The sequence below is a fragment of the Tachyglossus aculeatus genome, chromosome 18 (genome assembly GCF_015852505.1).
Source record: "Tachyglossus aculeatus isolate mTacAcu1 chromosome 18, mTacAcu1.pri, whole genome shotgun sequence".
Taxonomy (NCBI): Eukaryota; Metazoa; Chordata; class Mammalia; order Monotremata; family Tachyglossidae; genus Tachyglossus; species Tachyglossus aculeatus.
The window spans coordinates 34,523,617-34,790,585 of NC_052083.1; the positions used below are offsets into that span (position 1 = coordinate 34,523,617).

Sequence of the window (266,969 nt, forward strand, 5' to 3'; positions counted from 1 at the left end):
AAAAAAAAAGCTCACATTGTAGTATCTCATCTCCAACACCATGTGTGCACACATCATTTCTTCTGACACTGTGTCACACAGATTCACACTGGAAACACACAATCTGATTCCTCAGTAGTGTCCTCTCCAAAACATGTGGCAAAAACTTCTGAACCCTCCCCCCGCCTAATTCTTCAATGACTACGTCCAACCTGATTATCTTGTCTCTGTCACAACACTTAGTAAGTGCTCAACAAATACCACAGTTTTTGTGGTGGTTATTATTATTATGAGCTCCTTAGTAGCCAAGGATCTTGTCTTTACCTCACTGGAGTCTTCCTTTTCCAGTGCTCTGTACTGTGTTTTGCAAATAGCATTTGATAAATATTACTACTACTACGTCAGTGAGGTTTATTACAAACTTTCTGAAATAAAATATTGATATAGGAATAGAAGCTAAGATGATTTTTTTTCCCCTCCAAACCAATGGGCTTATCCGTTTGACTTCTGTAATGGAAGGCAACATGTCTGAGTGGTGAGAACATTGGATTAGGAATCAAGAGACTTGAATCCTAAATTTGGATGTTGCTGTTGGCTCACTGTGTGTCCATAGGCAAGTCGCCTTGTAAAACCAGTGGCCCACCCACCCTCCAAGCCCAAAACACGGTCAGCTCCACCAGACTGTGAACTCTGTATATTTGGAATGGAAAGTGACGGCTGAATTAGGGGATGTCTCCCGAGGACACACACCTGCCTGGATTCACGGTAGTGTGGTGCCGGAAGAACCGGTTGTAGGAGATAGGATCCATTTTCTTCAAACTTGGAGGGCTGTGCCCTTGACAAAACCTGCAGGAAGGAAAGCTGGGGGTCAGAGGGTGCACCCTGAGTGACATTGCGGCCACACACACAACTGCCCCAGGTCCTATCTGAGCCTACTTGTACCGGAGGAAGAGTGTTCCCTAATTCTGCAAAAGCACCCCATCCAAAACGTGAGAAGACGATCTGTGTTCCAGCAGGGCTGAGTGGTTTGCCGCACAAGATGTCCCCAGTGTGAGGTTCCCCTCCCTGTCCCTTGTGTTAGACTGAGAGACATTTCCACGACCCCCAACAACCTCATACTTCCCAAGAAATTGTGCTGGAGCACACCTCCCCTAGGCCTCCTGGTTTAAGCCTGCCTAGAAGCTTTGCTTCAAGCCCATGAGGAGAATGAGGGTTAATTTCTGTAAAATGCCCCGAGCTCTGGCAGAAAGGCACAGAGTCAGAAATTGCTTTTTATCGAGATGTGGAGTAAAAGTTAGGAAAACATCCTGAAAGCTGAAATTGCTTGAAGTCACCTCTCTCCCCATGCTGGGTTAGAAATCTTAAATTGTAATTCCAAAGCAGTGCCTGCCAACCCCCCAAGCCTAGACCCCCCAAAAGGTGGAGACACTAGCTTCAGGACTCCCAATTCTTTATGCTACCTGGAAGATGTGTGAACCTTAATATTGTATTTTGTGGATTATTTGTGGCGAAGCACATGTGAGAATATAATCTCATCCCATATGTGGTACTTTCACATCTAAATATCCTTTTCATAATGCGACCATCTGCTAAATTTAGAATGCATTTTTTGGATTTTATTTTACGAACGTAAAGCCCTCAAAATAATCACATTGTAAAAAGCACGGAGGCTTTTGAAATGCCATTTGTGAGAGGCCGCGGTTTCACTACGTACAACTGGCTCACTACAGTTCACGATCGCCATCTGAACATCTATTTTTCCAAGCGTTTGAGCAAAGTGATGTGTACATTTTTCATGTGTAATTAGGCAGTGTAACGTGATCCCTTGCTGCATTGCCACAGTCCTGGTGAATGGCTTCCAGATTTCAATCCAATCTCTTCTGTCTAGACTCTACGTTGCCATTTTTTTCCTCCAAGCTTAAAACAGGCTCCAGTATAAAATGCCAAAAACAGAAGTTTTTGTCCCTCTTTCTCATAAAGACGCGGGACAGATCAGTGCAGCCCAGACAAGAACCGGGTCCCAGACTCTCATAAGACACGTGTCGTCTGAAACGGACATTAAAGTTTGTGCAGGCGTGTCTGCAGGTCAGGCAGAGATCGTTTAAAAATATGGTTTTCATTAAGAAGGCGAGTATTTATTGAGAGGTGTGGTTCAGTCCCCTTCGGGGAGGAGGGAAGGAGGCGGGGAAAGAGAAGGGAGCAGAGAGCAGCTTTAGGCGATATTGAAGAGTGGCATTATTTATATTTCTGTTGAAATGTAGGGTGTCCTCTTTTATGAGGCTGCTTTGGAGGAGTAAAAAATGAGCCCCATGAGAGCCAGGTGCATATCTGGTTGTGTGTGTATCATCTCTGTCCCAGAACGGCAGCCGGCTGATAGAAGGAAACACTCCAGGAGAGGCTCAGGGTGGGAATGCGCTCTCAACGTTCAAAGAAATTATCCTTTGACCTTTGGAAGGCGGACCATGGCGTGCTAATCCTCAGTCAATCGCAGACGGACTAGGCATTTGGGGACTTGCAGAGAAATGAATTCGGCCTGATTTCAGCCCTCGGGCCAGGTTAAAGTCCTGGGAAGCTCACTTTGCTGGCTGGAATCCACTGAGCGCCTGGCTCGGGATGCCAGCTCAGATGCCTCTTTCCATTTAAATGAAAAAAATGATGTATCTTATTTCAGCCAAACCGATAAGGTGAGAGCCCAGAAAGATGGTTCAGATTTTGGTAAAAACACACCTGCCTAGAGTAAGGTAGACTCCTCCGAAGGCCGCTTTTAGGGCCCAGGGCTTGTAAAACCTGCAAGCTCAGTGGTGAATCCCGAAGTGGTTTGAAGCAAACGTGTTTTGTTTTTCCTCTGAGCAAGCTCCCTCAAAATTGTGAATCAAAATCAACCTTCCGAGTGTAGTTTGGGAAAATGAAAGGTGAAAAGTTATCTTGGAGAGCAGTCGCTGTGGCCTAAACCACTCTGCAGGTGGCCATTCGTCTGGTATTCTGCTGGACAGTCTGGTCTTCAGCTGTTTGTCCCCAACCAGCAACCAGTGAATTGTATTTATTGATCACTTACCTTGTGCCCTGGAGAGTACGGTACAGTATTGTTGGTAGACATGTCAAGAGAAGGAAGCAGCATGGCATAGTGGATAGAGCATGGCCCTGGGAGTCGGAAGGTCATGGGTTCTAATCCAGACCCCACTGCTTGTCTGCAGTGTGAACCTGGGCAAGTCACTTCACTTCTCTGAGCCTCAGTTACCTCATCGGTAAAATGGGGATTGAGATTCTGAGTCCCATGTGGGACAGAGACGGTCCAGCCCGATTTGCTTGTACCCACCCCAGCACTTAGTACAGTCCCTAGCACATAGTAAGTACTTAACAAATACCAGAATTATTATTATTATTACATGTTCCCTGCCCAACAATGAGTTTACAGTCCAGGGCTTACTATGTGCCAAGCACTGCTCCAAGCACCGGGATGGATATAAAGTAATCAGGTTCGGCACAGACCCTGTCCCACATGGGGTCTCACAGTCTTAATCCCCATTTTACAGATGAGGTAACCGAGGCCCAGAGAAGTGAAGTGACTTGCCCAAGGTCACACAGAAGACACATGATGGAGCTGGGATTAGAACCCGCATCCTCTGACTCCCAAGCCCGTGCCACTAGAACATGCTGCTTCCCTAGGCCATGCTGCTTTTGTTATCTGCTGGACGTGGCAATACTTACTCTCTCCCACTGTGTGTGTTTGTGGATGAGTGTATGCACATATGTCTTTTCTCCAATTCATTAATGGTCCAACTCTAAACCCGAGTTCAAATGTTCCTACAGCCCGAAACGTGCAACTTGGCACTCCTTTCCCTTAGAGACTTCCCAGAAATGGGGAACCCCTGTGGATAAAGAAGCGGTGAGACCACAACACATGCCCTGTAAATATCAGCAGCCAAGAGCAAAGGGAAGGGAGGGAGAGCAAGCCTTTCAGCTAGGAAAAGGGAAGCGGAGCAAGTTTTTTCAAAGTTTTTATGGCTGCTGCCCCGGGTCCCTGACTCTGGCTCCTTGGTCCCGGCGTTATTGAGGACTCCTACCTCCTCCCCTCTGGCCTCTCAGCCAGACCCAGGGCCAGGCGTTAACACGCCCAAGACCTTTGAGTGTGGGGACCGTTAAACGCGCCCAGCCGGGAGCGTTAAATCCGCGAGGGCATCAACAGCTCACACCACAAACTGCATCTGCGGGCTGGTGCTGCTCTCCTGGACTTGTCTACACGGCAGAAACTTCCTGAAGGATTTATCAATCCACCACAGCCAACCTGTCAACAGCATTTAGTGAACGCCTTCCCCCCTTCTCCCCGCCCTCGGTCTCTCCCTCCGCCCCGTGTGTTCAGCATTGGTCGAGCCCGAGTGGAAAGCTGACCGTGACTCTCCCAAGATGCTGGTAGCGGCAGCAGCATTAGCTCGCTTCCTGCTGACCCCGCCTTGTCCCCCCCTTCCAGGGCCCAAAAGAGTTAATGCTCCTCTCAAAGTGTGTAAGTTCCGGGGATCTTCACTGACGCATGTAATATTTACATTCTGTGGCTTTGTGGATCTGACCATCTGCTAAATTGGGAGGAGCACTCTCTGCCTCCAACTCCTTTTTTTTTTTTACCACTAAGTTGGACGTTCAGATTCAGCTCTCTGGGTATCCTGTGGACATGTGGCTTCCTAAAACTTGTGAATGATTTCCTCTCGTGGCTCTAGCCGTGTTTTCCCATCTGTGACAAATAGACTATGGGTCCTATTTTTAATTTAATGACCCATCTGATTGTAATTCTATTCTATTACTGATCTAAATTAAACCGTCTGCATCCAAACTGTTTCGAATAGCGTGAATGAAAGGGCATCAAGAGTGGAAGTGGTTTTTTGGACAAGGCATGGGAACCCTGGGAGGGAGTGTGGCACCATGGAAAAAGCACGGTGCTAGAGTTGGGTTCTTGTTCCCTCTAGACTATAAGCTCCTTGAGGGCAAGGAATGTATCTACCAACTCTGTTGTATTGTACTCTCCCAAGTGCTTCATATAATGCTCTGCACTCAGTAAGGGTTCAATAAATACCACTGGTTGATGGATAGTCCTAGATCCATCACAGTATGTCACCTGCTGGGTGGCAACCTCTCTGTGCCTCAGTTTCTTTATCTATATAAAGTGGGGATAGGACGCCTACTCTCTCAGATTGGGAGCTCCCTGTGGAGCAAGAACTGTGTCTGATATGGCCGTCGTATCAAACCTAGTGTTTTGCACAGTGTTTGCAAGTAACCCCTTAGTAAATGCCATCATTATTATCCGTCTTCTGGGAGAGAAAGGAGTAGGATGACTGGGAGATTGGCACACCATTGCCAGGTCACAATTGAAACAAGAAGCTTGCTTATCATCCCCTCCTCCCGTTATGTGTGCTGCCCCTCTCAGAATGCCGCTGTTATTCAAACAGCTGCTGATTTTTTTTTTAGGAGTCCTGGCTGGCAGAGATTGGGTCGGCCCTAGCATCCGGGGGGGCCCCGGTTCAAAGGGCAGAGGCCTAACGAGTGGAAGTCCCTCTCAGTCCAGTAGCCCCCGGCCTGAGGCACTGGTTCCAGGGAGGGGACCTCCTTGGGCTCCGTAGCTACTGGAGCATCAAGGGGTTCCACCCTGGCTGCCCTCCCCCAGCCCAGAGTGGGCAAATGTTGCCCAGTTGGAGGTCATCACGATTATAGGTTGCACCCCCCTGCCCACAGTCAGCTCTGGGGGCATCTAAGGACCACCAAGATTGCTGGCCTGTCCAGTGTCTAAGATTCTGAGTGAAGGTTAGTCCCAGTCTGGTGCCCTTTAAAACTGGCAGCCAGTTCCAGGCAACTGCCCACTTAGACCTTAAAGCTGGCTTTTGCATCAGGGCGATTAAGGTTCTATAATAATTATAATAATGTTTGGGGTATTTGTTAAGCATTTACTATGTGCTCAGCATGGTAGATGCAAAATAATCAAATCAGACACAGTCCTTGCCCCACATGGGGCTTACAACCTAAGGAGAAAGGAAAACAGGTGTTCAGTCCCCATTTTACATATGAGGAAACTGAGGCACAGAGGAGCGAAGTGGCTTACCCAAGATCACACAGCAGGCAAATAGTAGAGCTGGGATTAGAACCCAGTTCTCCTGACTTCCAGCCCGGTGGTCTTTCCACTAGGCCATACTATTTCTCTGTAATTTAGATGGAACATAAATGGAACAATTGAAACAGTTTCAGGCAGGTTTAGGAAAGAAACTGATTATCTTCCGTGAAAGTAAACTGAAAATCCAGTGGGTAGATTGCAAGCTGCTTGAGGGCAGGGTGCTGTTCCCCAATATCTGGTGATGATGGTGGTGATTTTGATTGAATAGTAGGTCTGAGGAATCAGGCCCATTATATAAATCTGGTCCAGGTTATCTTGCCTCCTAATTGTAGGAAAGCTTTTTTTAAAAAAAATTATAAGGAAGCTGACCATTTGTTTTCCATTTCCATAGAGGACTAAACCAGAGGAAATGGGATTAAAGCGGGGGAGAGGTCAGCGGGGTGTAGGGAGGAACTGGGATGGGCCACCGAGGGAGGCAGGTGAGATTGTACCCTGGAACATCTTTGAGGAAAGATCATCTAATCATCCGTCGTAAATTGTCTGCCTAGATGCAGGAGGCTGGAAAAAATGAGCTTTCAGAGTGCCATCCAACTCTAGTTAAGAAGTTTTTGTGAAAAGAAATGAGAATCTGGGTAAGTCAGACGACGGATTTAAAGGGTATATAAATTGGAGTTTTGCTCCGACCCCGGTAAAAACCCCTAGATACAATGGGCCAAATGGGTGGCCGTGCCAACCCTGCTCATTGCCAGATACACAAACATAGTTCTGCCAAAACAGTTAAGATGGTATAAGGTGCAAAAACCCACCATCTGCCTGGGCTCAAATTCTGCACACGGGCACATTTTTTTTTTTCACATCCAAGAGCTTAGGGATGGGGTTGTTTTCAGAAGACTTAAGCAGCTCTTATTTAAATTATTCAGCAGTTGTATTTGGCTGTGTAGTGAGTTTTCTTTTCTTCTTACCCTGGGATCATTTCCAAAGATTGTTAAAAACCCAATAATTTTTGGTAGTGAAAGAATGTAAATACTTTGGTGACAGGCATGGTAGAAACAGACAGCTTCCTCAATAGAGGCAGTGTGGTCTGGGTTGTGGGGGGTTCCCAAAGAGGGATTAGGGGGCTGCTGGAGTTCTGGGCCTCAAGGAAGGCAAATTTGGGTTAGGAGATGCTGTGTTGGAAGGGGAACCCCGAAACCTACCATCTGGGGCAGTCCCTGGAGGATTTGTCTCAGACTGGAGAATCAGATTCATTTTTCTTCTTCTCAAGTCATGCCCCCAACCCCAAACAACCACCTCATCACTTTTGCACCCACCTCCACCTTTACTGGTCACACTTCTGTATACAGCTATAGACATACTCTTCTATTCCAGCATTTTAGACACTTTCCCACATATCCGTTTTTCCATTCTCTCTCATCCCTGTCTGTAATCATTTTGTGTCTGCATCCTCTGCTAGATTGTAAGCCTCTTGAGGGCAGGGACTGTTCCCGCTAACTCGAGCGTACTCTACCCAGGGTTTATAAACAGTGTTTTGCACCCAGTAGATGCCCAGTAAATATTGTTGATTGGCTAAATGGAAAGGGGATGGTCAAAAGTATGAAACTTCCACCCACTGAGTTCCTAGACCGAACCGATGAGAGACTCCATCCTCATCGTCATCATCATCATCACTTCTCTTTCAGTCTTCAAATAAAGGGCTAAAGGCCAATTGGTTTTCTGTGGCCTATGTGAAAGCTTCCCAGGGAAGTGCAAACTTTAATTATTGGGTTTAAAAGTAATTCTCAAGAGGAAGCTACATTTTCCAAGTTACCACCTTCAGGGAACAAAATATGCATTTATTCTCTTGAGTTGTGTCACAAAGCAACATCGAGTGACATTTGGAACTGGGCCTTAGTACCACAATGGCAATACGTTGGAGAGGGGTCAGCTGCCAAATCCCGTGATAAATCCAAGAAACTAGAAATTCCAAGAGTAGCAGTGTGGCTTAGTGGATAGACCACAGGCCTGGGAGTCAGAAGGACCTGGTTTCTAATTCAGACTCTTCCACTTGTCTGCAGTGTGACCTTGGGCAAGTCACTTCATTTAGCTGAGCCCCACATGGGACTGGGACTGTGTCCAACCTGATTAACTTGTGTCTACCCCAGTGCTTAGCACAGTGCCTGGCTCATAGTAAGCTCTTAACAAATACCATTAAAAAAAAATTGAAGCCTGGGGCTATAGATCAGTCAGATGAGCACAAAAATCAAAGAAGCCAAGTTTCAGCATGATCTGGCACAAAATGAAGGTTAACAAATCAATTTTGAAGCCGTTCCTATCTTTGGTGTAGTGATAGTAGTAATGGTTTTATTCACCGAGCATGCACTGATGCAGTGCACTGTACTCAGCACTTGGGAAAGTATAACAGAGTAAAACGATAATAATTGTGGTATTTGTTAAGCATTTACTAGGTGCCAAGCACTGTGTAGAGGGCTGGGGTAGATATAAAATAATTCGACTGGACACAGTCCTCGTCCCAAATGGCGTTCACAGTCTAAGAGGGAAGGAACAGAGGCATGCACCCTGCCCACCAGAAACTTTTAAGCTAAGGTTGGGGGGCCTAGGGCAGATGTAAAAATATTATACATAGGTATCCACTTCTATAACCGGTTCAAAGGCCAAGTGGGCACAGCTCCCTTCACAGGGGTTGCTCTCCTTTCCAGATCTTGCCCATGCAGTTCTCTGGACAGCCCAGGGAGAGCAAAATTTACTGCCTAATTGGGGAACATCTCCCAATTCTCTTTCTTAGTCCCATGTAAGGAAGAGCCTCTAAATATCTATTTCACTACATAGATTGACAGGGAGCACATCAGGAAAAACTTTTAACCCTTGTGTTTCAACTACTAATGTGGAATTTGTAACTTACACCCTAGCTAGTAACTTTCTCAGTGTCTGCTTCATTTTCAGCAGAAAACACATGCCCTTGTCCAGCGCCTACCGACAGTATCATTTACTGATAGGGGAGCGGACTGTGCTTACCTTTTTCTCCTTTTGGTTGATGGGACACCTTTCAGTAGATCAATCAGTCAGCATTTACTGAGTGCCTACTGTGTCCAAGGCACTGTATGAAGCACTTGGGCGAGTATGATTCGATAGAATCGGAAGATAATCCCCTGCCCCCAGGAAGCTTGCACTCTCATATCCTAATGTTGTTGCCTAGAAACACCGGATTTCTTTTTTACCAATTGATACTCTTTCAGAAAACATTTCAAACGATGTTTCAACACCTAAGAAATTCTGAGAAAGCAACAATCTGTGGAAAATGCCGTTGTGGACAGGTCATGATATTAGGCTCCATTACTTTTAAATGGTAGTGGTAATATTTATTGACTGCCAACTTGATGCATTCGAAATACAAAATATAGAAGGGATGTCTTCACTCTATGGTGAACCATAATAGGGGAAGACAAACAAAAAATTACCACTCCAGTGGTCAGAATAAATAGAGTCTGCACATATACAGGAGAGCTAGGGAGGCTGTGACTGAGTTCACAAGTGCTAGTGCTGGCTGCGGGGATGGTAGGGCTCAGGATTTTGGGAAATCAATTGGGGAAAGCTTTTTGGAGGAAGTGGGATTTTAGGAGGGCTTGGAATGTGGGGGAGAGTCAGGATCTGCCCCGTGTTGGGAGGGAGTGAGTTCTAAAATGAGGGATTAAGTCAAATGAAATGAGATGTAATTCTGCTGAAGCTGCAATAGGGTCATGCTACCCCAGAGGACATTCAGGATTTTTTTCTTCCAGTGTCAGAGTTACACAGGTATCCTGGACTTGGCTTTCCAGATTGGCTTTGTGACTTTTCACTAGCTGCCTCCACCATTTATAATGGCTCTGTTCTCTTGCTGCTTCCCTACAACCAAGCTCACCTTCTCATTCATTCATTCAATCGTATTTATTCATTCGTTCATTCATTCAATCGTATTTATTGAGCGCTTACTGTGTGCAGAGCACTGTACTAAGCGCTTGGGAAGTACAAGTCGGCAACATATAGAGACGGTCCCTACCCAACAACGGGCTCACAGTCTAGAAGGGGGAGACAGACAACAAAATAAAACTTGTAGACAAGTGTCAAAATCGTCAGAACAAATAGAATTATGGGTTGCCAGTGTGGCCTCACTCATCGACTGTATCTTGCTCTCATCTCTTCTGTTTCCAACCCCGTACTCAAACTCTTTTCCCTGCCCCTCTCCCCCCGAAAATCTGCCAGATCACAGCTCTCTCCACCTTTAAAACTCTCCTAAAGCCCTGTCTCTTCCAAGAGAGCTTCCCTGATTAACACACAGCACCCAACTGGGGCCAATCCGGCAGCCACCCTGAGCACTCAAGTATTTTATTCCCATCCTCAGCACTCGTAAACTCGTATATTCAATGATTTATTCAGCTATTTCTTTTTGACCATAGTTGCACTAAGACCTGTTGTATTATTAATAATTGTGAAATTGGTTAAGCACTTTCTATGTGTCAAGCACTGTAGTAAGTGTTAGGGTAGGTACAGTCTATGCATAGTGGACACAGTCCCTGTTCCACATGAGGCTCCCAGTCAGAGTAGGAGGGTGAACAGGCACTGAATCCCCATATAACAGATAAGGAAACTGAGGTACAGGGAAATTAAATGACTTGTCCAAGGTCACACAGGAAGCAAGTATCAGAGCTAGGATTTTAACCTAGGATCTCAGACTCCTAGGCCATGCTGTCTCTGCTCCCGTGGTTCGAAAATCACTTTGGTCTGTCTTTCTCCCCATTCGATGTTAAGTTCCTTGAGGGCAGGGAACGAGTGTCTGTCTTCTTTCATTTTCTCCCAAGCACTTTGTGCAGTGCTTTGTTGTAATGAGTAGATGATGGATCGATTCCAATCCACCTGGGAAGGGACAAGGCAACTTCCACTGTGCTCCCCCTCTGCTCCATCTTGAGCTTCCCTGTCCCCCGGTAATACTACTTGGGTTGTCCGGAAGTCCCCCACTGCAACCCGAAAGTTCTGGCCATTGGCCTGGCACTTTGAGCATTTGCCAGGGAGATAATCTGACCCTACCTGTTCCTCACACATGCTCAGACACTTCAACCTGGTGGGATCGTATGCTCCTCTAGGGCAGGGATCCTGCCTCCCAACCCTGTTTCATTATAACTCTCCCAAGCAGTGCTCTGCATGCAGTAGGTGATTAGTAAATACCATAGACTGATCGAGTGATTGACTGAAGTGAAGGATGGACTCATTTTCTCATCTTTCTGCCAAACCAGGGGCAACCCCATTCATGCAGTCATTCACTCAGTCATATTTATTGAGCACTTACTGTGTGCAGAGCACTGTACTAAGCGCTTGTGAAGTACAAGTCGGCAACATACAGAGACCGGTCCCTACCCAACAACGGGCTCACAGTCTAGAAGGGGGAGACAGACAACAAAACAAAACATGTGACAGATGTCAAAACCATCAGAATAAAGGTTTTAGGGGCTCAGTGGTCAAGATTTACAACCTCTCGACTTGGGACGAAAGAATTTTTTTTTAAAAAAGAAGTTCCATTCAGCCTTCTTTGATATGGGAGATTGTACAGGCGGCAAAAGATGTTCCCGAAATAGTCCCTTTCACTGCCTCAGCCGTGGTCTGAGAGGATGAAGAGGATGAAGGATGAGAGGATTAAGTGCTTAGTACAGTGCTCTGCACACAGTAAGCGCTCAATAAATATGATTGATGATGATGAAGAAAGTGAAAGGCCTGGTGAAAGGGGAGAAAAACCAGGGATTGTCTTTGGACCAGGCATGAGCTGTACCATCTCTTTAAATGGCAGGGGGCGGGGGGGTTATTTTAAGTGGGCCACCATGACTTGGGGTTAAACTCTAAATAGCTTGTGTAGAAGTGCCTTTTTTTTTATGAGTCTTCAATTTTGTATGTCAAGGAGAGATAGCCATCTTACAATTCCTGCAAGCCTCTTCCTCCTCCAGTGCCCACGACTGAGCCAGTAAGCTGATCTGAATGTATCCTTGTTTGGCTCCAGAAATGATATTTCGTACGAATTACCTTACGTGGGTAAAGAAACTCATCCATATTGGTAAAACAATATTGATTCAGACTAGTAGGGTGGATATATTGGATGGCCATATGTTAGGAGAGTAGAAACCTAGTTTGAAATGGAAATTGCCCCAAATCTTCTTAATCTTCACCTGTGCCACTATTCTTCATTTTGGTGGGCAGTTGTGGTAGTAGGAATTTATAGTAAAAAAATTGCTTATGAAAGTTTCGGGGAGGTAATATTTGTAGTCCTTAGCAAACGATGCATATTGTAATTGTCAAAGTGATTCTGGCAAATCTCCTGTTTAAAATGGTAATATTTATGTGATTCTTTTTTTACAAATTTAGTCTCACGGATCCATTTTGTGTAAACTCTGTCACCGAGGCCCAATGACAGATGTACAATATGTTTCATATCATCTTGTTTGGTGCGTTATGCAAGTTGATAGGAATTATGCATTATGCAATTTTACGGAGCAGTTTGTGGTCACCATGTGTTATTAAGAACTGCTGTGTGTACAGAAGAACTAAACTACATCTGACATACTGAAAAAGTGCTTCAGTGAGTAAAAGTTGGCATGGAATCAGTTTGACTGGGAAACAAAGAATGTCAAATATTGACCTTTTAAGTTTATAATAAATGCCTCTATTTTTATCCCATTTAATTCCCCATTTGTGCTGGTCACCCGCATAACTGAACTTCCTTTCCTGAAATTGCTTTCCAGTCCCTGCTAGAAGAGCAGGAGGATAGGGTGTGGATATCCCTGCCCATTGACCTATCTTGTAGACCGTCCGTGGTTAAGAGGAGAAGAGGACACTTATGGATTCTCCATCTTTGGCATGGCAACGATGCCTACCTCGCCCCTTAGAGAGCATCCTGATTGAAGACCTGGCAGGGTTCTCATCCCCCGGGGATGGGGGGGAATGAGGACCACAACCAGACTGAGAGGGTTGGCTAGCCGCCCTTGACTCCAAAGTGACCTTGGTATTCGAGTGGCTTTATTTTCCAAACATTGACTTTCCTTTGGGCTGGATTCGTATTGGCCAAAGATTTAAGCCTATAAGCGTGGGTAATCTCGGTCCATTACCGTCTATAAAAGAGAATCTGTGACTTCCTCCCTAATGTGCATTTACACCAGCAAAAATCCCGTACTCTTTTCATTTTTAACTCACCAAGCTGGCCAGCTATGATATAAGCCCTGAGAGGATCCACACAAGCATAACTAAAAGTAGAAGCTACACAATGATAACTAGGATTTTATAACTCACAGCAGCATTGCTTTTATATTGAGTGGATATTTTCTAGAACTGTAGTCTTTATGTCCCCAACCCAGTGATCCTTTCAGCTTTGAAATACCCACAATCCAAATCTTTACAGGGATTATTTTTATTGTAGGTAAAGCAATTAAATCTCCACATTGGAGGATGTAAACCTTTAAAGGCCCTTTACAAAATATCAAAAGAAAGGGAGGCTTATTTTTAACAGGTGTGACAATCCAGCACAAGACATTTCATGGAGAAGGAGCTTGACATTATCCAGTAACAAATGCTTAAATTAATACAAAACATCTTTTGGATAAAAGGAGCTTTGAGAAACATTAAGACCACAACACTTTATGGAAATATGAAGGCCATTTCACCACGAAAGGGTTGAAAATATATAGATCCGATGAAATGCATCAAATAGTATTTTAAAATTGTCCTTTTGTCGATGCTTTTGAGGGAGCATTAACTGAGCATTTGCCTTGCAAATGAGCAGGATCTGTCTGGACTTCTCTCCCTAGTACTGTAGCTAGCATGTGGTGCGCCCTTTGGTTTAAGTAGTCATAACTGATTTCCTCCCAGCCTGCTAGGGAGGAAGGGATATGGTATTAGTGATGGGGAACAGCTGCCCTACTTCCACTGAAAAAAATGGGCAAGAGAGGACTGGGCTTATCCTGGAGCAAGAGGGAGTTAGGTTAGACAGAACCGTGGAAGAAAAACTTAACGGACTCCGCGCTGTGTTCCAGCGGGTATATCAGAGACAAGCTTATTACTACTAGCACTTCTTCTAGCACTAGTAGGGAATGGTGGTTGGCGGGCAGGGTTTCTCAGTCAAGGCCAGCTCAACTCTGAGTAATCCAGAGCTGTTTCTTATATACGCTTGGCACATAGTAAGCGCTTAACAAATAGCAGCATTATTATTATAATACAGTACAGCATCTAATTTAATCAAAGGGTACAATGCAGGAAGTAGGCAGGAATAACTCCTAGGGTTGGAGTTTTCCCATTCAGCCTCTGCCTTGTTCTTGAGGTGATTAAACCCCACAGAACAGCAGGGCCGGGAGTCCTGATTAGATCAAGGGAGTAGCTTCATCTTGTTTTCAGCTACACCTTTTAGAAGACAGAGAACAAAGGGAAGATGCTTTTTGAACTGCTTGCTTTGGTAACCAAGCATACCCAAAGGTGATCAAGCAGGCTTGAGCTGAACCGGGGAGAAAATGCAGGACCTTGACCCTTGTACTTCCACAGAATCCACACATCCTTATGACTGCCAGGCTCCTGGTCTATCATTTTAGGCCACACTGCCTCTCAAGGTAGTTCCTCCGTGAACACAATTGAGTTATTGTTTTGGAATTTTGGAGTTTGGGTTTCTTCGTAATTTTCATATTTGGGATATTCTGACCTCGTTTTTCAAACCTTTGACTATTCATCCTGGTTATATTCTGGAAAGTAGCCTTTCATTAAAATCTTCAAGGAAACGACATTCTTTTTAGCAATAGTGGTTTTCTTAAATCCTGATAACATGTACACTACGACAGGACTTATGAGAGAAAGCATCCTCGTTCCAGTCAGTCTTGTTTGGCACAGATCAAAGCGGCAGGCACAGTTTCTGCTGATCAGACTGGCAATCTAGCTTAGTAGTAGTAGCAGTAAAAGCATTTGAGTGCCCATTAGGTACAATGCACTGTACTAAACACCTAAGAAGTACAAAGTAAGCAAGGGACATATTGTTTGCCTATAAGAAGCTTACACTCTAATGGGGGAGATAAACCTAAAAGTGTTTATCAATCAGAATAAATAATTCAATGAAATGTAGATAAGTAAATGCCAAGGATGGACATGACCTGTGCTAGAGGCTGCTGCTGGGTTCCTATGAGTTGGGGTGCTGGGAATTCATCGGAGACACAGCATGTTGGAGGAAGTTGGTTTTCCAGAGATATTTGATTATAGGGAAGGCTGGGGTCTGTTGGATCTGGGGAGGGAGGAAATCCCAAAGCAGGGGAACAGTGCAAGTGAGGGGGTGGAAGAGGGAGAATCCAAAGTGAAGAACGAATAGAAGGGCTTGGGAAGTATTGGGTGAAGAGAGCAGATATGTAAGGTGGGGTGAGTTGGCAGAGAACTTTCAAGGCTATTGTGAAGTGCTTTTGCTTTTGCAGTGGGACATGGAGAGCCAGTGGAAGGCTTTGAGGAGTAAGAGGTGCATGCTGAGTGAAACTTCAGGAAGGTGATCCATGCAGCAGCGGGTGTTCATTCATATTGAACGCTTACTGTGTGCAGAGCGAGAAGATTATAACACTTTACTAGCAGTAAATCCTCTTAAGGTTGTAGTAGTAATATTTGTATTCAGCTCTTACTGTATACAGAGCACTGGACTAATAAGCCCTGGGAGATTCACAGTGGGTTTAGGTGAGAGGGTGTGGGGTGAGTGCAGGGATGAGCAGGGGCAGATACAGGGGCCAGCTGGGGAGAAGAAGGTTCTCGTGGGCATTCTTGTCTGCTCAGATCAGCCAGGATCTCAGACCTGCCACTTTGGGGGAGTAGGTGATTGAGAGGACCCTGGAAAAGGGGCTTTCGGCACTCATTTGACCGAAAGGGGTGCAGAGTTTAATTTTGTTTTGGAACCATTAAACACAAGTGAAGAATTTCCTCTCTGTAATTAGTACTCATGTTAAATAGAAATCATTACCATGTGAAGCCTGCATGACCCATCGTATTCATCTGCAGTTTGTAGAGCTAGCAAACACTGGACGTTCAGGACCTAAATTTTCAATGACCAAGGTCTAGCATCTTGAATAAATTGCAATGCAGTTTCCAGGTAGCCTCTTTTTTAGTTGCTTGAATTCCACATTTAACAGCAGTAACTTCTAAAGGAGTCTTGTCTGGAAGAAAATAATTTTATTTTTCCATTTAAAAAATATTTCAATCTACTTTGCTCCCTATTCCATGTATTACCGGGCAAGTTTCGCAAAACTGCTCGACAGAGTACGTGTTCCGTCGAGCGGTTTTCTGGAACACAAGTGCAGATGGTTCGTCCAAAGAAGGGAAGTTTTCTCAGCGTGTTTGGTTTGGGTGTCTGAGCTGAGGGTAGATCTTTGGACGAACCAAGTACGCTTTGGTGTCTTTAGTGTTAAAGATCCCCGCAGAACCTGCAAGTCCTGGAAAAGGCAGTTTCTAAAATCAGTGTTTCCACCCCGGTCGCTTACCCCCGCCTTCCCAGCCCACCACCCCTCCCAAACAGGAAATGGAGCCCTGCGGGGTTTTTGTTTTTTTTTTTTTTGGTTAAAAAGAAAAAAAAAACTGGAGTGTGGGGAAGGGGTGTACTCACACTACCCATTCACAGCCCCGAGACTGACCCAGACTCGGGGGTCTCTGTGTGTGTGTGTGTGTGTGTGTTTTTATTTCTTCGCTTTCCCCCCCCTCTCCCCTATTATTTTGGCAGACTTTTGGAATGTCTGGGAGCTAAGGGCTTTGCTTCATGGAGCAGAATTCTGAAGCAAGAAAAAGAGAAAGTTATAGACTAAACCACAGAAATGTAAACATGTCTGCAGCTAAAATAACTCCACTTTCATTGAAAACACTCCTCACTCACAATCAGACTTCTGTGTGCTATGGTCAATAAAACTGCATGTTAATGGCAACCAATTAATAGATTATGTAGCGCAACCTTAAGAGCCGAGACCGTTTTAATTATTCCTTCCCCCCCCCCCCCCCCTCCCAATTAAAGGCGAGCTTCAATTTTCTCCTTTTTGCTTAGCTCTCTCTTCTGGCTTGTCCGCCGGACTTCTCGGCGGAGAGGGGAGCCGGAGGAGGAAGGGTGTCCGATGCGTTTCACCTCGTCGAAAGGCGAGGATGCTCCACGACCGCCAGCAGGAGCCTGCGTGGCCTTTAAAGGTCCAGCCTGGAAATGAGGGAGAAGCCACCGATCTAGGTAAGCGGCCTTTTAACCGGGAAAGTTCACCGGCCGACGAAAATGTCGACTCTCCGAGTTAGAAAAAAAAAAAAAAAACAAACAAACAAATGCAAGAAAAAAAAAAAAACTTTTTCGGAGTTCCCATCCGGTGGAAGAGTTTTTGCTTCAAATCCTGCCGTCCTTGCGCCTCCTCCTCCCGGGAGAAGCTTGCATCATGCAGCCGGCTCCCGTTATAATTCGCCTTTCTACCCCTGCGCCTCCAGGGACTGGTTTTCCCGTCCCTTCTCCCCTTCCAAAGGTCTGCCGGGCAGCGGGATGCCGGGGTCCCGAGCTGGGGAGGCGAGGGTGGCCCGTTAGTCCCTGGTTCTGAGGATTAGCTTCTTGGTGAGCGAAAAAGGCCAACCCCTGACCGTTCCGTTGCCGGCCAAAGGAATCGGGCTAGCTTCTTTCCCGGCGACTGAGACGGACAGATCCGATTCCTGGCGGCCGGTGCTTCACCTTCTCCAACACCTCCAAGCCTCTCCCCTCCTCTTTTTCCTGCTTCCTCCTCTTTTTCCTGCTTCCTCCTCGTCCTCCAGCTGCGCTGCGCCGGTTTCCTTGGGCTACTTCTGCTTGAACTTGGAAGCCGAAAGGGACTGGCGCTCCATTCCGTCTTCGGGAGGATCTTCTTTCCAAACTGGGCCCGGGATCTCCCCCCACCCCGGCTTTCCCTCTCCTTCCCTGTTTCCTCTCTCCCCTTCTCTCTGTCCTTCTCTATCCCCCCTCTCCGCCCCCCTTCGTGGCACACGCTGAACACACACACACACACACACACACACGCTCTCACACTCACACACACACACGCTCTCACACTCACACACACGCTTGGTTCCGCCCCCCTGGATGTTACACCCGGGTAGTAGAGAGTTGCGATGCCTGGGGAGTTGCACTGATCCGTGATTGGAGAAAGAAAGACCCTCATTGAGCTCCGGGCCAGCACCATGGGCCCAGCCCCTTCCCACTGAAGTGACTCAGTGCAAGTCTCAGCTCCTCCGTGTCCACACACCACGCACACACACAAAACCCCCCCACCTCACACACACTCACGTACACACACAGACACATACACACACACGCACGCTGGCGGCGGTCACAAGCTTCACCGGGCGGCGGCATTATTATTATCCCTCTCCCGGTAAGTCCTGCGCCCCCCGCCCCATCCCCCTGGCCCGGGCCGGTCCTTCTCCTTCTTTTCCCCCCTTCTCCCAGTCCTCCCGGTTTGAGAGCGCACAGAAGTTTGACAGGCGTCAAGCAGAGCACAGTGCACCGCGCAGGGCAGCGGGTTGGGATGGGGGGGGGTCCCGGAGAGCAAAGCTTCTCTGCCCTCTGCCCTCTCTCCCCCTCAAATCCCGGACCGGTACCAGGGCATCCGGAGAGAGCAGGGGCACAAGTGCAGATGAACCGGAGGTGTGTGTGTATAGTGCTTTGCACACAGTAAGCGCTTAACAAATGCCATTATTATTATTATTATTATTAGTAGTAGTAGTAGTAGTAGTAGTAGCAGCAGCAGTATTATTTGGGGGGAATCCTAACCCCTTCTAGCTTTACTCTGGCCCAGGAGCCCCCCGATCCTCCCTCCCTTTTAGACTGTGAGCCCACTGTTGGGTAGGGACTGTCTCTATATGTTGCCAACTTGTACTTCCTAAGCGCTTAGTACAGTGCTCTGCACACAGTAAGCGCTCTACAAATACGATTGATCGATTGGGAGCGGGGGGTGGCCGATAGGAAAAGGGATTACTCTGGACAGCGCTGGACCTTTGGCCTAAGAGGGGACCCACCCGCGACTTCCCTCAACCCCGCTGCTTCCCGGTGATGGGGTGAAGGGATAAGGTGGGAGTGAGACAGGAAAGCAAATGGTTTTCTTCCCTTTTGGCCCTTTCAGCGCTTAGAACAGTGTTTCACGCATAGTAAGCGCTCAACAAATGTTATTATTGTTGTTGTTGTTGTTATTATTATTCAAGCCCTCGGGGCGACAAGGAGAGCCCGGTCCCCCTCTGTCCAGCGTCGGGGAGGGGGCAGCGAGTCCCCAGAGGGGTCAGGGTGGGACCGGCCAGACAGTAAAGGTCGCCGGCTCAGGGGATCTCCGCTTATTAGGAAAATGTGTGGCGACTTCCACGGGGCAGGAGCAGAATGGGTCGTTTGTTCTTTTCCCCGCCTGGCAGTGAGGCTCAGATTAAGGTACCGGCCGGCGGGAAGGCAGAAAATCTTGCCCTTGAGCCGAGCGGGGCCAGGCCAGGCCAGCGGCTACCTCGGTTCTTAGCCACAAGTCTCATCGGGGCACATGCTTGCACTTAACACAAGCAATAGCTTCTAGACTGAAAGGTCTCTCTCGTCAGTGACCCTTTTCCCTCCGTCCCCCTTCCCCTTCCAGACGTCTTTCCTCTCAGCTTATCTTCCTCCTATTACTTTTCCACGTGGACTTTTATTTTCCCTCCATGACTGCCCCCTTACTAACCGTTTGCAGTTGTTTCCACCCTTAATTCTTCTTGACTCAGTACAAGGCATCCTCCTGGCTTTACCTTTGGCCTTTACCTCTCCCCCATCCCAAGGCTCATGGTCCAACCGATGGATGCCTCCTGGCTCGGTGGGGACCCCTTCTACCCCTCACAAATGGGGCTCAGGTCCACGCTCAGGAATGTTTTCAGAACGGCAGAGTTTTGAAGGGAACTGCGGAGTGGAAACCCTTTTCAGGAAAATCAGAAATGCCCCGAAAATGAAGCCAAGAAAGCACCCTATCATCTGGTAGAGGTGTGTTGTGTGAAGTAAGCTCAGCTCAGGTTTTAAATGAAAAGCGTAGGTGCCACACAGGTAAATGGCCTTTCCAGTCCGGCCTGAAACCCTGGATTTTGCAGATCAGCAGACTTTATCTTTCCAACGAATTTTCATTCTACCCAGGTGACGCTCATTTTAAAACAGCCTTTAGCCGTGGAGCAATATTTTAGGATCTTAAAATTCTGGGCAGGAGGTTTACAGTCCACTGGGAAACTGCCTTAGGTCTATGGGATGCACATGGAGAACTGTCACATTCCTTAGACTTAACTCTTTATCTTCCTTGCATAAGTTTACCAAAGCAGTCGAGGTAGAAAAAAGCTGTCATTTTAGATGAGACCGCTTGAATTTCGTGAACAGCTGTTTCATTCAGGCGGGCCTACGGTCACCACAGCGGCCCGCAGAACCACCTGAGAAATGCATTCGGAGGGTTCAGTCATTTGGTAACAGAAAATAAATGCTTATCTGTTAAGCGATGAGGAGTAGCGGGTTGAAGGATGCAGCCAGGAGATTGGGTATATCATGTAACAGAATTCAAGAGGGAAAACTTTGGGGGTACTGCTGTTCTGAATGGGACTTTGAAATTGAATAATTAATGTCTCCTTATTTTATGCACAAGGAAGCAAAGAATGCAGATGATAAATCTTTAAAACTTCAGTGGAAGAAATACACTGTAATTCAAACTGCATTTTGAAGTTTTTATTTTTTCCCCTGTTGAGACAGCATTTGCCCCATTCCTCCTCTAACATACTCTCTAAGGTTAAACAAATCATATAGTACTGTATAGAATTACACGTTACAAGAACTTTATAAATGATCTGTCAGTGTGAGTTCTCAGAGAGATTAATAAGGGTATTTTTGCCTTTAGTGTTGCAAAAATTTTGATTACCCGTCTAGGCTGAAGCCAGTAAACATTTCGCGGGACCATATGCTTTCAAGACACTCTCTACTTCACACTGAGGTGTATATGTGCATACGTGTATATATATGTATATTTATCATGAATATGTGTATATATATGCATAGATACATTTATAATGAATATGTGTGTGTTTGCACAAGTGCAAATACCCATTTTTGATCTGCTCTTCAAAGTGTGTCTTTTGCTTTTTGGCATTTTAAAGGTTCTGTATTGAAATCCCAGTATATTTAGTTTTACTGTGCATCATTTGACTAGAATTCTTCTGAGGTGCTAGCAATTGCTTAGAACCCAGAATTTCAAAAACTTCAAGATAGTTCATAAGTCTTTTTGTATTCCAGAATCCCTTACTCTGCACTCTGTATGCATTTTGCAACTTTATCATGTCTTACAGAATTGTGGGGTGGGGGAGTCCTCAGCAAATTATCTCTCCAAAAATGTAAGGTAGCATTGCTATTTTTCTTCACAAGTAAAATAAGCATATTTGGAATAATCTAATCCTGTTCCAGGGAAATGTGCAATTCCCAGATCCTCCTCTGCACCCTTCCCCAGCTGCTGCCCCGTTTCCCTTATCCCTTCCTCTTGGGCCCCCCAAAAGACAGTCTTTCTGAGATGTTGTGTGCCCCCGATGTTGTGTGTCTCTGTCCCGCAGTGCACTCACTGTCTTGCCGTGAGAAGCGAACACGGCCTCCCTGACACAAGCGGTCCAAGGCAGTTGTGCTTATGAAGATGCTACACCCGCCCATGCACTCATCAAACCCTGGGGACGCGTTGTGCGGTCAACCTAGTTTGCGCAGAAAGTAGGCCTTTATGAGCAAATCAGTGGCAAGCTGATAATACAACTCTCTTTCCATTCCAGGTGAGCTTGCCAATTTCCTTCTATCTAAACGTAAGACTTCTTTTTTTATGACTCCTTTGCATCATAGCACTTAGCTTTGCAGCCAGAGTCCTCCTGAATAGCAGTAGACCCCTGTTCCACCCCATCTCCTTTCCAGTGACATAAACTTTTTAGCAGCCCAACCATGTTTAGTTTTATTTTGGGCAGGGCGGTGAAGGGGGTGGTGGAACAGCTCTTCATTTCTGATCTGAAAAGCCCAGACCAGGCAATGGCAGTGCAGAGCCATTGAAACCATTCATTCATTCATTCAATCATATCTATTGAATGCTTACTGTGTGCAGAGCATTGTACTAAGCGCTTGGGAGAGTACAATATAACAATAAGCAGACATATTCCCTGTCCACAAAGTACTGTGCAGGTTTTTCCTTTGTAGATGTCCTCCTGGCTACTCAATTGTAAACTGAGTACCTTCATAGTAAAAATTCAAACGCAGAGTGCTTTTGCAGCCCATTGTCAGTTCTTTGACCCATTGCAAAAGGACCAAGGACAGTTGGTGATGCTCTCATGGGGTTCTGGTTTGATACAGCTCTATTGATTTCAAACAAACCCTAGCATTGGAATTTTAGCCTCAGATGTCCAACTTTGTATCCACAAGCCAGTGAGGCACCCTGTTAATGTGCAGCATCTCCCTCTCATCCGTGGATTCAGTTTTTTAAAAAAATTAATAAATACCAACAGGAACCTTCAGCCCCCAGCAAGGTGGATCTCTGCATTTTTAACCTGGCAACTAGAAATTTTTTCCAAGGTGAGGGACTGAGGATTTTCTCCCTCAACTTTTGCATTTCATTTAGCATTTTGCAGGGCTACCAAGGGAGTGGATTGAATGTCCATGACAGTAGCATTGTAAGGTTGGTGAGGTAGACAGTCTAAAATTACTTTTCCAAATTTAAGGATAAGAGGAGGCAATAGAGGAAAAATTAAAGGGTACATCTAAAAGCAGAGTCTTTTATAGTTCAACCAGCCTTTAAGTTCTTCTACTTTTATAGCAGTGGGTCCTAATTTGGAAGACCGAAGTGTGTATCAGAAGCGGTAATTTGACAATGAAAATCAGGGGTGCCCTCCTTGTCTTGGAGAGCATGTGCCCATGAGTGAAAGGAGCCCTGCTTGTGGGCCTGCATAATTCAGCAGCAGTGGTTGTGTCTGAGTGAAAAGGAAAATAGCCTCAAATAAGCTAAGGAGTCTATTTAGAATTCATTTATGGTGTTTTTGGACTCTGGAGAACTGAATGTGATATTGGATCTAGAAAATACATCGAATGGCTCCCCTGCAGGCCTTTGTAGCCCCGTGTTTAAATAACTGCAGTATAATTGAGAACCTTTTTAGAGGAGGGCTTTGTAGCTCAGTTCTTTACTACCTGCACTATAATTGTGAACATCTTTAGAGGAAAATTACTTTTGTGCATATGGCTGTCCCCTGATGAAACTTTCCCCACTTTTGACACGAGATTCCTCCCCAAAGAATACTTTATCCAAGAAAATAACAAATGATTTATGAAATAGGTGAGTAGAGACTGAAATTTTAAAGATGATTGAGTTTAGCGCAAGGTGTAGAAGGAGATTGCTCTAACTTTTAAATGAAGTAACCCGAAGGAGAAGACCTTGTTGACATAGTTTATTGTTAGCATTACCAGGCTTCCATTTTATTGTTGGGTACAATTTGGTAGAAAAAAAAAAGATTTTCCTTTCAGTATGGTGGAGTCTTATGGGTGAACTAATGCTTGGGGAGTGGCCAAAATAAAGTTGGAATTGAAAACAAAGTCAGAAGCAGAGAACACTTTGTTTTTTGGTTGGTTCACAGTAAGAAAATGAAAGGTTTGGCTAGAGCTGAGTGATGCTGCTTGCAGTGGAGGTTTAGAACGGGAGTCTTTATATCTGACTACAGTAGGTCTGTACAGGTGGACCGGAGACATAGGTGATTTTGAACTCTTCAGTGCAAAAACTATTAAGGTTTGACCAGGCCTAGAACAAGGACTAAATAGGCCACCTTAGAAACTGAAATGTGCTAGTGGAATTTTGCTGTGAAGCAAGACTTTGCTTATATTCAGATTTTTTTTCTTCTCCGGCAATCTATTATTCACATCAGTCTTGTTAGCCTTACGTAGACAGTACTTATACCCTCAGTTGGACACACTGCTTTGCTGTTAAATGGCATGTTCGCTGTTTAGTATTTACATCTGGTTAAATGCTTAACAAGCTGTGAACTCCGTTTTTTTATTTTATGAAAGTGTTTTTTTAAGCTGTTGATATTGTGGCAGTGGATTCAGAATTTTAGGGGTAGCAAAATAATTTGTCAATTGAATTATAGAGTGTTGAGATGAAAATAGTAAATTCGAGGTTCAGGACAGCTTTCCCTCCACTGGGATTGTAAATACAAGACTAATCATACGGTAATTAAAACCTATCCTGGCCAAATCACACCCAGGTTGAGAAAGAGGATTAAGTAGTTTGGCTGAGTGGGTCAGAAAACTGCTTTTACTAGAAAGAAAAAACGTGTGCTGAGAGCCGAAGTTTCGCAGGAAGGTAGGTTCTTTGCTAGGTGATAGATTCTCATGAAGTTTACACTTCAGCCAGCCTGACTCCACCCGGACCCTCTGACAGACTGAGCTAAACATGATAGCACATGATTCTGGTGTTAGCACAAGGCTTGGGAGAGGAAGCAGCAGGGGGACAATAAGCAAAGGACAAAAACACTCTTCCCCTGCCCCAGTGTAGATGTAATGTTTCAGCCTTTTTCTGACTAAGCTATGAATTTCAGGAGCGTCCCTTTACAGATTGCTAGCAGGAGTTTGTAAAGTCGAGCAGTTCCCCCCCTCAGCGAACTACAAATTGCTCATCAGAATTTGCTCAAGAAAAATCATTCATGAGACTCCCTGGGTGAAATAGGTTTTTAAAAATAAAAGTTGAGTCAACTTTGGGTACAGTTTAAAAGCAATATCTGTTGCTTGGCTCACCACAGTCAATTCAGAAAGGAACTTAATATGCTCGTGGTGGACAAAGAGTTCGTATCCCAAAGCATACCATGTATCTGTCCAAAATAAGACATGTTAAGTCAATCTTGTGATAATCATGAAATTTGGTCCTGAAACCACTGCCACCAGAGCGGAATAAGATGGTATTGACTGATCTTAATAGTACCAAGTAGCAAGTATTTGATATCCAAGCCGCCAAACCAGAGTTCAGTCCAATTTACTCATCTAAATAACCCATAAAATCCACTAAATCAGGACAGGGCCTTCTGTTGATACCGCACATTCTATTGTGATACACATTTTAAAATCACTTTGAAGCACATTAAGCACATATTAAGTACATATTACTGTAAAACATCTTCATATGCTCAACTACTGTTAAAGAAAAATAGAACTTAGTTTGCATTACATTTTCTTATGCTGGGCCTCCTACATGCCGGTGAGATCACCAGAAATGTCACTGTCAAGCAAGGAAAAGGAGAAATGGCAATTTTATTTAAAATAACATTGGAGATAGGAAATGTAGTACTTTGAGTCATGGAAAAAAAACTGTGAATCTCTCTCCCCATTAATTCCATGCTTTCTGAAACAAAATTCTGTTTTCTGCCTGTAACTTCTTAAGCTTCATATTACCTTAATAGAAATGCTTTTGAGGAAAATGAGGGCTAACAAATTTTCCAGTTGGGACAAGAATTTTGTGTACTTAAAAATCTAGGGATTTTCTTGGTTTCAGGTCCTGAACTACTTGACCTTAAAATTCTGAATTTACATGTGGACAGTGTCCTTTGAGGAGGTAAATTTTGTGTGAGACAAGAGCAGTGTTTCTTTTCACCGGAGAAGGAAGGAGATTGAGCCAATTAAAGTGATCTGTGTATTTATTTGCCGAAATATCGACTATCAAAGGAGGAAGATAAGGGCCTTCGTCCTTCTAGTTTAAGGAAGTTTCCACAAAATCTCTTTTCATTGCTGTTATGCGTATGTGCTTTTTGGATTACTCACATGATATATATGATGATAAATCCAAATTTCAACACATGTAATAAGATATTCAGGGTTAAGTTTTTCCCAACCACCATTCACCTTCCATAAATATAATTCCATAGTAAGTTGGGAAAAACTTAACCCTGTATAGCTCATGTGTGTTGACATTTTTGCATCTAATTTTCAAGCACAGTAAAATCTCACCATCTAATTCTTATCCCATTTTCCTGAGTAATGTATGTCTTTCATTTTTCCTCCCAGGTAGCTAGTTAGCATCTGTGTACTCCATTTTAGATCATGTTTAACTTTTTATTGCCATTAGCACATTTTTGTGGCTGCTCACTCCCCATGTGGTGGTTTATTTTTCTCCGTGAACAGTGCTTACTGTCAGAACTGTTGGGCTAAATAAGACGTGCGTGGTTGTTTTTCAGCTTTAAGAGCAGTATCAAATAGCACACTTACTGGAGCATTCTGCTTGGTAAATTGAAAATTGGGCGAGAGAGGTTACGTTGCTTCATGGCTACACTTTTTATTTATTTTTTAGGGGGTGGGGTGGGTGTCTGGGCATAAGTCTTTCTCTCACCATAGAGCCTGGTCTTAAACTTCAATGAGTTTAACTGTGGAACTGAGTAACTTTGCCCCCAAGATAATCGCCAAAGGAGGAATTTAAAGTTTGGGCAGTAAAGATTTTCATTCTTTTAAAATTAGGGCCAAAGCAAAAATTTGTACCCTCTAAAATTTGTTTTGAATTATGAAGCACATCAACAGGAAGGTGAAACCCAAGCCTATTGTAATTGAAATTCCACTCCTCGGTAGTATATATGTCTGTCTATATGTCAGTCTGTCTGTCTCTCTCTCTGTCTCTTTCTCTCTAGTGTAAAAAAACTATACCTATCTATTTGAATTGGATTCCATTTGCCATGTTTAGCCATCTTAGCTTCCCAATGGGAGTACAAATTTAATTTAAAGCCCAAATTATATTTGAGAAGTCTGAAGCACATTAGGACTTCTTAAATCATTCACTTGAGGTTATGTTCAGTGGATGTGTGTAAATATGAGAATGTGTGAAGCAAGCGGTCTAAACACAGAGTGAATCTGAAACCACACTGATGCAAGCCACATGTGCTAAAAATCTTGGAGGAAAAAACATGTCATCGCTGGCAACCAAAACCTTAAAATGGCAATGAGGTTATTAGGGGAAGATTAAAGCATCCACTGGCTTCTGGGCATTGGCTTTGTAAATGGCCGCTTAAGAAATGATAGACTTTTGAGACTTAAAACTGCAAAATGCGGGATTAGTCGATTTATGAGTACAGTTCCCAGCTGGAGAAGAGGTAAAGCGAAGGAGGTGGGTGATTGGTCAGTCTGGAATTCTCCACATGGGCTGATGGGGTGAGTGCTGATCAGGGTTGCTGCATGCCAGCTTCTTAGGGTGCCCGTAAGGGACCTGAGGAATGTGTGGTGGAAAGGTTGGGGCGGGGGTAAGGGGGAGGTGGGGAGAGGAATCCTCACTCCATTTTAATGCAGCTAGCGTTGGGTCAAAAGAGAGAACAAGGTTTAATGCCCTATCTACTCTTGGCACCAGAGGTTTCCTGCTGTACAGGGTGGGTGGCTTCATCAAGTCAGAGAAAGCCACCTGCCCCGTCCCGCCGTCTTCGCTTATTGTTTGCTTCTGGTTTGTGGGGGGCGAGGGTGGGGAGGCTCAGGGGGGTGCTTGGTGGTCCTGTTTTCTATCTATGAATCAGTTGCCTTCAGAAACCAGAGGCTCCTGTTCTCAGTGTTCAGTAGGGTTGGTGGTAAGGAAAGTCTCTACTCAGCCACGGGCTAATGGAAATTGGGCAATGGGCCCAAGACAAAGTGTTATATCCAACTTTTCTTTACTGTTTCCTCTTTGCATTTGATAAAAAAAAATAGGGCTGTGGGTGTGACTAATGGGGGAGATGGAGAAGGGAGTGAATCTGATTGGGACTGAGTGATGTTGTTATGTATTGACTGGACCCCTGTAAGCTTTCTGAGATGAACAGAGATTTTAAGGATTGGTGATTTCTGAACACCACCTGAAGCCTTAGCCTTTCATTTTTTTTTTGTCTGGGAGTCATTTAGAGGGAAAGGATTCCCTATTTATGTCTATCTCCCCAATTAGAATATAAGCTCACTGTGCGCAGGGAATGTGTCTTGGGCTTCTGTTGCACTTTCCCAAGTGCTCTGGACTGTAAGCTCATTGTGGACCCAGGATTTTCATTCATTCATTCAATCGTATTTATTGAGCACTTACTTTGTGCAGAGCAGTGTACTAAGTGCTTGGGAAGTACAAGTTGGCAACATACAGAGACGGTCCCTACCCAACAGTGGGCTCACAGTCTAGAAGGGGGAGACAGACAACAAAACAAAACATGTGGACAGGTGTCAAGTCATCAGAATAAATAGAAGTAAAGCTAGATGCACATCATTAACAAAATAAATAGAATAGTAAATGTGTACAAGTAAAATAGAGAAATAAATCTGTACAAACATATATACAGGTGCAGTGGTGAGAGGAAGGAGGTAGGGCGGGGGAGATGGGGAGGAGGAGAGGAAAAAGGGGGCTCAGTCTGGGAAGGCCTACTGGAGGAGGTGAACTCTCAGTAGGGCTTTGAAGAGAGGAAGAGAGCTAGCTAGGATGTGGTTATTTTGTTGTGCACTCTCCCATGTGCTTAGTACAGTGCTCTCCCTGCACACATTAAGCGCTCAATAAATGCAACTGACTGGCTGACTTAGTACAGACTATACTCAGTGGGTGCTCAATGAATACCAGTACGACTATTATCAAGGAATCAGTAGTATTCTTTGAACACCTACTGTGCACAGAACACAGAACTCAACTGTTTGGGGGAATACACTAGAAATCGTAGATATGATGCCTGCCCTCTAGGATCAGGCAGTCTGGTGAAAGAGAGAGAGTGAGACAATAAAATAAATTACAGGTAAGAGGAGTAATTAGAGTAGAAATAAATGTACTAGGGGTTGTTTGATTCCCCAGCTGCTTAGGTGACAGGAAGTGCTTAAGTAGCAATTTTGGGGACAGATCTAGAATGAGGAAATGCGAGAATAATCAGGGAGGCCCTCCTGGAGGAGATGTGATTTCAGAAGGAAGCTGGTCACTTGAGGTGGTTGCAAAACTGCTATTTGTTTGTTCCTTGGGCACGGGGATTGTGTCTACTAACTCTATTGAGAAGCAGCATGGCATAGTGAATAGAACATAGGCCTGAGAGTCAGAAGGTCATGAGTTCTAATCCCTGCTCCACCACGTGTCTGCTGTGTGACTTTGGGCAAGTCACTTTACTTCTCTGTGCCTCAGTTACCTCATCTGTAAAATGGGGATTGAGACTGAACCCCACGTAGAACAGGAACTGTGTCCAGCCTGATTTGCTTGCAGCCACTCCAGGGCTTAGTACAGTCCTTGGCATAGAGTAAGTTGTTAACAAATACGATAGTTGTTGTTATTATTATTGTATCATTCTTTCCCAAGCACTTAGTATAGTGCTCGGCATACAGTAAGCCCTCAATAAATTCCATCGATTGTTGCTTTACTGGGACTTTTGAGATAATGGACAAGAAGAACCATTTTCTTTCCATTTTGGGACGAAACTACTGGAGCAGGTCACTGAAATGAGCAGGTGCTCCCTGGAGCCATCTTTGCGTGGGGACTTGGTTATCTTGGGTGGAACCACAGGAATACTGTGAATTATGTCAGTGTGTGCCACTGACACTGGCCACTCTTAAGGAAGGAAGGTTGGATCCAATTTCCTGACTCCCATGTTCACCTGGGTTATTGAGGGAAGTCCTCCACTCAATATTCCACTCTTGTGGCTAGATCAGGAGGAGTTCCTGCAAGAAGTGTGTGCCAAGTTAAGTGCTTGTATGAGCAGGAGAAAATGCCTAGACACGACTTCAACTCACACATGCTACAATTGAAAGAGATTGTTTGCTGTGTGTGAAACACTTCAGCCAACTTTCTCACCCCCATTCATTCTCATTTCTTCTGTGTCTTTTTTGGGATTTGGTGCTTAATCATCTCTTTCAACTGGGCGGAGTCCATGTTCTCGAGCATTTAAGTTTGTGTTAACCACTGCTTTTGATAGAGGATGGGCTTTCAACCGTGAAGAATCCTAGACTGTCCTGCATCAGGCTGATCACTGTACTCGCCACCTGGACTGGGGTGTTCAGGAGGGAAGATCCCTATTTCAGGATTCAAACCTTCAACTTACAGCCACCCGGGCAGGAGCGATTAGCCTGATTTGACCACTCAACCCCGGGGCCGGCTTTCAGACATCTGGCTGCCCTGAGGTGGGGAAAAATTTGCTGCTCCCTTTTAGACTGTGAGCCCACTGTTGGGTAGGGACTGTCTCTATATGTTGCCAACTTGTACTTCCCAAGCGCTTAGTACAGTGCTCTGCACACAGTAAGCGCTCAATAAATACGATTGATTGATTCCATAAGACATCACTACATTTCAGGGAACATTTGGTAAAAAAAAACATTTTTCTGCCTCTGCCCCCCCATCTTGGTTGCCACCCTCACTGTCCTTCCCCCACCCCCTGCTGTTGCCTCTCGACCGAGAGCCCCAGGTGGATTGGCTCAGAGACACTGACTTCCACCCCATCCCTCCCCCCAACCCCGCCATCTTTATAATAATAATGATGACATTTATTAAGCACTTACTATGTGCAAAGCACTGTTCTAAGCTCTGGGGTGGCTACAGGGTGATCAGGTTGTCCCACATGGGGCTCACAGTCTTCACCCCCATTTTACAGATGAGGTAACTGAGGCACAGAGAAGTGAAGTGACTTGCCCAAAGTCACACAGCTGACAATTGGCAGAGCCGGGATTTGAACCCATGACCTCTGTCTCCAAAGCCCGTGCTCTTTTCCACTGAGCGACTTCTCTTTATACCGGGTCAAACTGCTTTCCCCGCCATGTGTCGCCCTGAGGTGGTTGCTTATTGTCCCTTAGCATCTGAAGCAAGCCCTACTCATTCATTAATTCATTCATTCAATCGTAGTTATTGAGCGCTTACTGTGTGTAGAACACTGTACTAAGCACTTGGGAAGTACAAGTTGGCAACATATAGAGACGGTCCCTACCCAACAACAGGCTCACAGTCTAGAAGGGGGAGACAGACAACAAAACGAAACATGTGAACAGGTGTCAAGTCATAAGAATAAATAGAAATAAAGCTAGATGCACATCATTAACGAAATTAATAGAATGGTAAATATGTACAAGTAAAATAGAGTAATAAATCTGTGCAAACATATATACAGGTGCTGTGGGGGGATGGGGAGGAGGAGAGGGAAAAATGGGGCTCAGTCTGGGAAGGCCTCCTGGAGGAGGTGAGCTCTCAGTAGGGCTTTGAAGGGAGGAAGAGACCCTGCCTGTTTCCCAGATAGAGCAGGCACATTCTGAGCATCTTCAGCACAGTGACCAAACCAGTCAGTCATATTTACTGAGTACTTACTCTTTGCAGAGTACTGTACTAGGTGCTTGGGAGAGTTCAGTATAGCAATTCAACAGACGCATTCCCTGCCCACAGCGAGCTTACAGTGTAGAGGAGGAGACAGACCTCAATATAAATAAATAAATTACAGATATGTATTTAAGTGCTGTGAAAGGACATGAATAAAGGGAGCAAGTCAAAGTGGTGCAGAAGGAAGGGAAAGAAAAGACAAAGAGGATTTAGTCAGGGAAAGCCTTTTGAAGGAGATGTGCTTTCAATAAGGCTTTGAAAAGGGGGGGAGAGTAATTGTTGGCTTGAAGAACTGAGGATGGAACCAGTGAGTCAGTGACCACTGCGAGTGTCCGGAGTTCAGCCGAGATTCCTCTTCAGCCCCTTCTTGCTGAGTCCTGCCACTGGATCAGGATGCAGGAACAAAGTACCCCCTCCTCTGCTGCTGTTGATGGGCAAATGCAAAGATTTGGGCAATGTTTAGAATATTTAAATTGCTTGTACTTGGAGAAAAAAATATAATCTGCCAGTTGTTCTGGTGGCACTTTGTTAGTAAGTCCAGAGGAGTCACTGCTGGCTTTGTAAAAGTTGGGGGCTGCGGGGGAGGTGTGTCTTGCAAGGTGTCGTGGTTCCCACTTGGTGACTGAAGTTAGTTTTCAACTGATTGCGGTTTTCAAGTGCATCCACTAATTGGTGTGCTACCAGGACTCGGGGGTAACAAGATCGGGGCCAGCGAACTACTTTGGAGGCGGGACAAACAAGGCAGGATGGACTTCTTGCCCCAGAGGATTGATGGCCCTGGAAATAGAGGGACTTAGAGACTTTCTATTGAGAGGAAGAGGAAGTACTGTGGCCTAGTGGCAAGAATATGGGCCTGAGAGTCAGAGGTATTTTTATCCCCATTTTACAAATGAGAAGACAGAAGCACAGAGGAGTTAAGTGACTTGGGCTGGTCACTCAGCAGGCAAGTAGTAGAGCCAGGATGGGACCTGATCCCAGTTTCTAATAATAATAATTGCTAAGTGCTTACTATGAGCACTGTCCTAAGCTCTTGGGTAGATTCAAGTTAATCGGGTTGGACATAGGTCCTGTCCTACAGTGCGCTCACAGTCTAAGTAGGAGTAGGAGTGAAGGATTGAATCCCCATTTTTCAGATGAGATAGCTGAGGCACAGAAAAGTTAAGTGGCTTGCCCAAGATCACACAGCAAGCATTTGTCAGGGCCAGGATTAGAACACAGATCCTCCGACTCCCAGGCCTGTGCTCTTTCCACTAGGCCACACTGCTTCTCTGTACTGTTCCATACTGCACAGTTCCAGACTTTCCACTAGGTCATATTTACTGAGGCTCCCAGCTTCCCCTCAGCTGCTGGAACACGTGTTAAAGAAGAAACAGTCCTTTCCCTCAAGAAGCTCCCAGTGCAATTAGGGAGACAAGATGGTTGAAAAGGCAGTTGCTCAGCAAGACCCAGTGATTACAAGATAGTGTTGGAAGGGCAGTTGGGCGGGAGGGTCCCCTGAATTGTCCTGGATAATCGGTGCCCCTTTTATTGAGGACTGGCTGCGCCTGCATCACGTTGTCCCTGCTTTTTTTCTCGCCAACAAAAAACGAAAAGCTCAGAAAAGCTTACTTGTCCAGAGTTTCAACCCAAATCAATCAAAGGAGCACACATTTGGGCAAACGACAAGAGAAACAAAACTGTGCCAGGTTGCATTTTTATGGAAATGATCGCAGAATCGTATTTCCATTAAAAGGCAACTTAACTCACAAATGGAGGTGGCTTTTACCCGGGGAAGAGAATCAGGCATGCCCCACCCACCTAGTTTTTGTCTGGTTTAAAGCTAGGCAAGAAGACGGACATTTTAGATGTCGCAGCTGGGTGATACTAAGAGATGATTTGGACTGCAGGAAACAGCAAAAAAAGAATAATTATAATAATACTGATAGTATTTGTTAAGTGCTTACTATGTGCCAAGCATTGTTCTAAGCACTGAGGTAGATACAAGGTAATCAGGTTGGACACAGTCCCTCTCCCACATGAGGCTCACAGTCTTAATCCCCAGATGAGGTAACTGAGGCACAGAGAAGTTAAGTGACTTACCCAAGGTTACACTTAAGGTGAGTAGCAGAGCCAAGATTAGAACCCATGTCCTCTGACTTTCAGGACCATACTCTTTCCACTGGGCCACGCCGCTTCTCCTAAAAAAAATAATAATAATAACAATGGCATTTATTAAGCACTTACTATGTGCAAAGCACTGTTATAAGCGCTGGAGAGGTTACAAAGTGGTCAGGTTGACCCCCGGGGGGCTCACAGCCTTCATCCCCATTTTACAGATGAGGTAACTGAGGCACAGAGAAGTGAAGTGACTTGCCCAAAGTCACACAGCTGACAATTGGCAGAGCCGGGATTTGAACCCATGACCTCTGACTCCAAAGCCCATACTCTTTCCCCTGGGCCACGCTGCTTCTCCTAAAAAAGGCAGTGGGGGATTGTGTGAAAGGAAAGGAAATACGTTGTTGTACTAAAATGTTGTGTAGAGCTTTGGGAACATGGAATTGTTGGCTCCTCCCTTCTCCCCTGCACAGAAACATCCATCCCTTTTCCAGCATCAGGAACTTCTCTAGTTCCTGCCTTTTAAAACATTGTCACAGATTCCACCATCTGCTAAGGGTGTCCAACAGATGATCGACAGAGCGAAGGGGCAAAGAAGAGAGAGGAGAGTGAAAGGTATGGGCTGGAAACACAAAGGCAAAAGTTGCAGCTATTGTCTTGTGGTTTTTTTTAATGGCATTTATTAAGCGCTAAGTGCAAAACACTGTTCTAAGCGCTGGGGAGGTTACAAGGTGATCAGGTTGTCCCACGTGGGGCTCACAGTCTTAATCCCTATTTTACAGATGAGGTAACTGAGGCACAGAGAAGTGAAGTCCCAAAGTGTGCCTAAAGTCACACAGCAGACGTGGGGGAGTCAGGATTTGAACCCATGACCTCTGTTCCTTTGAGTCACCACATTTTCACATTTGCTATTCCTAGCATTGTTGTTCTTGGATTGTCATGCTAATTTGAGCTCATTTCAGTGGGTGTTCTGCTTACTTAAGAACCATCTCCGCTCAAATAATTAAGTTGTTATCCCACTTTGGGGAGGTAGGTTGCAAACGAATGATGAGAATTCTCTGGACACGCGGGCAGTCAAATCTCTGGTATCCTACTCCTGCTTTTATACTGAAGTGAATCTCCGCTTAGTTGTTGGCTTCTGTTCCCTGCTCAAGGCCTTGAGAAAACATGCTTTTCATAATTCATGATGGTCTGCGCCCTTTTCGGAGGCTTAGGATCCCCGCACTAGGATTCAAAAGGGACCGCGAGCTTTGAATTTGGCTTTTCCTTCTCTGTTCTTTCGCTCCTGTTCATTGTCGGCAGGAGCGAGGACAGACAGAGGCTTGCTTCATTCAGAAGAGCCCCAGCTGTCAGAGGCGGACAAGTCAAGCCGCAGAGCTAAAGGAAGCATGTTTCATCAATACAGTGTGCAGTTGCTGCAGCGTGTAGGCAATGGGCGGTGCAGAGTGGGACGTTTATAATAATAATAATAATGGCATTTATTAAGCGCTTACTATGTGCAAAGCACTGTACTAAGCTCTGGGGATTTTACAGGGTGATCAGGTTGTCCCACGTGGGGCTCACGGTCTTAATCCCCATTTTACAGAGGAGGTAACTGAGGCCCAGAGAAGTGACTTGCCCAAGGTCACACAGGTGACAAGCAGTGGAGCGGGATTCGAACCCCTGATGTCTGACTCGAAAGCCCAGTCTCTTGCCACTGAACCACACTGCTTCTCTATACTGTACTATACTATAGTATAATATACTATATACTATCCTGTTACGAAGCCCTTAGTACAGTGCTCTACACACAGTAAGCGCTCAATAAATACGATTGAATGTATGTCCGCCTTATTTACGGGGCCAAGTTCATCTCCAGAAGACAAATAACATGTTTTAGTGGATTACCGAGGCCTACAAGTCCCTCTTTATTCATATTAAAATATTGGGCATTGTCGTTAAAGGTTCTTGGGGAATATGTGTTTCCGAGCATCGTGTCTGGAAAGCACTTCGTACGCGGTTAGGCCTATAGTAGGTGCTCAATAAATACCACTGATTTATTGATTGATTGGCAAGGGCTCCCCAAGGCCATTCGTCCTACTCCTCCCTGAATTTCCTGCAGTTGAGCATTGAGTTTGCGCCTTCCCTTCCCACGAGTAGTCTTTCAGGTTTGGGTTTGGTCATTTTGGCTGATGATTTTAAGGGCTTTAAGTTGGGGGAAGTCCCTCAGCACCTGTCCCTCAAGGCTTGTTTCTGAGTCTCTTTTATTCTCAATCTACACATCCTACTTGGGGGAGCTCATCCATTCCCACAGCTTCTATTATCACCTATACGGGGCTGACTCTCAAGTTGATTTCACTAGCCCCGACCTCTCTCCCCTGCAAGCTTGCATTTTCTCTTGCCGCCAGGGCATCTGTACCTGGATGATCATTCATTCACTCATTCAATCATATTTATTGAGCATTTACTGTGTGCAGAGCACTGTACTAAGCGCTTGGAAAGTACAATTTGGCAACAGAGACAATCACCCAATAACAGGTTCACAGTCTAGAAGGGGGAGACAGACAACAAAACAAAACAAGTAGACAGGCATCGATAGCATCATAAATAAATAAAATTATAGGTATTTACACATCATTAATAAAATAAATGGAATAATAAATATGTACATGTATACACAAGGGGGATGGGAGTAGAGCAGAGGGAGTTGGGACAGTGGGGAGGGGAGGAGGAGCAGAGGAAAGGGATGTTCTGCCGTCATCTCAAGCTTAACATGTCCAAGAGCGAATTATGTCCAATCTTCCCTCCCAATTCCTCTCCTCCATCTGCCTTTCCCGTCACAGTTCACAATATCTTTTGTACTCTCCCAAGTTCTTCATAAAGTATTCTTCAGAGTATAGGGGATCAGTCAATTTATTTTTTTAGTATTTGTTCAGTGCTTACTATGTCAAGCACTGTTCTAAGCGCTGGGGTAGATACAAGTTAATCAGGTCAAGCACAGTCCCTGTCCCATATGGGGCTCATAGTCTAAGTAGGAGGGAGAACAGGTATTTAATTGCCATTTTTACAAATGAGGCAGCTGAGGCACAGAGAAGTTAAGTAACTTTCCCAAGGTCACGCAGCAGGCAGTTGGACGAGCCGGAGATTAGAACCCAGATCCTCTGACCCCCAGGCCTGTGCTCTTTCCACAAAGCAATGTTGCTTCTCTATTGATTGCTTGCAAAATCCCTTTGGAACCACGCTACCTCCTCTGTGGTGATGCTAACATTATATGATATTCAGTCCCAGAGGATGCTGAGCTTTGTCGTTAGATTATAACCTCCTTGAAAACAGGGCCTGTGTCCTTTGCCACTTTGTACTTTTTCAAACACCTAATCCAGTGCTATGCCCAGAGTAACCACTTAGTAAATTCTGCTGCTGGGTAAATAGAGGAGAAGCATGGCTGGGGCTGTTGTGAGGGCAAGAGGTGGGAGAAGAATTGTTTGAGGATGAAAGCGTTGCCATGGCTGGGTAGGGAGGTCTTGGGAGGAAACTGAGAGGGGACCAGGAATGCCCACTCCCCTTCCAGTCCCCAACAGCTGTCAACCATGAGCTCTGATTGTTTCTCTGCCACAAGAAAGGTTGAGGAACCCTCTTTAAGATCATACTGTTATTCACCCTGTCTTCCTTCTCCACCAGCAAAACCCTTCAGCCACTGACTTCCTAAACCATAAACCCTTCCGTTCTGGTTTTGGTTGTTGGAATTTCCTTTCCCAAATCCAGTGAAATTTTTCTTTACACTAAAAATTAGGCCCTTTCAAAAGTTCACTAGTGAAAATCTTAAACCCAGAGATAAGTACCCGTGGAAGTCCCAGTGGGAGTGACTCTATTTTGTTGAAGTGTTTTGAGCACTGTTCTCCCGTTGTCTCTCATCAGAAAAGCAGCGGTGTTGAACTTCACCTTTTCAGTTCCTCTCTGAACACTTTCTGCCCTGTGTCGAGCAGAACAGGTCTCCCACAACAAGTGGCAATTACTGTCTCCTCAAAAAAGCGAAAGTAGGGTGGAGCCGTGTTAGACTTGGCTGTAGTCGAGGTACAGAAAAGGGATATGGCATCTTGTACTCGTCCAAGCACTAGTACAGTGATCTGCACCGTAAAGCGCTCAATAAATACCACTGACTGGAGGCCAGTCCCCTCTTCCATCAGTTTTTTCCCCCGACTCCGGGTGAGGTTTGTCGAGTGGGTCCTGGGTCAGGGGAGCGGGCATGCTCAGAAAGATGTTTTTGTTCTCCCACCTTAGGTCCTAATCCCGGGCCTGCCAATTAAGCCCTCCCATAAATCCTCCATTATAGGTAGTAAAACCTAATTTTAGATTTCCGGCTCACCGCAGTGTCTTGCCTGATTGCTACCAGTTGGGCGGGAGGCGGGCCTGCTAAGGAGACGATTGTGGCGGGCTCTGCCACATCTTAAATTCCTTTCCTGTAACCGTCGACACTTGGCCCGGAGCCTCCACCTGCTTTCCACCTTCTGGCCTCTCAAGTTTTGGAAGATGGCCCCTTTGAGATCCGCTGCTCATTTGGCTCTTTTTCGGCTTTCATGTGGGCGGGGAGGGGAGGAGCCGAAGGCGGTGGATGAAAGCAGCCACCTCTGACCGTCGCTGTCTTTCGGAACATGTGCCTGTTTTACTTCGTTCCAGGCAGAGACCCCGTCCATCCACATTTCATCCAGCCAGAGCCGCAGTTCAGCACTTCATTCTTTCCGGAAATGAAAAATCCCAAGGAAAAGCCACACCTGGTTTGAATAGCTCCCAGAGTTGCTTTCCCTCCCCTGGAGAAAGAGCAGATAGCCATATTGAGGACTGTGGGGGGTAGAGCTGGTCACTCGCCTTTTTGTCCCTGCTTGCATGCTGGGTGACTCTGGGCAAGGCTCCTGACCTCTGTGGGCATCTGCTCCCCCATGAGCGGAGGGATAATGATGCTTGCTTCCTACTGACCTCACAGCCCTGTTGTCCTGTCCTTCCTCCCTTCCCTTTTGACTGTGAGCCCCGTGGATTGCGTCTGGTCTGATCACCTTTTATCTACCCCAGTGCTTGGCACAGAGTAAGCACTCAGCCAGTGCTGTCTGAGTGCTTAGCGCACAAAGCGCTTGGGAGAGTGCAGTACAACAGAGGTGGTAGCCATAACCCCTGCCCTCAAGAAGCGTACAGTCCAGGGTTTAAATGACGTCATTCTTGAGAAGGAAGCTAGATCTGACAAATGAAGCTGTGAAATGGTCATTCCGCAGATTAGAAAGGCGTGCCATTGAGGCTGTATGGCTTTGGGAAATGAGATGCAGGTAATCTGTTAACCAAGCAAATGCCAAAGTGAATAATCAGAATTTGCCCTTTGAAACTGCCAGTAGGTAGGTGAGCAGTTTGGGCTACTTAGACAGTGAGCCTCACATGGGGCAGGGGCTGTGCCTGACTTGAATGTCTTGTATCTACCTCAGCATTTAGTGTAGTGTTTGGCACTTAGTATGTGCTTAACAAATACCACAACATTTTAGTGTTATCAGGAGTGGTCATTTCTATACAAGTATATGATTCTGTCCAGGTTTACTTTGCCTGTTTTAAAAATAGAATACAATATGTAGGGTTGGATATGAGGCCACGCAAGATCCCATGTCTTCTGCTCCACAGAATGTGGTTCTGTCAGGATAGGAGTAGTCCTCTTGGGGGCAGAAGCAGAGCAGAATCCCATGAGGTAAAATTGACAGGATATTCATAGTGCTAAAGCTGATTTCTCTCTCCCTCCCCCCGCCCCACCCCACATGTTCAGTCAGCCATCAAATCATGCCAGTTCTCTCTCTCCCACTAGAAGTGAGAGGAAAAAGCTCATCTACTTTTTCATTGCCTGTTTTTACCTATCTCTACCCCTGAAGTGCTCTCCTGTGACCAAATGGCTCATTTTGCCAATTTCATTTTCAAGGTTCTAGTTCAGCAGCCTAGAGCATCCTCTCTGAGCGATGATGTGCCTGGAGTCTTGGTTCCCATGCTTGTGTCCGCCCTCCCATTTTGTAGAATTCTGGTCCCACTGTTCTGGGCAGAGGTGATGGGGGTGGGCGTTTGTTTTAAGGTTTTCTTTATTGTTTTTTTTTAAATAATCTTTAAGTGCTCTCTATGTATCAAGCACAGGGACAGATACAAGTTTATCAGGTTGGACACAGTCTCTGCCCATCCCACATGGGGCTCATAGTCTAAGTAGGAGGGAAAGTGTCTCATCCATCTGAAGGACCAATTTTGCCTTTCATTAATAAGAACAGAGATCATTTAATTGTGACTAGTTGTCCATCATTGAGGGTAGTATACCCCCCCAGTCCCTTGTACAGCAACTTGCATCCAGCAAGGATTCAATGCATGCTCATTGCTGATGGTGGTTATCCGGCCTATCCCAGAGAATTAGAGAAAATTCAGTTTGCTCTACAGCTGTTTTTCGCTGTCTTACTGTCAATTTTATTGACATTTTGACCTTTCAATTTACTTAAAACAGCGTATTCTGGGGTAGAATCATTACTTAGCAAAATTATTTCATCCAAGAAGAAACCCAGGTTTTGGGCAGTTGTTCTAAAGGCACAGACACATGTAGAGAGAGATGCAGACAGAGGCCCTGATGCAGGTTCAGAGGCAGATAAGGAGAGAGACAGACTGAGATACGGACACCCAGAGAGATGCAGAGACACAGACCCAGGTAGCCACATCTGGTAGCCATTTGCACAAGCTTGTCGGCACCAACCCAGGCACTGAGTTGTCTTTCATATAAATAGATAACTCACCCAGTCTTCCTAAAGCGCAAGGTTCCCTTCTCACCAAATTTCACATTAGCAGCCCTCACGATGTCCAACATCAGGCACACGGGCAAAAGGCGTTTCTTCTGACATGTTGGTGTCGTGTCCAAACAGGCTCGCGTTAGGCAAACATTGCGTAATTCCCTAATGGTGGACTAGCCAAATCACGTAGCAAAAACACTTGTTCTGGCAGAACTGGGTATATAAGCATTCTGTGGATTTTGCCCAAAACAGAAAATAATTCAAGTGGGAAATCAAAACTGGGATCCTTCCATCCTTGAAAAAATGAAGGAAAGGTTTAAAAGATCCTCCTCCATTTTTCCCCCCTCTGCCTGAAGTGACAAATATAGCAGCTTCAGAATGTTAAATTACCGCCAAAAGCAGAATTTCTTCCAGTGTGCTTTAGAGAGACGAGACATGTAGGCGTTGGGAATTACTGATGCTTCCTGGTTTGGGGCAGATTGAATTTTTTAAACCGAGCTTTTATTCGGTAGTCTCAAAAATTCCCATTTTGACATTTATTTATATATTTCTAAAATCACGAGTTTGACTCTGCCTTTTGAGCTAAAAAATAAAATGCTCCACTAAGTTGGGTTTTGAGATTTGTGAAGCATTTTTTGAGGTTGTAAATAGTCTTCTTGAGGTTTGGATTCACTCAGGTGTGTGAGTCTGAAGGTAAAATCCACAGTTGGAAAAGAGGGACCAAGGCCCCGGATAAACTCAGAACTGCTGCTAGCGTTCCCGAGTGTTCTCTTTTCAGCTGGGCTGGCCCCGGCTGGGCTGGATTTGGCATGATCACCCAGGCTCTGTCCGCCACAGCTCCTGCTGCTGACTTCCGCAGCTTGGAAGCGGCACTCCTACTTAGAGGGAGTTGGGAGGGGAACAAGTGACTCTGGAGTAATGAGGGAGGCGGAGGATCTGGGATCCGTCCCCCCCCCCCCCCCCCCCGGCCAACCTCAGAGAAGGGCTCCAGGCTTGCCTGTATTTCTGCAAAATAGCTTGTATAATGGTATTATTCTGTGCTTTGTGCCCAGCATACCGCACGTAGCAGAGGCTAGTGGAAAGAGCATTGGTCTGGGTGACAGAAGCCCTGGGTTCTAATCCTTTTTCTACCCCTGCCATGCTGTCCTCTATGCCCTATGAGTCTCAGTGTCCTCATCTGTATAGTGGAGATAAGATACCCATTCACCCCTCTCTTAGATTAGGGACAGCGACTGAGTCCGATCCTGCTTAACACAGGGCTTTGACACATAGAAGGTGTGACTTTGGGCAAGTCACTTAACTTCTCTGGGCCTCAGTTACCTCATCTGTAAAATGGGGAGTACGATTGTGAGCCCCACATGGGACAACCCGATCACCTTGTGTCCTCCCCAGCGCTTAGAACAGTGCTTTGCACATAGTAAGCACTTACCAGATACCAAAATTATTAAATTATTATTATTATTATTATTATTATTATTAAATAGCGCCTTTGTTATTGCTGCTTTATTCACACACCTGGGTGTTTGGTATCCGCAACCTGGCCACAACAAATTCCTAACCTCACAGCAGAGTTTGGAGAGCTCTCAGCCCTCAGATTCTGTAACTGCTCAATTCTCAAGGAAACGGGCAAGTGAGGTGGTCCCCGGGATCTCACTCTTTTGTCACCACCTTCCTGGGCATCTTTTCCGCAGCCAAGGCCACCAATGATCTTGTGTCCCACTAAAGGGTGATGGAGGGACCACATATGTCTGTTAGCCTAGAGCGAGCCACCAGACCCTCCCAAGGCTGGCAGTTGCCTGCCAGGGCCCCACAGATTGGAGAGAATATGGTGTTATTAGTAGCAGCAGAAGTAATAGTAATGGTATTTATTGAACACCCACCGGTTGCAATGCACTTTACTCAATGATGAGGATGGTATTTATTAAGCACCTACTATGTTCCAGGCACTGTACTAAGTGCTGGGGTGTATACAAGCAAATTGAGTTGAACACAACCCCTGTCCCATGTGGGGCTCCCCGTCTTAATCCCCATTTTACAGATGAGGTAACTGAGACACAGAGAAGTGAAGTGATTTGCCCAAAGTCATGCAGCATTCATTCATTCAATTGTATTATTGAGCCCTTACTGTGTGCAGAGCACTGTACTAAGCGCTTGGGAAGTACAAGCAGCATACAAGTGGTGGAGGTGGGATTAGAATCCATGACCTTCTGACTGCCAGAACTGTGCTCTATCCACTACACCATGCTGCTTCTCATATGACTACTACTAGTACTACTAGTAATAATAATGATGGCATTTGTTAAGCGCTTACTATGTGCCAAGCACTGTTCTAAGCGCTGGAGGGGATACAAGGTCATCAGTTTGTCCTACATGAGATTTACAATCTTAATCCCCATTTTACAAATGAGGTAACCGAGGCCCAGAGAAGTTAAATGACTTGCCCAAAGTCACACAGCTGACAAGTGGCAGAGCCAGGATTAGAACCTATGGCCTCTGACTCCCAAGCCCGGGCTCTTTCCACTGAGCTATACTGCTTCTCTAAAAATAATGGTATTTGTTAAGCACTTACTATGTGCTAAGCACTGTTCTAAGCACTGCGGTGGGGGGGATGACAAGGTAATCAGGTTGTCCCACATGAGGCTCACAGTCTTAATCCCCATATACAGAGGAGGGAACTGAGGCACAGAAAAGTTAAGTGACTTGTCCAAGGTCACACTGCTGACAAGTGGCACTATGCCCTTTGGAAAGTTCACAGAAGCATGATATATATATTCCCTGCCCACAGAGAGTTTACACTTTAACTGGGGAGAGAGCCAAAATTTACAGTAGAGCAGACTAATCCAGCACTGGAGCTTTTCTCTGCCTAAATGACGTTTTGGGGTCTAGTGAATCTTCCAACCCTGACCTTTTGTTAAAGGAGAATACAAACCAGCTTTCTTTGCCAAGGACAGGTCAAGGAAAATCAAAAACTCCATGGAACTGAAATAAAGAACAGTGATGGTATGGTCAATCCATTTCCATTCTAGATACACTGTGCTGAATTCTCTCAGGGCTTTAAGAGTCACTCCCTGGCAGTTTGCTTGGCAAGCTGGGAGGAGGGTGAAATTGTTTCAGACTGTTTAGTGCAGTGCAGGATTGTGTGTAAAAACCAACGTGCTTAATCATCCCTTTGTGTCCCGGGAAGAGCTATTTCTCCTCCCAAAGTACCTAGCATGCTATCGGGGCAACTTGGGTCAGAGGGTGAGTTAGGCTCTAACCTGTTTTAAAAATGTGGCTGCTGATCATTGAGCCCTTATGAGATCATGGATGAATAATGAGGAAAAGAGTTGGTTGATGAGTTGGGTGTTTATGGAGTTCTTACTATGGACTCAGCACTGTGCTAAACCCAAATCAGAGACAGTTTCCGTCCCACTTGAGGCACACAGAATCAGACTATAATGCTAATTTAGTGCTAGGATATGACCAGATTTTGGTTCTCTTAACTAGCATTACAAGTATTCCATTGATGCAGAGTAGTTTAGTGTCCCTCTGTATCAAAGTATTCCCACAGTCACACTGTCCTAGTATGTGGAGAATGGATAATACAACTCACATAACCCAGAGAGGAAGCAGACTTTGGAAGACCGTCAGGGAGGGCTGCATTCCACCAAATCACTACTGTGCGTTCTATTTCTGTCCCCCCAAGGCAGTCATTTGGAGGGTGTGGGCCTGGTGACGTCTTCTAGAAGAGCCGGACCAGGCCTTCTAATAACCGTGGTATTGTAGGCGTTGAAAACGTTGACGGGTTTGTAGGTGTTCTTTGAAGCTGGAAAATATTTTCTTAGGTAGGGAGATTGATGAAGATACCAGCTTTTGAATTTTTTTTCGTAGACTTTCTAAATCAGAAGTGTTGACTGAATGTTTTCAGATGCCCTGCCATTTCCCCCCATTTAAAAGAATCAATTTGGGAGGAAAATGCTTCTTCCTTTTGTGGAGCACTTTGAGAATCACTGAGGGCTCCTTTAAGAGAAGCAGTCTCTGAAACTTTAGTGTTTTATCATGCATTAATAGAGTTGGATTATGCACGTGCCAGTGAAAGATTAATTTGGATGCAAAGACTGATTTGAAGCTTAATCTCTCGGTAGGTTGAAAGCCCCCCGTTCCAGGCATGTGATTTGCCTTTTCTGAAAAGCAACATGTGCTCTTCATCTCTGGAGGAAGAAAATAAACTTCACAAGAACCTTTACGTTCCACATGAGTTAAGAACCTTTGTTTTTCTAACTACTGTTAGGAATACAGAGAAATCCAGTGGGTTAGCGGGGCTGGACTGTGTGCTTCCATTCTGGGTTACTCAAACGGTAGCCAGGGGCAGGAGAGTGTGGGGAGGGTGAGTGGGTTCCCACAGTGCCTGAAGGGACTGTGATGGGGCAGGGGGGTGGGTAGAGCTTCCCCCAAAGACCTGCTCTTTCCCCACCACAGCACATAGGCCCCCTCTACCCTGGCTTAGGGGCTCATATTGCAGGGTTGCCAGGCCTCACCCTGACCTAGAGGAGCACTGATTCTGAACAGGGATGGTCCAGGCCTCTGGAACCTCTGGCAGTGCTTGGTGGAGATTGAGGTGGCCTTGCCCTCCCGGTAGAAAGCTATGCCCCCAGCCTGGGGGGCTCCTCTCAGAAGGTTGCCCTTCTCCCACCAGTCCCAAAGCCACACTGTCTCCCAGGAGCCGGGGAAGAACTGGACCCTTCCCCCTCTAGAGCTCGCTCAATCGCGGGGAATCACACCCCCTCACAACACTCCAGCCAGTCGTGACCACTGCTCGTGTTAGGAGAATACTTTGTTTTAGAAAACACGGGTGAGTGAACCCTGAATGTCTCAAACCTATTCTACCAACGTGTGGGGTTTGGTCAAGCTTTCTATCCCTGGCCGTCCAATCTGTTGTGTGTTTTTAGAGTGGACGTGACTTGGGTTTCAGCGCCTGCCCCCAGCCCTCACTCACATAAGTCAGAGGGCAGTGGCCGATGCTGAGGTGGGTGGGGGGACTTGGGGTGTCCCCCACAGAGCACTGCAGAGACCCTTGCAGTGAATGCACGCCTGAGTCAGCCTGTTCCCTATATCGCGGGGCCCGAGGGAGCTGGTTCCCACCATGCTCGTCTGCAGTGGGGCCTAATGGAAAAAGTGCAGGCCCGGGAATCCAACTCCCGGCTCCACCACTTTCCTGCTGAGTGGCCTTGGAAAATCACTTAACCTCTCTGGGCCTCAGTTTCCTCATCGGTGAAATGGAGATAAAATATGTGTTCTTCGTCCCCCTTAGGTTGTGAGCCTCATGTGGGAATGAAACTAGATCTGATATTCCTTTATCAAACCAGTGCTTAGCGCAATGCTTGGCACATAGCATTTCAGAAATACCATGAGTATTATTACCATTTTCTTTGGAGCCTGAAACAGTTCTGGGGATGAGCTGTGTTCTAGGACCAGCCTTTGAGATGGTCGCGGGGACCATCCCCTGCAGTACCCCCAGATGAGGGAGTGAGTGGGTCAGTACTGGGCTTCATCTGCTCCCCACCACAGGGCCCCAGGTGTGCCTTCTGTCCCAAACCCTACAGGAAGTGCTAAAGGAGCAACTGCCCTGGCTGCCCTCAGGATCCCCACCTACCCCTGCCCTCACCCCCAAGCCCAAATTGGCCCAAGCAGCAGCCCACTGTGCCCGGACTCACCATTCCTGCCTCTGCCCACTCCCAGTGACACTGCTGACAACATCCTCGGTCAGGCTTGAGGCCAGGGGAGTCCAATGAGTCACCCACACGGGTCTGGGGGTCCGGACTCAGGGACTAGATGTTCAGCTCAGTTTTCGGAGGACCAGATTGATGCCGCCGTACGGTGCTCAGGCTCTGGAGGAGATTGAGGAGGTATAATGTCAACCTGGAGCCAGATGCTGGGTCTGAGTGACCCAGGTCAACCAAGAGACGGGGTCTGGCTCGACCCCAAGGAGTCTGGGCTGGCCCAGCGGGAGTCGGCTCTGACCAGCAAATCTGGGCCAGTCTCCTCGCAACTCAATCCTCTCCTTGGCCTCCCTCGCACCGAGCTGCACTCTGGGCTGCTCCAGAGCAGACCGACCTCACTAACCCTCAGTCTGGGGCCGAGGGAGCCAGGCCTGGGGACCGGGGGGGGCCCACTGCCAGCCCTCGAGGAAACCAGAATGCTTTGCCGATCCAGAAGCACAGAGGAATGTTATGCGCATTATCTAGGTTATGTCCCATAAAGGCATCAGTCCGTCCGTGGTATTTGTTGAGGACTTCCTCTGTGCAGAGCACTGTAATAAGCCCTTGGGGAGTACAATAGAAAGAGTAGTCACAATCCCTGCCCTCAAGGAGTTAACAGTCTAGCCAGCATCATAAGGACATATAGAAAAGTTATTTGTGGAAATCCTCAGAACCTAGAATGTGTCATCTGGACATCTCTGGAAAGGGAGCATTACCCTCCCGGTCACTTCTGGGCCAGAAGTATTTTTCAAGGGGAAACACAGTGGCTTGGGGTAGTCTCAGTAAAAACACATCCATGGGCTGGCAATACGAAAAGAACAAGGCTTAATGAAAGCAGTGTGGTCTAATGGAGTGAACACGGATCTGAGTGTCAGGAGACCCAGAGTCTAGTCCCAGCTTTGCCACTGGCAAGTAAGTTAACCTCTTGAGGCCTCAGTTGCCTCATCTGTAAAATGGGGTTAAAACAGATTGTGATAGGCACTGTGTCGTATCTGGTAACCTTGTATATCTTCCGTTGCTTAGCACATAGTGAACACCTAATTCCATAATTATTACTGTGTCCAATCTGGTACCCCAGCCATAAGGTAATAGTCTTCACCACCATCTGCATCATTATTCTGTTTATGGGATTTATTAAGTGCCTGCTATGGTAAGTGCTGGGATAAATACAAGGTAATCAGATTGGACACAGTCTCTGTCCCTCACCTGGCTTACAACTGATCCCCTTCTTACAGATGGGAAAACTGAAGTCCAGTGAGATTAAGTTGTCCAAGTCACACAGCCAGCCCGTGGCAGAGCTGGGACCAGAACCCCAGATCCGGACTCCCAAGCCCATCCTCTTTCCATTAGGCCACAGTGTCTCGAACACGGGCAGCTTAAACCAATGGCCCCACCTTGGTCCTCAAGTTCAGCTGGACTTCTTCCCAAATCTCAATGTCCATGGCTTTATGGTCTTCGGGATGAACCTGTCTGGAATGGGAGCTTTGAAGCTAGCGCTCGGCCCATCTTCCCACCTACACATCATACCCTTGGAGTCAGGGTGAGCTTGACCAGTCGCCTCCATCGTGTTTCGTCTAGAATGCCATTGGATACCACTGGGTTACCCTATTATGGAAAGCCAAAGGAAAGTAGTTTCCTCCATGCTGGAAGTGGTCAGGCAGGGATTTACCTTGGGCAACTGTTTCTGAGGGAGTTCATTTAAATCCCTTGCCATGATTCAGGAGGGTAATTTACATTTACCACCAGGAACTGCAGTGTCAGCATTGCTGAGTATATTTGAATTGGGTGAGGCTTGGAGCATTCTGGAGTTCTGGTCAGAAGCCCATAAAGATTGCACACCTGTTCTCCATCCTTTTTGCTCCAGGATCAAGCTGGCCATTTGTTGAATGCTCAGATTCTGAAGGGATGACTAGTTTTTGGGTGGTTTGCTACTTTGAGTTCAGTCTAGAAAAGTTCAAATTGAGGCCTGTTCCCTTCAAAGAGGCATCTGGCTGAGGGTTGGGAAAAGTCCAACAATGTTTTGTATGTCTCTAAGACTAGAATGATTGTGTGCATGTTGGTGTTTACTTGTCCTTTGCTTTGGTTGTTTTGGAATCCTTAGTCTGCTTTTGTAAGCATTTGACCCTCCCTGCTGAGGCTCTTCTACTTGGTTTGATTCAGAATGAGGGGCCCTATATATACTGCTGAGGCTGGGAGTCTTTCAACTGAGCATCCAGGTCTAACCCAGCAATCCAATTGAATTCTGAGCCAGACAGCCCTGCTGTAAGGCAGTGTGCCTCGGAGAGCCTAAATCTACTCTGCCAGCCATTGCAGAGCTCAGAAAGGCTTTCCAAAGCTCATTTTCTGATCAAACAGCTCCGAAGTGGAGAGAGCAGGACCTATTCTCTCTTTTACATGTGAGGAAACTGAGGCTCAGATCAATTAAATGTCTCATCTAAGGAGATGAATGGCAGATGAATGGCAGAGCTGATTTTGAGAGAGCCCTGCTATTTCAACAGCATCACACCAACTCCTGTAGCTTTCATGGGGAATCGAGAGAGAAGAACTCTGAGGGTATTTGCTATTCTCTTAACTTAATCATGATGGTATTTATCCAGGTCTTATTATGTGTCAAGCACTGTCCTAAGCATCAGGGTAGACAAATAATCATGTAAGACACAGTCCATCTCTTATATGGGGCTCACAGTATAAAGGGGAGGGGGAATAGGGATTGTATCCCCATTTTAGAAATGAGGCAACTGAGGCACTGGCATTAAGTAGGCCAGGGGCAGAGCTGTGACTAGAACCCCGGACTCTTGCCTCCCAGACGTGCTTTTTCAGTTAAGCCAGACTGCTTCTCTGTTTTGCCCACCTTGAATCTGGGAGGTGTTCTACTCAATTAAATTCTTAGATACCAACTGTATATGTGGTGACATCATGCTAATTCTGAGATTTGAAGTTTACCTTTCCAAACATCTGGGTTTCTCGGTGGGGGTCATAGGATGGATGTGCTGAGGAGAGGTTTTTATTCTACCAGTAGCATTTCTTACCTATACTGATCTGCTGTGTGAGATATTTGGTACCTATTTCTCTCTTTAACAGACACAGTTCTTCAAAGTTGCTTTTAAGTCAGTGGAGTTGTGTAGCTTAAAATGTAATTTAAAAAAGGCTAAAATATGTGCATTTCTAAGAACAAGCCAAAAAACAAACATGAATAGGAATTCATTTTGCCACACTGGTGGCAGCGTCTTTTTATTAATGGCCTACAAATTACTTTTTATCATTACCGTCATCTGCAAGCATGCATTTCTCCTGCTAGAAGCAGCAAAGAAAATCAGCGTAATGATCCCAGGCAGCTTTTAGCTCTTTCTCTTTGCATTCACGAACAACTGAGTGACACTTTGGATAAAATGAGGATTGGAAAGAGGAGGCGACTAGTTCAAGGGGAAGATAGTAATAGGAATAATAGTAATTACTGAGTACCCGCTGGGTGCAAGGCACTGTCCTAGGTGCTTGGGAAAGTTCAGCAGAAGCACAAGACACCTCCCTACACACACTGAGCTTACACTGTAATGGGGGAGACAGACATTGAAAGTATATATACATATAGAGCGATCAGAATAATTAATGGTTTGTGCAATTGATAATAAGAGGGGAGGGAGGGAAAAATAAATGTGCTAAAGGTTGACCATCGGGGAAGGCTTTTTGGAGGAGGGGAGATTTTAGTGGGCCTTCAGATACATGTGACTATTTCCAAACACTGTGGAGGGAAATGAAATCACAGTGATGTTGTTTTTAAATGAAAAATAACATGGAAGGAGGAAGGGCAGGTTAGAGTTCTGTTAGGCCTTGGCTAGGGAGCCGGCTGAGTCCCCAGACGACACTGAACTCAGTCCGTGTCCACACTCCTCCCTTCTGCCCACCGCTTTCACAGTGTCCGGCTGGGGGAGAGGTGTCACTGGGCTCGAGGGGAAATTTGGCTCTCTGCCAGTTGTCCCATCAACTGCTGGGGTGACAATTCTGCTAAGTTCCTAGGGCGTCCCACCTCTGTGCAGTCAACCTCCTGGAGAGTGTTGCTCGGACCCAACACGATTGGCTCGCTTCGGTCTGGCCTGGTGCTCGGCCCCAGGCCTGGGCCCAGTCTGGGTTGGAACGGTGCCGTCCCAATTCCGGTGCGGGTCACTGTGTCACCCAATAAAACGTTCACCTCCCAGTCACTGATTTGCTGCAAATAAAAGCAATTTGTGTTCACTTAGAGAGTCAACGAAGGTATCAATAACCGTAAAATACAACCTCTTCCAAGTGCTCATTTGAAAAGGCAGGACTTCAGACTTTCATTGGCCATTCGCTGGCTTTCACTGGGAAGCAGCATGGAGTAGTGGATTGAGTACAGGCCCGGGATTCAGAAGGTTCTAATTTCAGCTCTGCTGCTTGTCTGCTGTGTGGCCTTGGGCAAGTCACTTCACTTCCTCTGGGCCTTGGTTACCTCATCTGTAAAACGGGGATTAAGACTGAACCTCACGTGGGACAGGGACTGCATCCAACCCGTTTTGTATCCACCCAAGGGCCTATTACAGTACCCTGTAAGCATTTAACAAGTACCATAAGTACTATTATTATTATTGATAGCCCTTTCAAAAGGAAAATACTTGTGATTGCGATCACTACTACGATGCAAAAGCAGTGGTAAACTTGGTTCATTCTAGCAACAATGATGAGGAAGGTCCACAGGTTTATTCCCATTTGATTGATGGCAAAGGAGAAGCCAAAGTCTTCATGTCATGGGCACAGGTCAATAGGGCTGCTCTGCTCTGAGCTCTCAGCCTCCTCTGACCTCATCCACCTTTCCCTGTGATCCAGTGATCACCTCTTTTACTCTCCGTCTGCCTCTGGGTCCCTTGACAGTAGTGGTAAATACTTTGCCTGTCTGAGGTGGGAACTGCTTTGAGGGTAGGAAATATGTGGCCTACTTCTGTTGGACTGTCTCTCAGCTGCTTAGTACATTGCTTAATTAACAGTGTTTATCGAGAACCTACTGTGGGCAGACCACCCTACTAAGCACCTAGGGGAGTACAAAAGAGTTAGAAGACTTAATCCCAGCCCTAAAGGAGTTTACAATCTATATGGGGATACACTTAAATTACTTGCATAAATATATCTTAAATTACAGGGCACTTGAATTAAATCATGAAATGCTAAATAGATTGATGCAAGGTGGCGAACTCATTAAATGCCATTGATCGATTGGGTCTGTGCTGAGCGGAAGGCTAACTGAACCTCAGGGTCTTAACTCTAAAACACGGTTTGGAAGGAATCACGATACCCTGAATCCCAGTGGGCTTGTGTAAACTCAGACCAAGAGGAGGCTTCTGACAATATTGCATCTCTCTGAACCCTCCCATGGACTGCGAGGGAAAACCCAGGGGACAGTGCCCTTCCCTGGATGGCAAAGCCTGGATAGGCTCTTCTATATTTCAACCTTTCTGTCCTTCCAGCTCCCTGCTGTTTCGCTCCTCTCCCCATTTCTGCAACCCTGGGTATCCCCAGGGCAACTCTGCTGTCCTGGGACAAGGCTCAAAGCACCAGTCATATCTCCTTCTACGGTTATTTGATCATTCATCACGGACTCTCAGGCAGTGGCAAGTGCTAGCCCAAAAGTAAGGCAGTGGAGAACATTTTAAAAAAGGTTTTAAAACACAAACTGATTTTGCCCAAAGAAGTGGACAAACAAAACAAGTCCAGGTCTTCAAACGCAACTAAATCAATCGTATTTATTGAGCGCTTGCTTTGTGCAGAGCACTCCTTAAATGGCAAGGAGAGCGCATTCCAGTTGGCATCCATGTGGTAGCCAATCTACCAAACCTGTGGACAGCCGCCGGCGCTAGTGCTGAAGCTGGCAAGTCCAACCATGTGCCAACAGCCTTGCTGTTGCAGCCACTGTGAATTGGAGGAGGAATTTAGAGGGGCCAAACCTGAGGGTTTTTGGTATGGCAGTACAGTCCTCTACACTGCAAGCTCGTCGTCTAGACTATAAGCTTGATGTGGGCAAGGAATATATCTATTTATTATTATATTGTACTCTCCCAAGCACTTAGTACAGTGCTGTACAAACAGTAAGCACTCAATAAATACGAGTGACTGACTGACTTCCAAACCTAGAAATACTATGGATTGATTACTGCCAGCCTGGAGCCACCGCTGTTGATGCCTTTAGGACCCAATGGATTTCTGAACCTTTTTCCACTTGCCCACGGAATTGCCCAGGAATGAGCATGCATTGTGCAAACATTGTCTTTTTAAATCCCCACTGTCAGCACTGATTTTTTTTATTAGCTATGGCATTTATTAAGCAGCTTTCCTTGTGCCAAGAAGAGAAGCAGCTTGGCTCAGTGGAAAGAGCATGGCCTTGGGAGTCAGAGGTCATGGGTTCAAATCCTGGCTACGCCAATTGTCAGCTGTGTGACTTTGGGCAAGTCACTTAACTTCTCTGTGCCTCAGTTGCCTCATCTGTAAAATGGGGATTAAGACTGTGAGCCCCCCGTGGGACAACCTGATCACTTTGTAACCTCCCCAGCACTTTGCCAGTGCTTTGAACATATTTAGCACTTAATAAATGCCATCATCATCATTATTATTAAGTACTTGGCTAAGTGCTGGAGTAAATAAAAAATAATCATCTGAGGCACAGGCCTTGTCCCACCCAGGACTCAAAATCTAAGAGACAAGTATGACCAAGTATCTTGTCCCCATTTTACAGATGAGGCAGTTAAGTGACTTGTCTAAGGTCACACAGCAGGCTGGTGTGACCCAAGTTTATTGAGTCCCGGGTCCAGGTGGTTTCTACTAAGCTACATGGCTTCCCTACTCTCCCTCACTGATTGAGCTCTTACTTTGTGCTGAGCACTATACTAGGTATTTGGGAGCATGCAGTTAAAGTTAAAGGGGATGTCTCCAGCCCTCGAGGATCTTACAGGCTATTGGGATTTGAAATCTAGTGGCCACTGGTTCTCTTTTTGATGCCGGTCATTCCTTGCCACCTGTGGTTTTCTTTTCCATTTAGAAATTAAATTCACATTTTTTTTTCCCAGGGCTGTCTTTCTTCTGCCCCCTAAATATCTACCGACTCTCTCTGACCCTTTACATCTAGCTTGCTTCTCCACCCTACTTTCTGAAACTTTCCATAACTGTGGCAGTTGGGGACTCATTCCTTTGCAAAACCTCAAAAGTTGGAATCTTTTTTTCTGCCTACCAGAGAGATGTATTTCATTTCTTTTAATCTCACCTTCAGTCCCTTTTCTCCCTGTTGTCCTTGGCTGGCTCGGTAGAGTGTTTCATTGTCCATTTAAGGAATACAGTACAAAATAGACGCACTGCTTGGCATCGTATAGGCTAAGTAGATACACTGCATGGCATTCATTTAATCGTATTTCAATCGTATTTATTGAGCACTTACTGTGTGCAAATCATTGCGTGGACCATCCAAGAAAAGGCTGAAATAATAATAATAATAATAATGGCATTTGTTAAGTGCTTACTATGTGCAAAACACTGTTCTAAGCACTGGGGAGGATACAAGGTGATCGGGTTGTCCCACGTGGGGCTCACAGTCTTCATCCCCATTTTCCAGATGAGGTAACTGAGGCCCAGAGAAGTGAAGTGACTTGCCCAAAGTCACACAGCTGGCAAGTGGCGGAGCCAGGACTAGAGCCCATGACCTCTGACTCCTAAGCCCGGGCTGTTTCCTCATGTCAACATGTGGGCCCCAAAAGAGAGAGTTGACTCATTGATGAAGCTTTTCACTTCTTGATGCGAATCAGAATAATTTTAGTAAACCCATCAGTAGTATCTAGGCAACAACTACTGTCGCAGAGCCCTATACTAGGCATGATCCTTGCCCTCAAGGAGTTTTCAGTGTAGAGGGGAACAGGTGCTAGACTAAGTGACCAGATAGGAGGAAAAAGGAATCTGTACCAGCAAGTTCATCATCCACCCCTGTGAACCACGGAGATGGCTCTTTCACATCTCCGAGTCCTACTCTTTCAAGCCACAGTATGTAGTTGCTTTCAATCAATCAATCAATCGTATTTATTGAGCACTTACTGTGTGCAGAGCACTGTACTAAGCGCTTGGGAAGTACAAGTTTGCAACATATAGAGACAGTCCCTACCCAACAGTGGGCTCACAGTCTAAAAGGGGGAGACAGAGAACAAAACCAAACATACTAACAAAATAAAATAATTAGAATAGATATGTACAAGTAAAATAAATAGAGTAATAAATATGTACAAACATATATACAGGTGCTGTGGGTAAGGGAAGGAGGTAAGACGGGGGGATGGACGGTGATGAGGGGGAGAGGAAGGAAGGGGCTCAGTCTGGGAAGGCCTCCTGGAGGAGGTGAGCTCTCAGTAGGGCCTTAGTTGTTTTCATGTGTGGGCTGGTCCCCCAGTCAGCCTGCCATACCAGGACAGGCCTAAACTATGTCTACAATGGGGTGAGGGGATTGGAGACAAATGGGAAGAATGAAGCTTCTTTTTTTTTTTTCCAATCAGTCAAGCAGCAGCATTTATTGAGTACTTACTGTTTGCACAGCACTGTACTAGGTGCTTGGGAGAGTACAGTACAACGCAATTAGCAGTCACCATTCACTGCCCACAAGGAGCTTACCATTTAAGAAGTGGGTAGCACGTAAGTGCTACATGGAAGCTTTTTGGAGCCGAGGTACTTGAATATGGAATGAGTGTGCATTGCTCTTCCCCTTCTCTTGCCCTTAATCAGTGGTATTTGTTGAGTGCCTATTGTGTGCAGAGCACTGTACTAAGCGCTTGGGAGTGTACAGCACAACAGAATTGGTAGACGTGATCCTTGCCCTCAAGGATCTAGCAGGGGACACGGGCAGTAGGTAAATTACAGCAAGGGGAAACAGCAGAGTATAAGAATATGTACAATAGTGTTGTGGGGATGGGATGAGAGAAGCAGCGTGGCTCAGTGGAAAAAGCACAGGCTTTGGAGTCAGAGGTCAAGGGTTCAAATCCCAGCCCAGTTGTCAGCTGTGTGGCTTTGGGCAAGTCACTTAACTTCTCTGTGCCTCAGTTACCTCATCTGTAAAATGGGGATTAAGATTGTGATCCCCCGCCCCCCCCGCCCCGTGGGACAACCTGATCACCTTGTAACCTCCCCAGTGCTTAGAACTGTGCTTTGCACATAGTAAGCACTTAATAAATGCCATTATTATTATTGTTATTATCAAAGTACTTAGTGGGGATGGACTTATGTGCATAGGTGACACAGAAGGAAGGGAGAATAGGGTGGGGGGAGAAGCAGCGTGGCTCAGTGGAAAGAGCCTGGGCTTTGGAGTCAGAGGTCATGTGTTTGAATCCCGGCTCTGCCAACTGTCAGCTGGGTGACTTTGGGCAAGTCACTTAACTTCTCTATGCCTCAGTTCCCTCATCTGTAAAATGGGGATTAAGACTGTGAGCCCCCCATGGGACAACCCGATCACCTTGTAACTTCCCCAGCGCTTAGAACAGTGCTTTGCACATAGTAAGCGCTTAATAAATGCCATTATTATTATTATTATTATTATTATGTGAGGCTAATCAGGGAAGACTTCCAGGAGGAGATGTGATTTTAGTAAGGGTTGGAAGACGGGGAGAGCGGTAGTCTCTCAGAGCCAAAGTGGGAAGGGTTTCCAGACAGGCGGGAGGATGTGAGTAAGGGGTCGACGAGGAGGGGAGCTGACTGAGGGCCAAAAAGCTGACGGTCAGGACGAGGCCACGGAGCAAGAGACGGTCCCGGCTTCCCGGAGGGCCCAGCAGCCCCAGCCCCGGCTAGGGCTCTGACCTGTGTGCAGGCCCAGCCGGGGTCACACCACGTTGCCCTAGTAGAGCATCTTCTTTTGGGCCGCCGCAAGCCAGCCAAGCATTTCTCTGTGGATGGCTTTGAACCTCGGGCCTCTCCAGGGAAGCTCCGCTCTGTTTGGCCGGAGCAGCAAGCTGGAGCGGCAGGAAGTTGGCTTGCCGGGAGCCCTCACTCTGATGACAATGTCTCTGTGTCAGCTCACATGAAAGCTGTGAGCTCAGCTTACCTCCTCGTTTACAGTGGCCGCCAGTCCGGGGCCGCCTCAAAGAGTCGGTTGAACTCAGCCCAGAGGAGCAGAAGTTGCTTTGGAAAAAGCCCTGGGAGAGATTGGATTGCTCTTTTTGTGGAATATTTCTGTGTGCTCTGGCGGAGTGCAGGCGCGGGGGTGGGACCTCGCAGAAAGGGAGGAAAATATTTTGAAATACATATGTATTAACAATCCCATTAATAGGCTGTGCTTGCCCAGTCCCGGGGACGGTTGAGTACTCAGTGGGGTCGGATTGGGGGAAACCTCCAAGCGACTCCTAGGATGGCTATTGGAAAACAGCTGGGTCGGTGGGCTGGGGTTGGGGGAGATATTGCGCTGGGCTGCGAAGACAGAGGGGGTGGGACGAATTGGGATTCCGTTCAGAAGGATGGAGTGGAGAATCTCACTGTCAGTGTATGGCAGCTGGGGTGAAGAGCAAAGGGGTAAAGGGTGGCCAGGTGGAGAAAATGATTTGCACGTGAAGTAAGCACTGGGAGTTGTTGAGGTAGTGGATCGGAGTGTGACCTGCCACTGGGAGAGGGGAGGGGGACATCTCACATCCAGACTGCACGTTTCCGCTCTGTAGCTCCAGACAAGGGAGGGATCAGGAGAGTCACCTCAGGTGGACACCGCAGTTGGAAATTGTGGTTCTGACCCTGAGCCAAAACTGTCCAAGTGTCCAAGAACAGCCCTTGAATGATGTCTCTAGGTTGGAACTGTTAGATGGACGGAGGCCCGCCCCTTTTTTTTGTTGTAATGGCATTTATTAAACGCTTACTATGTGCAAAGCACTGTTCTAAGCGCTGGGGAAGTTACAGGGTGATCAGGTTGTCCCACGTGGGGCTCACAGTCTTCATCCCCATTTTACAGATGAGGTAACTGAGGCCCAGAGAAGTGAAGTCACTTGCCCAAAGTCACACAGCAGATACGTGGTGGAGCCGGGATTTGAACCCATGACCTCTGACTCCAAAGCCCGTGCTCTTTCCACTGAGCCACGCTGCTTCTCCCTCCCCCCACTGCTGTCGCTTTGGGGCAAGAGGGGTGGTAGCTCCAGGGCTGCTGTGTCCAGGAGGCCCCCCCTCCCCATCCCAGTGCCCCCTGCATGCACCCTTGTCACACAGCTGCCATTTCACATCTGAAAACAGCCCTGGCCGGTCAGAGTGGGACACCCACCTGCAGGGAGAGGCTATGTTGGGGGGTTTCAAGCTTGGTCTGGATTCATTTTCAGTTGCCGCGTTCTTCTCTGAGGAGTTAGTTGGCTCTCAGGTGTCTCAGTCACATTTTCACTTGGGCACTTCCATTAGACTTCCCTTACCTATGTTCCTTTGAATGTTCTTGCGCTGCTGAAGTGCGATCCTAACAACATAACCCTAATGATCCTCCTAATCTTGAGACTCTGTGACCAGTTTATTGATCATCTTCTTCTTCATAATAATAATAATAAGTGATATCTGTTAAGCATTTACTATGTGCCAAGCACTATGTTAAGTGCTGGGGTAGATCCAAGATAATTAAGTTGGAGATAGAACAGATATTGAATCCCCATTTTAGAAATGAGAAAGCTGAGGGTCCAGAGAAGCAAAGTGACTTGCCCAAGATCATACATCAGACATTGGTGGAGCTGGGATTACAGGCCCAGGCTCTTTCCACTAGGCCACACTGCTGCTTTTCTATACTGCAGTGCCTGTTTGATTGCAAGTGGTCGACCATCAGGGTCATCCAGGACCCAGCCCACGTCCTCCGTCCTCCCCCAGGCCTGGAATGCCCTCCCTCCGCACATCCACCAAGCTTGCTCTCTTCCTCCCTTCAAAGCCCTACTGAGAGCTCACCTCCTCCAGGAGGCCTTCCCACACTGAGCCCCCTCTTTCCTCTCCCCCTCCTCCCCCTCCCCATCCCCCTGCCTTAACTCCTTCCCCTCCCCACAGCACCTGTATATATGTATATATGTTTGTACGTATTTATTACTCTATTTTACTTGTACATATTTATTCTATTTTATTTTGTTAATATGTTTTGTTTTGTTGTCTGTCTCCCCCTTCTAGACTGTGAGCCCGCTGTTGGGTAGGGACCGTCTCTATGTGTTGCCAACTTGTACTTCCCAAGCGCCTAGTACAGTGCTCTGCACACAGTAAGTGCTCAGTAAATACAATTGAATGAATGAATGAATGAATCCAGGAGAATCAGGGGAAACGTCCCAGCAGAAGACCTCATTTGGGACCTAAATGAGCAGCACCTGCTGCACTTAATAGGACCTAAACAAAATAGAAAATTCGGGAACGGAAAGTTCTGGAAGATCTGGGTCAGTTCACTGGAAAGGGAAAGTGATGCAGAAAAGCTTCAAGAGGGCAAGTGTGAACTTCATTTTTATCTAAAGGAATGTTCCAAGAATGCCAGAAGTGGAAGGGGCATGGATGGGTTACACAGCCCAGGGCCCAGGCCGACCCGGCAGCCTAGACTATTCAAGGCTTGTGCTCTGTTCTCCAAGAAGTGAATCCCTCTGTTGGTCCCGGCTAATCCGACCTCCCCAACTTCCCAAAGAGGGCCTGAAAGCTCTGCGGGCTGACTTTTATGTCGTGGTTGACTTCTCTCTGCTAGGAAAGAAGTTTCCACAAACCAGAATCCTTATTCTGAAGACTTAAACCTGGATCTCACAGCTCCACTGTGAAAGGCCCATGTGTTTCATCCGGTGAATTCCTTTAGTTTCCAGATGCTGAAAGGGAGTTTAAAATTATACTCAGCGTCACTGGAAGCTATTCATAGACCTTCTTCAAACGTGCTTGTAAGAAATGAAAACAAAAACTGAAAGACCGCAAATTGAAGTATTATTAAAGAGCACTATTTGTCTACTGAAGTATTTGTTTAAATGAGAGTGTATTGTGCTGCTATTTGTAAAAAGTGTTAGCATTTTTAATAATGTTAAGTTTAAATTGTCCCTGAAATGCCAGGGTTTCTAAAACCTACTTTTCCAGGTCCTTTTTTGCAATAAAAGTTGACATGTATCAAAAGTCACTCTGCTTTTTAAATGTCTGATGTTTATACAGCTGTTTGATTTTTTTTTTAAAGTTCATACATTGGTAATGAAGGTGCCAAAAGTTAAAAACAGATATTAAATAAACAGAAATAAGGGTTTTTTCGGCCAAGAAAAAATAGCAGGGATGAAAAAAGCCTTCAGAAAGACAATGGAAAATGGATCAGAGGACTTCTAAGTCCTCTGGCAAGTGAAAAATGTGTATTTTTTAAATGTATTGGGAACATCCACCAAGTTCTGAGCAATAAATGTATAACCAGATCATTCAAATGGATTTTCCAAAATTTGGGTGATTTTATTGATGTATTTGTGCTGCTTCTGTTACCAAAACGTGAAGGAAAGAGGCAGCTTCCTCATTCAACCGAGCCCGAGTTTGGATGGTGAAAGCTCCCCTCGTGTCAAAAGCAGTGGGAATCAAATGGGGAGGGTGGAGGTGGGGATGGGGTGAGGAAGGTGGGGGGTGGGTAGAGGACCAGTGCAAAAATTCCCAGAATAGTTCTAACCTCCACTTCGAATCTGTCCTGCCCTCCCTGTCCCCATTGGGTCTGGGGGCTGGAAACATTCTGTGCTTCTGTCTGTGTCAGTGATGATGGTGTGGTCTGGGAATGGGGAAAGGATCTGGTGCAACCAGTCGCTCCCTCTTCCCCAGAGTGTGTAGAACCTGGCTTTACATTTTGGAGAAAATTTGGGGATTTATTTGGAAGCAGCCTGGCCTAATGGAAAGAGAACAGAACCAGGAGTCATGAGACCCGGCTTTGCTACGAACCCGCTGTATGACATTGGGCGGTTGACTTCATTTCTCTGTGCCTGTTTATCCATATGCAAAATGGGAATGACCTATTTTCTCCCTCCCTCCTAGACTTCGAGCCCTGTGTAGGACAGGGACTATGTCCAATCTGCTTATCTTGATTATCTCATTAGAACAGGGCTTAGCACATAGTAAGTGCTTAATAAATAAATTGTTAATTTCAACCCGGTTATTCTGTATAAGCGTATGTCACCTTTCCTTGCCCTACCCCGCCGATTTCCCCACCTACAGTCCTGAGACATTTAGGCTTGTTGACCTTAATTGTGGCAATCCTTTATTTGGGTGAAGGATGGCAGAAGTCCAAAATAATTATGTGTGAATCTTGTTTGGGATGCTAATTTGAAAATATAAAACAGGTTTGTCTTTGTGAAGAGCCTGTGTGGTGGCTGGTGGAATTGTTACTTCCATAGATCTGACTATATGATTACCTCATAATATGTGTCACCCATCTTGCTGAAAGAATGTTAGTGAAAGGTTCTGTGGCTATGTCCTCAAAAGTTCTTTTCTTCCGAAGTTTTTTCAGCAGAGATGGGTCATCCCCCCCAGCTCTGTGACTTGATTTTGAATCCTTTAGATTTTGAAATTACCAAAGGCACATGTTTTGCCAGTTGAGAGAGTTTTTTAAAAGTGTTTTTTGGGCAAAAGCCTTTTCCTTTAACAGAGAGCGGAGTGTAAAATTGGAAAGAACCGCTATTTATAGCTCCATTCCCTTTCTTGATGTTACCCGCCTTTCCCTTGCAGTGTGTTTTCCTTCGGAAAGTCTTATTTCTGTAGAGGACCCAGAGGCAAAATTACAACTCGCAGGCTGAAATTAAACGGCAGCTGCCTCGTTGCTGTCTGCTTTGTTCTTGAAAGGCTGTTGGCCCGCACCTTCTCCTCAGAAATCACCCCCGAATGTTTTCGTCGGATAGCATGCGCAGACTGAAAGGAGTGAAATGGGCAGAAGCTGTGCTTCATACCAGAAACCTTTGCGGTGCGTTCTGCGGCTTTCCACAGTGGAGCAGGCTAGGGCATTCAGGCATTTTTCCTTCCCTTAGCCTGCCTTGTGGTCTCCCCTGCCGGCGGCCAGGCACTTCTGCTTTATCAGGGTCATTTTTTGTGGTTGTCCTTCGTATTTGAAGGAGATCCCACTGAATGATTTCTTCCCTCTAGACTGTAAACTCCCTGTGGGCACAGAATGTCAACCAACCCATATTGTTCTCTCCCAAGCTCTTAGAAGAATGCTCTGCATTCATTCATTCAATAGTATTTATTGAGCGCTTACTGTGTGCAGAGCACTGTACTAAGCGCTTGGGAAGTACAAGTTGGCAACATATAGAGACGGTTCCTACCCAACAGCGGGCTCACAGTCTAGAAGGGGGAGACACACTAAGTGTCTAAGCGCTCAATAAATACCATTGATTGATTATTTGAAGGAGACTGCACTGACAGTGAAGTTCAGCTATGAGTGCGTTTGTCGCTTAAAAGGCCAATTGTAGCACCCACAGTCCTGGCCACATGGTGCCCCCCAAAAGCCTGTCCCTTTTGTGTAGTCATGTTTAATGTTTTCAGCTCCCAGTGCTTGTTTTTTTCTTTGTCTCCTCATCTCTCATTCCTTATGACACTTTGACTCAGAGAGCCATTCATTTCTTAATCAGGGACTAATCACCTGGAACTGGTATTACAACAGACACGGCAGTCAAAACCCAAATCCAGCTTAAATGGGGAAAGTGGTCCTTGCCATGAAATATGTCAGACGTGACTTAAAAAGAATCTCTCCTAAAGAAATGTCCCTCATTTATTTTTTGTCCACAAAATCTGTAAGTCATCTGGAGGATTCCCAAAACTCTCATATGTAGGTGCTAGCATCACTGCAGTTTATCAGAAGAGCCAGGCACATAAAGAAACGACAGCTAGAAAGAAGTAATGGAATATAAGGATTTGTAAGTAAGTGCTACCAGGATGGGGGGGTGGGATGGAGGAGAGAAATAGGTCATGTTTCTTGTCCTCTCTGCTCTTTTTAGGATGAAAGAACAGAGTGAGAGGGGAGACAGGTGTGTGACATAAAAGCTCCATAGAAAGTCTTAGCTTGGGATATATGTCAATATTTGCTTATGTTTTTAAAAGAAATGAAGACTGGAAACATTCTTATTCAGTGAGTTTTGTTGCTCTGCTCCAAAGTGAGGATGGAGAGTTTACACCAGGGTCCTCCCTTTCCTGTTGAGAAGGAATCTACTCTATCCATCTCCCCTATGGATGTCCTGGCATTCAAAGACATCTGCATGATGTTCACGTTCCAGAAATTCCTTGTTAGATTGGACCCTAGTAATTTTTTAATGGGATTTTTTAAGTGCTCACAGTGTGCCAGGCATTGTACTAAGCACTGCAGTAGATACAAGATAGGTTGGACATAGTCCCTGTCCCACATGAGGTTCATGGTCTTAATCCTCATATTACTGTTGAGGTAACTGAGGCACAGAGAAGTTAAGTGACTTGCCCAAGGTCACTCAACAGACAAGTGATGGAGTCAGAATTAGAACTCAGGTCCTCTGACACACAGGCCCTTGCTCTTTCCATTAGGCCATACTTCTTCTGAATGCTTCCACACTGATTTTCACTCATCTGAAATTCCAGATACTTCAACCTTCTGCTTCCTCTCTTTGTCTTTGCAACTGCTGTCTAGGGAGAACAGATTCTGATTCAAAGAGGGACAAATCTGATTCTCCATTGGAGAAACTTGGTTAGTTAAATATTACAGCTCCTTCACCTGTACTGTAGTCAACACATGTTTATTATCAAATGGGGTAAATGGTGTTATCGCTATTAGGCATCATCTGCAAAGCAGTGGGAATATTTGTTAGTAAATTGGCCCAAAGAGGCAGAAATTAACTTGTGGAAGAATTGACAATTCAGTTGACCAAAGTAATAACAGTAATATATATAGTCAATTGTCTGGTCAGAGAAGAACAGCTTAAGTTTTGACTGGTATTTGAAAGGGAAGAAGGATTTAAGATTCTGGTTCTTGGAAAAATGGACTAGGAATTGCATATTGGAGAAAATCAGGTACAGATTCAATGTGGTTTGTGACCTATCAATCAGTCAGTCAAGTTATTTATTGGGCACTTATGCTGTGTAGAGCACTGATCTGAAATGCTTGGGAAAGTGCAATGCAACAGAGTTGGTAGACAGTGTTCCTGCCCTCAAAGAGTTTACAGTCTAGAGGAGGAAACATATTAAAATAAATTACAGAAGGAGAAAATGCAGAGGGTAAGGATATGAACATAGGTGCTGTGGGACTGAGGGCGAGTGGATTATCAAGTGATTTTAAAGGCCTACCATTGAAAGTACATTTTTCCTCTAGTCTATAAGCTCGTCCTCTGGACTGTGTGCAGAGCACTGTACTAAGCGCTTGGGAAGTACAAGTTGGCAAGATATAGAGATGGTCCCTACCCAACAGTGGGCTCACAGTCTAGAAGGGGGAGACAGAGAACAAAACAAAACATATTAACAAAATAAAATAAATAGAATAAACATGTACAAATAAAATAGAGTAATATTCATTGCCACAGTAGCATAAACCACCACTTGGACCAAAGCAGGATTCATGTATGACTGAGAAACTTTTTTGCCTCCTAGAAAGTAGAAGTTTTCAGAAAAGGAACCTTAAAAATGAAGAACTTTACCTTTTGATTTTTGTGTTGTTTCAGCTGCCTGAGGGTCTGAACTCCTGGTAAACAAGCTGGCCTGTTAAAGGACATGATTCAGACTGTCCCAGATCCAGCAGCTCAGATCAAGGTACGTTTCTTATTTGCTCTGAATCCATCCTTCTTTGAGTGAAATGCCACAGACTTCTCATTGAGAGCTTGGAAACAACTGTCAGGAAAGTGCCTGGGATGGTGTGCTGCTTCTTCCAAGCCTGCTTAGGAGGCAAAAGGAATAAATTCTTTAATAATGCTGGATCCAGAGACTGAAACTGGCAACAGAGGGGTCCAAACAGCTATGTGACAATGGGCAGGTAAAAGGGCAGCCCTTTATTGGGTTCTTTACCTGACAGTCTGCCCCTGTATGGTACTGTTGTGACTCTGGACCTCTTTGTGCAGTTTTTTTTTTGTTGGTTTTTTTTTTAATTCAAAGAGTCCAGCTTACCTCTGCCGTGACCCCGGCTGCTGAGTCCCACAGCTTAAAGGTGGGACTTGTGGGACAGGAACACAGTGACTGGAACACCCTGTGCGGTCAGGAATTCCCTGGAGAAATGTTCCAGCCCTGGGCATCTCCTAAATGGTGCAGATGATACTACCACATTTCTCTGTACAGTGCCCATGCTGTCACGTGCATCTGGGTGACCGATATCCACAAACACCATCCATGGCACCCTCCCTCCCACCTCAGAGCCGACTACTGATACCAAGGCCGAGGCTGTAAGGGCAAGTCAGGTGGAGAGCTGAGATAAGTGGATGGTTAATCCAGACCTCCCAAGGGAAAAGGGATGGATTCGGGGGTCAGAGTGAACTCTCCACTTAATTCCTCGGGCTTTGGCTTCCCTCTGTCTGTCATTCATTTGTTCATTCAATCATATTTATTGAGTGCTTACTGTGTGCAGAGCACTGTACTAAGCTCTTGGGAAGTACAAGTTGGCAACATATAGAGACGGTCCCTACCCAACAGCGGGCTCATAGTCTAGAAGGGGGAGACAGACAACAAAACATATTAACAAAATAAAATAAATAGAATAAATATGTACAAGTAAAATAAATAGAGTAATAAATGCGTACAAACACATATACATACATATTATCAAATGGGGTATACATATATACAGGTCCACCTCTCAGAAGTCGAGAACAAAATGGAGTAGGCATTGAGCATTGTTTTACCGCCCTGAAGGGAAACGATTGCTGTTCTGGAAAGCAAAGTGAGATTTGCATAGTCTGAAACCTCCTTCGGGAGTTTTGGGGCACCTTTTATCCTCAGTGTTTGAAAACCTCTCTTTTAAGTTTCTGCCGAAGGAATAATAAGATTGCATGCCATATTGTCATGAAACCCAAAGGAGAAGAAGAAACCATGAATACAGTTTTTTGGAGTCTTGTGGTTGGCATTTGCTGTAATAGTTTGAGACCAATATGACTTTTAATAGCTGGAGATTCAGTATTTTCCTGAAATGTGGAGCAAATTGATTGGCAGATCTGGTCTGGACAGTGAGATTGTGTGGATGGTTTTATTTGTAGGGAGGGAGAAGTCAGTCTAAAGTTTTGACACCCCAGTATTGCAGTCAGCAGGAAAGAAGGTTGTGCAAGTACTGCCTTTTTATCCGCCATTGCCCATACCTTATCATCCAAACCGAAGTGTTCTCGGTCAGGAAGTGGGCCTGGGCCCCAGCAGTCAGATGCAGGACAGACATCTCCTCCTCATCAGCAGGAATTCCACTGCCAACTACAAGCTGACATAGAAAAAAGCTTTGGATGCTTGGAATATCATGAGTTCATCTTTTGGGCATTTTGACTGGTAGTTTCACCCTCCCATTTCTAAACTGAGATGGGTAATCAATATTGAATTTGTTCAGATGATCGAGTAAGTTTTTCATATAGATAAACACAATATGTGTGTGTGTGTAAACAGCCAGAACACTCTCTCTCCATATAGAGATGTCACTCTCTCTCCATATTTGTATATATGGAGAGAGAGAGAGATAGAGATGAGAGAGAGACCGAGAAAGAGAGAAAGAAAAAGAGGAGGCAATGTGGGGTATTGGAAAAGCGCCAGTCAGGAAGCTGGAGACTTGGGTTCAAGTCCTGGCTCTGCCACCATCCTGCTGTGTGACCAAAGGCAAATCATTTAACGACTCTTTTTCAGTTTCCTCATCTGTAAAACGGGGATAGTCATACCTGCCTTTCTACCTACCTGTTTTACCTGTTGTTTTACCTATTTTATCTGTTGTGAGGGTAAAAATAAGATAAGTAATGTGAGAGTGCTTGGATCAACCATGGTATTGAGAAAGAAAGAGTGTATGAGTGCCAGCTGTCTTTCATTTGCAAAGGTGACACTGCCAGTGGCGATATACCATCCATGCATGTGAGCCTAAAAAGAGCAGGGCATGCCCAACATACCCTGCCCCTAAGAAAAGTCATCCATTTTTTCCCTTTCTTTCTAAACCACAAGCTAAAAGTTCACCAGGGCCAGTCTTGTGGTAAGCCAGCTATGAGTTTGGTGAGGCAAAAGCTATTTACTATAAACTAGACGCATCCAAGACTTGTAAGCAGTAAAGCATAAGGGGAACTCTTGTTTTTCACCTTGGCAGTTGTGGAACACATCATGGGAGACCCTGGTGTAGCACTCCTGGCTGTACTTCCCTTCTTCCTCCACTCACTCTAATAATAATAATGATAATGGTATTTGTTAAGTGCTTACTATGTACAAAGCACTGTTCTAACTGCTGGGGGGATACAAGGTGATCACGTTGTCCAACGTGGGGCTCGCAGTCTTCATCTCCATTTTACGGATGAGGGAACTGAGGCACAGAGAAGTGAAGTGACTTGCCCAAAGTCACACAGCTGACAACTGGTGGAGCCGGGATTTGAACCCATGACCTCTGACTCCAAAGCCCGTGCTCCTTCCACTGATCCATGCTGCTTCTCTAACTCTAGCATCCTGATGGGAAACAAGCTGCATCTCCATTCCTAATTCTCCATTGATCAATCAATAATAGTATTTGTTGAGCACCTAATGTGTCAGATCACTGTACAAATCACTTGAGAGAGTGTAGTAGAAATGAAAGACACCATCTTGTCCTTCAAGGAGGTTACTGGCTCTATCCCACTAGATTTGATAGCTCCTTGAGGGCAGAGATTGTGCCTTCTAAAACTACTGTATTGAACTCCCCCCAGTGCTTAGTACAGTACTCTGCACATGGTAAGGTCTCTATAAATACCACTGATTGAGTCATTTATTGATTGGTATTCCCTCCCAAGCACTTTTTAGAACCTCTGATACGGCTATGGAGCGCCCCCAGAACAGATGAACACTGCTGATCCCTGGAATTAACTAGGAAAACAAATAACTATTGATCTGTGTTTTCACTGAACTTTAGAGAGGAATGAAAAGTGAAAGGTAATTACGGGAAAAACCATCTCAAACCAAATTTTGTTTCCAACTCCTCCAGTTCTTCCAAAAGTAATGGAGAAGATTTAAAGGCCAATGAAATTGTCTACTGTGAGCCTATTCCAAGATTAAGAAACCAGCAATAATGCTGCATTTGTGTCATTGGAAATACCGATTAAAAATATCAAATCTCAAAAAAATTCCCACCCCAGTTATTGGTGAGAATTCTCGGTAAAGGAAATGGTGAAAGACGTTATTGCCTTCGAAAATAAAGGGTAATGGATTTTCCCCTGACTCCTTCCAAAAATGTCTGCTTTGAGTAGTTTAGCTGCTAAAGTTTACATGCTACAGAAAAGTCTCTGGGACATTCTACTGAGAGAGGAAGTTCTTATAAATTGGATCCGAAAGAGTTCCATTTGCAGTGTTAGTATAAACAATAGAAGATTTCTTTTGTGGTTGGGTGGAATGGCAATGTTTTTGTCATCCAAAAAGGACTCAAATTTCCCCCCTAAAATTATCTTGGACTCCAAGTGTCATATCAAATCCACAGTGGTTTTAAGCATCATTTGTATTAATTTTCCATGGAGTGTCCAGAGGAAAAGTGTGGAGGACACTTTTCCTCAGAAAAGGAGAGCTTCTGCCATCCAGCTCAGCTCTTTTTCAGTCCAAATGGCTGTCCCCCTATCACATTGAACGGGGAGGTAACTAGGCGGGTTATAGGAAATGAAAAAGAAAAGAGGGGTGGTTGGAAATGATCCCCACCCCCCATCCCCCTGCCCCGGCCCATGTATCTAGTTTAAACTATTTGCTACAAAATTAGGTGTTAAGTTTTTCATAAAGGTCAAAGCTTAACGTCTTCCTTCACTTACACGGATATTGCCTTGATTTTTCCTTTCTTGCTGGGCATTAAAAATGAATTGTAACATTAGCTACACCAGTCCAGTGTGAAATGCAGTCCTAACCTCTCTGACAGTCTTCGTGGGACTCAGAGACCTAGAAATTGTAGAATGAAGAAATTGAGGTTTAGCCATTTTCTTTATTCATTTTTCAATTTTGCCATCTTCCATCTTTTCAGGACTGTTTTCTTCCAGTGATGGCTTGCTTCATCCTTTCAAAGTCAACCTTTATTAGTTTCTAAATATCACCCCCCAAGCGCCCTCCGCCCCAACCCAGACCAGTGTCTGAGGGATTATAATCTGATTGGACATAATCCCTGTCCAACATGGGGCTCAAGGGCTCAGGGGGAGGGAGAACAGTTATTTAATTCCCAGTATATTGGTGAGGAAACTGAGGCCTAAAGAAGTTTAGTGGCTTGCCCAAGGTCAGTCAGTAGCCACCCACTCATTACCATTGATTGATTGCAACATGTTAAGATTTGCCTCCCACATTTCCCCCTCCTTGTAAACTGAAAGTGGAACAGGTTTGAATGTGACTGGATACAAAAGGGGCTGAATCAGTAGTTGTGTCCATTTGCCCCAGGGGAGAAATGCAAGTCAAATGGCACAAGACTCAGATTTCTGGGGTAGCTGTAAGCTACCGATACTTATTATTATTATTATTGATGATTGTATTTATAACAATAATAATAATAATAATGGCATTTATTAAGCGCTTACTATGTGCAAAGCACTGTTCTAAGCGCTGGGGAAGTTACAAGGTGATCAGGTTGTCCCACGGGGGGCTCACAGTCTTAATCCCCATTTTACAGATGAGGTAACTAAGGCCCAGAGAAGTTAAGTGACTTGCCCAAAGTCACACAGCTGACAATTGGCAGAGCTGGGTATTTATATTAATGCTTGTTTACTTGTTTTGATGTGCATATATCTATACTTCTATATAAATTTATTTATATTGATGCTAATGATGCCTGTTTACTTGTTTTGATGTCTGTCTCCCCAGTGAGAGCCCATTGTGGGCAGGGATGGTCTCTCTTTATTGCTAAATGGTACTTTCCAAGCGCTTAGTACAGTGCACCGCACGCAGTAAGCGCTCAATAAATTCGATTGGATGAATGAATGAATGAACCGTTACCCATCTTTTTCTTCTGCTGCTTCTTCTGAGGAGCAGCGTGGCCTACTGGATAGCGCGTGGGCCCGGGCGTCAGAAGGACCAGGGTTCTAATTGCAGTTCTGCCACTTGACTGCCGTGCCCCACCCACCTCATCTGTAAAATGGAGATCAGGATTGTGAGCCCCATGTGGGACATGGGCACTCACCACGTGCCAGGCACCCTTCTAAGAGCTGGGGTGGAAACCGGCAAATTGGGTCGGACCCTCTCCCTATCCCACGTGGGGCTCACGGTCTCCGTCCCCATTTTGCAGATGGGGGAACTGAGGCACAGGGGAGTTAAGTGACTCGCCCAGGGTCACGCAGCAGACAAATGGCAGCAAACCTTGTGACTCCCAGGCCCGTGCCCCAACCCCATGCAGCAGACAAATGGCAGCAAACCTTGTGACTCTGAGAGCTCACCTCCTCCAGGAGGCCTTCCCAGACTGAGTCCCCTCCTTCCTCTCCCCCTCCTCCCCCTCTCCATCCCCCTATCTTACCTCCTTCCCTTCCCCATGGCACCTGTATATATGTATATATGTTTGTACATATTTATTACTCTATTTATTTTACCTGTACATATCATCATAATCATCAATCGTATTTATTGAACGCTTACTCTGTGCAGAGCACTGTACTAAGTGCTTGGGAAGTACAAATTGGCAACATATAGAGACAGTCCCTACCCAACAGTGGGCTCACAGTCTCAAAGGGGGAGACAAAACCAAACATACTAACAAAATAAAATAGATGGAATAGATATGTACAAGTAAAATAAATAAATAAATAGAGTAATAAATATGTACAAACATATATACAGGTGCTGTGGGGAAGGGAAGGAGGTAAGATGGGGGGATGGAGGGGGGACGAGGGGGAGAGGAAGGAAGGGGCTCAGTCTGCATATCTATTCTATTTAATTTTGTTAATATGTTTAGTTTTGTTCTCTGTCTTCCCCTTCTAGACTGTGAGCCCACTGTTGGGTAGGGACCGTCTCTATATGTTGCCAACTTGTACTTCCCAAGCGCTTAGTACAGTGCTCTGCACACAGTAAGCGCTCAATAAGTACGATTGATGATGACTCCCAGTTCTGTGCCCTGTCCCTATGCAGCAGACAAATGGCAGCAAACCTTGTGACTCCCAGGCCCCTGCCCCAACCCCATGCAGCAGACAAATGGCAGCAAACCTCGTGACTCCCAGGTCCCTACCCCAACCCCATGCAGCAGACAAATGGCAGCAAACCTCGTGACTCCCAGGCCCGTGCCCCAACCCCATACCATACTGCTTCTCTATCGATGGTTATCGATCGATCCCTGGTATGTACTGAGCGCTCGCTTGCTCTGCGGACCGCCCCGTACAGAACGCTAGGGCGGGTACACCCCAACAGAGTTGGTAGATGGGACTCCTGAGAAGCAGCGTTGCTCAGTGGGAAGAGCACCGGCTTTGGAGTCAGAGGTGATGGGTTCAAGTCCTAGCTCCGCCACCTGTCTGCTGTGTGACCTTGGGCAAGTCACTTCACTTCTCTGAGCCTCAGTTACCTCATCTGTAAAATAGGGATTAAGACTGTGAGCCCCACGTGGGACAACCTGATCACTTTGTATCCCCCCCCCCAGCGCTTAGAACAGTGCTTTGCATATAGTATGCGCTTAACAAATGCCAACAAAAAAAAATAAGGAGTTTAGAGGAGGAGTTGGGCATTAAAAACAGATTATTGGATTAGTTTCATCACAGCCCACAGACAAACGTTTTCAGTCAATGCCTGCCAATGACAAAGGAAGAAATCATCTTTAGGAGGCATGAAGATGGAGCCATCTAGTCTCGGCTTATTATAATAATAATAATAATAATAATAATAATAATATAATATTATTGCTATAATCGGCTTGCTACCACTTCAGCAGAACCCTTTCATTTTGGCCTCATGATGGCTTCTGTTTCATGAAGCAGCTTCTCCGCCTCGTCCCCCTCTCCATCCCCCTCATCTTACCTCCTTCCCTTCCCCATAGCACCTGTATATATGTATTTATGTTTGTACATATTTATTACTCTATTTATTCATTTATTTTACCTGTACATATCTAGTCTATTTTATTTTGTTAATATATTTGGTTTTGTTCTCTGTCCCCCCGTTCTAGACTGTGAGCCCACTGTTGGGTAGGGACCGTCTCTACATGTTGCCAACTTGGACTTCCCAAGCACTTAGTACAGTGCTCTGCACACAGTAAGCGCTCAATAAATACGATTGATGATGACTCCCAGTTCTGTGCCCTGTCCCTATGCAGCAGACAAATGGCAGCAAATCTTGTGACTCCCAGGTCCATGCCCCAACCCCATGCAGCAGACAAATGGCAGCAAACCTCGTGACTCCCAGGTCCATGCCCTATCCCCATGCCATACTGCTTCTCTATCGATGGCTATCGATCGATCCCTGGTCTGTACTGAGCGCTCGCTTGCTCTGCGGAGCGCCCCGTACAGAACACTCGGGTGGGTACACCCCAACAGAGTTGATAGATGGGACTCCTGAGAAGCAGCATGGCTCAGTGGAAAGAGCACCGGCTTTGGAGTCAGAGGTCATGGGTTCGAGTCCTGGCTCCGCCACCTGTCTGCTGTGTGACCTTGGGCAAGTCACTTCACTTCTCTCCTTCTACTGCCCAGCCCGCACCCTCCGCTCCTCCACCACTAATCTCCTCACTGTACCTCGCTCTCGCCTGTCCCGCCATCGACCCCCGGCCCACGTCATCCCCCGGGCCTGGAATGCCCTCCCTCTGCCCATCCGCCAAGCTAGCTCTCTTCCTCCCTTCAAGGCCCTGCTGAGAGCTCACCTCCTCCAGGAGGCCTTCCCAGACTGAGCCCCTTCTTTCCTCTCCCCCTCGTCCCCCTCTCCATCCCCCCGTCTTATCTCCTTCCCTTCCCCACAGCACCTGTATATATGTATATATGGTTGTACATATTTATTACTCTATTTATTTATTTATTTATTTATTTATTTTACTTGTACATTTCTATCCTACTTATTTTATTTTGTTGGTATGTTTGGTTCTGTTCTCTGTCTCCCCCTTTTAGACTGTAAGCCCACTGTTGGGTAGGGACTGTCTCTATGTGATGCCAATTTGTACTTCCCAAGCGCTTAGTACAGTGCTCTGCACATAGTAAGCGCTCAATAAATACGATTGATTGATTGATTGATTCTCTGAGCCTCAGTTACCTCATCTGTAAAATAGGGATTAAGACTGTGAGCCCCACATGGGACAACCTGATCACTTTGTATACCCCCCCAGCGCTTCAAACAGTGCTTTGCATATAGTAAGCGCTTAACAAATGCCAACAAAAAAAATAAGGAGTTTAGAGGAGGAGTTGGGCATTAAAAACAGATTATTGGATTGGTTTCATCACAGCCCACAGACAAACGTTTTCAGTCAATGCCTGCCAATGACAAAGGAAGAAATCATCTTTAGGCGGCATGAAGATGGAGCCATCGAGTATCGGCTTATAATAATAATGATAATAATAATAATAATAATAATAAAATATTATTGCTATAATCAGCTTCCTACTGCTTCAGCAGAACCCTTTCATTTTGGCCTCATGATGGCTTCTGCTTCATGAAGCAGCTTCTCCCCCTCATCCCCCTCTCCATCCCCCTCATCTTACCTCCTTCCCTTCCCCGTAGCACCTGTATATATGTTTGTACATATTTATTACTCTATTTATTTATTTTACCTGTATGTATCTATTCTATTTATTTTATTTTGTTAATATGTTTGGTTTTGTTCTCTGTCTCCCACTTCTAGACTGTGAGCCCACTGTTGGGTAGGGACCATCTCTATATGTTGCCAACTTGGACTTCCCAAGCGCTTAGTACAGTGCTCTGCACACAGTAAGCGCTCAATAAATACGATTGATGATGACTCCCAGGCCCGTGCCCTGTCCCTATGCCGCAGACAAATGGCAGCAAATCTTGTGACTCCCAGGTCCATGCCCCAACCCCATGCAGCAGACAAATGGCAGCAAACCTTGTGACTCCCAGGCCCATGCCCGATCGCCATGCCATACTGCTTCTCTATCGATGGCTATCGATCGATCCCTGGTATGTTCTGAGCGCTCGCTTGCTCTGCGGACCGCCCCGTACAGAACGCTCGGGCGGGTACACCGCAACAGAGTTGGTAGATGGGACTCCTGAGAAGCAGCGTGGCTCAGTGGAAAGAGCACCGGCTTTGGAGTCAGAGGTCATGGGTTCGAGTCCTAGCTCCGCCACCTGTCTGCTGTGTGACCTTGGGCAAGTCACTTCACTTCTCTGAGCCTCAGTTACCTCATCTGGAAAATGGGGATTAAGACTGTGAGCCCCACGTGGGACAACCTGATCACTTTGTATCCCCCCCAGCGCTTAGAACAGTGCTTTGCATATAGTAAGCACTTTACAAATGCCAACAAAAAAAAATAAGGAGTTTAGAGGAGGAGTTGGGCATTAAAAACAGATTATTGGATTAGTTTCATCACAGCCCACAGACAAACGTTTTCAGTCAATGCCTGCCAATGACAAAGGAAGAAATCATCTTTAGGAGGCGTGAAGATGGAGCCATCTAGTCTCGGATTATAACAATAATAATAATAATAACAATGATAATAACAATAATAATAATAATATTATAATATTATTGCTGTAATCGGCTTGCTACCGCTTCAGCAGAACCCTTTCATTTTGGCCTCATGATGGCTTCTGCTTCATGACGCAACTTCTCCCCCTCGTCCCCCTCTCCATCCCCCTCATCTTACCTCCTTCCCTTCCCCATAGCACCTGTATATATGTATATATGTTTGTACATATTTATTACTGTATTTATTTATTTATTCATTTATTTTACCTGTACATATCTATTCTATTTATTTTATTTTGTTAATATGTTTGGTTTTGTTCTCTGTCTCCCCCTTCTAGACTGTGAGCCCACTGTTGGGTAGGGACCGTCTCTATATGTTGCCAACTTGTACTTTCCAAGCGCTTAGTACAGTGCTCTGCACACAGTAAGCGCTCAATAAATACGATTGATGATGACTCCCAGTCCTGTGCCCTGTCCCTCTGCAGCAGACAAATGGCAGCAAACCTTGTGACTCCCAGGCCCATGCCCTATCCCCATGCCATACTGCTTATCTATCGATGGTTATCGATCGATCCCTGGTATGTACTGAGCGCTCACTTGCGCTGCAGAGCGCCCCGTACAGAACGCTCGGGCGGGTACACCCCAACAGAGTTGGTAGATGGGACTCCTGAGAAGCAGCATGGCTCAGTGGGAAGAGCCCCGGCTTTGGAGTCAGAGGTCATGGGTTCGAGTCCTAGCTCTGCCACCTGTCTGCTGTGTGACCTTGGGCAAGTCACTTCACTTCTCTGAGCTTCAGTTACCTCATCTGGAAAATGGGGATTGAGACTGTGAGCCCCACGTGGGACAACCTGATCACTTTGTATCCCCCCCCCAGCGCTTAGAACAGTGCTTTGCATATAGTAAGCGCTTAACAAATGCCAACAAAAAAAAAATAAGGTGTTTAGAGGAGGAGTTAGGCATTAAAAACAGACTATTGGATTGGTTTAATCACACCCCACAGACAAACGTTTTCAGGCAACGCCTACCAATGACAAAGGAAGAAATCATCTTTAGGAGGCATGAAGATGGAGCCATCTAGTCTCGGCTTATAATAATAATAATAATAATAATAATAATAATAATAATATATTATTGCTATAATCGGCTTTCTACCGCTTCAGCAGAACCCTTTCATTTTGGCCTCATGATGGCTTCTGCTTCATGAAGCAGCTTCTCCGCCTCGTCCCCCTCTCCATCCCCCTCATCTTACCTCCTTCCCTTCACCATAGTACCTGTATATATTTATATATGTTTGTACATATTAATTACTCTATTTATTTATTTATTTATTTTACCTGTACATATCTATTCTATTTATTTTATTTTGTTAATATGTTTGGTTTTGTTCTCTGTCTCCCCCTTGTAGACTGTGAGCCCACTGTTGGGTAGGGACCGTCTCTATATGTTGCCAACTTGTACTTCCCAAGCGCTTAGTACAGTGCTCTGCACACAGTAAGCACTCAATAAATATGATTGATGATGACTCCCAGGCCCGTGCCCTGTCCCTATGCAGCAGACAAATGGCAGCAAACCTTGTGACTCCCAGGCCCATGCCCTATCCCAAGGCCATACTGCTTCTCTATCGATGGTTATCGATCGATCCCTGGTATGTACTGAGCGCTCGCTTGCTCTGCGGACCGCCCCGTACAGAACGCTCAGGACGGTACACCCCAACAGAGTTGGTAGATGGGACTCCTGAGAAGCAGCGTGGCTCAGTGGGAAGAGCACCGGCTTTGGAGTCAGAGGTGATGGGTTCGAGTCCTGGCTCCGCCACCTGTCTGCTGTGTGACCTTGGGCAAGTCACTTCACTTCTCTGAGCCTCAGTTACCTCATCTGGAAAATGGAGATTGAGACTGTGAGCCCCACGTGGAACATCCTGATCACTTTGTATCCCCCCCCCCGCCCAGCGCTTAGAACAGTGCTTTGCATATAGTAAGCGCTTAACAAATGCCAACAAAAAAAAGAAGGAGTTTAGAGGAGGAGTTGGGCGTTAAAAACAGATATTTGGATTGGTTTCATCACAGCCCATAGACAAACGTTTTCAGTCAATGCCTGCCAGTTACAAAGGAAGAAATCATCTTTAGGAGGCGTGAAGATGGAGCCATCTAGTCTCGGCTTATAATAATAATAATAATAATAATAATAATAATAATGATAATAATAATAATATATTATTGCTATAATCGGCTTGCTACCGCTTCAGCAGAACCCTTTCATTTTGGCTTCATGGTGGCTTCTGCTTCATGAAGCAGCTTCTCCCCCTCGTCCCCCTCTCCATCCCCCTCATCTTACCTCCTTCCCTTCCCCATAGCACCTGTATATATGTATATACGTTTGTACATTTTTATTACTCTATTTTACCTGTACATATCTATTCTATTTATTTAATTTTGTTAATATGTTTGGTTTTGTTCTCTGTCTCCACCTTCTAGACTGTGAGCCCACTGTTGGGTAGGGACTGTCTCTGTATGTTGCCAACTTGTACTTCCCAAGTGCTTAGTACAGTGCTCTGCACACAGTAAGCGCTCAATAAATATGATTGATGATGACTCCCAGGCCCGTGCCCTGTCCCTCTGCAGCAGACAAATGGCAGCAAACCTTGTGACTCCCAGGCCCCTGCCCCAACCCTATGCAGCAGACAAATGGCAGCAAACCTTGTGACTCCCAGGTCCATGCCCTATCCCCATGCCATACTGCTTCTCTATCGATGGTTATCGATCGATCCCTGGTATGTACTGAGCGCTCGCTTGCTTTGCAAAGCGCCCCGTACAGAACGCTCGGGAGGGTACACCCTAACAGATTTGGTAGATGGGACTCCTGAGAAGCAGCGTGGCTCAGTGAAGAGAGCACCGGCTTTGGAGTCAGAGGTCATGGGTTCGAGTCCTGGCTCCGCCACCTGTCTGCTGTGTGACCTTGGGCAAGTCACTTCACTTCTCTGAGCCTCAGTTACCTCACCTGGAAAATGGGGATTAAGACTGTGAGCCCCACGTGGGACAACCTGATCACTTTGTATCCCCCCCCCAGTGCTTAGAACAGTGCTTTGCATATAGTAAGCGCTTAACAAATGCCAACAACAACAAAAAAAAGGAGTTTAGAGGAGGAGTTGGGCGATAAAAAACAGATTATTGGATTGGTTTCATCACAGCCCACAGACAAACGTTTTCAGTCAATGCCTGGCAATGACAAAGGAAGAAATCATCTTTAGGAGGCGTGAAGATGGAGCCATCTAGTCTCTGCTTATAATAATAATAATAATAATAATATTATAATATTATTGCTATAATCGGCTTGCTACCGCTTCAGCAGAACCCTTTCATTTTGGCCTCATGATGGCTTCTGCTTCGTGAAGCAGCTTCTCCCCCTCGTCCCCCTCTCCATCCCCCTCATCTTACCTCCTTCCCTTCCCCACGGCACCTGTATATATGTATTTATGTTTGTACATATTTATTACTCTATTTATTCATTTATTTTACCTGTACATATCTAGTCTATTTTATTTTGTTAATATATTTGGTTTTGTTCTCTGTCCCCCCGTTCTAGACTGTGAGCCCACTGTTGGGTAGGGACCGCCTCTACATGTTGCCAACTTGGACTTCCCAAGCACTTAGTACAGTGCTCTGCACACAGTAAGCGCTCAATAAATACGATTGATGATGACTCCCAGGCCCTTGCCCTGTCCCTATGCAGCAGACAAATGGCAGCAAATCTTGTGACTCCCAGGTCCATGCCCCAACCCCATGCAGCAGACAAATGGCAGCAAACCTCGTGACTCCCAGGTCCATGCCCTATCCCCATGCCATACTGCTTCTCTATCCATGGTTATCGTTTGATCTCTGGTATGTACTGAGCGCTCGCTTGCTCTGCGGAGCGCCCTGTGCAGAACGCTTGGGCGGGTACACCCCAACAGAGTTGGTAGATGGGACTCCTGAGAAGCAGCGTGGCTCAGTGGAAAGAGCACCGGCTTTGGAGTCAGAGGTCATGGGTTCGAGTCCTGGCTCCGCCACCTGTCTGCTGTTTGACCTTGGGCAAGTCACTTTACTTCTCTGAGCCTCAGTTACCTCATCTGGAAAATGGGGATTGAGACTGTGAGCCCCACGTGGGACAACCTGATCACTTTGTATCCCCCCCCAGCGCTTAGAACAGTGCTTTGCATATAGTAAGCGCTTAACAAATGCCAACAAAAAAAAATAAGGAGTTTAGAGGAGGAGTTGGGCATTAAAAACAGATTATTGGATTGGTTTCATCACAGCCCACAGACAAATGTTTTCAGGCAATGCCTACCAATGACAAAGGAAGAAATCATCTTTAGGAGGCGTGAAGATGGAGCCATCTAGTCTCGGCTTATAATAATAATAATAATAATATTATAATATTATTGCTATAATCGGCTTGCTACCGCTTCAGCAGAACCCTTTCATTTTGGCTTCATGTTGGCTTCTGCTTCATGAAGCAGCTTCTCCGCCTCGTCCCCCTCTCCATCCCCCTCATCTTACCTCCTTCCCTTCCCCATAGTACCTGTATATATTTATATATGTTTGTACATATTTATTACTCTATTTATTTATTTATTTTACCTGTACATATCTATTCTATTTATTTTATTTTGTTAATATATTTGGTTTTGTTCTCTGTCTCCCCCTTCTAGACTGTGAGCCCACTGTTGGGTAGGGACCGTCTCTATATGTTGCCAACTTGTACTTCCCAAGCGCTTAGTACAGTGCTGTGCACACAGTAAGCGCTCAATAAATACGATTGATGATGACTCCCAGGCCCGTGCCCAGTCCCTATGCAGCAGACAAATGGCAGCAAACCTTGTGACTCCCAGGTCCATGCCCCAACCCCATGCAGCAGACAAATGGAAGCAAACCTCCTGACTCCCAGGCCCGTGCCCTATCCCCATGCCATACTGCTTCTCTATCGATGGCTATCGATCGATCCCTGGTATGTACTGAGTGCTCGCTTGCTCTGCAGAGCTCCCCGTACAGAACGCTCGGGCGGGTACACCCCAACAGATTTGGTTGATGGGACTCCTGAGAAGCAGTGTGGCTCAGTGGGAAGAGCACCGGCTTTGGAGTCAGAGGTCATGGGTTCGAGTCCTGGCTCCGCCACCTGTCTGCTGTGTGACCTTGGGCAAGTCACTTCACTTCTCTGAGCCTCAGTTACCTCATCTGTAAAATGGAGATTAAGACTGTGAGCCCCACGTGGGACAAGCTGATCACTTTGTATCCCCCCGCCCCAGCGCTTCGAACAGTGCTTTGCATATAGTAAGCGCTTAACAAATGCCAACAAAAAAAAAGAAGGAGTTTAGAGGAGGAGTTGGGCGTTAAAAACAGATATTTGGATTGGTTTCATCACAGCCCACAGACAAACATTTTCAGTCAATGCCTGCCAATGACAAAGGAAGAAATCATCTTTAGGAGGTGTGAAGATGGAGCCATCTAGTCTCGCCTTATAATAATAATAATAATAATATATTATTGCTGTAATCGGCTTGCTACCGCTTCAGCAGAACCCTTTCATTTTGGCCTCATGATGGCTTCTGCTTCATGAAGCAGCTTCTCCCCCTCGTCCCCCTCTCCATCCCCCTCATCTTACCTCCTTCCCTTCCCCATAGCACCTGTATATATGTATATATGTTTGTACATTTTTATTACTCTATTTTACCTGTACATATCTATTCTATTTATTTTATTTTGTTAAAAGTTTTGGTTTTGTTCTCTGTCTCCCCCTTCTAGACTGTGAGCCCACTGTTGGGTAGGGACTGTCTCTATATGTTGCCAACTTGGACTTCCCAAGCGCTTAGTACAGTGCTCTGCACACAGTAAGCGCTCAATAAATACGATTGATGATGACTCCCAGGCCCGTGCCCTGTCCCCATGCAGCAGACAAATGGCAGCAAACCTTGTGACTCCCAGGTCCATGCCCTATCCCCATGCCATACTGCTTCTCTATCGATGGTTATCGATCGATCCCTGGTATGTACTGAGCGCTCGCTTGCTCTGCGGAGCACCCCATACAGAACACTCGGGCGGGTACACCCCAACAGAGTTGGTTGATGGGACTCCTGAGAAGCAGCGTGGCTCAGTGGGAAGAGCACCGGCTTTGGAGTCAGAGGTCATGGGTTCGAATACTGGCTCCGCCACCTGTCTGCTGTGTGACCTTGGGCAAGTCACTTCACTTCTCTGAGCCTCAGTTACCTCATCTGTAAAATGGGGATTGAGACTGTGAGCCCCACGTGGGACAACCTGATCACTTTGTATCCCCCCCCAGCGCTTAGAACAGTGCTTTGCATATAGTAAGCGCTTAACAAATGCCAACAAAATAAAATAAGGAGTTTAGAGGAGGAGTTGGGCGTTAAAAACAGATTATTGGATCGGTTTCATCACACCCCACAGACAAACGTTTGCAGTCAATGCCTGCCAATGACAAAGGAATAAATCATCTTTAGGAGGCGTGAAGATGGAGCCATCTAGTCTCGGCTTATAGTAATAATAATAATATAATATTATTGCTATAATCGGCTTGCTACCACTTCAGCAGAACCCTTTCATTTTGGCCTCATGATGGCTTCTGCTTCATGAAGCAGCTTCTCCCCCTCATCACCCTCTCCATCCTCCTCATCTTACCTCCTTCCCTTCCCCACGGCACCTGTATATATGTATATATGTACATATTTATTACTCTATTTATTTATTTTACTTGTACATATCTATTCTATTTATTTTATTTTGTTAGTATGTTTGGTTTTGTTCCCTGTCTCCCCCTTTTAGACTGTGAGCCCACTGTTGGGTAGGGACTGTCTCTATATGTTGCCAACTTGTACTTCCCAAGCGCTTAGTACAGTGCTCTGCACACAGTAAGCGCTCAATAAATACAATTGATTGATTGATTGGCACATAGTAAGAGCTTAACAAATCAGTTAATCAATCATATTTATTTACCATAAAAAAATAAAAATCATCTCACTTCCCTAAGCTAAGGTTTTTACGAGTGTGAGGCAGCCGTGAAATTCCTTTCTAATCTCCAGCTCCCCAAATGGAAACATTCCTGCCCCAATTAATTAGAGTCTGTAAATCTTTAGAGGCTGCAATTTGGATAATATTTATTTGTGCAGTGTGCAAGGGGCTGCTGGCTGCCTATGGGGTGGTTTGCAGCCCCACCCATGCACTTGGTTAGTGATTCACTAACAATGTCATCATTGTTGAACATGAGGGATAGCTATACTGTCACCTCCCAACTAACTGTGCTAGAAGAACATCGAAATGGCACGGATAATACAAAGCCACAGATAATGCAAACCTGGCTGCCTGTCCGGGCCTCCCTGGCTTCAGAAATTTGGCCGCCACCTTCCCTCTCATATGAAGTCATCACATTCTGCCGAGTGCAGGATGCTTGATATGGCATAGATGGCCAAAAGGAAGTCCATCCCAGTGACTAAATGTTGAGCACTTCTCTCAGGAGGCCCCCAGTTTCCCTCCTCTTTGCCCCAGATCCATTGGAATCTCCCCTCCCTGCCCTTCGCCCCCAACCCCGAAGTCCCTGTAAGCGTAGGTACCGCATCTGATTGGGGAGGCCGAAGCCTTTTACGTTTTCAACCATGTCAGCCTCACATCCACCCTCTCTGAGGCAGGGGCCTCTCTTGCTCAATTGTTGAAGCCAGGCTTGGAGCCACATTAGTCAATGGCATTTTTGAGTGCTTACTGTGTGCAGAACACTGGACTTGGCACTTGGGAGACTACAGTGCAGTTGAGTTGGTAGACATGTTCCCTGCCCACAAGGAGCATACAGTCTAGAGGGGGAGCAGAGCACTACCGGGTGAGTTCTGTTTTTTCGTTGTTTTTTTTTAATGGCATCTGTGAGGCACTTACTAGGTGTTAGGCACTGTATTAAGTGCTGGGGTGGATACAAGCTAATCGGGTTGGACACAGTCCCTGTCCCACATGGGACTTACAGTCTTAATCCCCATTTTTCAGATGAGGTAACTGAGGCACAGGGAAGTTAAGTGACTTACTTGCCCATGGTGACACAGCAGACAAGAAGCAGAGCTGGGATTAGAATAAAAGTCCTTCTGATTCCCAGCCCCATGCTCTATCTGCTAGACCATGCTGCTTCTGGTGGTCTCAGTGTGTAAAAAGATCAGAAAGAATATAAACTTGCGATTGTTTAGAACTGAAAAAATGTCTGCTGCTAAACCACAAATTGGGCAGTCCACTCTTGATAATTGGAAGCTATTTTAAAACCATGTATTAGAATCCCTGGTAAAGCAGGTGCCCCAGAAATGAACAAAAAAAGTGATAAAATGGAAACCCCAAATCAATCAATCAATGATATTTATTGAACACCTATTGTGCCTAGAGTTAGAAGGTGTAATTCCTGCCGTCAAGGAACTTGTAATCTTGCAAGGGAGGTAGGTGCAAGATAATTTCCAGAGAGAAGAGGAAGGAGGAATGTAGGTAAGTGCTTAAGTAGCAGATTATGTAAAATGACATGCCCAGAAATGGCAGGATGAGTGAGAATGCAAAAGTGTATAGTTAGTGCAAAAGTTGGTGTACATAGCTCTCCAGGCCTCCTGGAGAAGATTCGATATCAGAAGGGTTTGAAGATGGAGAGAGTTGTACTCTTCTGGTTTGAAGAGGGAGGGAGTTCCAAGCAGGAAACCACTGGTGGCATAGTACAAGAGAAAGCTCACTTGAATAAAGAAGGCAGAATAATTCATACAGAGTGACAGATCAGGGAAAAAATGGTAAATTAAATGGACCCAAAGAGCGAATAGCAGCCTGCAAGGAATGTCAAAGCTAATAATCAAAGGTTCTCCACATATATCAAAATTAGGAAGCCTTCTGCTTAATTAGTGGGCCTGCTTGATGAGGAAAAGGCAAAGGGTGAACTCAGTGATGAGAAGGTTAGTCAAGAAATTCAGGTTATTCTTGAGCTCTTCAGGAAAGCAATGTGGCGTAGTGGAAAGAGCATGAATCTGGGAGTTAGAAGACCTGGGTTTTAATCCTGATTCTGCCGTGTACCTGCTGTGTGACCACGAGCAGGCCACTTAACTTCTCTGTGTCTCAGTTCCCTCATTGCAAAATGGGAATTCAATACCTGTTCTCTCTTCTACTTAGACTGATTATCTTGTATCTTCCCCAGTGCTTAATACAGTGCTTGGCACATAGTAAGCACTTAACAAATACCATATTCTTTAAGAGAACCCCTTAGGGATCTACCTAGAGCACCAGAACTGTTTTTCTTAGTAAAGGAGTCCAAAGAACTAGATCAAATCATGATAGACCCACAGGTATTTTAGAGGAAACTGATAAATGGATGTAAATAATTTCAAACAGATGGCATTATCCTGTATTTGGTTGGTGCTCGATAAATACCATAACTGATAATGGTCCTATCCTTAGCACTTATGTACATATGTATACAGTACTTTTATTTACATTTCATTTATATATTTATATGTGCATTAATTTAACTGTTTAGCCACCTCATCCTGATGGGTTGGTACTGCTTCCTGCTCTGACCTTGTTCTTCCTCCTGCTTTCACGCTCTGTAAATCGTTTTGCTCTGTTTCCCCCATTGAACTGTAAGCCCCATAAGGGCAAGGAATGTGTATCTTGTAACTGTTGGTACTCACCCAAACACTTAGTCAAGTGTCAGTCCATGCTCAGCAAAATGCCATGGATTGATCTATTGAATCCTGAGAGTTTGGAAAGAAATAGGAGGTAAAGTTTTATTCTGTTTTTTTTTTTAATGGAATTTAAGTGCTTACTATGTGCTAGGCACCGTTCTAAGCACTGGAGTACTTTGATACAAGATCAAAGTCTTAATCTGTATTTTATAGATTAGGTAACTGAGGCACAGAGAAATTAAGTGACTTGCCCAAGATCATGCAACAGACAAGTGTCAGTTCCGGGATGAGAATTAAAGGTGTGGAACTTGGGACAAGAGTACATAAATAATTAATAAATAATTATGGTATTTGTTAAACACTTACTATGTGCCAAGCACTGTTCTAAGCATTGGGGTACATACATGGTAATCAAGTTGTCCCAAGATGGGGTCACAGTCTTAATCCCCATTTTACAGGTGAGGTAACTGAGGCACAGAGAAGTTAAGCCACTTGCCCAAGGTCACACAGCAGTCAAGGGGCAGAGCGGGGATTAGGACCCATGTCCTCTGACTCCCAAGCCTGTGCTCTTTCCCCTGAACCATGCTGCTTCTCCTAACCTAACACAACCAGAATTTAACCTAATCTAAAATAGCCTAGCACTCCAAGCTGTCACTGTAGAGGACTTCAGATATAGCAGTCATCGGTAGGAAGAGTTCCAGGCATGGTCTTAAGAACTCTAGACCTATCCCTGGGAAATTAGTAGGATTGTAACCAAGTTGTTTTTTTTTTTTCTATTGACTGTTTATGTTGAGTCAAACTTGCTTGTAATGAAAACTTGTTATGGGAGCCTGAGCCCTGGGACTGGTGATAGGTTAGAATTCTACACTAGAGCATGATGCGAGGACTGTGAACTGTAAAATGTTTTCAGGGTTTTGATGCATTTAGAAAGCTTGTGTGCGTGCGCGCAAACTGTTTCACATGAGTTTAGAGCTTCAAATTGGATTTAAGCCGATGTTCTCTGGTATTTCACAGAAAAAGATGTTTAGAAAAATCTCTCCTCTGAGGCCCAGATAATGGAGATGGGTGGTGTATTTGCTGGGAAGAGGGACAGTGAACACAGCACCCCAATATGCCTTGCTTATGTATTTGTATGTGCATAGAGAAAGCTTATTGCTCCTCATTAGCTGTTTTGGTTTCACTGGGCATCTTCAGGATAATTCTCTGAATCAAGGCAGATATTTGAATGCTTAGTAGAGGTAGTAATGGTATTTCCTGCATGCCTAGCACTTGTGAAGCACAACAGAAGCACAAGATGTGTGCCCTGCTTACAAGGAGATTGCACTCTAATGGGGATTAAAATCAACTTTAAGGTTGCTAGTACTGAGATCTTGACTTAAAGCAGGGTAACAAGAAGAAATATCACCCACGGAACATGGAAAAATATGAAGCCTGTTCACTTAGCACTGACATTGAAAATCTACACAATTGCATATGAGTGAACATACACACACGTAACAACAACAATACAAACAATCATTCTCTGGGATGAAATCTCCTCTGCTCTTCCAATGACTTTCCTGCCAGAAAATGCATCCCAAAAAGAGACAACTGTTCTTCTGGAAAAACAGACTGTGTCTATGAGAACTTGCTTCTAGTCACCAGGCATCTGGAAAGGCAATGCAAGAGGACTTAACTGGTGAATTCTTCCAGGAAAGGGGACAGCTATTTTATTTTAAAAACATACCCCCTTTTTAAAGATGGAGAGCGAGGTAATGATTCCATCCTAAAGAGCAGTAGGGTTGCTGGCACATTATTATCCATTTGCCTAAATGCGTCCTGTGTACAGATTCTGTTAACCAGATGGTGGAATGGGTTCCACAACAGAATCTGTAAAGGAAAAAAGTTGTTGTTGTTTTTTAAATTCCAGTGTCAAATTAAAGGTTCAGGTTGTGTTTATCTTAATGGAGAGTACATGTTCAATTTTAGAATGTTTCTTAAAAAATAAATCAGCAGTTTAGGCACAGTGCTTATTTTGTAGTGTCACTTTGTGCACTTAGTCTTAAAAGTTTAACCAAAACTAATTGTTTTTGTCACTTTAAAAGTGAGATCTCTAAAGCCAAATGGTGACACCAATTTTTCTGGAACTGACCTTGTGATTAGTCCCAAAACGTTCCTAAAAAACTGCTGTTGAGCCAACTGGATGGATCTCCTGGGCTTCTCTCTCCCTCTGGTTCCTAACCAAACATGAGTTTTGTTTACACTACAAGGTAGTTGTTGCTCGTCAAAAAATTAATGCTCAAAACGACAGTCAAAAGTATATCAAATTATTTTCAAGTGTGGCCTTATTCTAGAGTTAGCAAAAATTTCAAAAATCTCATTCTCCATTCTGGTCTGGAAAAATAGATTACTTATGGACGGCCAATTTTTTTTGGTCCGTTACCAAATAATTATTGGATAATTGCCAAGACAGGGGCTGTTATCCTGGTTTTCTCTCACTCTTCTGCTCTTCTGATCTCACCTGGCCTTCATGAAGACATACCTGTGTTCAAAAGCAGAAGCCAAGTGTGTAGTGTGGGATCTGTAGCTGAGAAACAAAAAAAATGGGAAGAGGAAAGAAAAAAACAAAATACCAAGAATTGACTTTTAATCAGAATGTCTGGATGCTTCTCTGTAAAGCTTCTTTGAGAACCTAGGAATGCGGGATTCAGAAATGATGGCTGATGAGAACATTCCAGAGCACCGTTGTTACAAGTCTGGCTCACCCAGCCAGAACAAGAGACAGGGAGAATTACCATACTTCGCAGTTCAGGAAGAAAATGATCCGATAAAAATGGCCTGGGGTTACTATTTTGAAGATATGCTTCCTGATACACTGAAGTAACTCCAATCACTCCCATCTGTGGTTCTTTTTTATTTTCGGGAAAATTTCTGAATGAAACAGGGCCTTGAGCACAGTCAAAAACTAGCTTTCTGATTATCCTGTATCTTTCCCAGGTGCTTAGCCCAGTGCTTGGCACATAGTAAATGCTTAATAAATACCATTCAATAATCATTCTTTTATTAGTACTTCTACTACTGATTTTACAAGGCAAGAGTAATGCCTAGATCAAAAATCATATTTAAAAAAAATTTTAAATGGTATTTGTTAAGCACTTACTATGTGTCAGGCACTGTACTAAGTACTGATGTAGATACAAGCTAATTAGGTCAGACCCAGTCCTTGTCCCCCATAGGGTTCACACAGTCTTAATCCCCATTTTACAGATGAGGTAAGTGAAACACAGAGAAGTTAAGTGACTTCCCCAAGATCACACAGCAGACAAGTAGCAGAGCCAGGATTAGAACTCATGTCCTTCTGACTCCCAAGCCCATGGTCTTTCCACTAGGCCACACTGCTTCACTATTGAATAAAATGTATCACTTTAAGGGGGTGGCATCTTGCTCAGCCACTGGAATGGGATTATTTTAAACTCTGTGAGCAAGAGGTGTGAGAGAATCGAAAGATGAGGTACTATGAGAAGGTGATCTTAGGAGGAAGAAAGAGGACAGCAAGCTTATGCTAAGAAAATATACACTGTTTTAATTATTCCTTAGGACCTCAGAAGGCTCTTTCTCTCCTACCTTGCTGTTATCAGAAATAAAATAATCCACTTGCAAACCTTTTAAATTGGTCGGTACATTGCGCACAGACTGCTGTTCCTACTCTGTCCATGTTTTTGTACATTACTACTACAGGGCTAGGAATGAGACAGCTAGAAAGGGGCTTTTGAGGCCAGTGCTTGCTACTTCTCCAATGTTTTTAGAAGGCTATTTCATTACTGTTAGAAAAATAAATGTCACTATGCAAAGGGTGTAGGGAACAGGAAGGGTTTACTCTCAGGGTGAGCATTTTAAAATGTGAATATTAGAAGCCCTTTCATCTGTCAGATTTCTAAGCCACACCCTTCACTACAACAGCCTCCAAACAGCAAACTACACCAGGGTAATAAAATCCATTAGAAAGGCTAGTTATAAAACACCAAGGGGAAGCCGAATAAAGAAGTGATTTTAAAACAGCCTCAAGAGACTTGTGAATCATAAAGAAAGTTACCATTACCTTGTTATTGCTTCCATGGAAAAAAAATAGACCTTGCTAGCCAACTGTGTTCAACTGGGACTCCTACCTATGTAGATGTAGCCTTGTTTTTGATAAATACACTGTAATCCACTAGATTGTAAAATAGCTCACTGAGGTTAGGGATTGTGTCTACCAACTGTATTGTACTTTCCCAAGCGCTTAGTACGGTGCTCTGCATACAGTAAGCATTCAATAAATATCATTGATTGATTGATGGGTAGAACTCTTGGCCTAGAGAAAAGGTGTTCCAGAGTGTTGCTTTAGTCTAATCCATTACAGTATAAACTCCTTGTGGGCAGTGAGCGGGTCTCTTCTCTGTCCTGAACTTTTCTAAGTGCTTAGTGCAATGTATTGCACCTAGTGGGAGCTCAGTAAATGCTAATACTAGGACCTGCTTTTGACCCAATTATGTTTTCCCACTTGTTTAGTACAGTGCCCTGTATTATTGATTAGCGGATCTTAATTCTTTTCAAAACTCTTTTGCAATCTTTCTCCAAGAGCCATTGATTTGTGTTCATTCAATTTAACCCAAAGAAACAATACCTGGTTTTCATCCACTTTGGTTCCTTATATGATTTCCTGTGATCCTCTTCCTCTCTACTTGAAATAACATGGATGAGCAGGTAATCAATTTGTGATCAAATTAATTTTTTTTATCTCTTACTCTGCAGAGTACTGTACTAAGCACCTGGGTGAGCACAGAGGAGTTAATAGACATGACCCCTGCCCTTTTTGAATGATATCTATATGAAATGTATTCCACAGGAAGCAATTCCAAGCCATCGTGATTGGAGATGAGGTCTTACAGTTATTCTAGATGGTTCAAGTTGGTTCATTCTGTCTGGTGGTGGTAGTAGTGGAGGTAGCCTGGGGCCTTCCCCTCACAGTGGGTGACCCTTTAAATCTGACCAACTCTCTGCTATTGGAGCAGTCCCATTTCAGGGCTCCCACAGCAGATTTTTTACAACTTTTAAGATGGTTCTATATATTCAATCATTTTCATCTTGTGGTGAAAGAGTATTCAAACGTGCCACCCCCAACCCAGCTTTCAATAACTTTTTAAAAGATGCAGGGCTGGCTCGCACATATGGAGAAACCCCCAGATTTCACACCTTCCACAGTAGTTGATGTTTTACCCGATAATTGAGGCCCTGAAAAATGTAGCACCTGGACCCCAGGGGATCAAGGTACTGGGAAAGTTAACACTATTGAGCAGTGTTTGGTTTTACTGGTTCCTATTCCTTTACAGGTAGCGGTGACTGTAGTAGCAGCATTTATTGAGTGTCTGTAGAATGCAATACACTGTACTGAGCGCTCAGGCAATACAATGCCTAAAGTTTGTTTAACATTCTCAAAGAGGGGAGGCTTTGTCCAGCCCACCAGGAAGCCTTGATTTCAGGTACTAGAAGAATGAACACCATGTGTGTGGACTGCTACTCGTACAGTTGCATCCTCAATAAATAGTAAACCATAACTGAGGATAGTAGGAATGGTGGTGGAAAGACTTCCAGAGCTTGGGATTGATGCTGTTTCTGCCTCACTGCAGAGATCCTGAGCCACAATGTGACAAAGTGGAATTTGGCACATTTGTCAAGTGAATCCAGGCTCATTGACTAATTCAGGCTAGCTATTCATCTTTCAGTTGGTGGCCATACCCTCTCCTCTGTTCATTAGAAGCAGCATGGCTCAGTGGAAAGAGCCCGGGCTTTGGAGTCAGAGGTCATGGGTTCAAATCCTGGCTCTGCCACATGTCTGCTGTGTGACCTTGGGCAAGTCACTTAACTTCTTGGAGCCTCAGTGACCTCATCTGTAAAATGGGGATGATGACTGTGAGCCCCACGTGGGACAACCTGATCACCTTGTATCCCCCCCCAGCGCTTAGAACAGTGCTTTGCACATAGTAAGCGCTGAGCAAATGGCATCATCATTATTATTATTACTATTGCTTTCAGCATGACTTGAGCCAGGTTGACCGACCTGCCTGTCCAGAACTCACCAGACAGTTATGCAAAACTATGTTTCACTTTGACTTTGGGGGCTTAGCTGTAGGCATGCTCACATCACACATTGCCTAGTAGGAGCAACATTGCCTGGTGGATAGAACGGGAGTCAGAAGTTTGTGGGTCGTAATCCTAGCTCTGCCACTTGTCTGCTGTGTGATATCGGGTAAGTCACCTAACTTCTCTGGGCCTCAGTTACCTCATCTGTAAAATATGGACAAAGACTGTGAGCCCCATGTGGGACAGGGACTGAGTCCCAGCGCTTAGAACAGTGCTTAACAAATACCACCACCATCATCATTATCACTTCATTGTAAATGTTTCTTACTTTCCATGGACTATAAAAAAAAGTTTACAAAGAGTATATATCTGGGATTTACCTCCACCAAGATACTTCCAAATCATTTTGGGAGTAAATCTGAGTGGGCTGGAAACCAGCCACTCTCCAGTAATGTAGTAGTGGTAGCAGAAATAATGATACTTTAGTTATTTTGAAACAGAATCAATCAAACAATCTATGGTATTTATTAAGCTTTGTACTTAGCACTTGGGAGAGTACAATACAGCAAAATTGGTAGGTACTTTCCATGCCCACAAGGAGCAGGGTAATAACAATAATAATAATTATGGCATTTATTAAGTGCTTACTATATGCAGAGCACTGTTCTAAGTGCTGGGGAGGTTAAAAGTGATCAGGTTGTTCCACGGGGGGGCTCACAGTCTTAATCCCCATTTTACAGATGAGGTAAATGAGGCACAGAGAAGTTAAGTGATTTGCCCAAAGTCACACCGCTGACAATTGAACCTGGGATTTGAACCCATGACCTCTGACTCCAAATCCTGTGCTCTTTCCACTGACCCACACTGCTTCTCAGAGATGGATGTGGTAGATGTATTTTTCCAAGGGATATTGTGTTTTTAAATACTTCTCTGGCTTTCTTCCTGTGATCTCTCTGGATTTCTTTGGCCTTATTGGGTTTCAAGGGAGTATGGATGGGCTATGTGTGACTTACTCTTCTGTTCATATATTCTGTATATCCTTAAATACGGAAGTTTTGTTTTAATGACAGGGCAGCCTTAAGAACTGTAGCTGGTTGCAGTCGGGCTTCTGGTGTTGGGAAGTTGTTGACTTCTCTGATGCAGCCAAAAGTGCGACTAACTTGGCAGCGGGTGGTGTTTACCCTCCCTGTTTCTGCCTTTCTGTGGTGAGGACTTAAGTCCATCGTGCTGGCTGAGTCAGCCACCCATTCCCCTTACCAGGACAAGACAACTGGCCTCACCCCTCCCAAATTCATTCACTCATTCATTGTTGTATTTATTAGCACTTACTGTGTGCAGAGCACTGTACTAAGCACCTGGGAAGTACAAGTTGGCAACATGTAGAGACGGTCACTACCCAACAACGGGCTCACAGCCTAGAAGGGGAAGACAGACAACAAAACAAAACATGTGGTCAGGTGTCAAGTCATCAGAATAAATAGAAGTAAAGCTAGATGCACATCATTGACAAAAGAAATAGAATAGTAAATATGTACAAGTAAAATAAATAGAGTAATAATGCGAGTGGACCTGCAGCAAAATGGGAATGGGCCTGGAGCCAGGGCCTGCCTTCTAATCCCACTGTCACTTGTCGGTTGTTTGATCTGGGCAAGCCACCTAACTTCCCTGTGTCTCAGTTTCCTCACCTGTAGAATAATAATAATAATAATGGCACTTATTAAGCACTTACTATGCGCAAAGCACTGTTCTAAGCACTGCGGGGGGGGGTTACAAGGTGATCGGGTTGTCCCACATGGGGCTCACAGTCTTCAACCCCATTTTACAGGTGAAGGAACTGAGGCACAGAGAAGTTAAGTGATTTGCCCGAAGTCACACAGCTGACAATTGGCGGAGCCGGGATTCGATACTTGTTCTCCCTTTCCTTTAGCCTGTGGGCCCCCATAGGACAAGAACTGTGGTTGGCCTGATCTCTTATCTAGCCCGGTGCTTAGTACAGTGCTTGGTACATAGCCCTTAAATGCCATTATTTTTACTATTACATGGCTGGGCATCTTGTTATGTATTCATTTATATATTCATTTGTATATTCAGTCATTTCGTCCTGATGGGATTTATACTACTTTTTGCAGTATCCTTGTGCTCCCTCCTGGTTTTTCTATTTGTAAGTAATCTTTGTCCATCTCTCACATTGGATTGTAAACTCCTTGAGGGCAGGGAAGGTGTGTTTTGCTTCTCTAGTAGTGGTGATAACTTTGAACACTCAATAGAAACAATTCACTTGGCAGTAGAAAACAAAGCCGTGAGGTATACCCAGCCCACAGGGAGTTTACACTCTAGTCGAGGAGAGTACTCTTCCATGCACTTAGTGTAGTACTTCACATTAAGTAATCCCTATACTCTGTGCTTGGGAGAAAATAACAATAGAATAGATAGATACGGTCCCTGCCTTCAAGGAGTTTACATTCTAGTCAAGAAAACAGATGTTAAAAAAATTATCGGCTGGGGAAGCCACAGAGTATAAAGATGTGTAGCTAAGTGTTTAGGCTGTAAGATCATTAAGGGCAGGGAACCCATCTGCAAATTCTGTTGTACCCTCCCAAGTGTTTGGAACAGTGCTTTGCACATAGTAAGTACTCAATAAGTAACATTGATTGATTAATATAAGGACTTTGGCAAAGAAATGATGCAGTAGGGAGGGGAGAGATAAACCCCAGACTCTCAGGCATTTGTTGACTGGCCACCCCAGAGATTTTATGGTTTTTTGAGATTAAATGTACAAATTGAGGCGTGCAAGAATTAATGACTTCTTGTTTCAGCAGTTTAAATATTATAATGAACCAGTTTTAAAATGTGAAAATAATCAGAATTAACGAGGGCAATGAAACGTCATTTACGTTGAGCAAAAGAATGTTCAAACAACCAAAAAGATCATGAATCAGAGAGTGGAAATTCGAGGGGTGTCTGGAGAATATAGAACTCAGGTGAATCACAGATCCAGGGCAGAATGCATTCATTCATTCAATCAATCGTATTTATTGAGCGCTTACTGTATGCAGAGCACTGTACTAAGCGCTTGGGAAATACAAGTTGGCAATATATAGAGACGGTCCCTACCCAACAATGGGTTCACAGTCTTGAATTGAAGCTCTCTGTCTCAAGACGGGTATTTTGGAAGAGGTTCTTACTCCATGGTGCCTCGGGGCAATTGAATGGAACATTTTTAGTTGTGTTTCTGTCCTACCTGAAGACCAGAATCAGACTCTCTTTTCCAGGTATTTTGGCCAAATGCTTGATGTGGTGTGGAAGGCAGAGGTGGCTCTCTGCCTACTCTGTGGATTGCAAGGAAGAGTGAATTAGGAGCTAATTAACAGCTGTTCTCACAGCTGAGGATGCAGAGTGGGGTCTTTTGGGTGGGATGGGCTTTCACTGAGTCATGGTACTCTGTATGCAAAGAGCATACTTGATGGCTGCTCTCTCCCCCACATCCCAGGGAGTATCTGGCCTACCTATAGGCCACCAGAAGGCTGGTGTATTCCTGTTTATGACTTGTTTTTTTTTAAAAAAAAAAACAGGGGCTACAGTAGTACTTGTTGAGCACTTTTTTGGGTGCAGAGCACTATCCTAAGCTCTTGGGTGAGATCAATAGAGTTAGTAGACATTGTCTCTGCATTCAGAGAATTTACAATCTAGTAGGGGGACTTTGGGGTAAAGTAATAATAATTATGGTATTTGTTAAGTGCTTACTATGTGCTAAGCACTGTTCTAAGTGCTGGGGTAGATACAGGGCAATCAGGTTGTCCCACGTGGGGTTCACACTTTTAATGCCCATTTTACAGATGAAGTAATTGAGGCACAGAGAAGTTAAGTGACATGCCCAAGGTCACACAGCAGACAAGTGGGGAAGGCGGGATTAGAACCCATGTCCTCTGACTCCCAAGTCTGTGCTCTTTCCACTGACCCACACTGCTTCTCTAAAATAAAGGAATGTGAGGCAGTAATTAAAGCACTGTCTTAGCTGAAAGCGGATCTGAAATTCCAAAATTCAAGGTAGGGTGGAGTTACCAAGAATTTTCCCTACTTTTTTTTTTAATGGCATTTATTAAGTGCTCTTACTATGCGCAAAGCACTGTTGTAACATGGTTTGATTTTGTGACAGAGCATGGGAAACATTAACCTTGGTCTGGGAAAAAGGTGCTCACCCTTCAGAGAGAATGATCTGCTGCTGTGTTTTTTTTAAAAAAAACAAACAGTTCTTAGCATTGGAAGGAAGTCTCTGTGATACATAGCCATTGTGTAAAGGAGAGATGGTACAGAAAGTTGCATTTAGATTTCCAATCCACCACTTTATTGAAGAAATTTCACCAATGGTCTGGTTAGATTTTATTCCCTGGGCCTCTCTCTGAGGCATGGTTTAAGGATTTGTATACCACGCTTCATTTTAAAAATGGTAAAAAGTCATCTTTGAAGAGTGCAGGAATGCAGGAAAATTAACATTCTTCAAAATACTGTGTATGAATGATTTGCATTTGTACTGTGCTACACTAATCTCACTATTTCAAGAGATAATGAGACTCTAGACCATCAGGACCGCATTAAGCAATATAACTTATTTTTTAAAATAACATCTTGATGACCTTCCGAAACCCAGTTGATGTAAACATAGTTAAGCCTGTAGTAGTGATGATGTCATTTGCCTTGTAAACATCTCGAGAGATTTGGAGGAAAAATATCAGACTTATCAGTAGAATTCATAAACAAACTTTCTGAAAATGTATACGGGGAATAGCCAATGATTTGAGCCATTTACCTTGACAAATCACAAGGTGTTCATAATGTGATTTTTAAGTGAAGTGGCAGATTTGATTAGAGCATGAGAAATGGGAGGGGATTTTGAACAGAATTTATTATTTCAAAGTATAGCATTAATATTTACAGAATGTCATTTTTTTATAATAATGACAGTGTTTCTACTGAATTTGCTTTGATTTTGTTATTCAGTAAGTCACAGGACATTTTCATTTAGTTTATCTCCATTTGATGTCAGTTGTTTGCCAAAGAGTAGGTCTGCTAACATTTGAATTGCTATCCCTTCAAAATGCTATCTAGTCTGCGTAGGACAAAACATTTTTCCACTGGATGCTATTACAAAAAATCCCAAGTTGTGTAAAGTCAGCCTCACTTCAGGCATTGATTCACTTTCCACCACAGCAAAAACCTGGTTTGCTGCCTGGGTACACAGACAGCTTATCGGCTTGCCTCCAGAAATATTTCCCCATCACCTTTTATGAAGCAAGACGTACTTCAGGGCTTTATCACGGTCTAAAAGAGAATGAAGTAAAACACACCAAAGCCAGTTTAGACAGCCACCCGATTATTCTGTTAATTTGGGCAGAAACTCCCTGCTCTGGATAGGATTTTCAGCCCGAGTTCCATAACTTTGGCAGTGTGGCTCTGAGCTGAACTCCATCTCCTGCCTGAATGAGGAACCTTAAATAGAAGCATATGGGCATAAAACAACCAGCAATGCAGTCCCCACCAGACAATATAAACAATAATGATTTATAATTATCAAACATCTTTTATCCAGATGGGTCTCACAGTATTTTACAGCCTTCTAAGAGACAGTGGAGAGAAAGAGTATTTCACTCACCTCCGGGGTGAAGTTGGGCTGATTTTAAAGGGTGCGAAGAACTCTGAACAGCAGTTAGAAAAGCAGCTGTAGAGGATTGTCTAGGCTAGTGAATCACTGAGTCACAGGAAGCCTCCTTCTTTGAATCCCATTTGTGTTGGGCCGAAGAAAAAACAGTCTATTTCACGGATGATTAGTTTTTTAGGAAGGTGTACTCTTTTTCAGACTGCTTATGCCTCCCTTAGTAACAAACTCCCCTAGAGTTCGGAATAGCTCACTGCTGGCCTGTAAAATGCCTTCAAAAGTATAAAATTGAGAATCATCTGTTACTCAAGGGAGGTAGTATGGTGTGGTGGAAGGGGATTGTGGAGTCATGTGACCTGGATTTAAATCCCACCTTTGACATTTGCCTGCTAGGTGATTTTGGGCAAATCACTTAACCTTTCTGTGCCTCCATTCCCTGCTTCTTCTCACTCCCCACGCCAGCCCATGCTTCACTCTGCTGCCCAAATCATTTTTCTACAAAAATGCTCAGTCCGTGTTTCCTCGGTCCTCAAGAACCTCCCGCGGTTGCCCATGTACCTCCTTATTAAATGGAAACTCCTTACCATCAGCTTCAAAATACTCATTCACCTTTCCCCCTCTAACCTTACTGCCCTAATTTCTTCCCTCAACCCAGTTCAAATATTTTGCTCCTCTAATACCAAACTACTCACTGTACCTCGATCCAGGCCTGGAATGCCCTCCCTCTTCATGTCCAACAGACAGTCACTACTCCCCCCTCAAAGCCTTATTAAAAGCACATCTCCTCCAAGAGGCCTTCTCCGGCTTTGTACTTGGATTTTAACCGTTTATTCACCCCTTTCTCTGCCTCTCAGCACTTGTATATATATCTGTGATATTTATATTAATGTTTGTCTCACCCTCTAGACTGGAAGCTTGTTGAGGGCAGGGAATGTGTCAACCAAGTATGTTATATTGTACACTCCCAAGCACTTAGTACAGAGCTCTCTGCACACAGTAAGCGCTCAAGAAATATGATCGATTAATTTCTTCAGATGTAAAATGGAAATAAGGAAACTTCTCTCCCTAGCTCTTAGATTGTGAGCCTCATCTGGGACAAGACTATCTGATCTGATTATCAGGTATTTTATCCAGCCTATTAGCAGAGTAAGTACATATAAGAATCCTCAGTAATGAACTCAAAATTAAAATCTAGCTCAATGAAACGTGTTGAATTCACATTTCCCATAGTGGAAGTTTTAGGTGGGCCAGGCATAGATTTTTGTAGTGAAATTTGCCCAAGATTCTAGTTTAGAAGCTCTTATTCTTGGGAAAAGGTCGTGCCTATAAGTTTAAAATAAATAAAATATTAATTTGATTAGGAAGTTCTGTCCAGAATCCAGTTTTTAATAAAGGGAATTCATGGAAAAATACACTATTAATACTCTATAAAATATAGTAATAATTAATTCAGGATTCATGGGAAAATACATTATTAATAACATGCAGTATTCTTAGCTTTTTAATACCGGAGATGTAAATATTAATGAGGAAAAAAATTTATCTCAAATTGTTGTATCATCTATGAAAATTAAATTATCCAAAATAGCTGGAAATACATCCAATTGTATTTATTGAGTGCTTACCATGTGCCAAGCACTGTACTAAGTGCTTGGGAGAGTACAATACAACAGTAAGTAGACACATTCCCCGCCCACAATGAGTTTACAGTCTTTGAGATGAGGAGGAAGGTGGTGAGATTTCATAAATTCAAATAGCAACGTCATTGCACTAAGAAACCCTTTTCAGTGGCTTTTATAATAATGATAATAATAATGATAATGGTAATAATACCTTGATTTTATAGAGTGCTTTTAGTCCCAAAGAACTCACATATTACTTTTCTCCCTTTTGTCCTTTCACCATTTATGTGGTGTAGGGAAAGGCAGATATTATCTGCATTTTTCAAATGGGGAAACCGAGACCCATAACAGTTGAATGACTTGTCCAAGGTCCCCCGGCAGATAGTGGCAAAGATGAAACTCAAACCATGGTCCTCCGACTCCCTGCCCCACTCCACCATGGTGCTTCATAGCTTGAAAGTTTATCAGTCAGTCACTCAACTGTATTTTTGAGCACCTACCTTGGGCAGAGCACTGTACTAAGCACTTGGGAGAGTACAATCCAACAGAGTTGATAGATTCCCTGCCCACAGTGAGCTTACAGTCTGGAGGGGGAGACAATGTAAATAAAAAGTCTTCCAGTCTTCCAAGTTTCTCCTGCCAGCTGAAGGAGATGCTTGCCCCGAACCCATTAAAACCAAGACATGACCTCTCGGGGCAGAAGGAGGGGAAGGGGGATTTGACGCCATTCGCTCTGCCAGTATTTCACCCATTCCTCCTTCTCGGCTATCCTGGAGGGAGCTAGGCCGAGTGACTAGAGCAGACCTGGGAGTTACTGGGGCGATAGAGGCTTGGGGCCTTCCCAGTGAAAACAAATGTCAAAACTGTTTGCCGGAATTCATTTGGAAGCTCCTCACTGGTTACCGTTTCCCAAGGAAATTCAGCTAGAACATTATGCTCTCTCTCACAGGCCCTCTGCTCCCCTTTTGGGGAGGCAGTATGGCTGAGTGGAAAGAGGGTCAGGGAACCTGGCTTGTAGTCCTAGCTCTGCCACTGCCCTGCTGAGGGACCATGGGCAAGCCACTTAAACTCTCTGGACCTCAGGTTCCTCATTTGTAAAATAGGGATAAAATACCTCTCCCACTCCCTTAGACTGTGAGCTCGGCAACTGAACAGGGACTGTTTCTGATCTGATTATCTGGTAGATGCCCTAGTCTTTAGGATAGTGCTGTCCTTACTCAGAATGCCCTAGGACTGGATGGGGTCAGACACTCGAAAGAGAGTTGGGAAATGAAGAAACGGGATAAGGGGATGACAGTGAGTAAAGATGCCCAGTCTGGACTGCTTGGGGAGCAAGTGAGTGTTCTGTTGATATTCCACTTGTCACCTACTGATGGGTCAACGCCCACAGTTCTGAAGTTTATTTTGCCTACTGGAAATCAATATATTTTTTCAGACAGATATTTCTCCTAGGGGGTGAATTTTGTGGATTGTCTGAGCCAGTGGACTCTATCACTTCAGTGAAACATGCTAGGCTATTTTAGCCAGTTGAGACAGATGATTTTCTTGCTGTTCCATTAGCGTCTTTTATGGCTGTTATCTTTTTGATTCATGTGGCAGGCACTGTGAGCAGTAGAGTGTAGACAATTGGCATTTGGAAGTGGGGCATAAAGAGCCATAGAGCTTGAGCGCAGACGAAAGAGTTTTCTGGATGTTCCCTCTCTTCCCTCCTCCTCCACCACCCCCTCACCCCCCTTCTCCCTTTAGGGGGGAGGCTTTCCCTGGCAACTTACATTCCCAGATCAAGAGTGGAGCTGTCCAGCAGTGCAGGGGAAAGTTGTGGCATTTCTTTGTAGGTGTAGAAATCCTAAGCCCCATTGACTACGTTTGTGTACAGTCCATGTGTGCGAAGGAAGTGGACTTCAGCACACTCAGACTCTTCCTGGCTTACTCTCTGAAGGTCTGTGAACACTTCCCCCAGGTGTGCAACCCAAGCAAGCACCCACCACCCCTGAGATAGTTCTCCACAATGAAATCAAGCTGCAGTGGAGGAAGGTTTGCCTTGTACTTTGAGATCTTGCCATCCCTTAAGCCGATGTATGGCCTTTCATTTTTGCGTAAGTGTTTGTTTTAATGAGGCAGTGCAATGCAGCTCACTGAAATGAAAAACATGTGATGCACCCTAGGCAAGAGAGAAGCAATAAGAACCCAGATTTTCGAAGAGGACTAGCCATACATACCACAGGCTTACATTTTAATAGAAAAAATAACAAGGATTTTAATATAGCTGTCTGGCCAAATATATTAATTTAAATTGAATGGGTTTTTCTCTGATATTATAGCTGTGAGGCACAATGTTCCACTGGCAAACATCTTCAAAATAGTTCTTTTTTTTCTTTTTTTTTTAAGAGGATGCACTGCAAATAATTTCAATGCACCAGACCTTATTGGCATGCACATTTGGGAGTGCCACAAAAATGCTCTTTGATCATTTATGTTGTCCTTCTTCGAACTTGACCCAAAAAGACTAATGCAGAAGGCTATATTTTTATACCAATTGACTCCTTTGTGACATTTTTTTGTATACAGTTCCAAAAATCTTCCAGTGACCTCCGTCTCTCTTGAGCTGAAGGATACATGGAGCTAGGTCATTTCAGCCATTCCCCTGAGTCCCCACACATGTGTACAATGGAAATATCTGGGGAAGAGGCCATCCAGCGCTTAGTACAGTGCCTGGCACATAGTAAGTGCTTAACAAATGCCATCATTATTATTATTATCACTCATATTCCAACCCAATCATTGGAAACAATTCGTAATGTCTGGCAACCCTTAAATGGGTATAAATCCTTCCACTTTGAGTTCATTTTCACCCAAGAACCTTCGAACTTGGGAAACATTCACTTGTTCATTTTCACGACACTCGCATGAACTTGACTGGCTAATGATATATAGCCTGATCCTCACTGTAAGCTGGGTTGACTGGATGATTTCCTCATGTCATAGAGTTCATTGCTCTTACGTGGGTGGGCATCCTACTCACCAATACTAATTTAGTTACCATACAGTCAAGCCCTTAATTACTCCCATTTTATGGCCAAACAGATTGGGAGTCTCCGATGTTTATGGCATTGACAAGGGTCCCAGATCCCATCTGATGGAGCTCAGGAACAGTACTGCTGAGTCTTCCCCTATGCTTCTCTGGCCATTAGATAATGCTGCCTCAAACAATCATCTGTTTCTACATAAGACTTGGCAGGAACCAAAGGATAACACTAGATTTTATTGTTCTTCTTTGTTTCATAAAATGATCTGGAGAGAGTTGAAAAGGGGATAGTAGCTGTAGTACAGTTTTTTTTTCTTATTTTCCATCATCTGTAAGAGAATCCTATAAACACATTTTTGTCTCCCTCCCAGATCATGGCTTAGTCAGTGGAAAACAATGACATATTCTTCCCTGACTCAAAGACAGCAGAAATGAGCATCTTTGACTCATCTTGTCAAAACCTCCATGTGTCACCTTATCATAGCCCATGCCAACACATGGTGGAGCCAGACTCTGATTACATTTGACAAATAATTCAGCATTTTACGTTCATTTTACATGGCTTTGCCTCTGCAAAACCATAGAGGAAAAAGTTTATGCCAAGTCTTGCACCATTCCTCCTACTTATCCTGTGAGCTTCATGTGGGACAGGGATCCCCTTCCCCCAATTTTTAACCCCTAGGAGTAACTGGATCTTTCCCTCTCCCCAGTTGTAGTAGTGGTATTTATTGAGCACCTTCTGAGTGCAACAATTATGACAATGATAATAATTGTAGTGTTTGTTAAGCTCTTACTATCTGCCAAGCATTCTAAGAACTTGGGTAGATACAGTGTCATCAGGCCGAACACAGCCCCTGTACCACACAGGCTTCCGAATCTAAGTGGGAGGAAGAACAGGAATTGACTCCCCATTTTACAGATGAGGTAACTGAGGCACTGAGAAGTTAAGTGACTTGACCAAGGTTGCACAGCAGGCAAGTGGCAGAGCCAGGATTAAGAACCCAGGTCATCTGACTCCCGGTCCTATGATCTTTCCACAACATCATGCTGCTGCTTAATGCACTCAATGCCCTCAAGCCTTTGGGAAAATATAACAGAGGTACAAGACACGTTCTCTGTCAACAAGGAGCTTGCAATCTAATGGATTGCCTGGGCTTTCCCCACTCACCTTGCGCCTGCCCCATTCAATCATGGTACAGTGTTTGAATATTCCACGCACATTGCCAGTATTTCATTCCGTGACCCTGTTGGTGATCCAGTGAAATATCACCAGACTGATTTGTCTCCCTTGGAGCGTCTGAAGAAATCCCTTGTTTCAGCACTTGGCTCCACAACACATTTTGCATCAACTCCGGAGAAGCCCAACGTGAGGCTAATCCTCGAAGGCAAGGCGAGTGGATCTACTAATGCACTTGTATTCTCCCAAGTGCTCAGTACCGTTCTCTGCCTACAATGGGCACTCAGTAAATACTAGTGATTGGATGTGTCTCACCCATTAAAAGACAAGCTCCTTGTTGATAGAGAATTAATCACTCCTTTTGTTTCGTACTTCCCAAGCACTTAAGACAGTGCTGGGGTACCACAAGCTAATCAGCTGGACCACAGTCCGTGTCCCACATCGTGCTTACAGTCTTAATCCCCGTTTTACAGGTGAGGTAGCTGAGGCACAGAGAAGTTAAGCAAGTTGCCACGTGTCACACAGTAGATGAATGGCCAAGCCGGGATTAGAACCCAGGTGGTTCTGACTCTCAGGCCCATGCTCTATTCATTCATTCATTCATTCAATCATATTTATTGAGCACTTACTGTGTGCAGACCACTGTACTAAGCACTTGGGAAGTACAGGTTGGCAACATACAGAGACGGTCCCTACCCAACAGCGGGCTCATCTATCCACTAGGCCATATTGCTTCTCAAATGGCATAAAAATAAATGTTATTACTACTGCTACTCTTACTGCTACTAACGTGAGGGATAAGATTGGGTGGAATACTCCATTTAAAAATTATCACATGAGGTCAATACTATAATTTCTTATTAGCAGAGCTAGACTTTAGCTGACTTTGGCTCTCCAAAAATACCATTAGGGCATGGAAACACTTGTGGAACAATTTCATAAGTGGGTGGGTTTTTCTAATGACGATGGAGAATTTTACAGTTTATTTCATTTGTGGGCCGTTTTGGATAATCCCGATTCTTCAGGTCGTTTTAAATAATGACTTCTTGCTTGCTAGGAATTAGTTTACCCTAGTGGTCACCAGATGTGTGAGGGCTAGAACCCTATAATCCCTGTCTTTCCTGTGAGTTATAAGCCTCCAGATGGTCCTGACTAACTGGGCAGTGCATCTTTGGCAGAAGTCCAAGGTTGTGCCACTTCTGACTCCTTTCTGAGGAATTGGCCTTGCTTGGAAAGATGCATCATTGTGGTATCTTTCTTTAAACCAGATTATCATTTTTCTGTCAGTGCCTCCAGCCAGCTATTGGCACTAGTCACTTCCAAGCTGTTTGCAAAGTGCTAATTGCTTTTGTAATTAACCCCTCTATCTATCCCAGCTCTTAGTACAGTGCATGCCCCATCCTAAGCACTCAGTAAATACCATAATCATTCACACAGTCAATCACGGCTCCTGGGAATTGCTGTTCTTGAGATCAGGGACCTTGCCCGTTCTGCAGCATTTACCCAAAGCAGGGAATAGTCAGAACCCCACACCCTCTGGAGGCTCAATTCTTGTTGGCTGGCTTGGTTCCAGGGCACCCACTGTTGCATGAAGGTGGCAGGTTCCAGACAAACGAAAGGAAACATTTCTTCACACAACAGGTGGTAGAAACCATATGGAATTGGTTACCATGGGAAGTTATGCAGGGCTAAAATACCAATAGGCTCAAATGTGAGTTTACATCCATTTATGGATGACAGATCAAGGTCAGGTTAGAAGGCCCAGCCTCAACCATGAGGCTAGACATTCGAGGTGAAAGCTTCATTCCTTCACAGTGTTCTTTGGTGCAATTTTTAGTAGCAAGTAGTGGCCTGGGAATTAGAAGGACCTGGGTTCCAATCCTGGCTCCGCCACATATTCTGCTTTGTGACTTTGGGCAAGTCACAATGTCTTTATATCTCAGTTATCTCATCTGTAAAAAATGGGGATTAAGAGTGTGAGCCCAATGTGGGCCAGGGACTGTGTCCAACCTGATTCATTTGTATCTTCCCCAGGACTTAGAACAGTGCTTGGCACATAATTAGTGCTCAACTAGTACCATTATTATTATTATCGCTGCCCTGAACTAGTCTGCTGTTTCCCCAGGCCCTTCTGTTTTTTTTTATGGCCCTCTTATCATTTGAGGTTTAGATCTTCAGTCTCAGTTCTCCAATGAGAAATTTTGGGACTTTTTTTTTTTTTTACTCTGAACCCAAATGAAGCCAAAAAATGAGTACCCCCAGCCCACTTCTCCTTGAATATGGGGGCTGAGTTCTTTCAGACCCACCCCCTACTCTCTAGGACTCACTGCATCCATAGCCACGCATGTTCACACAAATCGTTTCTCCTGGTGCGATGATGCACTGTATCCAGACAGACTCACGTAATTAGACTAATTTTCCCTAATGGCGTTCTAGCCAGTGTGCCAAGTGAAAACCTGTGATAGGACCAAGCTGAATATTTTGCTTCATATCATTTCAATTATTAACATTCTTCTGCTGCTGGTCACTTCTCACTCCTTTCTCTTGCTTCAGGCAACAGGCCAGGAGAATGGCCCATGGTTTCAGGGAGAGAATGGGGCTGTTTTTCTCTCCTAATCCTGAATTCAACTTCGAGGTTTCAGCCAGGTTTGTTCCCTTTGATTCTGTTTGCTTGAATGGTCGATCACGTGGCACACCTTTCCGCTTAGGTCTGTCCGTTCAATTCTTTCACATTTAAAACTTTTCTCAGGCTTCCCTCAATTACTTTCACTACTACCAATCCCACATGGGTCCATTCAGAACAGATCTGTGTCTCACTGCAACCCTTGCTGAGACAAAACCCCCCATCTTGTATGGAAGCTAAAATGTAAACCTACCAACTGGACTGCCTACAGGCAGCGTGTGCTTTTTCAGATGCTCTCCTATTATTTTTTCACTAAGCCTGTCCAACTGAGTTGCCCTAGTAACTCTACTGAAAGTGCACTACACAAAGCATTTATTGTCAGTGTTTTGGCCCAAGTGAGGATTTTTTCCACGCGTACATTTTTTTCTATTAGTGGTACTGGATGTGGCCTCAGTTTCATTATTTCCGAGTTTCATTGTTAAGTAACTCTTCCTTTTAGACTAATGTATTTCCCATGGGAGCTAGAACAGGTTCATCTCTATCTTCTTAGTGGGATGCTGCCTGGGCATTAGCTGAATCCCCCCCATCTCCGCTCTGCATTCTCTCTTCGTCTTGCAGAGCTGTTTACTCCCCTCCTTCTCCTATGGACACTGAATCTGGGCAAAGATACAAAAGATCTAGTGAAACGTAGGCTGATCCTTGAATTGAAAATGTTGACAGTGGAGCAGTGGAAGCAAGGGATGGCTGGGTGCCACCTCTGTCCGTGGGCCACCACCAGCGTGTAAGCTTTAACTCAGACAGCGGTGGGGTGGGTGGTCCTTTTTGCTCCGAGAGAACAGGGCCGATTGGCCGAAGGAACCGAGTGATTTAAAGGAGTCTTTTGACGTCCTTACCATTCTGCTTTGGTTTACCTAGCTATTTCTGGGCTGGTGATTCAAGGAGGGGCTGCCTCTTAAGTGACACATTTGAATTTACTCTTTGTTTATGGAAATTCAAGCCAGGAGGACTCATTTTTTTGGCAGTTGATTAAAACGATTTAAGTTCGATCTTGACACTGTAATTTTATGCGAGCTGAAGGCCAATAGCGCATTCTGCGGACCTTCCAGGTGGAGAGGGCCGGGAGCTGGCCGATCCTCCGTCTAGCTGGGATTAGGCAGAGCAGACTCCAAAGAAAACTTTGATTTGTCAGTGGGTTGGCTGGTGTGAGTGAAGGCTTCCAAAATAGATCTTTCTGAGGTATGAGCTAGCAAAATAAATGAAAGAAAATTGGATTAATTTGACTAATTCTGCTGCTACTTTTAGCTCCAGATCCTTGTACACCTACAAAAACAAAATGTCTCCTCAAAACATTTCGGACACTGTCCCCTTCTCTTTCTGTTTATGGGGCAGTTTGAATCACGGGGATATTTTTAGACTGACTGATGTGGCATTTTAATGATCTAAAGGGGAAAGAAGGTACCTGTCAGGGCATTCCAGGGTGCGAAAAGGAGACCTATTTGCCTAGGCTGCATAGGCTTTTGTGAGGTATGCCATACCATTAATATGGTTGTAGCCAGATAAATGTGCCTTCAATGGGCAAGTTTTTATATGAAATAACATTGATATTCAGTAGCAAACTGGGTTAGCTGAAAATGAATATTCCACACGGATATCCTGGAGTTGAATGGAGAGTTAGCCTGGTGGGGAAAGCCAAGGTTAGAAAAATACCACACCCTGCTAGCTCTGCTAGTCTGAACCAAATGGAAAATCCAGGTATTTTCATTGACAGCATTTCCATAAGATTTTTTTTCCCTTTTTGTGCTTTTGACAGAAATTCATTGCACAGTAATACCCAACACAAATGCAGAGCAAAGCAGTCTGTGCTCGGAGGAAAGATGGGCTTTTCGTTGAAAATATAAAAAGAATAATCATTTTTCTCCCAGATTTTTTTCCCATTCTGCTCTTACCTTCCTCCCGATTCCTTCAAGTATCCTGATCCATTTTTCTGTTTTGTGAAATCTTCATTTAAAAGGACTTGAAAAAAAGATACTTAAATCTCAGTGTAAACTCAGTTAATGATAATGATAGCATTTATTAAGCGCTCACTATGTGCAAAGAACTGTTCTAAGCGCTGGGGAGGTTACATGGTGATCAGGTTGTCCCATGGGGGGCCCACAGTCGTAATCCCCATTTTACAGATTAGGTAACTGAGGCGCAGAGAAGTTAAGTGACTTGCCCAAAGTCACACAGCTGACAAGTGGGGGAGCTGGGATTTGAACCCATGACCTCTGACTCCAAAGCCCGGGCTCTTTCCACTGAGCCACGCTGCTTCTCCAACAGTTGAACAGTATTTTCCAGTGTTTTCCAGATCATGTACTTTCAGAAGGCAGGTAGAAAGTTCCTTTTTTTTCTTTTGACAAGTAATAAAGGAAGAAGAAAGACATCTTCTGTATGTTTCAATGTACACAAATCACTGAAATGGAATCTCACGATTTACAGATGGGATTCTATACCAGCAAGGGTTCAGCTAGATAGCGTTGCATTTATATTCTCCCCAGTGACATAGGGAAAATCTGCAGACAGAATGTTTTTGGTGACTCAGTTTGGCCTGTGTGGTTGATCTCTCTGGGTGAGGCCTTGGCCAGGGAATGCAGCACTTTGCTTCCCATTAGGCTGTCAAGCGGCCTCCGGGGTTGTATTACCTTCCCTCACTTACCTTCCCTCATTTCCATCTCTGATCCATCACTCATGCCTCATTCCTTAGAACAGAACCGCTTTCCCCCTTCAGCTCCACCAAACCAAGCCTATCTCTCCTTAAAAGCCTGCCTGAAATATCCTCTCCAGGTGGCATTCCCTGATAAATCTCTGACTTTCTGGTCATGCTACCCCTTTCAGCCACCTTAGTCTCCGTTACATATCTGTTTATTTATGTAATTGTTGACTTGCTTTTTTTTAATCATTTGTATCTCCTTCAATATTAACATATTTGGCAGTTTACTTCTGTTCTATCAGATAGTTTCTTGAAGAGGGGAACTGTGTCTTTTACTTCTGTTTTATGGTTCCCTAACATCTTATAGAGTACCCTGTCCAGACAGAGTAGATTGATGACGATATTGATAGCAATAGGTCACTTGGTGAGATTTTTTTTTATGGCATTTATTAAGTGCAAAGCTCTGTTCTAAGATTAAGAACTTGACCCATAAATGACCAGCTCTGTTTTCATAGACAGTGTAGTAACACTGTACTTTGAAAGGCTTGACTTTGATAATGTTAGTAAGACTTCTTTAATGTGACTTCTATCTGCCTTTGCCTTTCTGTTGAAATATGGAGCACTTAGGATATTTATTTGTGAAAATTTCTCTGATTTCTTCAGACAAAGGCTATTTCTACTGATAAGATATAATGTGGGGTGTCTTTCTTTTGTTTTACTGTCCTCTTTTGTTCAGTCCTGAAATTGACAAATGTCTAAGCCTTATAGCCACCGAATTTGATAAATACCTTAGGAATGCTTTGGATTGAATTTTTGCTCTGATACAAGTTACCTATAGATAATTATTTGTATAAAATGAAAAAAATTTATGTTTTGGATTCAGTTGTTAATTAAAAAGTAGATGGTGTTTCTACTCTGCTTGTGTAGCAGTTATGACAAAATCCACTTTATAACGTTCAAATAGCCCTTATTGATTGCAGCTAAACATGATCATATATCACTGTGCAAATAAGAAAATACAATTCATTTCAACCTATTTAATTTATGATATCCTGTTCTCACACACACAAGTGGAATGCTTCTTTTCTTACACTAGTAAATCAAGACAAAAACCTTTTTATTGGTGTATTTATAGATACTCTAAGAAAAAAACAAAGACAACATATTCTATAAAAACCATTACATCCCCTAAGGTAAATCTTCTTTTACTACTGAGAGAAAATACAATTTTTTTTTATATTTGTTAATTCAATTACCCCAACCAGGCACCCCAAACCATATTTGATACAATTCATATTTTGACTCGGCTTCTTAACCCCTCTTTCTTAGCATGTTTGTGGGAAAGTATCCCATATCACTAAAGATTCTGTGAATTACCCCCAAAGAGGCTTACATATCAGCATTCTTTCCATAATTTAAACCTACCAAAGTCTAGCATTGTCTCAGTTTCTCCCAATTTAACCATTTGGAATGAGTAGGAATAAAATGTTCTTATCACAGCATAAAAGTGTTAGGGATCATCAATATTACTGTTATTTGCAAAACTCAAATAACATCCCATGCATCTGGGTGTCTGGTAGGAGTATGTGCCACCTCTGACCATCCTAGCTGGGAAAAGGGACAAGGATATTCACTGAGACATGCACAGCCATATGGCTCCAGGGGTGTCCTGTATAAGTAGTACTGAAGACTTCTGAGCAATATTTTCCTTTACCTTGATACTTAATCCCTACTAACATCTCATTCCCCAGAAATGAACCAATTGAAAATAATTCCCAAACTTAACCAGTACATTTACCAGGGAGTGATGAGTTGTTATTATTATTATTGTTGTTCTTTTTTTAAAAAAATCTTAACTTGTCATGCAGTGTATTCAGATAAATGGGAGGTGAGCTTCCTTTAGCCTGTTTCTTTGCTCATGTAGTAATTCCAAGTGGATATTGCTTTTTGATGGATTAATTATCATTTGTTCAAAAGAGTTATCCTCCAGTAGATTTTCCAAATGAAGAAAAAAATATTCCCTTTTAAGAATTAATCCAAATTTCCTTTCACCATTTAGGATTTGGTTTATTATTATGTCAGGGCTGTGTGGTTCCTTGATTACTTCCACCCTCCCCCAAAAAAATGGTAGGGGAAGAAGAAGAAAAGTTTCCTTCAGGGAAACTGGAGTTCAGTGCCAGGGCTATCTTAATATATGTAAGTGGTTTTCTCCAGGATGCCATCTCTCCTTCCAGTGGAGAAGAGCTTTTTAATTAGAGGCTGAGTGTTGCCAGCCTAAGCCAATCCCAGAATAAATGGCCCCCACCCTCATATTGGAGATATCAAATTATGCCAAGAATTCAGAATGCACCGTGGTCTGTGAAGGGTGCATAATTGTCAATCTGAAATGGGGGCCCAAAGCTGGAGGTGTTCTAGAAGAGTCTATCCTGAGATGGGATTTGTAGTTACTCAAAGGCATCAACTTGGCAAGTAGGGATTACTTGCTTTCTGCTTGCTAGTTCTAATGATTCTTTCTATTTTCTGTCTGGGGGAAGTCTGGTCATTTGCAAAACCTACTGTAGTAGGTCTGTGGTTCTGATTATATAGCTGCAAACTAGTCTTCTACGTGCAAGAACCGGTTCACTAACTTGAAGACTATTTGGACTTGTGACAGCAAGCTGGCAGATCATATAAGCGCAGTGCAAAAATCAGGGTTTGAAAAAAAATCCTTATGCTGCTCAACAGTTAAAATATATGGGTCATTTTCAGTTCATAGGCAGAGAGGTTTGCAGGTGAGCAAAAATCCATTTGCATTAGATTGTACTCACGTTTGATGCCTCCCTTCTGTGTGCCTTCAGTGGGGCTTGGTGGGAGTTTGTCGATGGTGTCATCAACAGTATTTGTTGACCATCTTCTCTTTGCAGAGCTCTGCACTAAGTTCCCGGAGAACACGTACATGTAGTATAAGGCACAAACCCTATGTCTAGGAGCGCACAGTCTAATGGAGAACACAAGAAGATATTAGTTGATAAAAACACAATGATCTAAAGAGTGGGAGGGTGAAATGAATGAGAAACATAATAGAATGAATAAAGAAATATCAGGTAATAAACGGAAGCACTTTTGAGAGTTGAGGTAACTGAGGGAATGCCATGACAGGAAAAGTGTAGGGAACCATAAGCATTGGCCATAAATAAATACATAAAACTAAATCAGACAGCACCAACTTGATTCCTTTTCCACTTGCAGTTGTGGACCATGTTAGCTTAAGGAAATGGGAATCCACAGCCACAGAGCTCATGCGTTGTGTATATAGTCTGTTCTACTACAACGCATGTTTCCGTGACACAATTTGGTTATAACACAATGAAAAAATGAGGACGTGTTCTTCCCACAACACGTATTTATTCTGGTTTTAACATGGGCCACAAATTGCCAGAAATGATTTGATGTAGAAAGAAACGGTTTGTGTGCGTTGCATAATACTAGGCGTGATACTGCTACACTTCCCAGTCTCTGCCTCAGCCTAATTACACTGTTCCAGTCAGTACTTGGTGTTTTACTCTCACACACACAGGAGTAGCATTATTATTATTGTGGCATTTGTTAAGCGCTTACCATCGAGCAACAACATCTTCAAAATAAAAGAAGATTTTTTTCTCTCTCTGTGTATATAATTATACAGTCACATGTATGTATACAATTTATATATGTGTATATAATTTAATTGTGAGTGTGCGAACATTCACATACAGTGGACTTAAGCCCTCATCCTCCTCTTATTCCCAGGGCCCTACTAAATATCCCCCATTTTCTCTACCGTTTCTTATCTTGATCAAATAAATACCTGCAGAGACCTAGCCCTAATCTATCAGTCTAGCAATTGAGTGCTTACTGTGGGCAAAGCACTGGACTGAGTGCTTGGGAGAGTACAATACAACAGAGTTGGTAGACATAATTGCTGCTGGCAAGGAGCTTACAGTCTAGAGAGGAGTGCAGTCCTCAATTACAAATCAATTACAAACGGGGGAAACTTAATCCTTAATGTTAGCTATCATTAGAAATCAGAAATGCATATTCATTCATTCAGTTGTATTTATTGAGCGCTTACTGTACTAAGCACTTGGGAGAGTACAGTATAGCAACAGACCCATTCCTGCCCACAAGGAGCTCACAGTCTAGAGGGGAGACAGAAATTAATATAAATAAATACGTAAATAAAGTGCAGGTAAATACATAATATACATATATACATACATGTCTCAGAGCCCCAGTGACCCTTAACCCTGACCTACCACCACCTCTTTTCATCTGCAGGTTTCCAAGCCTTCTCCCTCAGTAGATCAATCAATAGTGTTTATTGAGCAGCTACTGTATGCAGAGTACACTTGGGTTAGGTAGAAGATGCTTCCTTGAGGGCAGAGATAACTCTATAATCTTGATTGTACTCTCCCAAATTCAGTGCTCTCCATTTAATAGGTGCTCAAATGCCATTGACTGATTGTTTGACACCTGTCTTCCAGGTACCTGCCTCTAGAAGCCAGTGTGGATGATTCAGAGGGGCATCTTCCCTCTCTGTACACACTCCCTAGCCACATTATCTTCAGTCATCTGAATTCTTCCTCCTGGGGCTCAGGACCTGATACTTCATATGTGGAAACTCTTTTGTTAGAACACTGGAGAAATTTTCTTGTCAAAAAAAGCTCTGTTCCCTCCTGAGCCCTGCTGGAATTGAACTGGAGAGTTTGGGCTAGCCCTTCTTCCATGCAGTTATCGTTTATATTGTCTGGTTACTATGGCTAAATCCCATTTCATGAGTGCAGTAAGGACCCGAATGGTGCCGAACAGGGCAAGGACTGTAGTTGTGGGTCATTAAAAGTCACTCAGCCTCAAGCGTGCCCGTGATTTAAACCGACTCCTCCACGGGCCTGCTAAAATGTATCACCAGCTGCTATTTTCTGTTTGGTTTCATGTTAGAGTTACTGGATAGGTGTTCTATGGATGGACAGGGGGCTAAAGGATGTGTAGAACGATGGATTGATTTCATGGTGATGGAATTTTTCTGTACCTGTTGATTTTATCTGTAATCATTATGTGATTGTACATTCAAGAAAGTGGTCAGGAAGCCAAAAGTGATCGCATTTGGGGAAGAATAAGAGACTACTGAATTCCAGTCTCCTATCCAAATGTTTTCATGGCCATAGGTCCTTTTTCAGACCCACGGATTACTGTATAGCTAGCACAGTGCCTTGGCTCATAGTAAGCGCTTAATAGATACCATAAGTAGCCAACAATTTTAAAACAAGGATCAGAAAGCCCTGCTATTCAAGTTCCAGAGCATTTATCGCAGTCTAGGCAAAGCGGGTGAATTTTGTTCTTTCCAGCAATATATCTTTCCATCTAACTGCGCTCCAGGTGGACTTTCTTAAAAGATGATCGCCTAAAGGGAAACAGATTCAGATGACACTAGCATAATTTAGTAGGAAAAAAGCTTTCAGAGAGAGCGCATTCTAAACTTTAATCTGCGTCGATCTGTTGCGTGCACCAAAGGAAATGGATTCCAATGTACAATGTTCATTCTTTTTTTTTTTTTTTGCATTGAGAAGGGAGAGAAAAAATTAGGTGTCCAAAGGGTGGCAGTTTTGAGTTATTAAGAATGATCTGGATTAGCCTCAACCTTTGAGGGTCACTCCATTGCACGCTCCGATATTTCACATCTGTTTCTTGTTGGCCGTCACTAACAAAGGAGCCCAATATATATACAGTCCCAACATTAGGCGTCTGCCTGTTCCTTTAAGACCAGGCAGCTGGCCCCTAACAACATAGAGGAACACCTCTAATTCAAATTTACAGATTAGACCAAAACCTGAAGGGGAAAGGTCGCTTGGAGCAGCTGAAAACTTTCTCTCTGGAGTTCCCGGCCGGTTTGTTTGTTTTTCAATAATGAAATAAGAAGAGCCGGGCAGTCTTGCCATATGTTCCATAAACCCCGAGGAGTCTGGGAGACACTTTAATGGTATCCATTCCAGAGGAAAAATCTGAAACAGCTTGAACCAATATATAGAGAGATCCTCAATTCTAGCAGGCTCCATGTGGTGTAGTCTGTACTGGAGTTATCTGGGATCTGAGCAGCAGCAGGCAGCAGAAGCAGGGATGTCTTTACTCTGCCAAAAGAACACAGTTTGCTTCATAAGCCTGAAAAGTTGGGGAAGGTGGTTTGGGTTTTTTTGTTGTTCTTTTTTTAACTTTGCTACTTCTCTTGCTCGAGCCTTTCTGATGAGAATAAGGCAGTGCCTTATGTCAGTCTCCCTGTGCTCGAATGTAAGCCTCTTGAGAGCAACTATCATGTTTGCTAACCCTATTGTGTTCTCCTAAGTTTAGGAATAGTAGATGCTCAATAAATATCACCGACACTAATGATGGTATTTACTAAGTGCCTTTTTTGGGGGGGACCCTGTGCTAGGCACTGATGTAGATAGAAGATTAGATCGGAAACAATCCCTATCTCGCATGGGGCTTAGTCTAAGAGGGGAGATTGGGCATTTTATCCCCATCATACAGATGAGGAAACCGAGACACAGAAAAGTTAATAACCTGCCTGTGTTCACATAGCTTGAGAAGGGTGATGGTGAAAGTGCAGTACTTGGGCTCTTTGTGTCTGTTGATTTGGTTTCAGGAGCTGGGACCCGTCGCTCTTGTTGACGTCTTAAAATGATTGCCATGATGGCCAACATTGATGGACCTGAGTTCCTACGGTGTACTAGCTACAGTAAAGTGCACACAAATGGTCCAGTCTTTCCACCATAACTCTCAATGTACGCTCCTGCTTTTTAACCAACTCTGCAGACAAAAATTTCTATCATATGTCTTAGTTGATCTCTCTTTCACTGAAGTTGAAGCTCATATTCTCTTGCTGGGTCATATGGACCCAAATGAGAGTTGATTACAACCTTCACAGAAATGCACTTACCGTATTTAGGATTTTCTCTGATTTGACCTTATTTCTCTCACCTGAATCACCTTTTGGAATTTTGGGTTAAGCACTTTATGGGGATATTTATTTCTTTAAATGCTATTCTCAAAACTTGTGCCTTTATATCTGTCAATATTTTTATGTCTAGCTCCTACATTAGAGTAGAAGCTCCTTGAGGCCAAGGAACATATGTGGTATCTTCTGCACATGTTGTACAAATAATGCCCTGCACTCTGTAGGTGCTCACTGCACTCTTCAGGCACTCAAATACCATCTCTACTACTGCTGCTGCTACTATGTGGGGGAGAAAACCCCAAAAAACAAAATTAAATTTACACTGTGGCAAGTTTGGCTTAGCAATTTCACTGCCAAAATGAATTTGTCAATTTATGAAGCCATTCTGATTCCTCCAGGTCAGACTGAGATGATTTAATGCATTTGTGTGATGGATTGCCTGTATTCTCATTTGGTGTCAATAGAATCAACATGTATTTTGCAATGTGATGTATGGAGGATTTAGTCTTTTTAAAATATGACATAAGTATTCTCTTCTGGGAGATTGCCCTTCCCTCCACTCTGAAAAGAGCCCTGACTTTCTTGACATCTGGGATCAGTTTTTGAGTATTCTCAAGTGAGTGTTCTCATTCTTCTTTACATTATGGAGTCCCCACACCAAAGCCAGGATTCGAATGTTAAAATATGGGCTGACACTAGAGTACCATATTCTACATTAAAGAAGATTGTCTCAAAACTGTGAACCAATAGATAATGCTAATGTTGAGCATTTGTTTATCATCATCATCATCATCAGTACTTACTGAGCACCTACTGTATGCAGAACACTGAATTAGGTGCTTGGGAGTGTTCCATAAAAGTAGAAGATATAATCTCTGCCCTCAAGGATATAACTGGGGAGGCAGGAAGACAAAGATATCATATAATGGGAACAAGAGGGAAACAGAGAACCAGAGCAAAATATGAAGAAATGAAAGATGTGGCATAAATAAACCAATGTGTATGGAGGCCCTAGGAGGCTAGTGGGACATTAAGGAGGGAAAGCCTCAGGGAAGAGGTGTTTTAGGAGGCTTTGAATGTGGGAAAGGCTGTGGTTTAGTTTGCATTGGGTTGGGAGGGGAAGGTCCATGCAGGGAAAGAGCTTATGCAATGTGTTGGAGATGAGAGATATAAGAAAAAGATAAACCTGAAAGTGCTCAGTATTTATTGAGCACTTATTGTGTGCAGGGCACTGTACTAAGCACTTGGGAGAGTACAAACAACGGAATAACAGACACATTCCCCACCCACAAATGAGTTTACAGTCTAGAGGGGGAGACAGACAAAAAGGAGTAATATTACCAAAGAAGCATTTGACATGGCAGATATTTCATATAAAGGTCAGAACAAACTAAAAATCCCTTCAATCTGATTTTTAAGTCTGAATATATATATATATATATATAAACCTTTTAAATAAAACCCAACCTGTAGCATCATCTTCAAAAAAGGAGGACAGTGGGCTCTTTCTACCACCTCTCCCTTCTTCCCTGTCCCTCATCCAGGTCAGCTGTGGGGCATAGAGTTGCCCTTGGCTGTGAAGGTGAAAGGCTCATGGTTTTCAGGCACCCTCCTTCCCTGGGCTAGTGGCAGAGCCCCAAGGGCAGGGGGTCACAGGCCCTGGACTCAGGGCAACCCCAGACCCTGGCAAGACCTCTCTTCCTCTTCCCTTCCTCTGACCCTGTGCTACAGATCCCAGGCCGGGATCATGAGCAGATATTGCATAATGGTCAGAACCGAAACTCTCCAGGATCGGTTAGGGCAGAGAGTTGGGATTAGGGACAGGGAGTGTGTTTACCAAATCTGTTGTAGTCTCCCAATCACTTAGTAAAGGGCTCTGCACACAATAAGTGCTCAATAAAAACCATTGATTGGTTTATTAGGGGGAAGTACTACTTTTGACCCCTTTAGCTCCATCCATCTGCCTCCGACCAAGCCCAGGACTTCCATACCCTCAATACCTGCCTCGTTCTCCAAAAACACAACAGAAGCTCAGTCCACCTCATTGATGGTGATAACGGTGTGGTCTCTTTCGGGGAAGAATGAATCCCATTCTCTTGTGGAATGCCATCAGAGCACGATTTTATTGTCTCTTGCCAGGAGAACTGAGGTTTTTGCCCTGAACTTTGGCCAAGCCATCAAATCAGCAGGAGGGGACCAGAGTAGGATCCAAGAGTCCTGGCTCCCAGGCTGGGCTCTAATTCTTCCAGCAGGGAACCTCGCCATTAAGCTTGGGGAGGGCAGCAAATGGGTGGGAATCTTAATGATGGCCCCTCGCTGGCAGTGAGGAAGTCGGCTGTTTTTGCTGCTGCTTCCTGTGGGCAGAGGAAGTGCAGTTCAGGCATTGAAGTTTCTTCTCTCCATTTCTGGAATCAGAAAGTTTTCCTGAAGCTGACAACTTTTCTGCCCCGTTTTCAACTCTTCTCCCATGTGTAGGGGCCTGAGAAGGGCAGATCTATAATGGCTGGGAGAGTTCATGTTTCCTCTCTGCTGCAGGTGCTATTGGCCTGCTCTGGGGAATCATTTGGTGGTTTCCTTGAAATGACCTTGGGGTCCTTTGAGGTAAACACTGAGGCAGCCATGGCCTAATAGGAAAAGCATGAGGCTCGCACTCAGATAACCTAGGTTCTAGCCCCAGCTCTGCTGTTTGACCCTGTCCAAGTCACTGAAATGCTCTGACTTTCAGCTTTCCCATTGGTAAAGTAGGAATAAAATACCTCGTAGATATGAATCCCATAGTGGGTCAGGGACTGTGTCAGATCTGATCACCTTGTCCTTACCCCAGAGCTCAGCGCAATTTTTAGTAGTTCTTAGGTTTTTAATAGGTTCTTAAAATAAATATTGGAATAATATATTTCATAACATGATACAATGCAGTGGTCTTTGGGGCTGCAGTCTTGCCCTTCTTCCTCTGCTTTCCCTGGTGATTCCCAGATAAGGGACCATGCCTCTCAAGTGCCTCAGTTTCCTCATCTGTAAAACGGGGATTAAAAACCTTAGACTGTGAGCCTCATGAGGGACAAGGGCAGTATCTGACCTGATCTTGAATCTACCCAAGGGCTTAGTACATAGCAAGCACTCAACAAACACCACAATTCTTTTTCTTTCTATTATTATTGTTATTACTGTTCTTGTTAAATGAAAATGAGCTTTATATGCTGAAGGAATGTGTGAAGGATGTGGGTCCAGGAGACATGAAACCCTTCTGTTGTGATTTCCAAACTCTCAGCCCATCTTCTTTTGACCATTTTCTTCAGCAAAGCTGTTAGTGGTCAGTGCTGGTTGTTGACCTGCTTCTAACCTAGAACCCCAGAACAACCTTCCTCCTGAGTGAGTGGACTCAGGGGCTCTCCCATCCTGCCATTCCTCATTTTCTCCAGGAAAGGTACAGCTGTTCCCCATGGCTAGGTCTCTGCCAGGCTGGCAGGCGCAAGGGAAGCCCGGCCCCATAGGCCCTGACAGCAGGCCCGGCCCAGCCGGCCACCCACAAGTGTTTACTCGGAGAGTGGTTTTGCAGAGTCATTTGGCACATCAAGTTTCAGCGAGGGGGTGTGCAAATCAAGCCCTCCCTGCCCCATGTTACTGCCAGAGAGTCCCACAGCACTAAAGTAAACAAACAACTTTCACCTGCAGAATGGCCCGGCACTCCGTCTCCGAGCCAGGAGTAGAGGAGAGAAGCAAAAAATCCCCATTTTTCATAGCACAAATACTCCCCTGGTCAAGGTCAGGAAGATGAGTGTTATGAGAGACACCTCTTTATACCAAGAGTTTTCTGGGTCTCTTTATTTCCCTTGATTTTATTTTCATTTCACATCCCTGGGAATCATGGTAAGAGGGCATGGCGGTGTATTTCTGAAATGAAAATTAATCTTTTTAAAGGTAATTTCTGTTCCTTTTTACTGAATGCCCATAAATATGATGACATTTTTAGGTGAGAAATGCATTGGCTGCAGTGTGCAAAAACAGGGTGACATTATTTTTGAGGAATACCGGAAAAAGAGACTGCTAGCCCTAGCCTATGCATCTTCCCCCTCTCCTTGGAACCCATGAATGTGGGAAGATGGAGTCAGAGAATGTGCAAATAAAGTCCCCTAACTTCAGAGGGCATCCATTCTACAAGTCCAAAAATCCTGGAAGATGCTCTCCCAGCATGTGGAAGTCCAAGTTTTTAGAATGACCAAGAGTGTATGTGTGAGTGTGCTTGTGTGTGCTTGCACGAATGTGTGTGAATGCGTGTTGTGGTGGTGATGGAGGGCGGAGGGGCTGAGGTGGAAGAGAAACAGTGGGAAGTAGAGTGAGGTAGGCTCGCCTCCAGATGATGTTGTTCCATTTTTGGAGTATTTGTGTATTTTTCTTCAACCAGCATAAAACCATGACCCTCCCAGCTAAGGCAGGATATAGAGAGAATTGATTGATAATAATTATTATCTCTCTTACTTGAACTCCAAGTCCCATGTGGGACAGGAACTGTGTCTGATTTGATTATCTTGTATCTACTCTAGCATTTAGTACAGTGCTTAGCACATGGCAAGTGCTTAACAAATGTCATCATTATTTTATTGTATTATTGATTGCGGTAAAAATGTGCCTGGTTCCTACTAGTATCCTTAATGCCTTTGTGATGAAGACAAATGCTTTTTAATTTGTGAAATTATTCCTATAGCTCGTTGAAAGGATGGGAGTGTGGAATTATATGTATATATGTTTGTACATATTTATTACTCTATCTTGTACGTATCTATTCTATTTTATTTTGTTAGTATGTTTGGTTTTGTTCTCTGTCTCCCCCCTCTAGACTGTGAGCCCACTGTTGGGTAGGGACTGTCTCTATATGTTGCCAACTTGTACTTCCCAAGCGCTTAGTACAGTGCTCTGCACACAGTAAGCGCTCAATAAATACGATTGATTGATTGACTTACAAAATCATGAAACTGAAAAATCAGATTTGGAACTGAACAGCGTCCGACTTTCAGCATCCTAAACCATCGCAAGTTTTCCACGTTTTTTTTTTTTCTTTTCCCCTTTCGTTTTCCTCTTGGTTAGCTGAGTATCCTCAACCAAGTAAACACTTTAAAACAATAAAACAAGAGCTAGACTCTCGATTTATACTTGGCCTTAGAGGTAGTTATAATTGGAGATGAAATTGGAGATGAAAAAGAGAATCCTCCGGGAAAAGGGGAGGAGGATTTGAGTAACCTGAGCCTCCAGCTAGCCTGGACCCTTAAGAGGGACACTTAGCACCCTCTAGTGACTGCAGTCTCTGGCAGCTCAGAGGACGAGGCAGGTTGTGACTCTTTCTACTGGCCATATAATAATAATAATAATAATAATAATAATAATAATAGCATTTATTAAGCACTTACCATGAGCAAAGCACTGTTCTAAGCGCTGGGGAGGTTACAAGGTGATCAGGTTGTCCCACAGGGTGCGCTCTCTGGGTTGAGGGTGCTGCAGCCCATCTTTCAGTGCCAACCCTGTGGTAAACGTTGTCCCCAAAGCCCCCTTTGAGGGCAAGCCCACTGGGTCGAGAGAGGTAAACCACCTATTGTTTAGCCAGCTGATGGGTTTGATTTGCTTTCCAGGGGCGGGCAGACAGACAGACAGCAGGCCGAGGCGGAGGCCCTCAGGGAACCTGAAGCCAATGGGGCTCTGCGCCTAAGTAATAATGTTGGTATTTGTTAAGCGCTTACTATGTGCCAAACACTGTTCTAAGTGCTGGGGTTGATACAAGGTAATCAGGCTGTCCCACGTGGGGCTCACAGTCTTCATCCCCATTTTACAGATGAGGTAACAGAGGCCCAGAGAAATTAAGTGATTTGTCCGAGGTCACACAGTTGACAAGTGGCAGAGCCAGGATTAAAACCCGTAACCTCTGACTCCCAAGCCGTGTTATTTCCATTAAGATACGCTGCTTCTCACTAAGCCATGCTGCTTAAAGTCTCTAGTGCCTCACTTTCCCCATGACTCCTTGAGGGACAGAAGGGAGGCTGGATGGAAGAAGGTGGGCTTGGCCTTGGGCTCTCAGAAGAGGCTGCCAAATGAAATAATAGATCTTCCAGGATATCTTCAAATAGACTGTCATTATTACCCCCAGTCGCACATCACCTTTAAGCACTTTGACACTCACCCCTCCCCAGCCCCTCAGCACTTATGTACAAATCTTTATACTCAGCCATTTCCCCTATCTACCATTTATTTAGATATCTTCGCCTACTCCCTCTCCCTTCTGTATTTCCCTTGCACTTGGCTCTATACCTTTAAGCACATGACATCCACCCCACCCTCAGCCCTACAGCAATTTTGTACCTATCTGCAATTTATTTTAATATCTGTCTCCCCTTCTAAACCGTAAGCCACTGGTGGACAGGAAACAGGTCTACCAACTCTGGTTGTACTCCCCCAAGCATGTAGTACAGTGTTCTGCCCACAATACTGAATAATTACCATTGATTGACTGAGCTCCCTCTAGACTGCAAGCTCCTTGAGGGCAGGAATTGTGTCTACAAAATGTACTGTATGCTCCCTAGCACTTAGTTCAGCGTCTGTACACGGTAGGTCCTCAGTAAGTGCCACTGATAGACTCAGACAACATCGGCCTGAGATGGGATGGTTAGAGTCCTGGCTAGGTGCAGGTGTTTAGTCCAGTGGGAATCTAGGGTTCCCAACTGAGCTCTCTGCCTCTGTGGGCCCCTTGGACTTTAACGGGGTTTAAAGGGTGCATTTCTTCGTCTCAGTATAGTCCCGTGACTAGGTCCAACTCAGATTGATTAGTGGCATTAGCCACAACCAGAACTGGTAGCCACCCCCCAGTAATGGTATGGAGCTGCTGCTCTGATTTTTGTCGGTGTGAATGTATGGCAGACAAGGCCCTTGTCGTGATCTTCTTGACTCTTTCCCTCTAAGATAGAGATACCACTTCTAATTGCTTTTGTCATGTTGGTCTATCTTCAGCTGACTCCCAGCTGTGCCTGCTGTTCCACATCACTGAATATAACGTTATATTGTTATATGGTACTCTCCCAAGCTTTAGTATAGTGCTGTGCACCCAGTAAGCACACAGTAAATAAGACTGATTAATTTTACTTTACTGGGTCTTTAAAACTTTCTCTTGCCCGCCTCCTCATAATTCACAGCCTCACCCATTTTGGCTGCTTAGATTTCCTGTGGTGGTCAACTCTCTCTTCATGTCTTACCCAGTAGAGGTGTGATGCAATGGGCATTGCTTCAACGCTGGTGTACTAACTCTGTTCCAAGATCTAATTGTTTGTGATCCTGTCTTGCCATTTTAGGTTAAGTATGGCACGTTGGTGGCCCTGATGAAACTGCTTGAGAAGTTGAATGTGGTGTTTGTGGTGTCTGTGGTAAGTCCAGATCTCATAGCCATATCAAAAATGTAAGCTTCTCTACAGACCTGCAGTGTATTCCCTAATCTAATGGCACCACACTCTTATCACACTTTCAGAGGACGCGCTGGCCTTCTTGACTCGATCTTCTTCCTTTTGTTTGTAGTCTTGTGTCACTGGATAATGTTCTGCCTAGGGAGCAGATTTAGTGACCCTGTTCAACCTTATGTCACTGCCGGAGGTTCTTGGTTTCCTGCAGAGGTTGCCGGATTCAGGCTGGTGGATGTCCTTACTGTTCTCCAGGCTAATTGCCAAAACAGAAGGCTTGACTGACTCCGCAGAACGGTTCATAATCACCTGAATCCTTCTTGAATGGGTGCTTCTGGAGGAGAGTTATAGGTGCCCCTTTATGGTAGGCTCAAGACTTCCAATCCAGCTCTAGGCCTGTTGCACCGAAAGGGTTTTCCATAGTTCTGACCTGTGTTTGGACTTCAGATTCCAGATGTCTTATTTCACCTTCATTCACACAGACACCAACACTTTTCAGGGGTTGCTCATTATAGGCATGAAAATATGAGTCTGTATATTGAGTGTTTGTCTTTTGAATTCATGCGTCAGTTGGAAAATCATAGTGGCCAATAGGTTCTTGGTGTGTTTGATTTGAAACTCACTCTTTTTGATGATGTGCTGGTAAAGTTGCCTTTTTCTTGCCACATCTGCATTGCTTTGGGGTGCAGCTGGGGGTTCTTTGACTAAATCCTGACCTCTAGCTCCCAAGAACACTGTGCCAAGGCTTGCTACATGGTGACTGTGGAGGGAGTTCTTTGCTGGATCAGGTTGTCTTTAAATCAAAAAGTTGAGTTGCAATGTAAATCATCTTCATGACTAGTGATTGATATTAAGCGTTTACTAAGTGTGAAAGCACTGTACTAAGGACTTGGGAGAGGACACGATTGTAAGCTCCTTGAGGGCAGTGATTTTCTATATTGTGCTGTACTCTCCCAAGTACTGTTCTGTGCGCAGTAAGCATTCAGTAAATTCTGTTGATGGATTGACTGCCTTCCTTACCTTCCGGGAGTTTATAATTTATTGGGGTGGACAGACAAAAGTCTTTTATATTAGAGGGAGCTGGGGGAAGAACAAAGTTATAATATGTGAATGGAATTACTTGTGAAGACAGCTTATGGTAGGCAGTCCCTCAATTCGTATCGACTCAGAGCCCCAAAGAAAACTGTATATCAACATATCTGAAAATGTTGAAATGTTATTATTATGGTATTTTGTTAGGTGCTTACTATGTGCCAAGCACTGTACTAAGCATTGGGGTAGACACAGGTTAATCAGGGCAGACACAATCTCTGTCCCACATGGGGTTTACAGTCTAAATTGGAGGTAAGAGGATTTAATTTCCATTTTATAGATGAAATAACTGAGGCACAGATAAGTTAAATGACTTGCCCAAGGTCACACAGCAAGCAGTTGGCAGAGCCAGAATTAGGCCCGTGCTCTTTCCATTAGTCCATGCTGCTTCTCAGCCTGTTCTCCCTCCTACTTAGATTAGCCTTAGTGTTTAACAAATTCCATTTTTTTTAAGAAAAAGGGCACTGAATCTCCTTTTTACAAATGAGGAAATTGAGGCATAGAGAAGTTAAGTGACTTGTCCAAGGTCACTTAGCAGGTAACTGGGAGAGCAGGATTAGAACCCAGGTCCTCTGGCTCCCAGGCCTGTGCTCTTTCCACTAGATCACACTGCCCCTTGTTCAAGCCACAACTGAATTCCAGAACAGATCACTCCTCTCAAAACCAGGTTGGAAGATAGGATTTTAGCCCTCAAAATCCAAAAAGAAATGGAGAAGTCTCCCTTCCCCCAGAAGCTGGGCTATTACCACTGGAAGACAGGTTGATTGGGAGTGCTCAGGGGTGGCTAGCCAGGAGCGTTAACCTGCTCCTAGTAAAAGCTCTATCTGACTCCCTGAGAAGTTAACAGGCTCTGGGGCACAAGTGATGTAGTTTTTCACTGTGAGTCAGGTCCAGGTGGCTTGCTATTGATCTAAGACCTCAATCCCATAACCCAAAGAAGCCCTAATGGTTCAGCCTTCTCACAGAGTCTCTCACAAATAACTGGTTGGGTGCCAAATATTAAGACTTCCACGTCATCCTGGAGACAATGAGCAGTGTTTGGCTCCTATCATTTGTCCTAGTCAAAGGGGCCTGGGACTGTTCTCACGGGGTTGGTAGCTCCAGGGGACTTGGGAAGGATGTCAGAGCTATTTGAGCACCATCGCCAGGCTGGGCCATCCACCAGCTCCCTCCAACATAGATATCAGCTCTCTTCACCTGTTTCTCCCTAGCTTAAGCTCTTCACCCCTCTTAAAATTACCTTCTAACGAGCCTCACCCTGGTCTCTCCTGCACTGACTCCTTTCCCCTGCTGCTCCTCCAAAGCTTGGCATTCATCACCCGTCCTGTCCCCCCAAAGTCTGCAGGCACTCAGCAGACAGCACTAATTGGTTGATCGATCTTTAATTCTCCGTGGCCAGGCTGGATGGCCACATGCAGATGCCCACCTTCCCACTGTGCTGATTTTAGCTTGCCCCTGGCCAGCAGGGAGAGAGAGGGGAGGAGGGAAGTTATTGGAAGGATTAAATCAGCATCACAACTAGTAGTAGAGTTGTCCTTCCATTCCAAGATGACATCAAAACTCTAGTCTGTTCTGCTACTGAAGAGACCACATGTTGTCAGGATTAGAAAGTAACCTAAAATAGGACGGTGGGATGTGTCCTCGTCCCCTGATGGCCCAGGATTGATCCTGTAAACCCCTTCTCCCCTAAAGCACTTTCTTAAAATTATATTCCCCTGGAAGGTGATCGATGCTTTCATTGGCCCGAGCCTTTAAAATTGGGAGTGGACAAAACCAGCCTGGAGACTACCTGCCTGAGAACATGTTAAATTGCTCCTCCTCGAGAGGGCAAGCCAACCAGAAGGCCCCTATTTTCAAAGGCGAACGGCCAAGGTGAGGAGCATTCTTCTCCCCTCCTTTTGGAAGGCACCCAGATCAAACAGTACAAGAAGCTTTGAAAGTTTAGGGGAAAGAAAATTTAAATGCACGGGTCAACTCAAGTCATAATCAGCTAGTCATCTCGCTCATTGTTTAGAGATGAAAAGAACGGAAATCAACATCCCCACAAAATCTAATTGCTTCAAAACTAGTGGAGTTCTGATTTTCACACAGAAAGTGGGAGATTTGTTGCAAGCTATCTTCTCTGTCCAGGCACAAGGACCAAAATAACAGAGCGCGGGCCAAAAGATAAAACGGGGTGGGCCAGGGTTGGGGGACAGATTGGTTTATAGGAATGTGGCATGTCCTGTAAACATTAACCTACTCAGTCGTCACGTCAGAATCCACTCATCTTACTGAAGGCCAAATCTGAGTCCTGTAGTTTACCTCTCCTCCATTCAGGATTTGGTTCTATTGTGTTTTTGCACAAGCTGGCCACACCTTGCCACTGGTTCGACTTTCTTGTAGCTCGACTCTAAGCAAAATATTGTTTCTACCAGGGTACAAGTCACTTCCTGAAAATGAGTAATAAAAAGCATGTAGGAAATACTCTAAGGAATGTGTGGCTCTATATTATTAGTTGTACTTCCTTCAAGTAGAAAACAGAAGTGTGACCCTGAACTGAGAGGTTGAATTTGAAGACACCTTAATGAGCATTTGACATGGCATCTGTAATGCAGGCTGAAGTGCCACTGAGGGCCAGCCAGCTGTTCTGACTTTTGCCCCAGTCAGAGGTTGCATTGTGAAACATTTGAGAACCTTGCAGAAGTCAGAAAATGTCCAACTTGCAGAAAACACCCACTTTAGACCAAACATTTAGTACAATGCGCTACACCAAGTATTCAGTGAAGATTCAGTTCAGCACAACATACTGGGCTGATAAACCTGTGAGACTGTGAGCCCGCTGTTGGGTAGGGACCGTATCTATGTGTTGCCAACTTGTACTTCCCAAGCACTTAGTACAGTGATCTGCACACAGTAAGCGCTCAATAAATACTATTGAATGAATGAATGAATGTAAATGGTCACGGGTGCCAGGGTTCTCTCATCCAAACTGTTCTCTTGTTTTCTATCCAAGCCTTTGTTTGAGGGAAATTCTCAAAACCAACACCTTCCAAAGGTGGCAGTGAGTGCCTTCCAGTCAGGTTTAGCCACAAAAATCTTGTGACCTTGCGAGCCACAAGGAGACCCACTGTCAAAGACATTTTAAGTCAAATGATTGTGTCACTTGATTTAAAAAAAAAACACTCCATTTAACTCAGTCCAGAATGTAAACCCCCCGAATGGCAGGAATCATGTCTTCTAAGTCACCCTAGCTCTTAGGACAGTATTCTGCATACAGTGGGTGAGAACACGGGGTGGGAGTCTGGAGATACGGGGTCTAGTCCCAGCTCTGAATCTGGCCTACTGTGTGATCTTGGACAATTCACTTAACTTCTCTGTTCCTTACTGTCTTCTGTGAAATGGGGATAAAATACCTGTTCTCCTTCCTTCCATTCCTCCTATATTGGGAGCCCTGATGTGACTTGAAATGGGGTGTGTCTGATCCGATGATTTTCTATCCACCCCAATATTTGACACAGTGCTTGGCACATAGAAGGCACTTAATAAATACCACTATTAAGAGACGATACCCTGAAAACAATGTTATTATTGTCACTGGGAGGATGTGGAGGAAAACCTGCTCTTTAAGGTGACATATGTTTGCATTTTACCTCTGGGCCCTCACAAGCTAAATGAAATGGGCTGTGCCCCTGCCAACCTTCCATATGTGGTCACAGTGATAAACTGCAACCACTTCCACCACCTGAGGCAATTGTGGGATCACATTGTGACCACACCCAATGGCTACAGTCCAGACTGAAGCCCCTACCTAATTTATTCTCCCAGAGAAGGCTTGTGCTATACATTAAGATCCCACACATACCCACGCTGACTTCACATTGGCTTTCCTCTGACGCTTTTGCTCAAGAGTCCTAGCATTTATGTTTTCAGCCTCTCTAATTGGAATCAATTGCACACGTTGGCAGATAGAAGTAACTAGAGAAAGTAACTCAACATTCTTCACTTCCCTCAGTCAGCCTACTCACTGTGCTTCGTTCATGCTCCTCCCGCCACCGGCCTGTTGCTCATGTCCCCCCTCCTGCCTGCAACTCTATTCCCCTGCACATCCAGCAGACCACTGCTCTCCCTTCAAAGATCTTCTGAAATCGCATTGCCTCCAGGAAGCCTTCCCTGATTCACCTCTCACCTTTACACCCTATTTCCTCCCCCCTCACCATCACTTCATCACTTCCACACATCACCTACAGTCTTTGGTACACACCCCACCCTGCTCCAAGTAACGCTTATGTGCTTGTCTTTATATTCTACCACTTATCTCTACCTGTAATTGGTCTTAGTATCTGTCTCCTCTCACTAGATTGTAACTAAGCCCCTTGAGGGCAGGGATCATGTCTAGTAACTATGGTATTCTCCTAAGTGCTTAGGACAGTGCTGTGCACAGAGTAAGTGGTTAACAACTAGAGTCAATTGATTGAGAAAGCTCTCACTTTTCCCTGTTGAAAGGAGACTGTTGAATAGGTAGTGTGAAATGAAAGGCCGGCACTATTATTAGACACTGCATCTCTTTGAGAAATGAGTCCTACCTGAACGCTCCCTGCGTGAGAAAGGTAAGTAATGAATGAGGAGTAGTGGCCTCAGTTCATTTATCTCCCTGCTAATAATAATGCAACCAAGTTGACACGATCCACCGCATTGAGGCATCTCTGTCCAGGCCCATGGGCACATTCAGCCATCAACTCCCCCGGGGACCGCCTCTGTGAAACCGTGCAGAAACTGGCCCAATCCGCCCGACATCTGCATCCTGCCTTAGTGCAGAATGTCACACATATTGCACATCGAGTCACACCTGCCAAAGCAGTTCAGTCCCAGGCAATTGACAATTTTTTTTTCAAATTAAAAAAAATTCTAGCTGCATATCATCAAGAAAAACAACATTGTTTTTAGGGTCTCTTATCTCTCCGCTCCCAAATATCCTGTTTCTTCGAGCAGCGGTAGCCAGGACCAATAGAAACCTCTTCCTGCCACTGGCTGACTTCATTTCCCAGACTTAGCACAATCTCATCCGCTCTAAACAACCTCATCAAAACTCCTTTCTGGTCAGAGAGAAGGAATAATTATTATTAACAATTATTAGTGATCAATAAACTTGATTGCATCATGGCCAGCACTATCAAGGTAAGGCAAGGCTACCTTCTCCTTTGAGCGAATCTTTTTCTGGTGGGTCTTATTCTTTGGTTTCCTTTATCAACACAGATAAGTTAGGGTTGGGCAACACCCCCACTGCCACAATAGAAGACAACAAGATTTCCTTTGTACTGCCTAGTAAATTTCCTTTTTCCTACTCCAGCCATCCGCAAAGCTTAAAAACTTGAAACTCGGAAAAAAATTGGGGTTTCTAAATTCACCGGTCGGTGCTGAGGGTGACTTTTGCAAAGGTCTTTTTTGAGCGCTTCTGAACTCTCTCGTCCCATAGCTTTCCCCCAAGGCGGCTTGGAGACGAATACACTGCGGAGCGAGAGAGATTTGGAAGGGGTTGGAGGGTTGGCTAGTGTTTAACTTTTGGATGTTCTCAAATTCCTTCCCCTTCAACTAGGGATGCGGCATCTTTCAGGTGGGAGGGGAGGACCCCCCTCCCGCCCCTCACCACCACCACCACCTCTCCGGCAAGCAGCACTCCATCGGGATGTGCTCATAGTACCGAGGTGGTTTTCTGGACCCTCCATCCTGGAGGTGGGGAGTTTTCCCAGCTTGCGCGGTGCTGATTGAGCTTGTCCGATTTTTGTCGCTCATCTCTTCAAAAATAAAAGGGCATGCCAATCAGCAAATGCCGAGTAAGCCTTCTTCTTCGGACCCGTTTGGGAAGTGGTAGACCGGCCAGCTGCTTGACCGCTCGTCGCTGCTCTTGTGTGGATAAGGCCGTCCGTTTTACTTGCATGTGTTTCAGTAGATAAAGTATAGGTAAATAGAACGTTGGAGGCATTAGAAGGAAACCTAAATGGCGCCTTAATTCCTGGAAATGAAACCATTTTTATGTACTCCGCAGGGCTGCGGGCAAGAACTCTATTTTGGGGTTGCTGTAGAGAAGGATATTTAGCGCCGCAGGTCCGCTGGAGCAGTTTTGTGCTTTTCTAACTTGCGTGGACTGATAAAAACAGCTGTTGAATCAGCCCGCTAGATGAAGAGGAGTGGAAGTTTTGTTTTCTGCATGCTGCCTCTAGTTTTGCCGCATCCTTTGGTGAGACCGTCTGAATGTGCTTTTTCCGAGGGTGGGGTTAATTTTAAAGCTCAGAAATGTGGAGAAATTTGCCTAGAAATGGGCTGGGTTGTTTCCAAAAAAACATCTCCTCAGAGTGGTCTTTCTGGGAGCGTAGGTGCTTTCAGTTGTCATATTGGGTTTGGAATCATTCGGCTGTGCTGCTGGGATCTTCTGTTTTGGGACAGGAGAGAGATTTGCAGGTTTGGTCTGGGGAGAGTTACCTTTTTAGATTTGACTTAGGGAAGTAAGAATGAGATTTGATGGGCAGCAGTGTTACCTGATTTCTCCCCAAATTTATGTAACAGATGAGGCCAATATTTCTCCTAAACGAAGAGCACGGAGCCTCTACGCCTGTCACCCCATTGGGAGTATCACCCTCGGGAGGGGTAGGGGTCGGATTCAGGCTGTGCAAAAAAGGTAGTCTTTCTCCAGAACCTCGGAATTGATGGGCAGAAGTTTTGTGTTGAGCAAAGGCGTTTTGCCCGTGGCGATCTCACCCCTAATAGTCATTTGTAGTTGCACAGGTGCCTTTCAAACAGTGATAGAACACGGATGTGAAGACTCCATGTGTTTATCTGTTGAAGTTGGACTGCTTATCATGCATTTTCACAAGTACAGTTGGTAACTATTTATGTCCTAAGCATACGTTCATACTTTCTGTTTGGCTTTGCGTTTTAGTTCGACCGTGGACGTACAGTACGTAGAGACAGATTTCTACCATCATTACGCATGCATTTCTAAATACATTGTAGATTAGATTACTAAAGAGCTTTAGTTTATTAAATGAAAGTACTTGATCACAATGCCAAAAGCCGCCGTTTTATAGATTGATTCCTTCATACCAGTTTCTAGTGGGTTTCCTGAGTCAAGTAATGAGGTGATTTTACAACCTTGTTTTACAAACTGGAACAAGGAGGCCTTGGGACTTATGTCTGGGGTTTTGGTTATGTCAGGGCAGAGCTCAAATTAGCAGGGGAGAAATTATGGAAGTCAATTAGAAACAGGAAATAGAGTCTCTCATGAAGGTAATTGTCCGCCCCAATCGGGCCCTGTTTCGGTTCCAGGTAGAGCAAGTAGACCAATTACCCGATTAATATACATCAGGCGGAATAAAATCCGCCCGTGAGCTTCACGACTGCATTTTTAAATAAATGCTGGCCTGACTCTTTGAAGCCTTGCAGAAGAACAAAGAATTATTGGGCTCATTTTGTACTTGTAAACTGAAAACAACATTGATCCCATTTTGGTGTCTTTTAAAAGGCCGAGGCAGGCCAGGGAAAAAGTGAGGGTTTTTATTTGGGGCTCAGGATATTGGCCGTCAGTTTCTTACTAGTCCTAGAACTAGTTCTGAAATTCAGATTGAAGTTTTCCAAAAGATCAGTTTGGTGCGAGCTATGGCTGGAGGTGGAGAATGGTTGCAATATGCAGCCCCCTTACCAGCCTGATTGCTTTCTGCCCACAAGCCTGAGGAAATATGTGGTTCCTGAGCTGAAATTCAAGCCCATTTGCTACTTCATCTCAACACTCCCTCCGAATACACATTCCAGGCCCCAAAGAGATTGAACTTTCGGCTCAGCCAAATGGGGACACAGAACAGTGTCCTGCTTCTACAGGGTGGACTAGAAACCTTTGTCCAATTCATTAGCTTAAAAGATGCTAAGGAATGTTTTAATAACCAGCACTTTATCACATCACCGGCCCTGAATATATGGGAATCAAAAAAGTTACTTAAGACAGTGGCTCTTTAGACAAGACCATTGCATTGGGATCCCAAATAGTTTTAATCTGATTACATTGTACCTACCCCAGTGCTCAGCACAAAGCATTTAATCAATATAAAAATTATTATTATTATTATTGTTAGTTACCCTTTTGAAGTTTTTATTTTCCAAGAGATGGATTGAAACCTCAACTCATAGGAAATGACATTTCCTTTTGGTGGAAATGGCAACCTGGTGATTTGTGTATTCTATACAGATCAGCCTGCTGTATGACTCTCCTTCCCTATTTAAGTTTAGATCACATTCTGGCTATCTGGGACAGAGGGTCCATTTTTATGATAAAGCCCATGAATCAATTCTTTAAATTAGCATTATAGTCTTTTTAAAGCACAAAGAATCGTGGCAGATAATCTACCTTTTGAAACAGTTGAGCGGGACATTTGTGGATTGTTCTGTTAGCCTAAGTCGACATCTGACAAATAAACGGTCTCCCTTCATTACTCTCTCTCTTTGCTCCACGTGGAGATAGAAGGGGCACTGGTTGCAAGCGGCATCAGTGAAGTTGCCAGAGTGGAATTGTATACTATCAGTGGATTCCGTTGTTAAATATATTTATTGTCAAGAGACTGGAAGGGGCAAAATAAGGGCCTAGAGAGCTGAACTTGTTCCCTCCTTTCCTTGTTTAAAATGAATTTGCAATTTAGAAAACGTTTTGGCAAATCTGGCAAGACACACAAGAAAACGTCTCCCAAGGTTTCTGGAAAATCGTGGGTACGTGACTGGGTGCAGAACAGACGTGGCTGGAAATAAGGAACTTTCTTTATGGCCCCGAGAGCCATGGGGAAGAGGTTGGAGGGGAGGGGGCAGTAAACCTATCTGGTACTAAAGAGCAAGGGAGAGAGGCCCCTTCCAAAATCATTAGGTCGAACGGGATCTGGACTGTTCCTCTTAAGTACATCGGGTGTGATGTTAATGTGGAAATAAACAGACTTATCTCCACTCTGAATGCCTACGTGCCACCCCCGTCCCTCTTTAGCTCCAGGATATCCATCGCTGTGGCATAGAAGTATTTCCGGACAAGGTCAGGTTTATCACAGTGATTGTCCCAAGACTCTTATCATCCAATCCCAGGGCAGAGTGGGGCTTTTGGAGACCTGCATCTAAACCATCCCAGGCAGACCAGAGTCTCTCCTGCTTGTCAAGCCTGGGGAATCCCACAACTTCCCTCTTTAACCCATTCCAAGGTCTTTCAACCTTCCCTGTAAGGAAACCCTTCTTTACCTCTAACCCAAATCCCTCAGGCTGTGGCTTTACTCCATTTCCTCTCAGTGATCGAGAAACAACTATGTGCTACTCCCTGCATGATTTCTCTTCACCTCCTAGAAGCCCGTTGTCATCCCTCAACATTTTCCTTCCCAGGGTTCAGCCCTATTTCTTTTATCTTTCTCCATGAGTCTTCCTTTCCAACCCTTTAATCATTTTCTTTGACTGCAACTTCTCTAAGTTCTCCTGAACTTTTTCAAATTCTGGAGCCCAGATTTGGGCTTGATATTCTAATAGGAGCTTAAATATGATTACCACATTGTTTGTTCTATTCTGTTTTATTCTGTCTTGTTCTACTCTGTTCCTTCCCAATCCAATATCCAGGCTTGCTATTTTAATAACCATAAATGGCAAACATGATTACTTTGTGACCCGACTACCCATTTTTCTGTCAGGTTCATAGGTAATAATTCACTTCCCACCTTGTATTTGAATATTTGGGCTGCCCTCCTTCAGGACATCATGTTGTATTCTTCCTATCGAGCATCATTCATTTAGTTCTTTTGAATTCTGATCCTGGCTTCCTAGCCAGTAGCCCCTTTCCCTCCCCACCACCTCTTGAGAAGCAGTGTGGCCTAGTGGAAAGAGCACGGGCCTGGGAATCAAAAGACCTGGGTATTAATCCCGGCTCTACCACTTCCCCACTGTGTGACCTGGGGCAAATCACTTCACTTCTCTGGGCCTCAGTTTCCTCATCTGTAAAATGGGGATTCCATACCTATTCTCCCTCCTAATTAGACTGTGAGCCCCATGTGGGACAGGGACTGTGTCCAACCTGATTTTCATGTATTTACCCCAACACTTGGCACATAGTTAGGACTTAACAAATGCCACAATTATTATTACTTTTCCCTCTCTGCTTGTAGTCATTTATCCACTATAGTAGCGGCCTTCTACATCCATGGTTTAGATCAGGTTCTGGCTATTCAGGGCACAGGTATGATGAGACAAATCAGTTTTTACAATCCACAGAGAAAACATTTTGAGTTCATAAACTGAATTCTTAACATTTTGCATAGTAATGTAAGCATCAGGAAATAACAAATTCCAAAGAGAGAAATCCTACTTTCACAAAGACATATTTAGCCTGTGATGCTTGAATTGCATCTGTTAAAGAGAAGAAAAATAATTATTCAAAAATAATTTCCTTGAGTTTGTAATCCAAGCCCCAGAGTGCCAGTATTTAGCATGTTCACCAGGCACATTGTATGCAGAGGTGCCCAGTCCATAGGAGATGAATGAATTCATATATGAAGCAATTGCGTAATTATGCCTTCAGTTATTGTATGAAGTGTCCCATGACCTGTAATTATCTCCTACTAATGAGCAGCCAGCTTAGAAATGCCAGAAAACACAGTGGTTGAAACCGGAGTCCAATCAGTTCTTCCCATATCATCTGTTTTCACTTTGCTTATTGACTAGAGTGCTTTTGGGGAACTGGGAATGTCCTTGTGCCCACGGGTGCCGATTTAATAGAACACGATGTGGTGTCAGAAGAAACAGTTGTGTACACGCATGCATTGTTGCATCTGGCGGGGTTCTTTAACATTGCTGCCTCCTGTGTTACAAGAGAAATGAGTATGCTTAGTTTTGTGTTTGACCGAGACAGGACTCTCTTTCACATTTGTTAATGTCTAGGAGAGCAGGAATCCCAATTCCCCATTCCTGAGTATTTACTTCTGCCGTCATTTTCACTATCAATTTAGCCGACAATAAAGGGGTTGCATTTCAGAATTTTCCATGAAGTTTGACTAGGTCTCGCATTAGTAATTTCAATGAAAGTAGACTCTGGGAAGAAAGAAAAGGATTTGCCAAAAGTTAAGTGCTGAGACATTTAAGAAATAAATTGTAAACCCAAGCAAAATTGTTTATTTTCAATATGGCACATTATAATCTAGTAATAACACAGTTCTGTTAACATTAGTCCCATGTTTAAAATGAAGCCCATAAGTCAAACCCAGAAAGATTTCTGTGGGAGAGTGGATAGTCAGGAGATTGGAAGAATCAGATCTTGTGAGTTTATAGCTTTTAAAAGATCATTTGTAAACTTAAATATTTCAAAATCCGTGTCTCTCCCATTACCATTAATGTAATAGAGCAGTTTAGTGGTAAAAAAAAGTGTTTTGAATAGCGCAAAGAATGGCTCTCTCTTGCCAGAAAAGCTTTAGTATTGATCAAGTATGCTTTTCCCCTCTAATGAAGATTTCTCCTGGCTTTCAGAAGATAAAAATATTTTTTAAGGGGAAAAAAAACAGATTTTTGATTGACAGCAGAATTCTGTTCCCTTTATTAATAAGTTCAATTTGTCTATTCAACAGTTTGGTGGAATTGTATCATACTGTTGCAATATACTTCAAATTCTACCTCTACCACCTCCCTCCTCCCCTGTGCCACTGCTCTGTTTTACCTGAGGCAGGAGAGGCTAAGCCTTTTGGGGAATATTAAGTCTGATGCTAGAACCTTTCAAAGAAAACCCAGCTCCTCTTAGGAGGGAAAGAAAGGATGCATATGCTCTTCCTCAGGGGTATCAGTGGTGCAGCCAGGGTTTTCTAGACCAGCCTGCAGAATTCTCTAGCCTATTCCCTGGCAGAGAAAGGAAACAGCAAAAATACTTGGATAGTGCACTGCTTACTTACCAAGGACAGTCCGTACCAGAGATGAGGCCTGTGAATTTTAGCCCCATTGGGAAAGTTGACAAGTCAAGCTACAATGACTTGAGACTTAGAAATAGCTGACCTAAAACTGCCTGGTCTTACAACAGTGGTAACTAGCCACCACCAGCCTTAAAGTAGTCAGATCAGGCCTGAGCTGAATTCTGTTCGAGTGGGCTTGAAGAGGGAATCCCACCTCCCTACTGTTTTCACTTTGATCGCATTTATTGAACGCTTACTGTGTGCAAAGCACTGTACTAAGTACTTAGTAGCGCTTACTTGTAACACTTACTACAAGAACAATATCCAATACCTTCCACCTAGCCCATCAGTTTGACAGTTAGCTCAGCATTCCCCTTGCTACAGAACTCTATGGATTTAATTCCTGTAGCAAGAAGGGAGTATATTGCTCTTTGTGGAGGAAAAGGTTAGTTAAACCATTTGTTAAGCACCATTACCGTGGAATTTTTGCCAAGGCATTTTCTCAAATTAAAAGGCATAAAATAGTGGCTATAAAAGAGACCTCGTTGTAGAGTGCCGTCTTAAGGTAATGCTGCTGGTAGTGAGGCTGTGTCAAGGACAGTATCGTTGAGAGAGGATCTGTTGCATTCTTATATTTTGTCCGTGAAAATGCAATAGTGTATCAATCAGTATTTATTGAGCACCTGCTGTGTGCTAAGCACTGTGAGAAGTGCTTGGGAAAGTACAATATGACAGAAATGATAGATAATAATTCTGGTATTTGTTAATTGCTTACTATGTGTCAGGCACTGTACTTAGGGCTGAGTAAATACAAGTTAATCAAGTTGGATGCAGTCCCTGTCCCACACAGGGCTCACAGTAGTAATCCCCATTTTGCAGATGAAGTAACTGAAGCAAAGAGAAGTTAAGTGACTTGCCCAAGGTCATACAGCAGATAAACGGTGGAGCTGGGATTAGATGCAATCCCTGCCCACAAGGAGCTTTCAGTATACGCTGTTCGTTCCTGGCCCCGATGTTAACAGGCATAGTTAAGAGAGTAGAGCTATGTCCTACCACCCCACTTGACCTAAACTTGAGTTGAGTTGAACAGAATGAGCAAAAGTGATCCAAGATCTTCATTGCCCTTTTCCCTATTTCATTGTTGCTTTCTTTCCTTAAGAAAATTCATTTTGAAATGATGTTGCCCACAAATACCTCAGCTCCAGAGCTAATGTATGCCTGCCATTTGTACCAATTGTACAAAGAACATACTGGCGGGTGAAGGGGGCGGGGGGCAGGAGCCAAAGTTTGGCTTGCTAAGAAAATGCACTTTTTTCATTCGGTTGCAAACCCTTAATGGAAAGCCTCCTACCTTATCTTTGTGGCCAAATTAATTCAAGGATGGCATCCAAACTGTGTTTGAAAGATGATGATTATCAAGTTAGAACACATATGCTCCTTTTTTAAGCCTTGTCCTTTGGAGTTGGAAAACATCTTTTTTTAGACTTCATGTTTATTGTCTTGGTAAACACTAAAATGCTGCTACAGCAATTACCTTGATGATAAAAGGTTTGCAGACAGATACTTCCTGTTTATATTTCCTACGTAGATAGCCAGCCAAATCGGGGGAGTATCGATATGGGAAGAACTTTAGTTGACACTTCCTATCCCCTAGCATGGATTCCATATCCATTATCCCCTTTCTAATGGGATGTGGACTGAAGGGTTTGGATTTTCTGGCTTGGGTTTTTCTGCCTGAACTTAAAGGGAAAATGTTACAAAATTCCAAAAAGCTCTTAAGTATAAGTAAGCCCATTTGCCTTATATTTGGGGGTCCCAAATGGGTTATTTTATCCCAAATAAGATATTTATAGGCCCACTGTTGAATAATCTAGAACCAGGAACACAAAAATGGGTACATACAGTAGAAAAAGCAGGCTTGGTTGAGTTTTGGCTGAATACTTCCTCTGAGGCAATTTGGTTTGAAGGTCATTTCCCATGTTGTGCTATTTGAAAGTGTGAGTCAGGGCCCCAGGACTGGATTCAGATATCAAACAACACATGCTTATATCATGCAGATTGTGTAACCTCCTCCAAAGACCAAATGGACACATTGTTTAGGGGACTTAGACAAAAAAACAAATAAAATCAGAACCCACCAAATATCAAACAATAGAGAGCCATCAATTACCCATTTGCAGGATATGTCTCAGGGACCAGCCCTTTGTAGTCAGCAAACAATAAGATTGAACAATAAACTAAATAAAATAAATAACACCTGAAGGCCAAACCAAGTCAGGCTCTGGCAAAGCCCCAAGGGGAAAGAATTCCAAAGATGGGAGCCCAGTGTCTGATTCCTGAAACAGTCAGGAAACCAAGAGGGGTAAAAACAGAAATAGCTCGAGTCACTAGTCACCTCCAGGACAAGTGGCATGGAAGATCCGCTCTTTGGGGAAGGCATATCAGGGATCCTAGAGAACTATGATAAATAATTGTTGACGTCTTGAATCACAGAGGGGAAGAGAATGGAAATGGACAGCTGTCTTGTAAGCCATCAGCCAGGCCAGTATTGGGTCCGAAGGATGGGCTCTCAAACCGGTAATCTGTCTCTGTGACAGTGCAGATCAGGGCGGGGGGGGGGGAGGGGGTGGTCACATCAGCTAATGCTCTTGTTCTCTCCCGAGCACTAATTATCATGCTCGACATGATACATACTGTAGATGGATTTGATTGATAGGATGTTTGGAGGAACCATGTGATAGTTGCCCTTTTAGACACGAGGCTCCTTGGTGACAGATCCAATCCCTCCAGGTTTTTCCTTCCACAACCCAAATATCCAAAGTGCTTCCACCATGAGTCCTATATAGACTGAGTACAGAGCTGTTGTTAGAAGGCCGCAGTAGCTGTGGATGGTGGGAGTGATGCCTGTCTGAAATGGAATGGCTTGTGGGATGGATCCTCAGATGCGGAGACAAATGTTCAAAAGCCAGATTTGCTTTTCTTAAAGGAGTCAGGAGGCTCCGTGTAGAGGGGAGCATGAAAACCAATGCATGCAGTTCTGCCAACTCACATGATGCCACCACGCATTCGGTCCAAAATACTGTTTGGAAATTAACCATTCTCGAGCCATCATGAACCTGTTTCTGATACAGTACAGTACGTGGGTGGAAGAAGCAGTTGATTGCATGTGTGCATCGCTGGACATGGGGAATACTACACCATGACTTTTCCTTAGTGCGGAGTTTTGCAAGAACACAACCCCCAAGTTATAGGAGAACTGGGTGCATGACTGCTAAAATGCATCATAGTCATCAATAGTATTTATTATAGATTAGTAAGATCTGGTTCCTGCCCTTAGGAAACTTATTTGAAGATGAAGTATAGCAGGGCAGGACTCCCGTTAACATCAATTTTGTTTTTTTATGGTTTTTGTTAAGCACTTGCTATGTGTTAAACACTGTTCTGAGCTCTGGGGTAGGTATAGTTTAATTAGGTTGGACACAGACCCTGCCCCACAGGGGACCCACAGTTTAAATAGGAGGGAGAACAGGTATCCTCATTTTACACTTGAGGAAACTGAACCACAGAGCAGTTAAGTGACTTGCCCCAGATCAAACAGCAAGTAATTGGCGGAGCCAGGATTAGAACCTAGGTCCTATCGACTCCCAGACCAGAGCTCTCTCCACTAGGCCATGATGTAAGGTTAAGTTACTCTATGCTAAGTGCTGGTCCTTGGCTTTACACAAGAGTTTGAGGGAGGGCAATGTGGTCTAGTGGAAAGAGCAAGGACTAGGAGTCCAGAGGCTCGAGTTCTAGTCCCAACTCTGCCATCAGTCAACTGCATAACCTTGGGCAAATCACGTGTCCTCTCTATTCCTCAGTTTCCTCACTTGTAAAATGGGGATGAGATACTGGCTCTCCCTCCCTCTTAGAGCCCCAAGTCGGGCAGGGACTGTGTCTGATCCAATTATCTTGCACTCACCATTACTTAGCACTTCATACTTTGGCACCTTGCACCCGCTTAAGAAATGTCAGAATTCTAATTCTTATTTTGAAAAAAAAAAAAGGACTGAGGGGCTGGGTAGCTGAATCAATCAACGGTATCTGTTGAAGACCTACTGTGTGCTGAGCACCATTCTAAGCACCTGGGAGAGTAAAGTACAATTAGTAGACATGATGCCTGCCCTCTAGGAGTTGTCAGTCAAGCAGGGGAAGACAGACACAAAACCATTTACAGATAGGAGGAAGAAGGGAATGGAGAATGAAAGCTGGATGGGTGAATAAAGAAGCATTCAAGAAGAAGAGGAGGTAAATCCATAGACACAATACCTTCATCTCTCCCAGGCTCCACCCCCCAGGGACTGTCTGCAAGGCCAGGGTAGATGGGGTGGAGGGGGAGGACCGGAAATGCCTCCAGTTCCGGCCGGGACTGCAGGCCCAGACCTTGCATTGTTCCCGCTCAGCTGGACTGACGCTGAGCCGTGTCAAGGGAGATAAGGAGCTTTGAGTGACGACCAGAGAGGGAAGGTTGGGATTGCTCTCTTCCCTTTATGTCCACTTGCACGTTAGCGATTCCAGGACTCCAGCAACAGGCCTGGAGCCCAGCTTGCCAACACCGCAGCCTCCGACACCTGACGGGTCCGGCTGAGAGCCCACCAGAAACCTCGGGCCCCTGCTCGGAGGCTTGTGACAAGGAGGAGGTTGGCAAGAATTGGGCAGTTGGCTTGAAAGGGGTGAAGAGGGCCAGCAGGGCTGTAGCGGGAGAAGGGAGTGGATGATGCAAGCCCCCTTGGGGCAGGGAATGTACCTTGGGCTTCCTTTGTAATAGTAGTCAAGGTATTTACTGAGCATCCACTGGCTTAAAGAAACTTGTGTTTGCAAAAGTACGACAGAAGCATGAGATGCATTCCCTGAATACAAGGGTCTCACAAATACTATCAGTCAATCAACCAATGGTATATATTGAGCACTTACTGTGTGCAGAGCACTGCACTAAGCTACAGTACAATAGAATTGGTAGACACAATCCCTGCCCTTAAGGACCTTACAACCACTACACCTTAAGGGTGAGGAAGCTGGGACAGCGTCTTGAAGACTGAAGTAAGGAGTTTCTGTTTTATTTTAAAAGTAACCAATACATGCAGCTGGACGTAGGATAGGCTGAAGAGGGGAGAGGCTAGAAGCACGGGAGAAAGGGAGGGCAGTCTTTTACTGAGAAGCAGCAAGGCCTAGTGGGTAGAGCACGGGCCTGCGAGTCAGAAGGACCTGGGTTCTAATCCCAACTCAATCACTTATCTCCTATGAGACCAAGGGCAAGTCGCTCAACTTCTCTGTGCCTCAGTTACCTCCTCTGCAAAATGGAAATTAAGACCGTGAGCCTCGTGTGGAACACGGACTGTGTCCAACCTATCTTGTATCTACCCCAGTTCTAAATACAGTGCCTGGCACATAGTAAGAGCTTAACAAATAACATAAACAAATTTTTAAAAAAAATCCATCTGGGAGGGGATGAGGGCTTCAACCAGAGCATTCATGATGGAAAGAAAGGGGTAGAGTTAGAGAATATTATAGAGGAAGAACCAGTAAGGTTGAGGGACAGACCAAATGTAGGAGGAAGGTGACAGTGAGGAGTCAAAGAGGTAATAGAAAAGGGAGGATGTTGGTGTTGATGACAGTGATGGGAAGTTGGCCTCATTCATCTCTTTCCCATTCCTTCTCCCATTGGTGATCACTTCCTCAAACTAAACTTGCAGCACGCTCCTGTGGCCTCTTACGAGGCAAATTAATAGGCGTATTTCCCAGGCATCTTCATTGGTGCGACATAGGGAGCCGCCTTCTTTGAAGAGCTCTCCAGCCCAACCTTCCATAGCCCAACCCTTTCCTGGGCCGTCTCTCGTAGTAAATGAGACTGGCAGCAAAAAGAAGTCAGGTTCCACAAACCCACTTCTATTGATGAGAAATCACCAGGAGGATCGTGACAGGGTTGGGGCAAGGGGGTGAGCATCCAGATGGTCCATGTGGGTTGAGTATGAGCCGCCATCCTCAGCAGCTGTGGCCCAAAGCTCCAATTTGGTTTCTTCACCCTTCTCTTGGGGAGCTGGGACTCAATCAGACCTCTGAGTCATCTGAGCAGAAATCGACTTTTTTCAGAGCTCCCCCCCCACCTTCGAATTATAATCACCTTGGGGGGGGGGGGTCAACTGTTTGGTATTCGACAGTGCCAAAGGGCTTGATGGGCACCAATCTTTGGAAATTAGCATTTAGTGGTGTAGAAAATAGATCTTTCATTACCCTTCCTTTGTTACAGTGGCTACTATTGTCAAGTCACATTCCCTCCGTGCGTGTTTCCCCTGAGAGGGAGGTCAGCCCTTTTTCTGGTCCCGGGAGCACCATTTGGGCATTGAATAAGTCTACAAGACTGTGTCCCAGTGGCCGGAAGGGTCCTTGCACTTCCCGAAAGCACCCAACTTCCTCTTTGGGAGTAGCTCACTAACTAGGAGAATCTGGTCCGATAGTATTATCTGATCATGGATAAAAAGAGTAGGGAAGTAGTCACGGACCATCACCATCATGGGTCTCTTCCTGTTGAACATAAGCTTTATTTAGCTTTTGGCCCGAGTGTCACTTCTGGAGGTGAAACTGCAGTTGCTCATGTTGTGATCCACAGGAATGTTTCCCATAGATGGGAAGAGATAGCATTTAGGCTCATGCGCGCATGCACACACAAAACACACACACACATATTCACACACACAACCTCAGTTGACATATCCTGGTGGGGTAGGGCTAGAAGGTGCCAAACAATGGGCCAGCCCTACTCTCCTACTGCTTAAGCAAGCACAGAGCTTAGTACAGTGCTCTGCACACAGTAAGCGTTCAGTAAATACGATTGAATGAATTTTAGGGGCAGAAAGCAAGCAAAATCCAACACTTTCAGAAACCCATAACATTTAACTTATTTCTTGCCAACTGTTGGTGCTCCCCAAATTGAATTAAAACTGGGGCAGACAGCAGCCCTGACTAAATGCACATTGGTACTCTTCCTCGGCAATTCTTTCTGGATGAATCAGAGCCAAATCACTGTGAGGCAAAGCGGGTAGACTTCTCATGTCTTTCTCTTTCATACCAAACGACTGAGAGAGAAATTGTGGTTTCCTATCTTAGTCCTTTACCTGCCAAGTGGAATGAGGTCAAAGTGAGTCAGGGCCACAGGGCATTGCGAAGCAGCAGATCAGCATCGTGTGTAGATTCGACACTCATCAGTTCCAGCTCCTTACAGGACGGTGACATTGACATTTGGGGGAGAATATTTCTGGCCATCGTCATTTGGTCCTGAACTCTGATCTGAAAAACTGGGTGGCTTCTTGGGTTCTCAAAGTTGAGCTTGTCCTATATTAAGATTGAGCTCAGGTTCCACCTTCTGCCAGCAGAGAGTGGCCTTTGTGATCGTTATTGAAAGCTGGATTTTCATTTTTTTCCACATCCCCTGGATTTCCTCTGTGAGCAGCTTTGCCTTTGAAGTCCGTGGAAACGGGGAAGAGGGGAGCGCGGCGAGCGCACGCAGAAACAGATCCTGCCCCTGGCAATTCATGTGTCATTCCTGGGGAAATGACAGTGGCCCCAACTAAAATTAAATTTAATTTTGTCACTGTGAGATCAGGGCCCTGGGAGATCATGTTGGAAAAGAAAAAGAAATCATCTGGAGGTTCAAGATGAGAACATCCTAAGTGATACCACGTGTATGGTGTGTTTCCATTATTAATTTGAATATGAATATGGTACTGTTTAGGGAACTTGCTTACCGGGCCTACATTTTCATATCAGCCGCCTGGTTTTCTGAGAAAGCAGCAGCATCCATTTCCCCTGAGACACACCAATTTTGGAGATTCTCCCCGCTCACCTTCTTTCCCAGTGAATTTCCAGGGCCGCTCAGGTACCTAGGCATCACCGGAAAGGGCTCATTTTCTCAGGCCCTCTTCTCAGGATACTGCAGCTAGAATGAGGGGATCTTTCTTTGGAACTTTCTTTCTTTGGAACTTTCTTTCTTTGGATCTTTCTTTCTTTCCAACCCAATGGTCAAAGCCTTTCAGGACTTTTTTTTTTTATGATATTTGTTAAGTGCTTATTATGTGTCAGGTACTGTACTAAGCGCTGGGATAGACACAAGATAATCAGGTTGGGCACAGGCCATGTCCCACGGAGATCACAGCTTTAACCCCCATTTTACAAATGAGGTAATTGAGGCACAGAGAGGTGAAATGATTTGCCCAAGGTCACACAGCAGATTAGTGGAAAACCTAGGTCAAAACCCAGGTCCCCTGACTCCCAAGCCTGTGCTCTTTCCATGAGGCCACGTTGCCTCTCAGGAAAAGGACTGACTCAAGGATCCAGCTTTCAGTTGGCTTTTGTAAGTCAGAGCCATTTGAATGCACTTAAATGGAAACTTTGTTTCCCTACAGAAAAATAAGTCCTTGAGTGGCCAGACTTCCGGTTTGGAAAAAAGAAACGTGGCTCAAGAGAAGGAAACAGAAGCATCCAGAATCATGTCACAATAGCCCAACTTTGAAAACTGCCATCGGGTATATTCATTCATTCAATCGTATTTATTGAGCACTTACTGTGTGTAGAGCACTGTATTAAGCGCTTGGGAAGTACAAGTTGGCAACATATAGAGACAGTCCCTACCCAACCGCGGGTATGTGAGTAGCCAGGTTCAAAGCTTTGTTTGGGAAAATGTGATTTCCCGGCTGGGAAAATCAAATCTGCTCACTATTTTAGTGTCTGTCAACCCTGATAGAGTGTAAGCTTCCTTGAAGACAGGAACCAAGTGCTCGGTTGAGTGCTCTGCACAGCATAGGCTCTCAGTAAATATTGATCGATTAGTCTCTAGTCTTTGTTGAGAGTGAAAGCTTCTTGTAGGCTGGGAATGTGCCACTTGTTTTTAATTTCTTAAGCACTCAGTGCAGGGCATTGCACCTGATGGGTGTTCAACAAGTTATTACTACTACTTCTATTAAGTTTCATCTCTTTGTTGGACAGATTGTTTCTTGGTGTAGGTGCAGAACTCTAACCTACAGAATTGCCCTCATATTTGTGATTGTGGCTGCAGCAATTTAAGTTTATTAAGCCCCTAGTGGGGTGCAACAAGTTAATATTACTTCAGTGTCACTTTTGAAAGATGAGCTACTGGTTCAGTTAATGCAACTGCTCTGAAAGTTGGGCATGTTGTTTTTGCCTAGATGATTTTTCATAGCAATTTAGAAACTGGGCACTAAAATTGTTCTTTACACTCTAAGTTTGAGCTGGTTTGAAGCCGTGTTGTGGTTACACTGTGGCAGTCTCCAAAAAGACATACTGCCTGCCTTTATTAGGCTTTCTACATCTTTTCTATCCTTGCATCTGTGGACATTGTGCTGTCTAGGCAGCAGAATTCACTGACAGCATTCAAGTTGATATCATTAATGTAGAACTTTGATGCATAGAGCTTGTAAGGTGCAATAGCATATATAACCTCAGTCTTCTTTAAACTAACCAACAGCCACCTATAGCACTTATGTATTCATATGCATCTCAGCAACTAGAGTATAAATGTATATTCAGCTGTACATTTCATTATTCATTCATGGTTTAGCATTTGTAAATAGTTTTATGTCTCATCCCTCATTAGATGGAAAGCTCCTTGTGGGCAGGGAATGTGCCTTGCATTTCTGGTGATCTTTACAAGTGCTTAATACAGCAAATTGTACTCAGTAAGTGTTCAACAAATACCAGTAAGGATCAATCCATAGTGCTTTGCCAATTCTAAAAGAGAACTCATGGTCATTTGAATACCTTCTTCCATGAATACTTCTAAAGCAAAGTCATCAGGAGCACTGGGTTGACTAATTGAAGAGCTTGTAAAGCAACAGATCCTCCCTAGTGGACTCCGATACTGTCTTCTGGGAATTGAGGCCAATAAAGAGAATCCTTATGGTCTTCTGGCTCTAAAAGTGTCTCTCCAAAACCCCAAACTCCCTAAGCTAGAAGCTCCCCAAGCTAGAAGATGCTATACAGGGCCAGGGCTCTGGTGGTCCACTGCAGGCCAAAGTTAGTCCCTCGTGGCCTCTTGGGAGAGCATGGGCACCCATCTGTTATGGAGCACCCTATCCTTCCTGACACTGACTAATTTTCAATCTCCCACCTTGTACTCTTCCATCAGCACTATCGCTCCACCTTAGGACTCACAACACCCCCAAGCTCTTATATACTTATCTTAAATATTCTGTTACTTCCTCCAAACTGTAATTTACCTTGATGTCTGTCTCGCCTGCTAGCCTTTAAACTCCTTGAGGACAGGGATAGTGCCTACTAATTCCAGTGTAATAATATTGATGATGGTATTTGTTAAGCGCTTACTGTGTGCCGAGCACTGTTCTAAGCACTCAGCACTCTCTCCAGTGCTCAGTACCGTGCTCTGCACTCAATAAACACCATTGACTGACTGTTCAGCACTCCCTCCCAGGGGTTGTGGGGGAGGGAGAGGAGTGCTGTTGAGCTTGCCAGAGTGGCTCCTTATAGCCAGAGGGTACTCCTTTCGAGGGCATTTTCCCTCTGCCCAGTAGCCAAAGTGGCACCATACTTAGCATCCTCCCAGGGGAAATAAGGAAATGGAGCAACTTGAGGGGTCGAGATTCTAACTCCGTTGCTCTGCCACTTGCCTACTGGAAAGAGCATGGGTCCAGCAGTCAGGAGGCCCAGGTTCTAGTCCCAGCTCTGCCTCTGTCCTTCTGGGTGACCATAGACAAATCACTTCCCATCTGTAAAAGCAGGACTCTGTTCAATCTGCTTATATTATATCTATCCCAGCACACAGTTAAGTGCTCAACACATAGTAAGCACTTAACAAATACCACAGTTGTTCTTATTCTTATTTTGAGAATCTGGAGACTCCAGTTGTGCTAGCCCCTCAACAATAGTCTTTTCTTTTTCTCCCAGCAATTCTGTAGCTGACTTTTCTGAATGCATGTGGTATTTCTTTGAGATGAGTCACTTATCTCACCTGAAACAGCCTAAAGATGCTCTTTGTGGGTGGGTCCAACCCTCTCCCTAAAACCAAGGCCAGAAGAGCTATTGATGAGACTATTACCATTCTACAGTTTCCCCCTCCCCCTTAAATTTGTCGTCATCACACATCTGCAAAATGTGTATGGCTTCCAGGGAATTGAAATCAGATTGTTTAGTCTACACCAGGGGGAGAAAAGGAGTCTGTCCCTTTAATGTTTATAACGGTTGGACAGAGCTTGTCAGGTGAAGGTTAATTGCTCTCCAGTTAAAGCAGTTCTCTGCACAGATGGGTTATCAGGGCTGAACACTCGTTACAAGATTAATCTCATTTCCGACAAGACTTCCCTTTCCTTCAACTGATTTTTGCCCAGCACTGGACCTGTCATCAGCCGTTAGAAGAAGGGAGGATCACCTCTGGGATATTAATGGCTGGGTTCGGAGAAACAATGCAAAGTGTGTGTCATATCGGAGGGAACATCTTTAGGAGACAGCACATTTTAGTGCTGTTCTGAAGGCTGAGATTCATAAACAACTAGAACAATCGGGATAATTTGAATTAACTCTCTTAATGAGAAGGCCTATAAGCGGTTTCATCCTGGCTGCCCTGTTCACATGCCCAGAACTTTTTAAGTGGAGGGTAAATTCTCCAAACACCCGAAGATTCAGTGGTGCTTGAGAAAAGCCTTCCCCGGAGAGGAGAGATTAGATCACAGCAGAACGGCAGCGCCTGAACGCTGTACCCATTGGGGTGTGAACTCACCACTCTTGTGAACGTGGTTCCATTCCACCCAGCTTCACCTCGGGGAGACCAACCACCTTGTCGGCATTTTCTTCCTGTTCCCTCCACGCACTCTGCTTGATGATGTTTTCATGGAAACATTTAATGGGTTATTTCCAAGCCTTTTTGGTGCCAATCTTTGCCATTTTGTTGAGCTTTAAAGGACCAGGGTTTCTAATGCTACTCAATTGTTATTCAGGAGAGGTGAAGGTTGTGGGAGGGGGGGCAGAGAAAGGGGGTACAGAGTCCCCATGTTGATGCTAAGTTCAGAGACTCCCTCAAAGAAGAGAGAACTAAAAAAACCCAGCTCTCACGTTCCTGGATCGTGCCTTTAAACTGAAAGATACAGAGTTAGAGAAGTAGTCGGGACTCTTCGCCTTGGTGTTAGGAACAGCATAGACTTCCTGCATGGCCCTTGATAAGTTTCTTGACTTCTCTGGGCCTTTGCGTTTCCCTTGCACAGCATTGCCTAGTGGAAAGAGCACTGGCTGGGAGTCAGGAAACCTGAGTTCTAATCGCAACTGTACTGTGGACCTGCTACATAACCTTGGGGAAGTCACTTAACCGCTCTGTGCCTCAGTTTCCTCATCTGTAAAATATGAATAAAATGCCTTTTCTCCCTCTCCCTTAGATTCTGAGGCCCATGTGTGCCAGGAACTATGTATGATCTGATTATCTTATATTTACACCCATGCTTAGCACAGTCCTCGGCCCATAGTATGTGCTTAACTAATCACACTATTATCATTATTATTATTTTAATTAATGTTAGGTTCCCTTATTTGATATTGGAATTATTCAGGAAGGCAGTGGAGCCTAGTAGTAGCAGGAGTATTTGAGCCCCCACTGAATGCAGTGCACTGTATTAAGCACATAGTACAAAACCAGTAAGCATCACACTCTCTGCCTACAAGGAGTTTACATTTTTATGGGGGAAACAGACACAAAAATATTTACAATTAGAGTAATCAAAGAAAGTAATTCAGTGTACAATTGAATAGCATATATACAAAAGTACTCTGTCCCTACCCTACACAGGGCCCTCAGCCTAAGAGGGAGGGAAAAGAGATATTTTATTCCCATTTTGCAGATGGGGAAACTTAGGCACAAAGCAGTTAAATAACTTACCCAAGATCACACAGAAGGTTAGTGGAGGAGACGGGATTAGAATCCAGGTCTCCTGATTTCCAATAGTAGCCATGGTAATGGTATTTATTGAGCATCCACTGAGGGCAGTGCACTGTATTAAGGTTGTAGTTGTATTAACTGAGCACTTACTGTGTGCAGAGCACTGTACTAAGCTTTTGGGGGAGTAGAATATAACAGACACAGTCCCTGCTGACAGTCTAGAGGACTGTGCAGTATTAGCAAAATACAACCAAAGCAGAAGGCTGGTTATCTACCCACAGGGAGCTTACACTCAAACAGGGGAGACAGACAGAAAAGTCTTTACAGATAGTGGAATCAGAGTAAATAATTGAATGTACAATTAAATATGAACATGCACACAAGTACTGAGGATGGTTTATACATTAATCAATCAATCAATCATATTTATTGAGCGCTTACTGTGTGCAGAGCACTGTACTAAGCGCTTGGGAAGTACAAGTTGGCAACATGTAGAGACAGTCCCTACCCAACAGTGGGCTCACAGTCTGAAAGGGGGAGACAGAGAACAAAACCAAACATACTAACAAAATAAAATAAATAGAATAGATATGTACAAGTAAAATAAATAAATAAATAGAGTAATAAATATGTACAAACATATATATATATGTATATGTATACATATGTGTATATGTATATATATATATATATATATACAGGTGCTGTGGGGAAGGGAAGGAGGTAAGATGGGGGAAGGAGGTAAGATGGGGATTAAGGGCTACTGGCTGCTATTGGGTTGAGGTGACCAGACTGTGTTTGGAGTTAATCAAGGAAGGCTCCTGAAAGAAGTGGCATTTCAGGAGAGCTTTGTTAGAAGAGAAGGTCAAGGTATGGCAGATTTGGGGGTGGGAAGGGTTTTTTCTTTAATGGCATTTATTAAGTGCTTACTGGGTGCAAAGCACTGTTCTAAGCACTGGGGAGGTTACAATGTGATCAGGTTGTCCCACGGGGGACTCACAGTCATAATCCCCATTTTACAGATGAGGGAACTGAGGCACGGAGAAGTTAAGTGACTTGCCCAAAGTCACACAGCCGACAATTGGAGGAGCTGGGATTTGAACCCATGACCTCTGACTCCAAAGCCCGTGCTCTTTCCACTGAGCCACGCTGCTTCTCCAGACCTGGAAAGCTAGGGGATAAAGGGAGGCGGCACAAGACCAGGGTACCCTGTCTGGAGGTGAACTGGGGAAGAGCAAAGAATGCTAGCTCAGGAGAAATTAGCCACTTGCAAAGCCCTGTGGTGATTAGACAGGTGATCCTTCCTGCTCCCTGGCCATCTCCTTCTGACCAGTTGGCAGAAGTCACCCCACCTCAGGGAGTTCAGGAAACCTCCCCCTTTCCTCACCTCAGTTGTATCCCTTTACCTCTAAGCACACTCTCATTCCTGGAAATTTCCCTTCCCTCGTTTCCTCACTAAATGCAGTGGTCTAGGAAATCACCTTTCACGTCTCCCTGCCCCTCCCCAGGGAATCTAGGTGTCCTGGCCTTTAGGCTCCAGGCCTATTGGCACAGAAAGGAATCCCAACTCTCTTCTGGGTGTATGACAGGGAGGCCATTATCTATCCCCAACTTCCAGGGTTGGGTCGGCAGGGGTGTGCAGATCTTAAAGATTTTCCATGTTCACCAAAGACTGCATCACTCCCAATTAGAAAAGACATAGGATGAGAACCCAGAGGTGGGTGGAGAACCCCAATAGGATGATTTTCAGGGGAGAGCTTTGGAATTCCCTCACTGGGTTAGACCTTCACTGAACACCTTTTCAGTGAAGGACCATGAAATCGGCTTTGTTTTCCCAGTTTGGATCTGAAGAGAGGAAGGAAATAATAATAATAATAATAATAATAATAATAATAATAATAATAATAGCATTTATTAAGTGCTTACTATGTGCAAAGCACTGTTCTAAGCGCTGGGGAGGTTACAAGGTGATCAGGTTGTCCCATGGGGGGCTTACAGTCTTCATCCCCATTTTACAGATGAGGTAACTGAGGCCCAGAGAAGTCAAGTGACTTGCCCAAAGTCACACAGCTGACAAGTGGTGGAGCCAGGATTTGAACCCATGACCTCTGACTTCAAAGCCCAGGCTCTTTCCACTGAACCACGCTGCTTCTCCAACTACTCAAGTAAACTACTTGAGGGCAGGGATTGTGTTTTCTAATTACTGTACTCTACAAAGTCCTTAGTAATAATAAAAATAATAATAGTAGTGGTATCCATTAAATACTTATATGCCAAGCACTGTACTAAAGCACTGGGGTAGGTACAAGATAATCAGGTCCCACATGGGGCTCACAATCTGAGTAGGAGGGAAAACAGATATTGAATCCCCATTTTGCAGATGAGGGAGCTAAGACACAGAGAAGTTAAGCAATTTGTCCAAGGTCACACAGCAGGCGTAACTAGAATTAGAGCCCACATCCTTCTAACTCCAAGGCCCTTGCTCTATCCACTAGGTCATGCTGCGTCTCTACAGTGGTTAGTACAGTGCTGCTTTACACATAGTAGGGGCTCAGTAAATACTACTGATTGATTGATCCTAAAGTAAATACGTTCAGATTCACATCCTGGGTTTCTGTTTGGCCACAGCTTTCTTGTTCATTCATTCAGTCAGTCGTATTTATTGAGCGCTTACTGTGTGCAGAGCACTGTACTAAGCGCTTGGGAAGTACAAGTCGGCAACATATAGAGACGGTCCCTACCCAACAATGGGCTCACAGTTTCCAGAGAGCCTCCATTCTCCTAATCTGGGGGACCTCTGAGCAGGGAAGGCAGACCCAAACAGTTTAAAGACAATAGTAGTTGTAGTTGTCACAGCATTTATTAGGTCCTTGTTATGTGCTAAGCACTTTGATATAGAGAAGACTATTAGATCGAACATGGTGAAAAGAATTCTCAAATGTAGTATCAGAGAGGACTGTGGGGAGACCAGAGGAGCAAACAGACCAGTCTGGGGAGGGATAGTCATCCCTGAGAAGAGGCTTCCAGAAGATCAGAGATGAAGAGGCAGGTTGCAAACAGCCACAGGCATTTTCAGGGACAAACTCACATAGGCAGCAAAGAACCGTCTTTATGTGCACTAGGCAGGCGTTGGACTGTCTTCTAGAGAAAAAGTATTTCAGCCACACCTTTGCCAAGGGCAAGATTTCTTCATCAGTAAAACAATTGGGGTGTACTCTCCCCCCTCAGAAACCTCCAGTTACTCTGTCGTTTCTCATGGGAAACAACTCCTGGCTAATGGTTTCAAGGCTCTCCAGCAAGGTGATCCCTCTCATCTAGCTGCTCTCTTCTCCTGCTCTTCCCCAGCTCCTGTTCTTCTGTTCTCCAGAACAAACTCACTAGGCAGGCGTTGGACTGTCTCCTAGAGAGAAAGTATTTCAGCCACACCTTTGCCAAGGACAAGATTTCTTCATCAGTAAAACAATTGGGGTGTACTCTCCCCCCTCAGAAACCTCCAGTTACTCTGTTGTTTCTCATGGGAAACAACTCCTGGCTAATGGTTTCAAGGCTCTCCAGCAAGCTGATCCCTCTCATCCAGCTGCTCTCTTCTCCTGCTCTTCCCCAGCTCCTTCCTGTTCTTCTGTTCTCCAGAACAAACTCCATAGCGGGATCCACTCTCTCTCTAGATTCTTCTGCTTCCAAACCATTGTTCTCAGCTTGGCCGTATCAGGTTCCTCGCCATCTCAAAGCCTCCTAAAATCAGCTCCTCCAGGAGGTAGTCCCTCCTCCACTTTTCTGGTCATTATATTCCACTACCCATCGTAGAACTCATGTATTTACCATTTAGTCACCTATAATTTCTATTGTCTTAACTGTGGAATATTGGTCAATTTATGACTTCAGTTCCCCGCCACGTGTTTCATGTTTTAAACTTCTTGATGATAGGCCCTCATTTTTTACTTCTTTTGTAGAATTCCTAAGCACTGTTGTTGTTCACTGCACACAGTATGTTCATTCATTCATTCAGCTGTATTGAGCGCTTACTGTGTGCAGAGCACTGTACTAAGTGCTTAATTGTACATATGTAAGTACGTATGCATGTGGCGGCAAAGAACTCAGGAGGAATTGTGGCCCTCCATGTTTTACTTTTAACAAATTCAAAATTAATTCTGGGAGACTCTTCTTCTAGAGGTTCTTTCTAGTGGTTTTCCATGACAACCCCCCCGCCCCAGCAATTTCTGGTAAATTAGCAAAAATTACCCAGAAGACTACCATCTCCCCACTTGGTGTCCTTGTGTCTCTGCCATGAGGAAAACTGGTGTATGAATCACCACTCCTCAGGAATCTGCCGTTTCCTGTTTTAAGGGTATTCCTGGGAATATGAACCCTGGATGGATTGGGAGGGTGGGATGAGAGAGAGTTGACGGGAACTTCACACCAAGGCCCATTTCTGTCAGCAACTTCAAGAACCAACAATAAGACTTGCAGCTCAAAGAGCTTGTTTGATGACTCAAGCCTTGGCAAGACTAACTCCTTCCAGACGTGGTCTCCCTTTGCGGGAACTGGAAGTGCTTTGGTAGTTGCTGCACCCATGAATGAAATTCCAACTCCAGATCTTTAATCTCTCCCTCTTTATTCTGAAGGAAAGCTAATTTGTTTGTCTTCCATATCCACTTTTTCTCCTAATTTGACCTCAGGTCTTTTATTCCTGTCCACTTTAGACCTTGACCACCAATAGATTCATATTCCTTAGTTTAATGGAGAGTGAATTTCCAATGACTCTTTAGAGGTTCCAAATCTGACAGACCACAGCTCTTGCCACATTGAAAGTCCTCCTAAAATCCCAGCTTCTCCACGCAAGCCTTCCTCAATCTATTCCCAGTACCCTAGGGAGTACCAACCCATCAGCCGTCTCTAGCACTTATGAACTTTTTACTTTGACCATTCTATTTACAAATATTTTCATGTCTATCTTCCCTGTTAGCATGCAAACTTCATGTGGCCAGGGTATATTTCATTTTTGTATGGTATTTGTTAAGCACATACTATGTGTTAAGCACTGTTCTAAGTGCTGGGTTAGATCCAAGTTGATTAGGTTGCTTTGTACTTCCCAGGTACACTTTGCAGTGCATTACATCAATTGGGTATTCAGTAAATCCTACAACTTCTTCTACTACTACTTCTACCACTTCTTTATTCTCAGCGAATCTTTGGGACTTAACATGATTTACTTAACAAGATTTCCTCCCAGTACCTCTAAGGAACCTTTCCCTCACTTCAGCTTATGGTCAAATTTTGGAGTCAAATTTCTGTCCATCTGGAAACAAAGTGGAACAGACACCACTATTACCATCTTTGCCAGTACTAAAACTGTGTTGACAAAAGTGCCCTGTAAAAAAGAATGATGGGTTTATCTCTAAAATACAGTGTGGATACATCATGCTGAACTTTTCCATGGCTTGTTGTCCTGAGTAAAAAGAATTTTGGCATTTATTAAGTACTTGGTAGGTCCCAAAGCACCATGCTAAGCTCTGATTTACACACTAGATAGGTTGGATGTAGTCTCTAACCCAGTCAAGTTCTTGAAGTGGGACAGGCATATTTGACAGCTTTTCTGATAGGCAGATTCCCTACTTGGCCATATCTGTCAGCAGCATTCCCTCCAGCCAAAGACATCTTTGAAGCAAAGAGTTGGGGCAGAAGACAGACACCTCGTGATTAAAAAAAAAAGGGGGAGGGGAGGGGCTGGGAATCTGATTCTCTCCTGTTCCTATTGAGGCTTCTTCTGGCAGGGTGTGCCAGTGGGAAGGGGGCGGGATTGTGAGGCCCAGAACCCTGCCCAGAAACTCTTTGGGATGTGCCCTGGTTCCAGTTTGGGAAGGGTTCCATAGAGAGAGGCCTGTATTTGGAACACACCCTCTAGCCTAAACCCTAGTACACAGGAAGGTTGCTATAATCAGGAAATTTAGGGAGATAAGATAGGGCTAAGAAACACCCACCCACCCCTCTACTGTCCCCCCCCAGCACGTTGAAGTCCTGTCACCAATTTGATCCACTGTGCCCTGAACCACAGTAAAGGTGGGAGGGATTCACCATTCTAGCTGTCTAGTTGAGGAGCAGAGTGGCCTAGTGGAAAGATCAAGGTCCTGGGAGTCAGAGGATTTAGGTTCTAATCCCGGCTCCACTAGTTACCTGATATGTGACCTTGGGCAAGTTACTTTACTTCTCTGTGCCTGCTTCCTCATCTATAAAATAAGGATTTGCTGTCTGCTCTCCCTCCAGCTTAGACTGTGAGCCCCATGTGGGACAAGGACTGGGTTCAGCCTGATTAAGTTATATCTACCCCAGCACTTAGAACAGTGCTCCACAGTGCTTAACAAATACCATAATAATAATAACAGCACTATGCTTGTTTTACAAAGATGTCACCTTTGCTCCCATCAGTCTCATTCCCTGTGTGGACAGTGACCTTGAATCACTGAAAAATTCCCTGCCTTTAAGCTCTGCCCTAGTATTATTGAGTTCAAAGACATTACTTAAGCAGGCCATTGTCCTCTTTTCCAGAAACGATTTTAGGGGAAATTCATCTCCCAGGTTGTGTGTGAGATCAAAGTCAAGTTTCAGTAGAACTGATTGCACACCAAGTTGGGGAAATTACTCAACACGGCTTTGTTTTGTACAGCCTGTCCTATGTATTACCTACATGACTCCATAATACAAGAAGTCTGAGTCACAAACCTTTGCTTCGTAGGTAATTAGCAATGGTGCGGCAGGGACTGTGATCCCATATCAGCCTTGATCACCACACGGGCACTCATAGTTAGCCTGTGGGTGAACTCTCCCAACCTCGGGAGCCTCTTTGTCAAGTACGAAAGATAACTAGATGGAGTGCGAAAAGAAATTCTCCAATTCAAATACATGAGATTAAAAAGTCAAACTATTCACTAGATTGTAAGCTCCTAGAGGGCAGGGACCATGTCTACCAACTCTGTTGTACTCTCCTGAGTGCTTAATACAGTGCTCTGCACAGAGTCAGCCCTTAATATGTATCACTGATGGATTAATTGATTCCCAGTGATTTGAGGGGATGAGGGAACTTAATAGCCCTTAACCACTAATCCGTCTGGAGAGGTTTCTTTGATTGCTGCCCTAGGCAACTTGGAATATATCTAGAAACAAATCTCTGATCAAGGTGACATGTTTAAGTAGCCAAAGTATGATATATAGCTGGCTCACTGGAAAGCAGGTTTCTATGTTTTAATGCTCCCTGTTTGGAAACCTGCTCTGGGTTTCTCCGTGGAATTAGAGTCTCTTCTATCTCTGTGCCTGTAGGGGTGACACCTATCTCACTCAGTCAAAATCGTTTGTTGAGCATATGCCGTGTGTTCTATACTCAGCCCTCAAGAAAGTACAGTAGAGATAAAAGGCACAAGCCCTGCCCTGAAAGAGTTGACAGTCAATTAGAGGGTGGAGTTATTTGTGACCAGCTCTGCCTGCTTTCCCTAAAATGTTCCTTAGTACTAAGGTACCTCTGGAAGCCTCACTTACTGCTCCCAATGGTCAGATGGCTGGAAAATTTGATCAGTTGATTAGCAGTCTTCTCATCTTAGATGAAAGAGGCTTTTGGTTTGCCAAGTGTTTTTCTCCCCATTTAGAAAAGATCAGAGTAAACTGGACCATACAATCCCATCAGATATCTTTAGCTGGTTAGAGCCTCTTCCAGGTGGTACCAGTTAATTTCCAAGTAACCATCTGTAATTTAGCAAGAGACATATGCACTTTGGTGAAAATGCTTAGAAACTCACATGAGACCCTCCCACCCTTCCTCCTCCTCCCCGCCTCATTTCCCCACCTTGGAGAGTCTCGGGTGGGAGCCCTGGGAGGAATGATTCTATTCAGTTTGGTGTAATATATCTAGGACAGGGAATTTGGACTGAGACTCCCTCGGTTGCATTTTAAGTTGAAGGATTTATCAAGGGTCATGAAGAGGAACTGAGCTATCATCTCCTAAAAACACCGTAGGGAATGTCGATTCCACGAGATGAACCAAGAGGTCCTTCCCTGCTCTGAATGCTTGGCTCCGGATCAGTAACTTCATCTGTCTGGGGCTTGCTGAGCCCATCTGGAAAGCCACCCAGTGATACCTGCTCCTGTCTGATTCAAGTCGGCTGTGAGCTCCTTGATGTGAAAGGGAAACTTCAAAGTATAATTCAGAATTTCCTTCTCTTCTTCTACCCCCATTTAGATAAAAGATTTATGCTCCCCTAAGTGGTGAAACCCAGGTGCTTTTCCATAGTAAACCCGAATAGCAACTGGAAATCTCTGACCCCTCTTGTTCTCCAAGTTGATTGGTTTTGAGACTAAGGCAGTTTAATTTCCAGGTGTGGAAGGAGGAAGATTTAAAAACATTTGCAAACCATGAATTGGGTATTTATTTGGGGAAGATCGGGTGCAGGGACTATGTCTACCAACTCTGTTGTATTTTACTCTCCCAAGCACTTAGTATAGTGCTCTGCACATAGTACGCCCACAATAAATACCATTGATGGTGATAACTGGCCCTGCTAAGGCTAGTCACCGGCTTAAACTTGATACCGTCATTTCGATGTCCATGGTTGTGAAAAGTAGGTTTCGCCAAGTAACTTCTTGAGAATGAGAGTGGCCTGAATGGTTTCCTAGAGGTCCCACTGCCTACGGCCGTTGCCTATGGCTGCCCGTGTTACGAGGGAGAGGTGGAAGGGTGGCAGTTCCTCAGGCAAAGGAGGAAATGAAAAACTCAAAACCTTTATATCGATGTTACAGGATGCCAGGCTGTGAGCCCCTCAAGACAGGGTCCAATCTAATTCCCCACTCTTTCCCAGCACTCAATAGAGTGCTCTACACAAAATGGGTAAGCGCTTAATAAATATTACTACTACTACTACCACTGGGCATATCTCTTCAGATAGAACCTTTTGCCCAACAAATTGTAAGAGCACATTGCAGCTCAGTAAAGCAAGGTTGGGGGAGATGGATGGGGGCAAGAGGGTGTCCCTTGTAGAAGCGTGAGGCTGGGAGCAAACTTGCCTCGGAGCATGGTGATCTCAGGGGCGAGCGGGGTGACCTTGGAGCTCAGGGCAAAATAAGCCCAAGTGGAAAGGGTGACAGAAAGGTGTCTTGGAATCCTGTGACATCATCAGTCCCTGCGCCGACTGGAAGGTGGGGTGCTGCGTTGTGTGGGTTGCAAAGAATGTTCCCGTCGAGCTGTGGTCAATCATCGTCTTTTCTAATAAACAACATCTTGGTACTCGAAACTTTCAGAATAAAAAATCCAAGGGGTGTCAGGAAACTCAGTGCATCTGGGCAATAGCGCTGGAAGCCAGAGCCAGAACGGGCAGGACTGCGCCTCTGCTAAAAGACAAAGCCCCAGAGTAGCCAGTCCTGTATGAAGATTGTTTTGCTGTGGCGCTGGTCCCTTTGGCTGTTGGCGAGTGGTGGTCCCACCTATGTGGGCCTGGGGCCAATGGGGAAGGGCGAAGCAGGGTGCAGCAGGAGGTGGAAGCCAGTTGGGGTGGTATCGGTGGCAAAGCCAAGGTAGCAGTAACACCCCTTCCACTCTGCTGGCAAGACCCAGCCAAGGGACCTAGGCAGGGATTGGACCTTTCCCTCCCCAGCAGCAGGCTGACCCCGGGTCCCCCTCACCCCTGCCGCCACCACCGTCACCGACAGCAACGTTCTGGTTAGAGAATAGTTTGGCATTCAGCCCCACTGGGCAGCCACATGTGTTAACACCCTACCTGTACTCCTGATTCGGCTTCCAAGTCGGGATGGACGGAAATAGATTTCCAGAGCAAAGTGGCCGCTCCAGGAGGAGGGAAATTGAGCAGAAACTGTGCCCACATTTCCAGAGGTGCACTCCAAAATTGGAGCTGTTGTTGTGGGGGCAATGAGGGGTGGGGGATTTGGGACAACAGGGAAACTTGGGTCTTTCTGGGACCCCAAACCCAACTTCTGGGCACCTTCCTGGGGGGGCAAACACCCCGCTTTCTGTTGGCTGTAGGTGATTGCCCCGCCTCCCTGCCCTGGCAGAGCATACCCCCTGCACTGGGACTAGCCCCGCAGGCAACCCCAGACCCATCCCCCAAACCCAACATTCCTCTCCACCCGCTAACATGGAGCAAAACCACGGAGGTGAGTTTTGCTTCCTTCCCCTTCCCTGATTTCCAGTTGAGGCCCCAATTAGCAGTGGAAGGAGAGGAGGAGGAGGGTGGAGGAGGAGGCAGCCTAAGTGAGCTGGGAACAGGATATTCAGCGCCCAAACGATGGAATGTTGACTGAACACCCATGACCAGGCACACCCACCTGATTTTCCCAGGGAAAGGGGGTTCAGTGATATTTTCAGAGACTTCTCCTTCCGTGACATGGGCCTGGAGTGGAGAGGTGGTCCCCGACACCACCCCCGCATTGCTGGCAGCAATGAGAATTGTGGGCCCGCAGCTCACACCCACTCAGGGCTCCAGGAGGAAAATCCGCAGTCTCTCGGGCACTGACCAGAACGAAAGGGGGCCAAGAGAGGGCCCTGGCACATTCCAGCCAGAAATCATCCCACCCCCGTGGCACACTCTGCTCCCAGGGCAATGCCGCTGCAGTTCCAGATTGCCTGGCAGGAAAAGGCCCACTGGCACCGAATGTGCTTTCAGTTTCACTCCCTCCCACGCGGCACTGACTCCGAAGCTCCGGGAATTGGGATGTGGTTTGAATTCACATCTGAATGTCGGGCTCCGTCCCTGAGACTGAGCCGGCTCTTCCTGGAAGCCCCTTGACCAAGGTGCAGAGCAGTTAGACATCTGGATAGCTCAAGAGCGCGAATCCTTAGAAAGAATTGGCAACGGGCCTACAGCATTTTTTCAGTTACAAAACTCTTTTTCTCCAGCGCTCTATGGGTTCCTCCTTTCTTGTTTCTTCAAGTGCCCTGGCAGTCCCCAAACAGAACCCTCCTTCCCTCCCTCCCTCCCTCCAGTGCATTGTTCTGGGGAAATGGTTGTTTTGAGTTCACACTTGGTCTTCCTGCTGTTTTTCTGGGAAGTTGACAGGACACAAAAGATATGGGAACAGCTTATAGCAAATGGGTTTGTTTGGGGAAACAATAAAGAAACACTGGCTTTCTGGCTGCTTCTCTTATGTATAGTCTTTCCGGGCAGGCTCCACTCCTTAGCTCTGTTACCTTTGCTTTTCAGCTTGTGGAGGGGAATGCACTCCTGCCTCTGCCACAGGCTCTTCCTCAGAAGCATCTTGATAGTGAAAGTGAGTCGGATGTTGTGCGTGTTTCCGGAGCTGTGTGGGAATCAATCAGTCGATAATATTTATTGAAGCTCCTAATGGGAAAAGAACTCGGCTCTACTCTGTCGTACTCTGCCACACAATAGGTGCTCAGTAAATAGTGTGGGTGGAAAACCAAGAATAGCTTCCCCCACTCGATGAAGGGAGATTCAGAGGTCAGAGCTCCTTCCTCTGCCACTTTGATGATGGACTGTCATTGAGAACACCAGGTGAGCCTTGGTGTTGAGACTCCCAGTCTGAGACCCTGCTCAGCGGAATTGATTAAGGTGCTAGTGGCTTTGTTCGATCGTATTTATTGAGCACTTACTCCGTGCAGAGGTTTGTATACTGCCACTCACACTCTCTTGTCCCTTCCGGTCAGGTGCTCGTTTGGGCACAGAGTGCAATTAGTGAGGAGGCATGCAGGAGTGCAGCCCACTGTGAGGTACAGGCAAAGATCTTTTACATAAACGATAATAATTGTGGTATTTAATAATAATAATGGTGTTTATTAAGCGCTTACTATGTGCAAAGCACTGTTCTAAGCACTGGGGAGGTTACAAGGTGATCAGATTGTCCCATGGGGGGCTCACAGTCTTAATCCCCACTTTACAGATGAGGGAACTGAGGCCCAGAGAAGTGAAGTGACTTGCCCAAAGTCACACAGCTGACAATTGGCGGAGCTGGGGTTTGGACCCATGACCTCTGACTCCAAAGCCCGTGCTCTTTCCACTGAGCCATGTTGCTGAAGCACTTAACTATGTACCGAGCACTGCCATAGGCCCTGGAATAGATACAAGGTACAAGATACACAGACAGAGCCCGTATGTGTTTGAAGTGACCACAGCGACCCTGTGCCCAAGTGCCATGACCCTGCAGGTCTGTGCCTTGGTAGCTGCTGTGGGCTTTGCCGCCCACATGATCCAGCTATTTTTCAGGATACCCCCTGGGCCTGTCCATGTCACAGAGTGCCCAAGGTCATCCTTTGATCAGAAGATGAGAGAGCCCCAGAAAGCATTCCTATTGTCAGAGCTGGAACTGGAACCCATATCTGCTGACCGAGAGCCACACTCCTCCTGGACCATCAGCGAGGCTTTGACTACTCTTACAGCTTTCTTATAGTGTGGCCAATTAGCAGTGGGCTGCTGGGAGACAACAGGAATGGACAGACCAGCTGGGCCGGGGCAGTCAGGACAGGGCCTGCTGTTCTCCTTGGACAGAGGCTCAGAGAAGACAGGGAGACCCAGAGGCAGCTTCACAAGTGGCAGCGGGTGCAACAAGTGGCATAAGGCAATCTGGATGTGCTCAGGGCGGGTTTGGGAGGAATTGGCGGGCCCACGCTGGTCTTTTGTGCCACATCCACCCACCATTCATAGCATCATCTTCAAATATAAAAGGCAGCAATAGAGGTAGAGAGGCAGAGCGTGAGAACAGGGTGCCAAGCACATTCATGAGGGCATTGAAAGACAAGATTAGAGCAACCAGCAAAAAGGTATTGACTCCTGGAAGGCGTTTGGCCATTGCTTGTCTAGTCGGGCTGCCCTTCCTTCCTCTTTTCCTTCATTTTGAACTTTCTTCCTCCCTAATGGTCATCTGTCTGAGGGTTCTAGTTGTAGCAATTAGTGGTATCCTTAGACCCTGCCATTTCCCCTATCTGTATTTATTTCAGTGTCTATCTCTCAAACTAGACTGACTTGCCCAAGGTCACACAGCAGAAAAGTGGCAGAGCCAGGATTAGAACCCAGGACCTTCTGACTCCCAGATCTGTGTTCTATCCACTAGGCCACGCTGCTCCTTGTGGGTGGGGGATCGTGTCTGCCAGCTCCATTGCATTGTATTCGTCCAAGCATCTAATGCAATGCTCTGCACACAGTGAGCACTCAATAACTACCATCAATTGATGGTAGTTATTGTGATTGCAGTGGCATTTGGTACAACACACTGAGTTGACTACTTGGGAAGGCAGATCAGAAACACAAACTATATTCCCCACCCACAAGGAGCTGTGACCAACATGTGACCCAGGAAAAATGTCAGTGCCCCTATGCGCCCTTCTTCACCATTTCCCTCCCTTCTCGGCTGTGTGACCTTGGGCAAGTCTTTTCACTTCTCTGTACCTCAGTTACCTCATCTGTAAAATGAGAATTAAGACTGGGAGCCCCATGTGGGGCAGGGACGGTGTCCAACCTGATTAGTTTGTATCTACTCCGGTGCTTAGAACAGTGTCTGGAACATAGTAAATGCTTAACAAATACCATCATTATTGTTATATTGCACTCTTTCAAGGGCTTAGTAGAGTACTCTGCACACAGTAAGTGCTCAATAAATTTGATTGACTGACTGGCTGCTAGGCCAACTCTCTTGCTCAGCCCTCCAGAAGAACCTTTTTGGGAAAGACAGAGCGGCAAGTAGTGCTGCACTTCCAGACAGACTTGACCGCTGGCAAGAGTCCCCACCCCCGTCCCTGCCCATAAGGTGAGATTGTGAAGCAGTAAGGTTTGAGGGTGCCACATGGAAACGTAGTAGTCCTGGTCCTAAGAGAAGAGTGAAATTGTAGTCCTCTGCCCCAGTCCAGTCCCAAGCCATTTTTTACCCAAATGGCAGTTTGGAATCAGTGCCTACATTTGGGTTAATTGTACACCTAAGTATGTGATAATCAATCACTAGTGTTAATTTAGCCCTTAGTATGTGCAGAGCACTGAGCTAAGCACTTGGAAGAGTACTGTACAATAGAGTTAGTAGACATGATCCCTGCCCTCAAGGAAATTGCAGTCTAGTCAGAGAGCATGCTTTGGCATTTCCCCATGCCGTAGCAGGCTTAGGATAACTCCTTCCCCTTATTCCTCATCCCACCTCATAGAACAATGATAACAGAGGGAAATGGGAGGAATGACAACCTCTTGAAGAACCAACTAATCAATAGGCTATTTTGAGGATCTGCTCTGTGCAGAGCACTGGACTAATGAGCAGTGAAGAGAATACAGTGGGGTAGGAGGCATCAAGGAGTTTATAATCTGAACGGGGAGACTGGTGGAGACAGACCATTCACAAATCATTATGGCTATTAGAGCAAAATCAAGAGAAGATTGGATAAGTGTAAATCAGTGTAGGCTAAGAATACATATCAGTGAAAAGTTCCAGAAGCATAAAATGTTGAGGACGGCTGCAGCCAGCGAAGCTTAATCAGGCAACAAATGAATGCTTTTGGAGAAGATGAAGTTTCAGGAGGACTTTCAAGGTGGGGAGAAGTGTGGCTTGGCAGCTTTGTGAACAGAGAGAGTTCCAGGCAGGAGGAAAGGTATAAATCCAGGAAATGACAAAATACGAATCTGTAACCTGCTGCCACCCCCAACTGTTTTGCTTTGTGATATTTTAAAAATGCCTAATGGGGCACTGTTGTCCCAGAGTTGCAGTGGACGTGTACCCATGCTGGCTGAGACCACACAGGCGAAGGCGGACAGTGGAGGCAATGATCTGGATCTCTGGGGTCAAGAAGCTCCAGGGAAACGCTTCCAGCCACTCGTGTGTCGTGTCATTTCCTGGACCAGTGGGCATGACCCTGTGCCGAAAACCCACACTGTTTGCTGGAATGACACTGTGGTGAGTCTGAAAGCATTGCCCCAAAGCAGGAGGGCCTGCCGGATTCCGGGGCAGCCTAGAAGGCCAGGATGCTCAGGTCTGGGCCATGCATTTCCTCAGCCCGGAGCTTGAATATCACAATATCATTCTGATCTAATGGCCGGCCAGCTTCTTAACAAGTGTGGTCAGTGGGCTCACATCACTTCCTGCTGGGCTGCGATCCTGTCCCCAAACTCCGCCGCCCATCTTGCTGAACCATTCTTTGTTTCCAAGCAGCCTGCGCTGGAAACGGCTGGCGAGGAGGAGCCCAGGTGCTCCCTCGGCCAGATAAGGTCATGTCCACCGAGCCTGAGATGGGGCCAGAGGCTGCCGGGGAGCAGTCTCTTCCTCCTGGAGCAGTGGCAGGACTGCCCGCCTCCTGATGTGAACAAGAAAAGTCAGGGCAGAGTAGGTTCTCAGGGATCGAGATTGCTGTTTAGGAAAAAAAAAAACCCATTGTCTCTCAAGACAGAGGCAGCCAGCCTTAATTTCATGGGGCTTACCTACTAAAATAATCATTTCTGCATGCTGGAATTACGGAACTCTTTGCATCTGATCTGGCCCATGTGAATGATCTTGGCATGTTTATTTAAAAATCAACCTCCTGCTCCTCAATTTTCCATCTCAGTGCCTATAAAGGAACTGGTTAGGCGCTTGGCAGAGAGCAAGACTCAGACACTGAATCCAGAGTTCAACCTGATGGTTGCAGCTGAGCTTTCGGGCCAGAGGCACGCCTTTATGCAATTCTGCTCCAGTGTTTCTTAATTTGGGAGCAGCAGAGATATTATCTTCCAGAAGGATGGCATATCGGGGAAGAATTGTTTGGGAGCTGATGGGATCTGGAAAAATCAAGCAGTAAAATCTCCACAGGAAGGTTGTCTTGATTAAGAGGGAAGGCTGGAGCCGCTCAGCTGTGTGAGGTTGGGGTACATGAACTTTTCTAACCTGCCCAAGGATCTCAGGCCTCATAGGCCTCACAGGAAGGATCAGACACCTAAGCCCTGTCAACCTCTTGCTCCCGTCCTCCCCCTTCAAATCCACCCATCCTCAAAACCCTATCTAAAACCACATCTCCTCCAGGAAGCCTTCCCTGACTAATCTCTCATCTCCCCACCTTATTTCCCACCCTACAGCATCATCTATGTCATTGAGTCATCTCTAACCTCTTAGCTACCCATCCGTTCAGCCCTTACATACAGGCTTACTTCACCACTTGTAATTTATTTTAGTGTCTGTCTCCCCCTGCTAGATTGTAAGCTTCTTGGCTGGGCATAGTGTCCACTAACTCTCTTCTACTCTCCTAAGTGATTAATGCAGTGCTTTCTACAAAGTGAGCCCTAAATAGCCTTTTGTATCCTTGACTAAGTAAACCATCTTTGTTTTTCCAGCATGGTAGTAAGGGTGTGGTGGCCTAAATGCACATTGTGTTGCCCTCTACTCCCAGAGGCCATGATGTATTTCTGAAATCTTTCTCCTATGGCCAGGAAAAAAACGATAGTGGATATCAGCCAATCAGTGGTATTGACTGCATGCTTGCCATATGTAGAGCACTGTAATAATAATACTGATGGCATTTATTAAGCACTTACTATGTGCAAAGCACTGTTTTAAGCGCTGGGGAGGTTACAGGGTGATCAGGTTGTCCCATGGGGGGCTCACAGTCTTCATCCCCATTTTACAGATGAGGTAACTGAGGCACAGAGAAGTGAAGTGCGTTGCCCGAAGTCGCACAGCTTACAATTGGCAGAGTCTGGATTTGAACCCATGACCTCTGACTCCAAAGACCGCGCTCTTTCCACTGAGCCATGCTGCTTCTCTGTATTAAGCACTTGGGAGAGTACGATGGAAGTGGTAGACTGGATTCCTGCCCACAAGGGGCTTACAGTCTAGGGGGGAATCTAAGTTTGATGCGAGTCAAACCTGGAGTGTCACCTCTTTGCCTAGTCTACAAGTAAAGACCCTCCCACAAATGCATTATCTGTAAATGATTTTTGTCTGCTCTCCAATCAGAGAGTAAGCTCCTTGAGGGCAGGGAGCATGCATCTTGCTGCTGTTTTACTCCCTTAAGTTAACCAATCAGTCGTGTTCATTGAGATTTTACAGGCTAGAGGACTTGCAGAGTCCTCAGTACATTGCTTACTACTCAATAGGGTTTCAACTAATGCCAATGATAGATTAAAGGAGGTCTTCGTTTTCCATAGGTATAAAATGGAAAAAGATGAAGAGTCTGGATTCCTCTGATAATTGTTCTAATTACCTGAGTCTGAGATGGATTTACTCTAACTCTCCAAGTAAAGCTTGAGAGGTCTGGCTTCTGAATTCTCCTTTGGAGAGAAGTAATGAAAGATACTGCATGCGCTGCTTGGGTAGGTTATGGGACAGCTCAGATTTGATTAGGTTCTCCTCCTGGTGCACACATGGCAGGCCTGAAAGGTTTTGCACTTTGCCCATATTGAATTCAAATTTTTAAGGAACCGAATAGAAAATCAGCAGGGGGCTAGGGGAGCAGAGCAGGGTGGAGGGCGGAGGAGGGGGTGTCAGTTCACAAAAGAGTCCTCCGTGGAATGGAAGCTGTTAGGGCCGCCCAGCCGAGCCAGAAACTTGAGGCCAAGGATGATCACTTGGCCCAGAGAGAATCTGTGTGATGCAGTGGTACAGTTTTGACAGGAAGGTGCTGAGGCACCTCTGGCCAAAGGGCTTGCTAGACTTGGTGGTTGCTGGATAAATCATACAACTCAGTAACACACATGAACGGGGACCGCTGACCCAGTGGATTGATTAAAGGGTGTGAAGTGCATTGTGCATTGGATCATTGCACATTGCAATGCACATTGCAGTTCATTCAGTTGTATTTATTGCCTCAGTTCCCTCATCTGTAAAATGTGGATGAAGACTGTGAGCCCCCCGAGGGACAACCTGATCACCTTGTAACCTCCCCAGCACTTAGAACAGCACTTTGAACATAGTAAGAGCTTAATAAATGCCATTATTATTATGATTGCAAGGCAACTGTTATTGACCCTAAACCCTTGTTTGAGACATTGTAAACCAGACCCCCTCCCCCTAACCTCCCTGCCGGCCCAGGCAGAGAATCAAGAAGCCTGAACCTAAGGCATCCCCCTCGAGGGTGCCAGATACAAGGGCTAGAACAAAGCAAAGGATGGGATTGGATGCAATTTAAAGATCCTACCAGCCTCGGCCACAGAACCCAGTTAATTCCCTACAGAAATATTAAGGGCTTGTCCATATGTAGAAAGGAGCAGTGATGCAGATTCAGAGGCTGGACCCCTGTCAGAACCTCTTAGGTGAACATGCCTGATCACTTTTGTGCTCCCAAGTAAATACTAGGGGCCCAGAAGCATCATCAAAATTGTATTGTACTCTTCTAGGCATTTGTTGTAAGTGCTTGGCATGTAGGAAGTGCTCAATGCTACCAGGGAGTGTGTCTTTTATATTGCTATATTGTCCTCTCCTAAGCACTTAGTACAGTGTTCTCTACACAGTAAGCACTCAATAAATAGGATTGATTGATTGATTCATATTCAGTTGAATGATTGACTGGAAAAGTTGAGTTTTTATTCCCAGCTCTGCTAACAACTGCTATTAACATGACCATCCATTAAAGGATCTCATATCTTGTGCAGCTTCCACCGAGCTCATACATCTGCCCAGAGAAATCGAGGGCAGCATGGCCTAATTGTGGTATCTGTAAAGGGCTTAACTATGTACCAAGCACTGTAATAAGTACAGGGGTAGATACAAGTTAATCAGGTCAGACACAGTCCCTGGCCCGCATGGGGCTCTCAGTCTTGTGGGAAAGTATGGGATTAGAAGTCAGGAGACCTGGGATCTGTCACTGACCTGCTGTGTGCCCTTTGGCAAATCATTTTGCCTCTCTGTGCCTGTTTCCTCATTCCTAAATTGGAGACAAATTACCTGCTTCTCTCTCCCTCTTAAGACTGTGAATTCCATATGTGACAAGGATTGGGTCTGGTCTAATATCTTGGATTTATCCTAGCATGCTTAGCACAGTGCTTGGCCCTCAAGTACAGTAATAAACTACGTATAATGATTAGGCAGAAGCCTCCATTTGAGGGTTAAATTACTCTCCGAGTAGTATCTGTCATTCAGCAAGTGTAAATCATTGAAAAATTTCCTTTGGGTGAATGATCCCTTTTCAAACTCCCTTCCTCTTTTCCTGTGCTTGTTATCCTATAAGTGGCTGGATTCCCCAGTTTCCTTAGGCCAGCACACCACCCGCTCTCTGGGCTTTAGCGGTTTGACGTGAGTTCAGTCTTGTGCAGGGGGGAGAGGCGCCGCCCTTCCCTGGGGCATCACGAGACCGACCCTGCTCCGGCCGGACAGTAACCGGTGCCCAGTTCAAATGGGTGGGGGAGAGTGCCGAACGGTGGCCCAGCGGAGGGCGGGGGCAAAAATAGCTGTCTACCCTCTTTCGCCTCAGTCAGCACTTTCTATTGTTCCAGAAGGTTCTCATGAATTAAATTCCTGGAATTTTATCTGAAACAATGAACCCATGTGTCAGAGATTTCAAGAGGAGACACATTCCAGATGTGGCAAGCAACTCCTGTAGTAGGTGGGGGCTGTAAGCAATCCCGACAACATTTCCCGTGGAGATGGTCCGAGCACCGGGGACCTCTCTCCTGCTCTCCGGAGGAGCAGAGGGGCAGGCGTGCGAGAGAGAGATGAGAAATCCATTGGCCCAAGACCTCTCTGGCCCCTTCTGGAAAACTTGCTTTTAGGTATAAAATCTCTTCGTATCTGGGTTTCTCTACCTGGAAAACGGGAATCAAAGAAGCACTTACTAGGTTACTTACTAGGTTACTAGAAGCGGCGTGGCTCAGTGGAAAGAGCCCGGGCTTTGGAGTCAGAGGTCATGGGTTCGAATCCCGGCTCCGCCACATGCCTGCTGTGTGATCTTGGGCAAGTCACTTAACTTCTCTGAGCCTCAGTTCCCTCATCTGTAAAATGGGGATTAAGACTGTGAGCCCCGCGTGGGACAACCTGATCAGCCTGTATCCTCCCCAGCGCTTAGAACAGTGCTTTGCACCTAGTAAGCGCTTAACAAATGCCAATTATTATTATTATTATTATAGGTTCTGTGCAGTATGCTGAGCACTGGCGTAGATTCAGTGTAATGAATTGAGACACAGTCCCTATCCCACATGGTGCAGTATTTTCCCCTGACCCCCTCCAGTGGGGTTACCTGAAAATAAAGCAGACCAGTGATGGGAAAAACTCCTGGATCTGAGATGAGGCTGTTGAACGGTTATAGAAGCAAAGATGGAAACCATGCACCAGCCAGGATCCTACCCATGTTCTGAAAATCAGAGTGAGTTGAGATCATATTTTTTCACACTCCAATTTAAAAATGTACATACGGGATGTTTGCATAATTTCATCACCTTTGTTTACCTTGAAATTCGGAAAGAAACCTATAGGGGTGGGGGGAATACATGTTTAGCTAGAGGAGGTAGAAAAAACAGTTATTACATACGGATAACTATACAATCAAGTGAGAAGCAGTGAGGCCTTGTAGATAGAGCAAGAGCCTGGGAGTCAGAAGGACCTGGGTCCTAATCCCTACTCTGCCATTTGTTTGCTCTGTGACCTTGGGCAAGTCACTTAACTTCTCTGTGCCTCAGTTACCTCATCTGTAAAATGGGGATGAAGACTGTGAACCCGATGTGGGACATGGACTGCTTCCAACCCGATTATCTTGTTTCTATCCCAGTGCTCAGTACAGTGCCTAGCACATAGTAAGTGCTTAACAAATACTGTTTTAAAAAAATTAAGTGATTTTTTTTATGTTTAGATTGTGAACACTCTGAGGGCCAAGGATTGAGTCTTATTGAGCCTTTATTTGGTTATTTCCCAGTGCTTGGTCACAGTGCTTTGCACACAGGAAGCGCTCAATAGATACCACTGAATGAACTGAATAAATGAATGGGCTTAATAGGCTGTCTCTGAGTGAATTTATTCCTGGGATTTTAGCCTCTCAGCAACAGCTCTGAATGGATACCTGTTTCAAATAGCTTATGCATTTGGATTTTAAAATGCCAGGCAACCCATGAAGTTTCTGTTTTACTCTGGAGAAGATGGGATTTGTTTTCTTTTTGAAATATTTCTTGAATCCAAGTCAGAGGTTATGTAGTTCTGTTACTTTCCCCTGTGTAAAATCTGTTCTCACCTGCTTCTACACATTAGATATGGGGAATTTGCTGGATAACTTGTCATCCTGCAGTTTATCTCGACACTTCATTGCCAATTGTAGCACTTATTTACTTGTGACCTCCTGTAGTATTTTTTTAATGGTATTTAAGTGCTTACTGTGTGTCGAGCACTGTTCTAAGTGCTGCGGTAGATAGAATTTAATCAGGTAGGATACAGTTCCTGTCCCCCATTGGGCTCACCATCCAAGTAGGAGGGAGAATAGGTGTTCAATCCCCATTTTACAGTTGAGGAAACTAAGGCACAGAGGTATTAAGTGACTTGTCCAAGGTCACACAACAGGCAAGTGGAAGCCCAGGATTAGAACCCTCTGACTCCCAGGGCTGTGCTTTTATCCACTAGGCTACACTGCTTCTGCATATATCATTTTCCTTACCATATTATTTAAGCACTCACTCATCCAGCGCTTACAATGTTGGCACATAGTAAGCACTTAACAAATACCATAATTATTATTATTATCATCTACATATCCACTTTTCCTCCGTGGTCCTATCCCTAAATTATTTTTGTGTCCTTGTCCCCCTTAGATTGTAAACTCCTTGAGGGCAGGGATTGTTATCTACTAAACAAACAAAAAATCAATCAACCATATCTATTTAATACAACTCAAGACTTTGTCTTCTCTTTGGACTTGACACCTCCAAGCCCCCCAAAAGGAGGTAAGTGCAAGGTGCACACAAGCCCAGAGCCAAATGGCTGTAGTGCCCCCGTCTCTCTCCCCCCACACCCTAAATCAGGGGTCCAGGGAGGGTGATCTAAAGCCTGGGACTACCCCCCATCCTTCTGCCCAACATCATGGGAGAGGAGCCCTACCCCTGGAAGGAGCCAAGGGTGGGCAGGTGAGTATGGAGGAGGTTCTGACCATTAACCACTAAGAACATGCGTCTGGAGCCATGAGGTACCGGCCTCCTCCCCCAGCTGTTCACCCAGCCATTTTAACTGGGTGGAAAATGAGACTAGAACCCAGAACTCCTCATGTGTTTTAACCATTTGAATACCTTGCAATATCCATCTCCTGGGAATGCGGAGAGGCTGAAGAGCTAGCCATAGAGGGCATCCTATAACCAAGTAGAACGAGTACGAGACTGGGTGGCAGACGGCCTGGGTTCTAGTCCCAGTTCTCCCAGTGGCTGGGTGACCTTGGACAAGTCCCATAACTTCTCTGGGCTTCGGTTTCCCCATTAGTAAAATGGGGATGATAATGCCAGCCCCTCCCTACCTTGCAGAGATGTTGTGAGAAGAAAATGAGTAATGTGAAAAGGGCTTTGGAAAATGAAAGCACTGCATAAATTCAAGATATTATTGCATTAGATCATTAACATGTACTGTACTGAACTGTTCCCATCCCCTTCATTAATCTACGAGGGAATTGTCACTCATTGTTTGACATGCTAAAGAATGTCCCAGAAACTATATCTGTGTTCCAGATTTTCAAAGAGAAGAATACCTCCTTTAGTCCACAGACAACAGGACTTTTTGTTTCAGGCAACCTGGTTGGAGTTTATCCTTCTCTTTTAAGTTCAAACAGAAATGTTGCCTGGATAATCCGCCATATGCCACATCAGACTGCCCTAACTTTCCTGGAGTGAAAGAAGAAACACCCCCGCTCGCTCACACTCACCAATCTAAAGGTTGGCTCTTTTTATAGTAACCCAGAGGCCACAGCGTTGTTATGCCATGTCTTTGCCAGGTTTTAACTTTCTTGGACACCTCGATCTGAAAGCAACCAAAACTGTTCTCCAGCCCCGGAGCTGGCCGGAGGTTTGGAAAGACTGTCCTGTAGATGCTAACTAATCCATCTTCCCAAGGCGCCTGGTACGTAGGCAAGTGGCAAATCTGTATTTGCCAGAGGAATGTGATTTGCCTGCAGAGGAGGCCAAAGGCACCAAGATCTGGATTCAACCAGCTCATATGTTCTTGGTTACCCATCCGGAGCGCAGAGCTTTTTCTGTTTCTAATCCCACCGGGCCAGATCCTCCTGCCCCTCCCCTTCACCCCTTTGAAGTCAGAGATGTTCCTCCATTTTGTGCACAGAAGGAATATATCGGGCGAGCCAGAGGAGAGGGAAATCTGGACTATCTTTGTTCAGTGATTGCAGCAGGGCAATGAAGCCAGGAAAGGTAGAGTCTGGATGGCTGGGGAAATCTTTTTATTTTGTCCAGAAACATGGAGAAGGTGCTTTGGAAGAGCAATCCTTTGGAGAAAGAACTAATTCCAGCAGCAGTAAATAAGGAATAGCACTTCTTGAGCTCCCACTGGCTGAGCAGTTAGGTGCTGCTCTATGAAGCCTCAGCACTAAGTACGGGGCCCAGCGCTGAGGGCAAGAGCTCATTAAATGCCATTACTAGGGGTGGACTGTTTTTCAGCCAATCTGGGAAATGCTATTCTCAGAGCTTCCTCCCTTCCCACTTTGATCAGCTCTTTTCTTCCCCCAGTGAGTGCAGTTGTTGAATGTTCTTGTCACTTAGTAACCTTTGATTCCTTTGTGTCTGATTCCCCTTACTAGATTGTAAAATCCTTGAGGGCAGAGATCACCTCCTCTAACTCTACTGAACAAGTCCTCTGAACACTGTAGGTGCTTAATCACCTACTGATGCTACACTTACTTCAGGGGTAATAGAGAGTGGAGCCTATTGATTGCAGTAGAAAAATTCCCGTGCCCAGTGTTTAAAACAGTGCCTGGCACATAGTAAGCACTTAACAAATACCATAATTATTATTCTTTGAAGTTTAATCAGTGTCTGACATTTTTATGCATTTTATAACATTCATAAAAAGAAAATCTTGCCATATGCAATTTAAGGGAAAAAAAATCCAGTTGTGAGGATGGCTATTTTTTTTTTTTACCATATTTTTCTTCCCGTTCCATTTTAGCATTTTTGTTTATATCTCCATCTTGGACGCTCTCAGATTATTTGGTTTAGTTAACCTGGCTGCCAAATAAGTCCTGTTTTCTTTCAGGAATCTACTAACATTCGTAAAGCTATTGCTTCATAGAAGCCTTTTTATTTTCTTGTTTATGATGTTAAATTTAATAACACTTCCCGTCGGTGACACCTTGGAATGATTGACCCTCAACCCGTGAATTCCCATTGAATCAATGAGTGTTTTCCCATCACACGGGGCTTTTCAAGAACATTATCCCACTATTATAGGAGAACTGAGTGTAAAAAATCCACACACTAGAAAATCAAAGGAAATGCTTTAGCTCTGTTCTTCTGCCCAGAGTTTTAAATGAGTCCCTTCCCCCCCTCAACCCAAGTCATTAGAAGACTGAGTAAAGCAATATATATATATATATATATGTGTGTGCGTGTAACAATGGTGAGCCTTGTCCCCCGCATATAACAGTGCAGAGTTCTCCACTGATTTTGGCTCCCTTCCTTGGCCTGTGTCACTCTGTAGAATCCATCCAAGGTGGGAGGAGAATAAGATGCTGAGGGTGTTGACCTTGGCACGCAAGGTTACCATAAATCCGTACAAAGGTATGGGCTTAGAGAAGCCGCGTGGCTCAGTGGAAAGAGCCCGGGCTTTGGAGTCAGAGATCATGGGTTCAAGCCCTGGCTCCACCAATTGTCAGCTGTGTGACTTTGGGCGAGTCACTTAACTCCTCTGTGCCTCAGTTACCTCATCTGTAAAATGGGGATTAAAACTGTGAGCCCCCCGTGGGACAACCTGATCACCTTGTAACCTCCCCAGCGCTTAGAACAGTGCTTTGCACATAGTAAGCACTTAATAAATGCCATTATTATTATTATTTATATCAGAGCGAAGCAGAAAAGATATTACCCAGATTGCTGCCTAACTGTCCTAGTGTAGCCCGAACCCCTCAAAACACGAAGTACTGCAGGGTGCAGGACAGTAAGGCCGAGGTAAATGTGGAGAGGCATATGGCACACATCCATTTCTTCCTTTGAATATTTAGGACAGTTTTTTGTATACCTAGAACCCACTTCATTCATTCAGTCATATGTATTGAGTGTTTACTGTGTGCGGGGCAGTGTACTGAACACTTGGGCGAGTACAGTGCAAGAATAAGCAGACATATTCCCTGCCCACAATGAGCTTACAGTCTAAAGGGGGGAGACAGACATCAGTACAAACAAATAAATTACAGAGCTGTATATAAGTGCACTTGTGTCAAGTTGCGGCACGAGAAAAGACTGTGGGAAGAGCATTCCCTAATACTTCCATCGTGGCATATCCAAATCGTGGAATGATATACACGTGTAAAAGCAGGGCTCACTGGACACTATTTGTCTATCTATGCCTGATTCACAGTTACTCTTTCACCTTGTACCACCATTTTCCCCATCATTTTCCCATCTGTGGCCCTTTGTGCTTCAGAAGCAGATCTGGTTGCTCAAACACAAGAGGTCAAGTCAACCATGAAATGACAGTGCATTTGGTACCATAACTGGAGTTTTTCTATGATGGTTGGTTCAAAGACATTCTCCGGGCCCAGGATTTTGGCCAATCCCTTCCTGCCAAACCCTGTTTTCAGCATGGGGATGAATGTAGGCTTTTGCGGGGCAGGGCCCGGGTCTTCTCCCGTGACACTCTTTCAGTGCTCTGTGCAGGGCTTCTCATGTAGTCAGTGCCCAGTAAATCCCAGTGAAAGTAAATGGAATTATGGCCCTTGGGTGCTCTGAAGCAGAGATCAGGTGACTCGTGCCTCCACAGACAGCTCTGGGCTGGATTCTGGGTCTCGCCACGGGGCAACAAGCCTGGACCTGGGGCAAGTGGGCGGACAGATCAGTTCGGAGAGGCAGCATCACTGCCAGGAAATGGTTCCACTCTGAGATGGGACAGAGGCACCCCCCATTAGCAGCCCATCCACCTCTGCTGCCTCTGTCCCCTGCCCTCCTGCCTTAGGCAGGAATGTCTGCCCACACTGGCAAAAGAGAGAAGGGTCAGGGGTCACCTCTGAAACGTACTCTTCTGTGGATTTCCATCCCGATGACACCAATACCACCGTGTACCTTGTATAATGCACATCATAGAGCCCACATCTGTTGCTTCCTGGTCAGCAAGGGGGTGTCTGGCCTTCCCAACTGCCCCCAGTGTTCCCCCATCCTCGGCCCCCTCCCCCCACCTCATTACTGTCATTTCCACCTGCGCCGTCCTTTTCCCCCAACCAGCCTGTGGCCCTAGTTGTCTGGGCGAGTTTCTGAGCCCAACCGTCTTCTCTGCTTTCAGGAAGCACTATCGGTAGTGAGCGAAGACCAGTCGCTGTTTGAGTGTGCCTACGGAACCCCCCACCTCACTAAGGCGGAGATGACCGCATCCTCCTCCAGTGAATATGGACAGACATCCAAGATGAGTCCCCGGGTCCCTCAGCAGGACTGGCTATCCCAACCCTCGGCCAGAGTCACCATCAAGATGGAATGTAACCCCAACCAGGTCAACGGGTCCAGGTAGGGAGACCACGGGGTCTCTTTCTCTTTGGTTTTCATGTAAATCAAGTTCAGGAAAGAGACTTGACCATGAATGTGGGACCAGTTTGAGAGAAAAAGAGAAATCTCTCCCTTGGTGTGTATTGGGTAGAGTGGGGCTACCAAAAGCCTGCGAATGTTCTAGAAAGTAAGCTTGTTGTGGGCAGGGAATGTGTTTCCCAACTCTCGTATTGTACTCTCCCAAGCGTTCAGTACAGTGCTCTGCACACAGCACTCAGTCAACACCATTGATCGACCAAAAGCATAGCTCTATCCCTGGCTTCTCAGATTGGTTCAACTTCATCTGGTCCGATGGAGATGGTTGTACCATCCTAACCCTTCTGGTTTGCTCCAATAGAGGTGGTTGTACCATCCTGCCCTTTCCTTCTCATCTGCCTCTAGTGAAGACGGCTGTATCACTCTGACTCTTTTTTTTTTTTCCTCACATCAATAATTGGTTTGGTCCATGATTGAGCGATTGATGACTAAACACAAAGCGAGTTGATGTGCTGATGATGCTTGAGCATTTGCTGTTGAGTATTTGTCAGCGGTGGCTCTGCTTTTGGCAACTCGTGGCCAGGGACTTTCAGTATTGGCACCATCCGGTTGGCTCTGTTCATGGATCCATTTTGAATTCCTTAGGTTTCTTAGCGTTGGAGTGTGTAGGACTCTTTAAATGGGCCATTGCTCAGCTGGGCTTCAAACCGCAACTGAGATCCAGCACCCGTTTCTTACAGAATTTTCTCTGACTTCCTCATTAATATCCAGCCATGATCCTTGTCCGTTGAACCTACTCCTCTCCTCTCTCCTCAAAAAGTGTAGAATGTGTATTTGATATTTTTGATGTCAGTAGATCAGTGGAAAGTTTGCTGACTTTCCAGTTCTGGTCCTCACGGCTTTCATTTTTATGTAGCTCTGTACCAAGTGTATCTGGTTTCTCCTTTGCCCCCTGCCAAATTCTTTGTAAATGATTTGTGCCTACCTGCCTCCCACATTGGAGTGTAGGCTACATGACAGCAGAGACCATGTCTTTTATTGCTAATGTATTCTCCCAAGTGCTTCATTTGGTGCCCAGCCCACAGTAGTGGCCCTCTGCATCCAGACTGATTAAAGACATGGATGACTGCAGGAGTGGACTGGTAGAGCACAAGTTTGGGAAAACAAGTCAATCAGGAGGCCTAGGGCTTTGTCCAACCTCTGCCACTCACTGGCTGTGTTAAGCAGCATGGCCTACTTTATAAAGCCTGGGCCTAGGAGCCAGAGAACCTGGGTTTTAGTCCCAGCTTCACTACTTGCCTGTTGTGTGACCCTGGGCAAGTCACTTAACTTCTCTGCGCCTCAGTTTCTTCAACTGCAAAATGGAGATTCAGGACCTGCTCACCCTTCTACTTGACTGTGAGCCCCAGGTGGGACAGGGGCTGTAGCCGGCCTGATTATATTGTATTTACCCCTGCACTTGGAATAGTGCTTGACACATTTAGTAAGTGCTTAACAAATACCATAAAGAAAGGCAAGTCACTTAACCTCTCTGTAGCTGCTCATTCTGAAAATGGCAACCCTATCACCCTCTGCCAAACTCCTGGGAGTGTTGTGAGAATGAGAGAGATTTGGTCATTTAAACAGTTTGTGCTATGTGGTGATCTTCTCTATGTAAACATGAGATGGCAGTTTATTTCCCCTACACCCTTATTGTGTCTGATTTTTCCCTCCTTCCAGAGAGAGAGAGAAAGAGAGAGAGAAAGCAATGTGGGCTAGCTGTTCTCTTGAGAGACATTTCCATTCCTTCCTGAGGGAGACAGTGATGAGAATTGAACCCCTTCAGTGCAGGAAACCAAGGTGATGTCAGGTTGTGCTGACAATTCTCCCTTCTAGCCAGGCGTAGGCATTGCTGGAAGGGAAAATTGCAATGAAGTGTGGCTGCCCATGCCACAGATTTCAGGCATATGGAAAGCTCACACCAACCTGTACCTAAGAAGGAGAGAATTGTGTTTTGTGTGCATGTGTTTGTGGTATAAATAGGTTCATTGCATATATATGTATGTGTGTGTACAATATAATTCAGGTTTTGATGGTTCACACTTAGCTCATGGAAAAAAATATAATTCTGGAAAGATGCATTTAAAATATTATTATTATGTGGTGTTTATTAATAGTTTATGGGCCAACTGCCAAGGATTGTGCTATGCTGTGGATACAGCTGTGGTAATCAGACTGAAAAAACCCTACCCCTATGTGGGGCTCACAATCTAAGAAGTAAGGAGAACAAGGATCTTATTCCCATTCTGTAGGTGAGGAAAACTGGGGCACAGAGAAATTCAGTGACTTGTCTAAGGTTACTCAGCAAGCCAGTAGCTGAGCAGGGACTAGAACCCAGGTGTCCTGAGTCCCAGTCCCATGCTCTTTCCAAAAATAATAATGATAATAATTGTGGTATTTTTAAATCACTTACTATGTTCCAAGCACTGTGCCCTGTACTGGGATAGATGCAGGATAATCAGATCAGACACAGTCCCTGCCCCACACAGCACTCACTGTCTAAGGGAGAGGTATTTAATCCCTATTTTGGAGACTAGGAAATTGAGGCACAGCGGTGTTAAATGATTTGTCCGAAGTCACACAACAAGTGGCAGAGCCAGGATAAGAATTTTGATCTGCTGATTTCTAGTCCTGTGCTCTTCCCACTAGGCCCTGCTGGAGCTGTTTCAACTCCAGTGGTTGCCCACCCACCTCCACGTCAAACAGGAGCTCCTTACCATCGGCTTTAAGGCACTCGATCAGCTCTCTCCCTCCTACCTAACTTCGCTGATCTCCTGCCACAACCCACCCTGCATACTCTGCTCCTCTTACACCAACCTATTCTCTGTACCTCGATCTCCTCTATCCTGTGACTGACCCCTTGTCCACATCTTCCCTTGGGCCTGGAACTCCCTGCCATTTCATATCCAAGAGTCCACCACTCTCCCTACCTTCAAAACCCTTAGTACAGTGCTCTGCACACAGTAAGCGCTCAATAAATACAACTGAATGAACGAATGAAGGAACCCCGCTAAAATCACATCCCTTTCCAAGAGGCCTTTCCAGACTAAGCCTTTTAATCCCCCTATCCGCCCTCCCTTCTGCATCAACTCTGCTGGAGAAGCAGTGTGGTCTAGTGGATGGAGCTTAGGCACGGGAGTCAGATGGACCTGGATTCAATCTGTCTCTGCCACCTGTCTGCTGAGTGACCTTGGGCAAGTCACTTAACTTCTCTGTGCCTCAGTTACCTCATCTGTAAAATGAGGATTAAGGTTGTGAGCCCTGTGTGGGATAGGGATTATGTCCAACCTGATTAGTCTGTATCTACCCCAGTGCTTAGTACAGTGTCTGGCTCGCAGTAAGTGTTTAACAAATACCATAAAAAAGATTATGCACTTGGGCGTGTACCCATGAGGTACTTTGATACACACCTCAGCCCTGCAGGATTTATGTAAATATTCTTACGCTACTATTTCTCCTCCCCCTAATCTATTTTAATATCTATCTCCCACTGAAGACTGGAAGGTCTTGTTGGGCAGGGATGCTGTATACCAACTCTGTTGTTTCCTATTTTCCCACGCACTTAGTATAGTTCTCTGAACACAGTAAGAGCTCAATAAATTGAATGAATGAACGATTGAATGAATGAATGAATGTACGCACCGGGAAGAGGCTACTCGCCCCACGTGGCACCGTGCAAGCCACGAGCGCTGTCAGCAATTCCTCCCCACGCCATTCTGGGCCCTGAAATGTTAGGACAAAGCCTCACTGTTGTTCCCGCAGAAGACTGCTTCACCACCATCATCACCATCCCAGCGGGCAGAGTCCTGTGCCAGGCTCACTGGAGGGTCAGGTCCCTGCCCCCAGAGAGCCACAGTCAGAGGCCGGGCCCCTGTTAACTCTTCCCTCAATCAATCAATCAATCAATCATATTTATTGAGCACTTACTGTGTGCAGAGCACTGTACTAAGCGCTTGGGAAGTATAAGTTGGCAACATATCGAGACAGTCCCTACCCAGCAGTGGGCTCACAGTCTAATAGGGGTTCACAGTCTAATAGGGGCTCACAGTCTAAAAGGGACTAAAAGTCTAAAAGTCTGAGAGTCTAAAAGTCCCTCGTTGCATAGGGCTCCCCAGGAAAAGTCAGGGTAGTCCTGTCCTCTTCTTAGAGCAAAGGCCTCGCTTGACTTTTAACACAGATGCACATTTTGCCGCTAACATCTCCTGAAGGCCCAATCATTAGAGCACGAACAGGAAATGGGTGCTAAACCTTGACATTTTGTCGGGGACGGAAGGGCCCCAGTGTTCCTAATGTTTACTACCAGAGATGATTTTTGCTGTCTACTTCCTCTTAACTTTATTCCTGTTCGCGGGTCCACACACACAGTTACTGGAATAACAATAGCAGATACAGTGGTAAGCTGTTTCCGTGAACACCGACTTGGACTTTCTGAGCCGAGGCCAGTGCAGATCACCGCCACAGACTATTTGGATCAGTTATGATGATGGTATTTAAGTGCTTACTATATGCAAAGCACTGTTCTAAGCGCTGGGGGGATGCAAGGTGATCAGGTTGTCCCATGTGGGGCTCACAATCTTAATCCCCATTTTACAGATGAGGTAACTGAGGCACAGAGAAGTGAAGTGACTTGCCCAAAGTCACACAGCCAACAAGTGGCGGAGTCGGGATTTGAACCCATGGCCTCTGACTCCCAAGCCCCTGCTCTTTCCACTGAGCCACGGAATCTGAGTTGTCGCTTGGTCAGGTAGTGACACTCAGTTTTGTGCAATTATCTAGATTTTCAGGGACCTGGGCCCAATTAGTTCAGCTAACTGGCTTCCTGTTGCTCAGATCAGGGTGACCGAGGTGTGGTCTCTCGGCACTTCAGGCGGTAGCGGGGTGTTTAGCTGTGACAATAGACGAGTTCCTTGTTTTCTCTTGCCGGTAGGTGGAAGTTACCAGTTTCACTCACAAAGCACAGTCGAGGGGGGATGCCTTTTCCCGGAGCTCTCTCTTCTCTGATTTTTTCTACATTTCAGATAGCCCTTTGAGAATGCCCTTCTACATTTGAGAAGCAGTGTGGCTCAGTGGAAAGAGCACGGGCTTCGGAGTCAGAGGTCATGGGTTCCAATCCTGGCTCCGCCACATGTCTCCTGTGTGACACTGGGCAAGTCACTTAACTTCTCTGAGCCTCAGTTACCTCATCTGTAAAATGGGGGTGAAGACTGTGAGTCCCACGTGGGACAACCTGATCACCTTGAATCCCCCCCAGCGCTTAGAACAGTGCTTTGCACATAGTAAGTGCTCAAGAAATGCCATCATTATTATTATTATTATAGCCCAAGTATTTGTGGAACCAGCTGTTCATGTTAGGACAAAATAGCCTATTAAAATAATGCTCTTCACTTAAACCTATTTATGTTAGGGTGATTTCACCTTGTTGATAATTAGGTTTGCAGAAGATACCATGGAATCCCATGCCCAGAAGACTCTCTCCCCCTAGAATGGACATCTGTCCTGGAGGCTTTGGATCCAGTTACAAGAAACAGGGTGACCTAGTGGAAAGGGCACGGGACTGGAAGTTAGAGGACCTGAGTTCTAATCCCTGCTCCACCACTTGTCTGCTCTGTGACCTCGGGCAAGTCACTTAACTTCTCTGTGCCTCAGTTACCTCATCTGTAAAATGAGGATTAAGAGCATGAGCCCTATGTGAGACATGGACTGAGTCCAACCTGATTATCTTTTGTCTCTTGTATCTGATTATTCTGTGCTTAGTACAGTGGCTGGCTCACAGTAAGTGCTTACTACCATTTTTTTTTTTAAAAAAAGATCACCATCCTGTCATCCTTGGAGCCTCCTGTCCCCTCCTCTGGGCTCCAGTGAGATGGGTTTCCTGATGTCACCATCTCTTTTTCATTGAGTTGTGCCTTACAGTCTACCTCTCCAGTCACCTGTGGGGCCAAGAGGTTGCCAAACTGAACGGTCGACTAGGCAGCACGAGGAAACGACAGGTCCTCTCTCCCTCCAGCAGACAGATGGTGTTTTATAGGCACAGGGTGGGAGCTGTGGATTCAAGGAGGTGGTAGCAGTGGTTCAGGGTTTTGACCCTGGAACTGCCACCACTTCGGTTAACCAGATTTATATAGTTATAAAAGCTCGGAAACCAAAGCACCAAAATCATCTCCGAGGCCTTGGATTTTATTATTTCCTCTCTGAGAAACAAAAGAGACTTAGAGCAGCAGGACCCGGCTGACGAAGTCTGTGCGTGGAATGCGCTAGGCATGTTTCCCATGGGTGCTTATCTATTGGAGAGGGCTTGGGAAGGGAAGGGCACACAATCATTTATCCTGGGTGACCTGGTTTTTCACCAGCCTGTGGCCAGGAAGCTGGAACAATTGACTTCTCATGGTCCTGCATGGCCTACCATCCACCCACTAAGCTGACACAGCTTGGCGATCGATTTGGGTAGCACAGACTCTTGTACATATGTCAGAAGTTTTTGACCAACTGTCAGTCATCTTGAACAGCAGAAGGATGGGTGAGAAGAGAAACAGGCCCAGGGAGCACTGGGTCAGAGCAGCGCGGGGTGGGGCTGGGGAAAAATTGTCCTTTTCTCCCTCACATTCCCCCTTGCCCCCACTCGAGCCAGGTGCCCGTCCTTGGCCAAACCTCACAGACTCTCCTCCCACAAGCTTCCAGCCCCCATTTGTTAGATGGAGCCTCCCAGTTAGAGTCAATTTACTTGGACCCATTTCCCATCAGAAAACAGAAATACTACTATGGAAAATGTAACCAAAGTACCAAGGGTAAAAATGACACCTGCTTAAAATTCAACAGCTCAGTGCCTCAGGTTGCCTTCCCTACCCTCCTACTCTCAAATAGAAATTCAGAATTCAAATGCTATAGTAACGTGTGTTAAACATTGCTGAGGAAGCACATAATAATGGTCCTTTTTGAGCACCCGTCTCCCCTGAGAGTGTAAGCTCTTTGGGGACAGGGACTGAGGATTAATAATGATAGTTGTATTTGTTAAGGGCTGACTTTTGCCCAAGCACTATACTAAGCTCTGGGGAAGATATAAGATCATCAGGTTGGGCACAGTCCCTGTCTCACATGGAGCTTACAGACTAAGGAGGGAGAACAGATATTTAATCCCCATTTTACAGGTAAAGAAACTAAAGCTCAGTGAAGTGACTCATCTGGGGTCATACAGCAGGTACATAGTGGAAGCAGGATTAGAACCCAGGCCTCTGGATTCCTAGGACCAGCCCTTTTTTTCCTATTGTACTTTCCCACACATTTCATAGGGTTTTTAGTAGGTGCTCAAAAAATGTCATTGACTGACTGAGGAATCTCTCCCCAGGACACTGCTTAGTACAGTGCTCTGCACACAGTAAGCGCTCAATAAATACGATTGATTGATCGATTGACGCAAACATCCCACTCAGGGGTAGGTGCCAATGGCTGGCGTATGCCGGCATACTTTTACCAACATTATTATTATTATTTTAAAGCAGTCACACTGTGCAGAGCACTGGTCTAAGTGCTGGGCTACCCACAGGGAAATCAGATCTGACCCGAGAGGGGAGCATTTGGGACCTCTGTCCCATGTTGGGTGAGAGGGAGGCACTGATTGGCACCAGGCAGCCAGGGAAAAATATCACCTCAGAAAAATCTTATCGGCATTGCAATGCCACGGCAGTGTGGCAGGAAGATTGGAGAGGCGAGGGTGTGGAGGGGGAGGGTGGGAGGGAGGGTGCCACAGACCAACCTCTGTGAGTAGCGGTGGCCGTGGGGCCCTTTGGAGGATGCAGGCAGTGGGGCCCAGGGGCCCGGAGCCTTGGGGATGGAGCCATCTCCTGGTGTTCCCATCTCAGGATTTCATGGGAGCCTGGTGGGTTTGGGGTTTGGCTCTTCCCACTTTGAATTTAGCAAAGCCCCAGATTCAGTTTCGCCAAGCGCTTTTTTCCACGAGCTTTAAAACCCAGCCTTTGGGGGAGGGAAAATGCGGTCCTTATGCCTCTGCTCCTTTTACGCTTCTCTCAGCTCAGACTTGTTTTAGGAGAGCTATTCGATGCTGGGTAAGCCAAGTATTTCCTTTTAGACAAGATGTTCTGTTTTGTTAACCATAAGCAAGAGCCCCTCACAGAAATCTGCAAGGTTGCATCTAAGTAGGAGACACATGGGGGAAGAGGCAGGGTGGCCGTTTGGAAAGTGCATGGTGTTCCCTGTGATCTTGGGCAAGATAATCGTTACTTGTACATATCTATTCTATTTATTTTATTTTGTTAGTATGTTTGGTTTTGTCTCCCCCTTTTAGACTGTGAGCCCACTGTTGGGTAGGGACTGTCTCTATATGTTGCCGATATGTACTTCCCAAGCACTTAGTACAGTGCTCTGCACACAGTAAGCGCTCAATAAATACGATTGATGATGATAATCAGGTCCCACAGGAGGTTCACACTCTAGGAAGGAGAACAGGTATTGAATCCCCAGTGCTTTGCACATAGTAAGCACTTAACAAATGCCATTATTATTATTATTATTATTATTTTGCAGATGAGAGAACTGAGGCACAGAGAAGCTGTGCTTTGCCTAAAGTCACACAGCAGGAAAGTGACGGGATCAGGATTAGAACCCAGAGCCTTTGACTCCCAAACCAGTGCTCTTTCCAGTAGGCCACCCTGCTTAACTTAACTTCTCTGAGCCTCACCTTCCTCATCTGTAAAATAGGGGTGATACCTGTTCTTCCTCCCTCCCTCTTAGAATATGAGTCCAGTGTCGGTAGGGGCTCTTAGCAAGAGAGAGCCTAGCAGGAAGGACCTGTCGGTATGTCATATTTTTGAGTGCCTGCTGTGTGCAGAGCACTGTGCTAAGCAACTGCGAAAGTACAGGGTAGGAAGGTGGCACCATCCCTGTCCTCAGGGAGTTTATTCTGGCAAGAAAGATAGTTTGCACTCACCCGTGATTTGGATGAGCAACCGGGAATCTGTCTTTGGCACGACAGCCTAGTGAGCATGAACTTGCCTGAAATGCAAATTTAAGGGATGGTGGTACCAGTGGCGAGAATTTAAAATTTGCAATGGGTGGAGTTGTTACTACCATGTAAATGGTTCCAGGGATAGTCTATCTGTCTAATCTGTGTCCTTTAAAACTGAGAATCTGTTCAGAGCCTGCTGTATATATGTTTGTACATATTTATTACTCTATTTTACTTGTACATATCTATTCTATTTATTTTATTTTGTTTGTTTGGTTTTGTTCTCTGTCTCCCCCTTCTAGACTGTGAGCCCACTGTTGGGTAGGGACCGTCTCTATATGTTGCCAACTTGGACTTCCCAAGCGCTTAGTACAGTGCTCTGCACATAGTGCTCAATAAATACGATTGATTGATTGATTGAAAGAACGTGGAAGTGTTTTGGGGCAGGGATGGAGTGAAATCAAGAGCCATTCCAAGAGAAGTCTCCCTGCTGCCTGTGAAACTGTGGCCTCAGGAACTCTTTTGTGTCCTGCAGGAGAAAGAGCTGGGAGAATATTTACACTCAGACTCTCAAAGGACCATTAGCCCAGTGTCTGAATAACAAGCTTATCTCTCTGATGAGGCCCTAAATGAATGAATCTCAGGGTGGAGGCCTTTATGAATGACCATATAGGGACTGGGAGCAGTAACAGATTTTTAGGAATTTTCCGTCATTGGCCTTCACATGGGTCTGTAACGGGGGAAGTGGTGAGAGGAGGGGCATTTGGGGGAGGTTTCCAATATTAGGGGACATAGAGTCACCTAAACATCAGGGAAGCAGCACTGCTCAGTGGAAAGAGCCCGGGCTTTGGAGTCAGAGGTCATGGGTTCAAATCCCGGCTCCGCCACTTGTCAGCTGTGTGACTTTGGGCAAGTCACTTAACTTCTCTGGGCCTCAGTTACCTCATCTGGAAAATGGGGATTAAGACTGTGAGCCCCCCGTGGGACAACCTGATCACCTTGTAAACTCCCCAGTGCTTAGAACAGTGCTTTGCACATAGTAAGTGCTTAATAAATGACATTATTATTATTATCAGGCATAACAGGGAATAATTCTATTTGGAGAATATGACCATCTTCATTGATTTTTGGAAGCCAGGGAGCCACAAAACATAGCAGAAAGTGAAAGAGAAAACCTCATGTACCAGGATGCTCGGTGAGGCCAACCACCATTGTTTAATGCTGGGAGAATTTCATATTTGATTCCAGGGCTAGAAGATTCGCAATTTTTTAGACAAAATAGAAAAAGTTTAACCAAGTTACGGAAAGACAACCTTGTAACTCTTTAAAGGGGGTTGTTCTCTGAAGGGTGAATCTCCCTTATTCCAACGTACAGTTGGAGGGAAAGAATGTTGTGGGATCACAGGTTCATTTTCTTTATTTTTAAAAGCCTCATTTGTTAAGATGTTTTCCTTTGGTTTTATTATTTGCATCAGTTACCTTTCTTTAGATGGAAGGGCAATAGTGAATTGCATTTGAGAGTCACATTCTAGGTCTGTGCCTCGCAGGAAGAAAATTCTGAGGCCATTCCAAACCCGTTATCCAAGTCCCATATGCAGCATTAATTCTTAAAGATTTTCTGTGGCCAGAAACACAGGTTCCAGCTCAGCAGTCGCCAATCTTCTCAGGGCTGAGTAGCCTAGAAGTGCCCCCAACCAGGGTCTTAGAGTTTCCAACTTCAACATCCTCTGTGATCAGACGCTGCCCTAACCTCACTAACCCTTACTGTGCCCATCTGCAACCCCTTCTCCTCCATAAATCTCTTCCTAACTTGAAAGGAGTGAATTATTTAAATTATTTAATCTTCTCTCTGCTTCAATGTGCAACTTCCATGATTTCCTCTTTCGTCACAGCGTCCCTCCCCATAATATGCACTTCTTTGCCTTTTCAGGTTGTTCAAGCATTATTCAGCAACTCCACCTCCATTCGCTGTCTTTTTATTATTCATTTTATGGTGACATTTAAATTATGATAGTAGTGGTCAATTTATATTATCCAGTTGTGAGTCTTTAGATGTCTGTCTTCCGCCTTGAATGGTGATGGTAAACTCTTCAAGGGCAGGTACTGCACAGAGCATGCTGTGGGGCGGGAATGGGTTTGCCAACTGTTGTCCTGTTTTCTCCCTAGCCCTCACAGTAAGCGCTTGATAAATACCACGGTCAGTTTATCTCACTGCACAGAGTATGCCCAGAGAGAGAGAGAGAGAGAGACCCAAAAAACGTCTCCTGGAGAATAACTGTGCCGGTGCACTGGGCCGATTTTGTCTAAAACTGTCGCCAATCAATCAGGAGTATTTATTGAGTGCTTACCGTGTGCGGAACACTCTAAAGTGTTTGGAAATGAACAGTATAATGACTGGTAGACACAATCCCTCCTCCACCTTTCATGCTTTTATTGCAGTTCCCCTATTTGTTTTCAGATTTTTCCCATCTTCTGGGTTTCTCATGGAGGAATGTGTAGGAGAGGCTTGGGCTGGGAGCGTGCACCTGGCTGGCATTTTACTTTGCAGTCAGGGCTATCAGTTGAGCACTTAGGATGTGCAGAGCACTGTACTAAGCCCAAGGGAGCTTAGTCCCCCTCTCCATCCCCCCCCATCTTGCCTCCTTCCCTTCCCCACAGCACCTGTATATTTGTTTATATGTTTGTACATATTTATTACTCTATTTATTTTACTTGTACATATCTATTCTATTTATTTTATTTTGTTACTATGTTTGGTTTTGTTCTCTGTCTCCCCCTTTTAGACTGTGAGCCCACTGTTGGGTAGGGACTGTCTCTATATGTTGCCAGCTTGTACTTCCCAAGCGCTTAGTACAGTGCTCTGCACACAGTAAACGCTCAATAAATACGATTGATGATGATGATGATGATGATGATGCATCCCCAGGGCTCCTTGCAAATGTTGCCACCATCTCCCTTCTGGGCTCTCCTGCCCGCTGATGGGAATGGTCGAGGGAGGCAGAGCAAAGAAACTATTTCTGTCAGTGGTCTTTATTGAGCTTCTACTTCCGAGTGCAAAACACTGGATATACTAAGCACCTGGGAGAGTCCAACAGGAGCAAAACACATGCTCCCTGCCCACAAGGCACCTACATTGGAATGGGGGGCAGCTTTCCCATTGGGCTTTTCAAGATGGAAGCAGCCTGAGAGGGAGACCTTGTTGGCAAGAAGGACCTCTCAGCCATTCCTCACGCAGTCTCACATCATCTTTATGTGTTTTCCATTGCACGGTGAGAGGGACTGAGAACCCCATCCCACCAGTATAAAACAGACATAGCACCTAATTAGTAGTTAGCAAAATTTATTGAGCATCCCTCTGTGTGTGCGGGGCACGTGGTAAGTGCATGAGAGAGAAAGTACAGTAAGGTAAAATACATGCTCTGAATAAGCTCAAAGCCTCTGGTCCCTTCTCTCCCTCTGCAGTTTCCTACCAGCAGCACTTGGAGCTGGCAGTTGCAGAGCTGGAAGAGAAAATAGATGCCCAGGTCCCACATTTTGCCCCACCTTGACCTAGAGTTGTTGATTAACATTCCTGTTCACAAATCATGCCTCGGGCTCCTTTCCTCTGCCCGGGGAGTTGGTCTGGGTCACTTGCACTCATGGAGGAAATGTCCTTTTTTCCCTTCAGGAACTCTCCCGATGACTGCAGCGTGGCCAAGGGGGGGAAGATGGTCCACAGCCCGGACAGCGTCGGGATGAACTATGGCAGCTACATGGAAGAGAAACACATCCCGCCACCCAACATGACCACGAATGAGCGGAGGGTGATCGTGCCAGCAGGTCAGAGACTTATAGGCTCCCTCTTTGGGACCTGTGCCAACTTTGTATGGGGAAAAAAACCAGCCGTCAAAGAGTGATTTGGTTTAATTGTCCCACTCATTGATCGCTTACTACGTGCCAAGTGCTGTACTAAGCCATTGGTTAGATATAGGATCATCAGGTGGGACATAGTCACTTCACTTCTCTGTGCCTCAGTTCCTTTTCATTCATTCATTCAATTGTATTGAGCGCTTACTATGTGCAGAGCACTGTACTAAGTGCTTGGGAAGTATAAGTTGGCAACATCTGTAAAACGAGGTTTAAGACTGCAAACCCCATGTGGCACATGGACTGTGTCCAACCTGATTACCAGCACTTAGAAGTAAGCGCTTATCAAATACCATTGAAAACAACAAAAAAAATAGTCTCCATCCCACATGGAGCTAACAGCCTAAGCGGGAACCCGAATTGGTGTGTAACGCCCATTTTACAGATGAGGAAAATGAGGCCCAGAGAGGCTGAGTTGCCCAGGGTTACAGCAGGCCAGTGGCCAAGCCAGGAGGAGAACCTCTGACTCACAGGTGTGTGTCTGTCTGCCCCTGTTCAGGTAGTCTGAAGACAGCGGGAACCAGCAGAAGAGAAGGGTTTTGGTTGTAAACTTGTGAACATTGGGTTAGGAGACCAGCAAGCTTGTTCTATTTTTAGTGCAGTCTCTTAATAGATAAAGTGCAGGGGCCAAAATGCAAGATAGGAACATTGTGTAGTGATAGTAGGGTTGTCACATGAGCTCTTTAAATTGAATCATCATTTTTGATCCCTGTTTTTATTAAGCATAAAGGGAAATTTTTACGAGAGGCCAATTGTGAAGTGTGATGCAGCACTTTTAGTGACCATTAAGGTATCTATTAAGCCGTTTACAAGATGCAAAGCACTGTGTTAGGTGCAAGAAATTTGGACACAATCCCTCTCCTACATACAGCTCACAGTCTAAGGAGGGAGATCAGGTATCTTAGCCCCATTTTACAGATGAGGGAACTGAGGCACAGAGAGGTTAAGTGACTTGCCCAAAGTCACTCAGCAGGCCCCTGGCAGAACTGGGTCTCCTGACTCCCATTTCCTTTCTCAGAGATTATATCTAGGCAGTTTTCACCATTCCTCTCGACTGTAAACTCGTTGTGGTCAGGGAATGTCATATTGTTGTGTTGTTCTTTCCCAAGTGCTTAGTACAGTGCTCTGCACACAGTAAGCACTCAGTAAATACGGCTGATTGATTGATTCCAGTGTGGAGGACACTGGTGTGATTAGACCCATAAGTGCTCTGCACACAGTAAGCACTCAGTAAATACGGCTGATTGATTCTAGTGTGGAGGACACTGGTGTGATTAGACCCATTTTACAGATGAGGAAACTGAAGTGAAGATAAATAAGGTTATTTATACAAAACAAGTCAGAAAACCCATAAGGGGCATGGGGCTCACACAGGTCTCCATAGAGAAGCAGTGTGGCCTAGTGGATAGAGCACAGGCCTAGGAGTCAGAAGGACTTGGGTTCTAATCCTGGCTCTGGCACTTTCCTGCTGTGTGACCTGGGGCAAGTCACTTAACTTCTCTGTGCCTCAGTTAGCTCATCTGTAAAATAATAATAATAATAATAATAATGGCATTTATTAAGTGCTTACTATGTGCAGAGCACTGTTCTAAGCGCTGGGGAATTTACAAGGTGATCAGGTCGTCCCACGTGGGGCTCACAGTCTTCCTCTCCATTTTACAGATGAGGGAACTGAGGCCCAGAGAAGTTAAGTGACTTGCCCAAAGTCACACAGTTGACAAGTGGCAGAGCTGGGATTTGAACCCATGACCTCTGACTCCAAAGCCCGTGTTTTTTCCACTGAGCCACGCTGCTTCTCTAATAATAATAATAATGGTATTTGTTAAGCGCTTACTATGTGCCAAGCACTGTTTTAAGCGCTCAAGTAAATACAAGGTTGTCCTACGTGGGGCTCATAATCTCAATCCCTGTTTTACGGATGAGGTAACTGAGGCACAGAGAAGTGAAGTGACTTGCCTAAAGTCACACAGCAGATAAGTGGCAGAACTTGGATTAGAATTTATGATCTGACTCCCAGGGCCATGGTCTATCCACTACGCCACGCTGCTTCTCAAATGGGGATTAAGATTGTGAGCCCCATGTGAGACAAGGACTGTGTCCAACCTGATTAGTGTGTTTCTACCTCATTGCTTAGTACAGTGCCTAGCACATAGTAAGCACTTAACAAATGTTACCTTTATTATTATCACTGTCCCTATTAGATGATGCCCTGTAGTTTTAAAGGAAAAGAACATCAGGATGCTTTAGCTCCTTCCCACTGGGCTGAAGGGAAGGCCCCACTCACTGAGATAAAAGGTTTGGACAAACCCACAGAATCAGTCAGTCAAAGGTATTTATTAAATGTTCTACTGTGTGCAGAGCACTGTACTAAGCAATTGGGAGAGAACAATCCAACTTGGTGGATAATAATAATGATGGTATTTATTAAGCGGTTACTATGTACAAAGCACTGTTCTAAGCGCTGGGGAGGTTACAAGGTGATCAGGTTGTCCCACGGGGGGCTCATAGTCCATCCCAATTTTACAGATGAAGTAACAGGTACCGAGAAGTTAAGTGACTTGCCCAGAGTCACACAGCTGAAGCAGCCTGGCTCAGTGGAAAGAGCCCGGGCTTTGGAGTCAGAGGTCATGGGTTCAAATCCCTGCTCTCCCACTTGTCAGCTGTGTGACTTTGGGCAAGTCACTTCAGTTCTCTGGGCCTCCGTTACCTCATCTGTAAAATGGGGATTAAGACTGTGAGCCCCCCGTGGGACAACCTGATCACCTTGTAACCTCCCCAGCAGTTAGAACAGTGCTTTGCACATAGTAAGCACTTAATAAATGCCATTATTATTATTATTATTATTAATTGGCAGTGCTGGGATTTGAACCCATGACCTAAAAACTCCAAAGCCTGTGCTCTTTCCACTGAGCCATGCTGCATTCCTCGCCCACAAGGAGCTCAGTGTAGATGGGGTGGCAAAAAGCCTTGAACTTCCCTACGGAGTAACATCCCTAGCTCAATGTGAGCCCACTGTTGGGTAGGGACTGTCTCTATATGTTGCCAATTTGTACTTCCCAAGTGCTTAGTACAGTGCTCTGCACACAGTAAGCGCTCAATAAATACGATTGATGATGATGATGATGAATTAGTTCTCCCTCTGTTGCTGCCCGGCCCTGCTTTCTAGGCTGCTTATCTCATGTCCTCCCCAGAGCATAGCACAGAGCACTGGGCACAGAGTAAACAAATAATCAATCCCATCATGTATTAGTATCAATCAACCAATCAATTGTATTTGAGAGCTTTCTTCATGCAGCACACTCAAACACTTGGGAGAATACAGCATAATAATAATGGTATTTGTTAAGCTCTTACTAGGTGCCAAGCACTGTTCTAAGCACTGGGTAACAGAATTGGCAGGCATACTCCCTGGCCCCAAGGAGTTTACAGTCTAGAGGGATTAGCAGTAGTATTACTATTAACCTCTGAGTGATTGTAGAGCCCTTCGGTTGAGTGGTCAGTCTCTGTGATTGGTTTTGGAGACCCGATTCTTCCCCTTGAGCCCCGACCCTATTGCTTAATACTGCTACGGTTATTCAGTTGGTAACGTACGTAAGAGCCCTAGTTGTGGCTGATTTTGCAAGCTGTAACTCTTTCAGTTATTTGTCAAGCTGTAGGGGCATGAGTACATGCACACACATACACACACACATCCCAATTGTGCAATCCCAGAGAGTTCCCTAATCCCCAACACAGTGTTTTGCAGCAAGAGGAGAGAAGGTTTAAACTGGATAAAAAAAAAAAAAAACGCTTCTGTGTCATTAATGTCCCCCCCTCAGGGGCTGTTTGGTTTATGCTTTGTCCTTTAAGGAAATATAGGGCCTTTTCTTTCTCTGAGACCTTAGCCTCCATCGAAGAGTCTCTTCAGAGGGAACAACTCAGGATTCCGGTGGGTTTAATGAAAGGGATTCTGGGCAAAGCCCAGCTGTCTGGCCCTCAGGTGTTCTAATCATCATCATCAATCGTATTTATTGAGCGCTTACTGTGTGCAAAGCCTGTACTAAGCGATTGGGAAGTACAAGTTGGCAACATATAGAGACAGTCCCTACCCAACAGTGGGCTCACAGTCTAAAAGGGGGAGACAGAGAACAAAACCAAACATACTAACAAAATAAATAGAAATAGAATAGATATGTACAAGTAAAATAGAGTAACAAATATGTACAAACATATATATGTATATGTATATATGCTGTGGGGAAGGGAAGGAGGTAAGATGGGGGGGTGGAGAGGGGGACGAGGGGGAGAGGAAAGAAGGGGCTCAGTCTGGGAAGGCCTCCTGGAGGAGGTGAGCTCTCAGCAGGGCCTTGAAGGGCCCTAATAATAATGATAATAACTGTGGTACTTGTTAAGCATTTACTATGGGCCAAGCACTGTGTACTAAGCAATAGAGTAGATAAAAGAAAATCAGATCTTACAGACACCACCCCGTGGCCCCTGGGGCTCGCGGTTTTAAATGGGAGAGAGGACAGGTATTTAATCCCCATTTTAGAGATGAGGAGACTGAGGCACTTGCCTAAGGATACCCAGCAGGTAAGTGGCAGAGCTGGGCGTTGAAGCCAGTTATCCTGAGTCCCAGGCCTGTGCACCTTCTCCTAGGCTACCCTGTTCTCAGTTCAGCAACAGGGGGATAAGGGGGCATTTTGCTAGAAAAACCAAAAATCCAAAGTCACATTTTAAAGGGAGCACAGGTTTCAGCTTCATATTGTTTCCAAGGCTCTCACTGTGGGTGAAATTTAATGGTACTTCAAAGGGTATTGATCTGCCTTTTTGCTGACTGAAAATTGTTTTTGGTGACTCACCAACTGTAAAGGTGCTGTTCTGTTAACCAAGAGAAAGTCACAGCCTCCCTCAGGCCAGCCAGATTTGCCCTGTTCCTCAGGTTGCAAAACACCCTGCAGGTTGCAATAGCTCCGGTTTGAAGAAGCCCGGAGCATTTTGAAAGACCCTTCACATATGACAATACTTGCTTTTAACCCCCAAATGGAGCTCAGGAAGCCAAGAGCACCAACTTTTGGGAAAACAAAAGTTTTACTTCTACCCCCATTTCATTTACATTATCATTGTGACATTAATGGGATTCACAAAGGGTCCCCCTGTTGCCTTTCAGGTCAGTACCTTCCTACCTATCACATCTCCTTTTCAATCCTCTAGCCCCTAAAAAGAAACAATCCTAAAAGGGTATGTTAGTGCAATATAATAATAAGAATAATGATGATGGTATTTAAGCGCTTACTGGATGCCAGGCACTGATAAATACTTACCCAAAGCCTACCAGACTAAACACCCAGAAGTCATGAAATACAATTATGGGTGCTTCTTTAATTTGGGAAATGTCTTATCTCAGAGTTGTTTAGAAAAAAGAAAAATATAAATGTGAAAAATGTCTCTGGGGGTTTGGGGCGGGGGGGAGTGAGGCCATTTACGAATGGCAGAAGGCGACATTTGCTAGCAGCCTGTGTAAACTGAAGCAATCTTTTCTGAGGAGACTTCACTTGAAGTGATTGGGAAGGAAAAATAATTCAAATTTTTTTAACTGCACAACCTTAACATTAAAATGTTCAACTCTGAAGTTTAACAACTGTTTTTCTTCAGCTCAGAAAGCTCCTGACCAGCTGGAAGGTTATGGCATTGGCCATTTTTCTGTTGTGTGAAAGCACAATGAAGGTCAGATTGTGTGTTTTTTCAGAGGGGAAAGGGTATTTTTCACACTTACATAATTCAAGAATGACTGAAATGATTTAAATCAAATGTCTTTCATAGGTGCTGACCTGAGACAAATCATGAAAAAAGCAGAAATAGGCTGTTGGGAGGCTCTGAACAAGAGGTTGTAGAGTGCAATATAATAAAGATGGGAGGCATGTTCCCTGCCCACAAAGAGCTTACAATTTAGAGAGGGAGATGGACATTAAAATAAACTAGAGATATGTACGTGAGTGCTGTGGGGCTGAGGGTGAATAAAGGGTACAAATCCAAGTCCGAGGGGGATGCAGAAGGGAAGGGGAGTAAGGGAAATGAAGGAAAATGCTTTTATCCTTCAAAAATAGTTACTGCTGCAAATACCTGTGTGTTGTGATGAGCCACTTTCAAAGTGAGCTGCTTTCTTCTCAGGCTGCTCTAGTGATCAGTCTATCAATGGTGCTTACCGAGTATTTACAGTCTTCAGAGCACTGTACTGGAGGGCTTGCTTTGAAAAACAAAAACATCATCGAGATTACGACATGGTCTTGGATGTCATTCTGTTTTTTCCTAACCAAGGGCAATTTTTCTATGTGGAAGGTGGTATTTTACACTGCTATTGTTCAAGAAAAATGACCCAGTTAATGTGTTTAAATAAGAGCCCCATGTGATAAAAATAATCAGGCTTTCTTTCATGCATTTTCTCCAGAGCTGTAAAACAGGATGTGTGCGACGTATCAGACATTTTGTTTCATGAAAGCACAGCATGGCAGAGAAGATGCAATAACCCTCTTTTGCTTTATTTTTATAAGTGATCTGTGATTTTTTCAGGTCGACATTCCCTCTGCTGCAGCTCATGGTGGGGTCCGTCCCTACTGGACGAGAACATTTAGTAACCCATCAGGCTCCTGATGATGCGGTCACTTGGCTCCACACCTTTCTTTCTTGGAGGGAGGATCTGATCCAGTGACAGTAACTAATTTAGGTTCAGCAAAGACCAAGTGATTGTATTAGGAGGACAGTGTCAGGGGAGCTCGGTTCTAGTCCCAGCTCTGCCACTGGCCTGATTTGTGACCTTGGGTAAGTCACTTAACTTCTCGGAGCTTCTGTTTTCTTCACCTGTAGAATGGGGATGAGATACCTGTGCTTCCCTCCATCCCTCTTAATAGTAATTGTGGTATTTGATAAGCATGTCCTATGTGCCAGGCATTGTACCCTAGTACACTGGGGTGGATACAAGAAAATCAGGTCAGACATCATCCGTTTCCCACCCAGTCTGAGCAGGAGGGAGAACAGGTGTTAAATCCCCATTTTACAGATGAGGAAACCAAGACCCTGAGAGGTTAACTGGCTTGCCCAAGGTCACACAGCAGACAGGTGGCAAACCTGGAATTAAAACACAGGGCCTCTGAATCCTAGGCCCATGGTCTTTCCCCTAGGTCACACTTCTTCCCTTTAAGAGAGTGAACTTCAGGTAGGATAGGGACTATGTCTACCTCATATCTGCTGTACTGCTCGGGACGTAGTACTTATTTAATATATACCAATCAATCAATCAATCAATCAATCGTATTTATTGAGCGCTTACTATGTGCAGAGCACTGTACTAAGCGCTTGGGAAGTACAAATTGGCATCACATAGAGACAGTCCCTACCCGATAGTGGGCTCACAGTCTAAAAGGGGGAGACAGAGAACAGAACCAAACATACCAACAAAATAAAATAAGTAGGATAGAAATGTACAAGTAAAATAAATAAATAAATAAACAGAGTAACTGTAGCTCTGTTACCTTCACCCAGGAAGCATTAGTGCTCTGGATCGTTTCCTGAGGGAGCTGGTCAGTGCTCGAGCATGCCTGGGTTCTGTGCTACCAACGCTTTTAGAAGCGCATTCCTGCTGGCTCAAATTGTTGAGGAGGTCATGGGTCTGGTTTATCATGTCTACAGATTTTATTTTCAACTGTCTCCCTAAGAGCTGCTTGTTACCCTCACAATTTGGGATTTTTCTCTCTAAACCGGAAAGTGTTATTTCTAGGTCTGTGAAGATAAAATTTAGCCCAGTGGTGGGGTAAAATGAACACAGCCGTCACTCACTGTATTTGATCCATCCTTGCAGATCCGACGTTATGGAGTACAGACCACGTCCGCCAGTGGCTAGAATGGGCAGTGAAAGAATACGGACTTCCCGACGTCGACATCTTGCTCTTCCAGAACATCGACGGGAAGGAACTGTGTAAAATGACCAAAGACGACTTCCAGAGACTCACCCCAAGCTACAATGCCGATATCCTTCTCTCCCACCTTCACTACCTCAGAGAGAGTAAAGACCGTTTTCTTTCCTCGATGTCACTAAAAACTTAAAAATCTTAAAAAAAAACCCCAAATTTATCCACAGCATTTTCAGCTCTCACACTGCTTTCCCGTTTGGGAGCTGAGCGGCCTCAGGGAGAAATGGTGTGGCTTTGGCCAGAGTGGGTACAGTGTAACCAATTTTTACAGAAGGCAAAGCCCCGTGGATGGCCACTTTGCCCTTCCATCCCACTTTCATCTGTCCACAGAGAAAACCAGAGGGAAAATGGCAATGAGACTTTTCTGGCCACACGCTTCTTGGGGCTCTAACTCAGTCTAGAAGTCGCATTTATGTGGGAGAGACTGGACTCCTGTATTTGTCCCTCCTCTTTAGAGGTGATGAGGTCTCTGACCGTCAAAGGGAATAGAAACATGAAAGAAGGAGAGTGGTGATTTCCCAACTGGAAATCGAGGCATTTGACATCATTTAAAAGAGGCCAGCTTTTTGGTTCCAGGAGATAAGGTCACCCGGAAGCAAAGCAGAATTGCTTCATGTTCTCCTGAAAGTAGCAAGCCCAGTTAAACAGGTAAAATTTCTATAGTGCAACACCAGGGTATTTCAGTTCTCCCCACGGATGCTTGGCCTCGAGCTTCCCCCTACCCTCCCCTTAACAACCTCTCACCTTTAGGAAAAAAGAAATTGTTTTTGGTTTTTTTTTTTCTTGGTGGGGTAAGGCTATTTTCAATTTTTTTTTTCATTTTGGTGTTGCTTTTTGTTTTGTTTTGTAGCTCCTCTTCCACATTTGACTTCAGATGATGTTGATAAGGCCTTACAAAACTCTCCACGGTTAATGCATGCTAGAAACACAGGTAATGCTGGCACTGCTCCCGTCCCTCTAGGGCCTCCGCTCACCAGATCAGGCGCCCTGTCTCTGAGTTGCATGCTCCATAGAAAAACGTGGAAACTGTCAGTTCAGCAGGAAAGTAGCCCTCGGGAGTGACGAGGCCGGCCGGGCTCTCTTTCGCAGCTACCCTTGGCTCCCCGAGTGCTTGTTTTTCTGGGGGTTTTCGACCCTAGTTAGAGGTGCAGAGCAAGTGTTGGATCCTAAGCTTAGTCTAACTGAAACCACAGAGGGGACTGCAGGCTCCTCCCCCAGATGATAAAACGCCTCTGCCAAGCCACTTTAAAAGGCCATTGAGGGAAACTGACCCTAAGAATGGGAGAAGCCCAGTCCAAAGGGAGAACCCGATGACAGCTAGAGGAAAGAAACCAAGTCTACTGTAATAACGCATGGCCATGGGCTGGCTAATCTTTATTCAGAACCAGCACTCCCTATATTAGCCCTCTAATTATATAAACTCCTGTTCCATCAAGGTTTCTCCTGCAATCAGTGAGGTAGGCAAGCCAGGGCTTTGCTTTTCCTCCCTCACCAGGGGGAAATTATACGTTTTTTTTTTGCAGGAGGACATTTCCCAACTTTAATTAACATTTGTCCCAGCTGGCCTCAGTTAAGGATGGGAAGTGGGAAAGCCTAAGTTCGATCCTGCAATTTTTCTTTAGAAGGAAGTGAGCTGTCCACAGCTAAGCTTCTTTGTTCACTACCCCCTCCCTTGTACAAGGGGCCGGACCTCGATAAAGCAGTCCTGGGCCGTACTCCACGCTGAAGTTAATGTCCCCATCCCTCCCTGGCTGTTTTGCTAGCTGTGCTGAACCATGCTGACCACTAAACCACTCACTGCTTCAGGAATGCTCTTTCTGGGCACCGTTACACCCCTCCATGCCACCAGCCCTAGAGGAGGGCAGCGGTGGTCTTTGCACCACGGTATTTTGACAAAATAGAGAATCCCCAGCAGATAACTAGTGCAGTTGAAGATGGTTGGGGGAAAGGGGACAAGAGCTCAGTGGTAAATACCCCCCGCCACTCTTTAACAGGACAGCCATTCTTCCTCATGCTCCAAATTTGGTTTTCATTTTCAAAGGAACCTGAGAGTTTGTCACCTACCCTCGTTGCATATTTCCAAATGTTCTGCAGGGGGGAGAGAGAATAGGGCCGGTCACAAGGCAGCAAGAACCGTTGGGATCTCCGGGGGTGTTGGCTACCTGCAGTGACCAGAAAGGGGCCAGTGAGTAGGAGGTAACAGTTACTCCACCAAACAAAGCCTCTGTTTAACTTTCCCAGCAGCCAAAAAACCTAGCCAGCATTATTCCATAGCCCAGGCTTACACTACCAAGGGAGAGTGGGACATTGAGCCCATTTTCCAGAATTCAAGCCCCCAAACATTTTTGGCTCAATTAGTTGGACGTTTCAAAAGAAAGGGGTTCTTTAAAGACAATTATATAATAACGGTCTCAATTTTCTGTTTCACCTGCCCACAAAGCTTTTACCTGAGTCTGTCTCTTTTCATGTCAGACTCGAGGACCTTTAAGTCCATTATGATTTCATCACTTAGATTGTGGCTACCCACAGAAGCCATTTAAGAGTCCTATTCCACCACCACCTCCTGGGTATCTAAAACCCAGGTAGGGTAAATGGGTTCCTAAAGGAATCTTGGGTCCAGTCCCCTGCCTTACCTCTGCGGTAGTGTGATGAGCGTTGAGGGCCTGGAAGGTGGAGTGGTGCGACAAATTCAGGAATGGACTGAACGCTCTGGGGTGTGAATGGGTTAGTGCTCCTCAAAGTCTCTCTTGCCTATGGAGAGGAGGCGGTGAGAGTAAATTTAAGAAAGGAAGAGAACACATGCAGGTTTGGATAGTGGCTGGAACTCTTTCTTCTACATATAAAATTCAAAAATAGCTATTTGTGAAACGTTTGATTTTTTTCCCATTCATTCTTGAGTTACAGATTATATATATATATATATATATATATATATATATATATATATATATATAGGAAACCTTTTAACCATCATCACAGACTTCACTGACAATAGGTGTGCATTAGGAAATCTTACAAGAGGCCACAAAATCAAAACAAAAAGCACTTTATAACTTACGAGGGCTTGAAAATCAAATGCCTGTTTTGTATCTTTAGTCACTTGGTGTAATGAGATCATTCTTTAATCTCTTATGATCAGCTAAAGTAGCTCTGGCACTGACTAAATAATAAATATTTTTTTCATGTGTTTTCTCTTTCCTTTATCTGCAGGAGGTGCAGCTTTTATATTTCCAAATACTTCGGTTTACCCGGAACCTACCCAAAGAATTTCAGCTAGACCAGGTAGGAAAACTTTTGCAATATCGGAATTCAGTACTACTGCTGGAGGTTGGTTATATCCAGAACTGGATACTCTGCACTTGATGAGTAGCAGCTCTGATCCAGGAGCACCATTTCACCTAAAAATCAGGTTTGGGGAGATGAAAGGAGGCTCCATCCCTTTAGGCCAGAACACATCCAGCAAGTAGCAATCACTTTTTTAATTGTCTGCCATTTGATTGTAAACAAAGCTTCCCCTCCAAATTAGTTGAACATAAATATTTTACTGCACTGGATAATTCTTTTGCAGGGGCCAAGAGAAGCAGTGCTCTTTCCATGGGCCTGGGGGTCAAAAAGACCTGGTTCTAATCTCAGCTCCGCCACTTGTTTGCGTCTTAGTTACCTCATCTGTAAAATGGGGATTAAGCCCTATGTGGGACAGGGACTGTGTTCAACCTGATTAGCATCTGTCTACTCCAGTATTTAGTACAGTGCCTGGCACATAGTAAATGCATAACAAATACCATAAAAGACCCAAGAGCTGGGCTTTCCACTAGTCCTGCTCCTTCTGGCAAGCAATGGGACAAAATTCACCCCCCAAAACCAATGTCTCCAGGGTTTTCTCCCTAGGGAGTGATTTAAAATCAATCAATCAATTAGTGGTATTTAGCAAGCACTTACTGTACTACTAAGTGCTTGGGAAACTACAACGCAATGGAGTTGGCAGACACAATCCTTGTCCACTAGGGCAGGTGTGCCCCACTTTAAACTTCTCCTCTGGAGAAGGCCAGCCTAGAGGAAAGAGATCTCCAAAAATCACCTCACTGATGACTGAACTGTAGTCAATCAATCAAATCATATTTATTGAGCGCTTACTGTGTGCAGAGCACTGTACTAAGCGCTTGGGAAGTACAAATTGGCAACATATAGAGACAGTCCCTACCCAACAGTGGGCTCACAGTCTAAAACAAAACCAAACATACTAACAAAATAAAATAGATATGTACAAGCAAAATAAATAGAGTAATAAATACGTACAAACATATATACATATATACAGGTGCTGTGGGGAAGGGAAGGAGGTAAGATGGGGTTTGGGCAGAGAAGGGTTACTTGGTAGTGCACATCCTCAGGAATCTAGGCATTAAAGCAGAGAATGAAGATGGAAACAGTTGCTTGAGGAATATGCAGAAGGATAATAATAATAATGATTATGGTACTTGTTAAGCACTTACTATGTGCCAAACACTGTTCTAATCACTGGGGTGGATACAACTTAATCAGGTTGGACACAGGCCCTGTCCCACATGGGGCTCAAACTCTTAATCCCCATTATACAGATGAGGTAACTAAGGCCCATGGCCCAGAGAAATTGAGTGATTTACCCAAGGTCACACAGCAGCCACGTGGAATATGCAGAGGAATAATAATAATAATGATTACGGTACATGTTAAGCACTTACTATGTGCCAAACACTGTTCTAAGCACTGGGGTGGATACAACTTAATCAGGTTGGACACAGGCCCTGTCCCACATGGGGCTCAAACTCTTAATCCCCATTTTACAGGTGAGCATTTTACAGTGCTCTGCACATAGTAAGCGCTCAATAAATACGATTGATGACGATGATGAGGTAACTGAGGCCCACGGTAACAGAGGCCCATGGCCCAGAGAAATTGAGTGAGTTACCCAAGGTCACACAGCAGCCACGTGGCAAACCTGGGATTAGAACCCAGTTCCTTCTGACTCCCAAGCCCATGCTCTATCCACTAAGCCACGCTGCTTCATGGGAAGGGACTTGAGGGAACAATTGCCTGAAGTTTAAATGGCATCATGTTACTTGTCAATTGAGAAAGGCCGTGTGAGTCAGCCATATAGGCGACTGAGCCAGTACTGTTTATTCTAATAATTCTGGCTCGTTAGAATAAACAGTCCTGGCTCAGTTTGTCGAGTGCTCACTGTGTACTGAGCACAGCCTACTAAACGCTCAACTCTGCCCCTAAAGTGGGTGTTTCCTTTTCTGTTTATCTCAGCAACTAATATTCTGTCTGTGTCCTCCTCCTCTAGGGATTCAGAGAGCAATAACTCAGTGAAAAGACTTTAAAGGTCATTTCCTAAAAACATTCCTTACCTTAGCATCTGCCCGATAGAGAGCAGTCATGTGACCATCTGGATTAATCCCGGATTGGAGCCTTAGTTAAATCAGCTTCGGGAGCAACTAAACTTGACATCTGAGTGGAAACAACCAGCAATTTGCTTCATTCGGGTCAGGACAGTGAACAGGGTGGGAAAGATGGGAGGAGGGGCATGAGACAGTAAAAATATTTGTAGGTCTCACATCCCTGCAGCTATTTTCAAGGCTGTGTCGAGATGCGGCTTGAGCGACCGGAGATATCTTAGATGGGAAACGCCAGGGCTTTAGGTGGGTATTGGAAAAAAATGAGCATTCTTACTGTCCTTGAAGCCAAAACCCACTTGAATCCAAGCCCAAAGGCTAGTTAGTGTCAGGGACCTTTGAGGGTACCTGCATCTATGGGGGAGGAAGCTGTTTTCATGGAAGGGCTGTATCCTTCTTCTCTTCTGCTGACCTGATCTTTCTCGAGGTAAAAAATGGTTCTTAATTATCTGTTCAAGCATGCCTCTGCACAGTGGCTTCCTGATGTTAATAGTAATAATTATGGTATTTGTTAAGTACTATGTGCCAGGCACTGTTCTAAGCACTGGATGATTATAAAGCCAAAGCGTGAGGGTCTTTGCCCTCTGAAAGCCCACCAGACTGAAGTTTAGAAGGTGTTATGTATCTATCCCATGAAATATATTTGATTAGATCTTCCTATATAACCAGTAGGCAGTTGGGGAGAGGTCTGGTTTTAATTTTGTTTTTCAAGGAAGGGATCTAGAAAAATCTCCTTACAGCTGAGTGTGGTCCACCCCATAGCTCCTCTGCCATCCTCTAGAGAGAGCATGTTTTTTCTCTCTGCAGGGTCAGATGGCACAGATGAACACTGGTATTACTTTTGGAGACATTTTACAGGTTTGCTTCTCTAATTTGCCCATCAAATGGCCATCCATCAGGCTGGGCAGCACTGTTGGCTGCCCATGCCCTGGCATTTTACATATAGCATTAAGTTGAGCCATTCCTCCTGTAGACTGTAAACTCCTGGTGAGCAGGGATTGTGTCTACACACTCAACTGCACTGTACTTGCCCAAGCTCTCAGTACAATGCTGCACATACAGTAAATGCTTAATACATGCCATGCCATTGATTGAGTTCTTTGCTACCTCCTATTTAGGTTGTGAGCCCTGTGTGGGACAGGGACTGTATCCAACCTGAATGTGCTGAATCTACCCCAGCGCTTAGAACACAGCAAGGATTAAACAAATACCATAATTACTATTACCTGTTTTTCTGGACCTCAGGTGGATGGGTGAAACTTCTGAGAGCACAACAACCACTGCTCTCTGTACGCCATGTCTCAAACAGGCCTCACCGGCTGACTCATTTCCTCAGACGGGTTATGATACAAAAGTGATTCCAGCCCAGTCCTGTTTGTTTCTGAAAGAAAACCAGGAGATAATTTAGGGTTAGAACAGAGAGCGGCAGAGTGTAAGCAGCATCATTATTTGGCCACCATTTGGCCCAACCAACCTAGAATTCTGACTCCTGTGACCACAGGCTGCTTGGAGGCCTATGGGGATGTTTGTTCTCACTGACAATCCACCCCACAGATTAGGAATGTACCTATCATCAGAGTTTCCCCCGGTCTTTTTCTCCAGCAATCCATCCATTAGGAAGCCCCTTCACATGAATGTACATTACGCTTCTCTTCCACCTATAGTTATTTCCAACCTGCACAATTTATTGGTGCAATAATGGATTCCATATGCTTACTGCATGCTGTTGCTCTGGAGCAAAGGACTGACGCCTCCAAGCCTTGCAATAGGAAGACACAATGCCACTAAGGAGTAGGAAAAATGAAAAAAAAAAAAGACTGAGTCTGCTCTTAAAGCAAGTCTAGGAGTCTCTGGTATCCCCAGCTCAGTGCTCTCCCTGCCCTGCAATGGGAATATCAGAGTGGAAGGTTTTCCCAAATACAGTCTGACTTCTCCTTTGACAAATAAATCATAAGTGCACGGTTACCTCAGTGGAGACATTTCTGCAAACACCTGGGCTATCAAAAAAAATGTGTCATGACATCTACCATTTCAATGGAAAATAAGGGGATGGGGAAGGAGGAGTATTATCAATCAGTGGTATTTATTGAGCACTTACTGTGTGCAGAGCACTTGGGAGTTGGTAGATGCATTCCCTGCCCACAAGGAGTTTACAATCTAGAAGGGGACATGGACAAAATAAAGTATAAATATGTACATAAGTGCTATGGGGCTGAGGGAAAGGTGACTATCAAGTGCTTGCAGATCCAGATGCTGAGGTGACGTAGGAGGGAAATGCATGAAACAGTACCTGGCTTCTGGTCACCCTGGGTGAAATTCAATAAGGTTGCAAGGAAATAAAGCTTGTTTCAAGCAATCTGCAGGATCTAACACTTCTTGGGCACATCTCTACTTCTTAGCAAGGCCCTGGAAGCAAATTTGCCAAAAAGATCAATTTTCAATAAACACTGGTCACAGTGGGAAAATTGCCATTTTTGACCTGTGCCAATGCTAGTGCACCATGGATAACCCCATTGGCAGGGGGATTTGTTTCAAGTGAGTTATATTACCTTGTTTTTTTACCCCAGTGCTTAGAACAGCATGAGCACTTAAATACCATTGGAAAAACAAAATAAAATAACCAATTCACCCCTATGGACTGGCACTGTGCTCGCTTATTTTCCCACCTTGTCCTCTTCGAATTGCCTCTGAAGAGCCTAATTCTGGCAGGAAAGCTTGGGCTTGTTAAGTGAAGAGGATAATCCTTGGTTGCTGTTATTGAAATCCTGGACAATGGGAAGAATCAGATTGAAAAACCAACTGTTGGGATTCCAGAAATCAACCATTTCACGCTCTATTGTATTGTTCCATACTTAGTACCACCGTGCTCTGCACAGAGTAATTGCTAAGTAAATACTTTCAAGTGATTCAAAGGATTAAGCACAAAACTGTCCTTTATCCCACTTGGCATGATGCGTCTCAGTTTTGGGTGGGATTAAAACTGCTGACCAACCTCATGGGAATGTTTTGAGGGTGAAATAGTGAATGAAAAGTGCTCTGCGGCTAAGAATGATTAGTGGCCAACCAGTTGCAGTTCAGATTTGCCTTCGGTTTACTTCTCTGACTGTTTTCTGACCTTCAGCAATTCATAAAATCAATGACTGAGCCCTCCTGTGGGCGGAACACTGTACTAAGTAAGCACTTGGGAAAATACAACAAAAATAAAAGAGACAGTCCCTGCCAGGAGCTTACACATTCCTCACTGGAAGAAACTGATCTGGAGAAAAGAAGATTGTCTCAAATTTGTGCTGAATGTCCCGGCAGTTCAGATCGGGTCCCTCAGAAATAAAACATAATTCTTTTTCTGGGAGGGGAAGCAGGAACCTGGTTTCTAGTCCCAGCTCTACCCCTTGTACGCTGTGTGACTGTGGGTGAGTTACTGAACATCTCCCTGCCTCAGTTTCTTCATCTGAAAATGGGGATTTGATACCTGCTCTCCCTCCCCACTTTAGATTGTGAATCTCCTAAGGGACAGGCACTGTGTCCAGTCTGATTTCCTTGTATTTACCCCAGTGTTTAATACAGTGCGTGGGCACATTGACAGTGCTTAACACAATTATTACAATGAGAAGGGCATAAAAATACACCCTTTTTGTCACTTTGTAAGGGAGGCGGTGCAGAGGTACCAATACCATTGGCACCTCCCCGCATCCAACCCCACTGGCTTTTTCCTTTAACCCATGAGCCTGGCCAGGACCCACAGGAGGTCCTGGGCATTGCAAAGACCCGCACAGAATGACCCCAGGAAACAAAACCACTGTGATATCTTGAAATTCTTTGCGTTGGACACTTGTGTAGGATTGCTGAGATTTGCACATAAAATAAAAAAGAAGACGACATTAAACTTGCTTCATGTAGAAACACAAACTCACCAAGCAGCAGACTCACTTCCAAGTTGAATCCTGGGCATGGTCTAGTGGAAAGAGCGTGGCACTGAGATAATCAGGAGGCATGCGTTCTTGTCCTGGCTCTTCCCCTGGCCAGCTGTGCGAGACCAGCAAGGTGATTCACCAGTCTGGACCGCAGTTTCTTCAGCTGTAAAATGGGGATAATCTTACCTGCCCTTTCTACATCACGGGGCTATGGGGAGGAAAAAACAGAAGCACTACTCCCCAAACAAGGTCTTATTATTTCTACTGTCATGACAAGCTTGTTGTGGGTAGGGAACATGTCTATCAACTTTTACTCTCCCAAGTGTTTAGTACTGCGTTCTCCCCTTCTAGACTGTGAGCCCACGGTTGGGTAGGGACTGTCTCTATATGTTGCCAACTTGTACTTCCCAAGCGCTTAGTACAGTGCTCTGCACACAGTAAGCTCTCAATAAATACGATTGATTGATTGCACGCAGAAAGTGCTCAATAAATACAAATGACTGAGAAGAGAAGCAGAGAATTGAATTGACAGAGAAGCAGCATGGCTTAGTAGAACGAGCCCAGGCTTGGAAGTCAGGTTGTGGGTTCTAATTCCAGCTCTGCCACTTATCAGCTGTGTGACTTTGGGCAAGTCACTTAACTTCTTTGTGCCTCAGTTACTTCATGTGTAAAATGGGGATGAAGACTGTGAGCCCCACATGGGACAACTTGATTACCTTTTATCTACCCCAGTGCCTAGATAGGTACTTGGCACATAGTAAGCGCTTAACAAATACCATTATTATTATTATTATTATTATTATTGATTGAGCTGCAAAGTTCCTTACCACCAGGCCTGGGGGAGGGGTGGGATGGGGGTGTGGCGGCAGTGGGAGGTCCCCTGGAAAACTCAATTTGATTAGGCATGGAGAGGGGCCAAACACACCACAGAGTCATTCCCAGGCATATCCAGGCTTAAGTGCAGTGCTCCGCACATAGTTAGCACTTAATACAATGACAATCAACTATTCCTACTAAACATAAAGGGGATTGAGAGCAATCCCTTGAGGGCTGGTTGCAAGGAAGCACTGCCAGGAGTCATAATCCTTCCTGTAGCCTCGGGGCCTGAACGGCTGAAGAGCCTTGGCCCAGGGTGAGGCAGAGAAGACTGGTCAGCAGTGGCCATCACCTCAACTACAGAAGTGAGCGGCCAGCATCCCAACACCCTGGGCCCCTGCACTGCAGCAAATGAGGGCGGGGCAGGCCGGACAAAGGCTTGCTTATCTGTGAGAACAGTGTGTTTATGCTTAACATGCAAATCCTTGTTCAAATAAACACTACTGACTTAGTTAAAAATCAGGTTCAATTGAGTGTGATTTGAGGTCCAGAGTCCCTGTGAGGTAGGGAGAGCCCGGCGTGGCAATCCCCATTTTATAAGTGAGGAAACAGAGACCCAGAAGTTAAGTGACCTACCCAAGGCCACACAACAGATCAGAGGCAGAGCTGAGACCAGAATCCATGTCTTCTGCCCCTCAGACCAGGTCCTTTCCTCTATACCAGGCTGTCCCTTAAGTAGTGACACTTCTTAGAGATGTTGATTACAGTCAGAAACACCACACTCCTTGCAGAGTTGTTAAAGTAGACGCATTCAGCATGACTTTCTGCCAGATTCCACTGTGCAGTAATAATAATAATAATAATGGCATTTATTAAGCGCTTACTATGTGCAAAGCACTGTTCTAAGCGCTGGGGAGGCTACAAGGTGATCAGGATGTCCCCCGGGGGGCTCACAGTCTTAATCCCCATTTTACAGATGAGGTAACTGGGGCACAGAGAAGTTCAGTGACTTACCCAAGGTCACACAGCTGACAAATGGCGGAGCCAGGATTTGAACCCATGACTCCAAAGCCCAAGCTCTTTCCACTGAGCCACGCTGCTTAGCCCGGGAATGCCAGGGCTGCAGTCTGGTGAAACCCCTCATTAAGGAAGACCCGCATGGTGGCACTCACCCATTCTATTCTGATGTGGCCGGTGGGTACACAGCCCTTTCTTCTGCCTCCTCACCACACTGTACCCAGACAGGTTCACACGGTCCACAATCTAGCCTAAAGGCAGAAGAAAGACATTGGTTATTGCAGAACAGAGTGTTTTACAGTCTAGTTAGTATTTTTGCATAAGTGGTTCCCATCCAGACCCAAGGCAGCAATAGGGCCTAGAGGAAGGAGCATGGGGCTGGGGGTTACAAGACCCCCAGAGGGTTCTCGAGCCACCTTTGCCACTGGCCTGCTAAGGGACCCCTACACACGCCACTTAGCCTCTCTGGGCCCCAGTTTCCTCCCCTGTAAAATGGGGATAAATACCCACTCTCCCCTCTCCATTAGGTCAAAAGCCCTGGAGGACAGGGACTGACCACGGTCAGCTTACCTTGTGCGTATGAGCCTTTTTCTTTGCTAACTAAAGCAGTGGAATTCGGGGGCAGTCGTGGCAGGGCTTTTGACTGTGCCCTGGGACTTGTGCTCCTAGAGAGAACTGTCAGCTCAAACTCTAAGCTCCACAGTTTCTACCCACCTGCACCTGAATCTGGAGTGAAATGTCCCTCTCTGCCCATAGTGATGAACCTGAAGTTATCTCCCATCTAGAAATAGTTTGGAGAGGGAGGCAACATGGCCTAGTGGAAAAAGCCCGAGCCAGGGAGTAAGACGCCGTGGGTTCTTATTCCGGCTCCTCCACTAGCTTGCTGTGTGACCTTAAGCAAATCACTTTACTTCTCTGGGCTTCAGCTTCCTCACCTGCAAAACAGGAATTCCATACTTATGCTCTCTCCTACTTAAACTGTGAGCCCCATATGGGATAGGGACCGTCTGACTTAGTTAACTTGTTCCTAGCCCATGCATTCGATCATATTTATTGAGCACTTACTGTGTGCACAGCACTATACTAAGCGCTTGGGAAGTAAAGTTGGCAGCATATAGAGACGGTCCCTACCCAACGACGGGCTCAGTGCTTAGAACAGTGCTTGACATCCAGTAAGTGTTTAATATGACAATAATAATAATGATAATGACAGGAGCTAGGGGTGGCAAGGCATAGGAACAGAAGCCTTTTAAACATGCCCATCATAAAAAGGGAAGGGAGCTAGAACCAAAAGCAAACCAGGTTGACCCAGACCATATCAGTTCAAGAGGCCATGTAGTAAATCACACACCATGCTTTGTTTCCACTCCCTCCTAGACCCAAGGAGGTGGGGTTCATGACTGCTACTCACCACCTACCGACTGGGGGCCCAGCCCATTAACCGCTGCAACAAGTCAAATGTAACCAATATTTTAAAATCTAGGTAACAGAAGGCACCCCAAAGCACCATACAATCCACTTGCATACATGCAGGCCCTCAAATACTCACATCTATAGGAAGCTACTGGACTCAAACATGCTTGAGAAAGCAACTTGAGGCAAAAAGTAAAAAAAAAAAAAAAAATCATATATGAACTTCTACTATACCTACTATTATAAAATGCCTAGGTTGCAGTAGCTGCTTTACAGGCATGGAATCTTAAGGGTGAGGCAGCAAAAATAAGAAGAGCAAGAATAAAAAAAAAGGCAATGAATCCTACCAGAGAAAGCCTACAACTGGAAGATTTTTCAGTCTTCTATTTTATTTTACAGACTGAGCTCCTCTGATTCAGGAAGACTAAGGGACAGCAGTGGGTGACCCCAGAGACAGTAAGAACAAGTGAGAACAGGTCATTTAAAAAAAGAAAAACAGGGAGGTGCAGCACAGAGCCAGTGAAAAGGAGGCATAGTCAAAAAGGACTATGATATCTGTTGTATTTTACCAAGCACTTAGTACAGTGCACTTTACCTAGGGGGTACCCAATAAACCTCCGTAGTGCTCTTCCTAGAGGGAAATGGACAGTCAAGGGGAATGGGGAGACCTCAGGAAGAGCTTCCTGTTGGGGATGACCATGAGATAGATGCCTTCTGTTTGTCTCTGAGATTCTGGGTCCCACCTTTGGGAAGGGTTGGGGGCCGGTCTGGCTGGAGGCAAATGGATTGATTAGATAGATGGCCTTTGCTCCTTTAATCCCTTCTGGTCTAGGGGGACCAAAGCCAAAACATGTCCTAGGGAAATTGGAAAGTGGCCATGGAGAATTATGTTCTTGCTAGGGAGAGGAATTCTAAAAGCCCCAACCCATTAATCAATGGCACTTATGGCGTGCAGAGCACTGTACTAAGAGTTTGGGAGAGTACACTACAACAGAGTTGGTGGACAAGATCCCTGCCACAAGGAGCTTATAGTCTAGAAGAGACTGTTCCCTATGTATCCGCTCCTGCTGGTTATAGGACCATCCAGAATGCAAATAGAGTAAGATCCAGAGAGCCCCAGCGGTGGTCACTCTCCTGCCCTTCTCGCCGCCGGGGTTGGTTTGAATGAAGACTTCAAGCAATTCAGCAATGTGTGCAATGGAGAGTTCAGCTCCCTTCTTTGTTCTGCAGATTTACCTTATGAACCAGCCAGGAGGTCAGCCTGGACAAGTCACAGTCACCCCGCTCCGCAACCCAAAGGTACCGTATTTCCCTTATCACCAGTGGAATCTGGGTGAAGCAACACACAGACCCCCTCCACACTCCGCCCCAACCCCTATCCTGCATTTCTACAGAACCCAGACACCTAAAACTGTCTGGGAGCTGCCTCTGATGAAGCATGTCATCCTTCATTGTCTTTCCTGATATTCATTCTCATATTGGATGATCCCAATGAAAACGGGATACAAAAATCCTTCTCCTCCCTATCAATCACAGTGATATTCTTGTCCCATTTTGAGATCTGCAATTGGCAGAAATTAGCTTCTTTCCAAGACTTTAATGTCCACAACAACGCAGCACACCACCCACAAATATAACAATAATAATAATAATAATAGTATTTGTTAAACACTTACTATATGCTAGGCACAGCACTAAGCACTGGTACTTTACTAATGCAACCCAACCTACCTGAGTCAGTCTCAGTTGGTGATGTGCAGACATCAAATATAATCTAAATTTTTCATGTTTTTGTGTTTTCAGTTACTCCACCCTCCTCTTCAACAGTGCCCAAAACAGAAGATCAACGCCCTCAGTTAGGTGTGTTTTCATTTTGATACAAGTGGAGGGCTAATTGGAGAATGGATGGGTTTGCCAGGAACTAGCACTGGCATGGAAATGGCAGGAGATGGACTCCAGGCTCTACACCGTCACTGTTCCAAAACTCCACCTTAGGTTTAACGCAAGTGGTTTGAGGAATAATACACTTTGGGGACAATTCAGGAATGTCCCCGGATAAAATCAGTGACCTGCTACCAGTCTTTAATTCCCACTCGGGATAACACTTTTGAAATGATATCCTAAACAATGAAAGTGCTCAGAGGGGAGAAAGAGCAGATTAATTCAGAGAAATGGGCTGGGTATTTCTGGATCAGCCCAGAATTGGAGTTACTCAGTCTAATCTCTCCTTTTCTTCCCACTCTAGATCCTTATCAAATTCTTGGACCAACAAGCAGTCGCCTCGCGAATCCAGGTGAGATTCGGATTCCCCCTGTAGGTTCTTAGAGTCTCGTGTCTAATCTGGGAGGTAGTTTCCTGTAGACTAATTTGTCTTGCTATGAAAACATACATTCTGTTCCCCATGGGTGTGCTGGCCCACGGTGAGCTCACATGCTAAACAGTGGGAGGTCTCAGTATTACTTATTATAGTCAGATATACGAAGGGACCCGTGAGAAAAAAGAATCTTCCTAACCTCCACCCAAAGCACACAACAGCCAGATGGATCAGGCCCCTTGGGGTTCGGTTCAATTCAATTGCATTTATTGAGCACTAACTGTGTGCAAAGCACTGTACTAAGAGCTTGGGAGAGTACAGTAGAATAAAATCAGACATATTCCGTGCCCACGATAAGCTTACAGTCTAGAGGGGGAGACATTAATATAAATAAATGGAAGGTATGGACCCAAGTGCTGTAGAGCTGGGACATGGAGCAAGTCAGGGTGACACAGAAAGGAGTGGAGAAGAGGAAAGGAGGGCTTAGTCAGGGAAGGCCTCTTGGAGGAGGTGTGCCTTCAATAAGATTTTGAAGTGGAGGGAGAGTACCTGCCGGGGTTCCTTCCTACTTTACCTTTGTACCATTTCAATTCCCCAACACACTCTAAGGAGCCTCTCGTCTGGCCCATTTGTTCAAGCATTGTCACCCACCCTTCCTCATTTATCACTATCAGTGCAATGGGCTCCGTTTTTGTTTTCACATAGATTAGAGCCAGCTGGGTTGACACTGTCTTCAAAAATTCAAAACATGTGCTGCATCTCCTCCGCAGCAGAAAAAAACGTCAAAAAGCTCAGGCATACGCAACTGTCTCTCCCTCACACATCCATGTAGGCTCAGGCTTTTCCTTGGGCCCAACAGGAGGAGAGAAAAGCCAGGGAGCCTTTGTTGATCACCCCACAAGATCTGTTACCAGCATTTATGAAAGAGTATAGTATGAGTGAAGGTAGCTTGCTCTCCCTTAAACAGGTACCTGTATTTTTTTCCCATCGGTAAAAACAAAACCAGATGCTGTCTGCTACTCCCTGCACAGCTCCCCGCCGCTTCCACAGTGTTCCTAGAAAACTAGGGAGGCATTCTTGCTAAACCTTACGGGTGGGTACCCTCTAACACACAAGGCCAAACCCCACATCCTCCATCAGTGGTATTTATTGAGTGCTCACTGTATGCAAAGCATTGTGCTAACTGCTTGGGAGAGTAGGATAGAGTAGGTAGGCATGATCCCTGTTTTCAAATTCCCTGACCACATTCTGAAATTACACATTATGGCAGTCTGCTGTGTAACCTTGGGACAATCACTTAACTTCTCTGGGCCTCAGTTACCTCATCTGTAAAATGGAGATTAAGACTGGGGGCCCCAAATAGGAAAGGGATGGTGTCCAACCTGATTAGCTTGAATCTACCCCACTGCTTAGAACTTTGCCTGTCACAATGTAAGCACTTAAATGCCATAAAGAAAATAAAAAGACCGATGAGAACCCCCAATTTGAAGCACATCTTAAAAGATATGGCCTAGTGGAAAAGAGCATGGGAGTGGGAGTCAGGGGACCTGGGTTCTAATCCCAGCTCTGCTACTTGCCTGTGAGGTGACCTTGGGAAAATCACTTAACTTATCTGGCCTCAGTTTTCTCATCTGTAAAATGGGAATTCAATCCCCCCTATTTAGACAGTGAGCCCTGTGTACGATAGGAACTGTGCCCAACCTGATTATCCACCCCTGCACTTAGTACAGACCCTTAATAAATTCCACCAGTATTATTAATAATAGTCTTTAATACCATAAATAGAAACTGGCACTTTATCCAGCCCGCGTGAACAGAATATTAAATCCTGATCTCTTTCCCATTTTTTGCGCCATATCAGCCAGTAAGCCCTGCAAAAGGCTGTTTCATCTCTAAATAACACTTGGTAATAATCGGTAATCAACATTCACGGATGGTAAAGATCGCCAAAATTTTTATCACCTTTCAGGAGAACGTAGGCTAATTAGTCTTGAGTCACCGTCTTACTCATCTCTTCCACAGGAAAGCCAGAATTAAACCATGTTATTTATCTGCTCCCAGAAACCACCGAGACGCTACGGTATTATTCCACAACCAGTTTGCCCACTGTTTTTCCACAAGGGATTGGTCACTTGATATAATCCTAAATAAGGCTTATGCTTTTTGCTGCACTTAACCGTAAGCTCCTTGAGAGCAGGGATCATGTCTGCCAACTGTTGAACTCTCCCATGTATTTAGTACAGTGCTCTGCTCACAGTAAGTGCTCAACAAATACCATTGATTAATGTAGTTTCCATTATTCAGAACTGATGTCATGCTGGCATTTTGCCTGTCGCTGAAATAAAGCATAAGGCTGAAGGAACAGAGGGTTTTTTTTTTTTAACATTTGTTGACAAGAGAGGGGCGTCTGTCGGCAGGAGAGCGAACCTTAAGTTAGGGACAGAGAAACGGAGGAAGTTGGTTGCTTTTGAAAAGTCTCCCCATCCCTGCCATCACCAACTGCATCTCTGAACTCCGAGGTCCAAATTATTGAGAAATCTCATTCCCCACTTGTTCCTCATCCCCCTAGAAATTGACGGTCTCATTGCAGGCTGCCCGTGGAGACCCGCTCTATGAGAAACCCATCACATTTAGTGCTTCTTCAGCATCCCAGGGGACCATCTGGTCTCATGGCAGTTGCCTTTCCCAAAATATGATCTTTGACCTGGGGACACTCCCCTGCCCTGATCAATCAATCAATCAATCGTATTTATTGAGAGCTTACTGTGTAAGCGCTTGGGAAGTACAAGTTGGCAACATATAGAGACAGTCCCTACTCAACAGTGGGCTCACAGTCTAAAAGGGGGAGACAGAGAACAAAACCAAACATACAAAGTAAAATAAATAGGATATGTACAAGTAAAATAATTAGAGTAATGTAATATAATATATATAATGGTAGGAGGGATATGGGGCGATAACTAGATAATATGATCAGTTTCCTCACCACAGCTAACATAGTGGCATGCAGCCACGGAAACTGTCCAGGTGGGTTTGGGAAAGGGGAGCATGGGGGGAGGTGGGGAGAGAGAGAGTGAGAGAGAGCACACACCAGTGCACCAAGTGTGTTCTAGAATAACATACGGAGGTTTCCACTGTTTTTTTTCTCGTTGGTATAGAAAAGTTGCAGCCCCCAAGATGTGGCAACTGTGCCAATCCCCAGGACTCCCCCCTTGCCGACTCTCCCCCTGGCCAGCCCTCCTGGGGCAGAGGTTGCCCGGCTAGAAAGTAATGACACGGACCCAGGAGTTTCTGCTGATCAACCACCACCCTAGCCACGTTCATACACAAATTACATTTTCTTCCCATATGGCCAAGCCGTCTGTCCTTCAAGCTGTAAGCCCCCGTCCACATGATCAGAGGGAAAGCTTTTGGAGGGTTCGAAAGCGTGTGAGGAATTAAAAACACTCTCTACTTGCACACTGGAACATTACGTACATACATACACATGCAAATTCCGTACACGCAAGACTTGTGAGGGAGAGATTCCTAGGAAGTAAAGCCAAGGGTGTAAATGGTTACTGGTGGATATTATGGCCCTAAAGTGCTCAGAGTATTCATCAAATTGTGGAACTGGTCTCTTTTTGTCCAGGAATATACACTGATCTTGCATTTTTGAGTGACTGTTGGCTGCATCTGGGTGGTATGAGGGAGGCCTGTTAGACTGTAGAAATCAAAAATCCATGTTTCGCCCCTTCAAAGGGTGTTTATTAATATATCCAATTTTGATCCTGCGGTTATGTCTTGAGTACTAAAACCACATGTCTTGCTCATTCCACAAATTCTTTTTTTTAACTCACTTAAAAATGCACGTTAATGAAACATCCATCATGGCACAAACTGATTAAAAACAGTTTGCCTGTGGGACTTTGAAAATAAAGCTTCCCACCGCTGAAGTGTAAGATCTAAATCCATTTCATCTGGATCCTTACATTGATAACAATAATTTATCCCTAATCCATTCTGGCATTCATCCTGGTAACAACGCTGGAATGCCTGATAATTGGGAAATACTTGGATGGCTCTGATTTTCCACGAAGGCTTAGGTCTATACAGTCGGCATGCAGTCAAGGTTTCAGCAACCGTCCAGTGAGTCTAGTCAGTGAGTCTTCTAGACTGTGAGCCCACTGTTGGGTAGGGACTGTCTCTATATGTTGCCAACTTGTACTTCCCAAGCGCTTAGTACAGTGCTCTGCACACAGTAAGTGCTCAATAAATACGATTGATTGATTGATTCGTCCAATTCAGGGCTCTCCCCCAATGAACAAAGGACCAGATTAAACTGGCAAGACCAGTGAACAAAAGCAGAAAGCCTTATGTGGCTAACACTCGTAATATATATCGAGAAGCTGCTGTGGCTCAGTGGAAAGAGCCTTTGGAGTCAGAGGTCACGGGTTCAAATCCCAGCTCTGCCAACTGTCGGCTGTGTGACTTTGGGCAAGCCGCTTAACTTCTCTGTACCTCAGTTACCTCATCTGTAAAATGGGGATTAAAATTGTGAGCCCCCCGTGGGACAACCTGATCACCTTGTAACCTCCCCAGCACTTAGAACAGTGCTTTCGCACATGGTAAGCGCTTAACAAATACCAACATTATTATTATTATTATATCTACATATGCCTCATCTCCAGGGCAGTGGCCACCATGGTGATTCCGCCCCCCCCACCTCCGATAACAGTCTCAATCAATCAATCAATCGTATTTATTGAGCGCTTACTGTGTGCAGAGCACTGTACTAAGCACTTGGGAAGTACAAGTTGGCAACATATAGAGACGTTCCCTACCCAACAGTGGGCTCACAGTTTAGAAGGGGGAGACACAGAGCAAAACCAAACATATTAACAAAATAAAATATATAGAATAGATATGGGCTCAGACACCCTGGCACCTCCAGACCCACAGGAGGTAGGGCAGGGGTGGTCTTTCCCTACTATCAATCAATCAAATCTACTGAGCAACTTATCTGTGCAGCCCACTCACTGGGTTCAGAGCCCCTACTGTGTGCTGAGCGCTGTGCTATGGGTTTCGGAGCACCCAATAATAATAATAATAATAATTACGGTATTTGTTAAATGCTTAGAGAAGCAGCATGGCTTAGTGGATAGAGCACAGACCTGGGAATCAGGAGGACCTAGGTACTAATGCTGCCTCCGTTACCTCATCTATAAAATGGGGATAAGAATGTGAGCTCCATGTGGGACAGGGACTGTGTCCAACCTGATTCAGTTATCATCTACCCCAGTGTTTAGAATAGTGCTTGGCACATAGTAAGCACTTAACCAGTACCATAATTATTATTATTACTACTATGTGCTAAACGCTGGAGTAGATACAAGATAATCACATTGGACACGGTCCCTGTCTTAACTGGGACTCACAGCTGAATCCCCATTTTGCAATGAGGGAATTGAGGCACAGAGAAGTGAAGGAATTTCCCAAGGTCACACAGCAGGCAACTGGCAAAGCCGGGATTAGAACCCAGGTCCTCTCACCAGGCCTTGTTGTTCCAGGAGGGCTTAAAAAGAGCCTGTTCTTCTACTGCCCCGGAGAGAGGGGTCAGGTTCAATAGGCCTGCAGGATGCTCAAGCTGGAAATCCCTCATATTCTGTAATACCCAAGAAGTTCCTCAAATTCATTCATTCAATCATATTTATTGAGCACTTACTGCGTGCAGAGCACTGTACTAAGCGCTTGGGAAGTACAAGTTGGCAACATCTAGAGACGGTCCCTACCCAACAGTGGGAAATTCATTTGGAATCAGCCCATGTCCTCACACAGCAAGGGAAGGTGGTCTCACCTGACCTCTTATCATCATCATCATCATCATCAATCGTATTTATTGAGCGCTTACTATGTGCAGAGCACTGTACTAAGCGCTTGGGAAGTACAAATTGGCAACATATAGAGACAGTCCCTACCCAACAGTGGGCTCACAGTCTAAAAGGGGGAGACAGAGAACAAAACCAAACATACTAACTTGGTGGTAAGAAATAAGGCCTGTAACTGGGCTACAGGGAAGAGACTGGCAAGGGTCATCTGCCATCTCACCTCTGTGCCTCAGTTCCCTCATCTGTAAAATGGGGATGAAGACTGTGAGTCCCACCTGGGACAACCTGATTACCTTGTATCCTCCCCAGCGCTTAGAACAGTGCTTTGCACATAGTAAGCGCTTAACAAATACCATCATTATTATCATCTCACAGTTAATCCATTCAATCAATCAGTAGTATTTATTGAGTGCTTACGGTGTGCAGAGCACTGTACTAAGCAATGAGGAGAGTACGATACAGTTGGTTATATGATTCTTTCTCTCAAGGAGCTTACAGCCCAATGCGGGAGACGGATATTAAAATAAATTACAGGTAGGGGAGGCGACTGAGTCTAAGGATATAGTATATAAGAGCTGCTGAGGTGGGAGTAAGTGCCTGGGAGGGACTGTAGACAAGGCAAATAGGGTAGAGGTTGGGAATCTCTTTTCTCCTTCCTGAGAGAGCGAGAGAGAGAGAGAGAGAGAGAGAGAGAGAGAGAGAGAGAGAGAGAGAGAGAGAGAGAGAGGGGAGAGAGGGAGGGACAGAGATAGTTGCAATTTAGCAGGCTAACTGGATTTTTAAAACCCAAAGCAAGTGCCACAGTACAAACATGGAAAAAATGCCATCTCCACCAGCAAGTCACAATCACTGCTGAGTGTCCAGTTTCAGAAATCTTTTCACTTCTTGCCTTATCGAGGACACTTGCAATAGCATTACTATTTCACAGGTTTTTGAAATGCTGTGTAATAGTCAGATTGCAGGGCGCTTGCCTAAATACTGGAAAGGGGCGAACGGATTTGGAGAAGGGCCAGTTTCTGCCCAACTTCCCCTTTCTGAATAGGTGAGTTGGGCCTCCACGGGGCGGAGCACATTGATTGTTCTGCAAAGCCCCGCAGAGCCTCGGTTCGGCACAGGCGGGCTGCCCTAGGAACGGGCACACCATTTATTCATTCATTTAATCGTATTTATTGAGTGCTTACTGTGTGCAGAGCACTATACTAAGCGCTTGGGAAGTCCAAGTCGGCAACATATAGAGACGGTCCCTACCCAACAGTGGGCTCACAGTCTAGTGCCGGCTTGGGCAGGGACTGGAGGGTGTGCATAGTACCATGCAAGCTCTTGACATTTCATTTAATCGTATTTATTGAGCGCTTACTGTGTGCAGAGCACTGTACTAAGCGCTTGGGAAGTACAAGTTGGCAACATATAGAGATGGTCCCTACCCATCAGTGGGCTCATAGTCTAGTCCCGGCTCGGGCAGGGACCGGAGGGTGTGCATAGTACCATGCAAGCTCTTGACATTTCATTTAATCGTATTTATTGAGCGCTTACTGTGTGCAGAGCACTGGACTAAGCGCTTGGGAAGTCCAAGTTGGCAACAGATAGAGACGGTCCCTACCCAACAGTGGGCTCACAGTCTAGTCCCGGCTCGGGCAGGGACTGGAGGGTGTGCACAGTACCATGCAAGCTCTTGACATTTCATTTAATCGTATTTATTGAGCGCTTACTGTGTGCAGAGCACTGTACTAGGCGCTTGGGAAGTCCAAGTTGGCAACAGATAGAGACGGTCCCTACCCAACAGTGGGCTCACAGTCTAGTCCCGGCTTGGGCAGGGACCGGAGGGTGTGCACAGTACCATGCAAGCTCTTGACATTTCATTTAATCGTATTTATTGAGCGCTTACTGTGTGCAGAGCACTGTACTAGGCGCTTGGGAAGTACAAGTTGGCAACAGATAGAGATAGTCCCTACCCAACAGTGGGCTCACAGTCCAGTCCCGGCTCGGGAAGGGACCGGAGGGTTTGCATAGTACTATGCAAGCTCTTGACACTAGGATTAACTTGCCGGGGCAGATTCTGGGTGGTAAACTTTGAGTCCCACCGAGGGCCGGGCCTAATTTCTGCCCGTGTATTCCCTCCCACCGCTTACTACAGTGGCTCCACACACAGTAAGCACTTAATCAATACTATTACTATAGAGAATATACTATACTATAATACTATACACTATAATATACTATTATACTATGTATAATACTATACATAGAGAAGCAGTGTGGCTCGGTGGAAAGAGCCCGGGCTTGGGAGTCAGAGGTCGTGGGTTCTAATACCAGCTCCACCACTTAGCTGTGTGACCTTGGGCAAGTCACCTCACTTCTCTGGGCCTCAGTTCCCTCATCTGGAAAATGGGGATGAAGACTGTGAGACCCACGTGGGACAACCTGATCACCTTCATCATCATGAATCGTATTTATTGAGCGCTTACTGTGTGCAGAGCACTGTGCTAAGCGCTTGGGAAGTACAAATTGGCAACACCTTGTTTCCTCCCCAGCACTTAGAACAGTGCTTTGCACATAGTAAGCGCTTAACACATGCCATCATTATTGTTACTACCGAAGTCTCAGACCGAGGCGCATCACAGTGCTCTGAAGAGAGTAGGGGCTCGATCCACCAATGGTTTTTTTCAATCACTTACTGTGCGCAAAGCACTGTCCTCCGCACTTGGGTGAGTACAAGAAAACAGAGGTGGTAGCCATGTCCCTTGCCTACAGGAAGCTTACAGTTAATACTACCGATTTGAGGTATCGATTGAAACACAAGTTTCACACCCAGGGGGTCAGGCCTGGTCTGCCTCCACCCCCCCCTTTTAAAAGTATTTCCTAAGGGCTAACTTTGTGCCAGGCACCGTCATTAGAGAAGCAGCGTGGCTCAGTGGGAAGAGCCCAGGCTTTGGAGTCAGAGGTCATGGGTTCGAATCCCAGCTCCACCACAAGTCTGCTGTGTGACCTTGGGCAAGTCACTTAACTTCTCTGAGCCTCAGTTACCTCATCTGTAAAAATGGGGATTAAGACTGTGAGCCCCAGGTGGGACAACTTGATCACACTGTATCCCCCCCCAGCGCTTAGAACAGTGCTTTGCACATAGTAAGCGCTTAACAAATGCCATCATTACTATTATATTATTATTATATTATATATAATTATTATATAATTATATATTATATACATTATTATATCATATTATTATTATTATCATTATAAGTGCTGGGGAAGATACAAGGTTGTCAGGTTGGACAGTCCCTGTCTGACATGGGGCTCACAGTCTCCATCCCCATTTTACAGATGGGGTAACAGAGGCACAGAGAAGAGAAGTAACTTGCCCAAAGTAACACAGCAGACAAGTAGAAGAGCTGGGATTAGAACCCAGGTTCTTCTGATTCCCAGGTCTGGGCTCTATTTGATAGGCCACACTGCTTCTCACTGTTTCTCATCCCGAAGTGCTGTGACAAGGTCAGTTTGAGTGAGCCTGGGGAAAGGGAGGGGGGCCAGGGACCACCCCCTCCCCACAGCACCTGTATATATGCTTGTACATATTTATTACTCTATTTATTTTACTTGTACATATTTACTATTCTATTTATTTTCTTTTGTTAATATGTTTTGTTTTGCTGTCTGTCTCCCCCTTCTAGACTGTGAACCCGCTGTTGGGTAGGGACCGTCTCTATATGTTGCCAACTTGTACTTCCCAAGCACTTAGTACAATGCTCTGCACACAGTAAGCGCTCAATAAACACGACTGAATGAATGAATGAATCTTTGCCCTAGTAATAATGAGAAAAATAATGGATTAGCTTGTTTCAACCCCAGTGCTTAGGACAGTGCTTTACACAAAGTGCTTAAATACCATTAAACCGCAACCCCCGCAAAAAAGTGGGGTACTTGTACTTGCTTACAATGTGTCAAGCACTTTAGTAATTGAGGTAGGTAAAAGACAGTTAGGTTGGACACAGCCCCTACCCGACATGGGACTCAGTCTCTGTAAGAGTGAGAATAGGTACACTGTATCTCCATTTACAGGTGAGGAAACTGAGGCCCAGAGACTTTAAGTGGCTTGCCCACTTAAATCCCCACTTCAATCCATACTTCATGCTGCTGCCCGGATTGTCTTCGTCCAGAAACGCTCTGTTCATGTTACTCCCCTCCTCAAAAATCTCCAGTGGCTACCAGTCAATCTGCGCATCAGGCAGAAACTCCTCACCCTGGGCTTCAAGGCTGTCCATCCCCTCGCCCCCTCCTACCTCACCTCCCTTCTCTCCTTCTCCAGCCCAGCCCGAACCCTCCGCTCCTCTGCCGCTAATCTCCTCACCGTTAGGCCTCGTTCTCGCCTGTCCCGCCATCGACCCCCGGCCCACGCCATCGACCCCCGGCCCACGCCATCGACCCCCGGCCCACGTCATCCCCCAGGCCCGGAATGCCCCCAATCCCTCTGCCCATCCGCCAAGCTAGCTCTCTTCCTCCCTTCAAGGCCCTACTGAGAGCTCACCTCCTCCAGGAGGCCTTCCCAGACTGAGCCCCCTCCTTCCTCTCCCCCTCCTCCCCTTCTCCATCTCCCCCGCCTTACCTCCTTCCCTTCCCCCAGCACCTGTATATATGTATATGTGTTTGTACGAATTTATTACTCTATTTATTTTACTTGTATATATCTATTCTATTTATTTTATTTTGTTAATATGTTTTGTTTTCTGTCTCCCCCTTCTAGACTGTGAGCCCACTGATGGGTAGGGACCGTCTCTATATGTTGCCAACTTGTACTTCCCAAGCACTTAGTACAGTGCTCTGCACACAGTAAGCGCTCCATAAATACGGTTGATTGATTGATTGATTGCCCAAGGTCACACAGCAGGCAAGCGGAGGAGCCAGGATTAGAAGCCAGGTCCTCCAACTCCCAGGCCCACGGCCGGGCCGAGCCGCCCCTCGACTCGATCGCCTCCTATTCGGCACACGTATCAATCAATCAATCAATCATATTTATTGAGCGCTTACTGTGTGCAGAGAACTGTACTAAGCGCTTGGGAAGTACAAGTTGGCAATGTATAGAGACAGTCCCTACCCAACAGCGGGCTCACAGTCTAAAAGGGGCACCCGTATCACTAGCTCCGGGGCCAGTACCACTGGCCAGCCGCCACCCCCCACCCCCCGACCCGGCGTTCCGGAGCCGTTACTGAGGTTTTGCCTGTCACCCTCGCAGGGAGCGGGCAGATCCAGCTGTGGCAGTTCCTCCTGGAGCTGCTGTCGGACAGCTCCAACGCCAACTGCATCACCTGGGAGGGCACCAACGGCGAGTTCAAGATGACGGACCCGGACGAGGTGGCCCGGCGCTGGGGTGAGCGCAAGAGCAAGCCCAACATGAACTACGACAAGCTCAGCCGGGCCCTGCGCTACTACTACGACAAGAACATCATGACCAAAGTCCACGGCAAGCGCTACGCCTACAAATTCGACTTCCACGGCATCGCCCAGGCGCTGCAGCCCCACCCCCCCGAGTCGTCCCTGTACAAGTACCCCTCCGACCTCCCGTACGTGGGCTCCTACCACGCCCACCCCCAGAAGATGAACTTCGTGCCCCCGCACCCCCCGGCCCTGCCCGTCACCTCCTCCAGCTTCTTCGCTGCCCCCAACCCCTACTGGAATTCACCGACTGGAAGCATCTACCCCAACACCAGGCTCCCGGCCAGCCACATGCCTTCTCACCTGGGCTCTTACTACTAAACGGACACACAGACAGACAGACAGACACTCCTCCTCGCAACACCGTCCCTGACGAATCGCAACGGACTCCTGGAGAAAATGGATCTGAAGTGCCTCGAGAAGAACACGGAAGGTGGCTCCCTGGGAGGGGAGGGATGGGTGCGGGGAGGAGGGTGGGGGAGGAGGGAAGGCGTCAAAGAGACTCCTCGAGAGGGAGGGCGTAAATCGATGTATTTTTCAAGAAGCAAAGAGGATGCTGAACGTAATGTATATGGGCATCGAATCTGTGGACCAATCCTGAAAGACTGTTGTAAGTAGAAGCATGAAGTAATAAGGGGGGAGGGGGCTAAAAAAAAAAAAAAAAAAGAAGAAAAACCTGCCAAAGAAAGTGGTCTGAAGACATTCCGAAGCTTTTGTGTAAAGTTTGATATCCTGCTAATGCAATCTGGGTTCTATACTACAGCAATATAAGGCGAGTACAACATTGACCTAACACACAGTATATGATTTCATTAAAAAAAAAAAAAGGTGTCTGTATTTAAAAAAGAGAAACATATCAGAAAGAACGGTTTAAGCGTGGAAGCTGATGTGCATTATTACAACAGCGGTGTTTCAGCTGTAAGCCCACAGCTCTCCGAGGCTCGGCGGAAGGCCAGCAGCTACTCAAACTGTGAAGATTCCCCCAACTTTCAGATTCCTTGACAGTATTCCGGGAACTCTGAGCCAAACGGCAGGACTGAGAATGTACCGAAGGGCAGGTGGGTGGGGTAGGCCCTTCCACGGGACAGAGAGAGGACGGATGGTGGGAACAAGAAGAAGAGGAGGAGGAGGAAGAAGAACGGAAAGCGTCTGCTCCGGCCAAGGCTGGAAAACGCGACCATGTCGAAACCGTGGAGAGCAGCTGATCTGGACTCGTGCTCGAACGTGACCCGGGGTGGGGGGTGGGGGTCCCCAGGATTAGGGAAAGGACAAAGCAGATTTTGATGGAGAGGAGGAAGGACAAAACAGTAGAATTCAGAAATCAGAATATACATCTCTTTAAAAAAAAAAAAAGGAAAACTGGAATAGTCTGATATTTAAAATAAACTTTCAGGATCTCGTCGTTTGCGGGCGGAGAGTCGGTTCTCTAGCAAGTGGAGGAAAGAGAGGGCTTCCCGCCTATCGTGATTAAAAATCCCACAGGTGCTTTGGGGGTTTGACAGGTTCCAGTTTTTCTTTTTCGAGTCGCGAACGCTGTGCGTTTGTCAGAATGAAGTATACGAGTCAGTGTTATTTTTTTTCTTTTTTTATATAATTATTATATAACTTATGCATTTATACACTACGAGTTGATCTCGGCCAACCAAAGACACACACACACACACACACACTCTCACACACAAAACACACACAGACACACACACACACTCAAAGGGACAATCAAAAATATTGTGGCCTTGAATTTTAACTCTGTATGCTTAATGTTTACAATATGAACTTATTAGTCCTTAGAATGCAGAATGTATGTAATAAAATAAGCTTGGCCTAGCATGGCAATCCAGATTCACCCAGGCGTCAGCTGCTTGTGTATTTCAGGGACCAAGATGCCTGTGGGGATTTTTCTCGTGAGGTGGGTTTACGCAGGGGGTTTGGATTTGTGCGCGTGAACGTCGCAGTGGATGACGAGACACGACCCATCCCTCCGGCCCGACCCTCCACTGCAGATGTGTCCCCCTGCCCCAGTCCCCCGGCCCCCCTACCGTGGTTGGCGACTTGTTGTCTGAGGTTCGGGGGATGTGTGTAGTAGGATGTCCAAGTTGGAAAGAGACAATCAGGACAGTGCTGTGCACACAGGAGGCACTCGCTACTACTGACTGATTGATTAAAATCGGGGGACACAATCGCTCCTGGAATCCCAGACCAGCCCCGCCGCCCTATCCCGTGGGCCCGGTTCTTGATACTGGAGAAGAGTTGGATGAAACACCAAGGACTGTCACTGTGCATCCGGCCGGCACTGTCAGTAGTAAATGAAGGGAAGAACGAATGCTAATGGTGGTATGCAGTGTGTAGACCCCGCAGGGGATGGGCTAGAAGCGGTGCCTGCCTGGGAGCTTCTGTATCCCGGGCCCGACCTCCCTTACTCCTGCCTGACGGCAGCTGCCCTTGGCCCAGCGGGCACGGCCTTGGTGCTGGTGGCCACGGGCAGCAGGAAGATGCTCCTGAAGATGGGGGGACCTTCCGCTCACACCGAGGAAACACATCTCCTCTTGGGGGGAGGAAGACCAGGCCAGCCCCACTGGCTCTTCCCTCAGCGGGGCTCGCCAAGCAGGGTGCCCCTCCTTCCTCCAGCTCCAGAGACCCTTGGGTCCTGCAGCCTAACATCTCTCTCCCAGACCCCACTGTTCTCCCTTGCCGGCCCTGCCTGACACCCACAAATGAACCAGATCCTATGTGGGCCTTCTACCTTTCCCCACTTTGGGCTCACAGGTGAGAGTTAAGGGGGGGGCCAGCTGAGGCCACAGGGAGCAAACCCCCATGCCCCTTTACGCCTGCATCCCACCCCCTTCACGCCTCCCCCACTGTAAGCGGAGCACAGCACAACTGAGCCAGAACCTGGGGCTCCAGAAACCTTGGCTAAGGGCCTCTGAACCTGCCGGAGCTTAAGACATTAGGCGTTATTCGGACGAAGAGGAGCGCCACTGCCAGTCACGCTGCAGCCCCAGGAAGCGGGCCACCGGGAGCCCGAATCCCTCAAAAAAACAAAATAGATTAAAGAGTCCAGGCTGGCAGCAAACTGCGCTCCCGGAAAAGGTTAGTCACTTGCTATTTTCGAACGTTGAGGCAGACACACCTACCCAGGCGTATCCGCAGGCGATGTCTGAAACACATTTCGACCCTCTCGAGATTGCATCAAGAGCAAAACAGTAAAAAGGCGGGGGTGTTCGATTTAAACAGCTGTTCTGGATTAAGAGGGTTTTGTTTTTCCTCCCCCTCAATCCCAGCTCCTTGTCCGTAGTCATGTCAATCCGAGCAACCCAGGGGCGTCCTGACCACCCGGCGCCTGCTCAATAAATGACGCTCTAACCCAGGCTTCAAGATTCCTCCGGCGTTCGGTTCGTGTCCTTGTCAAATTTCAACACCGCTCCTCTGGTTTCTAGTAAGCTCCTTGAGGGCAGGGATTGTGCCTACCCACTCCACCGCTCTCTCCCTCGGCTCCTGATACTGCACTCGGCACACAGTAAAGACTCAATAAATATCACTGATCAATCGATTAGGATCCACTGCCCAAACTAGTTCTGGGCTACAGTTCGGATCATGCCTCCTCTCACTCCACAACCCCTGCTTAATAATAATAGTAATAATAATAGTATTTGTTAAGCGCTTACTATGTGCCGAGCACTGTTCTAAGCGCTGGGGGAGATACAAGGTAATCAGGTTGTCCCACGTGGGGCTCACAGTCTTAATTCCCATTTTACAAATGAGCTGAGGCACAGAGAAGTTAAATGGCTTGCTCAAGGTCACACAGCAGACAAGTGGAGGAGCTAGGATTAGAACCCGTGTCCTCTGACACCCAAGCCCATGCTCTTTCCACTATGCTGCGCTGCTTGTCCAACGTGGTTGTGTTCTTACCCTCCCCACGATCTCCCTTCTGCTGCTCTGGAGTCTTTCCCTCCTTGCTTGGAGATCATTGCTTGTCTGACAGTTTGATTTCTCAGTTTCTGTAAGAAGGGGAAGGGGAGGATGAACAAGACCGTAGCCCTCTCTACATCAAATTCCTTCCTTAAATCCCAACTCCCCAGGAAACTCCCAGTTGTTCTCCTAATTCTCCGGCCATTCCTTGTCGGACTTTTTCTCCGGTCTGCTCCTCTGCCTCCCACCCCAGAACCAAGAGGATCCCTTAGGGTCCAGCTCTGGTTTTCCTTCTATTCTCCATCTATACCCCCTTTTGGTGAGCTCATCCTCTCCCACAGCTTCACCTCCCATCTCTACGCGGATGATACCCAAACCTACCTCTCCAGCCCAGATTTCCCTCCTCCTCTGCAGTCATCTCACATTTCCTGTATATATGTATATATGTTTGTACATATTTATTACTCTATTTATTTTACCTGTACATATCTATTCTATTTATTTTATTTTGTTAGTATGTTTGGTTTTGTCTCCCCCTTTGAGACCGTGAGCCCACTGTTGGGTAGGGACTGTCTCTATATGTTGCCAATTTGTACTTCCCAAGCGCTTAGTACAGTGCTCTGCACACAGTAAGCGCTCAATAAATACGATTGATGATGATGATGATTTCCTCCTGCCACCCAGACATCTCTACATGGATGTCCTGCCACCACCTCAGGCTCAATATGTCCAAACCTGAACTCCTCATCCTCCCTCCCAAATCTCCTCCCCGTTAAACTTTCTCCTCACAGTTAACACCGCCACCATCATCCCCCTCTCTCAAGCCTGCAGCCTTGGCATTATCCTTGTCTCCTCCCTCTTTTTCAATCAATCAATCAATCAATCGTATTTATTGAGCACTTACTATTTGCAGAGTACTGTTCTAAGCTCTTGGGAGGTACACTATAACAATGTGTCTAAGCGCTGAGAAGCAGCGTGGCTCAACGGAAAGAGCCCGGGCTTTGGAGTCAGAGGTCGTGGGTTCGAATTCCGGCTCCGCCACATGCCTGCTCTGTGACCTTGGGCAAGTCACTTCACCTCTCTGAGCCTCAGTTCCCTCATCTGTCAAATGGGGATGAAGACTGTGAGCCCCGCGTGGGACAACCTCATCACCTTGTATCCCCCCCCAGCGCTTAGAACAGTGCTTTGCACATAGTAAGCGCTTAACAAATGCCATTATTGTCTTTTAGACTGTGAGCCCACTGTTGGGTAGGGACTGTCTCTATATGTTGCCAACTCGTACTTCCCAAGCGCTTAGTGCAGTGCTCTGCACACAGTAAGCACTCAATAAATACGATTGATTGATTGATTGATAACAGAGTTAGAAGACTCTGGCATATTGAATCTGTGACGAAGCCCTTAACAATTGTTTCTCCACCACGTTTCTACAATCCACCCTTTCCAAATGACCATAACCACGTTATTAATTGCATCAACTTCCTTACACATCTCCTGGCTTACAGCCTCTTCCCTCTCCAGTACCTATTACATATGTTGCCAACTTGTACTTCCCAAGAGCTTAGTACAGTGCTCTGCACACAGTAAGCGCTCAGTACGATTGAATGAATATTTCAAAGTATTTTTCTAAAATGTCCTGCACACATATCCCCACACCTCAAATACCTGAAATGGTTCCCCATTCCTCTCCACATTACACAGAAACCCACTCTCCCTCCTATCCACTCTGTTATCCCACTACACCCCAGCTCACCACCTTTCCCCTGCCGCCCCCAGCTTATATATTCTCTGTGCCTCCTACTCATCTCTGCCACTGCCCACGCCTTTCCCCTTGCCCGGAACTCCCACCCGCTTCCAATATGACAGACTACGGCTCTCGGATCTCCATCTACAAACTTTATATCGGGTGTGGCATTCCATAATGGAAAGAGCACGGGCCTATGAATTAGAGGGCCTGGTTCTAATCCTGGGTCTGCCACTTTGTTGGCTGTGCGACCGTGGGCAAGTCATTTAATTTTTCTGTGCTTCAGTTTCCTCATCTGCAAACTGGGGACCTATTCTCCCTCCTATTTAGACTGTGAGCCCCATGAGGGACAGGGACCGAATCTGACCTGATAATCTTGCATCTGCCCCAGCACTTAGTAGAGTGCTTACCACATTGTGTTTAGCAAATACCATTATTCTTAATAAAGCCCTTTTAAAACCACATCTCCTCTAAATCCCCCATTAATCTCTAATCTCCTCGGGTTATATCCCCCTAAATGCCACTCCAATGCCTCTATGAACAAATTTTACAGATAGGAATAACTGCTTAAATAATAGGATATATGTCCCCCCACATCCTTTATAGTTCTGCTATAAATTACCTATCCTTTTCCCCGATTAGATTATAAATTCCTCGAAGGAAGGGATCAACTCTATTTCACTGTACTCTTCCAGGAGTTTAGTTCAGTTCTCCACACATGGCAAGTGCTCAATAAATACAACTGATCTGAAGCTTTCCCCAGTTGATTTTTAACTTCCCCAAATAGGTCACCCCAAGTCATATATCCACAGTCCACCCTTAGCTCTTATGTGTCTACCCATCTACATCCATTACTTACTCACTTGTCTACTCATATTTCCATATTCTTATCTTCTGACCCCTCTGCCTCCCCCGATTAAATCAGAAAATCCTTCGCGGTTTTTGTCCGTATTGTCTTCTCTCAAGTGCTTGGTACATTGTTCCGGACATACTAAGTGCTCAATAAATTACTTTAGATCTAGACTCTCTTCCAGTGTGTCACTCAATGAAATCTGTTCAGCCTCAAATCCTGTTTCTGTGCTTTCCTTTTCTTCTCACTATATGAGCTCCACAAAGAAGATAAAGCAGTACGATCTCATTTTTTGTTCATATCAATTTACACATTATTTGAACACCTTCCTCCTATCTGAATGTTATTTTATGTCTGCCTCCTCCCCATTTGGATTGTAAGCTCTTTCTGGACAGGGATGATGTCTTCTACCTCTATTGTACACTCCCAAGTGCCTAGCAGAGTGCTCTGCTCTATGCCCAGTAGGTGCTTATTAAGTATTATTGATTGATTATTGATTATCTTTTAGACTGTGAGCCCACTGTTGGGTAAGGACTGTCTCTATATGTTGCCAATTTGTACTTCCCAAGCGCTTAGCACAGTGCTCTGCACATAGTAAGCGCTCAATAAATACAATTGATGATGATGATAATGATGATTGCTAGTGCATGCTTAGCCCACTCTAGTATATGCTGTGGGCTTTGGGACAACCTTCAGCTTATTTTTGACATGGATACCCGTGTCCCCCACCCCTCCACCCTGCCAAGGAAAAATTTCATTTTCTGCTCCTCCACCTTCATCTAAGGAGAGGTCACCATTCTGGAAACTTGGAATAACTTTCAGAAACACCTCTGGTGTCTCATGTGAAATGTGAAGCAACAGTTGGTCTTGTAAAGTCAGTGCTGTGAGGAGAAAAACTCTGAGGTCCATTACACCCACCCCCAGCTTGCTCTCTTCGCTCCTCTGAAGCTAAATGAACTGGTCCTCACTCTCACCTCTCCCACTTGTGTCCCCTCACCCATTTTAGAACTCCCCCCCTTTTTTAAAAAATGTCTTTTAAGCACTTACTATGTGCCAAGCACTGTAGTAAGCCCTGGGGTAGCTACAAGCTAATCAGTTTGGACACAGTCCACATCCCTTATAGGGCACACAGTCTAAATTGCCATTTTACAGATGAGGAAACTGAGGCCCAGTGAAGTGAGTTGCCCAATAAAGGAAATTACTGTAGGTACAACTGAAGAGCATGGATGTGGTAGCAAAATGCTGAGGTTGGAGGAGGTGGAACTTTAGGAGGGATGTGAACATAGGGAGAGCTGTGACCCGTCAGATTTGTGGAGGGCCAAGCAGTGTGGTCTAGTGGAAAGAGCATAGGCCTGGGAGACATAGCCTAATCCAGGCTCTGCTACTTGCCTGCTTTGTGACCTTGGGCAAGTCATTTAACTTCTCTGTGCTTCAGTTTCCTCATCTGTAATACTCAGACTGTAAAAACTACATGGGGTGGTAATGTGTCTAACCTGGTTATCTTGCATCTACCCCAGTTCTAAGAGCGCTTGGCACAGGGAAAGTGCTTAACAAACATTCTGGGGATGTCTGTGACCAGCTTGAAAGGCAAGAGCTGAGTGGGGCACCCACCTTTGGCCCTGCCTGTGATGTCATCATGTACCGGGCATAACGTGGGCGACGTCACAGGTGTTCCGGTAGGGAACAGTGTCTAGTGGGTCCCCAACCTCAGCCAGCGTGCCCACTTCCCCCCAGCTCCCAGCACAGGAAGGCTGAAACCGACCACCATAACTCAAACTTCACCGTAACTCGAGGCACCTTGGGTCGAGGCTTATTCATTCATTCATTCATTCAATCGTATTTATTGAGCGCTTACTGTGTGCAGAGCACTGTACTAAGCGCTTGGGAAGTGCATGTCGGCAACATAAAGCGACGGTCCCTACCCAACAGCGGGCTCACAGTCTAGAAGGGGGAGACAGACAACAAAACATATTAACAAAATAAAATAAATAGAATAAATATGTACAGGTAAAATAAGTAAATATCCTAATAAATATGCAGAAACATATATCCGTATTCATTCATTCAATCGTATTTATTGAGCGCTTACTGTGTGCACCGTACTAAGCGCTTGGGAAGTACAAGTTGGCAACATATGGAGACGGTCCCTACCCAATAGTGGGCTCACAGTCTAGCACTTACTGTTTGCAGAACACTGTACTAAGCACTTTTAAAGTACACTTCAGCAATATGGTGGGGGGCCGGGGTGGGGGCTGACGGACCTGGGCTTGAGGAACATGTGTCCAGTGTGCCCCTGACGGACTGCGCTGCAGCAGGCTCAGGGCCACAGATTCCCCGGAGCCTCCGGCCGGGCCCGGCGAATCCGGAGCAGCCACGGATGGGGTAGCTGGCGGTTTTGGCATCGGCCACTCCGCTGCCGCCGCAGCTCCCGCCGGCTCCATCCCCGGGGGGACCGTCCCAGCCAACTGTCGGTGTAGTTCGTGAGGGACCCGCAGTCCCGAGCGAGGGAGCAGCCTGGCCAGCGCAGATGTCTGGATCCTAGGTGTCCCGCGGACTCATGTGCTCCCCACCGAGACGCATCCCCGGAGCTCAGGCTCACACTAAATCAGCTCGAATGGAGTCAGTTGTCACGGAAAACGGCCAAGATTAAATGCAGACGCTTGGGAGCTGAACGACGGCCTCGTGCCCAGCTGCAGCTTTCAACATTTCTGCGCTTCTTAACTGACCTAATCTTTTGCAGCAGAGCCCCCAGCCTCTCCTGGGAGGCGCGTGCATGTGCGTGTGTACGAGTGCCCAAGTCGCTGCTTTTTTTTATGGTACTTGTTAAGCAAGGACTGTGTGCCAAGCACTACACTAAGCGCTGGAGTAAATCCAAGATAATCAGGTTGGACGCAGTCCCTGCCCCACATGGGGATCACAGTCTAAAATTAGAGGGAGAAGAATTGAACCCTCATTTTAGAGATGAGGTAACTGAGGAACAGAAAAGTGAAGTGACTTCCCTAAGGCCACGCTGCAGGCAAAAGGCAGAGCCGGGATTCGTACCCAGGTCCTCGGCCTCTGAGGCCCGTGCTCTTTGCATTAGGCCACGCTGCTTCCCATTTCTTCTCTCAGGGGCCCAAGAGCAACAGCTCATCAGTCGCTCTCAGCTAGGTTTGGAGGGATGCCTTCCTGGGGGAGTGTGGATAGGGTTTCTGCATCCGCCCGCGGTGATTGGCAGGGTGGGCTGGGACTCAGTTTGTCTCTTGGGGTGGGGAAGGGCAGGAGGGAGCAGGAGGGCATGGGGGCACATGTCTGCCAGGGCCTCAGATCCAAGAGAAAACAGAAGTCGGTGAGACTCCTCGGGACTGATAACTACCTCTCCCCAAGCTTCTTATCAATGTGGGAATGAAAGCAACATCCTGGCCTCAGCCAGTCCATATGGCCAACGCCCGCCTGGGTCACCTGCCCTTGAGGGTCGGGACGGGACAGGAGGAGGGCGGGGGCCCTGTGGGTAATCTCCCCCAGCCCATCATCATCATCAATCGTATTTATTGAGCGCTTACTGTGTGCAGAGCACTGTACTAAGTGCTTGGGAAGTACAAGTTGGCAACATCTAGAGACAGTCCCTACCCAGCAGTGGGCTCACAGTCTAAAAGGGGGAGACAGAGAACAAAACCAAACATACTAACAAAATAAAATAAATAGAATAGATATGTACAAGTAAAATAAATAGAGTAATAAATATGTACAAACATATAAACATATATACAGGTGCTGTGGGGAAGGGAAGCCCAGGACGCCAACCCCACCCTGGTCCCTCAACACCTTCCCCCAGTCCAGCCTCTTTGGCCAAGATCCATGAGCCCTTCGGCAGGGGCCGGAGGGAGAAGGGGGCTTCAAGTCCAGGCAGCACCGAGGCCTAGTGGAAATAGCACGGGATCACATCAGAACACCTGGGTTCTAATCCCAGCTCCGCCAGCCTGCTGTGAGACACGGGGAAAGTCACTTCCTTTCTCTGAGCCTCAGTTTCCTCACCCGCATCTTCAACCCCATCCCTTCAATAATAATAATAATAACAATGGCATTTGTTAAGCGCTTACTATGTGCAGAGCACTGTTCTAAGCGCTGGGGGGAATACAAGGTGATCAAATTGTCCCACGTGGGGCTCACGGTCTTAATCCCCATTTTACCAATGAGGTAACTGAGGCTCAGAAGTGAAATGACTTTTGCCCAAGGTCACACAGCAGACAAGTGGTGGAGTCAGGATTCGAACCCATGACCTCTGACTCCAAAGCCACTGAGCCACGCTACCTTGCCTGCTGTGTGATCTTCTAGACTGTGAGCCCGCTGTTGGGTAGGGATCATCTCTGTGTGTTGCCAACCTGTACTTCCGAAGCGCCCAGTCCAGTGCTCTGCATACAGTAAGCGCTCAATAAATGCGATTGAATGAATGATCCTGGGCAAGTCACTACACTTCTCAGGGCTTTAGTTTTCTCACTTGTAAACTGGGGATACTAGTAGACAATGACTCTCCCCCACTTCAAAGCCTTATTGAAGGCACATCTCCTCCAAGAGACTTCTCCTGCCTAAGCCCTCTTTTCTTTTCCTTCCCCTTAGTACAGTGCTCTGCACACAGTAAGAGCTCAATAAATATGACTGACTGAATGAATAATGAGGCATCTCAGGGCTTTAGTTTTCTCACTTGCAAATTGGGGATACCAGTAGACAATGACTCTCCCCCACTTCAAAGCCTTATTGAAGGCATATCCTCTCCAAGCGACTTCTCCTGCCTAAGCAAACAATTGCTCCCTCCCTTCTTACTTCCCTGACCACCATCTTCAACTGCTTATTTTGCCACAGCTCCTTCTCCACTGCTTTCAAGCACGCTCATGTGCCCCCATCTTACAAAAACCCCTCCCTCCAGTTATCGCCCCACATCCCTCCTACCTTTCCTCTCCAAATATCTTGATTGAGTTGTCTATAGCTGCTGCTTATACTTCCTCTCCTTCAATTCTCTCCTAGACCCCTGATAACCTGGCTTCTGCCTTCTTCACTCCAAGGAAATGGCCCACTTTCAGGTCACCAGTAAATGCCTTCTTACCAAATACTGCGGCTTCTACTCCATCCTTACCCTCCTCCATCTTTCTGCTGCCTTCTGCTGACACTGTGGACCACCCCCTTCTCCTGGAAACATCCATCCATCAAGGTTGTAACCTTGGCATTATCCTCGACTCACCTTACTCATTCAACCCTCACATTCAAATCGCCCCCAAATCCTGTCAGTTCTACCTTCACAACATCTCTAGAATCTACCCTTTCCTCTTCATCCAAACTGCTACAATGCCACTTCACTCGTGTCTGTGCCCTTTGGACACTTGGTATTCACTCAACTTGTGTTTTAGTTTCCCCATCTGTACAATGGGGCTAAGATATCTCCTCTCCCCTTCCACTAGCCTGTGAGCTCCATGTGGGACAGGGACCATCTCTAACCTGATTTTACTGTATCTACCCCAACACTTGTCAGGATCACAATTATTATCATTATCATCACAGAAACACAGTTCTAAGACCTAGCGGTCCCACCAGCATGTATCCTTTTTTTTACAATTTTTTACAATTTATACAGGCCGGAGTCCCACCACATCCATTTCCACCCCGGTGCCCAGATGAACATTTATTGAAAATTTCCTGTATCTTGCTATTGTCCTCGTGGGCAAATAGATCTGTGGCCACAGTCCTATCAGAACCTCCAATAAATACGATTGAATGAATGAATGAACCTCCGCCCGGAGGCCCCTCCAGCCTAAGCCCCCCTTTTCTCTGCTCCTCCTCCCCTCCCCATCACCCCGACTCACTCCCTCTGCTCTACCCCGCTCCCCGCCCCGCAGCCCCTGTGCATATGTACATATTTATTACTCTATTAATGATGTGTCTATATATCTATAATTCTATTTATTTACATTGATGCCTTTTTACTTGTTTTGATGTCTGTCTTCCCCCTTCTAGACTGTGAGCCCATTGTTGGGCAGGGATTGTCTCTATCTGTTGCTGAATTGTAGTTTCCAAGCGCTTAGTACAGTGCTCTGCACACAGTAAGTGCTCAATAAATACGACTGAATGAATGAATTAACTTGCTGTGCGAAAGAGGCTTCCTTTCTCTCCAAGTGGGTCTCTGAAAGACCAGACTAGGGCCATTCGGGGGTCACCTACCCTTAATAGGTCTCAAAAGCTCCCGGGGTCAGGCTGGATGGTGTAGGGAAAAGCTGGGAGTGGGAGATGTTTACAGAAGCCCTTGTAAGCCCCCCTCGCCCATCGTTTGTACAATTTGAAAGAGACCGTGGGAATGGTGGGAGGGTTTCTAGATAAGGTACCCCGAATTCACTTAACACTTCATTTCCTGTGGATACAGACAAAGCTAGTTTGGGAATGAATATCTACAAGGAAAAGTCAGATGACAAAAGGCACTTCTAAACACTATGCCCTGTGTGTATGCCAGATCTAAAAAGGTCTACTGGACCAAAGCATCAACGATGGACCACAGTCATATCAATCAATGATGACGGACGCTTTGATTGAGAGTCCACTGGGAGCAGAGCATTGTACTAAGTGGTTGGGAAAATACTGTGCATGACAGATTTAAATTTGCAATTTCTAAAATTTATTCTCATTTAGACGGTCATTCTTGGGAAGCAGCATGGCCTAATGGTTACAGCATTGGCCTGGGATTCAGAAGGACCAGGGTCTAATCCAGGGTCTAATACGAGGAGCAGCGTGGCTCAGAGGAAAGAGCCTGGGCTTTGGAGTCAGAGGTCATGGGTTCGAATCCCAGCTCTGCCACATGTCTGCTGTGTGACCTTGGGCAAGTCACTTAACTTCTCGGACCCTCAGTTACCTCATCTGTAAAATGGGGATGATGACTGTGAGCCCCACGCGGGACAACCTGATCACCTTGTATCCCCCCAGCGCTTAGAACAGTGCTTTGCACATAGTAAGTGCTTAACAAATGCCATCATTATTATTATTAATCCCAGCTCTGCACCAATTCATACAGGATACAGGGATCATACAGACACGATCCCTGCCTTCAAATAATTATAGTAGTGATGGTAATTATGGAACACCTACTGAGCATGACATACTGTACCACTAGATAGAGCACAGGCCTGGCAGTCAGAAGGACCTAGATTCTAATCCCGGCTCTGCCGCTAGTATGCTGTGTGGCCTTAGACAAGTCACCTAACTTCTCTGTGCCTCAGTTACCTCATCTGTAAAATGGGGACTAAGACTGTGATCCCCAGGTGGGACAGGGACTGTGTCCAACATAATTTGTTTGTATCCACCCCAGCACTTAGAACAGTGCCCGGCACAAAGTCAGGGCTTAACAAACACAATAATTATGATTATTACTATTAAGCATTTGGGAAAGAAGTACAACAGATGCACAAGACATGTTCCCTGCACAAAAGGAGCTTCCACTCTAACGGTGGGGGAGAGAGAGAGCCGCAGAAATATTCACAAGCAGTGGAAATGGAATCCATAAAAGCTGAATGCTTAAAAAGAGCAATAGTGATGATGGTTTACACTAAGTGCTTACTAACTAAGTGCTTAAAGAAGCAGTGTGGGGCCTGCGAGTCAGAGGACCTGGGCTCTAATCCTGACTCTACCACATGTCTGCTGTGTGACCTTGGGCAAGTCACTTTTAGCTTCTCCATGCCTCAGTTACCTCATCTGCAAAATGGGGATTTAATACCTGTTCTCCCTCCTAGACTGCAAGCCACATGTGGGAGCTGATTATCTTGCCTCTACCACAGTGCTTGATACATAGTAAGTGCTTCACAAATATTATTATTACTACTACTACTTCACAAATATTATTATTATTATTACTACTACATGACAGGCACTAGGGTAGACACAAGATAATCAGACCAAAATAGCTCGATCAAATATGAGCTCAGATTCAGAGGATAGGAGATGTGGAAGGCCCTTGAGAGACCACTGAGGTCAACCCTCTGCCTCCAGGCAGCTGTGAATAATAATAATAACAATAATGGCATTTGTTAAGCACTTACTATGTGCAAAGCACTGTCTAAGCACTGGGGAGAAAACAAGGGTGATCAGATTGTCCCACGTGGGGCTCAGTCTTCATCCCCATTTTACAGATGCGGTAACAGGCGCAGAGAAGTTCAGCGACTTGCCCAAAGTCACACAGCTGACAGTTGGCGGAGCCGGGATTAGAACCCATGACCTCTGACTCCCAAGCCCGAGCTATTTCCACTGAGCCACGCTGCTTCTCTAATGTGAATGACTAAGACTGCCAGTCCTGCTCAGTCCCTGTGGACATCCTGGGGGAAACGCCAATAACCAGAGCACTGAAAAACCGTGTCTTTGCATTTCAGCACGGCTAGATGGTGCCACAGATTCATTTGTCTCTCCTCCTCGCCCCTAGAGAACAAGATCAAACTCAGTTCCTCCGGCCTCTTGGTTCATTGGCGGTGAAATGATTCCCGGGGCCTCATGTCTCTTAAATGACTCCTAAAGAACCCCCCAGACTGCTTAGACGATACTAAAATAATATACTCTTCCCTCCGATGTAGGCAGGCTCCCTGCTGAGCCCATTCTGGGAGATTGAAAAGCTTCCATGTTCATTAGGAGGAACTGATGGCAGCGGCAGGATTAGAACCCAGGTCCTCCTGATTCCCAGGCCTGTGATCTGTCCGTTAGGCCAGGCTGCTTCCCAAGACTGAGAAACTGCAAACCTAAAAAGCGCGAACTCTGCTGAGGGGAAGGAAATCCGGCGGTTTTGTTCTGAACCTTTTGGAACTGGGAGAGAGCAGGCAGAAGAGGGTCAGCTCTCCTGAGGCCCTTCCCAAATTTTGGCGATTTTGTTCTGAACCTTCTGGAACTGGGAGAGAGCAGGCAGAAGAGGGTCAGCTCTCCTGAGGCCCTTCCCAAATTTTGGCGATTTTGTTCTGAACCTTCTGGAACTGGGAGAGAGCAGGCAGAAGAGGGTCAGCTCTCCTGAGGCCCTTCCCAAATTTTGCCAAAAGAGATCACTAGGATGTCAGAGAGAGAGAGAAGTTGCAGTCGGGAATCCCCGTGGAGTCCTGGGAGACAGAGTCCACTCGGCTCCTCGGAACCCCAGAACCCCCGACTCCAAGCAGCCACGATATGGGCATTTAGAAACCTCTTGTTTTTTTGAGTGAATAAGATCTGTGCATCGCAGATAATGGAAGGCAAAACGGAGAGGCCTTCCGGAGTTGGAAAGACCTGAGTTCTAAACCCTGTTCTGCCACTTGTCTGCTGGGTGACCTTAGGCAAGTCACTTTATTTCTCTGTGCCTCAGTTACCTCACCTGTAAAATGGGGATTAAGACTGCGAGCCCCAGGTAGGTCAGGGACTGTATCCAACCTGATTACTTTGTATCTATCCCAGGACTTAGAACAGCGGCTGGCACATAAGTGCTTAACAAATACCACAATTATTGCTATTATTATTGCCTAGAACAAGCATAATAAAGCAAGAGAAAGGCAAGGTTTGAGCACCTGAGAAGTTGTTTTCTGTGTCCTTTGGTCAGATTGCTTCTGACCTGAGGGTGTGGGGGTGGGGGGAGGAGTGGAAGGTTGGAAATGGGGCCGTGTGGCTCCTTTTCTCAAATTTAAATGGCTTTGGATGGGGGCATTTTAACATAAATTTCCACCTTCCTTTACCAAACAACAGGGGAACTGCAGAGATGGGACTGGGAGTAAATGGAGGATGAGGAGAGTCTTTCCCAGGGAGCTTGGGAGAGGAGGTTAGGACGGCTGGCCACAGGGGATAAATTGATGAGAGAGAAGCGGCTGGAGAAAGTAAAAACAATCATATTATGCACTTATTGGGTGCAAAGCACTGCATTAAGGGTTTGGGAGAGTAAAAAACAGTTTGTAGGAAGGACAATAATAGTTAAAACACAGTCTGTGCTCTCACCATTCTGGAAGAGTGGATTTTAGGGGGGTCATTTAAATCCAGGGTTGACAGTTTTAAAGAAAGAGTGTCTCTGTCATTCTTTGGAAAGTCCACTCTGACCAGAGGTAGCATTCACTAACAATAATAATGATAATAATAATTGTGGTATTTGTTAAGCGCTTATTATTTGCCAAGTACTGTACTAAGCGCTGGGGTGGATACAAGCGAATCAGGCTGGACACAGTCCCTGTCCCACCTGGGGCTCAGAGTCTCCATCCCCATTTTACAGATGAGGTACCAGGCACAGAGAATTAAGTGACTTGCCCGAAGTCACTCAGCAGACAAGAGGTGGAGCTGGGATTAGAAGCCACGACCTTCTGATTCCCAGGCCCGTGCTCTATCCACTGTGCCTTGCTGCTTCTCAAACGTACAACCTGCCGAAACATGCCGAAAACTATAAAAGACATAATAGGCAAAGACTTGGACAACAGCGACTACAGAATCTTATGACAGACTTTGAACTCCATTTTCAATTTTGAAAGTCCAGTCTAAGCAGCTTCACTTATTCCTACAATTAGATTCCCCACAACTGCTTTTGCTTGAGTTACAATGCACAGTGCTACACACCCTGGGGGCATGCCAAGGCCTGGTGGAAGCAGCAAAGACTTGAGTCAAGGGAACTGGGTTCTAATTCCGGGTCTGCCACTTGACTGCTGTGTGACTTTGGGCAAGTCATTTAATCAATCAATCGTATTTATTGAGCGCTTACTGTATGCAGAGCACTGTACGAAGCGATTGGGAAGTACAAGTTGGCAACATATGGAGACAGTCCCTACCCAACAGTGGGCTCACAGTCTAAAAGGGGGAAGACAGAGAACAAAGCCAAACATACTAACAAAATAAAATAGAATAGATATGTACAAGTAAAATAGAGTAATATGTACAAACATATATACATATATATATACATACATATATACATATGCATATACATATATACATATATTTAACTTCTCGGTGCCTGTTACCTCACCTGTAAAATGGGGACAAAAGACCTTACTCCCTTCCTCTTAGATTGTGAATCACTATGTTCAACCTGATCATCTTTTACCTATCCCAGGGCTTAATAATAATAATGGTTATTTGTTAAGAAAAATGTGTATGCCACCTAGCAATACCACAATCCTTATGATTACAATGCATGGCACTCAGTAGGTGCTCATGAATACCAGCATTATTACTACTTGATAGTGACCTTTCCTTTGCACTTTGCCTTTTCAAATTCATGAGATAAAGGCCATTTATTCCACTTCATAGAGACCCATGAACTTTTTCCTTGTTCATTCATTCAGTCGTATTTATTGAGCGCTTACTGTGTGCAGAGCACTGTACTAAGCGCTTGGGAAGTACAAGTTGGCAACATACAGAGACAGTCCCTATCCAACAGTGGGCTCACAGCCTAGAAGACTGACTGTGATCAGAGCCATTTAGGGATAAAGTCTTCTAAATACATCTACAAAACTCAGCAGGAGCTTTTGGACAACTGGAACTGTGGCCCTTCAATGAGGAAATTTAAAATAACTCGGCAGGTTGAAGTCTGATTTTGGAGAAGTAGCAAGAACCTGGAGAAGCCCGAAAGAGCCCGGGCTTTGGAGTCAGAGGTCATGGGTTCGAATCCCGGCTCTGCCACATGTCTACTGTGTGACCTTGGGCAAGTCACTTAACTTCTCTGAGCCTCAGTTACCTCATCTGTAAAATGGGGATTAAGACTGTGAGCCCCACATGGGACAGCTTGATCACCTTGTATCCCCCCCAGCGCTTAGAACAGTGCTCTGCACATAGTAAGCGCTTAACAAATGCCATCATTATTATTATTATGAACTAGGAGCCAAGAGGATCTGGGTTCTAATCCTGTCCGCCACTTGTTTGCTGCATGACCTTGGGCAAGTCCCTTCACTTTTCTGTGCCTCAATTTCCTTTTTCTAGGTCAATCTGCTTGCTCAGATCTGACTCTCAGGCCTGTGCTCTATCCACTAGGCCATGCTTCTTCTGTTATTATTATCCTGTTTAGTCTCTGGAGGCCAATAATAAGAAGATGACTGTGTCTCCCGATGGGTCGGGGAGGTGGAGTACTTGTGAGTTCTTCTCCCCTCAAAACCTTGATCCTAAAAACCTGGTGCTCTTTTGGGCTTCTCAGCAGTTAGGCTGGAAGGGCTATGCCCAAGGACTCCGAATGAGCTTTCTCAAACCCCCTCTTTTCTGCAGTCATTTAATTCCTTCTTAGTGCCACATTCCCTGATAAAGCTGATGATCTCTAGAGGGTGGGGGGGGGGGGGGTCAAGCAAAGGGGGCTTCTGGCTCCAGTCCCCTTGGGAATCTGGCCTTCCTTGCCTCATTTCCCTCCGGGCCCACAAAGGGCTTGAATAGAGGGGTTCCCTTCTGAACATCATCATCATTATCATCAATCGTATTTATTGAGCGCTTACTATGTGCAGAGTACTGTACTAAGCGCTTGGGAAGCACAAATTGGCAACATATAGAGACAGTCCCTACCCAACAGTGGGCTCAGTCTAAAATGAGGAGACAGAGAAAACCAAACATACTAACAAAATAAAATAAATATTTTAATAAATTAATATTTATATATTACATTATAGTATATATTATATAAATATATTAATATTTTAATAAAAAAACATCTGCCTGACTCCCCAAAGAGCAGAATCACCCTCCAGATGGCACCACGTAACCAGGCTGGGGGAACAAACAACTTGCCATCGGGCCTAGGCAAGCCACGGCCTGTGTGGGACCCATTCCCAGAGCCATTCCCTTGTGCACGGCACCCGTCGCCTCCCAGGGCAGATGAGAGGCTTGAAGGAGTTAACAGGAACTGTGGGGAGTTTCAGGCCTTCAGCTGCAAGGTGGGGAAAGAATTATCCGTAAAGGTGGAATTCTTTCCTCGCTCCTCTTCCACAGACACATTGCCTTTGACTTTCCAAGAACTTTGATCTGGAAAACACATCTTTTTGAGGGGACGGGGAGGGGGGGGAGAGTGGTCTGTCTGCCCCTAAGCTGAGCCCCTGACCATCCTTTCTACTGGTTAGAGGAGAGGTTGAGGATGAGGAGGTGGCCAAATGACAGTTTGGAGGGAATAAATTCCATGGAAGGGAGGTGAACAGGAGCTACCTTGGGTCACAAAGGTGCTCAGGAGTCACCATGCCTCCTAGCTGCCTCTTGGTTCTCCCCTCTCTTGCCTGTCATTGACAGGTCCTAAAGATCATTTTGGCCAGCAACGTTTTTCATTTTTTGATTTCTGCTGTAGGTCTTCAAGTCACTTCTCAATAGCATTTATTAAGTTCCTACTAAGTGCAGGACACTGAATACAGTGCTTGGGAGAGGGCAGTAGAATGAGTAAAAAGGAACCCCTGCCTTCAAGGAGCTTCCATTCTAGAAACTGCCAATTATGTAATGCTGAGAGTTTTGGGCCACTCCTGGGGCTCAATGACTTGTTTCTGTTTGAGACAATTCTTTTTTTCCATTAAAGAGGCTTATAGGCAGAAGGCCTACCTGCTATGCAGGCAGAGAGATGGTCATGGGTGGTGTTTCTTTTGAACTACATTTTATTTCACAGTTGTCAACTTGAAAGGGATTGCACCTCACTGTAGAAGCTGGATTTTAATAGCCAGTTCCCAGAATCCCCTGAATCTTCCCACCCACCCCTAAACCCTTTCCCTACACTAACATCTGGCTCCCACTTAGAGGGACCCTCTCCCTAGATTCCTGGGACTTTTTGACTTCTCCCACTTTTTCTTCTGAGCCTTTTTGGGATAACACATCTCTTTTCATCATCATCATCATCAATCGTATTTATTGAGCGCTTACTATGTGCAGAGCACTGTACTAAGCGCTTGGGAAGTACAAATTGGCAACATATAGAGACAGTCCCTACCCAACAGTGGGCTCACAGTCTAAAAGGGGGAGACAGAGAACAAAACCAAACATACTAACAAAATAAAATAAATAGGATAGATAAGTACAAGTAAAATAAATAAATAAATAAATAAATGGAGTATTCTCTATTCTCTTCCTTTCCCTACCCCTCCTCTTTTCCCCTCTTCCAGCTCCACTGTCCCACCTCTAATAGGATATTCAAAGTCAAAGCCCCAACCCTTTCTCACAACCTGTCCTTCTGCCTCCCCTTCCCATTCCTCACCCTCCCTTCTTGCTGACCCCCACATCTGGTGGACACTTCCTGGAAAACGTGCATCTGTCTCCTTGTACTTGTGGCTCAGGGGGATGGATTTATATTTGCGCACCCGCCCATTAGTGTACACGGCTGCTTCTCTGTGTTCATGCCTGGTTTTCATGGTGCAAGAAAAAGCCCTCATCTATGGAAGAGAAGCAGCGTGGCTTAGTGGAAAGAGCGCGGACTTGGGAGTCGGAGGTCACGGATTCTAATCCCAGCTCTGCCACCAATCAGCTGTGAGACTTTGGGCAAGTCACATGACTTCTCTGTGCCTCAGTTACCACATCTGTAAAATGGGGATTAAGACTGTGAGCCCCACGTGGGACAACCTGATAACCTTGTATCTACCCCAGTGCTTAGAACAGTGCTTGGCTCATACTAAGCGCTTAACAAATGTCATTATTATTATTGTCAACTAGGTGTTCATTTCCCAGCTCCCCTCTGCCCCTTTTTCCATTAAAGGAGGGCACCCTCTAGGGTCAGATGAGCTGCTGCACCTACACATGACTGGGATGGAGTTATGGGGTGAGTTCTGTTGCAAGACTCTATGGGTGGCGCATCCTGGGTATTCAGGGCTCATGGCAGGGGAAACTGAGGCCAGACCGATTCTGACAGGCAGCCGAAGATCACCAGGATTAGACCGGGAAACTTTCTGCCCCCCACTTCAAAGGTAGGGCTGTTCCTGCAATGGCTTGAGCCGCTTTAGCTCCTGGCCCTGCGGGAGCCACAATTAACCACGAAAAGAATGGTGTTTTGGAACCCAGGTGGACTCTCTTGCACAGCCTTAAAATAGTGTTGGGAGTCATAATAATGGCATTTATTGAGCACCGTATTAAGTTCTTGGAGCAAGGTAACAAAAATCAGATCCACTCCTTGCCCATGAGAAGTTTGTTCTCTACTGTGGAGAAGGTGGACATAAAAGCATTGCTTCATTTTCACCAGAGTGGAGGCTCAGGTGAGCTTTCAGTCTACCCAGTCCAGCCCAAACTTTACCAGCTGCAGATATTTGGAGGGGGAGGGGGTGGCCCCACCCAGCAGCTATATTCCAGAGCTTAGAACAGTGCTTTGCACACAGTAAGCACTTAATAAATGCCATCATTATTATTATTCATTCAATCATATTTATTGAGCACTTACTGTGTGCAGAGCACTGTACTAAGTGCTTGGGAAGTACAAGTTGGCAACATATAGAGACGGTCCCTACCCAGCGGCGGGCTCACAGTCTAGAAGGGGGAGACAGACAACAAAACATATTAACAAAATAAAATAAATAGAATAAATATGTACAAGTAAAATAGAGTAATAAATATGTACAAACATATATACAGGTGCTCTGGGGAGGGGAAGGAGGTAAGGTGGGGAGATGGGGAGGGGGAGGATGGGGAGAGGAAGGAGGGGGCTCAGTCTGGGAAGGCCTCCTGGAGGAGGTTCCAGCTTCTCGTCTGTGGCTACTCAGGGAACGGATCGGAGTTTGACAGTGGCCTTGGCCATGCTTATTTATTTTACTTGTACATATCTATTCTATTTATTTTATTTTGTTAGTATGTTTGGCTTTGTTCTCTGTCTCCCCTTTTAGACTGTGAGCCCACTGTTGGGTAGGGACCGTCTCTATATGTTGCCAGCTTGTACTTCCCAAGCGCTTAGTACAGTGCTCTGCACACAATTAGCGCTCAGTAAATATGATTGATTGATTCCTCTTCAGACCTCCTCTGGTTTGGCATCCCGACCTCTGTCCTAGGCAGAAGGGAAGACACTTACCATGTCCAGTGACCCAGCCAAGGACCCTACCCAATCCCAAAGGGAATACATGTGACTTAGAGGTGGAGCCAAGCATAAGAACTCCACTCAATGAGAACATCAATCAGTGGTATTTATCGAGTGCTTACCGTGTGCAGAGCACTGATCTAAGTGCTAGTATTACTGTAATATTTTATTTGTATGCAGTTTTTCTTAAGTGCTGATTATATGTCAAACACTGCATTGAACACAGTGGTAGATATATGCGATGCAGATCAGACACAATCCCTGCCTCACATGAGGCTTACAGTCTAAGAGAACGGCTATTTAATCCCCATTTTACAGAGGGGGAAACAGACACAGAAGTGACTTGCTCAAGTCACTTGGCAGCCATGCAGTGGAGTCAGGATTAGAACCCATGTCTCCCAACACCAGCCTTGAGCTCTTTCCAGTGGGCCATGCTTCTTCTCAGCGAGGTTTGATGGATGGAGGTCCCCAAAGCTGTCTGAGCTCGTCTTCCAGCCTTGCTCACCTGAGGCCAATGACAAAACCTGAAAGTTTCCAAGCAGGACTAAAAAGCTCCAAAATGGTGACTTTCTGCTCTGCTAGGTTTTGTTTAAAAATGGTATTTGTTAAGGGCTTACTATGTGTCAAACACTATTCTATGTGTATAAACACTATTCTAAGCACTGGGGTAGGTACGAGTTAATTGGGTTGGACACAGTCCCTGTCCCTCATGGGGCTCCCAGTTTAAGTAGGAGTCAGAACAGGCATTGAATCCCCATTTTACAGTTGAGGAAGCTGAGGCACAGAGAAGTTAAGTGACTTACCCGTAGTCCCACAGCAAGCAACTGCCAGAGATGGGATTGGAACCCAAGTCCTCTGACTCCCACTGACTCTATCCACTAGGCCATGGTCCCCTTCCCGAGCTTTGCAAGATAAATTGGCACCTATGTAGCTGAGTAGATTGAAGCCAGCTAGATCACAAACTCTTTGGGGGCAAGGATCATAATATACTAATTTTATTGGATTCTCCCAGGTGCTCAGTATAATGCTCCGCACATGGAATTTCATAAACACTGTTTTGTGCTTTTTAAAAGTAGTACTAAGCATTAGTCTTAATCCCCATTTTACAGATGAGGTCACTGATGCACAGATAAATTAAGTGACATCACAGGCAAGTGGGGGAACAAGGATTAGCACCCAGGTCCTGTTGATCGATTGAGCCTGGAACAAGAGTGATCATGCAGTGCTGTCCATAGCTCCACCCACACTGTTGTGCCATAATTTGCCCACATCCCCAAACCAGGAGCCGCCAACATTTCATCAAAGTGCTCTGCACACAGTAAGCGCTCAATAAATATGACAATGAATGAATGAACACCCAGCAAACTCTCTTAATTCCTGCTCTTCCCTGGCTTTGTGGTGCTTGATAACAGAAGAAATTCTCTCAGGAAGAGGAGAAACAAAGATGTTCAGGTTCAGTTTAGATGGGAAATTCAACTCCCTCATCTGGCCCCCATCAAGGGAGGAAATGATTGCTTCTCCCTTGATTATAACCGCTGGCCAACGGCACCAGAGGGAAGACAAAGCCATGTGTGAGAGGCTAAAAAGTGAACTTCCTTTTGCTTTGAGAAGCAATTTCCTAAAATCTTAGTGACCAAATACAGGAGGATCCCAATTAATGGTATTTACTGAGTGTGAACTGTGTGAAGTGGGAGGATTATAACAAGCACTTGAGAGAATACAATAGAGTTTGTAGATGCTCCCATCACCCTATTTACTGAGCCGTTACTGTACTAAGCGCTTGGGAGAGTAAAGATTTGGCAGATACATTCCCTGCTCATAAGGAGCCTACAGTCTAGAGGGGGAGACAAGACCTTAAAGTAAAACTACAGATGGGGAATTGGGCAGAACAAAGTAATATGAGGATATGTATCTAAGTGCTGTAGGGCCAAGTGAATATCAAATAATAATAATAATAATAATAATAATGGTATTTGTTAAGTACTCACTACGTGCAAAGCACCGTTCTAAGTGCTGGGAAGGTTACAAGGTGATCAGGTTGTCCCACGAGGGGCTCACAGTTTTAATCCCCATTTTACAGATGAGGTAACTGAGGCCCAGAGAAGTGAAGCAACTTGCCCACAGTCACACAGCTGACAATTGGCGGAGCCAGGATTTGAACCCATGACCTCTGACTCCAAAGCCCGTGCTGTTTCCACTGAGCCCACGCTGCTTCTCCTAATGCTTAAAGGTGTACAAGCCCAAGTGCATTGATGATACAGTATAGAAAGGAGAAATGAGAGGTTGTCAGGGAAGGTGTCTTGGAAGAGCTGAGATTTTAGGAGGGCTTCAACAGGTGGGCAGGGTGCAAAATATAAAGGGGACGTGAGTTCCATGCCAGAGGGAAGATGGAGGTAAGGGGTCCTAGATATCCAGGACCTGATTATCCTGTTTATGGATTATCCAAGCCACTTCCTTCTCCTCACTGGGGCGCCTGGTGGACTTTATGACCATTTCACAGCTCGTTGCCATCTCCCTCCCAGAGGGCCAAGGAAAACAAAAGGAGCTGAGACAATCCAGTCAATTTTGCTTCCTGAAGTGGCTCTGGTCAACTGAGGTCAATCAATCCTATTTATGGAGCGCTTACTGTGCACAGACCACTGTACTAAACCTTGGGGGAGTACAGCGTAGCAATAAAACAGACACATTCCCTTCCCAAAACAAGCTTGCACTCTAAAGGAGCAGAGGTTAAGTGATTTTCACAAGGTCACACAGCAGATTGGGATGAAAACCCAGGTCTCCTGACTCAGGGTCCCATGCTCTTTCCACTAGGCCACGTGGCTAGTCCAAGACTAAATTTATGTCCCGTAGAATAGACCCAGCCACAGCTCCCAGTGAGCCAGCCTTCTTCCACTCATCATTCCAAAAATCTGAATCAATTCCCTGCCTTAACTACTTCTCTATATAACAATCTACACTAAATTACACTCCCCTAGGGTATATATAATAAACAAGCTTTTAAATTGCACGTACATAAACTTTACAATCACTCTCAAAATGCAAGACTATTGTCAGACTACATGACAGATTAAATTCAGAGGCTTAAAGGCCAGTGCCAAACACATTTCTTGCCCACTGCCTGCCCAAACAAGAGAAAAATACCATCACCTCTCAGTTATCCAGTTTGTGGGTCAAACATGCCCTTTCCTGTGGGTGCCTGCATCCCTCATCTCCTCCTCTCTGACCATTTCACTGATCTCCAAGATTGCCAGAGGGCTAGGGGGAGGAGGATGCAAACCGCACTGGTCAATAACTACTCTTTCCAAAAGGCCTGCGGGAGAAGGGGTGGATTTAAATGGGGTTCTAAAATTACCTCAGATTTACTTGTCTGACTTACACTGCCTTCTTTAAGCATGGAGCAGTGCAACTGCCTGCCCAGGAGAGTGAGTTTCTCACTGAGGCAGGCCTAAAGTTAATATTTACTGAGTTCCTATTGTGCGGATCACTGTACTAGGTGCTTGAGGACAGGTAAACTTCAAGGAGGAGACTTCTTAGGCTAAATGTTCCTGAACACCTTGTAGAGTGCTCTGCCCTCTACTTCTATTAAATACTGTGAAAACTGGAATTGTATCACTTCTAATACCTCAAGCTCCTCAATGGGAAATGGAAAGAGAAGCAGACAAAAAGTTACAACCCCCTGAAATAAAATGTTTGTGAGGGGGGCTGAATGATAGGGGTGCTGCTTCTGCTCACTGAGGAGGGACGGTCAAACTGACAAACGTCCCGACCCTGGGAGCCACAGAATTCCAAGATTCAAGGGTCATAAAGCATTTCAGGGGTCCCCAAAGCAGCAACTCACACTGCCCTCAGGGCCGCCCCTTCTCTGCAGGTGCCCTGTCTGAGCTCAGGGCTTTTTTACTGTCAACACACTCAGCCTCTTCAAGTTTCAACTGGGTGTGGAGGCAGATAAGATGTGACTGGGACAGGAGGATCAAACCCAGGACATCAGGAAGGCCATTTGTAGAAGGGGCTTGTGGAGGGTGGGGACGGTCAGAACGGGGCAGGAGCCATCAGAAGAGTGTAAAGGGACTGTTGACCTGTAACGGGAGTGTTGACCTGGAGACACCTGGGAAATAAACCAACTCAGGGGCCAGAATGTGTCCACCCAGGACCTAGAGCTCAGAAACTGCAAAGCTGGTGTCCAGCACAGCCCCCAGGACACTAAGGACCTGCTGCATTGTTTAAAATGGTATTTATCAATTGCTTAATCTATGCCACGATGATCAGATCCCTGTCCTGCAAAGGGCTCACTTGTCTGCTGTGTGAACTTGGGCAAGTCACTTCAGAGAAGTGCCTCAGTTTCCCTCATCGGTAAAACGGAGATTAAGACTGTGAACCCCACGTGGGACAGGGACTACATCCAACCCAATTTGCTTGTAACCCCCACAGCACTTAGTACAGTAACTGGCACATAGCAAGCATGTAGTATCATTATTATTATTATATAAGGTAGAGAGTAAGTAACACCCCCAATTTTAAAAATGAGAAGACTGTGACCCAGACTGGCTAAGCAACTTGTCTGAGGTCCCAGAGGAGGCCTCGGGGCAATGCCATCAGGGGCATTTATTGAGCACTTACTATGTGCAGAGCACAGGACTAAGCTCCTGGGAGAGTTTGATACAACAAAAATGGAAGGGACTTTCCCTGCCCACAAGAAGCTTACAAGAAGTCTGGAGGGAGAGAAACCAACTGAGGTCTCAGTTCCCAGACCCAAGCTTTTTTCCCCTTGGTACACACAAATAAAAAAATGTTAAAGAGCAAGAGTAGTCCATTTGTGAAAAGTACGTTCCCCAGGGGAACTATTATGGTAATTCTTTCTACCATCCCCTTCGTAGTTGGTGGTGCTGCTGTTGACAGTGTCATAATCAAACTCAATATGTGACTCATCTCTCACATATGCAGAGAGGAACGGAAAAGTCACCAAGAACTGGAGTTTCTGATGGAGCACAGAGAAGCAGCATAGCCTAATGGAAAGAGCCCGGGAGTGAGAGGACCTGGGCTCCCACTCTTGTCTGCTATGTGACCCTGCGCAAGTCATTTAACTTCTCCAGGCCTCAGTTTCCTCAGCTGTAAAATGGGGATTGAAACTGAGAGCTCCATGTGGGACATGAACTGGGTCCAACCTGATTATCTTGTATCTACCCCAGCACTTAGTTCAGTGCCTGGCACATAGTAAGTGCTTAACAAATATTAATTTTTAAAAAAAGAAAAAAGAAAAGGCTGGTTAATTCTATGCTAACATAATTGAGGGGTGAAACCTGCTTCACTACTTGGAGAAGAGCCATCACCCCCGCCTTGAGGTCAATATAGCCGTCACCGTTTTTCTCCTTCCCACATGTATGGCCGCCAGCTCCCTCCTTCCCTCCACTCCACTCCAATCCAGCTAGCACACTTCATTCTCTAACACCAACCTACTTAGGGAGGCTTCATCTCAATTCTCTTGACACTGACCTCTTCCTCACACATCCCTGCTGCCAGGAACTCCCTCCTGCTTCTTATCAGAGATACCATCACTCTATCCACTTTCAAAGTACTTTAAAAAACAAAAACAAAAAACAAAGCACCTCCTCCAAGAAGGCTTTCTTGACAAATTTCTCACCTCCACAAGCTATTCTTTCTTGATACTCACCCACCTCCACGCACTGCACTTATGGTGTTCCACTGCATCCCCCACCTGTAATTTTAGTGCCTGTCCCAGTAATTGTAAGCTCTGGAATGGTGGTGATTGTGCCTACTATATTTTATTCGCCAAGCACTTAGTACAGTGCTTTGCATACAGTTCGCACTTAAATATCATTGACTAATGTGATGCATAGTACAGAGTGGGCAGGGTCTAGGCCAGGTTGGAGCCAGGACCAGAGAACACACAGGCTCCATGATGCCTGGGGCACACCCTCAGGTCGGTTCTGCCCATAGCCAGGGGCTCATTTCTCAGACAAGATGAACATGCAGGGAAATCTGGGCTCTGGTCATCCCCACTGGTGGGGGGTGGGGGGAGCAAGAACACGAGTGAGCCCCTGGCTCCCAGAAGTTAGCTCGAGAAAGGGGGTGGGGCACAGCAGACTCCTGCTCTCTCCCCACAACCCACAGTTGTCTTTCGGATTTGAAATAAACATCACTGATGGTGACAACCTACATCTTCCCAACTTCCCTTCCCCACAGTACCTGTATATATGTATATATGATTGTACATATTTATTACTCTATTTATTTATTTTACTTGTACATATCTATTCTATTTATTTTATTTTGTTAGTATGGTTTTGTTCTCTGTCTCCCCCTTTTAGACTGTGAGCCCACTGTTGGGTAGGGACTGTCTCTATATCAATCAATCAATCAATCAATCGTATTTATTGAGCGCTTACTATGTGCAGAGCACTGTACTAAGCGCTTGGGAAGTACAAATTGGCATCACATAGAGACAGTCCCTACCCGCTAGTGGGCTCACAGTCTAAAAGGGGGAGACGGAGAACAGAACCAAACATACCAACAAAATAAAATAAGTAGGATAGAAATGTACAAGTAAAATAAATAAATAAATAAACAGAGTAATAAATATGTACAACCATATATACATATATACAGGTGCTGTGGGGAAGGGAAGGAGGTAAGACGGGGATGGAGAGGGGACCATATGCCAACATATGTTGCCAACTTGTACTTCCCAAGCGCTTAGTACAGTGCTCTGCACACAGTAAGCGCTCAATAAATACGATTGATTGATTGACTGAAGTGCATGGGAAGACGCGTGGTCTAATGGAAAAGGCATGGACCTGGGATCTTAATCCGGTTCTGCCACTTGCATAGTGTAGGACCTTGGACAAATTACCTAACTTCTCCGTGCCTGTTTCCTCAATTTTAAAATGAGGATTCAAATTCAGATCCCCCTGCCCTACCTCCTTCCCCTCCCCACAGCCCCTGTATATGTTTGTACAGATTTATTACTCTATTTATTTTACTTGTACATATTTACTATTCTATTTATTTTGTTAATGATGTGTATCTAGCTTTATTTTTATTTATTCTGGTGACTTGACACCTGTCCACATGTTTTGTTTTGTTGTCTGTCTCCCCCTTCTAGACTGTGAGCCCGTTGTTGGGTAGGGACCATCTCTATATGTTGCCAACTTGTACTTCCCAAGCGCTTAGTACAGTGCTCTGCATAGTAAGTGCTCAATAAATATGATTGAATGAATCTCCCTCCTAAGACTGTGAGCCCTATGTGGGACAGGGACTGTACTTTCCCAAGGGTTTGAGGGCACTGAGTGCATTAAGCAGTGTGGTCTAGTGGAAAGAGCACAGGCCTGGGAGAGAGAGGACCTGGGTTCTAATCACAGTCCTGCCGCTTGCCTGCTGGGCAACTTTGGGCATGTCACTTAACTTCTTTGTGCCTCAGTTACCTCATCTGCAAAACGAAGGATTCAATACCTGTTCTCCCTCTCACTTAGACTGTAAGTCCCATGCAGGACAGGGACTTGGCCTGATCTGATTATCTCGTATCTACTCCAGTGCTTAGAACAGTGCCTAGCACATGGTAAGCGCTTAACAAATACCATAATTTTTATGGATGGCTGGAAATCAATCATATTTATTGAGCACTTACTGTGTGCAGAGCACTGTACTAAGCGCTTGGGAAATACAAGTTGGAAAGGAAAGGCCAATGAAGGATTCACAGTCCCATCCCCTTTGTGCACCCGAACAGGCAGTCCATCATGTGATCATTGGCACCGTTTTCTAGTCTCATTCCTTGAAGCTTTTGGTTGGAAAAAGAGCCATTCTGTTCTGAATAGCATATGCCATGCTGGTCTGCAAGCTAGAACCAACAATACTGAAAAGCTTTGCTACAGCCCAGTAGTCAAAAAGACTAAGTCCTTCCTTTTAGGGAGCACACAGAGATGAAACAAATGCTGACAACTACTGAGGCAGAACACTGCCTGATGATCCACAGATAGACAAGGAAGAAAAAACAAAAATGAGGCATGAAGATCAATCTGTCTTTTGTGCGTTTGCTCGAGTGGCAACAAGATACAAAGTAATCAGGTCGGACACAGCCCCTGTCCCACATGAGGCTAGCTCACAGTCTAAGGGGTGGGGAGTGAATGACAGATATTTAGTCCTCATTTTACCAATGTGGAAACTGAGCACAGAAGTTCAGTGACTTGCCCATGATCACTTTACTAATGTAGTAACTGAGGCTCTAGTGGCTTGCCCAAAGTTGCACAGCAGGCAAACGTCAGAGCCAGAATTAGAACTCATATCTCAACTCCAAACTCTTCCCATTAAGCCATGTGACAATTTAGTTGACTAAACCACTCCCACCTAGCTCCTAAGAGAAGCAGCGTGGCTCAGTGGAAACAGCACGGGCTTTGGAGTCAGAGGTCATGGGTTCAAATCCCAGCTCTGCCAACTGTCAGCTGTGTGACTTTGGGCAAGTCACTTCACCTCTCCGGGCCTCAGTTACCTCATCTGTAAAATGGGGGTTAAGACTGTGAGCCCCCTGTGGGACAACCTGATCACCTTGTAACCTCCCCAGTACTTAGAACAGTGCTTTGCACATAGTAAGTGCTTAACAAATACCATCATCATTATCCTGTCTCTCCAATTAGCATGGAAGCTCCTTGTGGGCAGGGAGGGGCCACCGTGCTCTGAATTTCCCAAGGACTTAATACCAGGCAGGGCATCCAGCAGGTGCTCAGTACGTGTTTTTAGGACTGCTGGTTCTCAGCCCCAACTTGCTCTCACCTGTTCCTTCCCCCCAGACTTCTTAATCTCTTGCCAAGGGAGCCAAGATGCAATTCAACCAAGGCCTTTGCCCTGTCACCTCGACCTTCCAGAGGTCCTGCAACATCACTTCCTTTGCGAGACAGGCCGAGGTTTTGAAACCATTGTAAAATGCCTCTTCCCGACCCCGAGGGCCTTACCCGGTATTTGACTAGTGAAGTGTGAAGTGGAAATGTGTAGATCGAGTTACCTTTGAACTGCATGAAGGCTTTCGACCCAAGATGGGGGGGGGGGGGGGGGGGGGGGGGGGGGGGGGGGAGCCAAACCAGGATCTGGTTTAGCTGAACCAGAAGCATTTTAGAAAAATTGTTGGAGAAACTCCACGATTCCAGAACGGGGCAGGGTTCACCCTCCCCTAATTTCGAGGAAAATGAAATCCATCTGCTTCTCACTCCTTTACACTTTGCTCATCTAAGTGGGGTGTTGGGTGGGCAGGGAGGCCCAGGGAGCTGGGAGCGCATTAGTCATTTTCCACCGGGACGCTGACTTGGCCCAGAAAAACCCGACCATCAACCTGGACCCCACCAGGGCAACCATTTGTCCAGTTTTCTCCTGGAAAATCTGGTTTTCAGCTCTATTCCCACTCCAGTGCAGATAAGACAGCAGGCACCTTCATGAGAAGCAGCGAGGTTCAGTGGAAAGAGCACGGACTTTGGAGTCAGAGGTCATGGGTTCAATTCCCAGCTCCGCCACTTGTCAGCTGTGAGACTCTGGGCAAGTTACAACTTCTCTGTGCCTCAGTTACCTCATCTGTAAAATGGTTATTAAAACTGTGCCTCAGTTACCTCATCTGTAAAATGGAAATTAAAACTGTGAGCCCCCTGTGGGACAACCTGATCACCTTGTAACCTCCCCAGTGCTTAGAACAGTGCTTTGCGCTTAGTAAGTGCTTAACAAATACCATCATCATTATTATTACTATTCTAGTGAAGTCTAGTCCCTCTAGACTGCAAGCTCCCTCTAGAATGTAATCACACTGTGGGCAGGGAATGTGTCTGTTATATTGTTATGCTATACTCTCCCAAGCGCTTAGAACAGTGCTCTGCACATACTAAATGCTCAATAAATATAATTGACTACCTTCTCTGTGCCTCAGTTGCCACAACCATAAAATAGGGTTTTAATACCTGTTCTCCCTTCCCTTTAGATTAAGTCCCATGTGGGATAGGGAATGTGTCTGTTATACTGTACTTTCCCAAATACTTAATAAACTGCTCTACACACAGTAAATGCTCAATAAATGATCGACACTGTGTCCAACCTGATTATCTTATATCTACACCAGTGTTTAGCACACTGCTTGGTACACAGTAAATGCTTCAATACCATTATCATTAGAAGGGCCAGGAAGCACTCCTCTTACAGGTTGGCATAGAGGACCAGGAAGACATTCGATGATAATAATAACAGCAACTGACGTATTAAGTACTTATACTATTTGCCAAGCACTGTACTAAGCACTGGGGTGGATACAAGCAAATTGAGTGGGATACAGTCCCTTTCCCACGTAGGGCTCACAGTTTCAACCCCTGTTTTACTGGTGCAGTAAATGAGGCCCAGGAGTGAAGTAACTTGCCCAAGGTCACACAGCAAACATGCGGAGGAGGCGGGATTAGAACCCACATCCTCTGACTTCCCAGGTCCGTGCTCTTTCCACTAGGCCAGGCTGCTTCGACGGATACTGCAGAGTGGCCTCCCAGCACCTGCCCAGTGTTTGGTGAAACCCAGCAGGGAGGGTGCTGCCTAATGACTGGAACAGCTGGTAATGATAGATTTCCTGTCTGAGTCGCACACTCACCCACAAGCCTTGTGATAACTACTTATTAGAATCCCAAAATAATCATCCCCAACTGCACTCGCATCTGGCCCGGCGCAAAGACATGCACACACCCCGTGGGACGGCACACTCTCCTCAGAGAGTTTAGTGCTTTGAGATCTCTACATGAAAGACACCATAAAGTCGAAATTGTTATTGTCATCACTCCCAAGGGGTCGGGGGGAGACTTCCCACCGAACTGTAACCAATGCCTGAATTCCAGGAACGGACAACAACCTGCGAGTCTTTAGCCTTCAATCCGCCACTCCCCCCCGATGAATTCAACCGAAATACGGGCGAGTTTAGATTTTCCTTCGAGGAAACACATCTAGGCCATTTGGAAATGGATTCACGCAGTTGCTACATTCAGAAGATTTACCGACTTGGGGCAGCTCCTTGGGGTGGGTTTAATTAATGCTAGAGTCTGAAGTCACGAGGCGGGACTCATTAAGAAACGGGATCCAGGCCAGGCACCAAATAAAAAAGTTACGGCGAGCTACCCTGAGGACTTCAGCCCCACGGTTTGCAAGATGAGCTTGAAAACGAAGGTCATCACACCGGCTGGGGCCGGTTGGAGGAGGGATGAACTGCCCGGGGGGAGAGGCTTGGGGTCGGAAAATGAGACTTACCTGTTTACAAGCTGGAGGAAGGGGGGCGTCTTGTAAACCAGGCTTTGCCCAGGAGAGAAAATGCCCAGGTGTCCTGATTGTTGCTCCAAGGCTTGAGAGCTGACCTGTCCGCCAATGTCCCGACAACTGACCATCACAAGTCCGACTTGGAGGGTCCTGGCCCAGAGGAAGTGGCCCGTGACCACTCGGCGGGGCTTTTTCCACGTGGCTCCAAGCTCCAACGTGCTCTGGCTTAGAATTAAAATTGCCATCAGCTGGGTCGGGACCACGGCTCACTCTGATGGGCTCACAGATAATCCGGGCCAGTAATTGGCCGGGAGACCCACCATGGGGGGGAGATTGAAGCCCCTCAGGTCATTCCCTCCCACTTCACTTCGTCCAGGCTCAGGGAACCTTGCAAGGAAATGGCCCAAGGGTGTGGGTGGCAGCAGGCTCTTTTCCAGCCCAAATCCATGGGATTCATTAGCCTTAGAATGGTGGCAGCAAACAAGGTTTTCACCTAATTCATAAGCAAATCCAGATCACCCGTGATGAGGCCTAGGCTCCTTTGGTTTCTGATTGAGGCACACAGTTCGGAAGCCGAAAGCTCAGATCTCTGCCCAGTGACGGTGATAAGATTCTAAGAGATTTTAAGAGGCGCAAGATTTGGATCAATTCTTCCCCCGGCCCAGTTTTGCAAATAATGATAAATGGGAAGATGTCGTGAACGGAAAACAGGTTTTTTAATGATGCAGGGGATTGTGAAATAAAGTATGTGAGGAGCTCTCAGCTTTCAAAAGCAATTATGCATTCTTTTGGTATAAGTCAAAGACTTTTCATGAGACAAATACAAGTGCCAGCTATACAACTGAAAAAGGAATCATTGCAGGGTATTCAGGAAAATTCCGTCCTCAAATGAATTCATAATCCTGACAGTGATATTTGGAATTATTTGGTAGTTGAATAATGTACAAGCCAGTCAGACTTTGCAGACTTAAACCAGGTGATTAGAGTTCATTCATTCAATTATTTGAGTGCTTAAGGTGTGCAGAGAGAGTTCATTCATTCAATTATTTGAGTGCTTAAGGTGTGCAGAGAACTGTACTAAGCGCTTGGGAAAGTATAACAATAAACAGTGCCCACGATGAGCTTACAGTCTAGAGGGGGAAGGCAGACATCAGTACAAATAAATAGCTCAAACGGTTCAATGTGTGTTCCCAGTTCAGTGGACATATAATGCCTGCAAATACTAACCTTTCGTGACCTCGCTATCAATCAATTAATCCTATTTATTGAGCACTTACTTTGTGCAGAGCCCTCGGGAGAGTACAATATAACAGTCATATTCCCTGAACTGGGAAACACTGTCTTAGAGATATTCTTTAATGAGAAAACAGTCACGTCCCCAGCACTTAACTCAGGAACTGAAGAGTTGCCAAGGCCTAGAATCAGGAAGTCTTAGAGCCAAAGGGAAATTTGAGAGACTTCTAGAGGCCAATCCTTCCCCCTCCTAGGCAGCACCACCTTTAACCAGCCTGGATAGAACCAAACCCACTCTGTACTTTAGTTCTGCAAAGACGCAGCCTCTTTTTACAACCCATTTCAGTCCGCAATAATTCTCACTGCTAAGGGAGCCTCCCTCCAAAGGCCGATCTCCAGGGCTTGGGTTTTAAATTAATTTCCTCTTGTTCTAGCTGCGAGGTCACCATCCTCTTACATGGGAAGTCTTCGTGGGTAACCCCAGGAAAAAGCTGCGGTCCCTTTAAGCCCCACTCGCCCTCCTGTTGGTGGAAGAGGGGCTGGGGGCGAGGATTGCCCCAGAGAGCAACACCTAATTTTGGAACTGAGAAAACACCTGAGGATGCAGCAGGGGGCTGGGGTCCCCTTGCTGGGGTCGGTGGGAAACCTCTGCCGGAGGGAGTAGGGTTTTGGGGGGCGCATCTGGCCCAGCCAGCAGAGCTGTAGCTCCCAGTGCGGCCCGGGGCAACCTAGGCATTTGCAATCAATCAATCAATCGTATTTATTGAGCGCTTACTGTGTGTAGAGCACTGTACTAAGCTTTTGGGAAGTCGGCAACACATAGAGACAGTCCCTACCCAACAGCGGGCTCACAGTCTAGAAGGGGGAGACAGAGAACAAAACCAAACATACTAACAAAATAAAATAAATAGAATAGATATGTACAAGCAAGATAAATAAATAAATAAATAGAGTAATAAATATGTACAAACATATATACATATATACAGGATATATGTATATATACGTATATATATATACATATATATATGTGTGTGTGTGTGTGTGTGTATATATATACATATATATGCACTCAGCAGGCGAGGAGGTAGCCAGGCCGGCCAACTGCTCCTGCAGAGAGAAATTGGGGGCAGGAAGGTTGCTGGGCCTCGGCGCCTGCCACAGATAGGACTGCACGGGACCCAGGATATTTCCCCAAGGACTTACATGGTTAAGTACCACGCGTGTACTAGACTTCTCATTTTGCCCTGCGTTTCCTTCCGAGCCTGGGTGGGAAGACATTCCCCTTTTATCTTGTTTACTTGCTGCACTGCCTTTGTGATTCCGGCTCCAGCCTGGGTAAAACTGTGGATCCAAACCCTGCTCAAGAAGTAGTCACAGGGTTTTTTTGGTGGGTTTTGTTTTAATGGTACTTGTTAGGCTGTAACTTTGTTCCAGGCCCTGAACTAAGTGCTGGGGTAGGTACAAGCTAATAATAATAATTATGGTATTTGTTAAGTGCTTACTATGTGCCAGGCAGTGTACTAAGCGCTGGGATGGATACAAACAAATCAGGGTGGACACAGTCCCTGTCCCATGTGGGACTCACAGTCTCAATCCCCATTTTACAGATGATGTCATTGAGGATCAGAGAAGTGAAGTGACGTGCCAAACAAGGCCAAATAGCTGACAAATGGCAAAGTTGGGATTAGAACCCATGACCTTCTGACTCTCAGGCCCTTGCTCTATCCACTACACCATACTGCTTCTCACTCAGGTTGGACCCAGCCCCTATCCCACATGGGTGGCAGCCAGAGGAATTAACTTCGCGAAGGACAGCGGTCCCTGCAGCCCTGCTGATCCCAGGATGGTGACCATACCTGAGCGCTTAGGACCCTGGCTACAAGAGACCTCAAATGTAGCCCTCTGGCTTGTTTGTTGACTGAAGCCTCCCCCTGCCCCTCAAAATCCATGCCCCCTTTCTCCCTCCCTGAAACTTCAGTGGGAGCCTCAATCCTCACCTCCCACCAACTGAAGCAGTCAAACCAAGCACCCATAGCACTCTCTGCCCAGTCATAAGGTTTCACGAGTTGGGGGTGGGAGAGGAGAGCAGTTAATTGCATGTACCATGGAAGGCCTTTTTAAAATCACCCCTCTGCCTTGCACCTCCCACCAATCTTTCCTAACAGAATTTATTATCTAACCCATTGATCATTTTTGTGACTCCCCTCTGGATCATATCCTAGTTCTCTCCACTCTTTTTGAGTGGTCCGGTACCCAGTCAGACTGTTTGACCAATGTCTTGAGTCTAATGGAAGGGGTAATGCTTGATTTCTCAGAAAGAAGGTTGTATGGGGCAGATTGGCTCTCTGAACTACCCCGCTCCATGGTGGGCTCACTCCTGAACCTCTGAGCCCCAGACCTCTGTGGACCGAAGCCAGGCCTTTCCCGTCTTATGATTGCGCAGTTCATCTATACTTCTCCGGTGAACTACCCTCCATAGGTCATCAGTGTTGTTTTCTCTTTCTCTGGGTAGGCCATCCCTCGGTCAAGGTCCGATTAGTTGGGCACATTCATTCATTCATTCATTCATTCATTCATTCATTCACTGAGGACCGTGGCTCAGTGGAAAGAGCCCGGGGTTTGGAGTCAGAGGTCAAGGGTTCGAATTCCGGCTCCGCCACGTGTCTGCTGTGTGACCTTGGGCAAGTCACTTAACTTCTCTGAGCCTCAGTTACCTCATCTCTAAAATGGGGATTAAGACTGTAGGGCAACCTGATCACCTTGCATCCCCCCAGTGCTTAGAACAGGGCATTGCACAAAGTAAGCGCTTAACAAATGCTATTATTATTATTATTATTCATTCATTTGTATTTATTGAGTGCTTACTGTGTGCACAGCACTGTACTAAGCGCTTGAGAAGTATAAGTCAGCAACATATAGAGGCGGTCCCTACCCAACAACCGGCTCACAGTCTAGAAGGGGGAGACAGACAACAAAACAAAACATGTAGACACGTGTCAAAAGCGTCAGAACAAATAGAATTAAACCTATATGCACAAGGTGTAATGGGCACGCGCTGGGCAACCCATCAGGATGGTATGACTGATAAACAAGTGCCACATCTTGTGGTATTGGGTTGAATTCCCTCTCCTTGGGGTTACTGAGGACATCGGGCCAATATTTTAGCTGGTGGTCTGTGTCTGGTAAACATATGATTCCAGATGCTTCTGTCTAGTATTTGTAGTGCCGAGACTCCCTTCACCTTGGCTCCTGCCACTAAGCCCTGTGGCTCAGTTAGAGGCACCCATGCTTGTGTGCCCAGAATGTGACATCTTGTTTGCCTCAGTACCTGGTATTTTCAAGGGCCTTTGGTGGTTTCTCTACTTAGGGTCGGGATGGGAAATTGGGGTTGGGAAATTGGGGATGGGATTGTGGTCTAGTGGATAACCCACAGACCGGGAACTCAGAAGGACTGATTCTCATCCCGGCTTCTCCATTTGTCTGCTGTGTGACCTCGGGCAAATCACTTCACTTCTTTGTGCCTGTTACCTCATCTGCAAAATGGGGATTAAGACTGTGAGCCCTATGTGGGACAGAGGGACTATGTCCAACCTGATTAACTTGTATTTATCCCAGCACTTAGTACAGTGCCTAACACATAGTAAGCATTTAAATAGCATCATTTAAAAAAGAACCATGAAAATACCAAGCCACACTCAGTCCCACAGACTGTTAAGACCTGTGGGAATGATCCTTGTGGGGAACCACTTGTGCCCTGGGTTAGCAGTGGCCATTCATCCTGCCAGTTGAATGCTCACCCAATACTTGGACCATCTAGAGCCGATTTTCGCAGTCTCAAGGGATAAAAGGAGACTTGAATGAATCTTGTTGCAGTAAAGAGTTCCCTTCTGTCCCTAGTTGATCTGAGCTCTTTGAGTGTTCTCTTGCAGGCTTGTTCACCAATGAGCATGCTGGCTAGGGATGCCATCATCAGTGACATTTATTGAGTGCTTACTGTGCAGAAAGCACTATACTAAGTGCTTGGGAGAGTACAATACAACAGAGTTGGTAGACACATTCCCTGCCCACAGATTTAAAATCCAGGGTGCTCCTTGAGCATAGGGATAGTGTTTACCATATCTATTGTACAGTCCTCCGCACATAGGTACTCAGTAAATACTTTTGGTGCTGATGGTACTGCCAGGTTTCTAAAAAGGATGCTGGGGCATGCCCACAGGGAGGAAGAGGAGGAAACAAAATGTGGAAAGGGGATTTCTTGGGCCAGTAGCTCTGTAGTGACTTCTTGGGACAATGATGTGGCCTCTTTAATGTATCTAGAAATATAAAAAAATGAATGTGACAATTATTCGTCCCTCTCGGTCTCTGTAGTAATCATGCTTGGTTTTGCTTTTGGCCTTGACAGTGCTTCAAAAATGAATTAAGCCTCTGGGAAGACTGAGGGGACTAATAATCACTCTCTGTCAGTTTCAGGTCAGACTCCCAAGCCCCTACTTTTTCTATCAGGCAACGCTATGATGACCAGATTTAAAGAGGAACTTGACTTTGTGGGGTCATCTACAGTTGGGGGACTAAGAGATTCAGCAGAGAAATATGAATCCCAGATTGTATTGTGGTCATTATCCCCCTCATCCCTTACAGTTGTTATAGCTTGGAAAGCAGTGTGACCTAGTGGAAAGAGCACAGGCCTGAGTGTCAGAGGTCCTGGGTTCTAATCCTGGCTCTGCCACTTGCATGCTGTGTGTCCTGGGGCAAGTCACTTGACTTCTCTGTGCTTCATCTGTAAAATGGGGATTCAATATCTGTTCTCCTTCCTACTATGACTGTGAGCCCCAGGTGGAACAGTGACTGTGTCCAACTTTTTCCTTTTTTCTTTCTTAAAGATATTAAGTGCTTACAATGTGTCAAGCACTGTATTAAGCACCGGATTAGACTCAAGATAATCAGGTTGGACCCAGTCCATGTTCCACATGGGGCTCACGGTCTTAACCCCAATTTTACAGATGTGGTAATTGAGGCACAGAGAAGTTCAGCAACTTGCCCATGGTCACACAGCAGGCAAGTGGCAGAGCCGGGACTGGAACCTAGGTCCTTCTCCCTCTCAGCCCCGTGTTCTATCCATCAGGCCATGCTCCTTCTCCTTATTTTAGGTCTCCCCCAGTGCTTAGGACAGTGCCTGGCACACAGTAAGCACTTTACAAATACCACTATTTTTGTTATTGATGTTTACATATATTGATCTTATTCAATCCCATCCCTTGGCACTTGGTACCCACCCTCATCTCTTAAATAGCTCACATTACTGCACATGCAACATTCATTTTAAGCTTATGGAGAACTTAATATTGTTCAAATAAATATTAATTCCCTCTACATTGCACAGCAAGCATCAGTATCTATCAAAGGTTGCTTTAATCCTTAGCCTAGCTGTAACAAGCAAAGAATCTTGGTCCAGACATTCCTGGACCCAAGTTTTCATCTTAACCTATGGTTATATCGGTGTATTAATTTTGGTGTGAGCCCTGTGTGGGATAGGAACACCTTCCGCAGCACTTAGCACAGTTCTTGGCACATAGTATTTACCCTTTGCTAACCCTGCCATAGATGATGATCCAATCAACACTAGCCTGTGTTGCTGGTTCCTGCTGCACTGTGGCTGTGATTTGGGAAACTTAGGCTTCCATTCATACGATGGTGGAGTTTCCGGTCACAAATGATGGATGAGCCTCATCCAGGGACTTCAGGACCAAGAATACCATGACAGGTTTCTATACCTCTGGTTTCTGGTCCCTCCAGATTTTTCAATTATTTCCCACCATTTCTCTTGTACCGCAACTATTGACTGACTGGTGGACGAATGAAGAAAATTGGATAGGAAGGATCTAGTGTGTGTTTGATCTTTATGCATCCAAGCGTGAGCACTTGGACGAAGGAAGATTTTTGAAGCTTGCTTTCTGTTGGCTATACAGTGGAAATTGTGCATCCTTGGAGGACAGATTTTGAAGTCTTCTCCTGATCCAGTTTATTCCCTCTGCAAATCCTCAGAGCTTGTGCTACATAATAACATGTGCTAACAGGATACAGGGGCCATTAGACATCATCAGTAAAGGTGGCAAGATAACCATCTTTCCTGACAATGCCTGACATTATTGTCTACTGGATAATCAGTGTGCTGTTTGTAATAACTCCAATTTTGTCATTACCAGTGGTTAAGTAGGAATGCTGCATCATTTGCCATTCTTGAGTAATTAAGGTGTCAGAAATCACTCAGGTGACATGCTTGGAAGTTGCAGTGCTACACATGGAAAGTATATAGGGTAGAGCTGCAGATGAACACTTTGCAGGATTTTAGGTATTTATTTTCCCTTCCTTGTGCATCACCCATGCACTTGAGCCTGAACCCCCTAAGCACTTAGATCCAAACTCCTATTTTTTTCTTTAAATGGTATTTGTTAAAGTGTTTCCTATGTGCCAGGCGCTGCACAAGCGCTGGGGTGGACAGAAGTGAATCATGTCCCACAGGGGGCTCAGTCTTAATCCCCATTTACAGAAGAGATAACTGAGGCACAGAAAAGTGAAGTGACTTGCCCAAGGTCACCCAGCAGACAAGTGGCAGAGCCGGGATTAGAACCCAGGTCCTTCTGACTTCCCCACTAGGCCATATTGGTTCTCTTCCCTCCCCTCCCATTGCCTCCAACCCAACCCCAGCACCTATGTACCTACTATACATATAGGGGAGGCCTCCCTTAGCTGTAGCTTATTTTAATGCTGCTCTCTGTTGCTAGATTGTGAACTCCTCGAGGGCAGAGACTGTCTGTTTACTGAACTCTCCTAAAGCACTAAGTACAGTACTCTTTCACACAGTAAACATTTAAATACCATTGATTGAAGTCGAGGACTGGAAGGTCCATTCAATAAAGGCATTTTCTTCAGTTTCCGGAAAGCTAAGGAAGAGTCTGGGGCAGATTATGAATTCCTTGAGGGCAGGGATACCTTCTCTGTTGTATAGTGCTCTGCCCAAGTGCTCAGTACTGTGGTCTGCAAACAATAAGTGCTCAGTGAATACTAATACAAGGCTCTCTGGCCTTGTTCCCTGACTTTGCTAGGTCCTGGGCTTCTGCTCTCAATTACCCTTGTTAAAAAGGGGTGCGGTCAGTCTGAATAATTGCAATCTTATAGTATGAGTTCCTGAAGGGCAGGGATTGTTTCCTGCTTCTCTATTGTACTATCCTCAACCCTCAATAAGGTGCTCTGCACACAATAAGTCCTCAGTAAATCAATCAATCAATCAATCGTATTTATTTAGCACTTACTGTGTGCAGAGCACTGTACTAAGTGCTTGGGAAGTACAAGTCGGCAACATATAGAGACAGTCCCTACCCAACAGTGGGCTCACAGTCTATACCATGGGTTGGTTGGTTGGATTCTAAGGAGTTATTATTATTATTATTATCATTATATTAAAACACTGCTCTAAGCATGGGGGCAGATACAAGCTAATCAGGCCTCACATGGGGTTCGCGTCAAAGTAGATGGGAGATCAGGTATTTGCTGCTTTGCAGATGAGGGATTTGAGGCACAGAGAAGTGGCTTGCCCAAAATCACAAAGCAGGCCTACACTCTTTCTACTAGGGCACACAGCTTTTCTCAGTCAGTCTCCTTTACACACAAACACACTTCCTACCAGAGGCTATTCACAGTTAGTCTAGGGAGTGGCTTGAGTTTCACCTCCTTCAGTTTTCCCTGCCCACCCTAAGAGCCAGGCACCATCCTCCATGATGATGATGATGGTGCAGTTTCCTCCAACAAACCTTGGTCCTAAAACTTCACGACCAAGAACCTGCCCAGAGGAGTCTATGATGACAATAGTGGCTTGTGTGGTGCCGCCAACACACTCTAGTCCCTGGAGGTGGGAGTGGAGGAGTGGTTAACTGCTTGGGTGGTCTGCAAAAGGAGAAAGAGCCTGTGAGGGGAGTGGGTGGAAAAATGGCAGACTTACCAAATACTGTCCTGAGGACTCCGCATTTATCGAAGCAGCTCGTGTTCGCCGTGCTCTTGACGTGCCTGGAAGGGAGGAATTTGAATCCAAAAACTCCTTCCAGCCCCCAGTGACGAGGCCCTGGCTGGAGATCACAAATCCTAGATTCCTTTAGGACTCTGGGGCCTGCTTAGCACTAGTCCTGAAGACCAGTCCATCAGAGTATGGGTTTTTGGCTTTGGGGTTTTTGTTTTAAGGTGACTAGAAAAGGACTCCAGGTCTCAATGTGGTCTAGTGGATAGAGCACGGCCCTGGAAGTCATAAGGACCTGGGTTCTAATCTCAGTTTCACCACTTGTCTGCTGTGCGAATTTGTACAAGTGACTTCACTTCTCTGTGCCTCTGTTACCTCATCTGTAGAATGGGGATTGAGACTCTGAGCCCCATGTGGGACAGGCACTGTGTTCAACCCGATTTGCTTGTATCCACCCCAGCACGTAGTACAGTGCCTGGCACACAGTAAGAGCTTTACAAATACCTCAATTATTATTATTATTATTATTCAGCCCCTGATCTCTCTCTCTCCCCCTCCCTCCCTCCCCCATCTGAAGTCTAGCCAAGTAACATTTAGGTTGTTGCGGGGTTTTATGGTATTTGTCCCAGGCCCATGCTCTTTTCACTATGCCAGGTTGCTTCTCAAGTTAGAATGCTTCCCAGCACTTAGAACAGTGCTTGACAAACAGTAAGCACTTAACAAATACCATCATCATTATTATTGGAACTTGAATACCATAATCATTTAGAATCAATGTTGACCCTTCTGCCTCACCCTTGCACCTGGATTTGCTCTCTTTTTTTCCCTCAGTCCCACGGCACTTCTGTACATATCCATAACTTTTTTTTTTTTACATTAATGGCTGTCTCACTCTCTAGACTGTAAACTCGCTGTGGGCAGGGAACGAGTCTACCAACTCTGTTGTATTATACTCTCCCAAGCACTTAGTACAGTGTTCTGCACACAGTAAGCACTCAATAAATACCATTGATTGAAGAAACCAGAAACCTTTTCTTTGCAACCTCCTGATGAGCTTGGGCTATGTAGGATGCCTTGGATCTTAAGCCTCAGGGTATGAGGAGAATACATGGATGTAATTATCTGTGGGAGGGTGCTTATGTTATAAACATATTTAATTAAACTCTTAATTCATTTTAAATGTAGTTGCCTTATGAATGCTGTGTTGTTTTTGTCACCTTGAATGATTTTTATTTTATTAAAAATTTAATGCTTTCTAATTACTATAGGTATTCCCCATTATTAAAGCAGCAAAGAGTGGATAGGAGCCAGAGCAAGGTGAGAAGGGGAAGAGGCCAATCAGTAGTATTCAATGAGGACTTACTGTGTGCAGAGGACTGCACTAAGCTCTTGGGAGAGTACATTAAAATAAACCTGGTAGACATGTTCCCTACCCACAGTGAGCTTACAGCCTAGATAGGAGACAGATATTAATAGAAATAAGTTATATATATGGATATAAGTGCATGGGCCTGAGGGAAGGGAACTGTGTATTGAATTGCAAAGTGCTCAAATGTGCATTTTGTAATTCAGAAGAAAAACAGATTTCTGGCAGGTTGTTTAAACTCTTAATTTTTACCCCACTTTCAGCCCCACAACACTTAAGTACATATCCATAATTGATTTTAATGTCTAGCTCTCCCTCTAGACTCTAAGCTCTTTGCGGGCAGGGAATGTGTCTACCAACTCTGTATTGTTAATTGTCTTAAGCCCCTGAGAGAACTCAATAATCCAGATGCCAACATCTTTTCCTGAAATAGTTATTTCAGAAACAGACTTGTCCCAGCCAGGATCTCCAAATAACAAGGACGAACCTCCCGAGGGCTGTTGCCTTGGTGACTGTTGATGCCGCGCTAGGGGAGTTCTGTTCAGTTGTTACTTGGTTTGTGTCCAGTTAAGAGAATATATTTATGAAGATGAAAGCGACATCTCTTGTGCACAAGGGCATCGAGGCAAGAAAAACAGAAGGAGGAGCCAAGAATCTAATTGACCATAATCTACAGCTCAGAGAGGGGATGAAATTCAGTGCCGCTGGGCACTGATATAAAGCAAACTTCCAGGCCCCAGCCAGACCCAAGTCATTAGTTCTTCTTATTAGGAGGGTTTTTCAAATGAGTCCTTCTCTGAACTTTCTAACTGCAAGTGTTTATCCAATCCCACTGCTAGACATTCAGGAAATAAAAATGGACTCAGAAGTCACAACTGTTAATCATCTTGTATTCAGCCTCCTTTTTTCAGATTCCACTACTTGTAAATATTTTCCTCCCTCCTCCATTGGTGGGGAATTTCCTGGTAGGCAAGAAATGAACATTTCTCATGCTTCTGTTAAAATTATTGCAGATTCATTATCAGTTTAGTATACATTCAACAGGAGCATGAGAAACATAGCTTAATATTGCTGATAATAATAATAGTGATGTTGAGCACTTACTAAGCGCTGGGGTAGATCCAAGGTGGGACACAGGTGACTGTACCAAGGGTTGCCTCAGTAGGTCTGTTACTACTATTAATAATACAATTAATAATACAATTAATAATAATTAATAATAATAGTACAGTGCTCTGCACATAGTAAGCGCTCAATAAATACGATTGATGATGATGATGATAAAATAATAATAATAATTGTGGTATTTCATCATCATCATCAATCGTATTTATTGAGCGCTTACTATGTGCAGAGCACTGTACTAAGCGCTTGGGAAGTACAAATTGGCAACATATAGAGACAGTCCCTACCCAACAGTGGGCTCACAGTCTAAAAGACTGTATTTAAGCGCTTACTGTGTGTCAGGCACTGTACTAAGCACTGGGGTGGATACAAGCAAATCGGGTTGAACACAGTCCCTGTCCCACATCAGGCTCGGTCGCAATCTCGATTTTACAGTTGAAGTAACTGAGGCAAAGAGAAGTGAAGTGACTTGCCCAAGGTCACACAGCAGACAACTACTACTACGACTAGGGAGTTCATCCACTGAACGGAAAGGGACACACAGCAGTAAATGAGGAACGGTTTTACAGCCAGTGGACCAATTTCAGAGAGCGCAATGGCAAATTAAGGAAACCTGTGTTTTTCCGAGTGTAGTGGCCTCTGGGTTTTCAGCAATAAAGGCAGAATCAGCACAGCAGCTAGAGCTTGTAGAAACGCAGGTCAGCAGGCATTTGAGCAAGCTCCCGGCGGCCCGGCCTCTGCCAGAAACATGAAAAACAAGGAAGAAAATCACCCTGCAGCTTGGCACGGTTTAGTTCCGGGGCTACCGTCGAGGCCAAGAGCCGGTGGGTCTGCGAACGGCCCATAGGAAGTGGCTCTCGTTTTGGACGGAGGAACACGGCCCTGAGGCTCATTGCTGGAATTTGGCGGGACCAGCGGGGCCGTCGGGGTGCGTGCTGTATATTTGTGGCTGGAAATTCCAGCCCCCCGAGTGTCTCTTGGCTCTCGGTAGTTTTGATCTGGTTTCCCTGGAATGCCCTGGCCTGGGGACCGACGCGTTCTTGCCATGACTTACGAGTTTGTGACGCCCCAAACGCTCATTCCTCAGCGATAGAAGCCGCGCCAGTTACGTTTCCCATCTCGTTCTCCCAACTACTGTTCGAGTGTTCCCGGGGCAGGGGTGAAGACGAGCTTCATCTTGAACTGGCCCACGCATCAACTATAGTACACTGTGTCCAGCGGACATTCAGTAAATCCCACTGCTACTGTTTTTAGATTGCGAGGTCCCCCCTCACCCACCTATGAAGAGGGACAATGTAGCGTGGCTCAGTGGAAAGAGCACAGGCTTTGGAGTCAGAGGTCATGGGTTCAAATCCCTGCTCTGCCAACTGTCCGCTGTGTGACTTTGGGCAAGTCACTTAACATCTCTGTGCCTCAGTCACCTCATC

General features: G+C 45.4%; 1 protein-coding gene and 1 long non-coding RNA gene across 8 annotated transcripts; one reads left to right on the plus strand and one right to left on the minus strand.

Moving 5' to 3' along the window:
* Positions 1–17,132: 17,132 nt before the first annotated feature.
* Positions 17,133–220,559, plus strand: ERG (ETS transcription factor ERG). Of its 7 annotated transcripts, XM_038760545.1 has the most exons (12): positions 17,133–17,297; positions 63,562–63,649; positions 120,437–120,508; positions 172,820–173,037; positions 185,718–185,869; positions 193,791–193,994; positions 194,753–194,833; positions 197,113–197,184; positions 207,725–207,793; positions 208,298–208,354; positions 208,740–208,787; positions 219,903–220,559. In XM_038760545.1, the coding sequence occupies exons 2-12, from the start codon at positions 63,611–63,613 to the stop codon at positions 220,421–220,423; spliced, it is 1,533 nt and encodes a 510-aa protein (XP_038616473.1). In that variant the 5' UTR covers positions 17,133–17,297; positions 63,562–63,610; the 3' UTR covers positions 220,424–220,559. The 7 variants fall into 7 exon arrangements, with proteins under 7 accessions (XP_038616473.1, XP_038616466.1, XP_038616470.1 ...); XM_038760538.1 differs by lacking the exon at positions 120,437–120,508; XM_038760539.1 differs by lacking the exons at positions 17,133–17,297; positions 120,437–120,508 and adding an exon at positions 60,598–60,848.
* Positions 196,566–220,486, minus strand: LOC119940329. The gene is made up of 4 exons (XR_005454907.1): positions 220,406–220,486; positions 205,237–205,332; positions 200,564–200,718; positions 196,566–196,653 (listed from the first exon to the last, which is right to left on the minus strand). It is a non-coding gene; the product is annotated as an uncharacterized LOC119940329 (long non-coding RNA).
* Positions 220,560–266,969: the final 46,410 nt, after the last annotated feature.

Coding starts and splice junctions, on each gene's coding strand:
- ERG (XM_038760545.1), top strand. CDS start 63,611: ATGATTCAGACTGTCCCAGATCCAGCAGCTCAGATCAAG. Junction 173,038..185,717: donor AACCAGGTCAACGGGTCCAG/GTAGGGAGACCA, acceptor TTTTCCCTTCAG/GAACTCTCCCGATGACTGCA. Junction 194,834..197,112: donor AATGCATGCTAGAAACACAG/GTAATGCTGGCA, acceptor CTTTATCTGCAG/GAGGTGCAGCTTTTATATTT.